This window comes from Gouania willdenowi, chromosome 16 (assembly GCF_900634775.1).
Source record: "Gouania willdenowi chromosome 16, fGouWil2.1, whole genome shotgun sequence".
Lineage (NCBI taxonomy): Eukaryota > Metazoa > Chordata > Actinopteri > Blenniiformes > Gobiesocidae > Gouania > Gouania willdenowi.
Genome location: NC_041059.1, coordinates 16,018,796 through 16,238,842, shown reverse-complemented (window position 1 = coordinate 16,238,842; position 220,047 = coordinate 16,018,796). Strand labels below are relative to the sequence as shown.

General features: G+C 38.2%; 16 protein-coding genes and 1 long non-coding RNA gene across 29 annotated transcripts; 12 read left to right on the top strand and 5 right to left on the bottom strand.

Annotated features, from left to right (window-relative positions):
* The first annotated feature begins 970 nt into the window (after positions 1 to 970).
* tppp (tubulin polymerization promoting protein) lies at positions 971 to 15,644 on the top strand. Of its 4 annotated transcripts, none has more exons than XM_028470024.1 (6): positions 971 to 1,195; positions 2,852 to 2,947; positions 7,214 to 7,294; positions 8,177 to 8,512; positions 13,400 to 13,553; positions 13,640 to 15,644. In XM_028470024.1, exons 3-6 carry the CDS (start codon positions 7,281 to 7,283, stop codon positions 13,826 to 13,828), a joined length of 693 nt encoding a protein of 230 aa, XP_028325825.1. In that variant the 5' UTR covers positions 971 to 1,195; positions 2,852 to 2,947; positions 7,214 to 7,280; the 3' UTR covers positions 13,829 to 15,644. The 4 variants fall into 4 exon arrangements, with proteins under 4 accessions (XP_028325825.1, XP_028325824.1, XP_028325823.1 ...); XM_028470023.1 differs by having other exon boundaries at positions 2,846 to 2,947; XM_028470022.1 differs by lacking the exon at positions 2,852 to 2,947.
* On the bottom strand, positions 15,591 to 23,367 carry cep72 (centrosomal protein 72). Of its 2 annotated transcripts, XM_028470019.1 has the most exons (13): positions 23,315 to 23,367; positions 21,549 to 21,673; positions 20,424 to 20,551; positions 19,682 to 19,874; positions 19,506 to 19,614; positions 17,903 to 18,039; positions 17,406 to 17,582; positions 17,126 to 17,304; positions 16,947 to 17,040; positions 16,676 to 16,854; positions 16,460 to 16,586; positions 16,266 to 16,369; positions 15,591 to 16,151 (listed from the first exon to the last, which is right to left on the bottom strand). In XM_028470019.1, exons 2-12 carry the CDS (start codon positions 21,622 to 21,624, stop codon positions 16,287 to 16,289), a joined length of 1,482 nt encoding a protein of 493 aa, XP_028325820.1. In that variant the 5' UTR covers positions 21,625 to 21,673; positions 23,315 to 23,367; the 3' UTR covers positions 15,591 to 16,151; positions 16,266 to 16,286. The 2 variants fall into 2 exon arrangements, with proteins under 2 accessions (XP_028325820.1, XP_028325819.1); XM_028470018.1 differs by lacking the exon at positions 23,315 to 23,367 and having other exon boundaries at positions 21,549 to 21,825.
* Positions 21,857 to 24,997, top strand: LOC114477607 (uncharacterized). The gene is made up of 2 exons (XM_028470025.1): positions 21,857 to 22,162; positions 23,358 to 24,997. Exons 1-2 carry the CDS (start codon positions 22,049 to 22,051, stop codon positions 23,889 to 23,891), a joined length of 648 nt encoding a protein of 215 aa, XP_028325826.1. The 5' UTR covers positions 21,857 to 22,048; the 3' UTR covers positions 23,892 to 24,997.
* A 262-nt stretch (positions 24,998 to 25,259) lies between these two features.
* LOC114477603 (kinesin-like protein KIFC3) lies at positions 25,260 to 37,252 on the top strand. The gene is made up of 20 exons (XM_028470017.1): positions 25,260 to 25,477; positions 25,650 to 25,780; positions 25,998 to 26,100; positions 26,259 to 26,413; positions 26,519 to 26,771; positions 28,849 to 29,021; positions 29,303 to 29,368; positions 29,834 to 29,971; positions 30,052 to 30,249; positions 31,678 to 31,851; positions 32,974 to 33,121; positions 33,226 to 33,356; positions 33,448 to 33,559; positions 34,300 to 34,481; positions 34,567 to 34,671; positions 34,743 to 34,873; positions 35,672 to 35,792; positions 35,877 to 36,006; positions 36,114 to 36,343; positions 36,440 to 37,252. The coding sequence occupies exons 2-20, from the start codon at positions 25,682 to 25,684 to the stop codon at positions 36,563 to 36,565; spliced, it is 2,775 nt and encodes a 924-aa protein (XP_028325818.1). The 5' UTR covers positions 25,260 to 25,477; positions 25,650 to 25,681; the 3' UTR covers positions 36,566 to 37,252.
* Positions 37,253 to 37,452: 200 nt separating this feature from the next.
* ccdc12 (coiled-coil domain containing 12) lies at positions 37,453 to 47,204 on the bottom strand. The gene is made up of 7 exons (XM_028470931.1): positions 46,950 to 47,204; positions 42,625 to 42,698; positions 40,050 to 40,129; positions 39,907 to 39,968; positions 39,799 to 39,833; positions 39,622 to 39,698; positions 37,453 to 38,110 (listed from the first exon to the last, which is right to left on the bottom strand). The coding sequence occupies exons 1-7, from the start codon at positions 47,034 to 47,036 to the stop codon at positions 38,031 to 38,033; spliced, it is 495 nt and encodes a 164-aa protein (XP_028326732.1). The 5' UTR covers positions 47,037 to 47,204; the 3' UTR covers positions 37,453 to 38,030.
* Positions 47,205 to 49,129: 1,925 nt separating this feature from the next.
* On the top strand, positions 49,130 to 96,576 carry nbeal2 (neurobeachin-like 2). 4 transcript variants are annotated; one of them, XM_028469973.1, is made up of 55 exons: positions 49,130 to 49,698; positions 60,423 to 60,511; positions 60,731 to 60,898; positions 62,078 to 62,159; positions 62,517 to 62,629; positions 62,856 to 62,938; positions 64,141 to 64,226; positions 64,304 to 64,610; positions 65,180 to 65,286; positions 65,605 to 65,685; positions 67,164 to 67,247; positions 67,336 to 67,434; positions 67,981 to 68,615; positions 68,700 to 68,832; positions 68,983 to 69,102; positions 69,266 to 69,587; positions 69,699 to 69,781; positions 69,883 to 69,975; positions 70,653 to 70,827; positions 71,685 to 71,818; positions 73,648 to 73,807; positions 73,993 to 74,095; positions 74,808 to 74,958; positions 75,426 to 75,581; positions 76,492 to 76,651; positions 76,724 to 76,812; positions 76,911 to 77,618; positions 77,785 to 77,966; positions 78,104 to 78,260; positions 80,000 to 80,143; positions 82,353 to 82,676; positions 84,502 to 84,651; positions 84,733 to 84,890; positions 84,958 to 85,082; positions 85,391 to 85,508; positions 85,616 to 85,773; positions 85,847 to 85,980; positions 86,124 to 86,231; positions 86,633 to 86,728; positions 86,812 to 86,936; positions 87,597 to 87,737; positions 87,825 to 87,955; positions 88,038 to 88,147; positions 88,230 to 88,347; positions 88,821 to 88,918; positions 89,009 to 89,122; positions 89,206 to 89,292; positions 89,384 to 89,493; positions 90,926 to 91,098; positions 91,880 to 91,974; positions 92,063 to 92,179; positions 93,819 to 93,980; positions 94,067 to 94,215; positions 94,293 to 94,428; positions 94,531 to 96,576. In XM_028469973.1, exons 1-55 carry the CDS (start codon positions 49,624 to 49,626, stop codon positions 94,633 to 94,635), a joined length of 8,421 nt encoding a protein of 2,806 aa, XP_028325774.1. In that variant the 5' UTR covers positions 49,130 to 49,623; the 3' UTR covers positions 94,636 to 96,576. The 4 variants fall into 4 exon arrangements, with proteins under 4 accessions (XP_028325774.1, XP_028325773.1, XP_028325776.1 ...); XM_028469972.1 differs by having other exon boundaries at positions 77,782 to 77,966; XM_028469974.1 differs by lacking the exon at positions 49,130 to 49,698 and adding an exon at positions 57,990 to 58,109 and having other exon boundaries at positions 77,782 to 77,966.
* A 3,399-nt stretch (positions 96,577 to 99,975) lies between these two features.
* Positions 99,976 to 111,931, top strand: nradd (neurotrophin receptor associated death domain). Its single transcript, XM_028471225.1, has 6 exons — positions 99,976 to 100,342; positions 106,850 to 106,982; positions 107,096 to 107,449; positions 109,636 to 109,813; positions 109,905 to 110,047; positions 111,116 to 111,931. The coding sequence occupies exons 1-6, from the start codon at positions 100,304 to 100,306 to the stop codon at positions 111,427 to 111,429; spliced, it is 1,161 nt and encodes a 386-aa protein (XP_028327026.1). The 5' UTR covers positions 99,976 to 100,303; the 3' UTR covers positions 111,430 to 111,931.
* Positions 111,932 to 116,872: 4,941 nt separating this feature from the next.
* setd2 (SET domain containing 2, histone lysine methyltransferase) lies at positions 116,873 to 137,007 on the bottom strand. Of its 3 annotated transcripts, none has more exons than XM_028470257.1 (23): positions 136,610 to 137,007; positions 135,136 to 135,257; positions 133,450 to 133,471; positions 129,486 to 133,333; positions 129,275 to 129,406; positions 128,781 to 128,909; positions 128,539 to 128,662; positions 128,367 to 128,444; positions 128,181 to 128,278; positions 127,906 to 128,038; positions 127,238 to 127,372; positions 126,233 to 126,361; positions 125,092 to 126,126; positions 124,771 to 124,819; positions 124,332 to 124,686; positions 123,878 to 124,163; positions 123,422 to 123,739; positions 123,152 to 123,277; positions 121,668 to 121,804; positions 121,471 to 121,582; positions 120,375 to 120,449; positions 119,241 to 119,342; positions 116,873 to 118,756 (listed from the first exon to the last, which is right to left on the bottom strand). In XM_028470257.1, exons 2-23 carry the CDS (start codon positions 135,162 to 135,164, stop codon positions 118,595 to 118,597), a joined length of 7,614 nt encoding a protein of 2,537 aa, XP_028326058.1. In that variant the 5' UTR covers positions 135,165 to 135,257; positions 136,610 to 137,007; the 3' UTR covers positions 116,873 to 118,594. The 3 variants fall into 3 exon arrangements, with proteins under 3 accessions (XP_028326058.1, XP_028326057.1, XP_028326056.1); XM_028470256.1 differs by adding an exon at positions 133,954 to 134,018 and having other exon boundaries at positions 123,422 to 124,163; positions 136,610 to 136,622; XM_028470255.1 differs by having other exon boundaries at positions 123,422 to 124,163.
* Positions 137,008 to 139,084: 2,077 nt separating this feature from the next.
* LOC114478476 (RNA-binding protein 12B-like) lies at positions 139,085 to 147,740 on the top strand. Its single transcript, XM_028471572.1, has 2 exons — positions 139,085 to 139,221; positions 145,506 to 147,740. The coding sequence occupies exon 2, from the start codon at positions 145,528 to 145,530 to the stop codon at positions 147,388 to 147,390; it is 1,863 nt and encodes a 620-aa protein (XP_028327373.1). The 5' UTR covers positions 139,085 to 139,221; positions 145,506 to 145,527; the 3' UTR covers positions 147,391 to 147,740.
* A 2,744-nt stretch (positions 147,741 to 150,484) lies between these two features.
* On the top strand, positions 150,485 to 158,094 carry LOC114478633 (RNA-binding protein 12B-like). 2 transcript variants are annotated; one of them, XM_028471823.1, is made up of 2 exons: positions 150,485 to 150,619; positions 155,925 to 158,094. In XM_028471823.1, exon 2 carries the CDS (start codon positions 155,947 to 155,949, stop codon positions 157,807 to 157,809), a length of 1,863 nt encoding a protein of 620 aa, XP_028327624.1. In that variant the 5' UTR covers positions 150,485 to 150,619; positions 155,925 to 155,946; the 3' UTR covers positions 157,810 to 158,094. The 2 variants fall into 2 exon arrangements, with proteins under 2 accessions (XP_028327624.1, XP_028327623.1); XM_028471822.1 differs by having other exon boundaries at positions 150,490 to 150,619; positions 152,706 to 158,094.
* Positions 158,095 to 159,837: 1,743 nt separating this feature from the next.
* On the top strand, positions 159,838 to 165,506 carry gra (granulito). The gene is made up of 7 exons (XM_028471320.1): positions 159,838 to 159,991; positions 161,251 to 161,333; positions 161,428 to 161,468; positions 161,798 to 161,873; positions 164,758 to 164,864; positions 164,956 to 165,014; positions 165,181 to 165,506. Exons 2-7 carry the CDS (start codon positions 161,252 to 161,254, stop codon positions 165,215 to 165,217), a joined length of 402 nt encoding a protein of 133 aa, XP_028327121.1. The 5' UTR covers positions 159,838 to 159,991; position 161,251; the 3' UTR covers positions 165,218 to 165,506.
* A 2,032-nt stretch (positions 165,507 to 167,538) lies between these two features.
* Positions 167,539 to 175,420, top strand: upp1 (uridine phosphorylase 1). 2 transcript variants are annotated; one of them, XM_028470743.1, is made up of 8 exons: positions 167,539 to 167,687; positions 167,850 to 167,881; positions 170,898 to 171,009; positions 171,118 to 171,276; positions 171,385 to 171,499; positions 172,144 to 172,353; positions 174,193 to 174,339; positions 174,415 to 175,420. In XM_028470743.1, the coding sequence occupies exons 2-8, from the start codon at positions 167,850 to 167,852 to the stop codon at positions 174,564 to 174,566; spliced, it is 927 nt and encodes a 308-aa protein (XP_028326544.1). In that variant the 5' UTR covers positions 167,539 to 167,687; the 3' UTR covers positions 174,567 to 175,420. The 2 variants fall into 2 exon arrangements, with proteins under 2 accessions (XP_028326544.1, XP_028326545.1); XM_028470744.1 differs by lacking the exon at positions 170,898 to 171,009 and having other exon boundaries at positions 167,569 to 167,687.
* Positions 168,732 to 169,262, bottom strand: LOC114477998 (uncharacterized). Its single transcript, XR_003675804.1, has 3 exons — positions 169,162 to 169,262; positions 168,961 to 169,020; positions 168,732 to 168,870 (listed from the first exon to the last, which is right to left on the bottom strand). It is a non-coding gene; the product is annotated as an uncharacterized LOC114477998 (long non-coding RNA).
* Positions 175,421 to 179,169: 3,749 nt separating the features above from the next.
* stmn2a (stathmin 2a) lies at positions 179,170 to 184,613 on the top strand. Its single transcript, XM_028470719.1, has 5 exons — positions 179,170 to 179,306; positions 181,738 to 181,833; positions 181,956 to 182,128; positions 182,208 to 182,399; positions 184,241 to 184,613. The coding sequence occupies exons 1-5, from the start codon at positions 179,291 to 179,293 to the stop codon at positions 184,298 to 184,300; spliced, it is 537 nt and encodes a 178-aa protein (XP_028326520.1). The 5' UTR covers positions 179,170 to 179,290; the 3' UTR covers positions 184,301 to 184,613.
* A 3,179-nt stretch (positions 184,614 to 187,792) lies between these two features.
* LOC114478186 (hairy/enhancer-of-split related with YRPW motif protein 1-like) lies at positions 187,793 to 189,518 on the bottom strand. Its single transcript, XM_028471067.1, has 5 exons — positions 189,410 to 189,518; positions 189,238 to 189,310; positions 189,069 to 189,152; positions 188,822 to 188,903; positions 187,793 to 188,726 (listed from the first exon to the last, which is right to left on the bottom strand). The coding sequence occupies exons 1-5, from the start codon at positions 189,493 to 189,495 to the stop codon at positions 188,146 to 188,148; spliced, it is 906 nt and encodes a 301-aa protein (XP_028326868.1). The 5' UTR covers positions 189,496 to 189,518; the 3' UTR covers positions 187,793 to 188,145.
* Positions 189,519 to 206,704: 17,186 nt separating this feature from the next.
* fabp4b (fatty acid binding protein 4b) lies at positions 206,705 to 207,483 on the top strand. The gene is made up of 4 exons (XM_028470482.1): positions 206,705 to 206,826; positions 206,909 to 207,084; positions 207,150 to 207,251; positions 207,369 to 207,483. The coding sequence occupies exons 1-4, from the start codon at positions 206,754 to 206,756 to the stop codon at positions 207,420 to 207,422; spliced, it is 405 nt and encodes a 134-aa protein (XP_028326283.1). The 5' UTR covers positions 206,705 to 206,753; the 3' UTR covers positions 207,423 to 207,483.
* Positions 207,484 to 211,224: 3,741 nt separating this feature from the next.
* LOC114478036 (protein FAM8A1-like) lies at positions 211,225 to 216,333 on the top strand. 2 transcript variants are annotated; one of them, XM_028470813.1, is made up of 5 exons: positions 211,225 to 211,703; positions 213,070 to 213,190; positions 213,292 to 213,415; positions 214,516 to 214,655; positions 215,551 to 216,333. In XM_028470813.1, exons 1-5 carry the CDS (start codon positions 211,247 to 211,249, stop codon positions 215,693 to 215,695), a joined length of 987 nt encoding a protein of 328 aa, XP_028326614.1. In that variant the 5' UTR covers positions 211,225 to 211,246; the 3' UTR covers positions 215,696 to 216,333. The 2 variants fall into 2 exon arrangements, with proteins under 2 accessions (XP_028326614.1, XP_028326615.1); XM_028470814.1 differs by having other exon boundaries at positions 215,997 to 216,329.
* Positions 216,334 to 220,047: the final 3,714 nt, after the last annotated feature.

Sequence of the window (220,047 nt, the reverse complement as noted above, 5' to 3'; positions counted from 1 at the left end):
TGCAAATTAGAGTGGGCAAAAACGCACAGAAAAAGTGTTACCAAAAAAAAAAAAACCACAAAACAAAAGGTTCAAAGCATCGATATTGGCAGAAGTGGGGTTGGTGTAATGAAATTTAAAAAGTAGAAACAATTAGTTTAAATTGGCAAATAATGCACTTGACCAATCATGAATGTGGTTAAATTGGCCAAAATAAGCATGAAATATGGTGAAAAGAGGTTAAAGGTGACAATAATGGGTCTGCATTAGAGGGGAAAAGTGGTTGAAAGTGGACAAAAAAAAAAAAATTGCTAAAAGGCATCAAAATGTAATGGAGAAGTGGCAGAAAAAGACATTAAAAGGAGCAAAAAATCCGGCAAGAAAAAGTTATGAAAGTAGGTTAAAATAGGGAAAGTTTGGTATAGTTGCAGAAAAACGGTTAAAAAAAAAAGGAAAACGTGCTGAAATTGTAAATCTTAGTTTCTTGAAGTCCTCTGGTGACCCCAAGGTTGAGAACCTCTGGGCTAGATCACCCCTCGCTTTTACACACGCAACCACAGAGAGGCGCTGTTGAGGCAGTGTGAGTCAGACAATTATGTCATCCTGTGATTGCACCTCCACTCTGTTATTCTGTTATTACGCGTTAGCCTTAGTGCTGAACGCTTCCCTCCATGTCTCCTCATACAAACACACGTACACTGCGATGTCTTCTGAGCCATCAGAGAGAAAGGTTACATAATCTCAACTCATGCTGAGACACAATGATTGTGTAACACAGTAGTACACTGGACATTACAGACGCAATATCAAATTAATGGAGCTTTTTTGTTTTTTAGGATGTGCGTCATTGGATAGTATCACTCACATTTAACATGTTTGTTTGAAATAAGCCTATGTTTTCACACATCTATCGCTTTGTTGTGCAGAGGATGCTTATAGAGCTCAGGCTGTTTATTTGTTTGTGAAGCCATCAGAGCGCACAGCGCGCGCGGAGAGGCAGCAGCCAATCAGCGTCTCCGCCTGGTTTCCCTTCAGCATCTCCGAGAAGCTTCCATCAGTAGACCTGAGCACAGGCAGGCAGCAGGACACAGGCTGTGCACAGTTATTATTATTATTATTATTATTATTAGTTATGCTAATCTGACTTCACCACCAAGATCAAGGATCGGGTCCTCGAAGGATTACATCTAATTTTACACTGAGCACTTCTGCAGCAGTAAGCTTTACATGTTGCATCATTTACCTGTGTGTGTGTGTGTGTGTGTGTGTGTGTGTGTGTGTGTGTGTGTGTGTGTGTGTGTGTGTGTGTGTGTGTGTGTGTGTGTGTGTGTGTGTGTGTGATTCCTGTGTGGGTTTTTTTTGCACGCAACTGTCTATTTGTACACGCTTTTGCAATGTTGCATAGCATTTTTAATGTGCACATTAGAGTTGGGGCTGCACGTCTCACCTCTATTTGGCTTTTTACATATTTCTCCTTTCTACATCTTTTGCATCGGAGCTGACAATAACAAACAGATCACGTGCAACGTGTGAATATGACATTTGCAAGTGTATGTGACACATTTTGTCGTTAAAAAGATTCTGGTTGAACCTGCAGCTGCAGACATGTTCTGTCATATAAACATGAGCCTTTTCTGCTCTGTTTGTCTTTGGTTTCACTTTAAGTCAGGGAGGAGGAAGCTTCAACGATGAGCACCAGGATTGGCTGAAAAAAGATGACTGACAGGACTTTAGACCTATGGTTGCACCCTTAATGTTAACGCTGTCATGCTATGTGTTGGTAGTTATATAATTTAGGGTAAAAACAAGATTTGTCCACATTCATTAGGTTCCTAATAATTCTTCAAGAATTTTCATTTGGTCATTTCTTACCTCTAAACCACCTGTGTTAAACATAAGGCCTGGGGGCTAAATCCGGCCACATAGATCATCCAATGTGGCCCGCAATAGAAAGTCAAAATTACAGAGACAACATGAATCATTGTGTGATTTACTATCTAATTCAGTTATAGATATCTCAGCCCCTCCAAATACACACATTCAATAAAAATTCACAATATTTCACATGCTCAAATCACATGACCGCACTCTTTTTTTTTTTTTTTTTTTATCAAAAATTGTGGAAATAACTCTAATTTTTTTTTCAAAATCCTGCAACTTACCTCAAATTATTCCACACAAATGTCCTTAAGTTAAATAGAAATTGCTCACAAAATCAAGTAAATTTAAGTGAAGACCCTGCAGGGACTGTAATCTGTCACTTATTGTTTGGATTTTGTCAGTGTCTTACATATTTTATATATCATTAAGACACATTAATGTGGAAATTACTCATTTTCTAGCCTTAAAATTGGTGACCCTCTTGAGATCAAACTGGTTCATCTTTCCCCCCTAAACAAAAACGAGTTTAAAAGAATTCCAACGCCATATTGTCTCTATAGTTTGAATTGCCAGTGCCAGTGAAAAAAAAAAAATACAGATTGCACTCTGTGTTCTGACACTTCACCTCAGAATATAATTTTTTTTAAATTTTGCCTTTACCCAAATTCATGTCAGGGGGAAAAACAGTCGCACATTATTATTATTATTTGTATTATTTAAATCCAAGAGAGATTTACATTTAATGGTGTCTTTGCTGCAATTCATTAGTCAACTCTATTAATCAAACTTGGCTGGCATTTCCATGACATTAAAAAGACATTAAAATAGGTTACAATAGTATTCTAAGTTAATTAAAAGGACAGCAGCAGCATTATAGAGAGACATCCTCTGTCCCTCACATTGATCTATTCCTTTCAACTGTAGCTTGTCTTACATAAATACTGTATATTTTGCTCCCAATGCCTGGTTAATATTTTTTCTATAGCACAAGGCTCGCCAAGATTCTTGACTCACAGAGCAGTTAAAGTGTTCAGAGAGGCGAGGGCTGACAGGGACAGCGTGGTGGTGACCTCACACCCAGGCTGTGGTGAGCTGATGTCATTCCCTCTCTGTGTAAATAATGTGGGAGTAGGGAGGGTGGGGGGTGGGGGGTGTGGGGGTGTTGGTCTGAAGCAGGGAAATTGTTACGGGGTTGCATTTAAACGATAAGCAGTGAATAAAGTAGTCAGTTTTATAATAGAGCAATGGAGTAGCAGCGATGCACTTGTTTGAACCCTATTAAATGTGGAAAGAAGTCTAAATTTTTTCCACAAATCTTGCAATTTCTCACAAACAATTCTACAAAATTCCTCTAAATTACACAAAAATTGGTGACAAAATCAAGAATTTTTTTCAGCGAAGATCCGGCAGGAACTGGTAATAAAAACTAGGGCACAATTGATGTTAAAATTATTCTTTTTCCTCCCTCCTAAAATCTGAATTGAGATCAAACTGGTCCATATTTGGTCCCTGAACTAAAATGAGTCTGACACCTAATAATAAAATAATAATAATAATAGATCGATTTTATATAACACCTTTTTTGGGACTCAAAGTCGCTTTACAGAATACAGAAAAATAAAGAAATAAAGAAATAACAATAAAAGCAAAATATAGCTACTAACCCTCTAAATGTATTTTTGCTTTAACTGGTTTAGACAAAAGGAATTGGATCAAGCTATGTGTTGAGTCATTTAGGGAAGGTCATTGTAGTGATGAAGATGGTAATAAATGATGGCCTACATTTATAAATGACAGACTCGGTTAAATATCAGAGCATCTGCCTGAAAAATACTGCTGAACTAGTTTGAAAACAGATGGTTTCATCATCACCATGCCCACTCACCAAGATGGTACGATGGATGAGTGGGTCAACGTTAACATCCTTAACTCCCTCTTTTCTCGCTCACATCACTCAGATACCAGTGCCACTAATTTGTCAGATAAACATCATCTGAAAGCAAACAGGAAGTTTTTTTTTTTTTTTTTTGCTGTTTCAGACTGCATCTCTTTGGCCTGACAATGAAGAGAACCTTCTGGTCATAGCGGTGTATTCTTACTATGAATAGATGTGGTTCAAAATAGGTCAATTTATTGTGGAAGCTCTCATCTGCGTCGCGTATTGCCAGGAGGCGAGTGTATGTAAGCATGCTGTCATCCAGTCACAGATTTGTCTCTGGAGATGTACCCTAAACCAAATGGCTCCTCGTGTTTTATGTGGCAGAATGGGGCAGAGCAAAAAAAAAGCTGTTTATTTTTAGTAACATATGGCGCAAAACATTGATTAGAATTAGCCAAATTTACTCCAGAATGACCCACCCAGTTTTAATGCTTTAAACACAAATGACACTGATATAGAGGGCACATAAATCTCCTACAAGTAACTCGAAATGTAAGGGTTTATTTTATTTATTTATTAGAAAAAAATTAATTGAGCTTTAGCTTATACAGGACTGAACAAGTGAAATTAGATGACGAAACACTTGCTCATGATCATTAGCATACCATGTAAAAAGAAGTTTAATAGTGTAAAGCGCTTAACTTACATTGTTGACAGTTATTTTGAATAAATACACAATTACTAATCATCATAATGCAATGAAATGCAAGACAGAGGCAGTTTTTGAGCTTCAACAGAAAAAAAAAACAAGGCCTGATCTAAATTGTTCTATTTTAATTGATTCAGGTCAAAACAAAGAATATTTATAAACCCTCATATGTCTTTACTCTTTCTTGTAGCCTTTGTCTATTTCACATAATAAAAATTGGATACATATATTTAGTGTAAATATGTCAACATCATTAGAAATAAGAAAGCGTACCCTATGGGTCAAAATCCAACAAGGTGTAAATGATAATTAAATAAGTTAAATGATTCCCACTGAGAAGCAGTGGGCAGCCAGAGAGTAGCGCCCAGGGAGTAGTTACAATCAGTTCCATTTTTAGTAGCCGTTATATTGCCTCGTATCGTTTTTGACATGATTTGGCGTGTTTATGACCCGATGCGACGCAGTGAATTATCATCTTGAATGTACTATTCCTGTAATAAGTATACGAGAGGATGACAAGCTGGAGCTGGCAGATCTTGATTAATGGTGCCTTGATGCTGGAGTTGGTGGTTCCTGATCGATGGTTCGCAGCTCAACTAGTCTGGGACACTCGGATGGAATGATCATTGGTTCGCGGCTCAACTAGTCTGGGACACTCGGATGGAATGATCATTGGTTCGCGGCTCAACTAGTCTGGGACACTCGGATGGACTATCCTTCTATTCTATCCTGTTTGCTCTTCTGTTCACTAACCCCAACCAGTCGAAGCAGACGGCTGCCACCTCTGAACCGAGTTCCCGCTGGAGATTTCTTCCTATAAAATAGAGGGAGTTTTTTCTTCCCACTGTCGCTAAATGCTTGTTCATGTGGATCTTGTTGGGTTCTTTTTCTTACTATGGACTTTATATTTTGTTAAGCGCACTGAGATGACTTTGTTGTACTTTGTGCTATATAAATAAAGTTGAGTTAAAAATCAAACACAGGTTTTGCCCCAGCATCTGCAGTTTATTGTCGCTTTTAGGCTTCTGTAGAGCTTCATGGAAGATGAAACGTCTGTTTATGTTTTTAGGTTTAGACACAGACAGGAAATGTGGTTTAGACAAGCTTAGATGCAGCTTAGACAGGTATGACTCAAAACAGGATAAAAACAAAACGAAAAACAAGAAAAACAAGGAACTGTGCAAAAACACAATACTTTAAATTATTGCAAATCTTCTTCACAGCGGGATAATAATGCCAGTCTGCACTCCAGGACTTTTCAAATACATACATGTTCAGTGCGGGGCCGGTTTTTAAAACAAAAAACTTGAGCTGGACCGAATATTTTCACATTCATATTTCTCACTTTTATAATGCATCACATGCTTAGCCAGGCATTGGTTAAAGCTTTTGAGTCCTGGTGTGTTCTATTGGTACCTATGAAAAGCTTCTGCAACTGCCATAAGTAGGCTATATCTTGATTATCTTGGCCTGAATGCTGGATGACAAATGACTAAAGAACCCACTGCCATCAATGGTGTTGCCCTGCGATGTCACCGTGTGTGTGTGTGTGTGTGTGTATTTGAGGGGAAAACTGGGCATGGGTCAGACAGAGAAGCCTCTCGTCTTGGACAATGGGTTCCCAGTGTCTATAGCTCTGAATGCTATTATTTATACACATACACATCCTAAGAATTCACAACATGATTATAATGGCTTAATCCACTTGCTTGACAACTTGAAAACTCGAATTGTTGTACACATTCAAGCATCTACTGTACTGACTGAGGGATGTCACATGTGGGATTGTTGCCACCAGCTTTTTGTTGAGGTGAAACCTCGTGTTTGCTGCCACTAGGGGGGTGGGTGGGTGGAAGGACCTTACAGGGAGCTGCTGAGACTTTGTCAGATTGAGCAGAAGGTTCGCTTCACAGGGCTGATCATCTCCGTCTGGCCTGCATCGTGTATTGTAAACAGTCCTGCAGGTATTTAATACATAGTGTTTTCAGGGAATTAGGATGTATGCACTTTCTATAAGGATGCTGAGTTGAGTATGGGAGCAGCTGAGAGGTGAGCAGAAAACAATTGATGCTTTAAAAACAAACTGCTCTTTGAAATATAACATTTCTATGGGTTTGACATGAATGAATAATGTGTGATATTTTTGCATTTATGCATTGAACCAATATGAAATGAATTTACTGTACTGGTGAGACACTAACATGCTTCCTGTCATGTTGTGATTAAACCTGTTTTTATTACACTGGTGTAGGGCTGGGCGATATGGACCAAAACTTATATCTCAATATTTTTTCTGAAAATGGCAATATACGATATACATTTTGATAATTTTATTTCAAATAAAGTCTTACCAGAAGGACAATTCTGGGTTAAATTTCCTGAGGCAAAATGCCACACAGGAACATTTATGAAAAAACACATTATGCACAATATGTTCCACTTTTGGCTTTTTCCCTGTAACGGACAGCACATGTGAGTGAGTTCTATAGTGTGGCTTGTTTAGAGGAAGGTCTGTGTGCTTTTCTGAGAACCAGTGACTCCTAAAACGAGTATTTTGATACAAAATAAACTATAGAAAAAATATATATACTGTATATCGATATAGGCAATATTGTAATTTTCTATTACACCAAAATAGAAAACTCAATATATTTCCTAGCTCTGGATTATCAGTGATTTTTTTTTGCCCTCTTTCTTTATTACGCATTCACGTATATATTTACACACTTTTCCTCCAGTGACTTTCATTCTTGCTTCTTTTACAGCAAAGAAAGAAAACATACGTCAGCAAATTCAAGCACTGCAAAAAGGGAGCTGAACTCCTGCACAAGCATGGCAGACCAGAAGTGAGTTCATTACTGGATCTATCCTTTCAAATGTCTTCAAATGTGTAGCACAGATTTATTTGTAATGTTCAGGCTGGCGCCAGATTCTTCAGAGGCAGCAGGAGCACAGACACAGACCTCTTGATTCTGAAAATAGAGGTTCTTCAAAAAAAAGTCAAAAATCAAGAGGAACAGTGTGTTCGTTCAAAGTCATTTTTCTCTGTAGAGACTCAACTTCATTTCTGGTTTTAAGATGGTGAGAAGATTAAATACAGGAGATGAGCTTATTTTAATACTAAAAAAGATCTGATCCTTTTTTATATTAACATATATTACTCAACAATTTGGAATTGGACATTTAAAAGAGGATTATGATACGGCATAGAAAACATGCCTTTATTCGATAAACAGGTCAAATGAATAATAATCGCACTAGAATCCACTGTAATCACACAACATCTCTTTAAATGTTAAAGTAATACAATAGAAAATAATTCAAATATTAATAAACAGATCATTTACAAATTAAAGACAAATGTTTGTTCTAAAAATATTTAATTAAGATTCAAAGTGCTTTCTTGGGCCCTGCAGGTGGTGAGCTTGGTCATCAAAAATGATGAGGATCTTTGTCATGGCAGGAAAAATGTAAATCAAAAACAGTGCCAGGATGACAAACTGGTGACATCATTACACATTGATGCATATGATGACTGATGTGATCTGATAGACACGCATCTGCAGCTCATGTTGCTGAGGAACTTAATGCTGCTTCTGATAGGAAAGTGTCAGAACACACAGTATACAGTATTAATTAAGGGGAAAGATTGCTGAGTATTAGGAAGTCATATTGATCTTTATATAACTCTGATGATCATCAATTTTCTCTGTTATTTTGCACTTCAGAGACAACATAAATGACTTCAAAGTCCAGATGGCCAAACACCCAAACATGAGCACCGCCCCCTTACGACCCCATAGTGAACAATCCAAGGACCGGGCATCCAAAAGGCTTTCCACTGAGTCCAATGGGACCAGCGATGGGGGAGTGGGGTCCTCCACACCGGTGGAGTTAACTGCTTTGGAGGAGTCTTTTCGACGCTTTGCCATCCATGGTGACACTCGGGCCACTGGCAAAGAGATGCATGGCAAGAATTGGTCCAAGCTGTGTAAGGACTGCCACGTGATCGATGGAAAGAACATCACCCTCACTGATGTGGACATCGTCTTCACCAAAGTCAAGTAAGAAATGGACACACCAGTAGATCACAATGGGTTCTATTCAATGTGCTGGCTTAAGAAACTTCCAGTATTGATCTGTAAATATGTATTTTCTTTTACTGCAGTCATCCTTTAAATGCTGTTAATGGTGCAAACCGTACTGTTGTAACTTTTAAATGTGCTATTATACATTAAAGTATATTAGGATGGGCTACAGGACACTAGCTTGTAGCTCCCTTAGTCCTTTCATATGTTGAAACACAACTTGCTGTTCATGAAACCACATTAGCTTTAGCATGCTTAGCATCTCATTCCACCCACTCACATTATTTTACTCCCACCTCCAGAAAATACAATGCATTCTGAATAAATGTAGTCTTTAATAGAGCTAGTCTAAAATGTATTACTGCATGAAAATGTTAACTAATTCCATCATACTCTTTGTCATCATGCGTGTTTGTCTTTATTTAGCTCATTTTTGGTCAAAAAAACATTGTAGATAAAAACAATAATTATTAAATCATGATGGATCACATTAAAACTCTATGTCCTTTACTAGTAGTGAAGGAGATTCCTATTTTCAATCAAAATGACGATTAACAAGAGCGCAAACCTCCACCAGGCGTCGTATATCCTCTTTGCCAGATATCTGGATCAGTGATCCTGATCATCGTACCATGATCATTTACACTTTAAAGAAATGTCTATCCCCATTAATAACAATACAGTAGGTCCAAATGTATGGGCAACCCCATTTTTTTTAAAAATTGCGATGAAATATGCAATCTGTATTCGATCTGGATGAAACTTGGTTGGGTAATGGAGGAACCAACCCAACATAAGGGAGTCAAATTTAATAAAGATTGGCAAATTATGAACCGAGATATGAATTTTTTAAATTTGGTCAATGATGAGAATTAAGAATTTTTGATCCAGAATCAGTTCATTCATCAGGATCACCTCCTAAATGTATTGGAATCTTCCAAGGCGTAAGGTCAATCTTTGGTTAAATTTAGTCAAAATCCATTGAGTACTTTTGACATGATCTTTCCAACAGACTAACAAACAAATAAATAAACGCCAGTGAAAATATTTCCTCCTTGGTGGAGGTAATGACAGAGTTGAGGCATCTGTTTTATTTCTCTTTGTTATTAATGTCTTAATGTAGTGTTTTAAACAGTCATTTCTCTAACATTAGTATAAGCTGTGTGACGCTGTCTATCAGAAACAGCTGCTGGAGCAAAAGTCCAGGATGACTCATCTTTTATTACCTCAGGCTGGACTGAGTCATTCTTTACTGCCTGGCACAATAATAAGCAATGACTTCAACGGTGTTTGACCACTAGAGAACTTTTCATCCATCCGCACAGCTTTGCAAACGGTTACTAAACAGTCGGTAAAGCTACTGTGGTAAAACACCACTAATTGCACTGTATTGTTGTTGATCATTGTTGCTAGAGCACTGTGAGGCACATCCAGCAGTTTGTCTCTTGTTATTAATGTATAAACAGAAGGTTAACAGTCTGAGGTTGTGTTTTTTTGTTTTTTTTTTTGAGAATTCATCACTTTGCATAGCAGCTTTGTGATTTTGCTTCTACTTGCTGAATAAAATGAATAAGGATTATTCTGCTAGAAAGCATCAGAATCGTGGAGTATGGCTGGAAGCCATTCATCAGTGTCCCACTGAAGAAGCAGAGGCCATGAAAAAGGTCTGCCTGCATTAAATTAGAGGAATTTCCATTTTCTGCTTTCTCACTAATTTGTTTACAGGATCCTATAAACAATCACAATTTTTTCCTGTTTGAATTTTGTCTGTATTACATCAGTGATCAGTCTTCTACCAACATCATCATTAAAGAAAATACAAACTGGATTTTGCAGTTGACCAACAGTTAAAACTGCAAGACAGACACTTCGAATTACACATTTTTACCAAGTTTAATTTAGCATGAATGGTATAAAATTGTAGTTCTTCACCATCATTTTTCTGCAGTCCAAAATGCCTAAAAAGCCCCACTTATAAAATTCTCACTCTACTGCTATCGGCGCACGGGTATTATATACTAGTTAATAGATGCAAAAGCTATGTTTTACATCATGTTTGGAAGTTGTAGATACATTAAAATATTGAAACTCACTGTCTGAGAAAATCTCATTCTTTAAGATCATGTTGGTCACATCTTTTAAAGATACGATATATTAAATTGTCATCTGACTGGTATCGTGACAAAACAATGCTCTATGTTGTGTTTTTCCATCTCTGGAAAATGTTTAAAACTACTGACTCTCACAGAAAGCTATAAAGTGGTCTTAGTCTTTCTGTGCCAGCTTCTGTCAAATTGTGTAATTTTTTCCTTCTGCAAATACCTGTTCATTAGGTTACCTGAAATAACTGCTAAATGTGTATATGACTGAGATTGTTAGGAATGATAGCTATGGTGATCTTTCACTGCTTGGCACTTGTGCCAATTGTTCTTACAAGAAAAAAAAAGATTATCTTTGAGTTTTAAAAATAGGAATGTTAAAGCTGGTCTTGGGCAAAAATGAAAAACATTCTTGTATTGTTGCCTGGAGCTGTCCCATTATTACTATGTGTGACATACTCTCATTTAAATAAAGCAACAGAATGAATGACAAACTGAGTTACAAATTTTTGGGACAGAAATAAGCGTGCATGTTGTTAGCCTTAATAAATCCATGTTCAGCTCCAGCTGTAGATTTGAGCCTTCAACTTTCATTAGGGAATTCAAAGGTGTTTCCTTGTTTTTCTAGACTCTCTCTCCTCTGTGTCGTTCCCTGCACAGTTGGCATGGTGATGGCTGTTTACATTTACAAGCATGTTTCTCTTGGTGAAGTCTGAAGAGGAAGCACAGGCTGTGTGACTAGTTTAAATCGTCCTTTGAACAAATATTATAAAACACAATGGCATCACCACTATTTTCTTTAGAAAATTTGTACCGTGCAGTTTTATGTGTGGGTTTCTAGGTTCTTATATTCTAGCACGCATTTTAATGCTAGTTTGATTGTGTTCATTAAAGAGATGGTATGTAAAAATGGAGAGAAAGATGTGTTACACTGTACACAGAAAAAGCCACAGAATAAAAGGGACAGTGGCAGCACTGGGGGAGGGGTTACGTACATGTAGTTTCTGACTGCAGGCACCGCTGAGAGGAACTGCCATGCCACGAGTTGCACCACCACGCATTTAATCAGCATCAAAGCTCTTTGTCTACACACGAAACATAACATGCTAATGAGCACGGGTTAATGTCTGTACAGCTGAATTTATTTGTGGTTATGTGTGCCTGTTTGGAGCTTTATGCATCTATGAGCTACAAACTTGGGCATTTATAAACAATCTAATGTTTACATGACATTCAATGACGGTTTTGTATTTAAGGCTTCCTCGTCAGTGAATGTGATCATTAGATTTAAACAGATCCTGTGCTGTATAGTTGTATTATGTGACCAAACTACAGGTTTTATTTCCTCTTAACACTGCTAAGGCTTAAATTCTCTATTTGCCGTTTCTTCCTTTATTATCTTAACCTATGTTATTCTTTTGGTCCATAAGTGAAGGCAGTGTTATCTCCTTTGGCGTGGGACGGCCGCTGAAAGTGGAGCTTTCCCCCCTTGACAATACACAGCATAGCTTTGAAGTGTTCCACTCTGATGGGTTTCCCAAACAAAAGCCATCACTGAAAAAAATATATTAATAATGAACCAAAACATCTCTGTTTACCAGCTTGTTGCTATGGCAGCAGGTTGCCTTTGGAGACTGCAGAACTTTTACAGGCTGTTGTTTGGGCAATTTATCGCCACGGCAATGGCTGTTTGTATTTGTGTTACCATGCACTTTTTACGTGGAGGGGAAACAGGCAAAGGGCCAGTTAAACAATAAGACCTCCTTCACATGGAGAATGATTGATGATGATGACGATCTGTTGTACAAGATTTTCAGTTCCCACCACCAGTTTGAGCTCAAAAATGAGAAGCTTGCTGACAATGTTTCAGGTACCTACAGCACATTCAGCAGGTTTACAGAGAGAGTCCAGGTCACACTGAGCTGAAATCTAACACACCGTGGGTTGGAGCACAATATGATGGACGATGTGAGGAGACTGTCACAAATACACTCGACAGCTGTGTGTGGTGTTGCTCAGACGGGAAGCCGTGATCCAAACAGTGAAGTTTTTTTTTTTACTGTTTACATCATCTCCATGCTTCAAGGGATGGACCAAGGCTTTGGGAAAACTCCCTTTACAATAAACAACAGTAAATCTACATTGTCAGCATGAATAAGATGTTATGAAGGCTGTCATTAAGTGTCATTCACTAAATTATGACACCTTTGGAGCTATGTTGGCATTTTCTGGGTTAGGTAAAGGGATCTAGTGGGGTTAGGTATGGTTAGGGTTATGGTAACAAACAACACTTCATGACAGCCTTCATGACACCTTATTCATGCTAATGACAGGTGTCATATCATAATTCAATCCAATTCAACTTTATTTATATAGCGCAAAATACAACAAAGTCATCTCAAAGCGGTGAAGAAAATATGAAGTCCATAGTAAGAAAAAGAACCCAACAAGATCCACATGAACAAGCATTTAGCGACAGTGGGAAGAAAAAACTCTTTTTTATAGGAAGAAATCTCCAGCGGAACCAGGTTCAGAGGTGGCAGCCATCCGCTTTGACTGGTTGAGGTCAGTGAACAGAAGAGCAAACAGGATAGGATAGTTCAGCCGAGTGCTCCAGACTAGCTGAGCCGCGAACCATAATAATGTCAGCGTTATGTATAAAACTTCAAGTAAAGTGTTAACAAATATAATTTATGTTGAAAGTTTGTAGATTCCTCAAGTGGGCTTTAAGATTGGACATTGACAAGTTTCTTCTATATTTCAGGAAGAAATCCTGTCGCACCATCACATATGATGAGTTTAAGGTTGCACTCGGGGAGCTGGCCAGGAAGAAATACAAAGAGAAGAGTGGAGAGGACGCTGAGACCGAGGTCTTCAAGCTCATTGAGGGGAAGGCACCTGTCATTGCTGGAGTCACGGTAAGACTTGTCGGTGAGATTCACCAGATTTCTCACTCTGCTTGACCAGAGGATCTCTGCTAAAACTCAAAATGTCTTCCTGGCAGAGAGCCGTGGCTTCCCCGACTGTCAGCCGTCTCACAGACACCACCAAGTTCACAGGCTCGCACAAGGAGCGCTTTGACGACACGGGGCGTGGAAAGGGAAAGGCGGGACGAGTGGACCTTGTTGATACTTCTGGATACGTATCGGGATACAAACATCGAGGGTCATATGAAAAGAAGGTGAATAAGTAGACTGCAGGCACACCCCATGTGAGGGTGAAGAAAAGGAAGGAAATAAACATTTGATCAACTACTAGGATGATTTTCTATTAAAAGAGTATTCAAAGTAGAAACACAATAGGATTTCATATATTTTCCCCACCCATCTATATTGTCTGTGTGTGTATGTGTGTGAGAGAGAGAAATGTCCTTTTGAGTTCCTCTCTTTGTGTGAGAACTGGAAAAATGTTTACATGTTTTTTTACAATGTCATCACCAGCTGGTACATTCCTGTTTGAATAGCAAGATACTGCCAAACACTGAGGAGGAGAACAAATGAAACTGCTTTACTATGAAATGAATATTCAGGTTTTCCTGTAAAGTAAGGGCCTTACAATATTTATCAAGCACAATGATCAAGTTGCCAAGAAAAACAAAAGTGGGACAACAGTGTATTGAATTACTCACGTTGCACATTTAAAGAAAATTTCGAGTTTTCCCACGTTTTGAAGAGGGAAACCCATTTTGGTTTGTTTTGCAGCTTTGGAGATATTTGGCATTAATTTTCTAACTTAGCTTTGATGTGTTCTATTTTCTTCACTGAAACTTCCTTTTTTTCTGCCATCTACACTTGTCAACTGCTGAGTATCTACTGTCTGTGTTATTTCTCAACCTGAATTTGAATTATTTGCCTTCAGCTCAGAATAAGAAAAAAAGGAAACCATTTGTCTGCGTTTTTTAAAGTGATTTGCAAAATTTACATTGATGTCATTTTTGTGACTTATTTCAAATGCAGCAAATCCCCCATGCTGTAGAAAAGGTGATACACCTGCTATAATTTTTTTGGACTTTTTTTTCCTCCTGTTTGTTCTCGGCTGTATCTAAAATGTCTTACAAACTTTAACTGAGGTGAAATCAGCTGTAAAAGGGAAGCTCTGCACGGTAGATGAGCACAGTTGTACAAGATTGTATTTTTAATGTTTTGCATATATTTCCTCATCAGATTTATATATATACTGTAGTTCTAATATATTTGTGGTAAGATTGTGTATATTCTAAAACGTTTTCTCCCCTAAGGCTTAATTTAAGACACTGACTTCCTGTTCTTTTGTCTGTTTTGCCTGTATCGCTGTACTTTGTGCATGTTCTGTATACTGCTTTTGATTCAGAAGCATTTCGATGACATATCGTATCAGAACTGCTTCGTGGGAACACTGCTGGACTGACTTCAATATTTTCTTGCTTAAAAAAAATACGAAGTCATGACACTGTGGGATCGTGATGAAATCTTGTGTTGCTTTCAAACAATATATATTGACTAGTGCATGTACAAAGTCAGTTATCCTCTAATATACAGTACCTGTCTGCTGAGTACATTTTCAGTGTGGTACCGTCATCAAATGCACTATTTTACAATACACAAAAAATAATGTTAAGTCTTAACATTTCTTGACCTACTTTGTCAGACAATTGGGTAAATTCAAACCAGTGGTATTATACTTTTGTAGAATTTATTTTACAAAAAAAAAAAAGTTTTTTGTGTGTCACTACCTGTAGTCTGATTACAAAGTATGCATCAAGGGAAAAAGTAGCGGCTCTGTGTGTTAGTTTACGCCTGCTGCAGCAGCTTATGATCTGTTTCCTGTGCTTAATGCCAAATAGTGTGCACCTTTAATGTGGACGAGCAATGTCGTTTTCAAATAACTCTTAATGTATTATTGTGACCCAATGCATGCCGTGTGTTCCTGATTTGCTCTAAAAGGCTCTTTGTTGTCCATCCATGATTTGTGGTGAATTATTGACCATAAACAAGTGAAAATAAAACTCAATTTTAATTTTCTGTTTAAAAGGTGTTGGCTTTATATTCTTCACAGTAATCTTAAATCATTTAATCTCACTACAAGCCAATGGCCTGAAATGGTTCAAATAAAAAAGATACATTGAGTTTGTGTTGCATCCAGTGAGTCTCTGACCTGGTCTACCCCCCATCCCTGAGGCAGAGGTATAAATAAAGTGGCAGTGCAGCTGGAATCTGGATGCATTCATTTCACTGCAGTGTATAAAGCAGATGAAGACATAACTGACCTGGAAAAAAATAAATAAAAACAGCCTAGACAGACACAATGAACTACAACATATACTTCCAACAAAACATTTTTTCCTATGAAATTCATTGTCCCTTATGAATTGTTAGTGAATTTTTACAACTATTACTTTCTCATCTTACCAGATGAAATCAACAACAAAAAACACATTTTTCAGCACTCAGCTATCAATCAAATATAGGAGACAATCATGTTGAAGGGTGAAATATTTCCTCATTCTAAGCAGACACTCATTGGTTATCACCAGAGACCTGCAGCAGATACACAAAGACATAAAGAAATTAGTGTTACACCTGACTGCATTAATGCACCCAAACAACATTTGTCCACCAATCAATAGCTAAATGATGAGTTTTCTCTCTCACCTGTGGCAGCATGTCTGACCACTACCTGACGTCTTCTGCCTCTAGAACTTTGCACTTCAAACCTTGAATCTCTTTCCTCAGCTCTTCCACTTCTCTCTGAGCCTCTGATGATGATTCAAAAACACATTTTAGGGGGACAGAACAGTCATTTGTAAACCTGCATGTAACCCACTCCCACTGGCTTTTGAACAAACCTCTGATTTGAGCCGAGGGGGAACTTATCATCAACGACCTGAGGGACTGTCGCTCTAAGTCGATGAGCTGCTTCTGCAGGGCCACATTCTCCTCTAGGACAGCTTGCAGCTGCTTGTTTAGTTCGCCCTGTGTTTGAACGCACATGACGCATACGTGTCAACACCTTGACTTCTTCTTGGACCTCGCTGCAGTTTTCCAGTGTTGAATAAACTCACGACTGCTTGGCGAGCGTCTTCAAGCTGAGCACTCAGGTTACCAACTTCAGTTTTGTGCTCTACCTCTTGTGATGCCGCTCGAGAACTTAAAACCTCCACTTCCTGTCTTAAGGTCTTGACCTCTGCCTCCCGACTGGTAATGTCACTCTCCATCATTGAAAGGATCTGGACTGCCTGAGCTGTTTTCAAATAATAGAAAGGACCACATAGCTTTCGTGTTCTCTGGCTCCTGTAATCAGATAACACTTCCCAAATGTTTTCTTAAACTCACAGAGGAAGTTGTTGTTATGAGGCCACAATTGCTCTCCCGTCCAGTGTTTGTCAACGAGGTCGAGGAGCATCTCCAGAGGCTTCCTATAACCACCCTGGAAAAATGCCAGTAGTAGAAATATTCTGTGTTAATATGACAACAGCATACCAAGGAAATAAACATTTAGGATGAAAGCTCACTCTTCTTTTTCTTTCAGCTTGTTGTGGCAGGCTTGAACTCTGCTCCGTCTTGTTAAAGCTGGAGTACGTCAGTCTTGGTGGGTGTAAGATGGAATTTGACGGGTCAGATAGAATTACATTAGGGTTTCGAGGACTGGGAGGTCTAATATTGATTAATGAACTATGATGCAGGCTTTGATCTGGAAAAATGAAGTTAAAAAAAAAAAGGTTCAGGGAAAGTTCAAATTATATAAAAGGCCAAAATGAAATGGAAAAACTACTAAATAAATGCATGGCTGACCAGGATTTGGAGTAAAGTATCCCCTGGCAGCTCGTCTGCTGTGTTTTAGGGAGCCTGGAACAGGAGGGTGATTCTCTACGTGGGGACCAAAGGACACTTTGGGTCTATCTGCCACTTTCAATGATGAGGTAGAACTTTTTCTCTTGGTGTTCTGTTTCATGTGAAAGCCTTTGAACTCTGTTAAGATGCACATTACAAATAAATACAAAACCTGTTCATAACATTGAAAACAGCTTTTGTCTCCCCCTTGTGGTGATTCTGCGGAAAGGAAAATGATGCCTTTGCCAGGATCAGCTTGCAGCTTATGGACACTTTACTTTTTGTGCTTCTTTTAAATAAATACATACATTTACAGTCATAACCCACTGATGTTCACACATACATGACTAATCTTTTTGAAAATGTGCAGTAACCTGGAGAGACAAATTCTATAGATTTAAAATTTTAAATGTAAAATACATATACACAAATATACAGATATCTAAACAACCGCTTACCTTTGGCTTCTGTGTGAACAGAGTTGCTGAAGTTTCCGAGATGGTCTGCAGGGTTTGTCTCCACAAAGTTTAGAACAGCATCATTGCTGTCAGTCGTGGCTAAGCGGGCAGCTAATCCCAGCATTTGATCAGTTTTCCTAAACACCAAAGGAAACAAAGCCATACATAAATAAAAAAAACCAAAATAAACTATTTAAATAAAGCGGGCATATCTATTTTTTTTAATTATGCTGAGCAATAGCAACATTGATTGATTGTTTATTCCGAGTTCATTGTGCATTACATATACACATTACTCTTTTCAAACTAACATACTTTCATACATTCTCAATTAATTGTGCTAGTTAGGACAAGCCTAATCTTAGAATATGTACTGCCGCAATCTTTCATCTAAAATAGAAGATTTAGATTAACCTTAGCCACCCATTTATACGTGGAATTTGAATTTTTTCGATCAATTGGAGCAAATTTTTCAAAGTTACTCTAGTTTCCTCTCACAGTTTAAGAACATGCGTGTTTGGTTCATTGGAGTCGACAGATATTAGTAATGATTGTAGTGTCTGTACTGCAGTGATGTGCCGTGAGCACTAGGGTTGGGTAGGCGGGCGTTGCAAATCGAGACCACCAATGTCAACACAGATGGCAATTTCATATGTTTCAGTTGGCAAGTGTTAATAATTCAATCAATTCAATTCAACTTTCTTTGTATAGCGCAATTTCCAACAAAGTCATCTCAATGCGCTTATCAAAATATAAAATTCATAATAAGAAAGAAAAAACCCAACAAGATCCACATAAACAAGCAATTAGCCATCTAACAAAATCAACATCATAAAACACCATTAAAGAAATACAAACAATTATTTAATATAGCCTCCATACTCTCCCAACAAGATATATCTCATGACACGACAGTGCATCCATTGTTTGTGTTGGAAACACAGAAACACTGAGAAAATAACAACAACTTGGAACAGCCTCAGTGAGGAGCATCCAGAAAGCCAGTTCTTCCTTTTGTTCCATTCACTGTAGAAAATACAAACAATTTTCTGACCTTACCTTTGCTGAAGGTCTGGTAGCTCAGGTGTCGGTCTCCCATCTTTTAAAAGCTGTCATTTACGCTCTATCAATTCACTAATGCACTCTGAAGGTACGTATAGCATTTAGCATAGCACGGTTACGTCCAAAGGCAGCGTAGAGAGCTTCCTTTTTACGTTAATGGTTTTCATCTTGGGGAACTGACTGTGCATGCGCAGACACATAAAAAACACGCTATGGGAACAGAGTCAGAGCAGCAATGTGCTTTTGGGAAAGGGTGTGGCCTCCTCCTGCCTTACAGCGCAGTGAGACTGTGAAGCGTCTCTTCCGTACCAGGAAATAGCGATGTTTAGTCATTTGGGCTATGAAAAGCACAAAATGCTGACACTTTCAAACTTATAGGTACTGTAGGCTATCGGAAATGGAAAAATAAATCATTTATAATTATATTATAATTAAAACAAATAATCAGAATATCAATTCACTCTTGGGTAGGCACTGCCTACCCTGACTGCACGGCACTGCTGTACTGTGATATACAGGCCACCTGCTTAATTTCACACACCTATGGCTTTCAGATGGAATTGGTGGAGATTTCTTCTTTGAGTAAAACATGTCAGAAGAGAACTGCATTAGGCTGGCTTTGCGCTCTGTGTCTCTGACTGAGCAGTTATCTGAAAAGTAAAGAAAGTAATGCTTAAACATGACTCACGTGGAACGTATTTTAAAGCAACATCTTACCCAGCTTGCGCAGGTTGGGCATGGCGTGAATCAGACACGGGCGGTAATGTGGGAAACTTTTGGTCAAAGGGTTGAGTCTCAGATCCAGTTCTTTGAGCGCCGACAGCCCAAAAAGCACTTTGACTTCTTCAAGGGAAGGAATCAAGTTATGGTAGAGGGTCAAATGCTCCAGCCTTTTTAGGTGTTGCAAACCCTGGATAGAAAATAATCAAATAATTAATCATTTAAAAGTGATTTTCAGCCCAAAATAGATAGCGGGGCCCATATATTTCCATTACTTTGGTATATTCAGTGTATGTCGACATTGACACCCCAGGATAATTGATTGTATAAAATTGTACAGTATGTACACAATAAGCACTAGAAGTACAATACAACAACCACTTTATGAATCATTTTTAAAATATTAGCTGCTTTTTGAATGCAATAATTACTTAGTCAAAAGTCCAGATCTTTGAAAGAAATTCCTCAGATTTACTTTACACTTACTGTCCACATAAATATGGGTAGTGATATGCAGAAGGGCTCTTGAGTATTCTGGTTTCCTCACATTAAACGTATAAATCCAAGTTATCAAAGTTTCTAAAAAGAACTTAGATGTTAATGTCAATGAGCCTGTGATGTGGAATAGGGTCCCACAAATCCTAGCATTCATGTTTCTCAATGGGATATACTTGAGATTCCCCACCCCAAACTCAAACTAAAACATCAAGCTGTGTGGTGACAGTAACATGGTGTATACCTCAATAGAGATGAGTGCATTGTAGGAGAGGTCTAGTGACCTAAGACGGACAAAGTTGTTCAAAGCGGATCCCAGATGTGCGATCCTCTGCTCGCTGGTTCCCGGCAGGCTCAGACTGCGAACATCACCTGTTAACGTCACAAACGGATCAGTCAAGCAGGCTGGAATGGGTGTAGAAAAGTGTCTTTTTTTACATTTTTTAATTTTATTTTTAATTTTGTTTATTTGACAGGGACAATGTATGTACATTCATCAACATTACAGTAAATGTACCAGAGTTAGCAAAATGGTTATTTTTCGTCTGCTGTCCCTGAACATAAAAGTAATTCATTAAAAAAAATTCCATCAACATTAGTACAATAAAAAAATCACATTCTAAAATGACATAATAACATTCATAAAACTTTTAATTCACCTTCTTAAAAATGTATGTCAGTTTCATTAAATTGTCCAATACATACTTTATATATAAATAAAAAATAAAATGTAAGATAACTCTTGATTGTCAGGGCTGATTACCCTTAGCTGGGTGTTAAATAAATTACATGTGGGAGGGTCCCTAATATTTACAGGTAATAGGTTATATCAGGTGTGACAGATGTCATAGATTTTCGTAGATTGATTTTTGACCAATATATCAATAATCGCAGTATCGTCATATCGTGAGACAATCGTTATCGTGAGCTTTGTATCGCGTATCGTGAGGTACCCAGAGGTTCCCACCCCTATGTTGTATTGATGGCTTATAACATAAACATCTATTGTTTACTGGTCTTTGTACAAGTGAATTGTTTAATTTTGGCCACCTATGGGTGTCTTTCAAGCGGTTCAACATAACTGAAATTTAAAGCGTGATTTGAAACTTAATGTTGATATAAAATGTTTGGGAAATGCTCATTTCTTTCTATCCAAATCACAACAGCCGTTGCTATAAGCAGATGTGACTGAAGTCAGTCAGTCAGTTTGAATGATGACCAGATGAAGCAGAACACTACAACCATCGATGCTCGAGCCTGACTCGGTCACCACTGCGACCATTGTTCTCAACAACCACCACTTTCTACCACAATGTTTGCAACTATGCTATATATGTCGTCTAATCAAACAAACAGGAGAAAGGGTTACCAAGGCACGGGTGTGTCAGCTGAAGTCTGTCGCGTATCCACTGCTCCGTGAGTGTTGTCAAACACTCCGCCGCCATAGTATTCGAACCTCTGCTGCGTTCAGGTACTCTCTGGAAAGTAGAAAATCTGAAATACAAGTCAACTGCTCCGTATTTCTGGCGTGGAGACAAATTCATCAGATTATCAAATTAGAGATTAAAAAGCAATTTATACGTTATACATTTTTGATTTGAGTAACCCAAAGTTGTTGTTTTTGCAGTAAAGAAATATGTTTTTTTGCAGAGTATCTAGGGGCGTGTCATTTTACGCGCATGCGTAGTAGTGGATTCCGCGAGGTCACATGTCAAAACAAACACGCAGACAAACCCTGTTTAAAGTTTGGACCGTGTCTCCTCTAATGTCACCGTTTGTCACGGACTGTCAAAGATATTTTTAGAGTTGCGATGGTAATGAAGAAGCTAGCGCTGCAGCACAGATGCTAACACTTGCTTGTTGTTGTTAATGTGCTGTTTCCAGGGCAGATTAATGGCGTCCTGTGTGGTTGACTGGGTCAATGTATTTGTTTCCATCAGTTTGTCTACAACAGCGCTGCATTCCTCCTATAAACTCTTTAAGGTCGGTATGAGAGTTCTGCTGTTTTACTTACAGGGAACGGGCTATTGTCAATAAGCTGCTCTTTACCGTGTCGTTGACGTTTAATTCGCGTTCCTACTTTTACATTAATATTACGTGAATAAAAGTGAATTTGCAGACTGTTTCGCTATTTTAACATTTTAAACACTTCTCGTTTATTGATAGAAAACGTATACATTTCAACCCCAGTCCCTGTTGCAGTTCTCACAATCATTTTTATTTAAGCAACATTATTGTTTATTTTTATTTTTTTTTGGCTTGACAATTATGGAACTCAAATGTATTTTACAATTTTTTTAAATTGTAGCCATACATGTCAATTAACTTTCGTTCCATCTTGAATACATGAATAAAGTGGGATGAAACAAACTCGGCTGTTTACGTTCCCATTTTCACCACGAATGCATCTCCTCAATAAGTTAAAAAGCCCAATTTTAAATGATTTATTTTAGGGATGCCTTGTAATGGCTGTGGCTACGGGTACGTTAAACGTATCCGTAGACTGTCACTCTATGGATACGCAGCGCCCCTCATTGGGCAGTTTAGGTCACGTGATAGGTGTACCACGTGACTTAAAGTTCCGCCATTTGTATTTTAGCTCATATTTATTTTTAGCTACCCCACCAACCCTTTTATTTTACCCCTAACCCGAACTGTAACTCTATCCCAAACCCTAAAATGTTTATTTTTGTCGGAAATACATTTTTAAAGGTGGAATTTGATGTGTTAAATATGTTGAATTGAAAAAAAAAAAAATAATAATAATAATTGTCAAATGTGGGACTCGACCCACTTTAGCGAAACCCACATTAGCAGTGAGTGCGGCACGTTAGACCACTCGACTGTATCTATAGTTCCGGGGGCTATGGCTATGTTTAACGTACCTCCAGACACTTTCTTTCATAATACTTTTAATAAATGTCATTCTTAATCTTTTAAGGAAAACTAGAACTAATTTATGTATAAGAATTCACAAACTGTAGCCCCATATACAAGGAAATGTCTATTATACTTAAATGGGGTACATAATATTGTTGTAAATATACACAAGTGAACCCTGTTACTTACAGAATGATAAAACATAATAGGGCTATTTATCTTGTGAATCTATCAAATTTAAAGCAGTTTTCTCACTAGGTGATGTTGCTGCTGCCTCTGTTGTCATCTCTCTGTGCAGGAACATCGCGCTCCATCAGTCGGTCTCTTCATGCTCGGCCTCTCTGCAGCACTCTGCGTCTTTGATTCGTCCAGCTCTAACTCCCTGCAGAGAGAAGCAGAGTGGGCTGCCAAAGTGTTGGCTCCAGCGTTGGTCTCCTTTGACTTCCTCTGGCTCAGCAAAGACCCCAGCACAGCATTTATTCTGCTGTCAGGCTCCTGTCTGCTGATCGGACTCACTGATTGGCTCTCCTCAGACTCTCTGACAGTCATGACTCGCTGCCTTGGTCTGTCGTCCCTCTCCTGCTGCCTCACTGTTTGCCTTTTTGCCGGGAACGCTTTGGGAGCTGTTGGCGGCGTGGCCCTGACTCTCCCGTTACTTATGACTCCCAGTGTTGGAGTGAACGTTTCAACACCAATCATTTCTCCCACGGCTGCAGATGGACTGTTAAAGTGTCTGTTGAATGGAACGCTGTCACTGGGCTGCTGGGCCTCCAGACTCGCTCTGAGCAGGTTCCTGCAGGACGTCACTGAACATTGTCACATAAGCCTTTAATTAGCTTTGCTTGAATATCACAGTTTGATCAAAAAGTTACCTGCCACATCTATTTCTAGGGACAGGTGCATCGCTTATCAAGGTATCCAGCCAACATATGGCAGTGTGCAGGTGTTTGACTTCATAAAGTTTGATTAATCATCTTGGAAAGTTCACATCTGATCATCCAGCACTTCTCTCAGTTGTCCGTACTGGAATCTAAAACTGACTAAAGTCTTTTTTTAAGCACTTTCTCAAGATTTTCCCTGTTCGTTAGATCACGGGTTCTTAACTGGTCTCACCCATATTTTGCCCAGGTCATTAAATTGCAACCAGAATCAAATCAACCACATTTAGTTATTCAAAAATAGCTGTTGTTTTTAAAACATAAATCTATATATTTTCCTGTGCAACATGCAGTTCACAGTATGCCTGTCAAAAGAAAAAAGTTTCTTTCAAAATAAAAGACAAGTCCAACCTGAGAGACATTCAGTATTTATTTATTTTTGACCAGCTGTCTGCGACGTACTTTTGGGTCCTGAACCACCAGTTGAGAATCTCTGCATTAGATCAATTAATAGATATTACAAAACATCTATCAGAGCATACTCAATTCTTTTAGCACTGAAACACAATGAAAGTGTAATTTTAGACTTTTGAGTGTCGTAACATAATAATAATAATAATAAAACAATAACCCACTACAATAATAAGGAGGGCAACAACAGCAAGAAATGGATGATCTTATATGGACAGCATTACTTTTCACTGCTGGTGTCGGATATATTCAAGAGCACATGATGTTTTTATGTTAATGTTAATGGTGAAATTACAAACAATGGCAATACTTCTCAATCTTAATCCCAGGAGGAGTTGATTAAGCTGAAACACATTTTTCTGATAACGATTTTAATGTTGGCAAATCCAGCTGCCTCTGAGTCAAACATCTGCATCACTCAACCTATACAGGTACCTGACTATATGGTCTATCTTCAAATGTAGTAGTGTTATTGCACATTACATAACATTTTGTTTTTAATTAACCAAAACCCAAACTAAGCTAAACATTTCAAACACTTTATTTTAACTGTCCCTTACAGTAAATGCTTTAATTTTCAGGCCTGTGAAGCAGCTGTGTGACTGGAATTTTTCTCCAGGTGATCTCTGAATTTATCCCTTTGTTTATCTTCTACGTTTCTGCTTTGCTTATGTTGTATTTTGCAATTTAATGATATTAAAAAAAAAAAAAAAAAAAAAAAATTCTGATCACAGGAATATCTTCACACACATGCATCAAGCTTTATCTTTATCTACAGCATTGACACAAGTAGCTACAATCAGTGTCTTTATCAGCATCTGTCAGTTCCCCATGCACTGCAGCGACTCAGCAGACTGCACTGGGCATGCTCAGAGATGCTGCAGGCTGGAGATGGAGAGGAAGAAGTAGAGGAGGAGGGAGTGAAGACACACAGGAGCGAGCGATCTGCTCACAGAGGCTGCTGCTCGTGTAGAGTTGACATTGGCAGAGCAGATGGAGGGTGAAAGTGGAATAAGGAAACCTTGGAGGTCAGATTGTCATCGCCAAAGAGGAGACAACATTTGATGAGGTAACAAAGACGATCAGTGAGGGATGCAGGTGGCTATGGAAGCTAAAATGACATTTAACCTTTGGATTCATCCCGATGTCGGATTAATCATCATCATATTATAGATTTTTATTTCGGTCCTAGCTGGAAAGAGTATTTCTCTTAATTTTTGAATGTCTTTCAATCCATGTAGTGCATTCAGAAGGAATCTCAGAGAGCGAGGAGATGTATGCCTTCTACTCTCTTCTGGTCTACATCTTTTACACTGTCTTTAAGAAGGAGGAAAAGGAAGCCTTGGAAAATGCATGTGGAGTTTCATTAGAGGTATGTCAGGCCCCATCATGATTTACTGTTCACCATTCAACGTTTACAAGTATTTTTCAGACAGAAATCATGCAGGAGTCCAGACGTTGGTCATTTATTGATGATGGACGTTTGTTGCTGCTCATTTATTGTTAGGTTTAGCAGGCATGTGTGTGCTGTGTGTCAATATGGTGCATGTGGATTATTGTCTGACCCCCATATATGATGCTGTTCCCAGGCCGAGGAGCCCGGGCCTGTTTCCATGGAAACAAGGGGCAGAAGGAGGGATGGCCACACCCCCAAAATAGGAAGAAAAGCTTGTGCTCGCTTCAGTGAGTCAAGTAAGTCCACTTAAGCTATTTAACAGCAGTATGTGTGATAATGAATGATAAATGCAGGATCCATGCACGTGATGAATAGATTTGACTAATTTGCGGAATATTTATTAGTCACACTTTGTATACTATTCTGATCTGGGTGATTTTTGTGACATTATCAGGCAGCAGCAGTGACAGTGATGAATTAAATGAAGAGGAGGAGGAGGAAGAGCCTCCTGACTTCCCAGCATGCACTCCTCTGGCTTCGTTTTTGTCTTTCAAGCAGGAGGCTGAGAAGAGGAGAGCTTCCCAAATTCAGCTAGAGACGACAGGAAAGGTAACTTGTTGTGTTGACCGAACACTGCTTCTAATGTGATAATAACTTCCAAATGTGCATCTTTGTTGGTGTCTAAAGTTGAAAATGTATCTCTATGGTGCACAGTTGGCAGAGTCTCCCCTGGTTGCAGTGATGTCCCACCTGCTGACTTTCCTGGAGCAATACTCCCACTTCCAGCAGCTTCAACAGCAAGCCGACCAGTACAGAGTCCAGCTGAAGAGGCACCGTGTGCAGCACCGTCGCCACATGAAGGCCCTCCGTGCTTCCTACCGTCAGCGCCTTCGAGACAAGAACAGCATCATCAGCAGCTTGGAGGAGGCTGTGGGTCAGCAGCAGGTCCTGAGCCCACTGAGTGATGGTGAGAGGAGGGGAGGAGGAGATGGCTTTGATTTTTACATGCAGGGCACATAATGGAGATCAGCCAGAAGGCAGATGTTATGAAGCCGTTTTAATATCCTCACACAGAAATTAGATTAGCCAGAGTGATAAAAGTGTGTAACATTGCCCAGGGACAGGACATGAGTGATAAGATGAGACATTTAAATACAGACAGGAGAATATTTGGTAAGATCCTTCCTTTGTCAACATTAAGGGTCATGTGATTTCTCACCAATCAGAATCAGTCATGGTGGTAGCGTCCCTATAGTTAAAAACCCAAGGTATTTCAAAAGGCACCAAGGAAGATGCTCTTCTTCATGCCCTTATTAATAAAACGACTTCTGTTTTTTTTAAAAAGCTGGGGAAAAAATCCACATCTTAGTTAATAGATGAACAATTTGATTTAATCATTGTTACTCAACCTTTTTAAATTGCGTTCTGTTAAAAAGCAGCAGAATGAGTAATCAACAGTTTATGAAGATCCACTTAGAGTCTTTTTGCATGATTTAAACTTTCTAAATTAGTTTTTTCCCAAATGTCACATACCCCCATTTTAAATCCACTGGATTTACAAGTGGTATATATATATTTTTTTGAGTGTTTCCACATACTGCACAGTATCTGCTGTATCTAGTCACCAGATGCTTTTTCTGACCTGTGAAGACAAGAGGCCTTGGATTTACGCACTGTTTTTGTTATCTTTGTTTACTGTGCATGCATTTAGCTTGTTAACCAATGCATGAGTTCATAGAGAAATCCAACCTGACTGACACAGGCTGAGAGCATCAGCTCACAGGCAAACCTTAGCTGGGTTACAGATACCTCCATGATGTGTGTATGAACGTTCAAGCTTATGATCACATTTATGTGGACTCCTAATAATCTCAGAAGGCACAGATTGTGTGTTTTGTGTTGAGAGCTTTTAGTATTAGATTAGTCATTCTAACTCTGTTATGAATAAAACAGCACTACTGCTTTATTCCCCGCCAGTGCACTTACAAAGCCGAGCACATGAGGCAGCACGTGTAAACGTGTTGTGCTAAATATAGCCCGAGGTCCTTGTCCTGGTGTTACGAGGCTGCTTGGCTTTTTGTAGGTGTAACATGCAACACCGTTGAGCTGCTGTGAGTGCAGGACAGAGCCTGTGCATCTTCAGCTGTGGTGTATCATCATTCAGACTCAGATATGATCTTCTGTTTAAAGTTTAATGTGAATGAATGGTTTGTGCTCCATTCAGTGGACTTTCATTGAAAATTCAGCCGTTTTTCCCCCCATTCACCTTATAAACTCAAGTGCATCACTTTTCATGCAGGTTTTTCTTTAGACCTGTGTAAACAGACATTTGCGGTTAATTTAACACTTAAATTTCACATGCTGCTTGAAGTCTGTCCTCTTTAGATTGCATTCCTATTTGAAAGCATTTTGTCACATGATCACAACCCATTTCTTGGGATATATATTTAGTAGAGCAGCAGCGATGGATGGGGCACAGCTGCAGCCTTTTGTCCTTTCCTGCCTTTCCTTCCCAATCTGTCTGACACCTGATGGCACTCATTGATTAGATTTCACACACAACCCTGAGGTGGAAAACTGGAGGCGAGAGAGCCTGATGAATATTTGAGGGAAGCAGAAGTGATTAAACCTCTGTTGGGAATGTGAATCAGGTTCTGTTGGACTTTGGAGGATTGTGTCACACATTAGGAAGGTGAACATTAATCATACAGAGAGAGCCTGAGTATAAAGAGCAGGCATGTAACGACCATAATGTGAACATTGAAGACTACAATGACGAGCGAGAAAGCTTTAAGTGCATATTTAATGTTCATTAATATTACACACATGTACAAGTACTGATCTGTGCTGTAAAAATGCTTTAAAATGAAAAGATCCTCCCAGTTAAAAAAACAAACAGGTTAAAATAAGGTCAGAGATAAAAGCTGGGGCTATTTTGAGTGGGCCTGGTTAGAATTACGTTAGAGAGATGAGGAGATGTGATTATCCCATGTTAAACCTAGCCCTGTTCATCATGATGGCTGTAATTTGTGTCCCCCACCCAGGCGAGTGTAGCACTGACCAGGAGACGCAGGCTGGGGTTCACCGGCTGGTGCAGTCTCTGTGTGGTTTGCAGGGGGAGAGGAGCAAACTGAGAGGAGAACTCCGTCTGCTGCACTCACAGCTGGAGCAGAAAGAAAGAGACAGACACGGTCGAATACAAGCCTTTCAGCAGCAGGTTAGACCACAGCAAACACATTTCATCACCAAATATGCTCATTTTAGAGACCTTAGGCATACCGATGGTTCGATACTGTCAACATCTGTGAAAAGTCAGAAATATAGTACACATTTATTATTGTGCTGCAGTATGTGTCTGTGTGTTTCATCAACCCTACATTTTCAGCTTAATTTGACATCTTTAGTAGAATATAGGATATATTATTCAGGAATATTTGAACAGGTTTTTACTGAAACTTTACTCGACATGTTTATTTTCACATGTTCATTTTCCAACAGATTGATGAACTTAAGGGCTGCATAGAGGAGCGAGAGGAGGAGCTGTCCAGGCTAAGAACATCCTCTGTGAGTGGTGCACAGTTTGGATTTGATTTCCATCAAGCCTTCAATTATTTACATGCAGCAGAATAAAATAGAATAATAGAAGCTTGTTGTCATTGTACAAAATACCGTATACAACAGAATTAAGGTGCTCGCCAAGAACGAGCAATGACATATAACACACACTTAAATAAAATATTGGAAATATAAATACTGTATATAATACTATAATACTCAGCACACTATATATACTATAACCATAACACGCAGTATAAAAATGTAAACTGACCTTTTGGTGAGATAAATAAATATGGCACATATAGTGGATTGCAGTTACTACACCTGCAACACTCAAAAAATAAATGCCACATGTCAAGTATTATAATTAAACAATGTTATGAATTATCTGAATGAAAGCACACAAGTGTATGAGTTTTGATTTTGAGTTTCTCTGTCCAATGTGTGATGCTGGATGTGGTCTGTCCTCAGGGGGCTACAGACTCAGAGAAGAGGGTCCTGTGTCTGTCAGCAGAGAACGAGAGTCTGAAACAGAATCTGAGCGTTACACAAGGCCTCCTGCAGCAGCTCTCGGCCATCCCGTCCCAATCCAGCAGCATGCTAATAAAGGTAAGACACTGTTGTTTTTCAAAAGGGAAGCATTATCAATTTAACCCTTGATAATCTGTGTAATTTGCCTCTTGCTTTAGGAGAATGAGAACCTCCGCAGCAGAGTGCAGCAGCTAGAGCTCTCCCTACAGCAGCGTGCTGATCAGCTGTCACAGCTGGAGCGACAGAGCGAGCAGAGTGAGTGGAGGAGAGCAGAGGAGCTGAGGAAACGAGAGGACCGGGTCAGAGAGCTGCAGCTGGAGCTGGACAGAGAGAAAGGAAAAGAACCAGCCGTCAAGGTGAAATCATCCATGAGAGGTGCTCAGTTGAAAAAAAAAAAAGCTCATAGTGTTTGCAGTGGGCACGGAAAGTATTCAGACCCCTTTAAATTTTTCATGAGTTTGAACTTTTTGGGGTTAATTCTAAGCGGTATATGTGGAGAAAATCAGGCATTGCTCATCACCTGCCTAATACAATCCCAACAGTGAAACATGGTGGTGGCAGCATCATGCTATGGAGGTGTTTTTCAGCTGCAGGGACAGGACGACTGGTTGCAATTGAGGGAAAGATGAATGCGGCCAAGTACAGAGATATCCTGAAAGAAAACCTCTTCCAGAGTGCTCAGGACCTCAGACTGGGCCGAAGGTTCACCTCCCAACAAGACAATGACCCTAAGCACACAGCTAAAATAACAAAGGAGTGGCTTTGGAAAAACTCTGACCATTCTTGACTGGCCCAGCCAGAGTCCTGACCTAAACCCAATCGAGCATCTCTGGAGAGACCTGAAAATGGCTGTTTACCAACGTCCACCATCCAACCTGACAGAACTGGAGAGGATCTTGCAGAAAGAATGGCAGAGGATCCCCAAATCCAGGTGTGGAAAACTTGTTGCATCGTTCCCAAGAAGACTCATGCTGTACGAGCTCAAAAGGATATTTCTACTCAGTACTGAGCAAAGGGTCTGAATACTTATGACCATGAGATATTTCAGTTTTTCTTTTTAATAAATTTGCAAAAAATTCTACATTTCTGTTTTTTTCTGTCAAGATGGGGCGCTGAGTGTACATTAATGAGAAATAAAATGAACTTTTTTGATTTTAGCAAACAAAGAGTGAAAAATTTAAAGGGGTTTGAATACTTTCCTACTATATATACTATATATATATATGTGTGTGTATTTTTAAATTATTTTTCATATTCCAACAACCAAACCAAAAAAAATTATTAATTAAGTATGGATAAAATTAAAAAAAAGTTTCAAAAATAAAAAATAAAATAAATCAAATCAGTCCAAGGTCACAGTTCACAGTTTGTCATGTGTGTAGTTTTTTTCCCCCATATAGTTTCATGTCAAAGTGTTGTCAGAAGTCCATGAATGGTTTTAAAGTGGTATTTTTGTTTTGTTTCATGCTAACCCAGAGGTTCTTAACCTTTTTTGTGTCGTGACCCATTTTGATATCACAAATGTCTCAGGCTTTATTTTTTCTAGAATTAGTCTTAGATCATGTTTATTAAAGTGTGTCACAAATACAGAGTTGCCAGGATTAGTGCACATAGTGACAAATGCGCCACCTCAGGTATTTTTATATCGCATTTTATTTGAACTACATTTATGTTTGAGAACGTTTAAGTATAGGATACAGTTATTTGATATTTATTGTGTGTGATGTGTATTTGACAAATAATAAAAACAACGCTATGCTAACCTCTCTGATCTATCACTGCAGTATGTCACACAGACTGTGGAGGTGGAGTCACCTGTGATGGTGAAGCAGCTGACCAAAGCCAGGCAGAGAAACGAGCTGCTGTCTGAAAGGCTGTCCAATCAGAATGAGCGCTGCAAACATCTGGAGGAGCAGATTCGGAAGTCTGACGAGTACAGCTGTAACCTGCAGCACAAGGCAAATAACAGTGCATTTATAATCCTCATTTTTATCTACACAATATACATTCATATGCAAATCGTTCTCTAATACACAGGTTTTGTAAGTTCGAAAACTTGAGTTACAGTCTACGCAGTGTGTACAGGCGTAAATGTTCTACCAAAAGACACAAATAACATTTAGCTAATTTACATTAAAAAAAAACCCCATTTTGCATCAATAAGAAAATGTATAAATAAATATTTTAAAACCCATAACATGGCTTTTACATAAGGTCAGACAATCGATGGCACAAAGTGAACATATACTGACACATTTAGAGCTGTTTTAAATTGAGGCGCGTTGTCTTCTTGATTCTCTCTTGAATTTGTGAAATTAGCAGCTGTAATAGCAATAAGCTAAGATAATTGGCTTAATAAGCAGGAAGTTGCCACAGGCATGAATTCTGCTTTCAAAATAAAAGTGCTGAGAAACACCAAAACTTAACCACAGAAACATTTTAATCAAAGCAAATTATTTAAATTATTAAGAACAAATACAGCTTAAATAATAAATAAATCCTGGGGCGGTGTTTAGCTCAGTGGGTAGAGCGCCCGCCCCATGTACAGAGGCTATAGTTCCTCACCTGCAGCGGGTCCAGGTTCGATTCCCGGCCTGGGACCCTTTCCTGCGTGTCATTCCCTGCTCTCTCTGACCCCCTTTCCTGTCAAGCAACTGTCATATAAAGGCCACTAGAGCCAAAAAAAATCCTTTAAAAAAAAAAAAAAAAAAAAAAAAAAAAAAAAAAATAAATCCTTAGTGCTCTAAACCTTTTGGGTCTCCTTATCTTTGAATAAAAGAATCATTATGCAGAGATGTTTTCAGATTGTGAGGAAGTAGTTGGTGCACCCAGAAAAAGACTCACTTATTATAAAAATTATCTAAAAAAATAAAATAAATGAGGATCAATAAATCACACATTTTCAGAGTATGGAGCATTTAAAATAAAGAGGAATAGTGCACCTTGAAATTGCTGCACTGCTGCAGCTGAAAATTTAAGATCAATCGTATTGACAAACTAATTAAAGAGTGGAACCTAAATGGACTAGAATAAGGTAACTGGCAGACTGACAAATAGCTCAATAGTAGAACTTTTTACAGATTGCAGCCTATGAAAGAGAAATTAGCAAATTGAGAGAGGAGCTGTTGAAGGAGATCAGCCACTTGGAAAAGAGGAAGGAGGACGCAGTGAAGGCAGCAGCTTCCTGCTCTGCTGAGAACTTCCAGAGCCTGCAGGAGCAATTCTTCGGTGAGCTACTCCACTGATCACAACCACACAGAATCCAGCAAACGAGATCTGATGTGTGTAAACTCACTATCATGCCTGATGGTTTTACTTCCTGTGTTCTTCAGGCTTGCAGAAGCGTCTCACTGCACTTCCTCCTACCTTACGCTGCATGAAGACGGACTATGCCAGTCTCAGGAGCCAAGTTCGAAACTTCTCTGACTTTTATGGATCTGCTATCAATGAAGCAAAGAAGCAGGTAAGTTTACGCAGAGGCAGCATCATACCTTGGCGGTGGCATTTGTAAGATTCAGGGAGGAGTTTTTCTGACCAAAGTTTCTGTCTGGCAGATTTCAGCAGCTATTAATGAGATGTCTGAAGCAAACAAAGATCTTCTGGACAAATATCGGAAGGAGGTAGCACTGCGCAGGAAGTACCACGAGCAGCTTGTGGAGCTCAAAGGTAAAAAAGGACTAAAATAACAGTGTGTGCGCTTTTATTTTGGTACTTCCAGTGAATTTACATATTTGCTAAATATTTAGTTTCATCCCTGACATTTTGATTTAACATTCAACATTTAGATTTGACATTTAAGATTTACATTTAGCATTTAGATTGAACATTCAACATTTAGATTTAACATTTAAGAGTTACATTTAGCATTTAGATTGAACAGTCAACATTTAGATTTAACTTTTAAGATTTACATTTAACTTTTCACATTTAGATTTAGACTTAACATTTATATCTAAATGCAACATTTAGATTTAATGTTTAACATTTAAAATTTTACATTTACCATTTAGATATAGATTTAACATTTAAGATTTACATTAAACATTTACCATTTAGATTCAACGTTCAACATTTAGATTTTACATTTAAGATTTATATTTAACTGATAGCATTTAGATTTAGACTTAACATTTATATCTAAATGTAACGTTCAGATTTAACATTTTCAATTTTGCATTTAACATTTACCATTTAGATTTAATATTTAAAATTTCAATTTAACATTGACATATTTTTACAAGAAGAAAAATATCAAAAATATTGCTGTAAATCTGGTTAAAAGTGACAGAAAAAATTCACGTGTTTATTTTAATGTGGTTTTTTTGCTAAATGTTTATTTTATCATGCACAACTTTACAATCTGAGCCCCATTAGAGCTTGTGTTATAATCCAAGCTTTCTTTCCAGGAAACATTCGTGTGTTGTGTCGTGTAAAGCCAGTACTGAAGGAGGACCAGCATGAGGAGGGACACTCTGTGGTGGTGACCACAGATCCCAACAACGAGTCCTCCCTCACCGTCCTGAGCAAAGGAAAGGGGCGTTTCTTTGAGATGGACAAGGTCTTCCACCCTCAGGCCACCCAGGAAGAGGTAGTGACAAAGAACAGCCCATAAAGAAGATTACGATGTGACAGGAAGTTTAACTTGTCGCTTGTAAACTATTTTGCCTTTTTAGGTTTTTCAGGAGATTGAACCTCTTGTGACTTCCTGTATTGATGGATACCACGTCTGCATATTTGCATATGGACAGACAGGCTCTGGAAAAACCTACACCATGGAGGTATGCACTTGTGTTTTAATATATTAAAAGAGTGTTAAAATATGTTGAATAAGTTTGTTTTTGTTTTCCAGGGCAGTTTGGAAAATCCAGGGATCAACAAGCGAGCCTTGAAGTATCTTTTTGGGGAGATTGAGGAGAGGAAGGACATGTGGTCGTACACCGTCACCGTCAGCTCTGTGGAAATCTACAATGAGGTGCTCAGGTATGTCTTCATTCATCACCCGCTTCATCAGCTCCTCATGGATTTAGATATATTTTATCTATATCTATATTTTATCTTCCAGCAGAGGTGGGAGACAATTTTCACTTTAACCAATTATCAATAAGTGAACATAAATGTTCAAAAAATCTTCAAATTTAAAAAAAAAAAATTGACACTGCAAAAATTCTGCTTTTAAGAGGTTGTTATGCATAATTGAATTTACATCATTATGATTTGAATAGTCTTTAAATGGACAACCAATCTGCATCCATCAGCGCATTTGGAGCACAGCACATGTATGTTTGAACAAGTGGTGACAACTCTGATAAAAACGTAAGGAGCTGCAACTGACTTCCATCCATGTTGGATCACTTTGCAAACCTTTAAAACAAGGGTAGCCAAAATTGTTCCTGGAGGGCTGCAATCCTGCAGGCTTTACATGTCCCTCTGTTCCTGCACACATTAACACAGTAGCTCATTTTCAGGCTTCACAGCTGCATTATGGGACATTTGTCAGGTTCAGTTGTTTTGGAGCAGAGAGACATCTTTTTTTTAATATAAACAGACAGACAAAATCACAAAAGATAAACTACAAATCTCCATGAAACCAAAGCAAATCTAAAACAACAACAACAAAACAAAACAAACAGCTCTTCTTGCCTCCATCAGACCAAATTTACCCCCCCCCCCCCCCCCCCCCCCCCCCCCACAGGCTGTAGACTGTCAGAACCAGTTGTTGTTTTTATTTCTACAGTTCTTTTAAAGTTTTAATGTTGTTTTTTTTTTAACTTTTTCCAGAGACCTTTTGAGCAAAGATGGAGAGAAACTGGACATAAAGATAAATCCAGATGGGACAGGACAGCTGCATGTGCCGGGCCTTCGGGTTATTGACGTTAGGAGCTTTCAGCACATGAAGAAGGTACCTCCTCATTCTGCTGCTTATACTCCTTCCAATTACTTAGAAATATATTGACAATTTTGGATTATTACATTTTTATTCAAGATTTTAGCCACAGCTCGAAGGAACAGGATCACCTTTGGCACACAGATGAACCAGCACAGCTCTCGCTCCCATGCTCTGCTTTGTGTCACCGTTCAGGGCACGGACCTCGCCACAGGTTCCAAAACCACCGGTCAGCCTTACAACCACATTCAGTACAATATGCTCCTATATGCACATAGAAAAAATGAAAATAGATGTGCCAAAGGTTATTGACTGAACCTACTTTTGTTTCTTCAGGGAAGTTGAACCTGGTGGATTTGGCTGGTTCAGAGAGAGTGTGGAAGTCCGGTGCTGAGGGAGAAAGGCTAAAGGAGGCTCAGAACATCAACCGTTCTCTGCTGGCTCTGGGTGATGTCATCCAGGCGCTCCGTGCTCACCAGACTCACATCCCTTTCAGGAACTCTCGCCTTACGTACTTGTTGCAAGACTCTTTAGGAAAAGGCAGCAAGACCGTCATGGTGGTACAGGTGAGAGCACAGCTTTAAGTCGGTTATCATCACAAACCAACATGAATATGTCAAACCTCACTGAGGGATTCATTCTGTTGGTTTTCTCTGTTAAAGGTCTCTGCTCTGGAGAGTAACGTGGGCGAGACACTGTGCTCCCTAAAGTTTGCTCAGAGGGTTTGCAAAGTGGAACTGGGCCCTGCTGCCAGGAAGATCGAGTCTGGTGGAGGACTTTGTGATTGATGAGCTGCACATATATTGTGAATTTGATAGTACCAGCAAGTTATTATCTAAAGGTCTGCTGCATATCCTGCCAAAGGGCTACAACTGGGGCAGGACAGTTGGTCACAACCAAAGTTTGAGAACCAATGGATGGAAGTGTATTTTTTAATCTTCCACTACTGCTGTGCCCCTGGATTCTTACATACAAATGTCCAGGACTGACCTTCAGTTTAGAGGCTATCATATGTCTAACAAGCCTCCCGTGCCAAACTAGATCTTGATCTTTAGGGCCAGAGTGATCGTTTTCCAAAGGTTTTAGTGTGTATAACTCTAAAATAACATTGTTTTTTTTTTGTGTAAAATATAATAGCAGTTACTAAATGGTGTGTTCCAGTTTTGAGCCTTGATATTTTGCCTTCTGATAGAAGACACGGCACGAGATGATTGGGTGGCTTTGCGTTTGAGGGGCGGTACAATAATTGTCTAGCTGAGGACAGAATACGCACTTTATTTTAGAATGGTAGCATTTCAGATCAGGTGCAATATAGCTCACATGCTAATCTCCAAAAGAAGCTTTTATTGTCCATGTTTGTTCATCTGTTTCTTACCCAGAGAATCAAAATGATCTTTGGATTCAAATGTAGCAGTAATCATTATGTAGAGAATACATTTTCAGAGAAGTTTCTCAATAAATACACTGTACTCAAACTTTTCGTGAATCTTCACTGATCAAAATAATGTGCAGAGTTTTGTATTCGTACAGCCAGAGATAATCTACATCATAGTGAACAATCCCCAGGTTGTGACACATCCATGTTAAGGTGTTATTTTGTTTTCTCCACATGCTTTTATTTTGAAACTGAAGCACTATTTTACCACAGCACCCAACATAATACACAGAACAAGACTTTCAGAAAATACCATTTTAATTTAAACAATACAAAATACAACATGTTTGCATTTTACAGAAAGCATTAACACATTGTTACTGTTTATAAACAGGTTTGTGTGTAAATCTTAAATTAACCCTGAAGCATGAGTCCTGCAGGGGTGCAGCGCAGTGTGTTTTAACTAGACACCCCTGCAATTTAAAAACAAAAAAGTAAAACAAGAAGAGAGTACTTTATAAAACTTTATGCATTGGTTTGAATAATTTGCTTGAGGTTTTAGATGTCAGGTATTACACAAAGCCTCTCTGCTGCTTTATTAGTCATGTGTCTTCCATGTTATTGAAAAAAACATTGAAGTATCAAATGTAAAATTTTACTTTTTACACTAACAAAAGCTTTATGATTTAATGTAATGAAAGCTAAAAACCTAAATGTTCAGATTTAAAGGGCTACAGATCTAAGTTGCCACTCAGTCACTGACAGAAATGTAAGTCTGCAGGATCAAACGAACCATGTCTGTGTGTGTGTATACACAACACAGATGTGACGGTGCAGTTGCAGTAAGCTAAGGCTGTGACTGTTTAGTCTTGTCAAATTCAGTCCGAGTCCCCCTCCTCGGCTCCCACTGCTCCCACTGCTGCAGCCAACTCCTCCTCACTGCCCCGCAGACGATCCCCTGCACAGAAACACACCCATTGCATCGTTAATAAGACGGAAATAACCTTATATTCAAGCTCAAAGAGTAAAAATAAACAGTAGATACAGCCTTCTTTGTGCATTTTTCCATGCCAGCTATTTAGTCTTGATTACATATTAGGGGTGTGCATTTCCTTGAATCTGACTATATGATTCATGATTTGCATGTCACGATACAATATATACAGATATTAATTAAACAATACAATTTACATTGCAATATCAGTAATTACAAATTTCACCTTTCCAAGTACAAAATGGCATGAAATATAATTTATTGCATTTCTTTCTTGCAAGAACAAGTAAATGGTAACTAGGGATGTAACGATTCACTCAACTCCCGATACGATACGATTCGATTCGCGATACTGGGTTCACGATACGATTCTCTCACGATTTATTTTACAAAATAGGACTGTAGACAAATTTTTTTTTGGGGGAAAAAAACAAGAAAATACTGTATTATTTTCCTTTTATTTTTCATTGTCAAAAGAATCCCTTGATAAACTATTCAAAACAATGCAATTTAACTAAAAATAAATCTTGAATGAAATAAATAAAGGAACAATACAAATGAAAATGAAGCCTATTAATTTAAATTCTGGTTCAATAATAAACAATGCAAAACTGCATAATAGTTATTTTTCTTTTAAAAGTGCAACTGAAAATGTATTTTGTGCCTTAACAATTGGACTTTAAAAAAAAAAAAAAAAAAAAAACCGTGAGTACACTGATTTACGTCATATTTGTTTGGACCAGCAGAGGGCGCTGGTAACACAGTGGTCGATTGGCATGCAGATATCTTGCAGTGAAGAAGAGAAGCTATGCTAGCAGACAGAGCTAATAGAAAAACGTGACTTTTACAGATATTCAAGTAATATTACAGATATTCTTTCGGTGCTAAAGGGGTAATGAATCATTTATTAACATATTTAAGAGTAGAAGGCAGCCAGAAAGAAAGTATTAGCAGACTCCGCCCGCCACCTACACTTGTGGATAGCGCCCTCTGCTGGTGATTCAATTTTCAGAAAATCGATATCAACCGTGATACCTATGAATCGATTTTTAACTGCCTTACGATTAATCGTTACATCCCTAATGGTAACTAACTGTAATTTAAGTATCAATATCAAAAACAAGTGGTATGTTTATCAAACTGTCAAATTACATTTTTAACTTTTGCTTCTACAACAGATTCTGATTCTGTTAGGTCCTTAAATTACCAGGCGTTTACATGCTATGCATATGTTAGCGCAATTAAATGTTTTTTTCATTAAAATCTATTTGGACCTTTTTTGGATCGATACAATATCTGTGCGTTGGAATATCGTGAAATATCGGCAAATCCATTTTTATTACACCCTTATTACATAATAAAGCAAACTGTTAATCATATATATTTTTAAAAAACATGCACTTAAGCACAACAAAAGCACCAGAAGGAGGAGTGTTTTCAATTAGTGACATCATAAAAACAAGAAAAATACTGACTGATAAGTTCAGCAATGGCTCTCTGCGTCCTCCTCTCCAGCTTTTCCAGCTTTTTTGCAACGTCACGCTTTAGATCCCTAGAATGAAAATGTACAGTATTAAAAATCAAAAAGATTTAGTAACTGTGGTACTAAATTTAAATTATATTTCACATTTTATGACTAATAAAGATCTTACCAGTCTGGCTTTCTTGGGGCAAGATTGGCCAAATCCTAAAGACGAGACAAAGATGAATAAGACAAGAAAGGACACCTTAGTCATTGAGCCTCATTGGGAAACACTCACCACTTCTTTAATAATGGGCTCAGGATTAGCTGCCTCCAACTGGTCTTTCACTTTATCTTCCACTAAAAAAAAACATAAAAAGGTGTGAGAGGAATATTCTCGATATACTGCCAATACAATCTGAATTGAATTGGTTTACGCACCTGATATAGGCTTGGCTTTAGGCACCTGCCTTTCCTTCAGATCTTCATCCTCTGGAGTGTAACTCCTCAGTTTCAGCTCTCTGAAATAAGGAAGGAAGAGTGGGAGTATTGCTGCTTTTCATGTTTTCTTACACTCCAGGAGGTGGCGCTGTAGCCAAATATATAGTAAAGCTCAGCAAAGACCATCTGTGGTTCCCACAGCTGCAGGATTAATGCCTAAAGGAGGGTGGGTATAATGTCTCTCTTTATTCTGTGAGCACGTCTGATTAACATGTTCCACCTGCTACTGGGTACGGAGCAGCAAACAGCTGAGGAATACTTCCCTTGATGCTGAATTACACAGTCTCTCATCACATCCCCACACAAAGAAATTCCTAGCGAGCTTTGCCAACATCCCTGCAGATTATCCCTGAGGTCCAGGGGCAGAGCTACTATTATCCCTCCATGCACAGAACAAGAGGTTTCTCAGCTTCTCTCAGCTGATTGGTTGTGGAACACGAGCAGATTTGCTTCTGGGACATTTATTACCGCCTTGCAACTGACAGACAGACCATCCATCTTTTTCCAGCATTAGGATATAGTTTATAAATATTAAAATTAACAATAAAGAGAGCCAACAAAGATGATCCATGAATGTTTGACTGCGTTTAAAATTCAATTACATTTTTTTAAATTTTGTTTTGTATAAAAACAACTCATCTCATGGCGACCGTGGCTCAGGTGGTAGTGGGTCGTCTTCTGATCGAGAGGTTGGGGGTTCGATCCCAGTACCTGACTATGTGTCGAAGTGTCCTTGGGCAAGACACTGAACCCTAAGTTGCTCCCAGTGGTCGCCTTGCATGGCAGTCCTGTCCCACTGGTGTGTGAATGATTGGGTGAATGAGCTGATATGTAAAGCGCTTTGAGACTGCTTCAGTGTGGGGATAAAGCGCTATATAAATCAAGCCCATTTACCATTTACAGGCAAGGCTAATTTATTTGTATAGCACGTTTCATACACAAGGAAACTCAATGTGCTTTACATGATCAGAAAGTTCAACCAACTTATTCCTTGAAACAGGAAGAAACCTCCAGCAGAAGCAGACCATTACAGTAAACTATGGGATGTTGCATAATGTCCTGCCTAATGAGAGGCCATGAGATTGCTGTATAGATTTTTAAAAATGCTTAAATCATCACATCAGTCGACCATCAATAAAAAAATCGACCAATGATAAAAAAAAAACAAAAGAAAAACATGATTGTCATGATCAGATGTATATTAATACAACAGCTTATTATTGTAAAGTTACATTAGGTTAACTGTTATTTATTGCAATGTATATTATGTTTTTTGGAAAATAAATTCTTCCTTTTCGTACTGAGTTTTATCATAATGGAGAATAAACTATTCCTATTCGTATCGCTGCATGAGACAATATTACTTACTCAAGTTGTTGCCTGACATTGTCACTCAGATTGCCATACTGAGCTTGCCATGGGAAATTAGTGAAAGGAAGAAAACATTCTAAAAATGATTTTCCCCCAAAAAAGGAGCCATTCAACAACAGCTTTGAACATTAGCTTTGAAATTGAATTTTCAATCTCAGCCCAAGTAGCAAAACTCACCGCGGATCTGGCAAAAATTAATTTTCCAGTAGTGCGCATGCTCATAATCGATCTCAGTACGAGGTAAACTCAGACCGTGACACCGGTACTAATATTTATTTGGATCCACCAGGGTACATTTAGTTCTGTTGATCGTCAGCTCTTTCCAACAACATAAAGCTACAATAAAACTTAAAAAGAGAGGTGTTCTATTTCATAATATTTTGTGAGATGTCTCACTATGTGATACACACTCCCTGTAGCCCTCAGAAACACTTTTTTCAATCCGCCAAGCCCTGATTGGCTGGAAAAGAACTGTCCATCAGCCAGGGACATATCTCACTCATATTACTCAGTGTTACCAAAGTAACCTATAGTTTTTAAGGTCATAAATACAATAGTGATAATCACTTGTATTGTGTGTTATGGATTTCTCCTTATCTTTACTTTTAAATTGAAATAAATGACCTTAGGTTAACCACCTTTATAGAAGTTTTAAAACCAAACACAGAAAACACTTCAGTCCCACAGCGAAACGGAGTGTGTGGTTACTGACTTTGTAAATTACAGACTCAAAGGTTTGTTTACACTTTAAAGCCTAAATTTGGCTCCAAACCCTCGAGTCGATTCTTCTCTGTGAGAGATCAGTCCTGTTGGACCAGAGGAAACATGGCGACACTCCCTCTGTGTCGTCACAACACAGTCATTAAATATAAACAATGGAAAATGGGTCCTGTAGGACAGGAAAGATGGCTGCTCCCTCCTACCAACACACGTGAATGTGAGCAGCTATTAGCAGACGACTCATCCGGTATGAACACAGCCTCTGACATCCTGCTCTGAAGCTAATGTCAACGGCAGAGAAACACACATGTTGCACTTCCTTATCAGTACCCTTTCTTTAAATTGTGTAACTTGATAAAAAAAATCGTAACTAAGCAGATTCAAGGATATGAATTTATAATAATAATAATAAACAAAGACCAACCTGTGCTTCTCTTCACTGCTTGGCTCCAGTGCAGCTCTTTTGTTCTCGGGCTCATCTTCATCAGGCTGCTGCCCCTGTTAATCACCACCAAAGGGAATATAATCACCATCATTAGTTCATGAGCTTTTCCATTGAAAGAAAAAAAAAGTATATGAGCTTGGTAATCAGTAAGTATCAAAGCACACACTGCATTACATAGTACAAGTAAGAATCGCTCTGATAATGTGCAATAATATGACATACATTGTTAACTTTATTTATTGTGCTGTCATGTGTGAGATTTTAAATGTCATATAGTACATTTGTTATACTGTTATCTGGAGCAGGTTGTGTAGAAAATATTTCATTCATCTAAAGATTTATCTGGAAAAATAAAGTAAGCATTAGTCACTGTGTCAGACTTTGTATATGATAACAGGGTTGGTTCAGCCTGTGATTTAGTGGTTTCCCGTGCTTGCACTACTTTCTGGAGCTCTCTGATGTTAGCGTGCTTATCAAAAGCTAAATGACTAAAGATAATTTAGTATCAGTTTTTATTCGTCAGAGTGAGATCATCGTTTTAGGTGGAAACACCAAGTAATGCTTAATGGAGCTTCTGTCATATTTTGCAGAAAGTGAAAATAGACAGTAAAAAGCACACTAATAAAAGCTCCAATGTGGCTCCTCAGATTTTAGTAGCTTCCATTGATTATTACTAAATTATCTTTAAAAATTAATTATTTGCAATGTAATCAAAATCAGGCTAAAGGAGTTAGTGTCAGTGATGGATGAACTATTGTTATGTCTACGCAGGTCGTTTGTAGAGTCTGAGTGATATGAAATCTTTCGATGGCTCAGTCTACACTCTGTTCTCTCCATCACAAGATAATTCAAAATGTTTCCAAACTTTGATCTATTTTCTGTCACTCGCTTTCCTCGCCTTTTGCCTGTCGTTTCTGACTACCGTACTTGTACTTCACTCTCTCGTCTCTCCCTCCTTTTCAGCACACAGGCATGGTCGCCTGATCTAACTGAACAAAACTGCTCATTTCAATAAAAACCAGGCCAGATCTCAACCTCCTTAAAACAAATGTTTAAACAGTAATCATACAACATGAGTTAAAAATAAATAAATTATAATAATACACTAAATAAACACAAAAAGGCTTTAAGTTTGTAGCTTGTAATAATAATCATAATAATGAAGAAAATAATGATAAAATAAATACTATCTCACAGTGATTGATGATGCCAAGTTGGATAGTCCCTCCATTTCAAAATAAGAGAATGAACAAGTCCAAGGACACAACAGCTGATTTAAAAGTGTAAATTAAAATTAAATTGCCAAATAATGTGCACAATTTTGTGTATATTTTTCATTTTTTTCTAAAAACCTACAAAATGATGTGAAAAGCAGCCCAAACTTTTTAACCCTGCCCAATGTGTGGCATTACAAAAATGACTAAAAATAGTTTGTTGTCCCCAGTGAAAAGCCATGACAAAGAAAACTCATCCCCTCCCAATTGACACGTTCCTGAAGAGGCTTCCCGTCCACCTGCTAGAAACAATTCAGAGGGTTGGCTTTTTCTTGAAGTGCGGGAACAAAAGGAAAACATCTGCATTCTTCAGGAATGTCAACAGTCGTTTATCAAGCATTGGTGGTAAAGCTAGCATGCTTCTGTTTATCGCTCCGTATGTAAAACACTGACAACATTGACATTTAAATACCAAAACAGGCTTACACAGTGAAATAACTTTGCTATTGCAAGAAGGAATAAAATCCACAACTGAAAGACTGTTGCAGGTTGCACAAACACAAAAAAGTACCATTAAAAACTGTAAATACTTTGAATTCACACAAATAAAGAAATAAAATCCACACCACATATTCTATCATTGGTCAATAAAATTGTTTACTTGTACAAATGTCCAACATTAAACTAACACAAACCGGAACGGAAAAAAAGCCTCATCATTGTTTTTTTTTTTGTTAAATTATTTATCTTTTGATACAAATGCAATCCTGCTAGTTTTTTCCCCGTAAAAATCTAAATTAAAAATATCAAAGTAACAATGATAATTGTAAACTTTAGGCAACAATTTTCACAAACATTTCTGTCATTAACAGTAATAAATAAATCTATATTCATCATTATTCGTGTGTTGTGCTACTGCAGTGGTAAATGCTTGCTTGGGTGTGATTTTAACAATGAACCTTGTCATAACTATAGTAAAACATATTTTGTCAGATAAGTGCTCACACTGTCTGGGAGCTGTGACACAACATTCAAAGAGCAGTGGACTTTTAACGCAGTAATAGAGAATATAAACAGAGTTTAGAGGTTAGGGAAACCTGTGAGGTTTACCCATTTAATGGTGCATTGTTGCAATAGTAATCCTGTGGAGTTTTTGGTAAAACAAAGACAGTATTCATTCTTTAATTATTATTTGCATTATTAATGGGGTTTTCAAAAAAAAACACTACACGACTATCAAATATGCTCTAACCAGGGGTACCTGAGCACATTGCAGGGGGTACGTGGAAAAATTAGGAATTTATTTTAATAAAAAATATTCTCAGTCATTTCATAAGTCCGTCAATAAAATGGTACATGTGCGCTATGACTTGTTTTTAATATTTAAATGCCTGTTTAAAGCAGACATATTCAAAGAAGCTCCTTTTGTGGTAAATGTCATAAAACGTATATATAACACAGGCAGGTTAATTATTTGTTTTGTATTTATTTATTTATATTACTGATTTTTATTTCTTCATATTTTTTTCTAATTTCAACTATTATTTTTCTTTAACAATATAATCTTAATATATTAGTATTAATAATACAAATGTTTACTATAACATTATTTCTTATATTTATCATTTTTATTTCCTTGAAAGCAACATAATTTTATGTTTAATTTGAGTTAAATAAGAAGATAATGCCGGAATAATAATTGTTCAATTTAATTTAAATATCTGGGTGTGTTGTGAGACTACACTCTCTTTTAAAATCCATATCAAAATTATATCTCAGGATTAAATACAATATTTCAAATGTTAGTCAAATAAGGTCTGAAAAACTACTTTGGTCAGAATGTTTTATTATACAATGGCTGTGTTCAGTATAACAGTCAGCTTATGTAAGGGACTTTTATAACATTTAAAAGTCATTTAAAGTGTCCATGTTTACAGAGAAGTTAATAATACTAGCACTGAAATGAATATTTCCTGCATTCATTTTGTTTTTAATGATTTAAAGTTAATTTGCACAAACATCATTTACAATATTTTGGTGAAGCATTATTTTGTATCAATCTTCCCTTAAAGGTGCAGTCCGTAACTCTTATAAAGCTGTCACTATGGACAGCTTTATAAGGACAGCCTTGCATGAAACTAGTAGTTTGTGTAAAAAAAAAAAAACAGACTCCTGCAGCCTTTGGCAGAATGCATCTCGACCGAGCAAAAAGAACCAATCAGAGCCAAGATTGTGTTTGATGGACTGTCTGACAGCTGTTGCTCACAGTACAAAAATATATTATATATGAAAAAAACAATATTTAACAGAATAAAGTTCAATTTACATTTAATGTTTTGTTTTATATTTGTATTCAAGACACTTTGATAATAGTGACTCCATATCGTTAATTACACTTTTTATTTGAAAAAAATAAATATCCATTAATCCATGATCCATCTTCTGCTGGCAGAAATAAATATAAAAAAATCATATTAGATTTTTTTTTTTTTTTTTTTTTTTGCTGTTGTTCATTTGATTCCTATTAAAAACTCTTACGCAGTTAATTGCACTATTTATTAGAAAGTATAAAACCTTTTTCTTTGTGCTTATTTGATTCCCATTCAAAACACTTTGATAAAATAACTTTGTAGCCTATATTAATAACATGTAGATTGTATGTTGTTAATATAGGCTAAAAAGTTTAATGTTTATTACATTTTCTGTTGGTAGTAGTAATGTGTGTGCTTCTGAATATAATATATTGTATGTTTTTAATGGTACCATCAGCCTGTCCAGGGACAGCAGATGTAAATTAGCCCGTGCTTGTACTATAGCGTCACTGAATAAATAGTAGTGTCTATATTTGCCGGACCACCACCAAAATTCCACAATTGTTAGAATAGGGATAGTGTCTGACTATGATTCAATATACAAGGATTTGTGCCAAAAATCCAGTGAATAAAACGACTCAAAGTTAAGATGACTTGATTTAGGAATGATGCTAATGCTAGCTTCAAGCTAAGTCGGCTACCTGTAAAACTAAAAGAACATGGATTGCACGTTTTATCCCGGCTTTCAGAAATTGAGTTTTTTTTTTAAAATGCTTACATGTGTCTTTTTATCCCTGAGCGCTTTAAGCCTCTCTTTCCTCTTTAGAGCCTGCTCCTGAAGCGACGAGCTGACTTTCGGCTCCATGTTTATGTGGACACGCCGTTCGACTCTATCTGAAGTTTATTAACGGTCCTGACTCAGGATGTGAAGACGTCTGTCGAGCACATCGATTGCCGCACTAATGCAGGTCTCCTATCTCCTTTCCTATCCACTGTTATTTATCCTTCTTCTTCTTCTTCTTCTTCCGTGTAGTTTTACCGCGGTTGGCAACCAAGGCAAGGATCATTACCGCCCACCAACTGTTATTTAACCCCCGGAAGTGTTTAAGTTTGTTTTGTTGGGGTTTTTTTTTTTTTTTTGGAAGTGTTTAAGTAGTGGCCATGATGAAAAAAAGCGTTTGAATCCGTCGGATTATTACGTCACCGAGTGGAAGTGCGTCTTGATCCTCAAAACAAACGTGATCACCTTTAACACTTTTCCTTAACCCCGTGACGTCATCTACAGAGTTATGGAGAAGTGGATAGGAAAGGAGATAGGAGGGACTATTCGGACACTGCCCAGCACTGACCCTCCTGATGATGATGATGATGATGATGATGATGATGATGATGATGATAGCCATAGCGTCTGATCCTGTGAAGGAATGTAGGACATTACCATGGTAATGGAGCTTCCTCGAGCTGTACATTGTTCAACATCCTCATGTTCAGCTGCTGCACTTTGTTTAATTGGCAGCAAACATCATGAGAGTGGTGAGGAGGACTAAGGAGTGCTTATTAGCTTAGAATGTCAAACTCATTTTAGTTCATTAGCTAAATATGGACCAGTTTGATCTCAAGGGGTGCAGATTGCAGAAGGGAAACCAATTAATTTCAACATCAATGTGCCCCAGTTAGCAACTCCACATATAAATGATACATAAAGCACTGACAAATTAATATCCAAGCGATACGTGACAGATGTCAGTCCCTGCAGGAGCTTCACTTTAAGTTTTTCCTGATTTTGTAAACATTTTTTATTCAATTTGGGGGAAATGTTGTGAAATCATTTGAGCAAAATTGCAGGATTTTGTAAAATTGAGAGTTTATTTAAAAAAAAAAAATGAAATTAATAAAGACTGTCATCATGTTACATGTGGATGTGACAACTGTTAGCCCAGCAAATACTGTGGAGTGTCATTAAATGTGTGTTTTTGGAGGGGCTGGGATATCTAAAACTAAAATAGTCGATACTTACACAATGATTTGTGTTTTTTTCATTGGCATATTGGGTTGATAGATAGATAGATAGATAGATAGATAGATAGATAGATAGATAGATAGATAGATAGATAGATAGATAGATAGATAGATAGATCCTTTAATAATTATGCTTTATTAAGCAGTAATAGCATTAAGGGCACCAGGTGATGGTAAGAGAGAGAGAGACGAAGGGAAAATACTTTATACATACCAATAATAAGAAAGCTACTATGTTTTTGGTTCTATTATAGCCAGATGTACCTTATGAATTTACTGTTCAATGTAAGTTTATCTTTGATTATTGCAGACTATTGTTTAGTCAAATCTGAGCTGTTGTTTACCGTTAGACTGCAGTAAATGGATTAATCTTTTAATGTTTATCAGGAGTAACTGTTTATTACAGTCTGAAGTTCATTATCGAGTGAATGATATCAGTGTTAAGTGTTGCTCTCAGCAATTTATTTTTGCTCGCGTGCAATATACACTGTGCTTGCATTGTAATGCAATAAAAACAAAATCAGCCCTCTATTTTCTCTCGGGGTCGCTTGAGGTCTAGCTGGAGAGATTATGTCTCTAAAATTGCCTGAAAACACCTCAGATCCCCTGGGATGAGCTGTAAGAAGTTGTGTTACATGAGTGTCATTATTATCTGTAAATCCACAGGCGATCTATTCTGAAATAAGCAGATAAAAAGATGAATCTAATAACCTATGGAGAACTGGGGTTACATCCCATCACCATTGTGCTTTCACATCTGCTTCTTGTGTAATATGTTAAACGTTTTTAATGTCATGTTTCATAATTTTCTGTCTTATAAAAATGTGTGATGCAGAAAAAAAAAAAAAAAGTACGGGTCTTTAACTGGGGCGCGTTTTTATTATTGTGTGTGTGTGTCTTTAAGAGCATCGGCGTACCTGTGAGCTTATAACCTACAGCCAACATTACTGTGTTCTTATCCTGCTGATCGCTTCCTACTCCAGTATGTAATGTGTAGTATTTCCCCGCTGCTCATCGCTCATAGTGCAGCCCTACAGACACACGCATGTGTCGCTTCCGTGGGAAGAACTCCCACAGCAACAGGCTCTCTCTCTAAATGCGGACATGGGTGTTTCTCTAGGCATGCACTTCCACGCACTTTGGTTCCTCCTTTCGCAGTTTCGCCGGTGATCGCAGCGTGATCACATCCGAGCCTTCACATCTGGATCCTTGGCACCTTTACCTTTACCTTTACCTTTACCTTACCTGGAGAACTTCTTTTTTTTTAATCCGTTTTATTATTGCGCAGAAATGGTTTCGAGCAGCGCGTCACGTCTGCTTGTCCACGGGGACCAACTTCTGACAGTCCGGGCTCTGTGACCATGTTGACTGCTCATTTGTTTTTCTGCGTGTGGGAATAATAATAATAAAAAAAAAACAAAACAAGGCAGATCATGAGTAACCACAAGAGCGGCGGGATTTCATCGAAGGAGAGGCTGTATGAGCTGTGGATGTTGTACTACACCAAGGTAGGAAGAGCAGACACCTGTTACTGCCTCTGAACTTCACAACAAGGCCTTTACACACACACACACACACACACACACACACACACACACACACACACACACACACACACACACACACACACACACACACACACACACACACACACACACACACGTAATAAACAGCTTATATGAGGAAGTGATCTTTTTTAATTTTACTTTCATATGCTCTCATGGTTTATTTACCTTGTCTCTTAGCCTCTCACGTGACTATAATATGACTCACCTGTTAAGATATGCAGTATAAATACATAATACACACATGATTTTAACTGTATTTAACCAACTGAGTCGACTTCCTTTTGGTTTTCTTTGTCAGAGATCAAACTATCACCTGGTGTTGGTGCTGCAGTCACTGCAAACTATGTTTGCATTTTATTGGTTAAATTGTACTTTAGCCAGGCTTCCTCTTAAACTGAGCTCCAAACACCTTTTGTATGGACAGTGTTTGTGTTTGCATGTGCTCACTGGGTTGGTTTCCCTTGTGGCTGAGGCTGTCCAGTGCAGACATACCATATGGTGACCTACTGTAATGGGACAATAAAAGTAAATTGATGATATGGAAACAAAGGGTGGAAAAAATGTTTAATCGTGCATTGTCTGTCTGACATAATCGATTACAATAATATGCTTAAATTTCAAATAATCAATTATTTAAATGGTAAATTACGCAAAATGCTGTAAAACGAATGTTAATGGATATTTTAGAAGCACTATGGTTAAGCTGCAGATTCAGTTTATTAGACATAATAAACTGGTTATAATATATAATTCAGAACAACCCGTTATACTTAATGTTTCTTTATAAATTATGGTGAATGTCACAAGCAAGGATGCTGCTACGTTGGCACTTTATTGTGCAGTTCTAACTTAGATAGCCTCTGCTGGCTTGACAAAAGGTAAAAGAGGTCAATAATCGATGTATAATTGAATTGCAGTTCCTGTAATCATAATCAAATCGAATCTTGAGGTGCTTAAAGATTCCCTCCCCAATGGACACACACTAATCCATTTTTAATAGGTAGTCTATGCTCATGTATCTATCTATAGGTACTGCTGGGACTGCTTCCTGTTGTGGTTCCTCATTTGATCATAAATTATTAAAGGTTTTGGTTTCTGTTCGACTCTTTTTGTTAGAGATCACCTTGCCACTCATCACCTGGTGCATGTGTTTATGCCTCAGAGCCATGTGTGAGTGAAGTTCTCTTTCCAGGCAGTTCTACAGCTTTCTGTTTTGAAAACGCACCAGCGATACATGAATCTAACGCGTTGTTTTTATTTTCATCTTTTGAATTCATGACAGTTTGTCCATGAAGCAAAGTCATTGCACATTCATCTGTTTCGATGCCTGAGGACATAGAAAACAAATGGATAATTCTTTCCAAGTTAGCATGCGCTTCTTACTGTGCAGGCATCATTTTTTTATCCTCCCAACAGGTCCAAAGGGCTGCTCACTTGCCAGTAATCAAGTCAAGCCAACAACTTGCGGCATTTATCACAAAGTTAAGCGTTATTTATTGCTGTTTGAAATACAGCAGCATAATCCAAACAAGTTTGCCAAAAAAGGGGAGGAAAAAAAAAGCAACACACACAACTTAAGCTTTGATAAAGGTTGTGTATGTCTCTCGCAACATTTATCAAAACTACGGTAGTACGGTAGTCACTGCTTTTTGCTGGTTTTAGTGTATTTCAATTTGTTACTTGTCATCTAACTTTCTTGGACAACTGCACACTTCAGCTTATGCAACAAACAGCCGAGAATGTAAGAATGCGAGTGCTGTCACACTCAAGGTCCACAGGAGTGTGTATGTGTAGGTGAGTGAGGACCAGGTAGTGAGGGAAACATTTAAATGGTTTGGCTGAAGCAAAATGTCATTTCCTTATGTGACTCAGACGCAGAAGCTCAGCTGTGTAATGTCAGTTCAGCCACTTGAGAGAACAATTACCTGCCTCTCCTTTTAAACGCCTCCTATAGTCATTGTGGTAAATTGCTTTTGTTATGTGCCAGTTAGTCAAGTTAGTAGCAACAGTAGCATGTCTTAAAATAGCAACAATAGCTCTCAACCCATCGCAAACCCTGATTTACGAGTCACTGAGGAGAACTCTATCACAAGTACAAGTAGAATCTGTTGTTTTTATCAAGCTTTTGATTAATTCTCTAAACCTTCAGATTAATGACACCCAGGTCTTACTTTAGGTCTGATAGCCTTGGATGACTTCAGTTGAAGTGTTTGTACGAAAACAACTTCTGATTACTCATATCCATGTTTTTCCTGGAGCCACTACTTCCTACGTGATACATTGGGATGCTATAAATGATCCCTAGGCTTCATAAGATAAACCATACAGATCAAATATTTTTTATTTATTTTTGCTTTACTCACGTTGGGGTGTTAAGCAAACACAACACCAATTTCATAAGAGCTCTGGATAAAGGTTAAAGTTGGGGGCCTAAGTCTGTCATGTTTTAGATATTTTCCTGCTCTAATACACCTGACGGTGTTATCATGCAGCTCTACAGAAAGCCTGGTAATGAGCTTCCCTTTACACTTAGATGTGGTGGCATCTAAATCATGTAGAACAGTGTCTCTCCAGGACTGGACTTGGCCACCTCTGAACTAAATCTCTGTAATTACCAGATAACCTCAATTTTTCTATACAAGAATGAAAATAAGAATGAACATTAACGAAACAACTGTAATCAGTGTTGATTCACCATTCCTCCATCACATCGGAGGTTGTGCACATTACTACAGAAATACCTCCAGGAATGTGATTAATATGCATCCACCCACAACCTTTTGGTCCTTAGGCAGCACTGCTTTCCAATGCTCCATCAATAGCTCCCTTTAGGCACCAAAGCACACTTTCAAATGAGGTCGTAAAAGATTGTACACATTCCATTTACAAATACACGAAGCTGTATTAAATTCCAACATGTGTAGCACAGGCTGCATCATAGCTCTTAACACAAGAGAGAACAACTTGCTCGTACTTGTCATTTGATAAAGAACGTGTGCTTCCTTCGATTGTGCAAGAAATCACACGCCCCTTCAAGAGTTTTTGCATCAGGGTCTTATTTGAAATGCTTGAAAAGCCATTGTGGTGTACAGAACAAGTACTGTGTACTAAAGCTGCCCCTAAGACAAAGATGTTTTCAAAGCAAGTGAAAAACAAACAGGCAAACAATGTCAGGATAGCTGAAGGTTTCGTGAACCCACGAGCTCTGATATGGATGGATTCATGTAGCCGTGCACGTCCAATATTTCACTCCCAGGTTGTGCATCAGATGATAACTGTGAAGGCATTAAAACTATAATGCATTTCCTAAGTAGAATGTCTTCAGTTAAGGAATTTGCTGTTGTAAATGTGACAGCTGAGTGTTAAACAAACTGTGTTGTAGGTACATTATGAGTCGGACCCTCTTACTACTGAGAGGAGACTTTTTGGCACAGTTTCAGGCCTCCCTAGCTTATATCTGCACATGATATTTAGGTCATCATAAAAGGTTTATCCCAGACAGGTATGAACTCACACCGCAGAGTCTGATCTATATTCACTGGCTCGCATTACTTCACTTAGTCTTATAAACTAAATTCTTTGTTTCCCTTCTTAAAATTTAGACATAGCTTTTTTTTCAACAGACCTTTTTGGTGTTTTGTGGGAATTAAAGCCAAAAGTAATCTTATTATTTGCTTGGTACATATATGCCCGATCGCAATTCTAAACATTTAACGTTAATATATCACCTTTTAACCCTTTACTCGACCTGATGAAGCAAGTCTTTTGTGAGAGTCTGGAGTTTAGCAGTGATGCCTCTCAGCTCTTGGTCTGCATTTAAATCCAGAACTGCGACGTTCTGAGCTTAGTTGGATTGTTGGATCAGAGCACATCATGAAGGTTTTCAGGTACTTCTGAAAAAAATTGTGTAAGTGAGTGGGGGGGCATTTGCCAAACAGTGCCCTACAAACCACCACATTATCATGTATAAAAGATGAATGGATGAATTTACAGAAACATTTAAGAAGTAAATTGACACCTATTATTTTTGAATAATAAAGAGTCTATTTTTGCTTGTGTATCTGTATTGTGGTCTTAGAAAAAACGGAGTCTGTTTACCAATTACTCAGTAAATGGAGTCAGATTGTTGGATAGATTAATATTTAAATCATCTTCAACAAAATGGAGATAATTATCAAATCCTGCCAAATACTCAGCACTTCATTCATGCTCATTAAAACATGTGAAGATGAGGGATGAGTCACTAACATCATGCATTGTCTATTTTTTCTTCATATTTGAATGCACAGTGTGATATACAGTATACCGCTACCCAGAGAAACACCTGTGGCTCTCTAGGCATCCTAACAGCCTGAGCTTTGAATACTCCCCTGTTTAGCAACAGGTCAGCCAGGAGACTCAAAGTGCTCTTTTCTTTCTCTTGTGGAGGAGGCTGAGTGGTGCAGAATGCCAATCAGCAGAGAGCAGCACAGCTGTTTGGCTCCTCACAAAGAAGACGTAGATAAACGGCACAGTTGAGAAAGCATGAGACCTAGAGGTTGGTACATGAAAGCCCGGCTTTTATTAGTGATTAGCAAAAATATGTTGACCAATTAATTTTAGTGTATGCCAGAGGAAGAGGAACTGCTAATGTGGAAGGTACAGTAAGAGCAGGGTTGTGCTCATTTAAGTGTAAGCGTGTTTCATCCATTCATCCATTTTCAGACCCGCTGGTAGGGCTGGGCGATTTTGCCTAAAAAAAAATCTCCGATTTTTTAAAGGAAAATTTGAGTTACGATTCAATTTTCGATCATTTTTTTACTGCACTTAAAAATGACTGCAGACATCAGATATATTGTCAGAAGTGCAACTTTATTGCTGTGATTGTCCTCAAGAGTTAAAATGCATAGAACAATCCCAAAATAAAAAGTAAATGAGACTCTGTCATTCAACAATTTCAAGCTTTAATCCAGGTTTAAGCAAAAGTGCAACAGCAACTTCACAGTAGTTTAAATTTTCTCGTTAAGAAATCAGATAACTACATATTTTATAACATATATTATTACTATTAAAAATAATAATAAACTCTTCCCTTAGCATCTCATCTCAGCTTAGTGCGAGTAAAAAATGTAACATGCCTGCGGCACACATAGAGAATACTCAAAGGGTAAACAAATGTAAACAAAGAGGAGGCTGGCGCACATAGGAATGCGGAAAAGTCCGGAAAAAATAAATAAATAAAAAAATATTATTATTGTTATTTTTTAAACTCCAATTTGAAAAATAAAAATTGTTTTTATCTACAAATTCAATTAATCGATGAAATTAATTTTTTGCCCAGCCCTACCCACTCCGCCGTTGCCTGTCTCTGGCTCACACTATGCGCTAGGGAGGGGTTACACCCTGGACAGGGTGCCAGTCCATCACAGGGCAACACATACACAGACAACCACTCACACTCACATTCACTCCTACAGGCCATTTAGAGACTCCAATCAACTTTACAGTCATGTTTTTGGATTGTGAGAGGAAGCCGGAGTACTCGGAGGAAACCTACACAGTACAGGGAGAACATGCAAACTCCACACAGAAAGGACCCGTGTCCACCCCGGGACAATAATACTAAATAGACCCCCCCCCCACATCCTCATTTTAGGTGACATGATCTCTCTCTCTAAGTGGAAGTAACAGGTTAAGCCGGTTTTTAATGTGATGCTGCACTGGATGTGTTCCACAAATAAACATCATCAATGTAGAATAAGAATACTTATTCGACTTTAGCAATGGAAAATATTACATTTTATGGCAAATATCGGCCAATAATATTCCCTATCTCTAGTGTCAAGGGTTCAGACATAGTGATTTGGTTGTTTTTTCATAGTTTCTAAATATGTCTGATCTGAGTTTATGATTGTCAATCAGTAATTTAGAGAAATTGGATGAAAAGATTTTAGATTAATCATGATCATATATAATAAAATACTAAAATGAAACAGAAGGTGCTCATTTTATCAGTCAATATTTATTATTTCGACAAAAGAACCTGCACCCTTTCCTGCCTCAGCCAATCCGCTTTTAAATTATTTATTTATTTATTTATAATCTTTATTTATACTTTGAGACAAGATCTCATTTTCATGAGAGACCTGTTGACAAAGGCAACCTAACAGGATGATGTTCAAGTGCAGAACAGCAACGCTATTCATAACTAGCACCAAACAATGTCATCTACACGAGGGTGTTTTAGGCTTTATGATGGCAACTTGTATACTTGCAATGTCATGTTTTAGAGGAGTTAGTAAATGACGGAGCAATAATTGAGACTTTTTAAAGAGGCTTTTCAGCGCATGAATAGAGCTATAGTGTGTTTTTGGGACTACTGGGGCCATGGGTAGTGTGTATAGTTCAGAGGTGCACAAGGACACATGTTTGGACACCTCCAGGGCAGGTTATTTTGCATGTATCCACTTCCCTGAACCAATGCTGTGCAAACTGCAGCAGCAAAGCTCATTCATGTGGATAGCTCATTTGTTTTCATGAAATTATTGTTTGACCAAAATGTGTTCCTAATCTGTCTGAACCTAAACTCCTAAAAGTGACACGATAAAGCATGTTAAGGTCAGGATATGAGGATATACTTCTCGCTAACTCCTTTCACCTCTGCTTCACCTCTGGTTGTGGTCAGTGATTGGTGGCGCTCTCACCTTAAGCCCAAGTAAAAACCACAATTGTGCTTTCAAAACAAACCGTTTACCAACTGTCATTGGCTGGCTTTCTGACCCGTTTGCTTCATATTATGCCCCTGGTTCTCTTAGACACACAAAGGGATTAGATAAAGCTGCAGCAGAATGAGAACACAGTGTGTGCGAGGTTTAAACTGTAAAATGTGCCTCATTTTCATGATAAGAAATTCCATCCAAACCTCGGCCTTTGTCAAAGTTGAAGCCATTAGTTATATCCAGCTTGAATTGTCAACTCATAATAGCTTAGATCAGTGGTTCCCAATCTTTTTTGTCCCTTGTACCCCTTTGCTTTTTTGTCAAATCATGCATACCCCCTCTTCATATCATAAGTACCCTCTCCACAATTTCATTTGTGGAACAGCGGGCTCTCCTAAACCCCTAACTATGTCTCGAACGTTGATTCCCTAAGGCTTAATCTACAACTCCAAAACAATGAGTGAAATTTAAAGTGGATTTTTAATTTTTTTTTAAATACCATGCACTTTTATGTGATTACTTCAATAATTAGTAAATATGGTCTCATTTGTAAAATGTAGCTAATTATTGTCTTCTATTGTCAGAAGTGTGATAAAATGGCCTCTACAACATAAAACTAGAGCACTCGGAGAACTCAGACCTCCGCTAAGTAGCTCATTTTGACCCACATTGTGATTTAGAGAGTACAGCATGCACTTCCACTACTATAGTACCATAAGCCACTGCGCTTAAAGGAGCAGGCAAATCCACCCATATTTTGATTTTCCACGAGTGGTATTTTCTCATTTGTGGTTATCCAGAACATCACCATTATCAACATTTCCTGAAAATGTCATCCAAATCCGTTCATAACTTTTAGAGGTATCTTGCTAACAAACAAACAAACAAACAGACGGACAGACAAATAAATGCAGGGTAAAACATAATCTTTCGCTCTAAAAAGGAACTAGGAACGTTTCCCAAATATTTTTAAATTAATTCCTACATTTTTCTGAGTACCACCTGCAATATGCTCCTTTACCCCTAGGGGTACACATACCCATGTTTGGGAACCACTGAATTAGATAAAACATGACAACCCATGTAAATTTGCGATGGTAAAACAGGGGACGGGACCCAGATAAGCAAACTGCTTCTCTCGTCTCCCTTTTCGGCATGTACAAAAAATGTAAAAAAAAAAAAAAAAAAAAGTGAATGTAACCATGTCGGAAATAAACTGAATAAATAAATAAAAATAAATAAATAAATAAATGTTTAATCTGGATTATGAGCAAAGAATGAAAAATTATAGTTTATGGTAGTATTTGTCTTGCTGCATATACTGCATTTGTGCTGGTAAATTTGAAAGCCGTTTTTGTAGCTGTTTTTTTCTGTGGCAATTCAGTTTTTCTACAAAGCTGCTGGAAAATACCAACGCAGCCTCAAGAGGAAGAGGTTTGACGAAGAGGTTGAGTACGAAGGAAATAAGCTTCAGTTGAAGTGACATGTAATTTCCTGGTGACTTACTTGACACTCGAAGGAGAGAACAGCGAGTCAGAAGCTGGTGGTGCTCAGGAGTGACATGCAGCTGCTGTGGACCATTGTGACAAGCTCATCACATTATTCAGCCTCATTCTCTCAGAGATGGAGTGTCACATCACTCACTGCCACTTGGTAAAGTACATTTGGAATTAATGCAGTGTTGGAAGACATGATGTGATTACACAAAGTGTTGGTTTTACTGATTGTCTATTATGAAATACTGTGGACTGCTACACTTGTTTTTATAGATCTATAAAGTAAACCTTACTGCCTTGTGCCATTGTGCAGCATCTCTATTGTAAAAGATCCCACACAAGCTGCAGCAAACATTACCCATTCACGATCTGTTTCATTTCCAGTTTATGGGGAAGTGCTTAATGAGTCCTTCCACCATGTGGTGGCTGTTAAATGTTATTTGTGTGCAGTGAGTCAGTAATTCTCAATAACTCATGTCTTCTGTATTTGCTGCTTCAGGGAAGTGTCTGCTCTGCCAATTAGTAATGGTGGCTATTTACATGCTCAGCTCATGGAAACCTTGTGGTTGTTTTGTCACACAGCGCATCAGGAACATTCTTGTATGTTCAATGACTTCACTTTACGTTCTAATGTGTACAGTCTGAATCATCCTAATCAAATAATGCAGATTTTTGTCTTGGTGTGTAGTAAACTACACTGAAAATGAAGACAAAACACTTCTTGTGAGATGTCTGGTTTGGTTCTGATGTAAGATCATTTGACTGAGAGTGGAAGGGATAAGTGGCAGGATATGTAGAGACTGATTAACCCCGTGATAACAATAGTTGTACGTAAACATCCTCAACAAACAAGGGGAAGACACCTTTAAAGGAACAAGTCACTGCTAAGGCTTTTAACTTATTTGATCAGAGTCTGAAGCAAATAAAAATGACTTTGAATAAGAGTATGATGACTCTTATATATCATACATATTTTATTCCACCACTGAAGTACAAGAAGTATGGAAGTTTCATGTCCTGCATGTATTTTAATTTATGTTTATAACTGTCACTTAAAAAAACATGGGAAAATAGTATTATTATTATTATTATTATTATTATTATTATTATTATTATTATTATTATTATATATTTTTTCAATACTTGCTGTTTTTATAGTCAGTGAGTATATTGTAGAAGTGTCCCACTTGTTGCATCTCTTTGCAATATCCTGTTACAAAAACAGGTCACACATTTTACTCGCTGACATTTTTTCAGCCGCTGTGTGTCAGTTTTTAGTACGTTGTCGTACACTCATCAGCCACAGTATTTCAAACTCCTGTTCGGAAATTTGCCTTCTTTGATCTTTGAGTATTGCATTCCTCAGGTTAGCAACAAACACATGACCTTCCATGTGAAGTGAAAGAAAACATTATTCATCCGACCAGACCACCTTCATGCATAGTTTTCTATTTTTAAAGCTTATGTCCATTGTTGGGCTTGGGGTCAGGATGGACACCTTGTGGTGTGTCTGTGTCTGGGGTTTAGCCATAACGTGATGCACTGTGCTGACTTTTGGGGCCTGTACAATGTTAGATTTCCTTTTATCGCGCTAACTTCTGGGATTTATTCCATGTGTCCTGTACTACTACACTGGCTACACAACTTCTTACCAAAGTAAATCACTGTGGTAACTTAGGCTGAACGACTAACCTGGTCGCGAGTAGGTTTTGTCCTGGATAAGATCAGAGCGAGTACAAAAGTCCCACCTCATGACCATTCATTACTCTTGGAAAACGACCTGCCCATTGTTAGAAGATCCTGGTTGCTGCGTTTATGTAAGAAAGATTATTAATGGATGAATGCAATCCTTTCATTTAATCTGTTACGAAAGGTATAGATTTACATCTGATGGACTGATCTACAGTCAGCTGATTAATTATTCCTCAAATGTGACGTAAGATGCTCTACCCATTTGTGATTGGTCTGACACTGCAACCTCCGCCCCTGTCAATGGAGAGCATACGTAGCCAAGCTGAAATGACCTTGCTTAAGTGAACGTGTTAAGAACCTGCTTAATAGTACGCTTCACTGTGACGGAGAAAGTTTGGTTAGGTGAAGCCCGCTTATGGAGAAATATCCAGGATATACTTATCCAGATTCGTAGTACAGGCCCTTGGGGTTTACAAAGCATGACGTGTTACAAAAGTTACCAGAGCAGTAACTGGCTTGTGGTGGCCAAGTGTTGATAGCAACATTGCTATTTTATGGTTTGCTGTAGCCTCTTCTATTGTGAGCTTTGGATTGTACAGTATATATTAAATATAATCAGAAAATTGAGCTGTGTTTTCCATAATAATAATAATAGGTTGTCTTATTTATTTACTACACATTTTTCAACACTGCATTGTTTGCAGAGTGCTCATGCCCTGAGGCGTGGAGGCCTTTTTATAAGTTATAGCCTCGTCTGTGTGTTTCCTTCCTCCTGTAGAAAGATGTGAGCTACCTGCAGCAGTGGCTGGAGGCGTTCGTGGCATCTTTTGAAAGACTCATTGATGTCAACTCACTGGAGCCTCGGCGGTGAGACACACTTATCTCTCTTTTCCACCCTCAATAAACAGCCACAAACTCCCTCTGGTTTGAAATACCACAGGCAGATGACCTCTTGGCCTTTCATATTGTTTTGACATGTTTGTGCTACCCTGCTCGCTGATACAGTGCCCTTTGCCTCTTTGCTATGCCTCCTCCCCTCCCCTCTTCACACAAATCCTTCCTTCTCTTCCTACTCCTTCGCTCCAGGCTGGATGAGTGCAGCTCGGAGGTGCCCTTGCTCCCTCGGGAGGTGCTGGTGTTCCTCAGCACTCAGCTGTGGAACAGCGCGCTGCATCTGTCAGGTTCCACCGAGCACAGCAGCAGCAGCACCCCACACCCTTTGCAACTCATTAAGTTCTTTATCATCGTCTGCAGGTGAGCACACATCCGGTTTGGCGCAACATTCATCAAGTATAAGTGGTTCTCAAACTTTTTCTGTTGCGCCCCCCTTTCAAAAAACAAAAAATGTTCAGGTGTCCCCCACCATGACAAAATTTCAATTACATGGTTCAAAAATGGCTCCCCGTGCTGCGTGGGTTTCCTCCGGCTTCCTCCCACAATCCAAAAACATGACTGTAAGGTTGATTGGAGTCTCTAAATTGCCCATAGGAGTGAATGAGTGAGTGAGTGGTTGTCTGTCTGTGTTGCCCTGTGATGGACTGGTACCCTGTCCAGGGTGTACCCCCGCCCAGCGCCCTATGAGAGCCGGAGATTGGCACCGGCAGACCCCCGCGACCCTGATAAACGGGAATAAGCGGGTATGAAGATGGATGGATGGATGGGTTCAAAAATGGGCGCACGGTTCTTAGTGGTTAGCAGGTCCTGGGTTCAAGCCCTGGAGTGGACACTTGTGTGGAGTTTGCATGTTCTCCCCATGCTTGCGTGGGTTTTCTCCAGATCCCCTGGTCCTAGGTTGATTAGAGTCTCTAAATTGGTCGTCGGAGTGAATGTAAGTGTGAGAGGTTGTTTGTCTTTGTGTTGCCCTGTAATGGACTGGCGCCCTGTCCAAGGTGTACCCCCACCTAATGCCCAATGAGAGCTGGAGATAGGCACCAGCAGGCCCCCACGACCCTGAAAAAATAGAACAAGTGGGTGAGAAAATGGATGGATGAATGGATCAAAAATTTTACATTATGCAAAAAAATAAATTCATTTATTTAATTGCAATAACAAAACATGCATTGCTGTCTTTAAAAGATTGCACTTCTTGTTGTGTTGACCTTTGACAGCATGTGCAGACAAAGTACAAAAAACAATAATGATAATAATAATTATTAAAAAATGTAACATTACCTTTATTAAAACTAAAAATTGTGACTAGTCTACTTCAAGATGTGCAATCACATATTTTAGTGATTATATGTGATTAGTAATAATAAATGATCTAGTGAAATAAAGAAGTTTTTTTGTTTTGGTTTTTGGGGGGAAGCATTCTGGCACTCCCCTGGATGCGCCCCACAGTTTGGGAACCACTGATATAAACTGACATGCATATACAAAATAGATTAACTGTGTTCCCCAACACTTTCCTTATTTCTTTCTTTCTTATTTCAGGAATATGGAGAATATTGACCCAGAGAAGACCCCTAGTTTTGTTTTTGAAACAGTCAAGCTTTTACATTTTTGCTTGGACCAGGTAAGGAAAAAATGCAAGCACGATAGAGATTATGGTGATTTATGGTGCGTCAGCCTCTCCGTCTGCAGCTGTTTGTTAATAAATATTATTATACCCATTTATTAACCTGTAATATAAGCACTTAGCCTGTCAATCTACACAGAGCTCATATCAAGTGCGTGGATTTCTTATCCTGAAGTAACAAAACTATTTGGCATTGGAAAGAAAAATGGATGTGGGTTATAGTACGTACCGGTACGGTACATACTATAATGTAGAGGAATTTGCAGTATGTTTCAAAGGATGTTTGAAGAGATGTGTATGTGCTGATAAGATTAAAATGTTTGTGTGTGTGTGTGTAAATGTTTCTTTGCTTAGCTAAAGAAGGGCCATGGAGAGAAGTCATCTCTGCAGTCTGTTGTGCAGTATGGACTCGTACTTTGTGAAAGTCTCTTTGACCCTTATCAGACGTGGAGGAGACGCCTGGCAGGGTGAGTGTGTGTTGCTTCACCCTGTGTGAGTGTGTGTGTGTGTGGGAGGGAGATGATGGCTACACAAAGGCTAGTGTAAGATAATAACTATTGGATGTCTTACCCAACCTTTTGTGCAACACTTTGTCTTGCAGCGTCTAAGCTGCGACTTTAGTGGTGGAATTAGTGGCAGTTGGACACGGACTAAGCGTGTAGCGTGCTGACGTTGGCTTTTGTGTCCTTACAGGGAGGAGGTGAGCCTGCTGGAGAGAAACAAGTATAAGTTCTCCCCTCTTGAAATGCCAGAAGAGCTGCCAGTTCTCTTTCATGGTGAGACACTCCCTTTAGCTGATCGAGATCAGAGATCTCATGTCACAAGTATCAGACTCATCAGACTCTCCCTGATGCAGCCAAAACAACAACTCGTCCCTAAGTCGATCATTTTGTGGGAGAAAGATGTCGCTGCTTTGAATAAATCCGTATGCTGTGGCAATCAACTCCAACACCCCACCTAATTATCAGCCCTCAATCACAAGTTCAGCATTAGTAATTACAGAGTCCCATTTGATCAACCAACACTAATCTATAAGCCATGTGGGAAATCTAAGCCTGGGCAAGTTTCAGTACATCCAGATTTTAGAGATGGATTAAAGGCTGAAACATGTTTTAATTGGAAATATACAGCAATAATTGTGTAATGCCTGGCAAATGAGGATGAATCAACATTTAGTGATAAAAGACTGTAAGATAATTGTCCTAAGCAATACAGCATGTAATTTGCATTTTCTACCTCTCTGGAGTTTATTACCTCTGCCATAAAGCTAATATTTTCATGTACATTAACTTGTTTATTTGTTTGTTTGTTAGCAATATTAAGTCAAAAGTATTGGTTTTGAAAAAAAATGGCAACACTTACCTTATCTGTCATGAGCATGAATAAGGTGTCATGAAGGCTGATATTAGGCTGTTATTAAGTGTTTGTTCACTAAATTATGACACCTTTGGAGCTATGATGGCATTTTTTGGGTTAGGTGGATGGATCTAATGGGGTTAGGGTTAAGGTTAGGGATTAGGGTAACAAACGACACTTAATGACAGCCTTCATGACACCTTTTTAATGCTAATGACGGGTGTCATGTCATAATAATGACATGTATTATGTATAAAACTTCAAGCAAAGTGTTAAATTTTAACCAAGGTTAGACCTTACGTAATATAAGATTCCATTACATTTCTGAGGGGATGCAGATCACTGTACTGATTCTGGATTAGTTTGAAAAATCTGTGTCTTTCACAAATGGTGAAATAAAACAAAAAATCATATCTCGGTTCGTAATTGTCTGACCTCACGAAATTTCATCCATATCGAATCTGCATTATGCATTTTATCATAATTTTTGACGAAAAAAACCCATTTTAATCTATTTTATCATCATGTAGATGAATTTATTGACGTTCAGGGTTGGCAGCAGGCTTAGCAAAGGTAAGGTTAGGTTCTAGTGGTGTTACATGATATGACCTGTCTTCCACAGAGAGTCTGCAGGAAAGCAAGAGGATCCCAGAGATCCTCACACTCAGATTGGTTCATCTTCAGGGTGCCGTCATCAGTGGAGGAAAGGTAATCCCAGAGTGTGAGTGAAAACTAAAGCATAGAGTCAGAATTACTGTAAGCCTTTGTGTATGTGTTTTATCCAGAAGAACGCTCTCCTCTCCATCACACCTCAGTCTGTGGAGGACCTCTTCTCCGTCCTGAGAGAGTGGTGCTGTGAGACTTCCTCCGCTGAATCAAAAGACACCAAACTTCCGCGGCTGACTTTGCAGTGCCTGACAGCAGTGATCCATATCCTGCATGCCAGCAGCCCCGTGGAGCGGCAGGTGGAGATCAGGACGATACTAGAGACCTACTTTCAGCTCCTCAACTGGAACCGTCCACTTAGCATCGACCAGGGCGACAAGCAAAGCTGGGAAGAGAAGCTGATCCTGCTTCAAAGCCAAATGCTAAGTACGTGCATGTCTATTTGAGTGTAAGGCTGCACGATTTTAGCTCAAACACAATAACATTTTTTTTACTTTGGAAACTTGACTTTCAGTTTCGATATCAATTCTTTTTCCCTTAAAAAAAAAAAAAAGACACTGAATTTAATTATTGCAAGTATTTCTTTTTAATTACAAAACTGAAAACAAATTTCCATATTGGGAATAAAGTGCAACTGCAAAGCTTTAACAAAGAATGTTAAATCCTCTGTGGGTTTGATAAAATAACAACCTGCCCAACCAAAAATCAATCCCTCAACATTTTTTAAAAAGAGAACCTTGCATTAGAAAAAAATCTCACACAAAATTCACGTTAACAAAAAGAAGGGGTTGTAGAGGGCGGGGGTCTATCATGTTAAGCATGTGTTTGAAACTTGTTTTTTTTTTTTAACAGTTTTTAAAGGGAGAGAGACTCTTGCACATGATTAAACGGGAAAATCGATTTTATATTGATTAATCGTGCAGCCTTACTTGAGTGTATCTGAGTATTTATTGCTGTAGTTGCTGATGAACTTGGTAACTGTGTGTTATGAATAGCTGCTGTTCCTGAGATCCTGCAGTGCCCTGACAGACCCGTCCTGCAGGCAGTCTTCCTCAATAACAACTGCTTCGAACACATCCTCAGACTCATTCAAAACAGCAAGGTCAGAACACGGTTCTTCAAACAACATCTGCTGGGTTGGCTATTCCTGTATTTGTCTTCCTGTCAACCAGTCTGTCTACTTCTTTTCTACGCATTAAATTCATCCTATTTTAAGTCTGTGCTCTCATATCATCATTTCAGTCAAATGTGACCAAATATTTCTCCTGCTTTGATGAACGTTGCCCCTGCAGATATAAAATCATCAGAATCAGGAAAGAGAAGCTGTCTCCTCCATCTCTAAGATCGACTCTTTTTGTCTGTTTTTTTTTTTTCTTCCGGTTTATGTGTGCGCGCCTCCATGTGTTTGTACGTCCTGTAGCTCTTCCAGAGCAACAGGTGTAGGCCGGAGCGTGAGTGTGACCTCACCACACGTTTACTCACTGAGGTCGAAGTGGACCAGGTACTTTCCCCACCACTGTGGCGCCGCTGTGTGTCTGTCAGCAGGAAAATCAGGCCTCTGATCACCGATTACAGGAGGAAGTTTGGTTTGCACTCATTTGCAAAAAAACAAATCAGACAAAAAGAAGAAAAAAAAAACCAGGTTGAATCCATTTTATCTGCTAAGCAGCAGAGGTGTAAAGAGTACTCATGAATCCTACTCTAGTCAAAGTACTGTTACTTTGATCGTACAAGTACAAGTAAGTCAAACATAAAATACTCAAGTATAAGTAAGAAGTAGCGCAAATAAGTAGTACTCAAAGTAAAAGTTACTCGTTACTTCCCCCCCCCCCCCCCCCCCCCCCCCCCCCCCCCACGTTTATTTTTGGTAATAAATCTTGCCATGTTTCCCTTGCATACAGTAAACATCTCATGTATAAACTTAAAAAAGAAGAGGCAAAAACTTAATTTATTTTCCACTAAGGCATCTCTGTATAAAATAAAAAGGTTTGTCAAAATGTACAATTCTTTTTTTTTTTTTTTTCTATTTTTTTCTTTTATAAAATAACATCAATGAATTCAGTTCAACATTTTAAAATTCTCATGCTCTGTGTACAGATCTACAGTATTTATGAACGCTAAAACTGAGAAAATAACCTCCATTCAATGCTGTTTTGGCACCGTAATCTGATTGGTCGGCTGTGATGTGATGCATTTGATTGTTGTCTAGTCATTTAATTTTTTTTGTAGTTTAACAATGTCCGTTCATCATTTTTAAAACAAAAAATAATAGTTTACTCTGTAACTGTTGGGTGTAGAAATGTAACACATTACTTTACGTCTTTTAAAACTTACGTAAGTAAAATTATTGATTTAGAAATATACTAAAAAATGTACCCCTAAAAGCAACGCAATTACAGTAACGTGAGTACTTGTAATCCATTACTTTCACCTCTGCTAATTAGTAAAACTCCTTTTGTTGTATTATTATGTGATCCTCATTACAAACATTATTACAGGCTGATTTTCCCGTTGACTTCTCAGTGCGTGCAGAGTGTGCAGTGTTCTTTGTTGTGCACGTCACAGTTGTTTGTGTTTGCATGTCCTTTCCCTGTTTAACTTGGATTCCAGTTGCTCTGTCACATGACTGCCGGTGCTGCTTTAGTGTGAAGGAGTTTAAGGTGACCTAATTTCAAGTAATAATTTCTTTTTTGATGACTTTTCTCCTTCTCCTTTCTTGTTTGGCTTTGTGTTTTTTTGCATGCAGATTTAACAGTTTTTAACAAAGAGGTGATTGTTTGGGGATTGTTCATTTGTACCAAACATGATGGTGAAATCTCTCATTTCTTCATTCGGTGGAGGTTTAGCACTTTACCAGTTTGGTGTTGTGTTTGAGCTGCTTGTAAAATACATAATTTCTGGGGATTTTGGTGCCAGTTGGAAATAACTTTTACATGAAGTCATGTGATGCCAGTCATCTGGACACTCTTGTTTTTGTAGGTTTGGGAGAAAGGTTCAGACAGTATTACAGTTCATGCCCTTGGAGTCCTCACGGCTATAATGAGTAACTCACCCTCTGCAAAGGTAGGTCAAACTGATCGTATAATTGTGCCATCCATCAACCCCAGTGGAGCAGCTTCCCTGAACCTACTTCTGTTGTTTTCTCTCACAGGAGGTTTTCAAAGAGAGGATTGGTTACCCACAGCTGTTTGATGTGCTGAAAAGTCAAGGTCAAGCCACCAAACGGCTTCTGCAAGAGCTGATGAACATGGTGAGACATATTTCATCTTTATCCTCTCTAAGTAGGAGAATGCAGGTCAAATGGCTGTTATTGATAACCTCGGTCCAATTGAAATTAAATCCACACTAGATAATTTTTTAAAAATAGTACTGACTTGAGTTAAATAATATTATACAACAGTTAGTTCCGGCCTAGTAATTTGATTGGACAACAGACATTCCATGAGTAACTGATATTGTAAACGGGACTTTTTATAGAAATGACCACTTCACTGTTCAGGAGTTCTAATAACTGTTGGTCAATTGTCATTTATGAAATGTTTATGTGTTACCTGGCAACAGCTTTGTCTCCCGGTCATTTGTCGACCCATTTGTTTTGGCGGAGCAAAATAAATGATTAAATAAACAAATCATAATCTCTTGTCACTTAATGCTGTTGACTAATAAAATGCGCTTGTAGAACTGTTGTATAAAAGCAATATCACACTCGAGGTCATGCTGTTGTGCCGATATTCACTCCCTCATATGTGATGTTGCTTAAATATATCACTCTGTTATTATTCTCTGTGCTCTTTAGGCCGTGGAGGGGGAGCACGCCCACGCTCGCCATCTTGGCATTAGCAACGACCAGCCGTTGCTGCTTCTTTTGCAGTGGTTGCCAGAATTATCAGGTCAGAGGGACCTTCAGCTGCTGGTGGCCCAGTGGCTAGCTGCGGTGTGTGGCGGCTCCTTGTCCTGTCGCACCGTGGCGGTGGAGGCGGGGATGGTGGGAGCTTTGCTGCAGGTTCTCTCCCAGCCGCAGAGTCTGGACAAGCAGTGTGCAGAATCCCTGTTGGGCCTTCTCCAAGACTTGGGCTCCCTGTGTCTGAGGCCAGAAGAGCTGAAGCACATCCTAAGACTCCTGAGGGCGGATCAGAGCAGTGGAGCGTCAGCAGGGAGGTTGCACCCTTACTGCACCCGCATCATACGAATGCTGTCAGCCATGGCGGCCAGAGGGGGCCAGGAATGTGCCCTGCAGTACTTTGACCTCACGCCGCCGATGGCAGGCATCATGGTGCCCACAATCCAACGCTGGCCAGGCAACGGTTTTGCATTTCATGCTTGGCTCTGCCTCAACATGGAGTTCTCCAACAATCGTAAACCGTCCTTCAGCTCCAGCACGGGGGCTCCTAATGACATGGGGAAAGGAACACGCAGGAAGCAGCTTTACAGGTGAAAGAGCACGGCGTTAACCCTTTATTATTGATGCAGTCCACTATTATCATGCATTGTGACATCTTTCCTTTTATTGTGAAGTTTTTTCACAGCAAGTGGAACGGGATTGGAAGCATTTTTTACCATGGAAGGTGTGCTGGTGGTGGCTGTTTGCACGAAGAAAGACTACATGGCTGTTGCTCTGCCTGAACACCCACTGTCTGACTCTGGCTGGGTAAGAAAATAATACATAAATAAATCATTTCTCCTTTAAACATAATGTTTAGATGTACTAGATTGTGAATGATAAGTAAGCAAAACATTGTTTAAAAATAAATGCTTTCAAAATCAGTTAATGTGTTGTTCATTGTCACCCTATTCTAAGCACTCCATCGCCATAGTCCACATCCCAGGCCGTCGCCCATTTGGTCAGAATTTAGTTACCATTTACATCGATGGAGAACAACGAAAAACTGCTCAGCTTCGCTTTCCCTCTTTCAGTGAGGTAAGTTCAAACAAGTACGACATGTGTGCCTGGTAAATGAAACTGTATTCCTTATCAGAGGAAACACATTTAACAATTTTAAACAAGAATAAATAAAATAAAAAATCCTGGGTCTTCCTCTAACTCGTTTGTATTTTTGTATTTCTTGTATCTAACCCTGCAGCCTTTCACCTCATGCTGCATTGGCTCTGCAGGCCACCGAACCACCACCACCACCACTTCTCCCAACCTGCCACCATTTTTCCCCACTAGTCGGACACCTGAGTTTGCTTTCCCTGCTCATAACCCCACCTTCCTGCGCTCTCAGTCCTTCCCCGCCTCCTTCGCTGGGCGTCCAACTGCTGACTCACCAGTACACACCATTTCTGCTGGAATGCAGGACACAGAGTGGGGAACACCCACGTCTCTGGATGGGCTGCTGGGTACCGCCTTCATCTGCCATGAAGCTCTACAGCCTGCTCAGACAAGATCCCTTCATGCTGCTGGTTGGTTTAAAATGCACATTTTCTCAGTCCTATCCAACAATTCAGGTTTCACCTGATGTTGAAGTATTGATCAGAACACAATCAAAGTGTGCTTCCTGTGCTTTGTGACAGGCCCGAATCATGTGTCCCTGTTCAAAGCAGAGGGGGAGACTTCAGATCTTCACAGCAAGCTGCTCCTTTTCTACACTCCACAGGTAAAGTCCCAACAACAAGCAGGAAATCATAAAACATAGCAGATAAATATATTCACAGTACTAACCGTGACTGTGTGTGTGTGTGTTTTTTTTTTTTTCAGGCGTTTAAGAATCAGATATGTCTTGACCTGGCTCCCAGTCACCAATATGATGGCAGGCTCACTGGGCACAGGGTGGTTAACTGGGACATTAAGGTTAGATATGCACCAAACCTCCAGAAAAGTATGACCATTGTTCTAATATTGATGCACTAATCATTCTGGCTCCCTTTTATCAAAATGAGTTAAGAAAAGTTCTTATTTCTGAGTGTGGCCCTTCTTCAAACAAGATGTTATCGTTTAACTAGAATTTATTAATTTTCCTGGAGCCTGCGGTTCCTCATGTGGCAATACAAAGACTAACATTAACTCTACAACTACTCTCCCTAATATTATTATTAATTATTAATATTATTTTATTTTATTTTATTTTATTCATTCATTCATTTTGTTTTGTTTTGTTTTATTTTATTTAACTACATTTAAATTAAATAATTGTTTGACCAATTCATTGTTTATTTATTTATTTTATGGATTGAGTGTGTTTGTACATCAAGCCTGTTTAAGACTTGCTGCACCGAATGCAGGACTGATGCACGTTAAAGTAAAGATTTTTCAAAATAAAACACATGAAAATGTATTTAAGTTTAAACATTTATTTTTTCTTTCCCTGATAGTTTGGGCACCACTGTTCTAGACAGTAGGTGCTTCAACAAAATACCGTACATCCTGGTTTTCTTAACGAACAGGCTGGATTTCTCTCATCTTTTTACTAGATTAACAAACAGTCCCAAATATATTTGTAGCAGATAAAAAGTCCTTTTTCCTTGCAGGATGTGGTAAATGTGCTCGGAGGGATTGGGGTGATGCTGCCACTGCTTGAGCAAGTGTGTGAGGCTGAACAGATCTTCAGCAACGGCGGTCAGGAAGTGTCGGACTTACTGGGACCTGAACTAACGTCTTCCAGAGGCCCCGCTGCCCTGTTGCTGCCACTGAACAAATCTGCTGGTGATTTCCTTTCTTTATTTATTCAAGTTCCTCAAATTTACATGGCATCGTACAGTATGTTAGATAATTATGTAAATGTATATATATATATATATATATATTTATTTATTTGTTCAATACAACAAGATAGAAAATAGGAAAATATATTATGTAAAAAGCTACTTACAATGTAATTGTTTCTGCTGAAACTTAAAGGGAAGATGCTAAACTTATTTTTAAAGTTTTGGTTGTTTTAGTTTAGAAATTATTTAAAAAAAACTGAAAGAATCAAATTTTGCTCCAGTGCAGAGGGTTGGAGGCAGAAATCTGAGCTGGTTTTAATAAAAGCTGAGGAAAATAAATCATCTGCTCGAGCCTCTCCCAGTTCACTCAGTCCATCCCTAGCACACGAAAACACACACGTTTATTTCCGTGGTTGATTAGCTGTGAAAATTCCAATCAACATGTTGGGTTGGGAAGAAACTCGAGTTTTTAGGGAGAACTTCACACATTAAGAGAAAACATGCATGCTATTGATTAAATTTTGCTTAAGTAGACACCCCTAATGCAGTTTTTAACCTGCATGTCTGACTTTGGGGTTTGATGTTCTCATTCATTGTGCGTTACACACGCACCACAAACAGGAGCTGCTTGACATGCTTATAGGCAGAAACCGTTCAGCAGTGCTGTGCATCTGATTCTCCGTCAGATTGCATAAGCACCGTGACATGAATGAAGCTAAGACAAACAATATGACCCAAGAATTATGACTCATTCTGAAAAATGTCACTCGTGCTGCATGAAGCAGAAAAAGGACTGCAGGCTGCAGAGGAAGTCTTAAAACTAGTTTTGTCTCATTTCTTTTTTTTTTTTCTCAGAGGGCAGACTGGAGAGAAACAGTATCGCTGCTTTCTTGCTGATGTTAAAAAATATGATTCGTCATCACTCTGTGAATCAGGAGAGCCTGCTGCAGTGCCACGGGCCCAGCATCATCGGAGCCATGCTGAGCAAAGTAAGCGCCGCACAAAAGGGAAATGAGAGGCACCTTGAATAGAATCTTTTCTGTTGAACCGCTGTGGGTTAATGGAAATTTAAAGCTGTGATTCCCACCCCTTTTTTGTCCCATGCACCCCCTTTAGAGTTTTGTTAAATCAGGTGTATCCCCTCATCATATCATAAGTGCTCCTCCTCAATTTCATATTCTGTTTCATTTGTGTATCAGCTAGCTCTCATTCACTCCTTGCTGTATCTCAAGGCTTAATCCATGAACTCAAAATACTGGGTGCAACAATTATTGTCTTTTAATGTCAAAAATGTGATTAAATTGGTTCCACAGCATAAATTAATCCTGTTTCAATAAATTACAAGAAAGGACAGTATTTGTGGTAAATTTGTCCAAAACAATGGCCTAAAAAGGAACATTTTCCTATTACTTTTAAAAATGGATGGTTTCCAAGTACCCCATGTAATGTGCTCCTGTACTCTTATTGGAACGCGTACCCCTGGTTGGGAATTGCTGATTGATGAGCAGCACATTTTTTAGTTTGTCTTAAACGACAGTGGGGAGAAATTGTACAACTCACGACAACAGGTGTATATATGTATATATATATGTATATATATATATATATATATATATCTAAACATGTAATCGACACAACTCCTGTCATGGCATGCTATTAAACATTACATTATACAATAGCGTAAATGTGCTTAATAATAATCAATAATTACCATTTGCTAACTGCTGCCTCACAGCAAGTGTGTCTTTGCTTTCAAGGAAACTCACAACATAGGAGTGTGACGATATCTCGATACGGCGATATATCACAATATATTTTCGCACGATCGATAATCGAATTTTTTTATTTATTTATTTTATTATTTTCAAAAGCTTTTCTGCTTTTTCACTAAAATGTGCAGGTAGGGCTTCACAGAAATTTTGTCACTGTTTGTTGAAGGAACCAATATATTGTTTACTGTAATATTACACTATAATGGTGTCACTGGTAAGAAAGACCCTATTTTTTGTTTACAGAAAGCACTATTGGAGATACTTGTTTGTTTACATTGATATGTTGACACTTATTTACAGAAATGTTGCACTAAATTAGTGTCACTGTTCAGAGAACACTTTTTCAATGTATTGTCTTTAAAATAAAATAATATAAAATAAAAATTGTATTTTTTCACTTCATCTTTTTTTTTCTTGTTATGTCAGAGATTATCGTAGATTGATTTCTGACCAATATATTGATAATCGCAGTATCGTCATATCGTGAGATAATTGTTATCGTGAGCTTTGTATCGCGTATCGTATTGTGAGGTGCCCAGAGGTTCCCAACCCTACTCCATAGATGTTATGGGATTGTTTTTTTTTCTAAGCATAATGCATCATCCTGAGGCAGAGATGCATTAGTTTGTTTGGTATTGATCTGCTTTTAGTCAGTCTATGATGACAGAATGTGACTGAGCAGTACATCATTAGCTCCAATGCAGTACACACACACACACACACACACACACACACACACACGTCTGCAGCATTTGTTGCAATATAAGCTGTGGTGGAGCATCCTGTAAGGACAAAAAAGTATGCCATATCACACAGCGCTAAAGACACAAATACACTAATCGTGAGTGTACAAGCAGTGGACTTTCACTCTACTGTGTGTAACAGTCATTGTGACTGAAAAGAGGCACAAACACAAACACACACACATGCACACGCACACATATGCACACACACACACACACACACACACAGTGAAGTCCAAATGATTATAGCGTGATTTGAAACTCTGACACTCTCCTTGTGTTGTCTGTCTGTGTTTGCTGCAGGTTCCAGGCAGCATGATGGACATGAATGTTCTGATAGCATGTCAGCTTCTTCTGGAGCAGGTTTTCAATGAGGGCAACAGTCTACTCCTGCAGCAGCTCTACCAACACCTGCTCTTCAACTTCCGCATCTGGACCAAAAGCCATTTTGCTGTTTGTCTCGGTAGGGCAGCAACATCCCTCATGTTGATGAGTAACAGGCCTATGAACTCTTACATGTCAGCAGAAGCTGCTTCTCTCTCTCTTTAGTTTGTGTATCCATAGGTGAACTGAAAAAGAGCTGAAGCAAAAATAAAGTGAATTTTGGCATTTCTAAATATTAGGTCAAATCCTCTCTTTTTCCCAAAGCTCACGTGCAGTACCTGATGTCAGTGATAAACAAGAGCAAACAGCGAATAAAGAGGAAATACGGAGTCCAGTACATTCTGGACACCATTCGGACACACTACAGGTATAGATTTACTGTTTTTTATTCATTTCTGATGGGAATCTTTTTTTTTAAGGCGCATAGCAGGTAGGAGTGTGACGACATCTCGATACGGCGATATATCACGATATTTTTCCACACGATCGATTATTGATTTGCTCACAAGTGTCGATTTTTTTTTTTTTTTTAACATTTTTTAAATTTATTTATTTTTCCAAAACCTTTTCTGCTTTTACACTAAAATGTGCAGGTAGGGCTTCTCAGAAGTCTTGTCACTGTTTTTTGAAGGAACCAATATATTGTTTACTGGAATATTGCACTATAATGGTGTCACTGCTATTGGAGATACTTGTTTGTTTACATTGGTGTGTTGACACTTATTTACAGAAATGTTGCACTAAAATAGTGTCACTGTTCATAGGACACTTTTTCAATGTATTGTCTTTCAGAGATATAAAATAAAAATTGTATTTTTTCACTTAAACTTTTTTTTTTTCTTATGTCATAGATTATCGTAGATTGATTTTGGACCAATATATTGATAATCGCAGTATCGGCATATTGTGAGATAATTGTTATCGCGAGCTTTGTATCGCGTATTGTATCGTATCGTGAGGTACCCAGAGGTACCCACCCCTAATAGCAGGTCTTAGTTGCTATTCCAACACAGGGATTTAGATTCACCGCCTCCCCTTCACCATTGTTACCATTTCTGTGCTCCTCTGCTTGGCCCTAGTGTGGAGAAAGATGGCAGCCCTCTGTCTGAGGACAAGCAAACAATACAGACCTCTCTCTTTGCCATGCTGAAGGATTTCCTCAAATCTCCTACATCAGAGGAGCTCCACAGCGTCCTCGCCTACATTGTTAGCGTGGGTGAAGAACAACAGGTAATCATTTTGTTGAAGCCATTACGCTGATCCGACCATTTTTGCTTTCATCATGTGCTATTTATGTAAATATTTTGTAATCATGCAGCTGCAGTTATGTGTGGAAATACTGTTTATCATGATGACGAAATGATGATGTCACGGGGTGTTACTCTATATATAGCCGACACCCGAGCACAGGTGTAATGATGAACAGTGTGTTTGGCTAGAGAGCGAGAGGGCAAAAAGTACTTTTTAACCGCATTTCGAAACCCAATGTAAAACAGAAAGAAGTAATGCTAGTGTGAAATACGTTTAATCCATGTTGCTGTGGCTGTTATACAGAATAAAAGAGACCACGCTGCGACACTACGAAAGTATGCACATGATTTACTGATCACTTCTACATATTTAGTTCAAGAAGGTTAAATCTGTGTGATTCTCTCCCTGGAATGTGTATATGTATTAATTTCTCCCTTCTCCTTTAGGTGGTGCGGGCCTTAGACCAGCTCTATGAGCTCCTGAGGACCAGCCCTCCTCGTGAGCAGGTGCAGGCTGTGCTGCTGGAGTGGGGCGTGGAGCAGCTCTACAGTTTGCTGCTCACGCCGAGCTTTGGCGACGAGGCCAGAGAAAGAGTGTTCAGGGTGAGAGCTGTTGAGCTCGCCTGTTTGTCAACCTCATCATATTCACACATTAATTATAATATGAAACATCTGCCTGCTTCGTGATGCTCTAGGTCACATGTGTCCACCTCATGGCCCAGTGGCCAAATCATGTCCTTTGGAGCATCCAATTCAGCCCACAGGAGGAAGTAAAAATGACAGAGAAAACATGAATCATTGTGTAAATGAAACACAATATAATTTGGGTAAACAGTTGAAAAAAAACTCAAAATTCTTACAAAATTCTTCAGTTTTCCTCAAATTGTGACATAATGTTTCCCTTGATTAAATAGAAATTGATCACAAAATCTAGGAAATTTAAAGTGAAGATTTGACATTGAATTTGAATGTCTTGATTATTTAAAAGTAGCAATGCACATTAATAGACACAAACATACTGTAAATGAGCCAGAGTTTGGCCTAAAAAGGTTTTCATCTGATGTCCCTGGACCGATTTTAAAAGGTATAAAATACAGTGAGAATACAACATGGCAAAAGAGAACAAGTATGACAAATAACAATAATTACTGATAAAACAAAGCACCAAGCCTGGACTAAAACTCTCAGAATTTCCACACAGTAAATTACAACAGGAACAAAGTTTTAAAAAATAATAGTTAATCCATACTAAACACAAGAGAAACAAACAATATACAAAAATCTAAATTAAACAAAGTAATAATCAGTTCTGTCACTTATTGCTTGGATATGGTCGGTTTCTTGCACGTTTTGTATTTTTCATCATATCAATATGTATACGTAGAAGTGCAAACTAGGGCACAATAATGTTGAAATTACTCATTTTCCTCACATAAAATCTGTGGCCCGCTTGAGGTCAAACTGCTTTGTATTTGGCCCCTGAACTAAAATGAGTTTAACACCCCTGTTCTAGGTTTTATACAAAATACTCAAAAGTGAGCGAGTGTCCGAGCGCAACAAGCAACGCATCAAACTGAAGGACTTAGGCTATCTGGGCCTCGTGTGTTGTCTGGAGGACATTCCTGTAACCATGACGACAGTGCGCTGTCTGTACGAGCAGGTGGTCGCTACAGGTAATACTTTACACTGTCTAATGTGATGTTTTTAGCTTATTATTTAAAAACAACATATTTCTGTGCCTTTAGATGCCAGCCCTAATTTTAGGGACCTACTGGCCGTGGTCTGTCTGTCTCATCGAGCTGAACTCACTGTCCGATTGGACGTCTGTCGCAAGGTCAGTGTCCACAGACACCTCACATTATCATGAAACACAATGCGTCTTTTCACTTACGATAATGTCTTACTGTCTGTGTTTCTCTCAAACCTCACCAGCTCTTTCATTTAATCCACTCCAATGAGGACTATGTGAAACAACTTGCCAAACAGCCCGGCTGGCAGGATGTGCTCACCAAACTCTACGTCAAGGAGTCCTATGAGTCGCAGGCTGCCAGCATCGCAGACTCCGGCATCCACAGTTCCTCTGAACCAAACTACAGACCCTCCTTGCGCAGCGATCACTCCCTGAGCATTGACGAAACACAAAGAAACATGTTCCTGAACTACCACAGCTCACAGGACATGGAGGATGAGGAGGAGGATGGAGGTCAGCGAGACACCTCGGAGGGATTTTCTGACCTATCCCAGTCCCCCTCTAGTGGAGGTGGAGGAACCCTTAAAAACTTTGCTGGCTCCATTCATTTTAAATCCTATGACTCAGCAGATCAGGAAAGCCAGTCGTCCTCTATCTCCAACGCCATTGATATCGCATCTTCTCGTCCAGAGGATGAAGGGAGGGACTACCATCCACTGTCTCCCTTTGGTACATCACCGTTTGATTTGGATTTGGGAGGCATGGGGGATACAGGCGTCCACACCCCTGTAGGTAGTCTGACCAACACTCCATCTCCGTTAGAGCAAAGCAAACCTTTCCCACCGCTGAGGCCGAGAAAGAGCTCCAGTTTATCCAACGTGCTGGACGACATCAGTTTTGGGACGGACCCTGCCACTGGAGACACAATCTCCAATACGTCCAACCCTCAGGTATGCTCACCCTGTCCTTTCAGATTCACGTTACTTATTCTTTCTGATTGACATCAATTACGTTGCAGCTAAATAAGTGGATCTAAAAAGTCACTTCTAGGTATTACTGTAGTTACTGAAGCCTTGTTTGTCTTACTTGAGCTGTTTTCTGTTTGCACCGTAGCAGACCCCCGAGGAGGAGCTGTGCAACCTGCTCACCAACATAGTCTTCTCTGTGTTGTGGAGCGGCAGTGGTGCGGAGGGAACAGAGGATGGGATTTGGAGAGAGAGAGGACAAGTGTTTTCTGTCCTCACCAAACTGGGCACTTCCTGCCAGCTGGTTCGCCCCCCCGACGACATCAAACGCAGGTCAGAATATATCTACATTTATTGTCTTTGTTTAATAAATGCACAAAGCAGTTACTTTAAGAACCAAACTACTTAGACGTGACTGCATTACCATATATGGATGAAGCTAAAGTCTCCTCTTGTCTTGCACTGGTCAGTCTACTGGAGATGATGCTGGAGTCGTCCCTGTCAGACCTGAGGGATGCTCAGGGGGCGTCCCTGCCTTTCTGTCCCAGTCTGGTTCGGCTCCTTCGGCTGCTGCAGGACTTCCTGTTTGCTGAGGGAACAGACAACCACTCACTGTGGAGTGAAAAGGTACTTCACATGTTCATCTATTACTGACAATTTAAACATCTCCTATATCTGCTTTATGAATGACTTAAATATATATATATATATATATATATATATATATATATATACACATCTTGACAATTCATTCATTCACTTTTAAAACTCTGCTTAATCTCACATAATTTTTTCAACCTTGGGGTCAGGACCCCATGTGGGGCAGCCTGGAGTTTAAATGGGGTCCCCTGAAATGTCATTAATAAAATAAATATATATTATTTTTTTTTCAAATTAAAACACAAATCTTAAATAACTATTCTATACTTTGACTTTGTCACCAACCCCGTCTACTTTTTATTTGTAATACAATATAACAATGTCTGTAGGTTCACCAGAAATTCTTGATATTAAAAAACGTTTGAAACCACTTCACTAATGTTTTTCTTTGCAATGATGCAATGTTGCCTGCTCTGTGCATGCATTGCTCAAAATATATTTAGTTCATTTATCCTCCAAACAATGCTATTAGCTTAAAGGACGACATAGCTGCGAAACTTTTTACCTCCCCCAAGATGGTTTTATTTTTCCCGTTTATTTATTTGTTGGCCTCTTAGTAGGATTATGTCAAATGTACCTGACAACATTTTAGCTAAAGATAGACCTGAAGTCATGGAAGATTCCATTACATTTTGGAGTTGATCGGGATCAACATACTGATCAGATTTAGAAACAAAGAACAGATTTCTATCTCTCATCAAATTCGGATCCGCATTTTTATCACGATCTTACATTCATAACATTTGAACCTACTGTATCATTATTAATGGGAATTTCTTCCCAGCCTGTAACGTGTGAACCCCGATCGCACACATACAGTACATCTCGCTGACATCGGCACGATGAATGAAGTTGCATCGGCGAGACGTGTTATGGAGAGTGTTTGCTCATTGGGCAGACGTCGCGGAGACATCAGCGTTTGGACGATGGATTAAAGATGCTCAGCGCGGCCTCTCTACAGCTTATATTAACCTTTATTTAGCTCGGATCATTCAATTAGTATATCTCCATATCCATAATCGAGTATTTATTTAAATCTGATAGAAATATGGCAAGATCACAACAGCAACAACAAAACAAACAATATACTACCACTAAATAGCTTATTATGTGTGGACAAAATAAAGAGAGACACAGTTCATGATGATAAATGTATTTTTAGCAAAATAGCCAAAAGAGCCCCAGCACAAAAACAGCTTCACGGAAGTGACATTTTACCGATTTTGGGGGAAAAACACACACAAAATGACGCATTAGGCGTAGAATGCGACGCATGATCTGAGGCCGACATTGGCGAAACATAGGCGTGCTATCTGGGAATGATCATGGTACCATGATCAGGATCACTGATCCAGAAAACTGGTCATATCTAGCAAGGCATTGCGTTCTCTGAAGGCTCTTATATGTCAATAGGATGCGTAAAAGCTTTTTAAATCTATTTCAAACAAAATACATTAAGTCCTGGGTGTGGTTGTGGCTTTTGTCTGTCACTTTGCTGAAAGTACAACACGTGTTCTTGTTTGTTTGGTGTCAGAGGGTGGAGAATCCTGCTTGGGTGTAGATAGAATCTTTTAAATGCAGGCTAAGCTGTGTTTAATGTCCTCAATGGTTTTTGGGTTGCTTCTTTTTCTGGATGCTACAAGGTGTGGAAACAGGTCCGGTCCTTCCTGTCAAGCCTATTATTCAGAGCTGTTGTTGTATTGCAGATTTTTGAAGGGGTGGTTAACCTGCTGGACAAGTTACAGGCCTGGCACAGCACCCCTGGCAGTCCTGGAAACACTGAGCTGAAAGAAATGGCACAGATCGGCATGCGTATCATCACAGGGTACATCCAGCAGCAGGAATCACAGGTCAGCAGTAACTTTACAACGTATCCACATCACAAGCAGCATACCTGCGGGCCTGAAAGTAGCTGAATACCACTTTGTAGCTGTTTATTGAACTTGAAAAGTGCACTCAGATAACGTCAGCTCTGGAACACCAGGCCTTCTATGGCTTTTCTTGTCAAAAACATAGCAGTCATTCTTGCTAGGGAGTGTTCTGTATGAAAGGGCGCCTCCTCTCTGAGTTATGACGACTACTGCTGCTGAACCATTGGGGAATTGTGAGAGGGCAGCCGTACACGAACTCATCACATTCAGTTTGTTTGTTCTCAGCTTAGCACAGCTTTCCCTGCAGCACTTAGATCCTACAAAAAAAAATGTAATTAGTGCTAAGTGTACATAATTGCACCCTGAACCTGAACCTGTTCATAACTGTGGAAATAAAGCAAGCCTGGGGCTGCAGTGGGGTGGGGGATGGGTGTGTGTGTTTGTGTGTGGGGGGGGGGGGGCATTTAAATCAAATGGTGGAAAAACAGTGATCCTATCAACGCACTTAATGGACCATTTTGGATGATGATTTGGGACATAAAACAGAGACTTTAATTCTGTTACTGAATGTTTTACCCTTTAGTCTATTCTCCGTGAATTAAACCTAGAGATTTATGTAAATACACACAGTGCTTCATTATTTTAAATGATATTTTAGTCTTTAGTCACTCAACAAAGACTAGATTTAAGGTCCCTTTTTTTTATTTTTGTTTTAGTTAAAATTTAGTCAGTTTTAGTCTCATTTTAGTCTTTTTATGTAATTTCAGCTCCATTCCTGAGAGTTTAAATTTCAGTTATGATAATGAATTGGTTAACAAGGAAAACAATCAGGCCAGCCAGTCTCATTTGTTACTCATCAGTTGATCAAGAATAGTTCATTTGTGTTGTCAGCACTTCTTACATGTACGCTTTCATCATGGAATGAAGGGTCATCAATGAAAAGTTTTCATTTCAATTTTAATTGACAAAATAACACTGATTATGTAGTAAATGCATTGGTTTTTCAGTCATCTAGATTGGCATCCCTTATTTCACTCGTGTCAAACTCAAGGCCCAGGGGCCAAATCCGGCCCTTTAAAGCATCCAAATGGGCCCGCAGGGGAAAGTAAAACATGAATCATTGTTTAAATGACCACATAATTTAGTTGTGGATATCTCAGTAGGGTTGCAAGGAGGCGTAGAATATCTGTCAAATTTCAACGGGAACTTAAGCTCAGGAATTTTTGGCAGTGTTCGAAAAATATACTTTTCATGGGAAATATTTACTGAAAGTAAGCAGAAATTGTGATTATTTTCAATCACTGTATCGCACCCAAACGTAAAAATTGGCATCATTGTAAAAGATAATACACATTAACATTTCAACAGATTTATTTGTAGAACTTTACAATGGTTCGAGTTGATTTTAATTGAATTTCTCACAAATTCAATGAAACTACGATATTTGCAGGGGTTGGCAATTTTGTTAAGAAAGAAAAGAAAAAGAAAAAATTGTCAAAAGTAATCTAATTTTTCCAAAATCCTGCTCAATCCCCAAATTAAATAAATATTAGGGGTGTGAAAAAAACCCCAACAATTTCATGATATATATCGCGATTTTTTCGGGTGCTGATTTCTTTTTTTTGTTTTTTTGTTTTTTGGGGGGGGGGGGCGATATTTAATCAATATTTTTGTGTATTTGTGCAATATTTCAGTGATTACAATGCTTTCAATGTGTAATAAAACTAATAATAAATAGTAAATAGGATGTTTTGAAGCAAATAGTTTTGACTCAATTTGTCCTCTGAATGATCAATATCTTCTGATGAGCATATACAGCAACTTGATTTTTTATCTCCACGTTTAATTTTGATATTAACTGGGTAATATTGGGTTATATTGCGATATATCAAGTATCGTGATACATATCGTATTGCAACATCCTGGCCAATGCTCACCCCTAATAAATATAGTAACAATCTGTCACCTATTGCTTGGATATTGTCAGTGCCTTATATACTACATACTTTTATACATGGAAATGCAAAGTACCACCAATGTTGAAATGTTATGATTCCTCATCTCTGCAGCCCAACTTGCCCGTTGTTGGCCCCTGAACAAAAATTAGTCCGACATCCCTGTATTATTTATCTTACAGATAAGCTCTTATTTGTGAAATCTGTTGAAATTGTGCTTCCTGTGTGTGTAGGTGTGTGTGATGGCCTATGTGAAGCTGCACAGCCTCCTGCAGACAGTGCTCTGCCTTCGCTGGGAGGAGGTCTGCTTCCTCCTGGGGCAGCTTGGTGCCCCTCTGTGGCCAGGAGGTGTAATAGGAGACAAAAACTATGTGCAGTCTGAGGCTTTTTCCCAGCTGGTACCAGTTGTTCGGACCTTACTGGACCAGCATGCAGATCCCATCAAACTGCAGAGACTGTTACCAAACCTGCCTATCACCAATGGAAGCACCACATTCGCTCAGGACTTGGAGGAATACTGTCACACACTGGAGTGGAGAGAATTTTACCAACAGGAGGTCAGTGTTTAAAATAAGATGTAATTTTTCTTTAGTTTGGGAAATCTAAAGATATGACATTCCTCTTTTACGTGATACTAACCAGATATAAATATTCACCTCTGTGTGTGTGTGTGTGTGTGTGTGTGTGTGTGTGTGTGTGTGTGTGTGTGTCTTTTCCATGTATATGAACTAAATACTTCCCAGTGACTCCCTGAGATGTCAAATTCAAAATCACTTTTTAAAAAAAATAGCATTTTCTGGTCAAATGTAAAAGTAGGTGGAGATCAGTTTATTCTTAACCTTGAAACTTTTATTTTTTATGATTTGAAGCAAAAACAGACACAAACATTAGTGTGGCCGAGAGCACGTTTATCACGGCTGTGTGTGACAGTGTGTGCTCGTAAATCAGTTTTGTTTGGATGACTTTTTATAAACGAAGCCTACAACGAAATAAACATTATGGCGCGACTTCTGGGCTGCATGACAAGTTTGAAACTTCGCCAAACATATAGTTTATTTACATCACTGATATTTATTATAAGTCTATTCTTACCAACATGTTATAAAGATAAAAGGCTGCTATTGGATTTATTTCTGCAATGCACAGCCTTTCACTCAAAAGTACTTTGTCTGATTGTCGCTTATTTCTACACATCCAAGAATTTACTAAATGATTCATTTCAAGCTAGGTTTATGAGTAATTCTCGTGCTTTTTAACCACACACTTGTAAGCATGGGACAATAGTGTAGAATTACAGATGGTTTAACGTGTTATCGCAATTAGCAGTGCAAGTATTTTACCGCCGATTTGAGCCATTTCCTTCTACTTTTGTATTTAGAGTATAATTATACACTCATCCATGTGAGCAGACGGCACAGAAAGAATGTAATGTGGTGTTTAGGAAACCTTTCAGTTTGCCACATTGCTTTTGTTTAAAGTAGAACGTGTGCTGCAGATAAGAAAAGCATGAGAAATACAGGCTAATACTCTTTCAAATCAAAGCCTGTCTGTTATTTTTCTAATCCACTGTCCCAGTCATCACATGACTGGAAGTGTAAAGTTTTTATGTGACCTATGATTCTTACTTCTTTCACTGACATTAATCATATGAATTGTTTTTGTTAATATTTTCATTGTTTTTTTTTAAATGTATTCATCAATTTTTACCTCAATCCTCTGAAACCTGTGAATGTCCCTCAGGATGGATGAATAAATAAATAAATAAATAAATAAATAAATAAATATACTATACTATCTACTAATAGTGTTTCTCAAATGGGGGTATGTGTACCCTTAGCGGTACGCGATAGCACTACAGGGGGTACTTGAAATTGGAAAATTAAGAAATGAAACCATTAAAAATATGTTTATTTTTAATTACAAATCATCATCATAATTTTGATGATGAAACTGATGTTTTGATGAGATAAACTGAAAAGGCAAGTCTTGCTCCCACACCAGGCAGAAGATAAAAACAGAAATGATAAAAACCTATAGAAATGAATCCATTTAGGAAGCAATAAATACTGTTTCATTGCACTTATTTGCAAAGGGAAGCTTTAAAATGTGTGTTTATTCCATCATTATGCAAATAGTTGTTTTTTCACAGTATTCTAAGCAAAATGTTGTAATCGGACAAAGGGGAACTTGGATTCAGAAATAAGAGAAAGGGAAGTTTGAGAACCACTGTACTAATAAATCCAGAAAGAATATAAAGAGAAAAAGGCTGAAACCTGCCATTCATTTAATCCAATTCACATTAATATCTGCATCCTCCATCATCCATACATCTGGAGTCACCCATTTCATCTGTTTATTGCTCCTTCCTATATGTCCTTCCAGGTTCAGCCTACCATGGAGCAGTTTGAGCTGGATACGTTCGGGAGGAGCCACGACATCATGTCCAACTTCTGGAACTCCTGCTTTGATGATCTGATGAGCACTGCCTACAAACGGGATAAAGACCGATCTGACTCCAAGTCCAAGTTTCAGGTGCCGACACTTGGTTTGTTTGGTAGGACTTTTCCTAAGCTGAGGAACACTGACGTGGTGTTTCTCTGTCTGTGTGAGCAGGAGGTGATAGTGGACCCCTACATGAAGCGACTCAGGACTGAGAACACCAGGTACCTGCTTTGGCAGAAGCAGATTTCAGGCCAGCAGGGGGTGGTGTGGCTGCACTGGAAAGCTCTGCGTAGACTTTTGACCAGTGAGAGAGGAGCATGGGCCAACAGGTAGGAGAAGCAAATCATCTGATCTGGGGAGGAGAGCCACGAGCTTACCTTTTTATTTTAATGACAGAGTTCAGCCGGAGGTGAAGTGGAAACTGTCTGGAGCAGAGACCTACTCAAAGATGCGTCTCAAACTGGTGCCCAACTATAACTACGATCCGCACACTGAAGCCAGTGCTCAGAGGGACAACATGGGTGCGTTACCAAGCACAACTCTACATTTCTCTTCTGTTTTTCCTTAAAATTTCTTTTTATTTTTCTTCATTTTTTTTGTTTGGCACAGTTTAAAATACAATGAAACATAATAATATCAACAGTGGACAGACATGAACAGAAATCAATACACTTTACAGGCATGCCAGGGAAAACCCAAAAAAACCCTCAAGGGGCGTGAAGAAGAGGTGTCCCGATATAACATTTAAACGTTAACTAAAGAGAAAAAAAATAAAGAAATAAAGTCAAGACAAAATAAAAAAATTCAATGTAATCCAATGTGATCCCAGGAGCGGAGAGCCCTCGTAGCTCTGAACCAATCCCATTGGCTGTTGCAAAGGAAGCCAAAGTGAGCGACATGGAGGATGATCAGCTAGGAGACGAAGACCTTGTCTTTTTAGACAATAAGTGAGTTTGTATTGTTATTATTATATTCTTAATTTAAGGTTAAGGTCTCTCTCTGAGTGTCTTATGATGACAGAGACCATTCGTTTAACTGTTTTCTATCTTTTCAGGGGGGAGGGAGAAGAGGAAAGCCAGAAAGAAAAACTAGTTCTGTCTGAAGACTGTGAGCTCATCACCATCGTGGCAGTTGTCCCAGGTCGTCTGGAGGTCACCACACATCACTTGTACTTCTACGACGGCAACAGTGAGAAGGAAGAGACGGAGGAGGGTAAGAAAAGACTGTCCCATCCACCTTTGCAGGAATTTATTATGATTAAATGATTTTTAAATTGTGTTTTCAGGAATCGGGTTTGACTTTAAGAGACCTCTGTCTCAGCTTCGTGAAGTTCATTTGAGGCGCTACAACCTGCGACGCTCTGCACTGGAGTTTTACTTTATTGACCAGTCGCATTATTTCATCAACTTCAGAAAGAAGGTGTGATTTATCCCAGAAATCCAAATTATTATTATTTTTTTCACTGTCAGCTTAGTCTCTGCATGGTTATGTAAAATAAAGGTTTTTAATTTGAGATGGACAGAAACAAAGACTGCTTATCTAAAAGCTTTTCCACCCTGCAGGTACGAAACAAAGTCTACTCAAGAATCCTTGGGCTGCGACCTCCAAACCTGTTTTACTTTGGCACGCGTTCACCCCAAGAACTCTTAAAGGCGTCGGGACTGACACAGGTATCTGCCATTGAATTATTGATTAATTTGATGTATTGGTTTATTTAACAGGGACCGTGTAACTCAACTCAACTTTATTTATATAGCGCAAATTACAACAAAGTCATGTACGTTAATGTCAATACTGGAATTGTACCAGAATTAGCTAAAAGACTATTTTTCATCTGCAGTGCCAGTGCCTATGTCTCCCTGCTTAATGTTGTGTATAAGTTATCCCTAAAGTCAAGACCTGAGTTTTTTTTACTTGTTTTTTGTTACTCAAATCATTCTTCAAACAGTTTTGCTTCATATTTGTGGGATTTGGTCTGTTCTGGTGTTATAATATCCCAATAATCAAAGTTATCACTACTTTTTGGCCAATCTGTGCGATTTGGATCTTAATTAAGTTCTAATGTTGACAGAAATGGGTGTGCAGAGAAATCTCCAACTTTGAGTATCTGATGGAGTTGAACACCATCGCTGGACGCACCTACAACGATTTGTCTCAGTATCCTGTGGTTAGTGTCTGCCTTCTGACTAATACGAATGTTTACGGTTTAAAAAAACACTTCAGTACATTTATTTGTGTTTTTTTCTTTAGTTCCCCTGGGTTTTGTGTGATTACACCTCACCCATTCTGGATCTGGAAGATCCCACGGTTTTCAGAGACTTGTCTAAACCCATAGGTGTGGTGAACCCACGTCATGCACGGAACGTCCGAGAAAAGTGAGTTTTGCAGTGAAAGAGTCAAACAGATTTCAATAAAACAGACTGAGGATAAAGATTAGGACTCAAGGCAGTGAGTGGGCTACCAAAAATGTATGGTGATGACAATTAATGTGAAACGAAGTGACGCACATTGTAAACTTTAAAGCTGCTATCCGGAGCTTTTGAGAAACGTCCCGATTTCCCGCCTCACTTCCTCTCACTGCCTCTCCCAACCTACCAGAAGCCACGCCTCTACTTTTTTGCACGCACATTGCGGAACATAGTAAGGTCGTATTGCATCAGGTCGCATTGATATAGGTCCATGGGTCAGGTAAGAGCCAAAATCATATTTACCAGTTTGCTGTGATGCGCGGCCTTGTTTCCGTGCACAGTACCACTGTCACTTTGATTGACAATCTCAAAAACAGGAAGTCGAAGCCTATTGGCTGGGTGCACTCGATGATCGTTTCCATTTGTATAGGAGGGACTTATATATATTAATGTATATGAATGACCACTGGCAGTAGACCATTGTAAAAGACTAGTTAGGTATTTTTTTCACATTTCAAAAGAATGATACATAAATATAGATTTCTCAGAAACTACGGATATCAGCTTTAAGGTGCACTTTGTTGTTGCACACTGCGATTTTCAAAAACATTACCTGTTTATCACTAGGTATGAGAGCTTTGAGGACCCGACTGGCACCATCGACAAATTCCACTACGGCACACACTACTCCAATGCAGCAGGAGTCATGCACTACATGATCCGCACGGAGCCCTTCACCACCCTTCATATCCAGCTGCAGAGTGGCAGGTGGGGTATCCTGTCTGACTTTCAGCTTTTGCTCACTCTACCTGATATTTTCAGAACTAACGCTGGTTCTTCTTTCCTCGCGTGTAGGTTTGACTGTGCGGACCGACAGTTCCACTCGGTGGCAGCGGCTTGGCATGCTCGCATGGACAGTCCAGCAGATGTCAAAGAGCTCATCCCAGAGTTCTTCTACTTCCCGGAATTTCTACAAAACATGAACGGTAAGACTTTGCACACTGCGTTGAACCAACATTGTACTGTGAGGACACCGATTATTGCTTGGTTTGCTTTACCTAATCATAGGCTTCGAGCTGGGCCGTCTGCAAATATCCCAGGAGCCTGTGACTGATGTTGAGCTTCCACGCTGGGCGACATCGAAAGAAGACTTCGTTAGAAAACACAGGAAAGCCTTGGTGAGTCAATTCACACATCTGAGTTGTGTTTTCATTAACGTATTAAAAAAACAATGAATAACTTGTACCTCTGCACCTATAGGAGAGTGAACATGTTTCCAATCACCTCCATGACTGGATCGACCTGATCTTTGGTTACAAGCAGAGAGGCGAAGAAGCAGTGGATGCTTTAAATGTGTTCTACTACTGCACCTATGAAGGTGAGGCTGCATACCTCATATAGAGTAGAGTAGAGTAGAGTAGAGGAGCTTTATTGATCCCGCAGTGGGGAAATTTACTCTAAACAACAGAGGCAACGCAATAGAATACTTATGTATTCTATTGCGTTGCCTCTGTTGTTTAGACACCTGGAAAATAGTCCAATGAAGGAGATGAATAATGCAATACAATAATAGAGGCTATATATAAATATAAATATAATTAAAAAATATAAATAAAAAATATAAATAGAAAAATAATATAAAAAGTATAAAGAATATAGATATATGTTCTTATCTTATAAGAATATAGATATATTCATACTTATTTACAGGCGGGTGCAAGCAGAGATAGATACATATTTACAGATAAATCAGCTTTGTGTCCCAAACTAAGATCCAATGGTTAGCTGCAGGTTTTTCTACATGAGCACCAGTCTTATTTCTTCTGCATTTTTTTTTGGCACTGTCTGCAGGAGCTGTCGATCTCGATGCAATAGCCAATGAAAATGAGCGAAAGGCTTTAGAAGGCATCATCAGCAACTTTGGGCAGACGCCCTGTCAGCTTCTGAAGGTACGATGAATTAAAGACCCTACCACTGTTACATTTCTGTGGTTTATTTAGCAAAGAAACCCTTTATTACACATTTCCATCTCTATCAAGGAGCCTCATCCTATACGTATGTCAGCTGAGGTCGCAGCCAGGCGGCAGGCCCGCTTTGAGACCCTCCCTCTGAACATCTTTGAACAGCTGGACAAACTCCGACCGTTTGTGGAGGTGGGGCCCAGGAAGCCTTCATATTCATCCTGATCAGTCATTATAGATCATGTACATTAAAAATGTATTTTTTCACTCCTCAGGTTGTAAGCGATGGCCTTTCTCTAGTCCAAGCTGTGGTGCCAAAGAACCAGAACCGTTCCTTTATCATCCAGGGCTCTGATACACTGGTAAGATCCACAACCATCGCTTTAAAAAAGGTGCTAACTTTAAAAAAAACAACTAATTTTGATAAATAATTATGTGACTATTTCTCTACAGGTGACTGTGAGCTCCAGTGGTTTGATAGGGACACACAGCTGGCTGTCATACGACAAAAAAATTGCTAATTACTTCACCTTCACCAAAGACCCAACAATGACAAACCCCAAGTGAGTACCATCACAAAACAACCCCCCTTAATATATATATATATATATATCTGATAGGGAATGCTTATGTTCAAAGCATCTGTTTTATAGAGATCAGTATAAGTTACTACACTAACAGTGATATGATATGCATGAACGGTATTCATTACTAAGTGACATTAAACAACATAATCTTTATAATTAAAAAAAAAATATATCCCAAAATAGATGTTATTAATTAAGAAACTTTAGTGACAAACACTAATTCTAATACTTGTGATTGTTATTTTCATTGTATACATTGTGTAAGACCCCAGGAAGAATAGCTGATAGCTTATGCTTAAGCTAATGTGGATCCTAATAAACACACAAACAAAATATAAAGACTAATTTCACATACATGCTATAGGGCAGAGCTAGGCAACTTTTATCACCGTGGGGCCACAAACATGTGTTTGAATAATGACCAATCTGAGGGTTTACGCAGGAAATAAAATTTTGTGTATTTTGAGTCTTATTATCTTGTCTTTTACTGTATTTTCCTGCAACGTTGTAATTCTATGTATTTTTTCATGTATTCTTGCTTTTTCTGTCATTTTGTACATTTACTTTGGGGGCCTCATGAAATTAGACCGTGGGCCGCATGTGGTCCCCGGTTGCCTATGACTGCTGTAGGGTGATAAAAAGTCTTGAAACACATATTTGAGTTTTTCTTACTGCTCAGGACGCTCTTGCTGTGCAGCTCCTGCTGTTGGTTCAGGTGAAACAATGAGACGCATATTCAAATGATCCTCTTCATGAAGTATTGCAGTATCTGGATGTAGGAATATAGAGATTCATTGATGTTAGAGGTGTAATCTTTAATGGATTGCAATAAAAGAAAAGGCAAAGACAAATGAAATGACATTTAAATGTGTGTAAAAGTTATATTTCGTCGACTAAATCTACAACATTATCTTTTTTATTTATTCTAATTGTTTATTTTAAGTTTGTATTATTTATTATATGTTTTATTTTTAAATTTGTTTTATTGTTGGTTTTATTGTTGATTTTTTGGAATGTGTTGCCGAAATGATGACAACTTCAAACACAGAAATATCCTGCGCTGATAGTGTAAATTACTCACTCCCTTTGCATTTCAAAAGATGCATAAACCTCTGTGAAGAGTTTGATAGAAGAGCATTATTCACAACCCCTGAAAGCCTGTTTAAATCATCAAAATTTGCTTTAATGGACTCTTCCTGTAACAGATCTCAAACACGGGTTGTTCAAACAGAATATAAATCAAGATAAGATGCATTTGAAGCCCGGGTCTCACACAGGTTGTAATTTGCAGACATCGTGACAGTTTGATTGCCTCTTATAAATCTCTTTCACATTCAGGCCTTAGCTTAAACACGCTTGTTCCCTTCCTGCTTTGATGTTTTTTTAAATCCTGCCTCTTGTGTTGCAGGACTCAGCGTTTCCTGAGTGGACCTTTCTCCCCTGGAGTGGAGATCAGCGCTCAGGTGCTGGTGGTGTCCAACGACGGCCGTCTGCTGTTCAGCGGGGGACACTGGGACTGCAGCTTACGGGTCACCCAGCTGGGAAAAGGAAAACTGGTGGGCAGGATCTGCCGGCACATTGGTGAGACCACTTCAGACAAATCTTTGAGCTTTGATTTGTCCGGTGTTTCCCAACCTTTTTTGGGTCGCGACCCCATTTTTATATCACACATTTCTGGTGACCCCGGATATTCTTTTTTGAAAATCTAAAACTAGTTTTTGTGTTACAAAATACAGTAGTAGTAGTAAGGATTAGTGCACAAAGTGACAAGATGCGCCAGCCCAGAAATTCTTACACTACATTTTATTTGAACTAGATTTATATTTGAGAAGGTGAAAGTATAGAAATACAGTTGTTTTAGATTGTGTGCTGTGTTTTAATTTGAAAAAGAATCACTTTCCGCCTCTTTTTGCACTATATGTCTGTTTCTGTGATATGTATTATTGTTTTTAATTGTGCAAAAGAGATCAATAAATATAGATTAGATTAGATAGAAGGCTCCCTCAGGGAAATTACATTTCTAGCAGCATTACAGAAGGAAAAGAAATGCAGCGAACATGGTTGAAATAATATGTAAATATAGAATGTAGAGATTAAGAATATATGAAAAAAAAACCAGAATGTACAGAAATAAATAATTAATAAACAGGTTGGTGCTGCAGACTACAACTACTGCTCCTCCTCTGTCTATCTGTTACCCCTCCTCCTCATTAATAAAACATTTTTAATAAATGTTTTATTAAAAATTAAAAAATATTATCTTAATCAGTAATTTTTATTTTATTTTATTATTACTAACCATTGAATTGGTCTAACAATCAAAAATTAATATATATACATATATTTCTCTGCTGCCACCAAGATGTTGTTACCTGCTTGGCTTTGGATCTCTGTGGTATCTACCTCATCTCGGGTTCCAGGGACACATCCTGTATAGTGTGGCAAGTGCTGCAGCAGGTAAATCTCTATTCAGCGCTGACATTTTTAATCACAAGCTGAACTCAAAGTGTAGCTTTCACATATGAACCCATCTTTTCACCTTTAGGGTGGCTTCTCCAGTGGGTTGTCTCCTCGCCCGGTGCAGATCCTGTGTGGACATGATCAAGAGGTGACCTGTGTGGCCATTAGCACTGAACTGGATATGGCTGTTTCGGGGTCAAAGGTCAGAAATGTCACACTTCATGGTGAACGCTGGTTTCCTGACAGCGACAGGAAGCAACAAATAATAGTTACAACAATTTACAGTATTAGGAAACATCTTTGCTACACTTTGAAGCTTTGGTTTCAGGCATCCATTCAAAGTTAGTGTGCAATTTTTTTCCAATCAAGATTTTTATTTATTTTTTTATTAACTAACCCATATACTTATTATATGAAATGTGTTAAGTTGCCTGAATTATATGATAATATTTTAAATCAGCGATTCTCAACTGGTGGGCCAGGACCCAAAACTGGGTCATGGACCTGTACTCAAAACAAATACTTGATGTCTTTCATGTTGAACTTGTCTTTTATTTTGAAAAAAAAAAAAAAAAATGACAGGCATGCTGTGAAATGCATGTTGCACAGGAAAATATATAGATTTATGTTTTTAAAATTTTCATCAGCTATTTGTGAAAAACAAAATTTTGTTGGTAGCATTTTATTTTATTTTTTAAAGTGGGTCACGATTTAATGAGCATGGAAAAATGTGGGTCCCAGGGTCAGACCAGTTGAGAACCTCTGTTTTAAATGATAGCAAATGGCTTTAAATACGCTTTTTAGTGGTATAATATTATATATATTTATTATTAGTTGTAGTGATTTGTGTCACAAACAAGCAGGCAACAGTCAGCTTTGTTTTGGTTTCAGTTCTTGAGAAATGATGGTTTGTATGTGGCATTACTGCTTAGAAATGCAGTCAGGCTGGCCCTGGTTAGGTTGAGCTCAGTGAGAATAAACAGAGAAAAATGCTGCTTTATTTTTATCTTCAGCTCTGGTATAGTAAACCTTTAAAGCTTAGCTTAAATGGCTGTTAAAGACCCCTCAGCTCTGCATTCACTGAGGTATTTTCACTATGTTTTATTACCAGTTTTTATGACAAACATGTGCTTGGTAATGTTGCGATTGTAATCTTTTAGTTTGGCCTGCAGCAACAGATATGAATGAGCTTGAAGTTTGAATGTAATATGGTGTTGCCTTTTTAAAACATACTGTCAATGAAGAAAATAAGAAGTATTCATTTAAATCCCAAGAATTCTGCTCAATGGATTTGTCGTTAGCTTTGCTGCCATTAGCTTTGCTAGCAATGCTAACTTTTACATTTCTTTTCACAATGACTCGTCCAAACATTTTTGTATAGCTTTCCTTAGCGTTAGCCGTAGCTATCTGAACTGTAGTTTGAACTCTACTTTGATGGTTTAAAAAACTTGTTATGCAATATTCACGCATTGATTTTTTTTGTCATTATGATGACATAATTTGGTGTCTGTTTTTGCGTTCTATTGGCAGGTGGGCACCTTTTTGCACTTTAAATAGAAAAAAATAGTCTAATTTATGCTATTGTTTATGTTATCTAATATTCCTATTGAGTTAAAAAAAAAAATTATAAAAAAAGGTTGTACCAAGAGCATATGTAAGTATGCCCAAAGTTAGTCAAATAAAAGCACAGCCATTTTTCACATTTGATTTTTTTTAAATGATTTATTATTTTTCCCTATTTCCAAAAACATTGTCTTGCATCTTTATCATGGGCCCAGTATCGTATATCATCTGAACTTTCAACCTTTATTCACCTCCATGTGCTGCTTGTCTTGTGTCAGGATGGGACTGTGATCGTGCACACGGTGCGCAGAGGCCAGTTCCTGCGAACGCTGCGGCCTCCTATGGAAAGCAATCTTCCTGCTGAAATCTCTGAGCTGCAGGTGGGCGCTGAGGGCCACATCGTGGTACAGACATGTCTGCACGAACACTCCAACCGAAAGGTACAGGACTACATACAGCACTGTACATGTCTCTGTGTGTGTGTGTGACATCCTACTAACATCAAATACCACGTGTTTCTCTACAGAACAAGTACTCTATCTGTGCTTACTCTGTGAATGGCTGTCTGATGTCTTCTTCAACCATGGAGGAGCAGGTGACTGCACTCCACCTGGTGTCTGAATATGTCATCCTGGGGACCATGCAGGGCAACCTCCACATACGGGACTTATACAGGTGAGGAAACCTCATTTTAGATGCCATATGGCAATGTCGAGAGTTTGCAGATTTTATTCTTCCCGCTGTCTTGACAGTCTGGATGCTTTGGTGACACCCTTGGCCTTGAGGGTTCCTGTAAGGTGTGTGTCCGTCACCAAAGAGTCTAGCCACATCCTCGTTGGACTAGAGGATGGAAAGCTAATTGTGGTTGGGGCTGGAAAGCCAGAGGAGGTGAGGAGTAGTGCTTGTTAATGCACTTAGTATTAGGCTAAAATCTGTCTGATTTGGACTTTGCTGAAAGTACTGTTGTTGTCCTTATTTTTCTCCTCTCAGGTTCGCTCCGGAACTTTTTCTGGCCGTCTTTGGAGCACACGCCGCATCTCTTCGGTTTCGGCAGGTGAAACCGAGTACTTGCCGAATGAGATTGCCGGAAAATGAGATAAACAAATGGGTGGGGGGGAGCTCCACAACGCAGAAAGATGAGCCAGACTCGACAAGACCTGCCTTTTTCACTAGCTGGGAAAGTCTACTTTCCAGTTACTGATCTCTCTGAGAGAGATACTTTACACAGAGCACTTTTAAACATTAATATTTTCGTGTTTTCATTTATAATTGTGCGGTTTTGAATCAGCATCATTCCAAAGAGTGGCCTTTTTGTGTGTGATAAGTGTTTGAAAGTTTGATTTCCTGTTTGACTGTGTGACCACCAAGAGTACTCTTTCTGATGCTCCTCAGACAAAGGAAGCGTAACACTGTAAACTGTCCAGACTCCATGTTCTTTGATTGTAAGGGGCACATGATCTCTGTACATATAGGAATGTCCCAAAGCCAATGTTTGGCAGAGGCTTCTTCTAAAGCTCCTGAAAACTTGAAATTTATGACGTGGCTTGAGATTCTCTTATTGCGACATTCGCAGACAGGACATGAAGGCTGTTTTTGTAATGACAAGGAGATTGTTGAACTTTGGATCCGCTGACTCACATCCCTCCACAGAGCACCATCAAATCTCTGGTTTTACCTCTGCCTTCCTTTTGGCCCTAAGTGATGTAAATCTGTTACAAATGATGCAATAACTACTTAAATGGTCAAGTGTGTTTAGATGTCTCCATTATAATCAAGGCTTGGGAGTAACAAACTTTAATAGCAGTCATTTGTTGCCTTTGCACAATCGAGAGAATGCTTTTGTAATATCTGTGTCTCCCACACTCTATGATATTCCTCTATTTGACCTCAAAAGTGCCTTTTATAGTCTTTTGTATGAAAACTGAATTCCAATCAATGATTTCAATGTCGGATCACTGTAAATACACCGTATATTTCTTCAGCTGCCACTGTGACTTGGATATGGATGAGATTTTAATGGACACTGCAATGAGCACATTTGCATGCACTGAGAACACATCCTATCATGATAAGCCCACAACACATGAGTGGAAACTCCATGAGGGAGGAATTCTCTTCCTGCCAGCACTTCCTTTTTAATCCCACTGTGGGTGAAACAAAGTAGGAGTTGTTCAGTGACGTGATGGGACAAAGGGATGTGAATGAGTGAATGTCGTACCTGTAACAAGTTGCGCACAGACAAATGACCCAGTCTCTATCAGTTATTTACATGAATAAATGTAAACAGAGGTGTAACTGTATAGATGGGGATCATTTCAGACCACACTGGAAAAGCTAAATTGTGATGGATTCAGACAACAGTTTAGATGGGCTGTGAATATTAAAGAGAAAACGTTTTTTTTGCTTTGATTACTTTCCTGTTGGATCTTTTAGTGCTTGTTGATGATATGACTTTAAAGGTTCTCAGTCGTCAGTTTCTCTTGTAAAAAACCTAATAGCAGAGCCGTTTATGGCTATATGTGAACTATGCAAATAAGGCCTAGCAGAGTTAAGATGTTAAATTTTACTAGTCCGTATACAAGTTAACATGAAATAGATTGTAGCAGTTTGTGGACCATTTCATGGATTAAATTCTCTCCATGTATTTTTGCAAACTTGAGGCCCCAAAACAAGCTACAAACAACAAAGCTAGAAACGGCACTGACTAATACTAATTGGACTTGTTCAAACATCTTAACTCAACTGGTTTATTTTTGTTGCCATAAATGATTTTACTGCATACACACGGACACTGGTTTAAACATTATATTTCATTGAGCATCTTCGCAGGTTCTTGGGCTCGTTCTCTACAGAAGTCAATGTCGTCTTATGTCAGCAAATGTCTGGTTAAAACTTTAATGTTATCAATTTGGTGTGTGTGTGTTGCATAGGAGGGAGTGCATTATTTTCAAGGCGGAAATGAATGTAAAATTTAATGAAATTGTATTGTGAGGCTAATCGTAATGAAGAAAAACAATAAATCCTACATTGACTGAAGAGCTGTCCTTGTGTGTTTCCTGAAGGAGCTGGATCAGTGTTTAGGCAGGATAGCTTTTAAAATCGTGTCTTGATGGAAAGTATTTGATGTGGGAGTTTTTTTCCCCTCATGCTTAGCTGGACAATTTCACTTTCACTTTTTAAAGACAGCGTTGCACAATCCCAAGTACAGCAGCCTTCCTAACTTCCTCCTACATTTATTCTGCTAAAGTTGTGATGCTCTCCCTAATTAATATGTTTTTCTGTGAGCTCACAGGCCTGAGGGTTGAAAAATGATCTGTGATCATCTCTGTCGTGTGTGAAGCATGTCAGGAAGGAAACTGATCTGCTACCACAATGGAGATGATCCAGGTCCTCTACTGTAATCCCAGCCTTGCATGTGTCTGTGATGTTCGCCCTCCCGGGGTTGAAAAGGTCACAGCGAGCGATGGTGCATTCACTCCCAGTGGGGACTTTGATCTTGTGGTGGGCCGAACATCCTGTCGTCCTCCCCATAAACACCTCTGTGGGGGGACAATTCAGTGGGCTAGTGAGGGGAGAGGCGAGTGGACCTTCCGTCAAATACAAGCCACGGAGCAGTGAGGAAGGGAAGAGAAGTGACGGGAGTGGGTGCAGCCACTCTGATGTGGTTCTGCAGACAATGGCGGGAGGAGTTAACACCTTGCTCTTAGTTATTGGCAGTATTGCTCTTTGACCTCTACAGGCCTGAAGGCAGGCGGAGGGGGTTGGTGTCATGAAGTGGTGCAATTTAACAATTCTGTAAGATCTGCAATGACCCTCAAGCAGGCCACTGCTCAACCACTCTATTTACTCCTCTGGCCAGATCCTTCATAGACTTGAGGGTTTTTTTAATTCATGATCACTCTGACTCAAGAATGACTGCAGAAAATAAAAGAAAAATGATTAGATCTGTATAATGTTACCTCAGACTAGATGTTGGCTCAGTAGTAGAGTGGGTCGTCCAATAATCAAATGGTTGGGGGTTCAAATCCTGCTCTGTCCAAGTTATTGTCATTGTGTCCTTGGGCAAGGTACTTTACCCACATTGTCTCGTATCCATGGGTATGAAGCGTGCATGATTGTTGGTGGTTGGAGGGGCTGGAGGTGCAAAATGTCAGCCATGCTTCTGTCCCACCACCGATATGACTGATGTGAGTGACTGGTGTGAATGAATAATGGTTTCTGTAACTTCTGTAATGCACTTTGAGTTTCCTTTAAAAAAAGCGTCATATAAACCCAAACCACTATTATTATCATTATTATTATGTTTTTTTGTACTATTTTTTTTTTTAAACTGACTTGGTGTATATGTAGAAAAGTTTTGATTCAGATTCAGATTCGCTTTATTGTCATTGTAACAAGTACAACGAAAAGTAAGGTGCAGGCCATTCAGTGCAAAAAGACAACAACATATATAAGAAATATGAAATATATAAAAAATGTTGTTATAATAAAAACACAATACGACTCGAGGGAATAAAATTAAATGAGCACAGTCTAAAACACAAGATTATCTTATAAAATATAATGTAATTGACGTTAAATTCAAACAATGCTTGTAATATTGCAGTTTAACAGCAAACACATAAAAGACTTGTGCTTGTAATAAGATGTAGTTATTTTTGTTAGTGTGTGCTAACTTTGTTTTAGTGTGTACTAAAGTTTCTAAAATTCTTTCTAATGAATGTTTTTAGGCTCATACTTGTAATAAAAATTATTTGCCAAAGGTTAAGAAAGCAGACTTGTAACTAGAGCATCACTGGTTCAAATCCAATGTGGGCCATCATCACTATGGGCCTTTGAGCAAGGCCCCTAACCCAAACTTAACTGCTCCCCGGTCCCTGTACTGTGGCTGCTCATTGCTCCTCAGGGATAGGTTAAAAGCAGAGAACACATTTTGTGTATGTAGCACATATATGACAACAGTGAATTACTTGCTACTTGTTTTATCTTGGAGGACGTTTCTCTGATGTGCTTCGGGGCCTCAGGAGGCTTTGAAGTGCAAGTAGTCTTCTGTCTGAGAGACCTCCCCATTTGTTCTCCTCTGATGTCTCCTGAACCCCCCCCCCCGTGATGCTCCCACTGGAGTTTACAACGTGGGTAATTTACACCACGTTGGTTTTTCAATCTGCTCAACTGCTGGCTTTAAACTGTGACTCTTCACTGATGCAAATTATTAAATTCACATACTTTTCTGTTGTTGGTGTTTCTAATAAGACTCGATCACAGCTTTAAGTGAGCACTGATGTTTAGTTGCAAGATACCTCACCTCAGGAAAGATTAGGTTAGTTTTAGGTTTAGCTAGATTTAGGCTCATATATTTGTATATTGTTGTTAGAGACGTTAACATGTTATACAGATTACATGTGAGCCACGGGAATGATGGCTATTTATATTTTACAATTTAGCAAAAAGGTTGATGTGTTTTTATAGGTGTCTCCTAGTTCAACTACAGGAATAAGACTATTCATTTTGCCCTGTAACAAACTGGGATAGGCTTTACAATGACAAAACCCTTTAACATATGTAATACAACAAATTACTGCACCACAGGCATTCTTCTATTCAGACCTCAATTTACATGCTTTTACCTGTACCAGCTGCTTCCATTCATAATTGTCATTGAGTAGTGACATGTAAACCTAGGGTGTCCAACTCATGACCAGAGCGTTCTTATCAGGTCACGGGAAAACTTTGTTCAAAGTAAAGATAAAGAGAAAAATTGAACGAAAACCTTTCCCACAGTTCAATTTGGAATATTTCATTCACTTCCTCTAAATTCCCAGATTCAATGAACTTATCAGATAAATGTGAAAGCTTGCAATCTTTCTATGCTCATTATTCAAGGATTTCAGTATTTTTAAATCACAAATTATTCCGTATATAAGGAATTTTTACCCCCCCTCAAATCCTGGAACTTTTCACAAACAGTCCCATATAAGAAAAAAATATGATAATTCAACAATTCTTAAAGTCAAATACTTGACATGAATGTTATTTTTTATGGCGATTTTAAGGATATTTTAAGTGCTTAACATTATGTACACAGAACTGATGTAATTGCACTCCCCAAAGAGATCTGTAATTTCAACAATACACATTTTGATATTAATTTCTGCATCCACACATTTAGGAATGTTGTAATTAGTGTAGGAATGTGCAGCAGGACTGGTCATCATCATGAATGAGCGAATCAGAATATTAAGTAAAATATTCACAACAAACCTACAGATGGAACACGTGTTGAACATGAAGTGGATGCGTCTCCAGGTATGAGTCTGTTTGAACGCACACAGTCTGGCGGGGCCTGGATGCAGCCAATCACAGAGCTCGTCTGAAAGCTGAGCCGATGGGAGGAGAAAGGAGCAGCTTTTCCTCACTCATCTGGTTTGGAGCTGCAGGAGAAGCAGCACTGCGGGCATCCTGAGCTGGAACAGAACAAACTCTGTTTTAACTCAGACACTTTGAACAAGGAGCGCAGTGAGAACCAGGGCCGATGAACCGACGCATCCGATGAGCGCTTTGGTTCCTCTACGGCGGCTATGAGCGAACTACACAGTGTGTGTGAGAGAATCTAGTGTTTTCATTTGATGTGCTGGGGGGAAAAAAGAGATTTGGCCCCTTTTTTTTTAAACTCTTGCTTGAAGCTTAGGACCGGAAACAAGGTTCTGTTCCACATTTGGAGACGCATCACTGGGTTTAAATCTGCATTTTGGAGACTGAAGACATGAAAGTTATTGTCATAGGCGCGCTTCTGCTGTTAAATGTAAGTTCATATTCCTTTTCTTTCTTTCTTTCTTTCTGGAAAAAAAAACTGATAACAAAGTTAAAGTTAAACTACTAATTTTATTCTTCAATCTCTACACCGTGTTTGTCAAATGGGGGTACGCGTACCCCTAGGGGTACGCAATGGCACTACAGTGGATTCTTGTGTGTGTGTGTGAGAGAGAGAGGGGGGGGGATTAACAAACTAAATAATAATTAAAAAAATATTGGGTTTCATAATGTTTATCCATAGTTAAAAATGCTAATCATAATAAAGATGATGGAAATGATCTTGATTAGAACATGAATTGAAAATACAAGGGTCAGTCTTGGTCCCACTCCTGGCAGGTGATGACCGTAAATGATAGATATTATAGAATTGAATCTATTCTGGACTCAGGAAGCACCAAATACGGTTTCATTCCACTTATTTACAATGGTATTCTTTCAAACGTGTGTTATCACTTGTTCGTCTGAGCAAAATGTTGTAGTTAAACAAAGGGGGTACTTGGATTCAAAAATAAGAGAAACGGGGTACTTGGACCCAGAAAAAAAAGTTTGAGAACCACTGCTCTACACTACTGTAATCTTAGTTATTCTCATTTCGATTGTTGAACCAGAGTTCACCATGTTCACAAACACTCCTTCAATGTATGTAGTTTACGTTTAGTTTATATCTATAATTGCAGGCCTAACCTTTAATTTATCTACTTTAATTACTCTTTTTTTTTATAGCCGTTAACCTGTAATATAAACCTTATTACCCTAATTATGAGATAAAATCAGTAAGATATAATTTAATAACATTGTGTACCCATCGACTCATTATTTGATAGAATGATTGCAGTGTCGGTGTTATTAGATATCATATCATTATGCTGGGCTGAAGGAAACAGAAAAAAACGTTGTCTCTACAGTTCCAGACAATAATTTGACACTGATCTCACTCAAAATGCCCACAGGGTGTATCTTCCTGCCCTGACACGCTCATCGGGGTTCAAGCACTTCGGAGAGATCAAAGAGTACTTAAAATGATGTGTATCTTCCATGTGTTAAAAAAGAAAAAGTTCTGTGTAAACAGGATATTTCTTTGATGTACTGTTGCAGTTTTCCCTCCACAGGGCCATGAAAGGTTTCTGTCGAGATATTTCTCACACGATCCTTGAATGGAAGCTGCTTTTCCCCTTGTTCCCTCATTAACCCACTCCCTTAAGGCTTATACTGCCTGTACTTTACTGTACATGTTGCCACATTTGTTGCTGGAGGCAGTTCCTGGTGAAAATGTGACAAAGCGATTGGGTTCTGGAGATTCAGCGGGAAACAATTACTATAATTTTCTCCTAACTTGTGTTGTTTGTGTGCTTGTGCGGTGGACCAGGCTTAGTCGGTTACCACATTCACTTGGATTTTTCAGTAAGTTGCCAGATTGCGAGACCATTTTAAAATGTCAAACACCCAACAGCCCAGGATGAGCGTCAAGTATTTGAGGCTTGAAGTGAACTTACGTTTGGGTTTAAAAAGACACCTTTGTATTCCTCGTCTTGTACCTCATAATGCTTGAGCAACAAAAGGCCGTAATCAGTGCAAGATTGGATGTGCAGCTTAAAGTTTCCCTCAACCCAGGCTGTCTGTGCTCAAAGGCCTCACAGGTCAGCGTCCTCACAGAGGGAGAGCATCCCTTTTGTCTGTTTATTTTTCAAGCAGATTAGATTAACTGTGGAAGACTCCAGCATGGTGACTTCAAAAGTCCTCTTACTTCAGAAGGGCTCAGAAAATGTTTCAGGCACCGAGACCGCTAAAGAAGCATGTGTGTGTAGTGTGTGTGTGTGTGTGTGTGTGTGTGTGTGTAGTGTGTGTGGTGACTGAGTGACTCCGGCAGCCGTGGAGCAGAGTCCCATTGAAGGCTGAGCTCCACGGTGGTCCGTCTGTTCTCACTGGGGAACTCCTTCAGATTGCAGCTTCGTACTTTAATGGAAAAAGCAACTGCTGCTAAGTTTGTGGCAGACTTCATGCTCCCAGTTGAGAAGATAATCCATAAAGCTTTTTTGGGTTATGAGCAGAATATAATAGTTTGCTTGAAATTCTAACATGAAGTGAAACATGAGCTCAGACTGTGGTGCATTAGACATCTCATCAAAAGTCATTGAGAACTGATTATTTATTATTTTAAAATGGTAAATATATACCCTTAGTAGACTTTTCATGTAAAATCTAGAGCCTTAATATACTTTAAAAAACTGGTGAAAATTGTTGTAGCAGAACTTGAAATTGAATAACTTACCATTTACTAATCTGTACCAAATTATTACATAATGTTTTATACCTAATTTAAAAAGACAGACAGTGCATTAAAGGCCATTTATAGCTTTGTGCCCCCCTCAGTTTGTCTCACCGCATGGAGAGATTACAAATCCATTAAACGGTCTAGAAACCTCTACAATCCTTTACACTTATAAGTTATAAAAAAATAACACAAGGATGTCAACAATCCTCTGCATGTCACTAATAAAAACATATATTGTGTTTAGATTAAAATTCTTACACTAATTTTTTGGGGCATGTTTGGTATAAAGACAGGTACATTTAATTCTCTTTATATGTGGCTCTATGCAATTGCATCGTCCGCATATAGCAAGAAACGGCTATTAATAAAGGCAAGGTGCATTCTATGCCAATCCAGCTAAAAGTTGACATATTATGATATAGTGTATACTACAAAAACACACCTTTACATCTTTTTTTTTTTTTTTTTTAATTATAAATATTTATTAAAATTTCCTTGTAAAAAGACCACTTCTACCTCTCAGTGCTGAAATGCAGCATGCAGCTGCCATACAAACTCTAAATTTTGTTTTGTGCCGAGCTCATCACTTGTAACAACAGTACATAAAAGAGCTCTGTCATGTTTCCCATGTGCAGCACAGACTGTAAACAGCAGCCAAAGAAATTGAAAGAGCTGTGCATGCATGTGCATAAAACACTACCTGTAAGGCTTTTGCTACTTATCTATGAATGAAATGAATGCATGCCTACTGTTTGTAGCAGAATATTTCACCAAAAACCAATGGCAAAGTACACTGTTATTAATATATCCGGTCACACAAGCATGCTATTTAAAGATAAATAAATGCTATTTTAACATTATTGTGCCCAATTTTTAACACTTCACGTGTAAAGAACTGTAATAAATCACTTAGAATTCATAAAGCAGAACGTTTTATCTTTAATTTTAACTGAGCAAGATTATCAAATGGTATTCCATAATTTTAGTTTGACATGCCAGCGGCATGTGGCACTGCAATATTGCTACTAAAAACACCAAATATCAATTATATCTTAAATTAATTTATTAGGTACTTAGAGATGGAAATGCTTCATCTCAAATTTAAATTTCTTACTACTTGAAATGAAGAACCTCTGGTCCTCCAGTAAACAAATGATAAAAAAACAAAATGCTGTGTCTTTGTGGACGCCAGCCTGAAACGATAAAAAAAATATATAAAAATCATTCACATGTGGTTGTGACTTCATATTTGGAGCACAACATGAATCTGTGGTTTTTATTAAGCCTCTATTGCATATTCTACTTGATAATAAATTACTTTATTATGTAAAATCTTACAGCTAAATAAGTTACTATCTAGTTGTACAGTCTTAGCTGTAATTAGTCATAATTCACCCTGGTATTTTCCCATTGCCAGTAAACATCCAATGGTGTTCACATAAAGCGCTTTTTACAGTTTAAATGCATATAATCACCCGTAATTTCTCTGCCGAGTAAATCACTCTTCCCGCTCATCTCCACTGGGCCATGAGTTAAATCTCTCATTGTGTACTGAAAACCAGTGGGTGATGTGCCAAGCATCTGGCACGTCCTTTAACCAAGCTCACAGATCTACAGGCCAGACTCTCTCCAAAAACTGTAAAATAACACAAATACAAGCTAGAGGTTAAAATAAACCAGTGCCTCTTGTGGACAAATATTTATCAAAGTAAAGATTATGGACCAAAAGGTCACCAAATGTTAGTAGAAGTGTGTCGTCTGTCATACGCAGAGGCCTGAGTTAGCGGGATGCCAGGTTTGGTCTTATTCTGCACTGTAGATATGTATTGGTCTAGTTCTGCCAGGCTTTATCAACTCAGTGCTTCAATTCTCTGATCTCGGTTCTGTTTCTAGCTTTGAGATATCATTAGGCTGCTGTGTGTGATGCAGTCAGACTGAATGTTGTTTTTTCAACTCGGCGAGCCTAGTTTCAAAGCTGTTTCTCTGCTCGTATCAGCATGGAACTTTTTAGTGTTTTGCGACTGTGTGTGTGTGTGTGTGTGTGTGTGTGTGTGTGCTGTCTGTTTTTGGTGGGCTTTTGTTAGAGGCTCTACAGGTTGACACAGGTTCTGTGTGTCTCTTGGCAGACTTCAGAGACAAAGAGAGAGACGTTGCTGGGCTGTTTAGCTGTTACTTTTTTTTTGCCCTTTGCAGGAGGTTAGTTGTTAGACATCTGTTTGCTCTCGTCAGCCCTCGAGCAGTCTAGTCCAATCTCCTTTAAACGTATGCATGCTCAGGATACTGCCGCGTAGCGTCTGAGGAGGGAGTGCGAGTGAAACACTGACTTCAGTAGATATACCTGCAGAGCTTGGTGACTTCAAAGACCACCTCTCAATCTAGAAAACTCTCATCCTGGGCAGCCTTGGCTTGCCAACACCCTCGCCCCAGGCCTGATCCTTTATTTATCTGCTGCATTCCCTCAGACAATTACACATTGTTAGTCACAATATATTGGAGTGACTGGAAAAGCAGGGAGAAGTTCCTTTTTTCTCGACCATGTTCCTGTTTTATCCTCTCCATGGATCTAAAGGGGTCTTTCTTATTAAAGCCAGCTACTGCTTTCAGACACATGCTGTGAGGAATGTCAGCCCTCATGTCATTGCTTAAACTGAGCCTCCTTATATTTACAGATAAACTATCAGGGCACTTGAAGGATAAATGAATACCTTTCAACTTTAACACCAATGCCAAATGTGGGGTACACCAAGTCACACATTAGCTTCATGAAGTTACGAGACTCAAACAAATGGTAACACTTTTACTTGAAGTTTTATACATAATGCTGCGTTCACACCGAATGCGTCTTCTGCGGCACAGGACGCGCCTGCCCCACGGAACGTACCGCAGGATCCGCAGGATCAAAAAATGTCCCCATTCGCTTCATACGCACATCTGAAGCGAAGCCCCGCCCACCAGCGACACATCCAACTCAGTGAGTTTCACTGCCTGCTGAAGTGAGGGGCTGTGCTCCTTTTTTTCTTATCACTAACATAAACTACCAGTGAAAAAAGCCACTGTGATTCAGTGCCGACTTTCAAAGATGAAAACTACAGAGTGAACTTTTTCCTGCTACTACCATCTCTCGCTGATTCTCCTCCACGCCAAATCCTTCCTAGTCTGGTCCCGGTTATAAAGGCCGTATCATACAGCTCCAGGTGGTCACACACTGCTTCTACTCCATGGTTGAATGGGTGAACAGACAGGTGTCCGTGTTGACGGCCTGACGTCATCGTCAACAAAGACTTGCGAAACAATCGTAGGAGTTCAAAATTTTCAACTCTTGCGAATGTGTGGATATGCGTATAATCGGGAGTGCACTCGCACGGCCAACACACTTGACGTGCGGATCAGACCGCACTGCCACACAGGAAAGATTTCGTATCTGAGACACATCTATTCATTGACTTTGTGAAGCATCCGCTGTGAACGCAGCATTAGGCACATTACGCTGTATTTATCTGTCATTAGCATGAATAAGGTGTCATGAAGGCTGTCATTAAGTGTTGTTCGCTAAATTATGACACCTTTGGAGCTATGTTGGCATCTTTTGGGTTAGGTGGAGGGATCTAGTGGGGTTAGGGTTCGGGTTTAGGGTTAGGGTAACAAATCACACTTAATGACTTCATGACACCTTATTCATGCTAATGACAGGTGTGTCATGTCATAATAATGACAGCGTAATGTCAGCCTTTATGTATAAAACTGCAAGTAGTGTTGCCAAAATATTTATAAAGGGTCACGTCAGAAATTACAATTAATACAAAGTAATAAATCTTTGGTGAAGGGTGCTTTTAAAGTAAAATGTTAACTAACAAATCAACGCACGTTTGTCAACTGCTTCAAGGAATGTGAGTGAATCCATAAAAGAGCAGAGAGAACTTGCAAATTCCACTCTGAGTGAGCAGCAGAGCCAGGGAGGCTTAAGCCTATAATCTTATATATGTTGATTTTGAAAATCACTCCCACTTTCTTTTCCTCTTATTAAATTGTACAGTAGTATTTGAGTTTTCCTTCCCATTCAAACAAACTGACGCTGACAAAAGTGATTATTATCGGAAATAAAACTATTAATCATATAAACCAAGCAAAGTTAACCTAAAATGGCCCAGTTACGTCACGTTTAGGTTTTTCCCAAAGCACAGCTATGGTCTTTTTATTTTTCTAACTGTCAATGTTTTCCTGTAGGTTACCCTTGGAAGAGCCTGTCCCAGTGGCCAGTACACCCAGTCTGACCAGTGCTGCAGTTTGTGTCCTGCTGGCTTTGGTGTAAAAGTGGCGTGTGGGAAAGAAGATACCAAATGTGGACCATGCCCACAGGGTAAGAACTAATCAATGAGCTAATGGTCAAATAGTTTCAGCTCCGTGTGTCACACATTTTTGATGAAGAAGATTATGTGTAGATTACAACTGAATTTGTAATCTGCTCTGCAGGAACATATTCTTCATCTGAAGGCCTAGGGCCATGCCTGGTCTGTGCCGTGTGCCCTTCCAGCGTCCCCATGGTGGCTTCTTGCTCTGCCACCCACAACACCCAGTGTGAATGTGACAGCGGCTTCTTCTTTTTGACAAGCCACGGCCTGTGTGCACCTTGCTCTAAATGCAATCGGGGCCAAGGGGTGATCAGGGAGTGTGGGCCTCAAGGAGATGTCCAGTGTCAGATGTGTGGGCCCGGCACCTACTCAGAGGAACACATCAGCACCAAGCCCTGCCAGGCCTGCACTCAGTGCTCTGAGAGCGAGGTGGAGATCCGTCCCTGTATGCCTAACTCAGACACTCTCTGCATGGGTGAGTTTTCTAAAAGATATAAAATAAGGAAACGTATGGAATCAGGAGTTATTATGACTAATTTGTAAAAAAAAAAAAAAAAAAAACAAGAATGCAGTCCCTCAAGGAGTTTGTGGCCAATTTGTGTGTATGTTTTGGCCTAAAATGTCTGGTTCTTCAAAAAATTGCAGCAAAAGTTGTTTTTTCACTACAATACAGAAAAGGGCTCGGATTCACAACAATCTAACAACATATGGATCATTTCCATCACATTTCAACGGTTTTCAAAGCAGAGAATGTAAACATTGAATAAGTGTTTTTTTAAGTTTTAATAATAAATAAATAATAGTACTTTTCCTATAAAAATCTCCTAAATGCAGGATTGCCTTTAAAGGGGAACGTTCACTACAGTGCAACGTGGGGTATGATTTTTAAACTTGTTCACTCTATTGCACTTGTGCCCACACACACGCCTGTGCTATACATCCAGGCATGTCACTAGGTAACGGCAATAGATCTGAAACCCACTGCTTCAGTCATGGTCACTTGTTGAGACTGTGATCATTACGTCTCTGCGAGGCATTTAAGGCCTGTCCTGCGATCATTTTCATGTGTTTCAACACAATATCACACACAGCACAAAACAATTTACCTCCACTTTCTTGCAACCCACCAGGAAACTGACACTGGATGATTAGCTGCAATAAATGATGGTAAATGAGAACGTTTTGACAACTAAGAATGAAGTGTTCAAGAACTAAGGATCAAGGGTGGAAAGATCTGGGCTTAAGATCGGTCAAAATAGTGGAAATGTTGCAGTGATTGGACATTATTGCGGGGCTGTGCATTCGGTCACGTTCATCAAGATGCTAAGGCGTCCCAATCTGGCCCCCAGACCTTGAGTTTGACATGTGTTCTATAAGAAGACATGAACTGCAGCTCGCCCATTTAAAGATAAACCTGTGAACTACAGGAAGTAGAACAATGAGTGGGAGACGCAAGGACATGTGGTCTCCACCTGCATCCACACCTCACCTCACACTGCAGCACCCTGAGCAAAGAAACAGGATTAGTGAAAAAGAGGCCACGTCAGTGCTGCACTTCAGACGATGAAAGCCTGACACCTCTGTAGGTCAACTACTGCAAAGAACTCAAAGGCCAGGGGAAGCTGCTGACCCTGACCGCCTGTCTGCTCGCTCATTAATGGCTACACTTGGCTCTCCAGGAGTGAGGTCATCTGAACACACTGTGGGTCTGTGTGTCACAGCCCTTTGACCCCGCACAGAGCAGCACACTACCTAGTGCTGTTTGATCCTAAAATAGGCCGACTGCAGGAGGGAGGACAAGGCTAGAAACAGGAGTAATGGATGGTTTTAAACAGCAGGGGTCCAGGGACAACTGAAGCTATCATTATATCTGGCTCTAATTTATGGTCTCCAAATGTGCTCTGATGTGCATTTGTGGGTATGTTATCACACTCTCTGACTAGGGCTGGGCAATATATCGAGATTCAAAATTTATTGAGTTTTCTATTTTGACAATATAGAAAATTACAATATTGCCTATATTGATATATATTGATATATATATATTAGTTTATTTTGTTTTAAAACACTTTTTTTTAGAAGTTGCTGTTTCACTGGTTCTCAGAACAGCATTATAAGCAGTTAGATGGATTTCTGAATGCGTCCAAACCCAGAACTTCCCCTAAACAAGCCACATTAAAAAGCTCACTCACATGTTTATTGTATTTATTATTACATTATATTTATTTAGTCTATATATTATATTGTTATCAAGAACGTATTATTGCATGCCTTATTTTTTATTTTATGTATTTTATTCTATTGTGTGCTATTGCACCTTTTTAAAACACCTATAAGCCAAAGAAAATTCCTCGTTGTGAATTCTGTTCATTAACAATGGTAATAAAACATTCTGATTCTGACACATGCTGTCCTTTAAAGGAGAAAAAGCTAAAAGTGGGGGATACAGTGTAGATGGTGCAACTGTTTGTTAATAAATGGGCCTGTGTAGCATTTAGTATCAACAAATTTAACTAAATTGTCTTTCAGGTCAGACTTTATTTGAATTAAAATTATTGAGATTTATATCGTATATCGCCATTTTATGAAAAAATATTGAGATCGGGGTTTTGCTCCAGCCCTATCCCTGACATGTTTCCCTTATTTTTTTTATAATAATAGACAAGAGGCTGCACATTCTCTCTCGTCCTGAGGCTGATGAGGTAGAGGCGGTCAGTGCTACCACGTTAGTGCCTAAGTTAACTCCAGAGGACGAAGCTGGCAACAACAACATTCTGATATACGTGTCTGTTCTGGCTGCTGTGGTGCTCGGACTGCTGGTGTACGTGGCCTATAAATGGTGAGTTTCCCCCGGGGACGTGGCTGGTTAGGTTCGTTGTAGAGAACATAACAATGTGTATTTCAAACTGACATTGTTGTCCTTCATTTAGCTGGAGATCATGTAAACAGAAGAAGGCTCTTTCTAAGGCCCGAACTGCAGAGCTGGGAGCGTCTCCCGAGGGTGAAAAGCTCCAAAGTGACAGCGGCGTCTTTTTGGATTCTTACAGCATTCAGGACAACCAGCCCAGCAAAGGTGTGGTGGGCACAAGATCTGAATGAAATGGGGCTTCGACACTTTTAGAAAACATAATGTAACAAAGTAGTTTAGGGGTGAAACACTTTGTCTGATTATTGCTAATGTAACCTCGGGCAATACCCTTAAAATAAGGTATTATGTGCATTCTTTATTCATTTTTTTGTCCAACATTTTTTCTTACCAAGATTTTGTAAGTCATAGTATTTAACTTACTTCAAGATATTTTGTACTTGTTCAAAAACATCGCGTTGGCCAAACGTTCCTGCTCTGTTAGCTGTTAATTTAGCTTATTTCAACTAAAATATAAGCATATATTGCCTAAAGTTAACCTATTCCTGTGTTTGCAGTGTGGCAACAAATTTCAGTTGTGAAAAAGTCTCGCCTCTCCAGTAAACCCCTTTAAAAGTTTATCAAAGAGAAAACACAACTGTAGCCTAGCAATCACAAGCTCATTAAAAGATTATTTAGTATCCTGGACTGATCATGGCCCATATACACAGAGACTCAATCATGTTGATGTGGGAAGAGCTTTATCTTTAAACATTCTTACCAAAATAAAATTAAAAAAAAGAGATTTAAGAGGAAAATATGATGTTTGGCAGACAGTATGAAATAATAGTTAATAGCATCCTTGCTTACTGGTTCGTTTTACCCCAAAACTGTCAAAAAATGTGTGGGATTTAACCCTCGAGGCATCTTTAAACTGAGTAAAGATAAGTTGTTATTTAACATGTTTCAGTTCATCCTCTTGGTGCTTTTGCCTTCCCCATCGTCTTTTTTCCTTTCTTTATACATTTTTCAAACTTTAAAGAGGTGACAATTACTAACGTCCTGAAGTTATACTTCAACCAATAGTGTTTTTGATAATAAATGATCTTGATAATAAAACCAACACAAACACTGACCCTAATAGAAAATCCAAAAACGTTGTGCTAAATTATTAACATTATAATCATTGTATATTATCAGCCGATATACAGCAGAGGTTAGTTTAATAATTACAAATTCAAGATGTTTGTAAATAGATTTACAGCTTAATCTTGAGCTGTATGTGTGTTATTGCAGGGACGAAGAGAGACAGCAAGCAGGACAGTCGTCAGTACGTCAACCTTCCTCCTCACAGAAAGGAAGAAGTGGAGCATCTCCTGCAGGACGGAAGTGGCCGTGGGTGGAGACACCTGGGAGCGGCTCTGGGCTACGAGCTGGAACAGCTGGACCTGTTTGGGCGGGGGGAGGCCCCGGCGCACACGCTGCTGTCCAACTGGGCTCAAAGAGAAGGCTCCACTCTGGGCCTGCTGTGCTCTGCCCTGGCCCGCATTGAGCGGCCGGATGTAGTAACTGCTCTGAACTGCCCCACACAGAGTGTCTCTGTGGTGTGAGAACCTCCGCAGTGCTGAGTCACTGACTCCAGGAGAACAATGGTCTCACAAGAGTCGCTCTGCGTGGAAATGGACTATTTCTGCTATTTTACTGATGTTCACCTGTTTAACCAAGTGGAGTATGCATGTTCTCCCTGAGTATGGCTGCGTTTTCCTAAGATACTGTGGTGCTTTTCCCCTGTCCCTAAAAGATGCAGTCTCTGGATTGACCATCAGAGAAAGTGTGTGTGCACTGTATGTGTGGGTGTGTGCGTGCGTGCATGTGTGCGTGCGTGCATGTATGCGTGCATGAATGTCTCTGCCAGAGGTGGCAAAATTACACACATTCTTTATTTCAGTAAAAGTACTGAAGTACTAATGCTTGTGGTAAAATGTACGCCAGGGTTGGGGTCAATTACATTTTTCAATTACAATTACGTCTTCAATTATCCATGTTCAATCACAACTCAATTATGATTACGGTGACCTGCATTTTTTTCAATTATAATTATAATTACATTATATTACAGTCAATTACAATTAATTTATCATTTACTAGAGTTCAATTACAAATAATTGCAATTACTGAGCCTTTAATAAATAAGCCCATAAATTGTAACATTTCTCTTTCTGTTAGCATCACTTACGATAACGGGTCAGTTATCGTAAGTGATGCTGTAAAATACACATAAAATATTATTTTCATCTCATTTGTTTCTCATATTTTGGTTTTACCTTGTTTTGCTCAGTGGGCGTGCACCGTAGCTGTTCCCACTCAACGTTCTTGAAGCCAAAATATGGCGCTTAGGGGCGCTTCCATCTTGCAAATTTGATGTAATTTGGAGCCAGAGTCTGCGCAGTTGGTAACACGCCCCGCCCATTTAGCTTAATGCCCTGATGACTTACGCAGCCCAGCTACGCCAAGAACTTAAGTATCTTTCCCGCTGGAAATTTTACCAACGGCTTAGAACAGTTTACTCCAGAACAACCAATTTAACGGAAAAGTTAAATGGCGTCTCGGCTTTCCTTCATGACGTAACTGCTATTCACAAAGAAAGCTACGCAAAATCCGCAGCTGTCAATCATCGTCATATATGACGTAAAATCCCACTTTTTCAACCTCAAATAACTAATTTAAAACAAACTTCACAGAAAAATTAGCACTTGAACACATTGTAGGGTGATAATATCTAATGATCACAGCAGAGTTTAGGTTTGGAAAAAAATTATGTGACGAGTATTTTAACTTTACAGTTTGAACAACATCCCATCCATTATCATTGAGGAGGCGGGGTTTATGACCTATACTGCAGCCAGTCAGCAGGGGGAGCTCTAAAAATAAAGCTTCACTCCACCGGGGAGCTTGTCCCGTCCTTTCTTTTTACAATCTATGGTTATGCTTCCTAATCAATGGGTTTGGTCTGTCAGCACATCCCTGGATTTACTTTTTCCGCTCCCAAATATTAAAATAGTCTCAAGAGAAAAAAAATCTTAACTCTGAAATGTGGGTGTTTTTCACATTTCTCCTGCCTTACTGCATTTTCACCCCATTTTGTGAGCTCATCATATTTCAACTACTTTTTAGGGTCTTATTTTTCCATTTTGTTTCCACAAAACAATTACGTGATAATTGTGATTAATTATGAATTACGCAATTACAATGATAATTGACCCCAACCCTGATGTACGCTGATACATACTGACTCTCCTTCTTACTGAGAGTCAGTTAAAAAAAAAAGTACTTGTTCAAAAATTCACTTAAAGGTGCGGTCTGCAGTTTTGAAACGCTAGCATGAATTGAGCTAACAAGACCCCTTCTAAGCTCCACCCCATCTCATATGCTCTTGTAAGGATTCCGTCCAAAGCCACGCCCCCACATGTTTAAGCGTGCATCTCATGTAAAAACATCTATAATCCCCATGCAGGAGGAGGGGGGCGTGGGCGGGATGAGACATGGAGGCATCTGATTGGTCCTTTCCTTTCAGACAGAATGCCAGGGATTGGTCTGAGTTTTTACAGGATTACAGCTACTAAATGTCTGACTCTTGTCATTCTTTTTTTCTCTGAATATATAAAGTATTGACTACTCTCAGGATAGAAGAACCATTTCACCCAGAGTTCTGAACAGGATGACGGAGTTTAATAGTTCAAAACCATGTAGTGTTCTCCTGATAACCCAACAAACCAAGAAATGGTTCATGCTGAAATAAATGTGATAGATCTGCACAGCTATAATGCTCACCAAAAATGTTCTTCTCACCAGCAGAAATGAACATTTCAGGCTTTAGCCCTTCGTCATTTCATGCTGAAATAAGCAATGACAGAGAGAAAAAATATCTAATGTAATTGCGGCTAATTGTTTTCATATTATATTATATTATAATACCAGCCCCTCCAGAAAAGTGTAATATGGAATAGTAATAGCCAGGGATAACGCCGTTATCGTGTTTGTGTCACAATCTTTCACCACAATTGAAACTATTTTTATCTATTAAAAAAACACCACATATACCACAGTAAAAGGTTTGTGCACACATATATACAGACTGATGTAAATACTATTCAGTGATTGTTGTTCAGAAACATGTACGCTAACGTGTTGCTTTAAGAAGATTCGGATATCGACCTTCTTTTGAGACTCTTTGGTAGAAATGCAGTGGAACGCAAACAATGGACGACTTGGATCATGTTGATGCTTGGCTGGCTTCTTCTCTTTGTATGAGTCACCGCGTCTTGGAATCGCAGTTGATTTTTGCCAAAGGAGTTTCCGCTGTCGACCAGCTGTGCAGCTCTCCAGTGTGATGTTACTCTCACCATGAAGGATCATTTTCTGGGCACGTGTTTGTGTTCTAAAGGACACTTATGGAGCCACATTAGGGGGTTTTTAACGTGCCATATGATCAGAATCTTTGAGTTAAAGTTAAAGGTTGAAACGGCTATAATGAATGTGCATTTGTAGCCGTGTCAACACTTTATCCGGAGAGTATTCATCATCAACTGCTCACTTGTTTTGAAATGCTTCACTTTGCTTTTTCTTTCTTTTCTGTTGTGGTATCCTGTACCATCAATAGAACAAACACACAAAGACGTCTACAGTCACATGTTGCCACACAGATGTTCTTGTCCTTTCATTGTAAATAACTTGAACAATGTTTTTTTTCTTCTTCTTCTTCTATTTTATGGTTTCGAGCAAAAGTTGTCGTGAACTGAGAAATCACAGAAGCAATCAATTTTATTTTTTTTACTTTTATAAAACACAGGTACACTTTTGCCTTGACTTTTTTTTTTTTTTTTCCTACGCTGATGTTAAAAATCACATGGGACGCTCACGCTGATTAACATCTTGAATTTATTTACCTGGCATTTCACTTCTAACATACAGTAAATAAAAAATGAGATCTTTAAAAAGAAAAGAGGTAACTTCAGGTTATTTATTCATTAGATGGTGCGGATGGATAGGCAATATTATCAGCAGATATTTGAGACAACATGTTCAAAAATCTAATATGGCACTTTTTCCATTACTAAAGCTGAATACGTATTCTTTTTTTTTTGCACAGATGATGTTTATTTTTCCAATGCATCCAGTGGAGCATAACATTAAACATGGCTTAACCTGTTATTTCCATGGCGACATAGATCATGTGGCCTCTAAAATTAGGTTGGGGGAGGGGGTATGTATATATATCAGGATCCGTTAATATTGAAAATCCAAAATGTAGTGCTACACGATATCAGATATTGCCAAAAAAAAGCAAATATCAAACATCTCTAATTTGATTGTATCAAAAGGTCTGTAGTTTTGTTGAAAAAAAATTGGCATAATCTGTGAAATTAACACAAGTAGAAAGCATGTCGTGTGAAAAGGTAAAGAAAGAATCAGAAAATTACTTTGTTACAGAGGCTCAAGAAATATTACAAATGAAAAGAAGAAACACTAAACAAAGAAAACTCACACGGTTAAATAAAAGACTGTTTAATGGTTAAATGATTAAATAAAAGTGCACACATTACAGTAGAAAAATAATAATATAAATATACAAATCAGTATTTGTTGACTGTTGGGGTCAGAAATATAGTCTCATGTGACATTCTAGCTGTTAGATCTAAACAAAGAGGTGATGTCTGTTTGGTGGACTTTTCTATGCTCGTGTGTGTACTTTGTTACATCTCTGGTGCTTCTACAGATGTGTACACTTCTGTCATTTCTACTTCAGCACACAACCACCTTGATGCAGTGAAGTGAGGCCAAGGACTTCTTAAAACACACTGCTATCAGGAGATTAAGTGTATGGGATTGCTTCCTGTGCAAAGCTTGAGGGAGATCAGTTAAGGGGTGTTTAATAGATTTGGGGTGAACTGAAACTAATGGCTTTTACTTGAAATCTTCAGGAGGAAACGTTTCTTTCTCTCATACTTGAGGCACACACTCAGATGTGTGCTCTGAACTCAGATCTGCTCATGATCTCCTAGCCTTCATTTCTAAGTGGGAGCAGGCATCTAGCATGGCCTGGGGCAGGATTACATGCAGTCTCTCACACTCCAGAAGGGACTGTTTAGCTGCTGAGCTGCTAGGCTGCGGTCTGGAGCTGCGGAATGTGAACACGATGGAAAAGAAAAAGAAAAAGAAAAGGAAGGGGGTTGGGAGCGACGATGGAGGGGAAGCAGAGCAGAGGAAGGCCCCTGGATGTCTTTCTTTTTTTTAAAGTCTGCTGCTAAAGCTACACATTATTATTAGAGGTATTTAATGAAGACAGCCGATCACTTTTCTTTTATTGTGGCAGAACAAATGGCGTAATGTGCCACCATGGCATTAAGTGCCACCCATCAGTTAGGATTGCAGAGAATGGAGGCAAATGACATGAAAATAATCAAATCTATGTAAATAAAATTAAAAAATGATTTTTCAAAAAAAAAAAAAAAAAAAAAAAAATTAACTTGAATCAGAAAACCCATTATCAATGATTAAATGCAAAAAAAAAAAAAAAAAAAAAAAAAAAAACATTTGACACCCAAATTTTTGCATTTTAACTCTTTTTTTCTTTGATTGATTCGAGTTATTACTTGATTGAAAATAACATTATTCTTTTTTGTATTTGGGCCATATTATGGTTAGGAAATTTGTCTTTGTAATTAATTCACAAAAAATATTGCTTCAATCCAGAAAATATTTTCAACAAGTTTCCTGTTTTTTTTTTCTTTGATGTTTTTTATTGGTTATTTGACTTTTTTTTTTTTTTTCTAATTTAAGCAATATTGGGTAAAACATTTGTGTCTTTTTTTTCAATCCCAAAAAATGTTGAAACAAATAAACAAAACACAAACTATGGAAGCCTGTTCCGCCAGTAAAAACAAACAAAAAAAACTCGGAAAAGTAAAATAATCATTTAAAAAAAAAAAAAAAAAATTAATCTAATGATAGTATCTAATAATTATGATTTTTTATTATTTTATTTTTCCTGGGTTCTTTTTTTATTATTATTGGCGGGAATGGGCTTTCATACATTTTCAAGTAAAAAAAAAAGTTTTCAAAAGCAATTTTTTGGGTGTCAAATATATATTTTGGATTTGAACAGTTTTTTTTTCCTTTTATCAAATAAATGTTTTTGATTGAAGTGCATTTTTCTTTATACCATTTTTGATTCAAGCAACTTTTTGTAAATGAATAATAAAGACACATCTACCTGTATAGCAGAGCCACATGTTCTCAGCCTCAACTTCAAATTAAACAACATATAAGAATGGAAAATAAATCTTACAAAAAAAGTTTATTACCTCTTAAAATGTTTACACTCAGTATGACAATGTGCTTAGGCAATACTTACAGAAGAGTAGGGTGAAATTTATTATTTTTTACATAAAAAACAAAACCCAGAGCAACAATAAAAACAAGAAGAAAAAAAAAAAAAATAAACAAAAAACAAGAAAATCTCCCCGGCCACTGAAATATAATAAGAAGGCTGTGTGTCAGTGAGACCCTACAATTGTCAGGCTGATGAAACTGCATCAAGAGGACTGAGCAGCTCCATGAGCCTCCTGCATACAGCTTTGGTAAGTTTACACAATATTTACACTTTCTATAATTGATTGACAAAATGTCTCCTTTAATAAACAATCCCAAAAAACTAGTATTTCGTATGTTCATATTTAAAGGAATTTACAGTTGTTGAAGCTGCGTCTAGCTTAAGTTAAAGGGGCTGAAAGAGAGAATGATGACCTATGGCTAAAACAGCTAATTTCACTGCTTAGTTAAATAATACAAAACACACGTTTAGATTAAAACAGAAATGCTACCAGCCTCATTTTCGGCATCACTCCTGTCAATAAATCAAGAAACCAGGATGAGACTCAGACAAGTCATAGACACAAGTACACTTTTAAAATCTAACCAGTTCAGACCCTGCTTTTCAAAAGGCTGAAAAATGTTGATTTCTCGAAAGGGGTGTGGCTAAGACCGTTTATTTGGAAAAAAAGTTCACATGACTGAATTGATTGCAATAGATACCGACATACCAAGCCATTATCTGATGCGGACTGGTGGTGGGAGGGACAATTGGCATAGATGCAATTGATATCCTGGCCTTTCCCCTGCCCCTTGTATAACCGCAGAGGATTGTGGGTAAAAAGGCAGGATATGAGGTCTAGAGCTCAGGTAAAAGCAGCACCAGATACCAACAGTGGCAGGGAGTCAAGGTGACCCTGATAAAAGAAAAAAATTGGTTCAAAAATCAATAAAAATAATGAATTTGACACTATTTTTTTCTTCTTCTTTTTTTTTTTTTTAGCAAAAATCACTCAGAGCAGTTAGAGTTAAAATTGGGAATTAAGCTGGTCACAGACATAGATTAAACAGAAAAGCCAGAAAAACAAGATCTAAAACAGTGAAAAAATGAGTCTCTGTAGCACCACTCAGTGTTATCCTACAAGCACACTGCACATGGAGCCTCAGGCTGCTCAGCACCACTCTAACCACCAACACGTCTCCAGGAAGAGGTCCCCCGCACGATCTGCAGGCTCTGGAAAAAGCTTCTTGGGCTGCAGTGCAATTCTTAAACATTACTACTTAAAACATCTCTTTACTGTTCAGGCTGGCCTGTTTAGACATTAGAGGAGTGAATGGAAAGGCAAATGTGTGCTTCAACAGTAAAAGCACAGAACCAGTTCATCATCATGAGGCCTTCGGCAGTCAGCACACCTCCGTGTCCTCCTTGGGTCTGTACACAGAGCCAAACCTCTGCATGTACTTCTTTATGTACTCCTTAGTCTTGTGCTTCACATTCTCATTGCACTCAAGGTCCTCAGGATTATTGCAAGCTTTCATCTCTTTATTCATAACTCCATGGGTCAGCTAGAAGGAGGATCAGACACAAACACAGAGTTAGGGGTTAAAACTAATATCCAGGTTGTGGAAGAGTGGCTGAATACTTTACAACCTTTGTCTTTTATATCTCGACTCATATTAACACAAGCTTAAATCAACAACGGCCAGCTTTCCAGTCTGTTTATGTCCTCAGGAGCACTATCCAAAGAACCCACCAGGAACCAATGAGGAAACTATGCTGCTCTTTGAAGAAATACTGTTTTAAATGATCTCTTTTGAAAAGGAAGGAATAAAAAACAAAAGATGGGCAGATAATCATTTACATGAACAATGTGTTTTCCGTCTACTTTTGGCTGGGAACAAAAAATGGTGGAAGCTCAATTCTTTAGTTCTGGTTTCAGTAACGCTTTGGAAACTTCTCTTTGAAGTGGACAAACAGTTGATTGTTACTAAACAGCTGAAAGCTTCACTGGGACTTATACCAACACCATGTACCACACAGAAATCTTACCTTTCTAGCCAGGTGTTTGAAATCCTCTGTGTTGCTGATGCGTCCAGATTTACAGTCTGGTTTCCGGTAAGGATTCAAACATTGCACAATGAACTGGGACATCTGATTAAAACAAACACCACAGGTTGATAATAAGCAATAGGTACAAACTCCATACAAAATCCATCCAACTTCTGCTTGTCATGCAAAAGGTTTAAAGAAAAACTGGAGTCTCCCTCAGTTAAGTTTGGACAAAATACAGAGAGATACAGCAGCCAATCCCTCTCCCAAATAACTCACGGACACAGACAATGACAGGCACACATGTTAAATCTTTTGGCCATATTGGAAACTTCAAAAGCCTTTGTTAAAAGTTTCTGATCTGTGGGAGAAAACTGGACTAGCCAGGTGAAAACATGTGGGATAAAAATCATGGACGTTTTGCTGAAATGCAGTGAACTATGTACTGGGTCATTCCATGACATTTCAACAAATGGCCCACGCACTTTGGTTTAAAAACATTTCAGACATTTTTACCAGTTGTTCCGTGATTATTCAACTGGCTCACTGCAAATCTTTAGTTGGATTGGATGAATACTTTTCTTCCCTTTTCAGCTTCCACTATCTCATGAACTGAACCAAATAGGAAACAGAAATTTGGTAAAGTAATACAGCTCCACCTACTCTTTCAGAATACACAAAAAAGATATTCTATACATCCTATCTGGTGGACATACCAGCCCCTCAAAATTGGAAAAAAAAGTTTGTTGGGATTTTGGTGTTTGGGCCTTCAGTAAACAGCCTTACTTATTAAATAATTAAGAAACAATTTTCTAAAAAATTCTGAATTTTTTGAGACAGAAGTGCATGGGATGTTGTGAAAAGTAGTAGAAATGACATGGAATGACTGATGCTACACCGTAAGGACCAGATTAAAAATAATTTACATCTATTGTTAAAAAAGAAAAAAAACCCCACATGATTAATATTAGAGCTAAAAGTATTGTTGATTTTGATATTGTTGTTTTTTAAAATTCAGTTTGTAGATCCTCTTTTGCCAGTGTTCTTTAGTTTGTCTGTACAGTCCAGAGGCATGTACTGTATGTAGAGGTAGACTTAGAATAACATAAAAGTTTCAATTTAACTGTAACTCACCTCTTTACGGAACGTTTCTTTACTCTTTTTAGCGAGTTCACTGGAAGTGTCTGCTTCAGCCGTCTTTGTGGAGAACTGCAACCAGAAGCAGAGACATTATCTCCAATCCCACCAGTCCTTTTGTCCTAAACTTTTGTCCAACAATATGGAGTCCAAACTGCCTCCCTGAGCCATATATAATGTAAATAATTCTCAATAAAGCACCCGTTTAAACAAACATGGTGGTTAACATCAGCTATCAAGGTCAGGCGTCATCATCCAGCAACTGCTTGCCCCACTTTTTTTTTCTTCACACAAACAAGAGATATCCTGCCAGGATGATGGCTTAAGTTTTCAACAACAAAGGCAAGAAAGCAACAGCTGACCACGCCGGCCCGCGACAGAAGGTCGAGTATCAAACTAAGCAGACAGCCATGATCATGAAACCAGAAACAATGCAAATACGCAGCGTGTCATTGCTTTCAGTGATGGATGAACATGGGCTGGGGAGCGTACTGTGTTGGTAATATGGTTCATTCAAGTTATGGATGTCTCATCTCTAATCTGTTACATCTTTTTAAGAGACAAAGGAAAACTCACATAGTTAAGCTATAAAACAAGAAACCACAAAATGAATGCTAGATCCAACAGATGGTTTCCATTATCCTCAAAGCTAGAATGAAAATGAAGGGGGAAAACAAAGGAGGCAGAAGAGATGAGCTTAGCCATCCCCTCCCTTTGTGGCCTTGAGGCTAAGGGACAGACAGCTGAGCTGAGGGTGGGGTGAGTGGGCACACGCGTCAGATTTCTGTCTCCTGTAAATTCTGATGAAGTCATTTTGTCGGTCAGCTGCATGTTTGTTGGACCCAACAGAACATGATCTTGAGGAGAAGATATCCTTTTTATTGTCTCTGCAGTTACAGCTGAAATTAATCAATGATGCAGCATCTTCCATTAATACAAGGGACAAACACTAAAGCCATGACGAGTATTGTTGCACAACTTGTAGATTCCTTCATGAATCGAGGACAACATTTTTTTCCAATCAGCACATTGGCAACAATGATGTTCTCCACACTAATGATTAACAGGATGTTAAAGGAAAACTGGGGCTCACTTTGGAAGGATTCTCATCGTAGGTCGGTGTTCCCAGGTCCATCTCAGATTCATGGTCCACACTAGTATTGTCACTACTTCCTTCCCCGGTTGGAGGATCCCACTGGGTTTGCCTGAAGAAAAAAGACAGAAAAATCACTGAACTTTCAGTGACTCCGAAAGTGCAAAGATTCCACAAACACAAGCACCAACACCAACCTTGTAATAATATGATAGTAGTAAATCTTTCCTTCAGGGTCCCGAGCCACTTTCCAGTTGGGAGGTAGGACAATGGTTTTAGGTTTTGGGGGAGACGGAGGAGGTAGGTCAATAACATTGTTGGGAACAATCATTTCCTGGAGAAAAAAACGCAACATGAGCTTTAACAAACATACAGCACTGAATGGAACCACACACACACGCTCGTAACAATCGCCAAGTTTACACCTAAAGCCAACAAATAAAGTCTAATGACTAAAGTAACCATTATGTGTATAACAGGGGCTCTGTTTAATGAAGGCAACATTTTATAACACATACAAGAAAAAAAAAAACATATTTAGGCTCCTTGTGACTTCAGACAAACTATTGAACGCTTCATTTGGATTGTTGGTTTTGACCTATGCTAATTTTCTTTGAATCTGCACTAAAGGATGATCAGTCAATCTCAGAGCCTTAACTCTAACTCTGTGTTCATCACTGCCACAAGCAAATTACTTGATTACAATAGAGAGAAGTGCCAGTTCAAATCCAAGCAAACACCTACTTAAATCTCCCTTTCAATCGGTTACTTGAACATTATTTATGTAAGTGGCTATGTTGTGATATAATGGAAATTCAAAGAACAAATAAACCTATGAGCCATTCATTAAATAGTTATAAGGACACACTATGTGCTCACCTCATTAATAAAGCTCCCTGTGAACTCTCAAATTTAAGAATATAAGCAGCTGGATTCATGAATAGGAAGCAAACAGCTCTCTCAAAACACATTTTAAAAAGCACAATGTTGGCTCAATGATTCAGGTGATATCACCCCCTTGTGGCGACATTAAAACCAATAATTTGTTCTAAGTTTAAAACGTAGTCCCACACAATCTGTTGGATATAATCTCACAACATTCCAGAGGTGTGTAAAGCAATTCATCATATTAAACAGATGAAAATGTAATAAGTACCAAACCAAGTTGTTGTTTTTTCCACTTTGTCTGCACATGCTGTCGAAGGTCAACACTACAAGAAGTGCAATCTTTTTAAGACAGCAATGCATGTTTTGTTATTGCAATTGAATAAATGAATTGATTTTATTGCTAAGTTTTTCTTTAATGGCAGACAAGAGCAATGGTTAATTCTTATTGGAAAGTTTAACCATTGACTAACTTCTCTACTGAACCTTAAAGCTGCTGGAGACAAATTTTTTGAATCATAAATCCATAGAGTAGGCCTCAGAACAATGAATTTGTTCGAAAACGGTGTAAAAGGTTAAAATTGCTGCTTGAAAGTTTGTTTTTATCCCTGAACAGTTAAATAGCTGGAGTGTTTACAGTAGAGATGAAAACAAACTTTTGCAATTACAATCTTTTGTATCTTTTATATCGAGCAAACGACCATTCATTTATTGATCTGAGGCCTTGACTATACATTTATCTGATCAAAATTATTTCTCTCCAGCAGCTATAAAGTATCTGAATGAATGCTGATACCTGTTGGACAGTTTGTGATGTGACGATGGTAGTGACGGTGCCTCCTTGTTGCACAACTACACCCTGCTGATGACCAGGATACACTGGTTGGCTATGAAGGTAGCTTGCTGTGGGCTCAGCGTATGCCTTTAAAAATAAATCAGTATTATCAGATACAAATATAGAGACTGCTTTTACTGATCAGATTAAAACCCAAGACCAAAATCTATTATACATTAAATTGTAAAACAAAATGAAAATGGAAACAGTGTTTCAGGGCGAGAAACTTGCCTGTATGACTGATGCGTTAGCCTGGGGGTACCCTGTGGGGATGCTGTAGATGGTCTGGCATGGCTGGCCCTGGTAATAGATGGCTGTTTGTGTCTGAGCCTGTCCTGCGGCTGCAGCGTACTGCTGTGCAGGCTGTGTCTGCACAGTCACAGTCTGTTGAGTGGAGGGGTCCCACAGAGTGGTGTAGCTCTGCTGGCCCTGTACCTGAGGGGCTGGCTGGGTCGGAACGGAGAGCACAGCCACTCCGGCGTCTTGGGGTGCTTCAGCTGGCTGTGTATACTGCTGGGGCTCGCTGGGAGTGAGGCTAGTGGTGGTGGTCTGCTGAGACAGGTTAGAAATTGGAGTAGTTTGGGAAGTAGAAGATGGAGAAGGTATTCCAAGTTCCGATATGAGACCCGGAGTCGCAGTCTGTTCATAAGCAGCGGCTTGGTCCACTGGGGGAGTGGGAAGAAGTACCTTGCCCGCATTGGGGTTGGTGGGATCCACAAAGGTCTGGATGGGATACCCAGGAGGATATTGGATGAAACCCGAGCTGGAGTTGTAGGCCATGGCTGGGTCGTAGGCCATCGTTTGAAGCTGCTGCTGCTGTTGAAGCTGTTGCTGAAGCTGCTGCTGCTGCTGCTGCTTCTGGGCTTCTCGCTGAGCCACCTCCTGTTCGAATAGCTTCCTGCGCTCCTCTGTAGACAGCTTGGTGCGCTCCTTACCAGTTCCTCTGGGCGTCTTGTTACTAGATGAGTCAAACCTTAGAAAATACAAAAACAGTCACCTTCTTTTGAAATTGATTTAAAACAAATTGTAATTTTTGGATAATCAGTGGGAAGACAGGACTGACATGTACAAGGAAAACTAAGCAGACACAGTCACACTAAAAACAAACAATAGTTTTATTACTTTGCTGAGCAGTGCCTACCGATCGTCAGCACGTCGGCTGCTCCGCTCATAGGATGAGGGTGGTGGAGAGAGAGAGCGTCTCCTTCGCCGCTCTGAGCTGCGTGGGGTTTTATCGGACACACGATCGCGATCTCTGTCTCTGTCTCTTTCCCTCTCTCTCTCTCTGTCTCTCTCTCTATCCCTGTCTCTGTCTCTCTCTCTATCCCTGTCCCTGTCCCAGTCTCGATCCCTTTCTCGGTCGTGTTCGCGGTCTCTGTCGCGGTCCCTTTCACGTTCTCGCTCGCGTTCCCTCTCCTTGTCTCGCTCTCTGTCGCGTTCTCGGCTGCCAGACGGGGTGCGTGGAGTCAATGCTGCATCTCGTTCTCGGCTGCGTTCTGCAGAAGGAATGAACCATTTAGACGTTATTTCATTTTTTTCCTTAAGATTTAAAGACAAACCAAGCTTTAGAATGAGCTTACCAGTAGCTTCTTTTTCTACTTGACTCTTCTTTGGTATCCTATAAACCTCCTGAAACAACAATCACAATTTAATTTCATGTCACATGACATCAGCAATTGTTATTTTCTGGCCCAAATCAAGGCGGCGGTAGCACCAGCAACTTTTAACAATGAAGAGAGCGGGGAATTGTCTTTTACAATTGACTGCACAAGATTGGCTCTTAAAGCAGCTCGTTTGTAGAGAGCACATCACTACACGTTACTGGTAAACTGAGTGCTGAATGCAGGAAAAACCTTGATAGTTGACTATTAGATCCTGAAAAAGTGAAAAGTTGTACTAACCTTCAAATCTTTCCAGCTGTCCAAAAGTTGGGCAGCCATGCCACTTATGTCCAAAACACTGGGTTGGGGCTCCTGACTCCTCTCACTCTCCACATCAGACAAACCCTCTTCTTCATCCTGAGAAGGAGTTCCTATTGCGGGTGGGTCCACAGTGGCTGGAATGAGCTCAGAGGAACCAGTGGCCTCTGGTGTCTCGGAAATCGGGGAAGAATCTGAGTTGGAGTCACCAGGATGTAGATCGCAGCTTGGTGCTGCTTTCTCTGCTGTTTTTGCTTCCACCTGTGCTGCCACATTCTCTGTTGGCTGTTCAGTAGCATCCGACTGTTCTGACTGACTCTGACTTTCCGGTTCATTAACAGTAACACTGGGTTTCTCTACGTTTGATTCAGCTCCTTCTGTCTCAACTGTCTCATTCATCTCTGCACTAGCATGCTCCTCGTTCAGCTCCTCTAGTACTTCAAGTTTGATCTCCTCATTAGCATCCTTTTTTGTCTCAATGTTTTCCTTTTCATTATCAGGCTCTATTTCTTTCTCTGCCTTGAGCAGAGGTTCTTGTTGACTGCATGAAGTCATCTCTGCATCTTTCACTGTCTCATGTTTCACTTCGATTGCCGTCTCTTTGTTTGAGACAGAAAAGCCATCTTCTGGTTCAGCCTTTGATGGTTTTTCTTCAGAAAGTTTAGACTGTGCATTTTCATCTTCGTCTTCATCATCCTCTTCCTCCTTCCCATCAGATGCTTTGCTGGCATCAGAGAGTGCACTGTCCAGGCTGTTTTCACTGATGATTTTAAGGCGACGGTAGACGGCTGGTTTGGAGGTATCGCTATCCCCCTCTGATCCCATTTTAGTGGAGGAACCATCAGGAGTGTTCAAGGGTGTTTGGGCTCGTGAGGTATTCTCACTGGAATATCCATCCATCTCAGTATGTTGTGGGAGAGTCTTCGTTTGGGCCCATCGCTGAATTAAGGACAGGACTTTGCTCTCTTCCAACATATTCTTAGTGGAGATGGGCAATACAGCCAATGTCTTCATTATCTAAAAAGAAATCAGATCAGTGATTCAACAGTAGGGGATCATCAATGTACCATCTATAGACAGTTTAATGACAAAACAAGATGGAGAGATCTTAATGTTTTCAAACCTGTAACTGCAGTTTGATGTTATTGGCACTGTTGCCTTTAGCCTCTGAAAGCTCCGCCATGAAGATCCAAAGCAAAGACAAGCCATGATGGTCAAGGAACTGCTTTAAACAAGATGCATTCTGGGTATCCTAAGGAGAGAAAAAAACATTGTATTACGTACTGAACAAGAACATAAATTATAGATGTCTGCATGTATAGTCACTGAGCTAATTAGCAAATGGAAATATCACCTGTAGCTTCACTAACTGACTAAGTCAGTTACATCTGCAAGACAACAGCTGTTAGCACTTAAAAGAAGATTCCAAACAGCTGTTAAAAATTAATTAGTTAATAAGACTAAAATTTAAAAATACACGATTGTACCTTTAGAGCATGGATATGCTGGTCATCTGTTTATCAGTAGTTTATTAGCTCCATAAGTGAAAAAACAATGTTTAATTATATTATTTTTACATTGAGACCAATTGTTCACTACAGCAAAATTAACAAAGCTGTACAAAATTCAGTTTTGGAGATAAAGTTCTGATATTTTTCTAACATCTACAATGACTCGAAAATTCAGTTAGTGAGAATTGGCAAGTATATGTTTTCAGCACCATTTACATCCAAACATTTTGATGCACTATAGGCTCAATTTTTGATCAATCAAAAGTCTGTATGGAACATTTGTATGGGCCAGTCTGAAGATGTGCTGTAGTAAGTTTGGTGTCTATTGAGTAAAAACCGTGGGAGGAGAGGTTGTTTTAGAAGATTTACAGTTTTTCATAAAATCAGCTTATTGAACATCAAAATTTGCAATAGGTTTAAATGTACAACATTTTCTTTTGCATCAGGGCTAAAGTTTGTAAACACATAGTTCATTTGTTGTGAATTTTCAAATTTTTTTAAATTTAGAAAATTGCTGTAGCACCACCTTTAGGACGATTGGCCTGTTTTACAGTTGACGCATTCTAGCATTAGACTGGACTGGATTTGTTCATGCATGGGAAGTAGGATATACATACTTGTATGAGCTTGAGACAAGTCAGCTTCTGCTCCATTGTTTCCATCCGGACCATGAGTCTGCATAGAGACACCACTTGTTTCTCGTCATACAGGCCCTCGCCGTTCTCCAGTAATGCCTCAAGCTCTTCATCAACCTGTGGAGTAGAAAACAATCATTTACGCACGCAGTTGATTGATTGTTTATACTTTATATTTCCCCGTGGGGAAATTCAGTTTCAGCTACATCCCGACAAAGAAACATAACATGGGGGGAGACATGTGGAGCTGCCAGCAGCAGGGGGGAGCTCCATTTCTTAGATGACAAATATGAAACAATGGGTAGGAAGCATAGGTAAAAAAAAAAAGGCAAAAACCAAACTAAGCCCTTGTAAAAAGGGGTGGAGTTTGGGATCATGAAAAAACTCTTCAGCAAACATTGCACAAAAACCAACAAACAACATTCAATTCAATACAACAGTATGTTTTGTGCTAGCAACCTTTTTTAAAGTTGTACTTGTTGGATTACATAATAAATATGTAATTACATGTTTTAGAGACAGGACTTCTGAACTGGAGTTAAGAAAACATTAAAGCAGTAATCCAAAGACCAAATAAATGTTACTTACAAAAACCTAAAAAAATAAACTATCAAAAGAATTTGGAAACAGGGTGGAGGGATTGAACTGACCGTGGTGAGAGCACTCTTTCGACTGCGATCTTTTTTCATCTTTCCTCCAGCTGCACGAACACTGACCCTGTTCTCTCCACCCAGGAAGCCTCTGCAGCTGGGTGCTCCACAGAAGCATTTCTGTGCTTCTTTCCTGCAAGGTAAGAATAGCCAACGATGAAGAGGGTCGCTATTAATTAAACTGTGCATTAAAGATTTAAGTGGAAGAATATGAATATCTTAAATGTGCATTTAGTCATTTTAATAAATATAGAAAAAAACTAAGGGTAAAATACCCATATCGCTGAAACTGGTAGTCAAATGTCAGCTCAGTTCCTGCAGGGACAGTCTTAGTGGTGAAGAATCCAACTCGAAGCTGGCCATTGACAGTCCACTGGAATCAGATAATCATTTTCACTTTAATCTGATTTAAGGAAAATATGCTGACGCTGAGTTTTAAAGTGATGTCTTTGACGCTGTACCTTCTGAGTCTCACAGTTAGGCTCACAGCTGTGGTTCATAAACCGAGAGCAGTTTCCTTTCTGTGTTGCATCAATAATCTGAAAAAAAAAAAAATTAAATATTGACAACACTTCTGACAACCACAAAAATCTTCACTAAAGCAGATTGTGAAAGAAACATAACTTTTCTTACCTCATTATTCTTTAAAGACATAAAATAGTAATGAATGTTCTTGTTGCGAGCATATTCTTTCACCCTTGTCTTGAATTCTTTGTGATCCAAAACCTCTCCACAGTATTCCAACACAAAAGTGTTTCTGTGAAAAATAAATAAAAAGGGACCACGAAGTGATTATTTTGAATATATAAGCAGATTGTTTTTTTTTACTGTAATGAGTATTTGTATTGTTATATTTAAAAAACAACATTTCTTACGGTGTCAAGTCTTTAGCTGCTCGTAATCCCCAGCCTTTGTCTTCTGTGAGGATGACATCGAAGTCTGCGTGTTGTTTCATCTGAAAACGACGATTTGAGCAATGCGCTCCATTCAGGCATCGTGATGAGCTAAAAAAAAAAAGAAAGAAAATGGTGAAAATTGGCAGAAGAAAAACAGACAACGTACCTTTGGTTTGGTTTGATGCTTAAGGACTTCAAAATGAAAATAAATAGCATATATAGTATAAAGTAAAACAGGAAGTGGCCAAGTCTATCATTGCCAATGAACAATACTGCACATGCTAAAGCAAATGTTTGATTAAAATTAATTTTTGTCTTAAATGTACTCTTTTCCAAAAAAAAAATAGCTCACTGATAGTTTTGCAAAATCCCTTTGTGCTTGTAAAAATGAGAAAGATTTTTTGTTTACAGACATGATGAAGATATATTTTGGGAATGTTCTATGCTGTGACTCTGTTTTTCCATTATTTTACCACTCAATCATCAGCAGACGATTCAAACAGTCCTCCCCACACGCTAAAACTCCTCTGGACCGCTCTTCCCTGGGAAGCACCGGACACTCGCATTGCATCCTCTTAATATCTCGATGAGATTTGCTCTTTTTCCTAAAGAAAACATAGAACAACAATAAGCTTTCATGGACCAAAACCAACTATTTATAAATTGTGTCAAACAATTTCTTACCGCTCAGTAAGATAACGGTTTTCATCAATCAAGTCAAAGTAAGGCGGCATCTTTTTGGATTTGGAATGATCTCTCCATTTGTTGGAATCTTGAAAGTCCCGTAGAGTTAGTACTGGTCGGGTGGTCTCAGTTTTGAGAGTGCCTTTACAGACACTGTCAACTGGACAGTCTTTTTTGTATGCGGGCCCAGCTTCAGCCTCATTGTCTGAATCGGATTCAATCTCATGTCGTCTTTTCTTGGGCGGGCCTCTACTTCTGTGGGGTCTGAACTGATCGTCTCTGGGAGGTTCAGGTACAGTGGAGCCCCTGCTGTTGCTGCTTATTTCATGACCTTGCACAAAGCCTGATGATCCCAAAGTAATAATCCCACTAAGGGCTTTTTCTACGCTGTAGTCATCACTGGTCAGGGAGTCGGGATGAATTTCACCTAAAGGGTCCTGATAATGTTGATGAAAATGCAAGTATGCTTTCGTAGTATCCTGCATTTTTGGGGATGGATGAGAGTGAAACACAAAACCCTGTGTGTGCTCCTGGTCCTGGGATAAGGCACCTGCATGTTTGGGGTGCATAACCTGTGGACCATGGCTGCTGTCTGGCTGTGGGTATGTACTACTAGGCTGTTCTAGCTGGCAAACATCCCACCTTTGTTTAAAGTTGTTTGTTTCTGGGATATTGTCGTCATTGGCCACATCAGCCTGGAGGGTTGGTGAATGCGACCCATCACTTTTTCTGCCGATGTCAAGTTGTGCCTGTCCCTGTTCACACTGTCTGGAAATATCAGGAGTCTGAATAAAACCTGTGGAACTTCCATGAGCTCCGATATGACCAGCTGTGTAGGGTTGAGCAGAGCTTAAACTTTCAGCAGGACTAGTGCTATCAATCATATTACTCTGGGATTGACACAGAACATTGCCGTACTGTAACCGGGGAAAAATAGCTGTTGTGGAAGCCAGTTCATGCAGGCTGCCGAGTTGATTTAGTGGTTGACTTGTATTCACGTCGACAGCTACATGCTCCTTGTGCAGTTCTGACATGTTTGCAAGGCTGCTTGGCTTATCCTCAAAATCAATTGTTTTAGAAGTATTTGGCACCACAACTACAGAGTGTAGCTGTTTTATAGCCTCGCCGCAATCAGAGTCATACTCAGAATTATCGCTGCTACTAGCGTCACTATGTTCTCCTAATGCATCCAGCGTTTGTAATTTGTTACTCAGTTGGGCCTTGTGGGGACTGTATATGGATTTGTTCTCATTATCACTAACACAGGCAGTAGCAGCCCAGTCCATTGGCCTGGGATCGTCTGCCTGAGGATAAACAAAACTGGCTAATTTAAGTTCAGAATGATCACTGCTGGTGCCCACGATTGACGGTTGGCTTTGGTCCCCATCGTCAGATGACACAGGTATTATACATGAGCTGAATTCCTGCGGAGAGATCTCTGTCATTTTTTCAGGACTGACATGTGTTACAGAATCCTGTTGAATGAGATCTTTATGGTTCGAGGTTTGTTGACTGCTGTCTTTGGAAAGATCAACCTTTTTGACAATAGCTTCGCTCTCTACACAAGCAATCTTCTGTATATTGTCATTTTCCAAGGTGCCCTGCCCAGTAATGTCCCATCGGGACTTCCTGGAACTGCAGCTGTTCTTATTGCCAGTATCCATGTTTTTTTGTTCTTGCCCAAGCTGACTCTCAGATTCTGGACTTGATGACTGAAGCTGCACACTTGGTTCTGATTGAGGGGTGAATGTTTCTGCTTTAATGCTTAGCTCTACATCAGCGGTGTTGCTTAAGGTTTCAACCCCAGTATGATCAAAAACTTTCTCATCTTGATTACACAGTTTACTGCCATTAGGACTGCAAGTATTCGCTGCTGCTGCATCCAAACAGATTTCCTTTGCATCAGGTATGTTTTCCTGAATGGATTTTGCATGGTTTGTGCTTTCAACTGCAACTATGTCTAAAGCATTTTCATTTTTAAATTTAAGACCCATTATTGTTTCTTTTTCTGATACTAATGACAATGCTTGCAAACTCTGCTGATGTGATTTGGCCAAGTCTTTGACATGCTCTGTATCGCATTCATTTTCATCAAGATGCAAATCTGATTTTCCTTTGTCAGCATTAGAGGATGATTCAGTGATAATTTCACGAGTTGCTTTCAGTTTCTCAGGGCTAGAAAACACCTCATCTGATTGGCGATCTTGGCTTAGAGGCTTCAAAGAACTTTTCGTAGGGGTTGTATTGGTCGACTCCGGCCTATTGGTTTGGTTTTGGATGTCTTTAGAATTTCCAGCGTGGCCAGAGGATTTGTCTGAGGATTCTCTTTTTTTCTTGTTGTCGGTCTCAGAATCACTAGAGCTGCTTTTTCTGTGTGTTGCTAATGTTTGAGTATGGGTACGGCTATTTGAAGATGATTTCTTATAGTTCTCTGACTTGTATGGACTGCTTGTTTTATGATAATTGGAGTCCATATCAGGAGAGCGCTTGTGATCAGAGTCTGACAATCTCTTTGAGGACCTTTCAGACTTTGATGAGAATGTTCTTTTATCCAACTCAGAGGAATAGGGTGAATCAGAAGATTTAGCTGCTTTGTCACACTTAGAGTAGGAAGATGATTTTGATTCTTTATGAAAACTTGAATAGTTGGATGATCTACTGGAATCATTTGTCCTTGTCCTTGTCTTCCTGTGGTCGTCTTCTGAATCAGAGCTGTCCCGAGTCCGATCTGTGCGAGAACGAGAACGCCTCCTCTCTCTGCGGGGGGAACTGCGATGTGATCTCCGATCAGAATCATAATAGTATGACCTATCAGAACGTGAACCTCTGTCATTTCTATATCGCTCTGATCTGGAGCTAGATGAACATGTTCGAGATCCCCTTGATCTAGACCGTGATCTTGACCTAGTCCTCTTCCGATCTTTATCAGATCGAGATGAACGTGAAGATGTGTATCTAGAATCTCGATCTGATTTGGAGTAACTAGAAGACCTTTCGTGATTCTCCGACCGCTTTGAAGAATAACTTTTTTCACGTTCCTCGGCATGTGAACCAGAAGACAACTTTCTAGCCTCTGTGCTTCGGCTGTCTGTTTTAGTTTTACTTCTTGATTCAACTAATTTGCGGCTTGAAGACATCTGGACTGAATCTGAATCAGATTTGGAGCCAGGTGGAGCACTATCTGACTGTGACCCAGTTTTTCTTGTGCTCACTTTATTAACCTGTTCATAACTGCTTGAACACTGTTCATCATTTCCTGAGGAAGCAGCTGGCATCTTGAGGCAAGGACTTACGTTTTTCTCAGTAGCTTCATGGTCAGCAATGTCAGACAAGGCATTTTGAGGCTGGGGTGCTGGTAATTCAGCTTCAGTCTTACACGATACAGTTTGCGAATCTTGTAATTCAGTAGTATGAAGCATTTCAGGTGTAATAAGCATTTTTTCTTCAGTCACAGAAACACTGAGAATTTGCTTTTTGAAATGCATTTTTGCCAAGTCCATTCTCATTTTGGTTGCTGAGGATAGTTGTGTCCCTGTAGCTGGTTTTGGCACTGAGAATGTCTGCCTTTCCTCTGTTTTATCTGCAGTGTTCTTTGCTGCTTTGTCTGGCGATGGCTGTGACAAGGCTCCCTGAGGTTCAGCATCAGACTTGTCAGAACCAGCAGGAATGAAGAATGAGCTTTGAAGGGGCTTCTTTGTCTGTGAGAAGCTAAAGGACACTTTCTGACGACCCTGATCCTCTAGGTTGACCTTCATTTTGGTCCCTTTAGGCAATAGGTGGTTGGACAGCATGACTCTGGGAGACAGACTTTTGATTAGTGCTGCCTTGGACAGACCTTCCACTTTTACCTACAGGGAAAAAAAATTATCAGTAAATCTAAAACAAATTTAAACCAATTTAACAAAGGTGTTATGTTGATATGTGTGGTCATAAAAGAATAGATTGATATTTTGCAGTAACTCACCGATGCACCACTCCCTTCCTCTCTGTAGTTTAGGAGGACAACAATATAAACATAAAAAAGAAAGAACTAAAATTACTTTGTGTGGCAGTCCTGCATTACATCATACAAATAGCATTATGGTTCTTACAGTCACCTTGAAGGAAACAAAAACCCAAAAGCATATTCCCTCTCATATTCAAAAATTAAAGCAAATACTTAATTGAAATTTGAATGCATGTAATGTTTGGATGTTAATCTGCTCATTGAAAGCAAGGAGGAAGCGGAACAGATTATTGCCAAGATTGTCAGGAATTTACACATAAGCACAATGTTCCAAATCTAAAAATAAAAAAAGTTGTAAATTAAAAAATTGTGAAAAGTGGCAGGATAATTATTAACATGCATTTAAAAGTTTTAAACCCAGGCAAGAAGCTCAGCTTGGTGAAAATAGAGTGATAGAATGTAATGAATTTGAAAAGTCACTGAATTGCAGAAAGGACTCATGAGACCGTGAGTTTCACTGACCTATAGATGAGCACATTTATAGGATTTCTCCAAACTGTTCCACTGAGAACGGGCAACTAGAAAACCTGAAAAAATAGGGTAGGTTGTAACTTTAAAATGCAATTTATGATTTTTATGATTGTTTTGGGGGTTTCAAATTATTTAGAATGCTAGTCACAATAAAGACTGGTGTTAAAAAGAGAAATATTTCCAGCTTTGACAAATTCTAATAAATATATCTGATAAAAATAAAGGGTTTGTGTAACAAATTGGTGGTTTAAAAAAATCTGTTTCCTGCTCCTCTCTTTGTCCCATGTTGAATTGCTTAGTTTTTCATTTTCATAACCGTCAAGCACAACTAGGTCAGTCTATCCTTCAGGATTACAATTTCTCACTATGACCTTCAAAATCAATGCAGGAACATCCATTTTATCACAATGCACTAAAAAAAAAGCATGCCGTGTTGAGTGAAATCAATGCTGATTTGGAAGTTCGGGGCAAAAGATTTTCACAGTATTTTTACTTTAACAAGATAGTTATATTTTTCCCTGTATGACAAATAATACCAAGCACCATCACATCTGTGCAAGGACAACTAATATAAAGTAGGAAAGCTCCGAAATGAAAATTCTTGGTTGAAACAGAAAACCAAAAATGAGAAAACCAAGACCAAAAACCAAAACAAATTATTATGCCAATTACAGTATTAGTATGACTGGATTTATATCATAAAATAATATTACTGCTTCAAAGAATGAAACAATTAAAAATATATGAACATATTAATTTAGGAGTGACATTCCAATAATGCAAAATATAAAATAAAATACTATGTACCGTGTTTAACTTCACCCTACTCGTGTACATAAAATAATGTAGAGGCCTATAACTGACTGGGCTACTGAAACACAGAAAAATGAAAATGCACTTTATTCGGTGGCCGAATTTTCTACACCTATGAAGATTACACAATCAGCAACAAAATAATCGCATAACTAGATGCTGTCCAGCCACAAACATAAGAAGGGCTGAGTTAAAGACATAATCTGACCACTTTAAGGAATATACCTGTGGGAAATAACTGTGTGTGTATACCAACAGCAGAATTCAGAATTCTGATGAGACACTTTACCAGTGTTGTGAACTCACAGCCCAAGTAATATGACAACAACAACTTGCCAAACCAAATTCAATTTCAATTACCTGATCTCTGACTTCAGCACAGTGTCCATTGAGAAACCAGTATGGCGTTAGTTGGCCTGAAATGTCTGCTGGCCTGGAAGAATCCAAATCAAAGAAAATGTCTGGCCAAAGATATTCCACACCTGAAAAAGGAGATTGAGAGTGGTATTTAGTTTTGTTTCTTTAAAAAAAAAAAAAAACATACATATATACACACAGTGTGGACGTATTGCCAACAGTTTAATGATTACTTTTTATGAGATGTTTCTGTTACTGTCAAAAATACACTCAATTTTAAATGTTAAATTGCAATTGCAAATACATGATCAAAAGTCAGGTTTAAGAAAATGCAAAATAGTTTAAATGAGTAAAATGCATTGTGTATTATTAACTTCTGAAACCATCTATGTAATCTTGTTCCTGTTATCTCCAGTTATAATATGTATACATCTACTGACGTTCAAGTAATCTGTTGTGTAGTCTTTTGTTAAACACGCAAAGAAGAGAAATTTTCTAGCTAAAATTCAAGTATATGATCACATCAACCAAACTCTGACAATACCCCGTGAATATGGGTAAAAAAGGAGGTAAAATCCAAAAATCCCAGCCTAGCCCAAGCGTAGTAGGGTCTAAGATGGCCTTTAAATTCATGAAAACAAATGTACGTTTTTTTTTTTTAACGTTGCTTCTAACTTACTACAAATGGCAAAGAACGGTTCTTAAAACAGAAAAAAAAGATGCATTTTTCCGTAAAACCCGTTATATTACTCTAGAATAATGTATTTGTGGTTGTATTAAAACCTTTTTTCTAGTCGTCTAGCAGTCACAGAAGATTCAAAACTGTGGCTGTTAACAAACGAAAAAGACAGAATAAGAATCTTTACAGACAATTTAAACACTTTAATAAAGTTTAAACAGTGACTTTGTAAAGTCACAATGTAAATGGCCAACCAGTTTTGACGCAACATCTACTATGGCTAAAACGTTTATGCTAGCCAAAAGCTAATGTGGCCCATTTTCTCGAATGTGCTTACTGGGTCAAAGTTGCATGTAAAACCACCAGCTTCTTAATTGAATAAATGCTTTTAAAGTGTACTTCAAAGAGCTGTGAAATACACTACACATAACAGTTCTTGTGTATTTAGTCAAGCTTAGCAATGAACCGGGCTAGCATTGTTAGCATCTAACGCTAGGTAAATAAGCGTAGCTGTGCTCCTGTGACTGGCAGAGGGCTAACGTGATCCGAGTATATTTAATTTACAGATCAGTTTCATAATTTACAGAATGTGTCGGGAACCATGGGTTGGAATAGAATAGATGATGAAGTCCACATTTGTAAAGAGATGAATACACAGGCTAAAAGCAGTGTACAATGGAGGCGTACAGTAGAGTCAGAACACCCGGCTTCACTAGCATGCTAACTAATGTTTTGTTTTGCAGTCGAATGGTTCTGTCCGAGTTAAAGGTATTAACGGTGTGATCTGTAGGTACTCACTTGATGAAGTGTTTTGGCTCAGAAGTTTCCCCCATCCTCCAGATTACCGGGAATCGACCTTTCGGAGACCATCAGGCAGCAATGTATGGCGACGTCAAATCCATACGGGCTGATAGGAAATGGTCGTTGGCTCAGAGTCTCCGATGCTGCTGCGCCTCAGCATGAGAGCAGCCACAGGCGAGCTAGCCTGTGTGCATGTTAGCCAAGGAGCTAAAGAGAGGCGTCTTCAAAACACACCCGACCACCACCACCGATCTCAGGACAAACAGAACGTGTTACATTACAGTGCGAAACACCAAAAAGGGTCCGATCGCCTGTTTTAAAGCTGGAGTTGAATTTTAATCCACAATCCTCCTCACAGTGGTTCAGTGGCTGCTCTGATCAGTGTCACATGATGGGGGAACACAGCTGGCGTGAACCGTACAGAGCATTGCAGGTTCACACTTCACCAAAAAGGGACAAAATACAAACAAACTGCACGTCTTTTTGAAGAAAATAAGATTGCTCCAATAAAAAAATTAGAAGCATCTAAAAGCATGAATACATTGACATGTAACATTGTGTCTTATATTGACAAAATATAATATTTGTATGTATTTATCTTTTATATTGATTATTATTATTATTGTTGTTGTTGTTGTTGTTGTTGTTGTTTTTGTTTTTGTTTTTGTTAAGCTGTAGTTCGCGAATAAAAAAACTTTCTGATTTCTGATTCTGTCAATATTGACCAGTCACTTAAAAATTAAAATCTATCTGGGCAGCTATTTTCAACTGGTGGGCCGGGACCCAAAAGTTGGTCACGGATCTGTACTGGTTGGGTCGCGTCCAGCTGGCCAAAAATAATACTTAATGTCTCTCATGTTGGACTTGTTTTTTATTTTGAAAGAAACTTTTTTTTTTTTTTTTTTTGTCAGACATGCTGTGAAATGCATGTTGCACTGGGAAATATAAAGATTTATGTTTTTTAAAAAATATTGTGTGTTTTCAACCTCTGTTTTTGAAAAAACTAATTTGGTTGGTTGAATTCTTTTTTTTTTTTTTTTTTTTTTTTTTTTAAAAAAAAGGGGGTCGCAATTTAATGACCTTGGCAATATGTGGGTGAGGCCAGATGAGAATCCCTGTGTTAAAGCTTTTACATGAATATGTGAAATGTATTTATTACATTTGTGTATTATTCTGATTTACAGTCATCTTGGAAAGAGAAGGGACCAGTCTTGAAATGTTTTTACAAAGTTGGGAGCAGCAAAATGTCTAAAATATGATACTGCCTAATGAAGCTGAAGAGTTCAGTTTAATAGATGACAAGCCAACCCCTTGAAAAAATACCAATATTGCAGCCTTGTGTAATAGACGATTCTAATATCGATAGGATATCAGCACAAATCATTTGTACATACATTATTTCTTTAAGTGTGCAAACAGTAGGTAGGAAAAAACGGACCCATTTATTATCAAACAATGGGTTACATAAATCTTAACCTTTAACGTAAAAATATTCTACAACTGAATAGAAATAGTTAAGATAAATTAGAAATCTGATCAATAACCTCAATAAATTCAGTAAATTACAATTCAAATACTTTTTTTTTTTTTTTGCTGATGTAAGACTTATATCTGATATCAGTATCAGATCAGTAGACCCTTTAAAAATATGATTCCAAAATTCGAAACCAAATGCATTCAGACAAGTATTGTTCCGGTATTGAATCCCAAACTGAGACTTGTTTATACGCTACTCAGGCAGATAAGCACGGTGTTCAAACTCGTATCTAAAATAAACTTCAGCAAAGGCAAGAAATGACGTTATGTTTAATTGAAAATGCAGCATTTCAATTATATTTCTTTGACCTTATGGCATAATAATAATACAATATCATTTGGGAAGATCTATCCCAGTTGGGAATAACTGCTCCACATGACAGAGGCTTTTCGCCAACAAATCAGTCTGCTTTACACATTAATGTCTTGTTTGACACAGCTTACATTTGATATAAAAAGTAATATTTTTAAAGATACTACTTAAATGGGAACATAATTTTTTTTCATTGCATTCACGCTAACATTTGTGTTTCTGTATCTTTTCATATCATTCTTCATTTCTTTGTTTTGCTGCTGCTGTAATGAAAAAACGCTTAGCCATTCACCCATCTTTTCGAAAAAAAAAAAAAATAAACATTACTCAGATGTTATGTATTTTATTTTATTTTTACAAAGAAAAAATAGAGTATATACTTTATGACTTAAATCATATAAAATCTATGCTTAAGATACTTGTTTCATAATAATATTTGGAGAGTTAAAAAAAATACATAATATAATTATATACACATACTCGTGTTGTAAACCCAAGATGAATTATTAAAGTGGGAGGGAAACAAAAAACAAAAAAATGTAGTCAATGTTTAAATCCATGTGGAAAATGACATATGTTAGTACATACTCCGTCCCAGTAGATGGCACCATAATCTACCACAGACAGGCCTTTCACGAAGAAGAAATCCACACATACACGCAGGTTCTTTTGTCGTCTCTCTCGACGACCGGCAGATTTGAGCCTCACCGACTGGTTCACTGTTCACTTTCTTCTCTGGGAGTGCATATTTGTCACTTGTGTAAGTTTTGTCGTGGTTTAGGTTCTGAATATTAGGGTCTGTCTTGGTTTGGTAAACGAGCTAAGGCTTCGGGCCTGCAAAGCTAAAGTTAGCTTAGCTCCACGGTGTTTCTAGGTTGAATAGTGAATAGTGTTCATGATCCTCGGGACTTGTCTTGCCCTAAGCTGTTAATGCAGATTTGTTGTATATCGTGGCTTTCTGACTTCCAGTCAACGTCCACTGTTGATATACTGACAATTACAGCAGAGAACTGGGCAGTCAAAATGGCGTTCTGACGCCAGTGCATCGTGGTGAGCGGTGGCTATCGCTAGCACTGCGTTTCTAACAAGTCGGGAGTTTTCTGGTTGTAACATCCGATTACCGTCTCTAAAGTGTTTTAGACGCACTACGTCGAAAGGCATATTGAAAGCACGACAGACTGGGATAGTTAGTATTTACTATAAATGCAATAATCCATCCGACAAAAACTGTTTTTCTACCGATAACGGCGATACTGCAGCCTTTGGTGTAGGACAGTATTTCGGTACTTCAGTGCGAATAATGCCTACTATAATTGTTTATTTTTTAGTGTGAACAGTTAAATGTTTGATCAGGTGATATTACCCTAATAAAGAGGAATTATGGTCAGCAACAGAAAAATCGAACTATTTATTATCAACCCATGGGGTAAATATATGTAAGTCTAATAAGTAAGATTATTCTACAATTGAATATAAATAAAAATAATAATAAAATAGAAGACTCTAAATAAAATAATCAAAGAATAAAAAAAAATATTTTTAAAAGTACTAAACAACCACTAATTTAACCTTAACATAAAGGTGTGGATAAAAATATTTAGTTTCATGTTTTTTTTTCTCTTGCAAAATCATGATCCTTTTTGTTATTTAGATTAGTCAGACTATTTTGTGAGTTATTCACCAGTTAATCTATGACATTTATTAGGTGCACAGAATGGAAGATTTTTGGCGGAAACCGAGGCCTAAAACTGAAACGCGAAAGAAATTATGCCAATTATTGCATTTATAACTCTGTACTGACCTCAAGAAACAGGCCATTGCCATTGCATAAATTATTAATCTTAAAAAAGTTAATCAGAAGTAAACAATGCACAATGTCAAATTAATAAAATCAAATATTTATCTTGGCCTTTGGCTAATTAATAATACATTTCAATAATTATAATAATTAATTAACAATAATTAATCAATCTGCAATAATCTGACATAAGAATAAAAAAAGATAAGTGAAAAATTTTTATTTTATCTCTGAAACACAATAAATTGGAAGTTTAGTGAAACATTTCTGTAAATAACTGTCAAACATGCCAATGTAAACGAATAAGTATCTCCAATAGTGCTTTCTGTAAACAAAAAATAGGGTCTTTCTTACCAGTGACACCATTATAGTGCAATATTCCAGTAAACAATATATTGGTTCCTTCAACAAAGAGTGACAAAATTTCTGTGAAGACCTACCTGTACATTTTAGTAAAAAAGCAGAAAAGGTTTTGGAAAAAAAATAAAATAAAGAAAAAATCGATACGGATATGGATAATCAATCGTGCGAAAAATTATCCCGATATATTGCCGTATCGAGATATGGTCACACTCCTACTCTAAAGCCTACTTTATGCTTCTGGTACATAGTGGATTAATAGTGGTGCATCACTATAATTTACCTATTTAAAACCATAGCCCTAAATGGGGGGAAAAAGATGAGCTAATTTAGGTTTGCACTTTTTTTTAAAAATCTTTTATTAATTTAGTTAAGCAATTTAGCATCAAGCAAAAATTAGTTTTTTGTTGGACTTTGCTTACAAGAAAAAAACATTAAATTAAGGTGCTTACTCACGACATAGCAAGGCTGTCAATCAGTCTACTGTTTGTTTTTGAGGTAGCACATTTATGTTAAAATCCGACTTTAAACAAAAATTTGAACGTCTTATTTTCCACCGATTGGATAGGGATATCCTTAGCAAGATAAAACTACTGCTTCGGTTACATCTTTCCAGTGCTTAGCTTGTTTAGTCATACAGACTGAGTGGTCCTATCAAGCTTTGCTTTCCTTTAATGCGTGCATGCATGCTCACGCTGACGGGGGTGCCGATCCTGGTACAGTTCTAGTTTGAAGTGCTGATGGGATGCTAACTAGCAAATGGTGTAATTCGACAGAAGATAAAGCTTTGAATGCGACTGTATACGGGCATTCTTCTGCGAGGAATAAAATTTGCACTTCTGCCGGTTCTGCGATCTCTGTGCTCTGGCAGATCGCGGTCATGTTCTAAATCTTCATGGTCCTGAAATCATTTTATTGCACACCCTTACTAAAACATAAGAATTTTAAAAAATTTAATGGACAATAACATGTCAGTATTTAGTTATGTCAGCTGCTAGATAGAAGTGTTTAGGTGGAGTGCTTGTTTCAAAGGTTTTAAATGTAGACCAATAGAATCAGATTCTTTGCTGATATCGGACCTATTTCCGACCTAATTTCGGATCGGAACAACCTTAATTCTATGCCTACAAATTGTTTGTTTATTGGCAAGGCAAGATTATTGATATGCATATTTGCAAAAAGGCATTCAAAGTGATTCACGCCTACAATATCACTACATATTATTCCCTAAAAAAAGATTGAATTAAAATTGCTTCAAATCATTGTTTTACCACTGGTTGGGTTCTGCACAGGTGCTGCCATTGTTGTGACTTAGGACAACTGCTCCTCGGAGTAGGTTTTGTCATGTGACTTTCTTGAGTGGGAGTCCCAGTATCTGGTGGCCTTCCATTGCACTTTCCAAGTTGTCTGGAATGCAGCGTTAGCTTCAGTAAATGTGGTGACTCCAGTGGGACATGCATCTTCATGGAAACTTGATTATGACACTCACGTCAGACACTTGACGAGTGCCTCTTTTTCACCTTGGACATTTATTAGTGGTAAGGTTTGCTTTGGAATACTACTCAAGTGGTGTGGATGAACGCGATTGGAATTTCAATGTAAAACAATGACCCTTCATCCTGAGTGTAGGTTGGTAAGTTCTGCACTTCAACAATTTAGGAACAAATGCATAAAATAAATATTTTGTTAATCTGACAAAATATACATTGTAGTCTTTCGACGTTTTTTTTTTACATTAATAGTAATGCCTATTAAAGTGCACTAATACTGGAAATTTTGGCCTTGCTGTTTGCTGAAACAGAAATGCTTCAGCAGGTTTCCCTTGAATATAGATGTCATTACGCGGATATATGATGTGTGTGTGTGGCACAGTGTCATCCGATTTTTGTCATGTGGTTGCAGAAGCGCATTTTAAAAATAACTTGATTTCATAAAGCGCTTTTCAATGAAAACCCAGATGCTTTACAGGAAGCAGTAGGACTGGAGATTAGTTGGTTGAATGCTTGTGAGTTTTAAACTGTCATTTGAAAGACTGGCAAATCTGAGGCATGGAAATTTGGGGAGAGAGAGTTCCAGAGGGTGGGTGCGGCTGTGGCGAAGGCTGTATCCCCAAATGCACGGTGCTTGGATTTGACGATGGGAGTGAGGAGGTTGGAGTTAAAGGATCGGAGGTGGCGAGAGTGCTGATAAAGCTGCAGAAGGTCAAAGAGGTATGGAGAGGCCAGGTTATTAAAGGAGACATATCATGCTTTTAAATCCTTCCTTTTTTCATAGAAATCATACAGTTGTGGTCTATATAAAGCAGAACTGCAATGCTCGGGTCTGAATTCCTCATTATTAAGCTCAACAGGCCCCTATTCTACCCCTTTTCTGATGTGCTTCTGAGAGCAACTCGTTTTGGAGCGGTCTCTTTAAATGCAAATGAGACACTTCATACCCTGCCCCCTCTCCAGGTTGCAGAGGTGACACTCGGTCCAACTCCACCCAGTTCGGCCATTTTTGTAGATTGATAGAAGAGATACGACTATGTAGTGGCGCAGAAACTTTTTATTCACGTTATTTACAAAATGTCAACAACGGAAGACATGTCCATCCAGCCTTACATTTTCGAGCCAGAGTCAGACCCGGCGGAGCGAGATGAAAATGATGATGAACCTGCAGAACAACGTCTTCATATGGATGTTAACAAGTGAGCTAACACAAGTGCCGAGCTAATGCTAGCGCCAAGCTAACGTCACGAAATGCATTTTAATACAGTCTTTCGGAGACAAAAATGGCAAAATGAAATGACTAATGAAAACTTTAGACTTAAATTAAATCATGTAGGCATATCATCAAGGATGTAAAACGAGCACACAGCACTAACATATGAAGACGTTGCAACTGCTAATGCTAATAAAACAATGACAGGGACGTCTTATCACACTTTTTAGCGTTATTTACAGCTTATTGAAGTGCTCTGTTGTCACTAAAGATAGAAGGAATTGAACCCTCAATCAGACGAAGTCTTTCGGCAAATCCTTCTTTATACTGGTGGAGGTTGCAGAAGCAGTCATCCTTGAAGTGCATCGCACACACAAAAATGACCTTACCCACAGATGTGGGTACATTTCCGTGAAAAAATAAAACTCAACCAGGCACTTCGAAAAGGTTCTGATGCTGGGAGACGTTGTAATGAAGCGTGTGGGTTAACCACATCCAACAACTGAACATTTTGTCTTAAATTCTCGTAACTTCGGCATCCTTGAGCTTGGACTACAAACTAAAAGCGAGAAATAAAAATGGCGGATTGATCAAAGTGTTGGGCCTGGAGTCTGTCTTAATTTGGCAGTTCCGCTGCAAATACTGTGACGTTATTGTTCAAAAAACATAATAGAGAATCGAAACAGATTGAAAGATATCAACGAGCACCTGAAGAGACTAATTTGAACTTTTCTGTACTTCTAAATACTCTAAATACACAACAAAATGTATTTAAGGGCTAAAAAAGTGGATTTAGCATGATTTGTCCCCTTTAAGGGATTTTTAGATAATGAATAGGATCTTGAGGTGGATACGCTGTATTTGCTGGAGTACAGGGGTGAAATTGTCTCTGGAGGTGGTTTGGGTGAGTATCCTGGTTGCTGAGTTTTGTACATGTTGGTGTTTTTGTAGATGGGTGGAGGGGAAACCATAGAGGAGGCTGTTGCAGTAATCAAGTTTGAAGATCGAGCCTGAGTTTTTGGATCTTTTTTTAAGAATAATCATCACTGTCCAGACTTCTTGTGGATGTTAGCTCGCATGGTGTATTTGGTATTACCAGGAGCTGAAGTGAGAACTTGCCACTGATTGTTTGATCTGAGTTGTCAGTTTTAGCTCCCGTAAGTATTTTTTTTTTGTTTTTTGAAGCCCAGTACCAAATGGTGCATTTAGCAGTCCACGTCCTGGAGGTTGGGAATCACCGGCTTGGGTTGTTTATTGCAATGGTTAACTTCTGTCACCTTAGCTAGGAAAATGAGTTGTTAACAATGGCGTTTAAATTAAAATGCCACTTGGGGAAAAAAATACTTGTATGGTTTATTTTGTCATCAAGGAGTAACTTGTGTTTCTAATCAGGAGAAAGTTTTTCAAATTAGCTCTTTCTGCTTATTTGAATATATATATTCTGTGGCCAGCTTTATTTGAATAGTTACAGATAAGGGGCCTTGCCTGGGGTTTTCTTAATTGTAAGCCTTTATCACTGGAATAATTTCATTTTGGAAGCTCTTTTCTTTCATTGTCACCGGAGCAAAAATGGTAGGTTCTACCTATGGGCTGCAGCTACTGACAAGTTCGAATGCGATTATTGTTCCTATCATAAAGATTGATGAGAAATGTTAAAGAAATGTCATATGTACGGTTAGTGCTTCCTTAGTGAATAATTAGACTCTCAGTTGTTCTGTGAATAATATGGTGGCTGCAAGTGGCTTGTCATATCTCACGTGAGAAAATGTTGACTTTCCCAAATGGACTGCACCTTGAACAGAAAATAAAATCTAATTTATTTTGGTTGTTGGTATTCAGTAGAGTGATGCAAAACTGCTTCTTGTAGTATTTTCTGTGTTTTTGAGTAATGAACATTACATTTAAGCTTAGTTTGGTTGCTGTTTTGAATTATGCAATATGTGGGTAGCATATGGTTCAGCTTATTTTGTAAGTCTGCCACAGTGTTGGTTGTGAAGTTGTTGAGAGGTATTTTGGGATCCCTCTCTTCAATTCAAATCAGTTATAGATAGTTATGGTCACTTTTTCCCTTTCCATTGAATATAAGCTGTTGAAGCCATATCACACATGGAATCTGGATTTCTCACAATTGGCTGGAGTTACTCCATTGAGAATAATGTTGTTCTATACCCTTTTGTCTACAGGTGCTGTTGTTTGTGCTTCAGTATGGTGGTCGTCATCCGTTTACAGGGACTGAGAATCACTGCTGGGTCTGAGGATATTCGCAGGTTCTTCACTGGCCTTGAAATTCCGGCTGGAGGCGTGCATATTATTGGCGGGGAGCGAGGAGATGCTTTTATTATTTTTACATCGGATGAGGATGCAAGAAGAGCCATGGTACGCTCAGGAGGACACATTAAAGGTTCAACAATTACCCTGCAGCTCAGCAGTAAAGCAGAGATGCAGAAGGAGCTTGAAAAAAGTGCGAAGAACATTACAGTCGATCAAAAGAGGACGTCTGTGGACACCAAAAAACACACTGAAAGGTCCATAGATCCAGTGTCGAGCGCAAGATCGGGTAGCAGGTCAGGCTACATGTCTCCTCAACCTCAGATGGACCCTGAAAAGGATGATTCCAATTGTCTCTTTCTCAGAGGGCTTCCTTACTCTGTGACTGAAACGGAAATCTTGCAGTTTTTCAGAGGTTTACTCGTTGATGATGTGGTGTTGTTGAAAAACGCCAATGGTTCAAACAACGGGAGAGGCATTGTCAAATTTGCTACAGCACATGATGCAAAAGAAGGCCTGAAGCTGAATGACGCATATATCGGAACAAGATACATTGCTATTAGTAGATTTGTTGCTAAGGACTCGAATCCAGTTTTTCCAAGTAAACCACGAATGCTAAATACTAATGACAGAGTTGACAGAGGGAGGCCAATTGCTCAGATTCAGAATCCACCTCAACAGCGTTTGAGATCTCGATCACCTTTGCCCCAAAGGCAGGTTCCAGTTAAAGACTACTGTGTTCTGTTGGAAAACCTTTCCTTTTCAGTGGAAAAAGAGGATATAAAACAGCTTTTTCGTCATGCCAGTCTTGAGGATGATCAGATTCTGCACCTACTTGACAGTGGTGGGCGTAGGTCCAGGTCTTTGGTGGTACTCTTCAAGAACTCACAAGACTATTCTGATGCACTGAGTCGAGATGGAATAGAGTTTCATCGCCGAATGGTATCTATCCAGCCAATATCCCGGGAGAAAATGTGCACCCTGATGGAATCTCAGCACCAGGGCGGTGAACCCAGCGAAAGCCACGATCCTCGTAATTCTGAGAGCGTGTGTGTGTATGTTCAGAATTTGCCATGTGATGTACGAAAAGCTGAAGTCATTGACTTGTTCTATCAGCACAGTGTTTCAGAAGATGAGGTGTGTGTGCTACATGACCATACAGGTTCTGGGGTTGGAAAGGCTTTAGTGCTTTTTAAATCCGAGGCAGAAGCAATGCGGGCACTCTCTCTGAATGGACGACGATTTCTTGGGTCGGAGGTTGTTCTGAAGATCATTTCACGTTCTCAGATGCAACAGTTGATGGCTGATCCACCTCCGCGGCAAGATTTTTCACCAGGAGAAGAGCAGTTTGTGGGCAGAAGCAGCAATGAACGTTTTTCGGGTGATTTTGGGAACTCTGGATCAAGAATTCAAGAAGATATATCAATGGGGAAAGCACAAGATCATAGACAAAGAGTCTTTGAAGATGACTTCAATGCAATCGACACCTTTGTTCAACATGACTGGGGTAATGCTGTTCATGGCCACTTTGAAGTCCCAGAAAGACACTTTGATAATCCCACCCTTGTACAGTTGGTTAATTTACCATTCTCAGTTACCTGCCAGGAAATCTACGACTTTTGCCATGGGTATTGTGTTATACCTGGATCAGTGGTTGTTCAGCAGGACAAACGTGGGCGACCTAGAGGTTCTGCCATGGTAGAATTTTCCTCTCATCAGGAAGCACTGGCTGCCATTTCAGAATTGAGTGGAAGACCAATCGGTCCAAGAAAAATACAGTTAGTATTTCCATTTGAGTGATGTCATGTCCACTTGGTGAAAAGGTCTAACCTGACATTGCAGGATAGGACGATTTAATGGGGGAGTATACGATACACAATCTACTGCCCTTGTGTATGTATAGTGTTTGTATATACAGTGTTGTGTACTTTTTCCAATTAAGGGCAACTTAGTTTTTTTTCTTCTTTGCTTTTCTAAATTTGACTACATAATACCATTTACAGATCTGATGTTCTCAATTTTCTGACACATTTCACTGTGTAATCCATTGTAAAAACATTCAAGCTATTTTTTTATTTCAACTAAAATGTTGTACCAGTTACCTACACAATAGAATCCTGTCTGTTAAATAAAATATTGAAATCTCCCTATATCTTTTTAATGTATTGTGTCCCATGAAAGTTAATATCTTATTACCAAGAGAGATAGTTTGTTTTTATGTAACGGTTTAATAGAAGGTGGTTGAGTGCATGTTTACATTCATTAAAGACATTTTCCCTCACATAAAAAATAGACGTAATATCCTTGGTATCAATTTTAAGTCATTGCACTAAATTATTGATCAACGGAACTTTGTTTTGTATAAACTATCTCAAAACCATAAACCTGAATTCATATTTCAGATGCAGTTGTCACCACGGCCTTAATTCTAATTGACTTAACCGACATTCTGTAATTACTAATGTGTAACGTGAGACCTTTTCTGAGACTTGTTTTACCGTATTTACCATACTGACGTATTGTAATTGTAATATAGGATTCCTCAAAAGTGTTTTTAGATATCATCTTTAGTCATATGGTCAATGCTTATTTATTTGCATGGCAATCACAATGATTTTCTTAATTTTATTTTAGCTCTTCTCAATACAGTTGTCACTGTCACTAGACTGAGATCTAGCTACTCACTTTCAGAGTAGCTAGATCTGTGGGTTTCAATCAAGATGTTGAGGATTGATACCTCTGATTGCTGATTTTAGCCTAACTGACCACTGCAGGGCTCTGGTCAGAGAGCACACGAGACATCAGATGGATATTAACTGTTTACTGGTGAACTGTATGTGCACAGCGATGCATCTGGTACAGAGTAGCAGTATCTAGAAATGTACAACAAGAAATAAAAGACTAAATTAACATTGTGTACTACATTATGTACTACTATAAATCAAAATGCTGTAAATAAACACTCAATAAGTAGAGATTACATTTGTCAATATTAACCTCATAATATATATATATATAATGAAACCACACGGCATATAAATGTAAACTGGAAACAATCTGAGGCTAACACATTTACCAACCAACTCTGTTAGCTTAAACAATGCTAAATCACAATCCTGCTGAAGAGTGAGAACTCACATTTTAAAGAATGCAAAATACACACCAGGAACTAAACAACACTATCAGAAGAAGTAAGTAACATGTATATATTCATTTCCCATCACTATGAACATAACTTACATCATCAGTGACTGCTGCACCACTGCAAACATTTCCACAGTCAAACGTAGTGAGAAAAGGGGAAACACAACATAGACACCTTTCAAAATAAGAGCGCACATTTCAAAAATAAAAGCATCAGTACACGTTAGTCTACAACTTGAAGAATTCTAATCACAAGAGAATAGTTAGAAATGCCACGATTGCAGTGAGATAAAGACAGTCCGTTGCCAAACTTACCCAAGTCTGTTTCAGCGATACTTATAATAAATCAATCTTGATGTGTACCTGGACAATGTGTTCTACCACCTTAAGTCTTTGTGTTTTAAAAAATACCCTCATTATTTGTGACAGTAGGCTTCCGCAAGCCCTAATGCTTCTAGAGTAAATAAAGTAAGCTACTATGTTTTATTGGATGGAACAAAATGTGAGGTTTAGTTGTATACAGACTGACGACTGAAGGAAACAAACTAATTGAACTATAAACTGCATTTTCATAATGGGAAAGAAAACGGCTGTTCCTGATCTGTTGATGCAAAACATGATGGGTCCAGGTTGGTAACAAGTTTGGATCTTACCATACCAGCAGTAACTAACTGTACCTGGCATTCATGTTATTGCCCCTTTCACAAGAGCCATTAACAAATCGCTAAATTTGCCTTTTTAAAAACTAGGTATTCATTTCCTTTTTGAATTGACAGCAGGACTACAGCTATGAAATCATAATACTTTGGGATTGACAGCACATTGCAGTACTCGGGGGCAGGTTTTTTTTTAGTGGTGGCAACATATGGCAGACGTACATGAAGTATACTGAATTAAATTAGTTTATTGAGGACAAGAAAAGTTAAATAATTCTGATTGCAGAACTATATACATCACTTTATACATACAGTTTTGTATACGTTTTTATAAAAGTTATACACATACATACATTCATATCAGGTCATCATAGAGCAGGTTTGTATTGACTCACTGATGAGTGTAAGAGGAAGTCATATTAGCTGAGCAATAAATCCAAAAACACAAAATATTCCAATTTTCACAATTAAGCAAACATAATCATTATGATAAATGTATATTTTATTTGAAGAGGTCAAAACAATAACTTATAAATACATCTAAAAGCGAAATGTAATTTATGTACTATGCAACAAATATTTGCATACCATGTGGACCAGCTCGACTGGAGATGGAACAGAATCTTTGTCTGAGCCCTGTGATCCACATCATCTCTCACTTTCTCCCTCTTTGTCTTGGGATACTCTTCCTCCTCCATACATTCACCGCTGTGATTTTTCTCTGACCTCCTCTTATATATCCCTTTTATTTATTTTATACAAAGAAAAAATGGAGTAGCATTATACTTTGACTTAACCTTAAATCATATAAAAAATTATGATTTATAAAACGTTTAAAATACTTGTTTCATAATAATATTTGGATAGAGTTAAAAAAAAAAAAAAAAAGTCCAAAACAATACATTGAAATGTATATACACATGTGCGTTGTAAACCCAAGATGGAAATTGATGAAAACTTTGATGGAAACTAAAAACACGGGGCCCGTCTTAAAAAGTAGTCAATGTTAAAATCCATGTGGAAAATGAATGACATGACATAATTGATGAAGTTAGTACATACTCCGTCCCAGTAGATGGCAGCATAATCACAGACTGGACTTTCACGAAGAAGAAATCCAAACACACGCTGACTTTTTTTGTCGTCTCTCTCGACAACCTGCAGATTTGAGCCTCACCGACTGGTTTATTGTGCTGTTTCTTCTCTGGGAGTGCATATTTGTCACTTGTGTAAGTTTTGTCGTGGTTTAGATTCTGAATATTAGGGTCTGTCTTGGTTTGGTAAACGAGCTAAGGCCTACAATGCTAACGTTAGCTTAGCTCCGGTGTTTCTAGGGTTGAATGAATAGTGTTCATGATCCGCGGGACTTGTCTTACCTTAAGCCGTTAATGTAGATTTGTTGTATATCGTTGCTTTATTATGGTAGCGTAGAGCTGCCACATGGGGAAAATATATTTTGGATCACTATCTTATTGAACAATATCATTATACTGGACAAACATGATAGTATATTGTACAAACAATATAATATTGGTCGGCAGTATCATCTTAACCTTTGGATTTTGATAAGAAAGACGATGGCTATGCAGGGTTTGATCAGATTTTACTTCATGCTTGGGCTGAAGCATGGAACCCTGATGATGCTTCGTTCAGTGGACGATAGAGGTGTAACGATACGCAAAAATCACGGTTCGATACGTACCTCGGTTTTGGGGTCACAGTTCGGTTCATTTTCGATACAGTATGGAACAAAATGCAAAACATAAATTTGCTTGTTTATTCGAAATTTTAGTAAACCAATAATGTATTTAACATTATACAGATTATGAAAATAAAGTAAAAAAATAAATAAAAAATACAATACTTGTAAAGTGCTGCCTGGTCATAATATTCTCAAACAAAAAATACATTAAACATTATAAAAATAAGCTTTTAACAAACAAAAAGTATAGCACAGTTCCAGTATGTAGCCCTTGGTTTAGACCTTCATGTTTTTGGCCAGAAAAAGGTACTTGTCCACATTGTCTGCAGGAAGTGCAGATTTGCTGGCAGTTACAAATGCAAAACATAAATTTGCTTGTTCATTTAAAAACATTAGTAAACCAACAATGTATTTAACATTATACAGAATATGAAAATAAAAAATAAATAAATAATACTATGCTGTTGTAAAGTGCTACCTGGTAATAATAATCTCAAACAAAAATTTCATGAAATATATATATATATATTAAAAAAAGCTCCTCACAGCTTGTTAACAACTTTTAGCTGCTGCTATAAAGTCTCCGATGGCAGTTGTTATAGCTTTGGCCAGATCTGAATTGCTTGGCAGAGGCTGCTTGAACGCCAAAGTCAGCTGCGTTTGCACTAAGGACGTTTTCTTTCTTGTCGCAGTGATGTTCACACTCGGGTGGTGCCATTTTAAAGTAAATTAGCATGTTCGTCGTGTGCCCGGAAACATACCCGATCTCAGCTGAACAATGTCGGCACACTGCCCTCGTTTTATCCACTGGTCTTTCTCCATTGCAGTATTTCACCCGGAAGCCGAAGTGTTCTCAAGCAGGAGACTTTAGCGACAGGGGAGGGTCTTCCAGCTCTGGTTTCTTGCTAGCGTTAGCCATGCACATGTACAGTAGCTGCAGGTGGAAGTAAACACACGCAACTTCCGTTCCGGGAACTCGCCCGTGCCCAACGAACCGAATTTCCTGTACCGAAACATTTTAATACAAATACATGTATTGTTAGTGGATGATATTATTAATAGCATGAACACAATGAGGAGAACGCTTTAAAGTATAGGGCTATCCAGGGTGAACTTGATAACAGCTGGAGTTATTCACCAGCAACTCCAGCAACCCATAAATGAGCAAGCCGTTCAGAAAATGGATTAATGATGAATTAAGAAGCATAACACAGTGCACCTCGCTGCCTTAAAACACTTGCTTCCCTAATCCGTGGAAAAAGATGACGTTCGTCCTTCATGTGGGAAAGGCACTCCTCAGGCACACTTTGATTGTGCAGAAACCGTAATAGTGGAGAATCCATGTTTTGATACTCATCTATCACCGCATGTGTACGCCAACTTTTTTACTCCTGGCTTAAATCCACTACCTCCACCATCTGGACATTATATCATGTTTATACAATATTCTATATTTTTCGTACAATATAGGTATATTGTTTGTACAGTATAATATCACATTTGTACAATATATTTATATTGTTTGTACAATATATACTATGTATTATTCCCTAAAAATTTATAATTGAAAGTGCTTCAAATCATTGTTTTACCACTGGTTTGGTTTTGTACAGGTGCTGCCATTGTTGTGACTTCAGACACTCTGCGTCGCAGAGTAGGTTTTGTCATCAGACTTTCTTGAGTGGGAGTCCCAGTATCTGGTGGCCTTCCAATGCACTTTTTAAAGTAAGAGAGTGGAAAATCTTGAGTTCCAAGTTGTCTGGAATTCAGCGTTAGCTTCAGTAAATGTGGTGACTGTTTTCCAGTGGGACATGCATCTTCATGGAAACTTGATTCTGACACTCATGTCAGATACTTGACATCCGCCTTGTTTTCAACTTGGACGTTCTTTAGTGGTAAGGTTTGCTTTAGGATACTACTCAAGTGGTGTGGATGAACGCTAATGGAATTTCAATATAAAACAATGACCTTTCATCCTGGGTGTAGGTTGGTAAGTTCTGCACTTCAACAATTTAGGCGCAAATTTTTAAATTAGTTTCTTAATTTGACATAATACATTGTAGTCTTTCAACTGCCCTTTGATTTACATTAATAGTAATGCTCATACTGGAAATTCTGGCCTTGCTGCGCTGTTTGAAGCAGAAACGCTTCAGCAGGTATCCCTTTAATATAGACATTATTACGCGGATATAGGATGTGTGTGTGGTGCAACGTCATCTGAATCTTTTCATGTAGTTGTAGCAGCGCATTTTAATAATAGTTTGGTTTTATATATCGCTTTTCAACAAAAATTCAGACCCTTTACAGGAAGCAGTAGGAGTGAAGAAGACGAGTTGGTTGAATTTGTGAATAGGTGGATTTTTAATTGTGTTCTGAAAGACTATAGTGACTTTGAGGCAACAATATTTGGGGTGAAAGAGTTCCAGAGGTTGGGGGCGGCTGTGACGAAGGCCCTATCCCCAAAGCACGGTGCTTGGATTTGACGATGGGAATGAGGAGGTTGGAGTCAGAGGATCGGAGGCGGCGAGAGGGCTGATGGTTCTACAGAAGGTCAGAGAGGTATGGAGGGGCCAGGTTATTAAGGGATTTGTAGGTGATGACTAGGATCTTGAAGTGGATACGCTGTTGTATGGGAAGCCAGTGTATTTGTGAGTTCTGGGGTGATGTGGTCTCTAGATGAAGTTTGGGTGAGTAGCCTTGTTGCTGAGTTTTGTACATGTTGGAGTTTTTGTAGATGGGTGGCGGGAAAACCATTGAGGAGGCTGTTGTAGTAATCAAGTTTTAAGATCAAGCCCGAGTTTTTGGTTCTATTTTTAAGAATAATCATCACTGTTCAGACTTTTTGTGGATGTTTGCTCGCATGGTGTATATGGTATTAAATGTGTTATCAGGAGCTGAAGTAGAAACTTGGCACTTACTGTTTGATCTGAGTTGTCAGTTAAAGCTGCAGTTTGTATGTTTTTTAGCATCATTTGGTCAAAAATCCATAATTATCTTTGAGTATATTGTTGTAATACAAATTGTTCTGAGTGGACAGTGAATCTCTTCTTCTTCTGGCCCTGAAAATTGAGTTTACAAATCTGGGAGCGGGACACTGGATGTCAGCCTATCGGAGATCTTTCTACAAACACTTGTGCTCCATGGGCTGGTTTGGGTGTTACTATTGGCTTCTGGAGTGAAGTCAGGCGTGCTCACGTACCAAGTGCAATGGCGGACGTTCCAGGTTAGGCACTACAGTTTCACGGTAAATCAAGTGGAAAATAGCAGACCAATGTTGAGAAGCAACGGCCTAAAAGCACAAAAATATTTGGGAGGATTCGGTATGGACCGTTTTGCCACCTCGCGGATCCTTGTGACTGCAGGGTCCACCGCATGTACTGGTGTCAAAGGGAGAGTGATAACAGACGGGATAAATTGCATGTAAACCTAATTTACAGTCTGGATGAGGATAGATGGTTGTCACTCAGCCCTGAGCGGCAGGCAGCTGAGATCACAGCTGTGTGAGCATAGCCAGCTGACGACAGCAGGCGCTGTTCAGGACAATAACTACAGAGTGATACATTCATTCATGTCAGAGTCTCTAAAAACTCTCAAATAACACAAGACAAAGTTCATTTATTTGTCACTAGTCTCTATTGATAAAAAAGTCACTAAGAGCGTTCGCAAAAGATATCGGTAAGAGAGGCTGCGTTTCACTATTGGAGCGGAGAGAGGATTCTACGTACTGCAGCTTTAAAAGGGTGATGTGGGGTGGTTATGCTTAAGGATTTTCCACACGTAAGTGGCAATTTCAAAAAAATGAATAAAGGTACCAAATGGTGCATAGGCCATGACCCAGAGGTTGGGAGTCACCAGCTTGGGTTTTTTTTTGCAATGGTTAACTTCTGTCACCTTAGCTAGGAAAATAGGGCTTCTGTTTACAATGGTATTTAAATTAACAAGCCGCTTGGGGAAAAAATACTTGTATGGTTTATTTTGTCATTAAGGAGTAACTTGTTTCTAATCAAGAGAAAGTTGTTATAATTAGCTCTTTCTTCTTATTTGAATATATTTATTCTGTGGCCAGCTTTATTTGAATAGTTACAGGTAAGGGGCCTTGCCTGGAGTTTTCCTAATTGTAAGCCTATGTCACTTGAATGATTTAATTTTGGAGCTCTTTCATTGTCACCAGAGCAAAAAAAGGTAGGTTCTACTTATGGGCTGCAGTTCAAGTTCAAATATGATTATTGATGCGATCATAAAGATTGACAAGAAATTAATTTTGATTAATGTTAAAGAAATGTGTGTGCGGTTAGTACTTTCTGGGTGAATAATTAGACTCTGGGTTGTTCTGTGAATAATATGGTGCCTGCAAGTGGCTCTTCATATGATCTCACATGTGAAAATGTTGGATTGACTTTTCCAAATGGACTGCACCTTGAACAGAAAATAAAATATAATTTATTTTGGTTGTTCATGTTCAGTAGAGTTGACTTGTGATGCAAAATGTTGGGCTGCATCTTGTAGTATTTTCTGTGTGTGTTTGAGTAATGAATGTTTAAGCTTAGTTTGGTTGGTAAATCTCCAAAGCTGTTTTGAATTATGCAATATGTGTGTAGCATATGGTTCAGCTTATTTTTGTAAATCTGCCACAGTGTTGGTTGGAAAGTTGTTGCAAAGTATTTTGGGATCCATCTCTTAAATTCAAATCAGTTACAGATTGTTATGTTCACTTTTTCCCTTTCTATTGAATATAAGCTGTTGAAGCCGTATCACACGGAATCTGGATATCTCACAATTGGCTGGAGTTACTCCATTGAGAATAATATTGTTCTATACCCTTTTGTCTACAGGTGCTGTTATTTGTGCTTCAGTATGGTGGTCGTCATCCGTTTACAGGGACTGAGAATCACTGCTGGGTCTGAGGATATTCGCAGGTTCTTCACTGGCCTTGAAATTCCGGCTGGAGGCGTGCATATTATTGGCGGGAAACGAGGAGATGCTTTTATCATTTTTACATCGGATGAGGATGCAAGAAGAGCCATGGTACGCTCAGGAGGACACATTAAAGGTTCATCGATTACCCTGCAGCTCAGCAGTAAAGCAGAGATGCAGAAGGAGCTTGAAAAAAGTGCGAAGAACATTACAGTCGATCAAAAGAGGACGTCTGTGGACACCAAAAAACACACTGAAAGGTCTATAGATCCAGTGTCGAGCACAAGATCGGGTAGCAGGTCAGGCTACATGTCTCCTCAACCTCAGATGGACCCTGAAAAGGATGATTCCAATTGTCTCTTTCTCAGAGGGCTTCCTTACTCTGTGACTGAAACGGAAATCTTGCAGTTTTTCAGAGGTTTACTCGTTGATGATGTGGTGGTGTTGAAAAACGCCAATGGTTCAAACAACGGGAGAGGCATTGTCAAATTTGCTACAGCACATGATGCAAAAGAAGGCCTGAAGCTGAATGACGCATATATCGGAACAAGATACATTGCTATTAGTAGATTTGTTGCTAAGGACTCGAATCCAGTTTTTCCAAGTAAACCACGAATGCTAAATACTAATGACAGAGTTGACAGAGGGAGGGCAATTGTTCAGATTCAAAATCCACCTCAACGGCGCATGAGATCTCGATCACCTTTGCCCCAAAGGCAGGTTCCAGTTAAAGACTACTGTGTTCTGTTGGAAAACCTTTCCTTTTCAGTGGAAAAAGAGGATATAAAACAGCTTTTTCGTCATGCCAGTCTTGAGGATGATCAGATTCTGCACCTACTTGACAGTAGTGGGCGTAGGTCCAGGTCTTTGTTGGTACTCTTCAAGAACTCACAAGACTATTCAGATGCACTGAGTCGAGATGGAATAGAGTTTCATCGCGGAGTGGTATCTATCCAGCCAATATCCCGGGAGAAAATGTGCACCCTGGTGGAATCTCAATACAAGGGCGGTGAACCCAGGGAAAGCCACGAATCTTGTAATTCTGAGAGCGTATGTGTGTATGTTCAGAATTTGCCATGTGATGTACAAAAAGCTGAAGTTATTGACTTGTTCTATCAGTACAGTGTTTCAGAAGATGAGGTGTGTGTGCTACATGACCATACAGGTTCTGGGGTTGGAAAGGCTTTAGTGCTTTTTAAATCCGAGGCAGAAGCAATGCGTGCACTCTCTCTGAATGGACGACGATTTCTTGGGTCGGAGGCCGTTCTGAAGATCATGTCACGTTCTCAGATGCAACAGTTGATGGCTGACCCACCTCCGCGGCAAGATTTTTCACCAGGAGAAGAGCAGTTTGTGGGCAGAAGCAGCAATGAACATTTTTCTGGTGATTTTGGGAACTCTGGATCAAGAATTCAAGAAGATATGTCAATGGGGAAAGCACAAGTTCACAGACAAAGAGTCTTTGAAGATGACTTCAATGCAATCGACACCTTTGTTCAACATGACTGGGGTAATGCTGTTCATGGCCACTTTGAAGTCCCAGAAAGACACTTTGATAATCCCACCTTTGTACAGTTGGTTAATTTACCATTCTCAGTTACCTGCCAGGAAATCTACGACTTTTGCCATGGGTATTGTGTTATACCTGGATCAGTGATTGTTCAGCAGGACAAACGTGGGCGACCTAGAGGTTCTGCCATGGTAGAATTTTCCTCTCATCAGGAAGCACTGGCTGCCATTTCAGAATTGAGTGGAAGAACAATCGGTCCAAGAAAAATACAGTTAGTATTTCCATTTGAGTGATGTCATGTCCACTTGGTGAAAAGGTCTAACCTGACATTGCAGGATAGGACGATTTAATGGGGGAGTATACGATACACAATCTACTGCCCTTGTGTATGTATAGTGTTTGTATATGTAGTGTTGTGTACTTTTTCCAGTAAAGGGTAACTTAGTAAAGTTTTTTTCCTTTGCTTTTCTAAATTTGACTACACAACTCCATATATAGATCTGATTTGTTTTCAATTTTCTGACACATTTCACTGTGTAATCCATTGTGAGACATTTTTTTTTAATATTTCAACTAAAATGTTGTACCAATTACCTACAGAATAGAATCCTGTCTGTTAAATAAAATATTGAAAATCTACTTGCGTCTTTTTAATGTATTGTGTCCCATGAAAGTTAATAGCTTATTACCAAGAGAGATAGTTTGTTGATTTTGTTTTTTATTATGTGAAAAGGTTTAATAGAAGGTGGTTGAGTGCATGTTTGCATTTACTAAATACATTTCCCCTCATATGAAAATTAGTATCAATTAAGGCATTACACTTGTGGTGGTGAAATAAATCATATTTACTTGTGTATCATACTCATTGAATGTATGCGTACTTATAAGATGTAACCTACCTAGATGTGCCTTTCTGTGTCTTTCTTTTGGGAAAGTTAGATGCTCTCACATGCCTCTCATCCCCCATAAACACGAGATAACTACCAGCTGCATCTCACGGAAGCAGAACTCCATACACACACCTGTACCTCTTCATTTAGTTTAGAATAAATCGTTTTTTTTTTTTTATTACTTCAACACCTCTGGTTCTCATCATTTTTCAACACAGAGCACTCACAACTGGTTAAAGATGAGGTAACCATAAAATTGGCCCTGACAATCTCAATTATGCTGATGAGTTGCAATAGTAAATGCAATATAGGATTTCTCAAAAGTAGTTTTTTAGAAATTATCCTTAGTCATGTGGTCGATGCTTATTTATTTGCATGTCAATCATAATGATTTTTCAAATATTTTTTTAGTTCATCTCGATGTGTTCTATAAGACTGAGATCTAGCTACTCCAGATTTGTGGGTTGTTTCAATCAAGAGAGTAGTTAGTGAGATAGATAGTACAGTCTGTTGCAAAACATTCAAACTCTGTGTTTCAGCGATACTTAGAATAAATCAATCTTGATGTGTACCAGGACACTGTATTCTTTCTGTTGATGGAAAACATGATGGGTCCAGGTTGGTAACACAAAGTCTGGATCTTACCATATAAGTAATGCTGCAGAAACTGACTCTGTAGAACAACTAACCTTGTTACACTTGGCATCCATGTTACTGCCCTTTTCAAAACTTAGAGCTATTAACAAATCACTAAATTTGCCTTTTAAAAAACTAGGTATTCATTTCCTTTTTGAGTTGACAAATCCTGAAATATTGGGATAAAAGGTTGTTTACTTGGATGAGGGACAAAAAAGAAAATAATTACATATGAGGGCAACATTGACTAGTTATGAATATTATAAAATTACCCCTGAAAGGCAGTGACGATCATTTGAACTTGAATTAATTTCAATTTGGATTGAATTATTAAAAGTGCTCGAATGACTAAAAAAGGAGATTTACATGATAAAGTAGTGATTCTCACAAAAATGTACAATGTGCCTAAGTTAATAACTTGTACTGTACGCATTACTATTTACAAGTCTTAAAAAAAAAAAAAACTTTGTCCAACATAATTAAAACGCAAGAATCTAATGCTGAATTGTAAAAGCAAATTAGAATATCTAAATCCCTATCAACTAGTTGTAATTAAAGTGCAAATAAGGTTTATATGATCTTACAGAATAGTTTTTGTACTTTGCTATTTAAAAGACAACTATTATAGGCTTTTATTTTTTCTATTTCCGGTTATTCCATTGCCAAAAAATATCGGAAAGATAGTGAAAATACAGATCATAACTTTTAAGAACTTTGTTTTTAAATGCCAGCCAACACTTTCTTTTTCTCCCGACGCACAAAGTGATTGAAGTGTCACGTTTTCTGAAGTACCGGAACCATTTTCACACTTCGGTGGTTTTAATTTGAAAGAAACCGGAAATTGCTGGGGTTTCTCGATCACTATCGTATATAATATCTATAATCACTATGACAGCGGAGGTCTGACGAGAGGAGAGCAGACTGACAACAAGAGACTCTGAGACAGCAGGTGTGTAATTAACCACAACACAAAGCCGTTTATAGGTGAAATCACAGTGTTTTAATCCTACAATGGTGTGTTAGCAGAGATGCTGCCAGGTTTTCAACTCTTTGTTACCGCTGCCGTTAAGATCGATGCACAGCTCGAGCAATTCAACTTTGATTTAATGTGTTGTTAAAACTTCCAGCAAACATTACCATTTAACTCCCTATGTTAACTGCAGGTCACATTGGTGGTCATCGATATTATAGATCCATCTATCTATATTTAAAAATTGACTGGAAGAAAACACATTTCGAAATGACCTACTTAACTTTAAAACGGTTTGGGAAATTAAATTCGATCAAAATATCAAAAAGACATGCCCAATTAAATCTGTTAACGTTATTATTGTGTTCTTTTTTTAAGAATTAAAAAGGTCCAGCACTGTTTGCTAAACCGTCCTAGGTTAGGGTTAGGTTTAGCTAACAGGTTGGGAAGATTATTAATTTGTTGGTTATTCACACTTCTTATTTGACCCAAAATATTTTGTCCAGCGATGCACAATATTGGATTTATTTATTTTATTTATTAATTATTATTTTTTGGCCAATATCCAATAGGCTAGTATTTTAAAAGTAATTTGGCTGATAACCAGTACTAATAGTGTTTTCACGGCTCGTCATCAACCCGGAAGTCGCCATTTTGGAGATATAGCAGTAGGTCTACAAACAGCACGCAGACAAGAAAATCCTGAATTTCGAGACAAAATGGTGAACTATTCCCGTGTTTTTGGCTGTACCAATCGGCCAAACAGTGAGACACATTTGGAGTTTTATAGATTGTCAAAAATCACAACAAATCAGGGAGAACAATCTCACAAGTTACCAGAGGAAAGGAGGTGAAAATCTGGACATGGATAAATCGAAAGGCAAAATATAACTGGAAACAACAAACCAGTGTTGTAATCAATTCAAAAGTGGCAGCTTATAATATAGAAAGAATCTCCCCACTGCAAAAAAGTTAATACATTAGTTACATATTATAGCTGGACTGATTAATCGACCGGGCTATTGACTGTTTATATTAATGAGTCATGTTCTAATGTTAATGTTCTAGAGTCTGATATAGGACTTAATGAGACTTATTGTAATGATTTCAGCCTATGCCACACCTCAATTGTACACTGTTGTCTGTCAAAAGCAACCCTAGGTATTTATGTATTAGTTAAGTACAAGCTATATTCAGTGTAGTGGGCGTGAAATTAGTTTTAACCTGAATGCTGTCAGAATGGAGGTATCGAGGAGAAGAATCTTCCAAAGACACCTGGAGCCAGCGAGGCCGCTTCGTCGTGACATTCAGGTGGACTTTGGTGAGTTGTTTACAGTCCAGCCAGAAAATTTGACACCCACAATGTTCAGGCATACTTAAAGTGCTCTCAATGTCTTTTTGTCATGTTTTATTAGAGCCCCAAAAAATCGCTGCGACAAAACTCATGAATCAAGAGGTAAGAAATCTCACAAAAGACAGTATTTTAAGGCTTGATTTTGTCTTCAGCCATTAAGTTTAACTTTATTTCCAATGGTTTGCAGTAATTATCAACCAAACACCCAACAGAGGTTCTTAATTTGCTTAATTTCTGAAAGTCTTTCACTTAAATGATTAGACAGCATACTAGATAACAATAATATTTGAAATGGTTGGAAGTAGAATTGACTAAAAACCAATATTGTAGTCTTTGCTTTTATGTTTGAATAGACTGATTTAATCCAGTTAGCAACTTTACAATAACTCTACTGTGTTTAATAAACATTGATAACCTTTCCACTTTCTCAGTCTGTCTCCACCTGGCAGAGATCGACTGTCATGGATCAGTTCTTCAAGAAGGAAAACCCTCACAAACCAGTGAAAGGTAAGATTCCAAACATTCGTCATTAGACAAGATCAAGGTCATTAACCTTCATGAAACTTTGAGCTACTTCAAAGGTACTGAGTAGTCTGAAAACACTTCTTAAATACAAAATGTTCATGGTTTCACTTTAATTTGATGGTAAGATAATGAAATAAGATTAGCAGTAACTTAAACAAGTTCGGATGAACTACGGCCGGGCCCGCGGTATGTACGAATAGCGCGTACCACATCACAGAGAATTCAGTCCCTGGCACCCCTGGCACATACGGAGTAATGGGCCCCATTCATATATTGGTATGTGTCAATGATTCGGTACCACCAACTGTCACAATATTTGACTCACAAATAAATGAGAAAACATCTTTCACGGAAATTGCCAAAAAAAGAGGCCCTTAATCGAATCATGTAATCTACATTGATTGATTGATTGTTTACTCCGAGTTCTTTGTAATTTACATATACACATGACTCTTTTCAAACTAACATACTTTCTTATATACATGAACTCGAAAAGGAGTGGGAGGAAGTAAACTCATAAGTTTCCACCCCTGTAATTGTCGTAATTTATATCAGTGGTTTGAAACGATGTATCGCACAACTGTTCCTATAAATTTTGAAATTACTGGAAATGGGGGGTGGCCCACCCTTCCCTTTCTTGGGGGCAGCTGTGGCTCAGGTGGTAGATGGGTCGTCCTCTGATTGAGAGATTGGGGATTTGGTCCCGGTCTATACCGGTCTATGTGTTGAAGTGTCCTTGGGCAAGGCACTGAACCCCAAGTTGCTCCTAGTGGTTGACTAGCGCCGTGCATGGCAGCTCTGTCCCATTGGTGTGTGAATGTGTGTGAATGAGCTGATATGTAAAGCACTTTGTGACCTATGTCTGTGAAAGGTGCTATATAAATAAACATAACTTACTTACTTAACAAAAAAAGGGCTCCAAGCGTCTCATCATATGAATTCGTAGAGTATTCATACCAAACTGCATTCCGATTTAACAGAGGAGTCAAACAGGGAATTTGAAAAAGCTGTCATATAAAAAATAAAACATTTGGCTTTTTAATTAGTCATGGAGCACTGTTTCTCAGTGAATTACTGTAAACACTTTTAACTGTCTGCTATTGTTATATGTAATGTTTGTAAATGTAATTATATTTTGCGTTAGCTGCCTAGGGACAACAGATGGAAATTAGCTTTTTTTTTGTTATAATCTGGCATATTTACTGTACACTGTATTACAAATGTTCATGAACATGCACTGTCCCCATCAAATAAATAAATAAACAACATAAGTCCCATATTAAGCCAGAACAAGGCTTGTACAGCCATGACAAAAAGGGGAGACACACCATTACAAAGAGTTAAGTCATGCTTTTATTAGACACAATAACTGGCAAAAAAAATAAATAAACCTGCTCAAACAAGGTACTTAAGTGTGTTAGGTTTGAACATAAGTAGGATAAGAGTGCCTGTAGACTAGGAAGAGTATTAGGGCCACAGAAGAAAAACAAATTGTAGGCAAAAAAGTCGAAAATCAAAAATCAAAAATCAAAAATGTTGAGATTTTTGAGATTGAAGAAAAAAATGATTGGAAGTTAAAAAAAAAAATCATGCACTTCAAGAAAAAGTCGAAAATCATTGTCAACTTTTTTTTTCATTATGCTGCTGCTTGTACAAAAAGCCTGGCAGGCGGTTTGAGGAACTGGTTAAACTATACTTTAGAATTAGCTTTAGTAACTAATAACACTTACGTTTGGAAACACATACCAATTCAGTATGCATTTGCATAACTTCAGAAACATTCTTACAGCAGCATGCAGCTCCCATTGCTCTGCATTCTCCGTGGAAAAAAAAAAGTCAACATTGATTTTCGACTGTTTTCGAAGTGCATGACGATATATTTTTTTTCCCCTCCGATATTTTTTTTTCTTCCGTTGCCCTAAAACAATCTCAACATTGATTTTCGACATTTTTTTTTTATCTCCATGGAAAAAAAAAAACATCTCGACTTTAATTTTCGGCTTTTATTTTGAAGCACATGAGGGTTTTTTTGGGTTTTTTTTTACCCTCAGAATTTTTTTTTCTTCTGTTGCCCTAACACTCTTCCGTAAACTAGAGATCAGATGTGTTAACAGGTTTATCTTTATCTACCAGGGCCCAGGTGTTTTCAGGAGGCCCTGATTACCAGGCAGTGCCACACCCACACCAGCAGGGGTCACTACACCACACAACACAATAAATACGTTTGACAACGCTACAAACTATAACATAAAGTATTTACCAGAGAAATATATGAAATTCAGTAGATAAAAAAAAGGCCTACTTGAATTTAATACAGGCGGTATAACCAAAATACTGTTGTATCGACTGAAGTCCATCAGCGGCAGCGCTTACTTCTCTCAGCATTTAAAAAAACCCCCACAAACCATAAATAGTCACAGTTGTAGCTCTATATCTATAGATCTATAGCTTGATTTCACTTTAAACAGGTCAGGTCAGTGATGCTCCTCGTGTCCCTCCCCCACGGCAAGCTGCACTAAACTGCACATTAACGTTTTTTTCAGACACATTGTAAAATCATATTAGCATGGCATGTAAAAAAAAAAAAAACTAACCTGCATCACCGTAACATATGAGATCAGCTCGTATGGGATTGAGTTTCATGAGAATTCCGATTGTTCTGGTTCTAAGGATGTCAACCAATCGGTTTAGTTTCATATTCCATATTGTCTGTCAGTTGAATTGATTTCTCTTGAGTATGTAGATTGAGTTATTTCTAATGAATGTATACATACCCTTTGGCTTCTGACACATAAAAGTAGCTACTGCATGTGGATGGAAATGCACTTAAAATTACATTCTGAAAGTGCGTCTTTGAATCCTGCAGATAGAATTTCATATTCAAGAGACTTTTTAATCCATCTGGCCAGTTCTCCCGAGGCCCAGAAAAAGCCAAGATACCTACCAGACCACCCTGTAGTCTTATCTGTGGCAGTGAGTATGATGTTTGATTTACAAGAACACAATGTTAATCACACCTGTGCTATCCTAATGTGATGCTATTGCACAATATGTATGTCTACAGAGAGCCCCATATTTCCCCAGTCCTACTGATGCACAGGGGAATAAAGAAAACGAAAACATGTAAGTTTGATTTTTCTTTTTTACCTGAAGTGTTATTTAAAGATTAGTCCTGTATAGAGAATCTGTCCATAGCATTAATACAGTGTTTGGACATTCTAATCGAAGTGAACAAACTGAATATGTTGACGTGTTAAACCTTTCATCTTAATCTATTTTCTGTTTATAGGGGCAGTGGAATATTTTACCAACCAAAATATGTTTGAACAAGTCTCTAAAGTCTACCAGACAACTGTTCTGTGTTGTCTGCATTTCTTTCTCAAGGTATTTTAATTTATGTCGTTTGAGTTTTACATGTTTTGTTATATTTAATGTGGAATGAGAGTGATTAGTGTTGGACTTTATGATATTTTCAGCAAAACACGTGTACCTGCTCCTCTCTGCACAAGTGTTTTTTTTTCTCTTTTGATTTGTGTGAGAAAATATTTTTCTGGTCAACAATTTACACTGTGAAGTTGTTCAAAACATCCTTTAATAAATACATGTTTGCTGTGGTGCCAGTGTTTGTTTTGTTTTTTGTTTTTTTTTTACTTTTAAAGAATTTGGTTCATGTCTATTTAATACAGGAAGAAATAGTTGTATGCATTTGTGACTATTATTATACTTATTTCCATTTTAGTCCCTTTTTTTTTTTTTAAACTTGGGTCATACCCAACACTGTACCCATCTTTTAGCATCCTAACACTTATTATATGTTATTGGCTCACAGAGTCGGTAGATCTCAATGTGGCGGATTGGAACATTCACTGGATTAGCTCCAATTTAAAGAAGCTTGTCTATTGTTGTTGGTGGTAAAATAATTCATGAAAAGTTTCTTATGGAAAGCGGTTTGAGCATAAATTTGATATCGACTATAGTAAGTACATTTTTATTTATAAAGCGCTTTTCACAGATAAAAATCACAAAGTGCTGTACAGAACAGAGGATTAAAACAACAGGAGCAGCATCATAAAAAGAACAATAAAAGTAATTAAAAAACAATCCATTTAACCAAAATCTTTTCTGAAAAGCAAAGTCTTCAAGTGATTCTTAAGAATGGAAAGAATGGGGGTAATGTGGGCTGTTCTACAAATAATAATCACAATTATTTTAGTCAAAATTGAAATCACGATTATTCAAACAATTATTTGTCATCCAAAAAGTTATTAATTTTTGTACAAAACAATGTAAATATGTTCTTTAAACATGAATAAAACATGTACCACTGAATTAAACAACTCAAAGTTAGTATTAATAATCGGTGTTTGCCAAGCTTTATTACTTGTAGATGTCCGAAATCATAGAAGTTTGTTTTACTTAGTAAATAAAGTGTATGTAAAATAATATATATATATATCATTCTTATTTTTAATAATTGTTTTTTTCTCGTTATTTTTGTAATCGCTGGGTGTAATAATTTAAACTGTAATCGAATTTCGATTAATTGCACAGCTCTCACTTTACTTGTACTACTAGTAACACAAAATTGCCCATTAGTAGAGAATTTTTGTTTTACGAGTTAGGTCTAAAAACCTTTACTAATAAAACATTTAGTTTACTGGTACACTCATATCACTAATAGTACAAAGTACGCTGTTTTTGTCTACTAGCAGAACCAAAAAAATCACTAGTAGTACTAGTAGTCCTAATGCAAATCAAGTAAAGGAATTATAACATAATCTCTCTCTCTCTTTTTATTTTATTTTTTATTTATTTATCTCTATTCTCTCTCTTTTATTTTATTTTTCATTTATTTATCGCTACTCTCTCTTTTTATTTTAATTTTTATTTATTTATTGCTTCTCTCTCTCTTTTTTATTTTTTATTTATTTATCGCTACTCTCTCTCTCTTTTATTTTATTTTTTATTTATTTATTGCTACTCTCTCTTTTTATTTTATTTTTTATTTATTTATCACTACTCTCTCTCCCTCTTTTTTATTTTTTATTTATTTATCGCTACTCTCTCTTTTATTTTATTTTATTTTTTATTTATTTATCGCTACTCTCTCTTTTATTTTATTTTATTTTTTATTTATTTATCGCTTCTCTCTCTTTTTTTTTTTTTTTTTTTTTTTATCGCTACTCTCTCTCTTTTTATTTTATTTTTTTATTTATTTATCGCTACTCTCTCTCTCTCTTTTTATTTTATTTTTTATTTATTTATCGTTACTCTCTCTCTTTTTATTTTATTTTTTATTTATTTATCGCTTCTCTCTCTCCCTTTTTTATTTTATTTTTTATTTATTTATCGCTACTCTCTCTCTTTTATTTTATTTTTTATTTATTTATCGCTATTCTCTCTCTCTTTTTATTTGATTTTCATTTATCGCTACTGTCTCTTTTATTTTAGTTTTTATTTATTTATCGCTACTCTCTATCTCTTTTTATTTTATTTTTTTATTTATTTATCGCTACTCTCTCTCTCTCTCTTTTTATTTTATTTTTATTTATTTATCGCTACTCTCTCTCTCTCTCTTTTTATTTTATTTTTATTTATTTATCGCTACTCTCTCTCGGCACTGGTTTGTGACGTCATTGACGTCACGGTATTGTGGGCGGGCTTTGTGTAATGCACTGCTGAGGTCATCGATGTGAAAGTCATCTTTTCATCGTTACCGGAGGTACCGGCGTCGGAGAGAAGAACGTTTCTGACCTGTGGGAAGTTAGATCGTTGAGGAGTTTGATCAGTTTAAAGGTGATGATGGTTGAAACAGCTTCATTATTAGCACGTTAAATACTGTGGGAGCGTGTGATTGACAACCTTTAATTAAGGAATGGATGTGCGCATGTGTTTGGATGTTGTTTTTAACCACCTGTTTGTTTTCTCATTGACTGTGTTTATCTGTTGTTCCGTCAGATGGAGGATGTGCGGAGTGTCCCCTGCTGCAGGTGAGCACACATCTAACCCAACCCTCTAGTTTTTACCTAATAACAGTTATTAAGTATAGGCTAAGCTGAGCTATTCATTTGTTTTGTTTTTTTAAATATTTTGTTTAATGATGGAAATTACGCTACTTTTGTTTAATAGTCAGAGTTTTTGTATCATCTTAAAGCTCCGCCCATTATTGCTTCCCTTTTTAAAACGAAATAAAATCGAAAGTGTCTATTCGTACGGTTGCCGTACAGACAACACCGTTGCTATTGGTATGTTTACGGAAGTACACGTACGTACCGGGTTAGGGTTTGGTTATAACCCTGTATCGCAACAATTGTTAGGGTTAGATCTACGGTTAGGTTTAGTTTTTAGTCACGTGACCTACCTATCACGTGACCTAAACTGGCCAATGAGGGGCTCTGCGTACGGATAGCCACTGCCACAAAAAAAAAAAAGACAAATTGCAAGTTTACAAATCAGTAAAACAACATAAAGGGAACAAATAACAAAGTCAGAGAAAACATCACTAGTAAAGAATAAAGCAAATATCGGAGGATGTCACTTGTAGGGACAGAAAATAAAAGCAGAATTCTTTAACTTTTTTTTGTTTTTCTAGAACTTTAAGCTATTCATGTAATAAATAAACTCAATTAAGAAATGACGACGGTTTCAAAGGGATTTTGAGAATTTTACCATTAAGATTTTGAGACTAAAGATGAAAGATATGGATTTATTTTTGTTTTCAATGATAAGAATAACCTCTGTATGGCAATGTTCCAATTTTTGTTCCTCTGTTCCAATGATGGGCATTAACACACAGGTCGGAGTGAAGTCTTACACAGATGCAGTCAGTGATATTAGAGCCGTTATTGTCTTTGAGTTCATGGTTTATTTGAGGGATTTGATGGATAAAATGAGAACAACACTTACCATGTTTGTCCAGCTGTTTGTCTGAGTGCTGGTTTGACCATGAATGCCGGTCTGCGTAAGACTTCACTCCTACCTGTGTGTTAATGGAAATCATTGGAACAGAGGAACACAAATTGGAACATTGCCATTACAATTAAGTGGGAACTGTATGTGCTCCCCCTACCTGTTCCTCCCCTTCCTGTCACCTATGCCACTATATACACACCCCAGTGCCTCCAGTGTCCTTAGTGGAAAATAATATATAAGACATCCACAACTAAATAACATGCCAACAATAAACACAAAATGGCTCCTACAACCTGTATACGTTTGTTAGAAAAAGGAGTGAGCAGGCTGTGACCTTAGTGTACACAAGGACACTGACCTTGTTTTGCCCCTGGGAGTCAGTACAAACATCCCCCATCCCCTCTCATTAACCTTTTCACCACAATGACTGCACATTTAGGCCATGGTGGAGCAAAAAAGCACCCTCACTGTTATGTAAGAGCTGATTACAGCAACAAAACAATAGAAATCAATAGATGATTAAACAGTCACACTGCAAGTAGCTTCCTTATTGCACTTGTCACACATTACACAAGGTACAGGAGTCACATACGGAGCCGCATAGCAGATTTTTCTTATTTCTAGTTTAGGTAGAGTGGTTTTTGTATGTTTTTTTTTTCTTTTTCTTTTTTGAAAGTATTTCATTCCTTTTGACTTACACCTTTAGTTTTGTGATTAGTTAGTTTTTACACAAGGGATGGCTAATTCTTTGAAGCACATCATACCAGAATATAAATACAAATTAAAGAGCGTGAAGGTTTAGAAACCTTTAGGCTGACCTATATTTTAAATAAATACTTATTGTTAAACAACTCTTACTTATTAAAATGTGTGTGTGTTTTTTTTTTTAATTCCAGTAGCCTGTACACCAGCAGGCAGGGTTGGGGTCAATTACAATTGCAATCGATGAATAATTACAATAATGGCATAATTGTAATAGTAAATTTAAAAATCTGTTCCTGTCGCAATTGTAATTAAATTGTAATTGAGTTTAGATAATCCACTTTGTAATTGTAATTACCATGAAAATTCTCTAAAAATGTCAATTATAATATGGGGAATTATGTTCATTTTACACATATGTAGTTAACAATTATTAAAATATGTTTCATATCAAGCTTTCCCACATTTTACCATTTAAAAAAATAAAAATAATCGAATGGTAGCGACACAAAAAAAAGGCTCAAACACCCACACCGAAAAATTTAAAAATCTATGTTTTTATTGATTAGAAAGCCTAACAAGGTAACCAATCGATAGGAAATATATTAAATCATAGATATTTGTTTTTAGTGTATTTTACAGCTCATTTTGGACTAATTACCATAAGAGATGCTAACAGAAAGCTAACAGAAGAAGGAGTTTACATTTTAATGGGTTATTTCTTTAAGGCTCAGTAATTGTGATTAATTCTAATTGAACTTTAGTCATTGAGAATGTAATTGTAATTGAGTTGTAATTAGAAAATGTGCTGGTCACTGTAATCATAATTGAATTGTAATTGAACATGGACAAGTGAAAACGTAATTGTAACTGAAAAATGTAATTGACCCCAACCCTGCCACAGCAGGCATACTAATGTCTACATTTAAGATCTAAAAGGTTTGAATCAAACAGATTTTATGCGTTGCGGGCGTGGTTTGTTGCAATGTTTTGGTTTGAGTCTATGCATAATAGCTCTAAAGTCTCTAAACAAACATAGTGAATGTGTGTTTGTGGCCTTAGAATGTTCCTGGATTGGTGCTCTGAGTAAACTCGGATAGACTACAATCCCAGGACTGAACTGAAAAGTGATGTCTTTATTATTGGTTTACCATTGATGCAGTAGTGGAACCTGTTATCTCCTAATGAAAAATCATTTTCCCGTAGTGCGTTGTTCTACCTAAAAATGTAAAAAAAAAAAAAAAAGTAAAGATTTCCGTTCATAATGAAGTAAAAATTGATTGACTTTTCTAGCCACCTGTCCTATTGAATCTTACTTTGTATTTTTTATTATCATAGAGATGTTAGGAAACATAGTGAATGTATAATATCTGGATTTTATCTGTTTTAAAGCCCCGTTGGTGTAGAAAACCCACATCTGGATAAAATGAAAGAAGATGTACTCTACCACTTCAGTCTAGGAACCAAAACTCACAATCTGCCAGCGATGTTTGGTGATGTGAAAGTAATATATATATATATATATATATATTTATTTTATTTTTTTTTCAACTGCACAGATTTATTCCCTTTTCCCTATATGTCATTACAACTCTTACATGTCTTGTTGTAGTTTGTGTGTGTCGGGGGAAGTCCCTGGCGAATGAAGGCGTTCATCGAGTATGTTGCTGCAGAGCTCTCAATGGAAGACCCCAAATCTGAGTACCCAAATATTTGTGCTGGAACGGACCGCTATGCCATGTACAAAGTTGGCCCTGTGCTCTCAGTCAGCGTAAGTAATTCCTACAATATCCTGGTTTTAATGTGAAAGAGTGATTCTTTATTCTAAAAACGTGAAAATTCAGGAAGTATCTGAAATATAGGTCTTCGATTTTTGCAGCATGGAATGGGCATTCCTTCCATCTCCATAATGTTGCACGAGCTTATTAAACTCCTGCACCATGCACGTTGCACAGATGTTACAATAATGCGCATTGGAACGTCAGGTGGCATAGGTAAGTCCAGTCAATACTTTATATTAGGGCTTGGCAAAAAAAATCGATTTGTAGATAAAAACAATTTTTATTTTGCAAATTTAAGTTTAATTAATTAATTTATTTTTAAAAAAAAATTTCACACTTTTTTGCGTTCCATCCTTGTGGGTTACCATAGCGCGATGTGAGCCAGCCCCCTTTTTGTTTCCATTTGTTTACCCTTTGAGTAGGCTATATGTATGCCATAGGCATGTTTAATTTTTTATTCGCACTATGTTGAGATGCTAAGGGAAGAGTGTATTATTGTTTTAATTGTAATGTTATATGTTATAGAATATGTAGTTAAAGCTTGAAATTGTTGAATGACAGAGCCTCATTTACTTTTTATTTTGGGATTATTTTATGCATTTTAACTTTTGAGGACAATCACAGCAATAAAGTTGCACTTTTGACAATATATCTGATGTCTGCAGTCATTTTTAAGTGCATTGAAAAAAAATTGTCAATTGAATAAAAATCGCAAAATCGCCCAGCCCAACTTTATCTATCAGTGTTTTGTGTTTATTTGCAGTGTCTTTGACTTTTAGGTGTTTGTCAAATCTTCTTTAAACAGTTGTACTTTTTTTTTTCAAAACAAAATCTCACTCTTAGCCTTTGTTTTTTAGGAATTGAGCCTGGCTCTGTAGTTGTTACCAAGACATCTGTAGATGCCACTTTCCAGCCCAAGTTTGAGCAGGTGATCCTTGGGAAGACAGTAGTGCGTAACACCGATCTGGATGAAAGCCTGGCTAAGGAACTGTTGCAGTGCGGCATTGAACTGAACCAATTTCATACAGTGGTTGGTAAAACTATGTGTACCCTGGACTTCTATGAAGGTTTGTAAAGAGTTGGTAGAATATTTGATTGCATGGTGTGTCTTTTAAGGCAGTGGTTCCCAAACTTTTCACAATCTTGTTCCCCTTCAGACATTCAACCTGAAGCTATGTACCCACTACTCCTGCACACTTAAATGTCCCATATGCTATTTTTCACCCATCTCAATGTGTTCTAAAAACCCCAAAAACATAGTATTTGAGGTTTATTTTCCCAAACTTGCCTGTTTTCCAGAGTTTCAGCCTCTGAAAAGTCACTTTCTGAGCAACTCTACACAAACAGGCTGATTTGCGTCCTACTTATGCATATTCATGAGTGGGCGTGTCTATAGTCGGGACACTGACTTCCTCCTCCCCGCACGGTGACGTAGGGCCAGAGGACGGCCCACCCTCCTCCCACCCACTCCGTAGCTAAGCTCATGCTGCTTTATAAACACAAGACAGAGCGTGGGGGCGGGGCATTCACCAGTACACACATAGACTGTAGAAAATACATACATAACACTGCGCGAAGGACGCTGAAATGCTCACCTTTGTGGGCGTGTCTGTTTACATGTCAATCACGGCAGAGAGCTTCCTGGAGGCGCGGCTTCTCCAGCTCAATGCTACGTCAAATTCGTCATCAAAGTGGGAACGCGTCATCAAATTGGAGCGAGGTGTTTGGGCTCACCCTGCAGTAAGAAAGGAGCAAATCACCCTCTAACTAACGATTGAGGGAATCAATGATAAAAACACTTTGGGCATGTGTATGAAGCCCAAATAGTACTTTTATCATGTTTAAAGCACAGAAAAGTAAATTTAGCGTAACCTGGGCCCTTTAAAAAACATAATAATGTAATGAAATTTGTCCCTGAATTTCATCTATCCTGTTGAGGAATAATATATCAATAATATATATGAAAATCTGTAAGCACACAAGAAAACATCTTATTCAGAATTATCACTCATTTGATTGGTTTATTTAATTAGCCTACTGTCATTGTCAGTGAGAAACAAATCCCCTGTTTTGGGGAAAAGAAAAAAAAATCTTCCAAACATTTGTTGATTGAACATATACCAGTAATATCACAAACTGTAAAATACAACTCGCTACAATTTTATTGAAAAAGGTGAGAATGAGAGGATGCACAGAACTCTGCAGTTTGGCTGAATTTCTTATTTGCGCTTTTTTAACAAGATTGTTTCTCTGCTGTCTGAGGCTGCATTGGGGCGGCTCTGCATGTGTAATTTGTGGCAATGCATGGAGGCTCCTGACTGCTGTTCGATTTATATTCTAGTTTCTAAAAGAGCTGAACGATTTGGGAAAATAATCTCATTTCAATTTTTTTCCTCAATATTGTCATTGCGATTTATAATGCGATTATTTTTTTCAAGGGCCTCATGTCATGTGTTTTTCAATGAACACAAGCAATAAATCAATCTTGTTTCAAAATAAACAATTTCAGATTTATTTAAACTTTAAATAAATGTAAAATATACATTTTAAAGCACAGATTACAACAATAAAGCAAACAAATCTGTGGCTTTACCTCTGAAACATGTAAACATGTGGACTGCACTTCTTAAACCTCTGTGAACTTTACAGGACAGTACAAGACAGGACAAGAAAAAAAACAAAAACAAAATTGCAGCCTTTGCGATTAGAAAATCGCATTTAATGATATCGCGATAATATTGCGAATGCAATTAATCGTTCAGCCCTAGTTTCTAATGTTGTCGTATTGTTTTTAATTTTTATTCACCTTCCCCCTATGACAATTTGCGTAACCCTTGGAGTACCCGTACCCTACTTTGGTAAAGTAGGTTTTAAAGTATCTGTTTCTCTTGTTAATGACTCACTAGGCCAAGCTCGTTTGGATGGTGCGTTCTGCTCCTACACAGAGAAGGAAAAACAGGACTACCTTCATAAAGCCCAAGAGGCCGAAATCTGTAATATTGAGATGGAGTCCTCAGCTTTTGCAGCGATGTGTAAACTGAGTGGTGTACGAGGTAAGACGAAGGAAAAACAAGTTTATTCTTGTCTTTATTACTAAAGGTGGCTAATAATTTCTTATTTGTGTTAAGCTGCTGTGGTGTGTGTCACCCTGTTGGATCGACTGAAGGGGGATCAGCTGAGCAGCTCTCATGAAGTTCTCCAAAGTTACCAACAGCGTCCACAGATACTGGTGGGCTACTACATCAGGAAGCAGCTGAATGCCAAAGTGAAGCCATGTTAACAGCACCAGTTAGGACTGGTGTGGAAGGGAAAACTAAACTCTTGAGTTTTTCTTTTGTGATTCAAATTCAGGGCCAATAAAATAATATTCTCCTTTTCTACTCACCCAGAACATTGTTCATACATGACTAGTGACTATTTCCATCGAAATCTTAAGTACTGTATTCATTTTGCTTTAAAAATGAACAAGCTTGCACTAATGAATGTTTTATGCTTTCTTTTTTTTTCTTAAATTAAATTTCACAGTTTGAAAGCGCCATATATGTTAAGTTGCAAGTTGTGTTTTCACTGATTCAGACAATTTTTTTCAGGAAATTTACTTTGAAATTTACTGTGATCTCATGGCATGTTTCGACTGCCAACTGTCAGTCTTCCTCAGAGGCATCTACTGATTGCTTTCATGTGTCTTTATGAGTAATTTCTGGGCCAGAAAGTAAATCAAAGTAAAATTCCTGAAGAAAGTTGTCTGAATAAATGAAACCTTAACATATTACTGTATTTCACTTGCTGGAATTATTTGCAATATAATGTACTGTATAATCTGTTTTTAGTTATAGAAATATTTAGTATTTAACAATGATTGAACAACAATAGTTTATCCTAATTTATCTGCTTTTCTAAATTTGATAGATGAGGGATGTGAGGGGGAGCATTAATCAGTTTTGTTTTTATTTTTGTTTTTGATGGTATGGGTTGTTGCAATTAAGTCATCTATGGCATTTTTACATTCACACTGAATTCCACTTAGTCTTTTACATTATTGATTTGTATTATTTTGGTAAGAAATGGACAACTGCACACACTAGGAAAAATGCAGTTTGATATATTAAATAAAGGTATATATTAAGATGTATACTTTTTGTTTGTTTTTTTATATCTATGCTGCTGCACACTATCACCCAGGTACGAAATTATGAAGATTCTTGTCATTCAAAGAAGATATCATAAACTGTAAAATGTCACTTATGATATTTAAATTCAAATGTCAAGAACAGACTTTTTTTTTTTTTTCCAGAGGGAAATTTATTTTGAACATCAGCGCTGATCTGGCTGCAGTACAAATAACCTTTAACATATTCACACACAGTGAACCGGAGGTGAAAATGCTACAGTACAATACAGAATATGGATTGCTGAGTCTGTGTGATTCTCACATTTATTGTGTCAGTCTCCAGATCGTATTTACACCGACCTGGTAAGTGAGCGAAGTGTCCAACAGGATCAAAGAAAAGACAGAATATAAAATGTCACAATCAGACTATAAAAAGTAAAGGTCAATTATTGCATCAAGATATAAAAACTAAGCCACCATTATCACAAGCATATAAATACAATTGAAATAGGATAACATTTGAACCTTTTGACGTGTTTTATTTCCGCAGCAGCTATAACAATGCTTAGCGAGACCCCAAAAGAATAGGTCCAACCATAAAAAGTTTTTTTTTTTTTTCTGGTTTCTGAAATGAAAACATATGTTTACATCAGTGTAAAGGTAAATAACCAAGAACTGTACCTCACATGACATAAGTTAAATTGTGACAATTGACAGAGGCCTTGAAAGGTGCAATGAAAAAGCAAGTACCCAAAAGGTACAGCCAGATGCCCACACCTGAAGCATTGGAAACTGCCAAACAAAGGCTCCAAGCCTTGGCCAGCCGCCTAAAGAGATACATGAGAGACAACGAAGCCAGATGAGTAAATCGTCTGTTTGCAACTCAACCAGCGAAAGTGTACGCTCAGTGGCAGGATAACAATAACAGAGCAGACCCACCAAGGCTGGAAACTGAACAGTACTGGAAAGGCATATGGGAGAAGGAGGCAACACACAACAGTGATGCACAGTGGCTGGTGGCTCTGAGAGAGGACCACAGCAACCTCCCTGAACAGAATCCAGTTACCATCACAGTGGCAGACGTCCAAGAAAGAGCCTCAGGTATGAAAAACTGGACAGCACCAGGCCCTGACATGATACACGTCTACTGGCTTAAGAAACTCACGGCACTCCATGAGCGCTTGGCAGCACAAGTGAACCAGCTGCTGAGAGATGGGAATCACCCCGAATGGTTAACCGAAGGGCGCACAATCCTGATCCTGAATGATCCCTCAAAGGGTACAGTCCCATCCAACTATCGCCCAATAACCTGCCTCTCCACAACGTGGAAGCTCATGTCCGGCACCATAGCGGCTAAGATAAGCGGGCACATGGATCAATATATGAGCACAGCTCAGAAGGGAATCGGCAAAGATACCAGAGGTGACAAACACCAGCTCTTGGTAGACAGAACAGTCGCTCGAGACTGCAGAACCCGACATACTAACCTGAGCACTGACTGGATTGACTACAAGAAGGCCTACAACTCAATGCCACATACTTGGATCATTGAATGCCTGGAGCTATACAACATCAACAAGACTCTAAGAACCTTCATTGCAAACTCGATGAGGCTATGGAAAACCACCCTTGAAGCCAATGGCAAGCCACTTGCACAAGTCTCCATCAAATGTGGCATATTCCAAGGAGACGCCCTGTCCCCACTGCTGTTCTGCATAGGTCTGAACCCCCTCAGCCAAATAATCAACAAGACTGGCTATGGATACTGACTCAGGAACGGGGCCACCATCAGTCACCTCCTCTACATGGATGACATCAAGCTGTACGCTAAGAATGAGCGAGACATCGACTCACTGAGCCATACCACCCGGATATACAGTGCAGACATTGGGATGTTATTCGGACGAGAGAAATGCGGTCGGATGATGACTAAGAGAGGGAAGGTAGTCCACACAGAAGGGGTCTCACTCCCAGAAGGAACAATAGCAGACATTGAGGACAGTTACAAGTACCTCGGAATCCCACAAGCAAATGGCAACCTCGAAGAGGTGACAAGGAAAGCGGCTACGGCCAAATACCTCCAACGAGTACGACAGGTCCTAAGAAGCCAGCTCAATGGCAAGAACAAATCCCGGGCAAAAAAACAGCTACGCCCTGCCAGTAATCAGATACCCTGCAGGAATAATAAGCTGGCCAAAGGATGAGATACAGACGACAGATGTTAAGACACGAAAGCTCCTAACCATGCACGGAGGGTTCCACCCCAAATCCAGCACCCTGAGACTGTACGCTAGCCGGAAGGAAGGAGGCCGAGGACTAGTGAGTGTGAGAGACACTATCCAGGATGAAACATCCAAGATCCATAAGTACATCAAGGACAAGGCTCCAACAGATGACGTGCTCAGTGAATGTCTCAGACAATGGGGAACAGAAGATGAGGTGCTGGAGGTTCCGTCATGGGAGGACAAGCCCCTACATGGGATGTACCACCGAAACATAACTGAAGTGGCGGATATCAAGAAATCCTACCAATGGCTAGACAGAGCCGGACTAAAGGACAGCACAGAGGCACTCATCATGGCTGCACAGGAGCAGGCCTTGAGCACCAGAGCAATAGAGGCCCAGATCTATCACACCAGACAAGAACCCAGGTGTAGACTGTGCAAAGAGGCCAATGAGACAATCCAGCACATAACTGCAGGGTGTAAGATGCTGGCAGGGAAAGCTTACATGGAGCGCCATAACCAAGTGGCATAGTGTACAGGAACATGTGTGCAGAGTATGGGCTGGAAACCCCAAGGTCAAAGTGGGAAACACCTCCAAAGGTGGTAGAGAATGACCGAGCCAAGATCCTGTGGGACTTCCAGATACAGACGGACAGAATGGTAATGGAGAACCAACCAGACAAAGAGCAGAGGAAAGCGGTTGTGGTCGACATAGCAATACCAAGCGACTTCAACATCAGGAAAAAGGAACACGAGAAACTAGAGAAATACCAGGGGCTCAGAGAAGAGTTGGAGAAAACCTGGAGGGTGAAGGCATCAGTGGTGCCCGTGGTCATTGGGGCACTCGGGGCAGTGACCCCCAAACTGGAGGAGTGGCTCCAGCAGATCCCAGGAAATACATCAGACATCTCGGTCCAAAAAAGTGCAGTTCTCGGAACAGCAAAGATACTGCGCAGAACCCTCAAGCTCCCAGGCCTCTGGTAGAGGACCCGAGCTTGGAGGAAAAAAGAGAGACCGCCCGCGGAAGGTGAGGAAGAGTTTTTTTATATATATATATATATATATTTTATTTATTTATTTTTTCAAAAACTTCATTATATAAAAGAAGGTACATGTGTATATATGTACTTATATATTTAGCATTTTTTGAAAAAAGGCTACTCAGGTGTAATCTCTTTGTTTTGTATAAAATGATTTATGTTAGGCATATAAGCATTTTGCTTCTGCCTGCCTTTTTTATACATTTTAAAATTTTGATTTGTGTTTGAATGTGTTTTTGTTAGACTGAAACAAACTAATAATAATAATAATAATAATAATAATAATAATAATAATAATAATAATAATAATAATAATAATAATAATAAATTATATATATGTATTTCATAATTCGTCTTTTTTCTCTCTCTCTGTGGACAACTATTCCTCGACACTGCAGTGAAATATTCTTTACATTTTAAAGGATGATGTTGTTTGAAAGCTGTACTGCTTTTGCGCCCCGTGCGTCAGAGAGAGAGAGAAAAGTGTGCGTGCGCGTTCCCGTGCGTGGCCCCCCTCTGCGCGCTCCCTGGTCAGTTTTATTCGCTGACTCAGTGGCTTAAGCAGCATCACCGTCCAGCTGTAGAGAGGCCCAGCATCATCTGAGCATCCTCTGCGCAGACACCAGCCATGCAGACAGCAAACGGTAAGAACAGCGACACTAAACCGCTCCTAGAGGATGAATTATGGGATGGATTCATGAGAATAAGTAGATGTAACTGGAGCAGCGCATCTTGTATATGTAGCGATGGAGGATGGGTTCATATTTAATTAGCCTAATGTAATGTCTATATAGGATTTAATGTGTGATTATTCAGTTTTTTCTTCTCCTGTCAAATAGAGAATAATCATTGTCTCTGTAAAGGAATCCATTTAGAAACACATGCAGGACCACAAGCTCTCCTTTGGTCTATATCCTTATTTTGATTACGCATTAATTCTCTGCTATAATTTTTTATTTATTGTTTTTTTTTCAACGTTATTGACAAATAAGAAAGGATACTTATAAATATAGGGTTATTTATTTACAACACGCCACCTGCGGGCGATGCTCCATCGGCCCCAACGTGCAGCATAATGCAGACGGACCCCACCCATGATGCTGCCGAGCATCGAGCCCACAGCTCAGCTCACACATCCTCTCAGTCACACAACCTGGAAGAAGAAAAAAAAACCTCCAGTGTTCCACATCCGAGCTTTAAATTGTATTTCAGATGTGTGATCCACGCGTTTTTATAGCTTCTATAAATTATAGATAACCAAAACTCACAGTAGAAAACATGTGACTCATGTGGCCATTTTTTTTTTTTTTTTTTAAATCCATCAACAATATGTCTTACTTTACTCAACAACATCAAGGGAATTACAAATAATTTGACAAAGATTCGCTTAGATTCAAGCATTTTAGACGAAGTGATAAAAGCATGACTGCTGACTACACTTGTTCATCCCTTTGTTTAAGTCTTGGCCTTCATTATTTAGCTTTATACAATCTCAGGTTCTTACTTAGCTCATAAGCATAACATTTCCCTACTTGAATATACTGTATATGCACTACAATGTTTTTGCATTGATTAAGGCGGGTGGTGATAGAAATGTATTGGATTGCACAGGTGTGTGGGAGGGTGGGAGGCAGGCCAGCCCTGCAGCAAGGGGGGCAGCTCCTCTCACTCTTTGCAGCAGAAGGCCCAGCAGCACTCTCCAGTCCTCCAGTGACTCATGTAGCACTTTGTCAAATTATGAGCTAATATTCCAGATACAAAATGACGACCCACTGGGTTGAAACTGTTCAGTTCTTGAATACATGTAATAATTGTAGTCATAATATTAATGTATTGATCTCAGTATTGGACACAGGCTTGCTATTTGCTATACTCAAGTTTTTCCCCAAATATCAAATTAAAGGTTTAACTTCTCAGTTCATACAGTTTATGCCCATTTTACCAAAAACAAGAGAATTCGGAGAGTGCAAATATGTGCCAAATATCCTCTTTGCCTCTGATACCATGATTATTCACACTTTAAGGGCTTGGAAAACATTTCTATCCCCATTAATAACTGTACAGTAGGTCCAAATTGTAGAATCAGAATCAGAATTCCTTTATTAATTCCAGGGGGGAATTGCTTTTGTTACAGCCACGTAAGAAAAAAGAAGAAAAATCACAAATAAAAGAATAACAAACATTAAATAAGTGTATAATTGAGTAAAAGACTGTTAAAAATAAGGATCAGATACACACACATTACAGTACTAAGAAATAAAGTAAGATAGATAATAATAACAATAATAATAATAATACAAATATACAAATTTGTATACATATATGATACAGATATTTACAACAATCAAGCTGTGAGGTTACAGTGATGCATTATACAGTTTGATCGCCACAGGCAGGAATGATTTCCTGTGACGTTCTGTGGAGCACCGTGGTTGGATCAGCCTGGTGCGGAAGGTTCTAAAGGTTCTAAAGGTGCTGATGGTGCTTTACATCGTGGAGTGGGTGGGACTCATTGACCAAAATGACCTTCATTGTGGACAGGCTCCTCCTCTCTGTCACCATCGTCAGAGAGTCCAGTTTAATCCCAGCAACGTCACGCCCATTTGTTCAGATTTGCTCCAGATCCAATCTGGATGAAACTCGGTCCCGACATAACTGAGTCAAATTTAATCTGTGAATTACAAACCGAGATAAGAATCTTTGAAATTTCGCCAATGAAGAGAAACAGGCATTTTTCTATTTTTTTAACGAATCCTTAATCAGTATAATAATCTGGATCCCCTTCAACATTTAATTGAATCTTTTATGGCTTAAGGTTTATCTTTGGTTAAAGGCTTATCATGAACCATTGAATATTTTTGTACGTTATCCTGGTAAATGACAAACAAACAAATATTTAAACAATGGTGAAAATATGACCTCCTTTTTGGATTTCCAAGTAAAAACATACCTTTGTTTCATCCAGTTTTATGAAAGAAGTTTCCACAGTCTCACATAACTTTTGACCTTCTGTCGTACTGTTTTAGGAAGCAATGTAAAATGCATCTAAATGATGAGGTGTTTCCGTTTCCTTAGCATACAAAGAGAAGATGAAGGAGCTGTCGGTCTTCTCCCTCATCTGCTCCTGCTTCTACCCAGAGTCACGCAAAAATCTGGCATTTGAGTTTGAAGGTATTTATCATCATTTTTTTGGACAAATTCACCACCAAAATCCCATTCTGTGATAATAAATCATTGGACTGACATCTCATTGACTTGATTAATGGTGTTTCTTCTTCCTGGTTGATGTACAGACATGGAGGTGAAGCCTATAAACAAGCGAGCCTCTGGACAGGCCTTCGAGGTGATCCTTAAGGCTCCGTCTCCAGTGTCAGACGTAGCCCACAACCTCCCCTCGCCCCCTAAGAGGGATGTCTCTTTAGAGGATATTGAGAAGAAACTGGAGGCAGCTGAGGAACGAAGAAAGGTAGGAAGTCCATCTGTTGGAGATGACATTTGGGAGTTTTTAAAAGTCCCAGAGGAGACCTGTTGGTATATGTTTGCAGTATCAAGAGGCCCAGGTCCTGAGGGCTCTGGCAGAGAGGCGAGAGCATGAGAGGGACGTGTTGCTAAAGGCCGTGGAGGTGAACAGCACCTTCAGCAGGATGGCCGAGGAGAAGCTCCAGTATAAGATGGAGCAGATAAAGGAGAACCGTGAGGCACACCTGGCAGCCATGATGGAGCGCTTACAGGAGAAGGTCAGACATGTGGAGATTAAAAACAAACATCTTGTGTGTTGGTTAGAGGATGCACTCGCTATATGTGTATCAGGGTTGGGGTCAAATACATTTTTCAGTTACAATTACGTGTTCTTTTATCCATGTTCAATTACAATTCAATTACGATTACAGTAAATGTTAAATGGTAAATGGACTTGATTTTATATAGCGCTTTATAACCACACTGAAGCAGTCTCAAAGCGCTTTACATATCAGCTCATTCACCCAATCACTCTCACATTCACACACCAGTGGGACAGGACTGCCATGCAAGGCGCTAGTCGACCACTGGGAGCAACTTAGGGTTCAGTGTCTTGCCCAAGGACACTTCGACACATAGTCAGGTACTGGGATCGAACCCCTACCTCTCGATCAGAAGACGACCCACTACCACCTGAGCCACAGTCACCCCACAGTGACCAGCATTTTTCCCAATTACTATTAAATTTCAAGATTTTTTATCCTCAGATAGTCAATTACAATTACATTGTCAATTACTAAATTTCAATTACAATTACTGAGCCTGAAATAAATAACCTAATAAAAGTAAACCTTCCTCTTGTGTTAGCTTTCTGTTAGCATCTCTTATGATAACAGGTCCTAAATCAGCTGTAAAATACACTAGAAACAATTATCTTCTATTTTCTTTCCTATCCATTGGTTACCTTGTTAGGCTTCTTAATCAATGAAAATATAGGTTATCAATATATTTTTTTATTGATTAAATGTGGGAAAGCTTAATGTGAAACATATTTTAACACTTGTTAACTACACATGTGTAGAACTGTACATAGAACTGTACCATGGTTCTTCAGTTTTGTGTTGAATAAAAATTGACATTTTCTATAGAATTTTCATGGCAATTACAATCACAAAGTCAATTAACTAAACTCAATTACACATTCATTACGATTACGACAGCAACTGATTTTTAAAATTTACAATTACAATTCTAATTGCGCCACAGTTGTAATTAATGATCAATTATGCCATTACAATTAGAATTGGCCCCAACTCTGATGTGTTTGCGTTAGGGATGTAAATATTAATCGTGAGGCAGTTAGAAATCGATTCAAAGGTGTCACGGTTCACATCGATATTGTGATAAATTGAATCGCACTACTTAAAAAAAAAATATATATATATATATATATATATTATTTCTAATTTTTTTTAGGGCAAAGGGCGCTATCTATTTAGAATTTTAAATTCAGGACTTACCACTGTGTTTTAAATCAGAAGTGTGGAAGCATTTTGGCTTCCCTAAGATAAAATGAAAGAAGTGAGAAATCCAAGGTAAGAGGGTCACAGAGAGGAAAGGGAGACCCAAGAGAGAGATAATGAAAACCATAGTTTGTTTATATATATATATATATTATATTATATGGGATTTGTTTTAAATTCCAATTGTTAAGGCACAAAATACATTTTCAGTTGCACTTTTAAAAAGAAAAGGAACTATTATGCAGTTTACTGTAGAGCTAGAATTTAAATTAATATGCTTCTTCTTCATTTGTACTATTTCTTTATTTATTTCATTCAGGATTTATTTTTAATTAAATATCATTGTTTTGCATATTTATCAAGGGATTCTTTTGACAATGAAAGATAAAAGAAAATAGTACAGTATTTTTATTTTTATTTTCAAAGAAATTTTTTTAAATATTTTTTAGTCATTTGTCTATGGTCTCATTTTGTATAATAAATCGTGAGAGAATTGTATCGTGAACCCAGTATCGTGACTCGAATCGTATCGGGAGTTGAGTGAGTCGTTACATCCCCAGTATGCGTGGTTTTTTTTTTTCTCCTTCTGTTTTCAGGAGAAACATGCAGCTGTGGTGCGTAAAAACAAAGAGCTGAGGGAAGAGCTGACAGCATGAGCCTCGTACAAAACCCGGATTTCTGTGGTACATTTGTTTTCCTGCATCCAATCCAAGCCTTCATCTTCCCTCCGTGAACCACAGACACTCCACCATGGAGGCCGAGACATTGCAACTCAACTTTTTCACCAGTTACCAGCTACTGTCAGAGTTATCAGTTGAATGAAACATCAGTTATCATTGTGAGACATGTTTTAATTTAGAGGAATCTATCTATCTATCTATCTCTCTCTCTCTCTCTCTATCTATCTATCTATCTATCTATCTATCTATCTATCTATCTATCTATCTATCTATCTATCTATCTATCTCTCTCTCTCTCTCTCTCTCTCTCTCTCTCTCTCTCTCTCTATCTATCTCTCTCTCTCTCTCTCTCTCTCTCTCTCTCTCTCTCTCTCTCTCTCTCTCTCTCTATCTATCTATCTATCTATCTCTCTCTCTCTCTCTCTCTCTCTCTCTCTCTCTCTCTATCTATCTATCTATCTATCTATCTATCTATCTATCTATCCATCTATCCATCTCTGTCTAAAATGTGAAGAATGTCTTATTTGTTTTATTTACAGTATTTGTTACTAGATATTGTTTGAGTTCCTAAACTTTGCCTCTATAATCTCTTGATGTTGTGAATCGACTGTGACAGGCATTTGTAATGTTTCCTAATGATGTCATTAATTACGATGACGATGATGTTTCAGTGTCTTTTCTGTGACAAACGGTGGTGGGCACACAGATACCACAGACTCCTGATATATCAGCATATCCGTATCTTCCTCACGGAAATCATTTCTTACCACAGGCACCTGGAGGTGAACGTTAACGTCACCTCTGCTCATGAGAATGTTTTTGCTTATTAAGAGTCACTGTTTCTCTACACGGGGATTTCTTTTCACCCCTAGATTATTCCACCTTCCTTTAGGGAAAACAAGAGCTCTGAATTTGCTGAATGTTAAAATGCCGCGGCAGCATCATGCCTTGCGTCTTCGACAAGGGAATGTTCATTTCTCCCATTTGACTATTGATAGTGTGAGCATAGCATACCTTAAGTTTGTGTGGGTTTGTTTGAATGGAAACTCAGCTTGAAGTGTCACTAGCATCTATTCTTTGTAAGGGATTAGACAGGGAATGGATGCAGGCTGCTTTACATTGAGCACACTGGATGAGTCTCTTTTTAAATGTACAGTACCACTGATATCTGCTTGCATCTACTGCAGCTTGTGTTCCTCCCTACATATACAGTATTTCTCTGTGAAAGCTTTGCTGAGTAAAGGGGTTGGGCTGTGTGAACATAGCATGCACCATCTAATGTTTGGGGACGGGAAACTACCAAATAATAATAAAAACAGAAACTTATCTACACATCTTGGGGATGAAAAGTGTTCTTTTATTTCTTAGTATTTTTATATTTTCTTTTTTTTTAATGCTTCCGGTATTTGAAAGTATTTATATTTGGAATGCGCTGCTCAAATGTTGGCATTGCTTCTTCACAGTGTACACATAATGGGTTCAAATCCCTTTCTACGCACCCCAGATTCTGAGAATTAAAAAACAGGCAAGTAAACACAACAACAGCATTATTCACATTAAACAAATACAGAGGCCTTATATTTATTATTCTTATTATTATTATTTAAATATAAATAATTTAAAGCCTGTGGGTTAAAATATGTTAATAATCACAAAAAAGAAAATATCAATATCACACATATCTTTGCTGTATAAAATTTTCATCTTATCAGTTTTTTTTTTAATTAAAGATGGGCGAAATTATCGGTTGATATTTGCCAAATAATATGAGAAAATACATTGAACACGATTATGGCACTTTTTCTATTTCTAAAGTTGAATAAGTGTTCTCACATTAAATTATGTGAGAATATATATATATATATATATATATATATATATATATATATATATATATATATATATATATATATATATATTAATACTTCACATTAAAATATAATATGAAATATCCATCTTTTCACTGCTCTGTTGCATTCAATCAAGGTTACATTGTGTAGTATGTTATCGATATTACAAATAATAAAATGAGCAGAGAAGAAATGTACAGTTTTTCTAAAGTTTTCTAAATGATCGCCCATTGCATTCAAAACATGCCCAGGTGCAATATTCAACCAGCAGGTGGCAGTGTCATTGTTATTGCCAAAGAGAAACCTTCGTTTCTCCAGGATTAGGGCAAAAATTCACAAGATGAAAAGTATAATTACACTAATGCAACAGTTAAGTCAGACTTACTTAAACTAGTTCTCTCAAACTCAAACATTGTGTTTTATGGAAGACAAATAAACACAATTCACTTTGATAAAATGTGGTTTAAGAGGGAAAAAAGCCTAGACCTGCTGCTTTATCTGGACAGGGGTCTGTAACCTTTACTCTCAAACAAGCCATTTTGCCTAATCTCACCTGGATTAAAGTCCTTCCGGAGCCGAAAAATACCTTCTCATTGAAGACAATACAGTGTATAAAATTCTACACAGTTAAAATAATATGGAATAATTTTATTAATTAATAGATTTGAAGGGCTACAAAAAATAACTTGAATTTGATATCACGCATGTATATTAAGGCTGCATGTTGGCAGTTAAATAGATCTTTCCCCACACAAATATAATCTCCGTTTTCGTCCAGAATAGTGTTTTTGTGAGTTTAGTTATCTTACCAGGGATTTAAAACTTAAGGTTAGCCCCATGTGCAATGAAAGTTGATGGTCTGTAGAGGTTGCAGGAGGTGAAGGTGGCAGAGTTATTGCACAATGTGATTTATTTTTAAATTAACCAATTGTTTTATCCAAATTTTATTTGAAGTTAATGTTACTAATCATCAATACCTTCCGTAAGAAATAACAATTCATTATTTTAAATGTTTCTTTTTTTAAAGCTACAGGGAACCATTGCAAAAGAGTCAAAGAGCCACATGAGGCTCCAGAGCCACAGGTTGCACAAACAACAACCAAAACGATAAAGTATCCTCGCCTGTCACTGAGACTGGACCTGATGGATTACACCTTCTAAAATGAGCAGAGATTTATGAGTCCATCTCTCTGTGTGTTGTTGTTTCATTTCACCCGCTTTCCTCCAATGTCTTCATCCTGTTCACACGATTGTCTCCGTATGAGACCAACCCAAGCTAGTGAGGTCAGGCCAACATTGTAAAGGATTTCCTCTGCCTCTTAATTATTTCCTGGGTATTCATAGGAGCAACAATGCGCTCGGCTCTGGTTACTCACCTGGCACACAGCATAGGAATTTCATTTCAGTCAATAACCAAAGCCTTATTAGCTCATAATGGACTTTTATGAGGCAGTAATAGCATTGCACCTGCACATTTGGTGTCGAAGTAGGAAAAGATGATTGTCACCAACCCAGTGGAAATAAAATCTACTTTATACAACATTTAGCTGAATAAAGTACACTTTCAAAAGACTTAAATTCAACAGGATATATCTACATCCATATAATAAACATTCGGACTGTTTTGTCGGTACAAAAAATATTGTAAAAAGAAACAGAAATGCAGATTTCCAATTAGCAATGAGTTATATTCTACTTGATTTTGTCCACAGTTCTGATATCTCTAAAGATGAAGATTTAGCAACTGTACAATCAAAAACAGGCAAACCTTAGCACTTCAATCGACATTTTACAAGGTTCCATCTCTAAATGTTCATATATCAATCCTTTACCTGGAGGCAGGGCAGAGTAGCTAAATTAACTTCTGATCTCAGTTATAATAATCATTTAGAAGTTATTTTTGTTACAATAATGTCTCCCATTTGTGTCCAATGATGGGTTCTGCTGTTTTCTGCAGTCCTGTAGATAGTTCTAGAAAGCCCCAATCTCCACACTCCAAGGCCGGTAAGGCTTTGACAGGGTTGAGGAGGGACTTATTGTTCTGATGGCTGATGGGGAAACAAGAGGAAAGGCACCGAAAGAGAGTGGGAAGGCCGAGAGTGAGGAAAGAGAAGAGATAAGTGGCTGTGAGAGCTTGGATGTTGGCATGGATAGACTGAGGGCGAGGGAGCCATTGGTAGGCACGATGAGGGACTCTGAAGGAGGCATAGCCTCAGATGAGGAAGAGGAAGCTGAGGGAGAAGAGGAGAAGGAGGAAGGGCTGCCGTTGCTCCTGGATCCAGGTGTCCTGCCTTGGGGGTGCGTTAGAAGGAGGGGGTGGGGTAGCTGTGCGGGTGGAGTCCCGTAGGCTGAGCCCCAGGCTAAGTGTTCCAGTCCATTGTGCACATCCCTCTGGGAGACGTAGTTACTGAGGTGGGACACTAAGCGCACACGCAGAGAGTCCGTGCTGTCACGACCTTCGACCATGCTCAGATAGCGCGCCGTCTCCGCCAAGCACTCCCTGAACCCCAGGCTACGGTAATCCTTGGCAAGAACTTGTGCCTCAAAGTAACCTTAAAAGTAAGAGAAACAAAGTATTGAAATAAAACTTTTCTAACTTCATGTTCGCTTATTATTATTATCTCAGGTCATAAAAACATTCAGTCACCTTTCCCTCCTGATGCATGAAGCATCTTCAAATGGTCCACTGTCATTTGTAAAATTTCAGCTTTTTCCAGTTTGGCCGATCCCTGTGAAGAAGTCGAATAAATAGAAGTATTTGTACATGGTACAAAACGAATCCTCCAGCTCTATGTCGTGATAACGAGGTTGATTATAACTATAATGTTAAATCAGAGAGACATCTAGAACAAGCAGAACAGTAGCTCTCCAGGATCAGGAATATTACAACTCACCTGTTTCTCAAAGGCACTCGGCACCAATCTCCTCAGCTCTGACAGACTGTTATTAATCCGATCACGCCTCCTTTTCTCGATAATCTGTCAAAGTAATGAATGTTTATAATATTTTTTAGAGCATAAATACAGTTTGAAATTTAAGGATCGTAATAAAGTTGTTTCATACCCCTCTGCGCCTTTTTCTGGCCTGCACTTGTGTTGTTGTGGAGGGTGACATTGACCCATGAGAGTCAAGTTGACTAAAAGACACAAAAAATACATTTATGGCAAATTCAATCAATAAAACAGTATTGATCCAAAAATAACTAACTTGATTTATTCTATTTAAGAGCACATACCAGTTTTCGTCCCCGCTGTCCTTTTCGACCTCCACGTTATCGTCCAGGTCGCTGTCCGACGAGCTGTAATTGTGGCTGCGCTTCATGTTGGTGTTTCTGTGATCAGAGCTCAAACACTTCTGTGAGTCCCACTGATGCTGCTGAGGACACTTTCACACCAGGGCAAGTGGGCGGGGCCAGGCAGGGTGGGCTTGGAGACTTTTAAACCAGTTAGAATGAGGCTGACATTTTAAATGACAGGGGGCATAAAAAATATATCTATGGACTGATGTTTAATGTGAGAAAACAGGTAATAAAGATAGACTTTTAGTTTTGATATTAGCCTATTTGCTAACCAAATCAAAGGATATGGGATGCCGATTGTAAAGTTGCGCATGCTAAAACAAACAGCAACTTTTTTGCAACATTTAGCAACAAACAACGTTTCAAAAAAAACTTATGTGAATCTTTTTATGTTACTTTTGAACAGTTTTACAGCAAAACTTATGAAATTTGTCTCTCATAAACACATAATGTCTATGGTAAATGTTAAATCTACATCTAAATGTTAAATATAAAATCTAATTCTTAAATGTTAACTCTAAAATTTTAAATCGAAATCGAAATTTTAAATCGAAATGTTAAATCAAAATGTTTCGAGTGAAACTAAATATTTAGCTAATATGCAAATTCAGTGAGGTTTTATGTTGGTACTTCCATTGAATTTGCATATTAGGTAAATATTTTGTTTCACCTGTGACATTTAAATTTAACATTTACACTCAACATTTAGATTTAACATTTACACTCAACTCAAGATTTAACATTTATATTTATGTTTAGATTTAGATTTAACATTGATATAAGATTTTCACGAGAAAAGAAATACTACAAATATTGCTTTAAATCTGGTCAAAAGTAACATTGAAAAATGTTGCTGTTTAGTTTACCACGCACAACTTTACAATCGGCACCTCAGGAACACAATGCCATGACAGTAAATGACATTTAATTTAATACATTAGATGTACTAAAACAGTAGTTCAAGTTAATGATCAACATAACAAATCAAAAGCAAAAACTTACACGTGAAGTTATCATTATTATCATTATTATTATTATTATTATTATTATTGAAGCCTATAAAACAAATTCTGTAAAAAAAAGCAATGAAACTAAAAGACAGGAAAACACTGGTCACTGAAAGCCACTTTCAAATTCCCTCCAAAATTTTAAAGGACACTTAAATATTAATATCTATACAGAGAAACCCCACCTACGCTCACATACGTAGTTACCACTTTATAAAGTCTGAGGTGTGTCAGACTAAAGAGGCTTTTATCTGTAAGGCAGCAACAGACGCAGCTAATAAAGAAGCTTTGTATCAATGCACACGTTACTGAATTTGGCCTTGACTGTAATAACGTTCTTCTCCTACTAACCCAGAGAGCATATCCCTGTTCCCCCCCAGTTCCCACTGCTGAGACCCCAGTTCATGAACAACAGGTCCCCATTGTAGCAGCGACCCTCCTCTTATTTAATGTCATGGAGGACACGTGGTCTATTAACAGAGTGTTGTTCTTTGTCTGCTGTCAGCTGTGTGCTTTCACAACAGCATTGATCAGCCATGAGGCTCCACAGTCCGTCAGCGTTGCCATGAGCTCCCTGGAAACTGCCTCCCCTCCACCTCCTCCACTGTCACAGCAAACAGGTCAACTGACTGGCACAGGCAGACCTTCCCAGCGAATCATTCATCCACAAAGGGTGAAAGTGGTGCTCTGAACAGGGAGGACAACAAACAGAACCATTCTTAAAAGCTTGAATGGCATATGCAGCCGAAAAGTAAACGCCGAGGCAAAAGATGTGAAACCATCAAAGAGACAAGGGTGGTCTGCAGTGGGTGAGAGGACGGTGACCTAACTAATACACGGCCAGGATGCAAACTCTACTACATAGACGACGCTCTACGAGACTGTCGTATTGCGTCAATATTTGAAGGTTTCAAAGTTGTTAAAAAAAAAAAAAAACCCAAACATTTAGATGAGTAATGCATCCTTGAATTATGTATATTTGATATACATATGGATTATTGCCATCATCTTTTCCTGCTTTGTTCTAAATAGGTTCTACGTTGTTTAACCTCCCATTGCCATCACATGGTGGTAATGAACTGAACATTATTTATGTTTCCAGACACAGAGTGACAACATTTAAAAAAAACCAACACACCTGTTTCTGGCCAATACGTAAAAACTAGAAAACCCTACGGAAACCTGCATACTCAACGTAATTACTCACCAGCTCTCCCAATTTCTTTAAGACTTTTGTTTTGCCTGTTTTTTAGGTTTACAGTTAGCAATGGACTTACAAATTTCAGAATACAATGATGTACACAGTACACACACAGACCTGTTATCATTTAAAAACCAACTATGTTATTTGGGTTTTATCATAGCAATCAATAGTTGACTTTACAATATGGCAGTAGAAAGCAGACTAACTACAATACCAGAACAGAAGATCCAAATTCTCGTCATAAATATGTAATATTGTTGTCACTTTTATCAATTGCTTTTAAGGAGGTTGGAAGTTTTATGAATGTGATTACATCAATAGCAATTGTTTAGGCAGGTCTGTTTACATTAAAAGTTATATTTAACGTTAAAGATATAGCCTAATACAAGACTGACCAAAAGTAGAGAAGGTAAATATTTCTGCTTTCAAAAATTTGTTAATCATATTTTGCCCATATTTTTGTTTTGTGTATCTTTGTTCCCATTTTGTATATATTTATTTGTCATTTTGTGTGTTTTTCTTGTCATTTTATGTGTTTTTGGAGTCATACATCAAAGCAATCAGCAGACGCATCTGAAGAAGACTGGCAGTTGACAGTCAAAACGTGTCAGGAGATCAAAGTACATTTTATGAAAAACAGTTGTCCAAATAAATGAAACTGTAACATATTATTTAAAAAAAAAAAAAAGACAAAGAACTTGCTGGAATTATTACGTGGAAGTCAAGGAAACATCAAAGTGATCAAAAGACACCTCTGAAGAAGACTGGCAATTGATCAGTCGAAACATGTCTGGAGATCAAAGTAAATTTCCTGAAAATCAGTTATTTGAATGAATGAAACGGTAAAATATTATTTAATAAGAACTTGCTGGAATTATTACGCAGAAGTCAAGGAAACATCAAAGCGATCAGCAGACACCTTTGAAGAAGACTAGCAGTTGACAGTCAAAACATGTCAGGAGATCAAAGTAAATTTCCTGAAAAACACATGTTTTTGGAGTCATTTCTGTTTACTTTTGTTATCCTATTATATATATTTATTTTTTCATTTTTCTGTTTATGTAGTCATTTTTGTGTGTTGTTTTGGAGTAGTTTTTTGTGTTTTGGGAATAATTTAGTGCATTTTTTTGTTTTTTCTTTCATGTACTTTTCTGTCATTGGGTGGGCTTTTAAAGTAATTGGGCCTTATACCTAGAGCCAAATCTGGCCCAGGTACCACCAGTTGTCCATGTCTGATGTAGGCTATCAAAGACTTTACCGATGGCAGTAAATATGGGAGTGAAAGATCTGACTTCTACACAAACCACTGACCAATGTCAGTGTTTCCTCTGTGCTAAAACGTCTGGGAAATAACTTGAGTCGAGGATAATGTTGGTGCTCGGGGTCTGACATGTCTGTTAAAGCCATCGGTGGGAGCACACCCCCAGGCTGTCTTCCACAACATACCTCGTAGAGCAGCAGCTGTTTCTCTGCTCTGTCCATCAGGTCAGTTGTTAACTCTGTGCGTAGCGAGTGAGACAAGTGCGGATGAGAGCTTGATTCCAGTGAGCAACTGCAAGAAGCCAGAATGCTGTTCCCAGAATGTCAGGAAGGTTTCAGCGGTGACAGATACGGTGTGCAAGCTTCTGCCATTCTGGTGATGAAGTGAGTAATAGTATGCCACTGACACATGCACGTGCAAGGACACACACCTGTCCCTCACTCTTTTTGAAAATCAAGCATACATTTATAGCTATTTAGGTTTTTATATCCCAAAACACACATTTAAACAATTCAACAAGCAAAGTGTGTATTTCTATTCCTTGAGTTGCAAATGCTCAACACCTTGCCCACTTTTTGAATTCCATTTCTCATCAGAGTTTTTGCAGTTATGACACTTTGTTCATTGGATCCCTATTAGCTTCCACTGTGGTGGTTGCTAATCTTCCTGGGGTCCATAAAAAAAAAAAAAAATGAACAGAAAAAATGTAAAGACAGTTAAAAATATCAAGACACATTTTCATTAGACCAACAAAATACATGATATATTAGGAGTGTAACGATATCCCGATACGACGGTATATCGCACGATCGATTATCGATACGCTCGCGCTAAGCAGTGACGTGCCGTGACCACCAGGGTTGGGTAGGCACGTTGCAAATCGAGACCACCAATGACAATTTCATATGTTTCTGCTGGCAAGTGTTAATTCAATTCAAATCCACTTTATTTGTAAAAAGCAATTTACAACAAAGTCATCTCAATGCGCTTATCAAAATATAAAATTCATAATAAGAAAGAAAAAACAAGATACACATGAACAAGCATTTAGCCATCTAACAAAATCAATATCATAAACACCATTAAAGAAACATAAACAGTTATTTATTATAGCCTATATACTCTCCCAACAAGATATACAGTATCTCATGACACGACAGCGCATCCGTTGTTTGTGTAGGAAACAAACAACAACAACAACTCGGAACAGCATCAGTGAGGAGCATCCACAAAGCCAATCCTTACTTTTGTTCCATTCACTGTAGAAAATACGAACAATTTTCTGACCTTACCTTTGCTGAAGCTCTGGTAACTCAGGTGTTCGTCTCCCATCTTTTAAAAGCTGTCATTTTTCCTCAAAAGAAAGTTTCTTTATCATCTCTGGTGCTGTCATCCTGACTGTAGTGTTATATCCCACCCACTAGCTAGAGAACATAGCAGCAGCGGTCACATGGCATCAATTTACTAATGTACTGTGAACTTACGTATAGCATTTAGCTTAGCGCGGTTACGTCCAAGGCAGCGTAGAGAGCTGCCTTTGGACGTAAATGGTTTTCATCTTGGGGAACTGACTGCGCATGCGCAATCACGTAAAAACACGCAATGGGAACAGAGTCAGAGCAGCAATGTGCTTTTGGGAGGGGGCGTGGCCTCCTCCTGCCTTACAGCGGACTGAGACTGTGCAGCTGTTCCAGGAAATAGCGCTGTTTAGTAATTTGGGCTATGAAACGCACAAAATGTGGACACTTTCAAACTTATAGGTACTGTAGGCTATTGGAAAAATCAATAATTTATAATTATATTATAATTAAAACAAATAATCAAAATATTAATTCACCCTTGGGTAGGCACTGCCTACCTTGTCTACCCTGAATGCGTGTCACTGGCGCTAAGTATCAATTTATTTATTTATTTATTTTTGTATTTAAGATTTATTTTCTTATTTTCAAAAGCTTTTCTGCTTTTTCACTAAAATGTGCAGGTAGGTCTTCACAGAAATTTTGTCACTGTTTGTTGAAGGAACCAATATATTGTTTACTGTAATATTACACTATAATGGTGTCACTGGTAAGAAAGACCCTATTTTTTGTTTTCAGAAAGCACTATTGGAGATACTTACTGTATTTGTTTACATTGGTATATTGACACTTATTTACATAAATGTTGCACTAAAATAATATCACTGTTCATAGGACACTTTTTCAATATATTGTCTTTCACAGATATAAAATAAAAATTGTCATAGATTATCGTAGATTGATTTCTGACCAATATATCGATAATCGCAGTATCATCGTGAGATAATCGTTATTGTGAGCTTTGTATCGCGTATCGTATCGTGAGGTACCCAGAGGTTCCCACCCCTATGATATATACATTAGGATTGGTAAAAAAGTATGATTTTAAAGCATTTTTAAATGCAAAGTGTAAAAGTTGACATGTCTTCCAGGTCCCTAGGCAATTTGTTCTACACGTGCAAAGCTCTAAAATTGCCAGACATTTGTAAATAGTTGGAATTAGGACGATTGATGACTAAGTTGGCGTTTGAAGCAAGTGGAGCTTTGTACAAGTGGATGTGGTGGGAGTATTTGATCTTTTTTTGAAATAATCTCTGTTGGCCAGTTAGTGCTGCTCTGAGATTCAAACACAGATCAACTAATGACTGACTTATGGCCTTAACACGACTGGGGAATGTTGGCTTGGATTTTGTAGTCATCTGTTGTTGTATAATTCTAAAATTATAATGGGTTTGTAGAAAGCCACTATAAGCAGCGTTCATTTTGTTGGCGTTCATCATAGTTTTTGTCAACTAAATTCTTTTAAGTGACAATAAGGAGAGTATGATTCAGGATTGGGGTCAATTTTAATTGCAATGGCGTAAATGACAATTATGGTGTAATCATAATTGTAATTGTGATTTTAAAAAATCGATTGCTATCATAATCGTAACTGAATTGTAATTGACTTTGAAATTGCAATTGCCAGGAAAATTCTAAAAAAAATAATAATAATTTAACGCAAAACTGGGGAACCATGTTACAGTTCTACACATATGTAGTTAACAATTATTAAAATATGTTTCATATCAAGCTTTCCCACATTTTACCATTTAAAAAAATGAAATCTTGGGGTATAATGACACAAAAAAGGCTCAGATGCCCACACCAAAAATATTACAACCTATATTTTCATTGATTAGGAAGCCTAAGAAGGTAATCAATAGATAAGAAATAAATTAGATAATAGATATTTGTTTTTAGTGTATTTTACAGTTTATTTATGACCCGTTATCATAAGAAATGCTAACAAAGCTAACACAAGAGGAAGGCTAACTTTTATTAGGTTATTTATTTCAGGCTCAGTAATTGTGATTATTATAATTGAACTTTTGTAATTGAGAACGTAATTGTAATTGATTTTCTGAGCATACTAAATATATATCTATCCATCCATCCATCCATTTTCATACTAATATTTGATTGTAATTGAGAAAAAATGCTGGTCACTGTAATTGTCATTGAACATGGGTAATTGGAAACATAATTGCAACTGAAAAATGTAATTGACCCGAACCCTGGTATGATTCATAAAAATGTTTTTTTTTAAAAAAGCATCTGAACAAAAACAATATATTGATATATTTAGTCAACTAATAAAAACAAAACTATTATACCATCCCATATCAGGTTGGATGGTAAATTAATCTTTTAAAAATATATGATTTATATTTTAGTTGACTAAAATCTGAATGTCATTTAGATGACTAAAATTAGACTATAAGTGAAGAAGTACTGACAACTACATTTTCATGAAAAATTAATTGTATTTACCGTCAAAATTAACACAGACTGGAAGTCTTTTTGCATCAATTTAACTAAGTGACATAATCAAAACTGCCATCCTTGGCTTCCACCTGAGTGTCAGTCATTCACATGACATTCTTGTGGATTATTAAACTATAAGTCTTTTATTTTTCTCCTGCTTCACTCTTTGTGACGAAGGCTGTTTATTCTCTAAAAAGTCCTTTTCATTGGAGTGTGTTTGCCTAAAGGTCACCTGTCAGTGACTGCCACTTTTACATCTTTACATTTAATACCTTGAGCAGGTTGGCAGTTCTGCCCAAATCCTGGAGGCCAAAAGGTATAAGCAAGTATTTGTTTGGAACTGGCGTGTGCCCAGCTGCCTTCCTCAATCTTCCCTCAGGTTTCCCTTGGTGACCCTTTGTGTGTGAGAGTGCGGTCTGAGTGTGTGCTGGTGGGTTTGCGTGTGTTTATGTGTGTGTGAATGAGAGGGTGCGAGTGTGTTTAGGAGGTGCTGTTTCCCACAACTCTGATCTAATTCCGTGGTAACTCAATCTCCGTGTGAGCGCTTCCCGGCGAGTGTTCTCCCACCCGTCGACAGTCTCACTCTGGCTGGTTGAGTGGCTGAGTGTGTCTGACAGGGGCCGGCTAAGTCCCACTGGGCCACAAGCACCCCCTCCTCTATGGCCCTTTGCCTCCATTTTACCCCCCCCCTCCCCTCCCATCAGGATTGATTTACTATGTCAACCGTTGGGGCTGTCGGCAGCAACGACGCTCACAGCCGTGCTTGCATCCTGTGTGCACACCACCCTGACATCTTATACCTGTCGTTCAACAACTGCTGCAGTCGTGTGCGTGCGTGCGTACTGTGCATGGGACAACAAGCCCACAGTTAAACTATTTCCTCCCCCGTGATTTATTCAGACAGGAGTGGGTTTAGTAGGGAAGAATTAACTTGGCTGCACTGGTATACATGAGGTGTGACATTTTATCTAAGGTGCACAAAATGCCACCCATGCTGGTTCCTAAATAGGGTGTGCGACCGAGGAAAATGTCTCCCAGACAGCTTTCATACAACAATGTTATCCTATGACCCACAGTTTCCTGTCTGTTCCAGCTCGATCCAGTCAGCACCCAAAGCGCTATATTGGGCAGAGACCAGAATGCAGGGCCTGAGACCCATTCCCACTGTTTGTCCGTAATACTCTCGCCTTCTCATTCTTTACTTTCCTGCCTTTGTTGGCATCTGTTCTCCCTGCTCCTTCTAGATAGGTGAAGCAGGAGAAGGATATGTTTACTTCCTCGTTTCTTTGTTTAGCCTTTTCTCTATCTTTGTTGTTTTTTTTCCGAGGAAAGACCCTTAGGACTCCATAGTAGCTTAAGGATCTTTGTGACTAGTTGTTAATTATGTGGCTTGGAGTCAATTACAAAGCTTGAATAGCGTTCGCAATAGATTAAGACAACACTTTGAACGCAACGTGAACTCTGTTACGTGCGTGCTTAACAACAAAGTACTAGTCTTCAATACTCAAGTAAAAGTATAGATACTTGAATAAAAAATGACTGATAAAAGTAAACGTATTGAAGTTGCTCCCTTAGTTGAGTAAAAGTAAAAAAGTACATGCTACTAAATATCCTGAAGTAAACATGTAAAGCAAATGTCCCTTCAATAATAAGACAGGGTTATTAAACCAGCAAATTCCATATCTTTTATTTTGGACTTATCTTTTATTTAGGACTTGTAGAAAACTGGTACATGGAAATCCATTAAATCTGCTACCCTTTATGAACACCTGGGTAATTTAGCACTCATTATAGCTAAACTAATAACTAAGATGTTTTAAGAAAAAAATATAAATGCAAATGCTCAATTAAACCCGGAGCAGCGTTGAGTTTAACATTTTTTAAAAACTTGAAAACCATAAAAACTAAGGAACCTGCCTAACAGAAAAAAGCTCAAACTACCAAAATCTTGCGTCTTTTTACGTTGTGACGTCATCTTCGAAGATCTTAAAAGAAACAAAATGTAAGGAGTGGAAAGTACAAATATTTGTTTAAAAAAGTAAGGAGTAAAAGTAAAAAGTCACCAAAAAATAAATACTCACGCAAAGAACAGATACAAGAAAAAACTACTTAAGTACAGTAACAAAGTATCTGTACTTCGTTACTTGTCACCTCTGCTTAATAAAGAAAAAAACCCTTAAAAAACAGATGACAGTTGATGATTTGGTTGGTTGTTACCAGTTAACTTATGCAAAATCACAATGGAGGGAAGACAGATCACACGACTGGTCGCTAAATAAACGCAACGGGAGGCCCATAGAGCCAGTTACTTTTAAGGCCACACATTGTGGTGTCACAGGAAAAACATTGTTTGCATTTCAATAGAGAGAGTGTGTACGTGTTTGCGTCTGTGTGCACATATTTGTGTGGGTCAAAGAGGGGTTGGGGTGGAGGGGGGGGGGGATTTGGTCTTTTAATTCAAAGGTATCTCTTGGTTAACAGCAAACAAGGCAATGAGCCCAGATACAAGTCATATGAATTATTAGTTTGGTTCAGCAATAGAAGGTCACAGTGCTTCCTCCATTGCTTCTTTGTGTGTTTTATAGAGGCAATGTGGGGACACGTCACTGATGATTTTATGAGTGACTCATATTACTTTGGACAATGAAGATTTTTTTTTTTTTTTTTTTGTGGCTTTATTGCAGCTTTTATTTGCTTCTAGTGAACAAATAGGCAATGTGTGCATCCATTAATATCTATATCTAAAAACAGACCTAAAGGAGTGAAGTTATCGCCTGTCACATGTTTATCAAAGAAAAAAAACAGTCTCTTTTCTGTTGAGCCGGCTCCTTTCCCAGTGGATGCTCTGTGCCAGCTGTCTGCTTTGCAGTAAAGTACTGCTTTCCCAAGCTCTGACCTGTGGGAAAATCTGTTGTGGCCAGTAATTGATTCCGCCCTGCCAGCCCCATTACTCTCCACTGCAGTCAAACTGCCAGTGATCTGCAGAAAGCCTGTTAGCACAACCCCCTTTACTCTTTCTTTCTCCGCACATTCACACAAACCTGCATCAGAATACAACCAGAGTTCCAATGTTGGTGCACATTTCTCCTGAGAATTTTACTCCATTATGAGGTTGAATTCTAAATATTCATTTTGCTTATCTTGCTCTTGCACAAAATGTTAAATACGTTCTACTTCTGTCATGGGGCACACCTTGTATCACTTAGTTATGGTTCCAAGTGACTGAAATTTGCACATGTTCTCCAATGAAGACGTCAAACATGTTGATAATCTCTGCTATTGTCTCGAAGGGAATGAATGTGAAAGTACTGGTATACGACTCCCTATGTACACCCCTCCCCTGCCTTCAGCTTTTGTCATGAAATATTTAGTGCAGTCATCTGCTGAGATGGTTGAGTTGCATGCACGATCCAACACTTACCAAATGTCAAAATAAAAGGCACTAATTAATCCGCAATGAATGGGGAGCTTTGGAGGCTTTTGCATCTGTGATTCTGAGTCATGCACTGGCCAGTGTGGGTAGAATAGAACATAGGGCTGGGCGATATGGACCAAAACTCACATCTCAATATACGATATTAGTCTTGATATTTTTAACTCAATAAAGTTTTACCAGAAAGACAATTCTGGGTTAAATTCACTGATGAAAAATGCCACACAGGCTAATTTATTAACAACAGCTGCACAATATGTGCCACTTTTTTTTTTTTTTCTCCTCTAAGGGACAGCACGTGCGAGTGAGTTCTGTAGTGTGGCTTGTTTAGGGGAAGGTCTGGGTTAGGGTGCACTCAGAAATCCATTTAACTGTGCTTTTCATGCTGTTCTGAGAAGTAGGAAAAGAAGCAGCGACTCCTAAAACGAGTATTTTAATACAAAATAAGCTATAATATATATATATATATATATATCAGATATATGGAAACATTGTAAAGATGGACACTGTTTGACTGTACTCTATGAATGATAGTAAATAATTGTATGATGTGATTGATTGTATAAATCAAAACAGGTAAAAAAAAAATATATATATATATATACATTTTCTATATTGCCAAAATAGAAAACTCGATATATCTTGCATCACGATATATTTATTACCCAGCCCTAATAGAACATTTAAAATAAATGACTAAAGTGAACTATTAGCTCTATACAGGCTACTTGAATCAGCCTACAGAAAAAAAACAGCTTAATTTCAGATGCAGAAAGACACGAGTGGCCTTAAACTGGGTGATTTATAAGGGATTCTCATGACTGTGGCAAGCTTTATATAATTAGTAGCGGAGGGGTGCACTTTCCCATGTTGTAAGGGGTCAGAAGGCCACCCTCAAAGCACTGTGGCAGTTGTTTTTCACACAAGAATCCCATCCTATTGCTTTGGTGATCTGAGAGAGCATAAAAGAAAAGCAGAAAGCCGTACAGTGTGCACCGCTTTAGCTCCTGGTGAACCCTCCACCCACTGCACTCTGCACCCGGTGGCTGTGTGCCCCATGGGCCGCTCTCCCTGCATTGACAGAACAAGCATCGTCTCTGTGAGAGGCCATCCCTCCCCTTCGTATAACCCACCTCCCCTCCCCTCGCCCCTCTCGAGCCCCACGGTCGGTGTGCTGCTAACCAGAAGCCTGAGGCGCAGGGAGCGTGTGGGATGAAGAGATGAGAGAGAAGATCAAAGCAGGAAGCATGAAAAAAAAAAGCTCAAAGCACACCAGAAAGAGGCACCTCTCTGACCTCTGCCACACACACACACACACACACACGCACACACACACACACACACACACACACACACACACACACACACACACGCACACACACACGCACACACACACGCACACACACGCACACACACACAGTAAAATTGCTTTCTCAACTTCTACCTTTTCTTTAATTTGATCGTAATATCCTCGCTTTTTATCATGTCAAAGTTCATCGGAAATTGGGGCACACTATAGATGGGCAGGGTTAGGGACCGGGTCAATTATAATTGTGATCGCATAATTGATTATTCATTGCAATGATGTTGCAATTATAATTGTATTTGTAATCTTGAAAATCTATTGGCATCGTAATTGTAATTAAATTGTAGTTGAGTTCGGATAATTGACTTAGTAATTGTAATTACCATGAAAATTCTGTGTAAAAACTGTCAATTATAATTTAACACAAAACTGGGGAACCATGTTACAGTTCTATATACAGTTCTACACATATGAACCAAAAATATTAAAACCTATATTTTCATTGATTAAGAAGCCTAACAAGGTAACCAATAAATATGAAATCAATTAGACGATAGATATTTGTTTTAAGTGTATTTTACAGCTGATTCATAAGAAATAAGCAAACAGAAAGCTAACACAGGAGGAAGGTTGACTTTTATTACGTCGTTTATTTCAGGCTCAGTAATTGTGATGAATTTTAATTTAACTTTTGTATTTAAGAACGTAATTGTAATTGACTTTCTGAGGATTAAAGAATAATTGTAATTGAACTGTAAATGGAGAAAATGCTGGTCAATGTAATTGTAATTGAATTGTAACTGAACATGGATAATTGAAAATGTAATTGTAACTGAGAAATGTAATTGACCTCAACCCTGTAGACATACCACATGATAGCAGTCATTGAGACAGACTATCCAAATGAAACACCCATTCATCCCAATGGCTGATTTCCAAATACGAGTTTACTTCACATATTTTCGGAGCATGGGACGAAGCCACAGTAAAAACACATACTGTGTGTTTCTTATCTTAGAGAGAACATGGACACATGTCGACTCTCAGCTCCCTCATACTGACATTAGTATTCAGTGCAGAGTTGAGCAAATCCAGTTTCACTACAACAGAATTGTTTAAATTCAAACAGAAGTCGTTTGGAATCCAGACACAAAAGCTGGAGGTTTTGATTGAACGATCAAACGTTGACTGTGAGTTTGTTTTATAAAGAGAAAACAGATTAGGAACGTGTCTCAAGTACAGTACTTGAAAAGGACTCCTGAGAGGCTTTTTAAGGCTTCTACATAAGACATGTTAATCCCCGACCTCAGGGAAAGGTTTACCAGAATAGAAAAGTCAGTTTAGGCCAAGAGGAGGAAAACGCAGTTTGAAAAAGATGTCAACCACGTGAAAAGGTAATTCTAAGATCTACTTATGAAGCAAATGCAGTTTTACCTCTATTAAACCGAAATCAGAATCAGTCACTTTGCTTGTCATTGTGTCAAATTGAGTTCATGAGCATCTGTGACCCTAGTTTTACCTGCTGGCCTGTGAGGCAGTATAGGCTATAGTTTAGCTTCATAACAAACTCATTCAGACTTGTGAGCTCTTCCTTAGCCCTGAGGATCCTCTCTCCATTATTCATGAGTCCTCAGGTTGGACCCTGGGAACAAGCTGAACGAGGCCCTGTGTCAATACGAAACACCGGCCGCCACAATGGGCTCTGCCTCCAACTACACTGTTGACAGACACCAACACAAAGAAGTTGAAAGGGGTCCCCCTTCGTTCTCACACACACTGAAGAATGAGTCAGTGTGCTGCCGCTCAGAGCTGTGTTTGTACAGTATATACAGCTTTTGTTCATGGCCACTGTTCTTCTATCAATGGGGGCTGAAGTGTTGATGAAAACCAGAAGGAAAGGACTTCTCTGTGGATGCCAGTGAGAGTTCATGTTCATTAAATAGGCTCTTTACCCGTTGGATGGCACCTGGATGTATGCAGGGAAACAGCAGGTGACTGAAAAACAAGTCATCCGCTAATCAGCTTGGTCAGCAACAATTAATGTAATAGCTCAGTGGTCACCAACATGGTGTCCGCGGCCACCAGAGAGCCCGCATGGACCACAAGAGGTTCCCTCAGGCCTGTTCCAACAGGAGCACATGGTAACCAAGGAGCTTTGTCCAAAATCTGATTTACTTTCCAGGCTTCAATCCCACAAAGATAAATACAGATGACAGATGTAGTAAGATAAATATTGCTATGCAAGTTTTTGTATTAAGGTACCCATTTTTAAATGTTTATTTTCACTGAAATATTGGGGCGAATTTGTTCAAGTGTCGCTGATATGATTTTGTGTGTTTTAAAAAATATAAAATATTACAAAATGGTTAAATTGTACAAATGTTACATGTTTTACAATAAGTTAAAAACGTTGTTAGTGGCTATTAAAATAGGAACATAAAGATTTCTATGAAATGTAATGAAAATTTAACAACTGCATTAATTAACACAAAAAAAGAAAAAAGCGTTGCATGCTGAAACGTTTCTCACAACTTTTTTCAGTTACTGCTAGTTTTCTTATTATCTTAGTCTTTAATGAAAGTGCTGTATATCAAACCGGTAGCCATTCTGATTAGTCAATACGTTTGATGTAACTCCCAGTTTCAGAAAGGTTGGTGATTCCTGATATCGCTCAATATCTGTGACTGACTCAGCATTAAAGTAAAGCAATTAATTAATCACGGACAATATGTATTTCCAATGTGTGACAGCTTTATTGACATGTTTGTTTCAGCCATGGATAGATTAATGGCACAATGGTGAGCATCCATGCCTTATAACTCAGAGATCATTGTTTAAGCGCTGCTGGCATTAGTTCCTCTGTGGTTTGCATGTTTGTCCTAAGCTTGGCCAGGTCTCCGTTGGACACTTTCAGTTCCAGTCCCCAGAATAGTCCAAAAAGCTTATATTGCATTTCCTAGAGTTCCTATTGGCCACAGGACTGTGTGTCTGTGCCTGTGAGTTGCCTGCATTGTGCCATGCACAGGATGAATGGGTTTAGTAGGTCAATAAATCAATGATCCAAGTTGCTTTCATTTCATGTCGATGACAACTGAGCTATTAACGTTTCTTTATTGTATGGACAACAGAGAACAAAATGTAAAATGGTGTGAATTTACAGAGATGATATACACATACGTACATATTGACATTGTGCAGTTGTTGATGGTGAAGAAAGCGGGTAGGACTTGACAAGCATTGGTTTCTTCCTATCCCTTGTAGAACAAATCAAATGTATTATATTGACTTTTTTTCATTTTATAGAGATTTCTGTTAAGATTCGTTTATTAGTTTTTATTTTCATCCATTTTTCCATTTGTTCGTTCGAAATAAATACATTTAAAAAAAAAAAGTGTCTTATATAGTATATGTAATGCTTAGAAACTGTACTTTATATGTATTTACATTCACTTGGAGGTTTAAAATGCGTAAATTATATTTATTTGGTTTTGTTAAACAGCTTTTTAAAATAAATCCAGCCAAATTGAATATATATATATATATATATATATATATATATATATATATATATATATATATATATGATGTGAACATCTGATGTGCCTGTCGGTGCACCAATTTTTATGTTTTATGATGGTTTTGTTCCATTTCTGCAAAATAAAATATATTATAATGAGCATTTTTGGGATTTCCACTTTACGCCACACATATGCTGTATATATATTTTAGTTTAAATTTATTATTCTCAACATGAAACATTTAACCAATCATTTTCCAGAATTCTATTTTTAATCTCTCAAAAACTCTTTTGAGTCACTATAAAACATATCTACTGCAAAGCGAAGCAAAAAAAAAAAAAAAAAAAAAAATGGAGACACAACTAAAAAGTTTATTCTGAGTCCCACATTAAAGCTGACAGTGTTTTCAGCATCATTATGATTATTATGTCTATGAAATATGTATTAAAATAGTATTTGTTCAAGGTAAGATTTAAAAAAAAAAAAAAAAAAAGTGACTGATCAAAGATTCTATTAATTAATATGTATTTATAATTTGAGTTCTTTTGGAATCAAATAGGTGTCTTTACCTGTTCATTATTTTTGTATTAGGTATTTTACCGAAAGAAAAACTGTTTTAAAATCAAAGATATTGCACTTTTTCTTTAAAGTTTATTGCATGCTTTTAAGCTAAATTTGAACCTGCCTTTCACCTGCTGCCATCTACTGGGTAAACGACATCATGAAAAAGGCGCCAATAAAACAGGTTCGTTTTCCTACAAAACTAATGCCATTTAGTTATGGGGTTTTTTTTGTTTGTTTTTTTTTTCTTTTTTAATTTAATTTAATTTTGTAAAAATATAATTGTTAGAAATGATAATGTAAAAATGCTAGTTCAATCAAAATAAGATGCTGGATTTAATTGAGTTTAAAAGCAGTCAACCTGCATTAGAAAACTGACAACTTTGTTAAATCTAGACTGAATAATTCATTTAGCCTGAATAAAAGGACCGAATTTATACATTGCGAGAACACGAGAGAGATTCTACAAGGGGGTTTCAATTATAATTTCGTTTTGTTTGTGTGTGCTTCTTCTTTTGTATTCATTCATTCATTAAATTATTTTTTATTTTTTACAGTAAAGCACAACCACAAACTAAATTAATTATTACTGACAAATTAATTGTCAAATCGCTTGCTGCTACCTCGTGTTTCACACAGGAAGTCATGTCCATATCCATAATAACCATTTCACCCTCTGGTTTTATATGAATGAAATAGACAATATGTGCAGATTAAAAGCAGGCTGCAGGAAAACCTCAACTTAAGCCTCACGATACTTTGGACTCGACTGTGTCAACTCAGTTTGTAATAAATGAGTTTAAAAAATAAAAAATAAATAAATTATATATCATGAAACTAATCGGTTTTGTTGGGTTTGAACACATTTTAGCTTTGTGAAGAGTTAAGTGCAACAAATACTGCTAGAGCTCCCTTCATTTCACTAATCCCGTTGGCAACATTAAAAAAAAACAAAAAAAAAAAACATTCCTGATAGTCTGATTTTTATGACACGCCCCCTAATCAACTCGTTTCCACAGTAACACCAGCTGCTGCTCTTGATTGGTAGCTCGGACTCCAACACGTGCTCGACCGCCTTTTAAATAGGCGGGTTTCTCACTGGTTTGTTCCCGTTGACCTGCTAAGACTTCTTCAACACTGTGCTGTGCACCTCACTGTATCGCCATCATGGCTGAACGTTTTGTTGGAAAATGGACTTTAACTGCCAGTGAAAACTTTGATGAGTACATGAAAGCAATCGGTAAGCTACTACTGCACATTTTTCCTGTTTTGTGCATAGACATTAGAGTGGAGTAACTATTTTGTACCACCTTTTATTGCAGGTGTGGGCTTCCCAACCCGTCAAATGGGCATGTTGGCCAAACCCGACCTGATCATCAGCGTAGGTGATGATCAGGTGATTACCATGAAGTCTGAGAGCACTTTCAAGAACACAGAGATCCAGTTCAAGCTGGACGAAGTGTTTGACGAGACCACAGCGGATGGAAGAAACACCAAGGTGTGTCACTATCACTGGAGGTGCTTGAGTTTTCAAACTGCTGACTGACTTTATGGCCTTTCCAGACCACCTTCAATTTGTCAAATGGCAAACTGGTGCAGGAGCAGGTGTGGGAGGACAAGAAAACCACTCTAGAACGAGAGATTGAAGATGGGAAATTGATAGCGGTGAGTAACTAATGGATCAGTGAGCTGCTGTTTATTTGTTTTTTTTTTACCATCAATGCATTTTTTTGTAAATGCACTTTTCTATAAAACATGATTTAATTTGTTTCACCTCAACAGAAATGCTTCATGGATGATGTTGTTGCAGTAAGGACTTATGAGAGGGCTGCTTGACTTAAAAAGAGAAACTGGAACTGGGCTAATGCCAAATCAATAAAGTCCATCTGTAAACTTACCTGTTTTGTGCAATCTTTCACATTATAAAGTTAATGCTGCTTAGTGTTTATCTTCAGGCATTAATACTGCAGTTAAAATAAAGTGTATAAATGGGTATTTCACTTTTAAAAGTGAACCAATTAACAGTTAAAGGACCTTTTGCAGTTGTAGTAAATAAGTAACTCTTACCCTCTATGGAAATTGACAATACACTTATGTATAAATGCTAAATCTAATGTGATGAAAAGAAGGCAAAACTCAAAATGTCTATGGTGCACAGAAAGCAGACTTAACGCTGGAACATAAAAGTCAACGTTCAAGCTGTCTTTGTTTTTCTTTGGACTATTCACATTACAAATTGCTGATAACTGGAGTTTCTCATGGTATAGTTACAGGTAAAAAAATCATCTTGCTAAGTAAAGATCACCAGGTGACTACACATCAGCATTGAATAATTTACCCAGTGCAAACTACAGTTTCAATATTCCCTTTTTTTTTTTTAACTTGAGGTAAACTGCGCATTCTATCCAAACATGTGACAATATCCAGGGTATTATGGATTATACTAGAGATGAAGAAAATTCCAGCACACCAACTCTCACAAATCAATATTAAAGTAGGCAGCCTTTTTGTCCACAAATTGTTCATTTCACTAGTTTAGACTTGGCTTGCAACATTGGTTCACTGCAAGAATCTGTACTAATGCATGACATGATTAGGGGGTGTGATGGAGAACAAAAGACTTAACGTGGCTCTGTGTTTTGTGGTCCAAATCCTTACTTGAGGTTGGAGCAGTGACCTTGGCACCAGCCCTCTTGTCATGAGGGCTCAAGCAAAACCAGGGTTCTTTGACACAAGTTGGTGGATAAAGTTTGAGGCGTATTTATTGCCACAAATGTTGGAAATGTTTCAATTTGGGTAATAACAGAATTAAGAAAACGTTTCTCTTCAACTTCATACTAATCACATCTTGACTTTAGCCAAAACTATGACTTAAAGAGTTTGCTTGTGTATGGGTGCAAGCTTAAAATGTGACATTCCTTGAAAAGCCCCCCACCCCAAATCAATCACATGATTAGCTGGTAAATTCTTGTATAGACTTAATCATGTTTGTTGGAAAACGGATGCTGTTAGATCCTTTCATGTCTTAGTATGGTTTTTAGGGACCGTGAGAAATATTCATACAGTAAAATGTATTTCATGCCTTTTAAACTGTTTTTTAATTTATAAAATCGTGATTATTGCTTGCAGCTAAAAGTCTCATGATTAAAACATTGTGGAAAAGTCCAATGTAGAAGTTCCGACAACTTTTTCACTTCCGATATGATACCGATATTGCAGCCTTGCGTATCGGCTGATATTGATCTGATACGACATCGGCACGAATCATAAATCACTTATTTTGTAGTGTGGGATGTTAGAAAAGGCTTGATGAAGTGACGTTACTCAAGCAGAGAACAATAGTCAGCAACAGTAGGTATGAGAGAAACTGACCCATTTATTATTCAAATGGTTACTGGTTTAACCTGCAACATAAGATCTGCAGTATTCTACAATGTAATAATTAATAAAAGAAAGAAAAAATTTACAAGACCAGCACCAACATTAAGGTGCATTACCGCCACCTACTTTGGAGTGTGAACCACTGTCACCTATGGACAGAAGTGCTGGAGCGGAATTTTTTTTGTCGTAGCGCTTATATCGGTGATTTTAGATGCAGTCAGATAAAACTCGTTATTTGTTTTCTGGCTGGTATCGGACTGATATCAATATCTGCTCAGGATACCTCTTAAACGTCATCATTCTGGTTCTTGACTACCCTATGGGGAAGACTGCTGATTAAACAATTATCCAGAAGACCTTCAAGCTTGTTGTTCAGGGTGCTGTTTTCAAGCATATTTATTGAAAGTCAAATGAGAGAAAAAGTGTGGTTGACCAAAAAAAAAAAAAAAACCGGGTAAAAGGTTCTACAGGGAGGGGAATGTGACTAGTTAATGCTTCAAGAGATGTATCAGAGCATGGACGACAACTGTTGCGTTCCTTCTCAGGCACCTCCTGAACCAGAGATGGCAGAAGATGTTACTGGGCAAGGGAGAAAGGACTGGATTGTTCCTCAGTGGTCCATACACACTAGGAGTGTGACGATGTCTTGATACGGCTAATATATTGTGATATTTTTTCAAAACCTTTTCTGCTTTTTCATTAAAATGTGCAGGTAGGTCTTCACAGAAATTTTGTCACTGTTGAAGGAACCAATATATTGTCTACTGTAATATTGCACTATAATGGTGTCACTGGTAAGAAAGACCCTATTTTTTTTGTTTACAGAAAGCACTATTGGAGATACGTATTTGTTTACATTGGTATGTTGACACTTATTTACAGAAATGTTGCACTAAAAGTGTCACTGTTCATAGGACACTTTTTAATTTATTGTCTTTCATAGATATAAAATAAAAATTGTATTTTTACACTTAATCTTTTTTTTCTTTTGCCATAGATTATTGTAGATTGATGTCTGACCAATATATCGATAATCGCTTAATCGTTATTGTGAGCTTTGTATAGCGTATCATGAGGTACCCTAGTACACGCCCCAAAATAGTATAGTTTGTATTTAATTAGGAAATCTAGTTTCCAGGGTCTGAAGGAGGAGTTGAAAAGGCACAGAAATCTTGAAATCCAGTGGGATGTTTTCTGTGATGGTTTAAAGCAGTGATTCTCAACTGGTGGGTTGGAACCCAAAAGTGGGTCGTGGACCTGTACTGGGTGGGTCGCGGACAGCTGGTCAAAAATAAAATAATACTTAATATCTCTCATGTTGGACTTGTCTTTTATTTTGAAATAAACTTCTTTTGACAGGCATGCTGTGAAATGTATGTTACACAGGAAAATATATAGATTTATGTTTTAAAAAATATTATATAGATGTTTTCAACAGCTACTTTAGAAAGAGTTAATTTGGTTGGTTGAATTCTAAAGAAAAACTGGGTCACGATTTAATGACCGTGGTAAAATGTGGGTCCCAAGGTGAGACCAGTTGAGAACCACTGGTTTAAAGAGTCATGTTATCTGTAGTTTGTAAATGCTTTATTGAGAAACCTTCATATACAAACATCACACCAGTGTACATCTTTCAACAAATAAAAACAGGGGTTATTCAACATACAACATTAGAACTTTGGACAGTCTTAAAACGCTTTTGTTTTGTAATGTTTTCAATGACTTCGATACATTTTTAAGATCAATTTTAAGTTTTAAAGTTTGGGGCTATTTTTAAAACAAATCTGCATCTGTGTATTAAATGTTTGCCAAATATCATCAAATTATTACATAGAAATTCCAAATCCTTGTCTTTCAAAATAAAACCAAATTTAACAAAATTATAATCACACCCTGGTATCACAGTTTTTTTTGTGAGCGTTCAATCATAAAATCTTTACTAAAACCTCTTCTCTCATCTGTAGTTAATGTTTCCACCTTTTTACAGGTTCTTTTTCAAATACATGCTGCTCTCTGCGCCCAGTCACAGGTTATGCTCCTTGGCCGATTGGACCATACCACCATAGACTTGAAAGGTGGGGGGGTCATATTAATTTCTATCAAAACAAAGCAGCTGTCTAATAAGCATCTTGCCAATATAAATATTTTTTTTCTATTGAAAAAACAAATATGACAAATAACAGTATTTTTCCCCCCTATGAAAAAGTTATTAAAACATGTAACGCTAAACAGAGTAAAACTGTCTGTGTGACGCAGCACGTCCTGTGACGTCATGAAACATGACGGACCAAGGAAACACAGACATGGAGGTCGATAAATTAAGGAATAAACTCTCTGTTTACAAAGATAAGCCCCTCACTGACAATGTGAACCAAAGAATAGACGATGATAGCGGCGTCAGAGAGAGGAAAGACGTCCCGGTGGGTCGTGAGACGGCGGAGTACTGTGAGAAGCTACAGGCATGGATGTGGCAGTACTACACTGGATATGTCCACTGGCAGAGCTGGTTAACAGCCTCAGCCATGACCTGCCCACACTACCTACAGACGTCCAGCGGGACGACGGCGGCTTTTGATTTTAACTCTCACAACTGGTTTAACGGGCTTCAGCTGTCACCGTACACGCCCGAGGCCCCCTCCTTCTCCCCGGGCAGCCGAGGAGGAGAGGCCGGAGGTGGGGCTGCTGTGGCCGCCCAGCGTCACCAGCTCCAGCAGAATGGAAATGCACCAAGACCAGGTACCAGCTCGGAACCAGGGTCACTACTATAGATCTATATCAGACATATTATTATTGTTGTTGTTGTTTGTAAATGCAGTGAAGTGTTAAATATCCTCTTTTATTTATTGGTAATATCTGGCACCACAAACACAGATCAACAATACCATAAAGATACCATAAGATATGAACAAACAAAAATATGTGTTCTTTAGCTTGTTTTATACACCACGTAATTTAAAAAAAAGCCCCAGATATTTAGAATTTAGAATTAGAAAAACATCCTGTTGATATAGAATCTCAACCCTCATGTGCTGTACATTTTCCGAAATATTTAAAAATAGATCAAATGACCCCAAATGTTCACAATTAATACAAACATAACAAAATTTGTTATATAAATGTATATGTATATACTGTCATGGAACAGAGTTTCACCTGCTGCCATCCACTGGGTAAACTACATAATGAAAAAGGTGCCTATTAAACAGACACAAAATGTGGTTTGTTTTCCTACAAAACTAATGTCATTTAGTTATGGAGCATTTTTTTTTTTTTTCTTCCAAAAGAAAATTGAACTTAAAAGCATCCAACCAGCATTAAATAACTGACAACTTTGTTAAATCTAGATTGAATACTTAATTATTTAATTTAGCCTGAATCAAAGACTTGAGTTTACAGAGGGTTTTCACGGCACGTCATCAACCCGGAAGTCGCCATTTTGGAGATAAAGCAGCAGGTCTACAAACAGCACGCAGACAAGAAAATCCCAAATTGCTGTGTTTTTGGCTGTACTAATTGGTCAAACACAGATTGCCAAAAATCATAACAAATCAGGAAGAACAATCTCACAAGTTATCAGAGGAAAGGAGGCGCTTGTGGCTAGCAAAGCTAAACCAGGATCTATGAGGCAAAAATCTGTGGCACAAGCGCCTCCTTTCCTCTGGTAACTTGTGAGATTGTTCTCCCTGATTTGTTATGATTTTTGGCAATCTCTAAAACTCCAAATGTGTCTCACTGTTTGACCGATTGGTACAGCAGAAAACACGGCAATCGTTCACCATTTTGTCTCGAAATTCAGGATTTTCTTGTCTGCTTTCTGTTTGTAGACCTGCTGCGTTATCTCCAAAATGGCGACTTCCGGGTTAATGACGGGATGGATGACGCGTCGTGAAAACCCTCTATACATTGCAAGATCACATTTTTTTATATATATATATATATATGTTTGATTCGCTACCATTGCGAAATACTTTTTCCTACTTAACAATTATCGAGATGAACAGAAATGCAGATTTCTACCCAGGCATTGTATAAACGTTCTTTCTATTTATCTTAAAAGCAGGATACAAAAATCCCCCTCTCACTTTTTTATCTCTCTCTGCAGGTCGAGAGTACAACATTCCATCCCCTCTTCAAAGACTAATGGCTGAGATGGTGGACTTTTTCATATTATTTGTCATTAAAGCATCGATAATTATCAGTATTATGCACCTGAGTGGGATCAAGTGAGTTCATTTTGTGAGAATTAGCTTATGCTGTATTATATCTGTGAGATCAAACGTCAGCTAACTCTCTGGACCTTATTAATATTCTCTTTGCTTTGCAGAGATGTTTCCAAGTTTGCGTTGCATTTCATAGTGGAGGAAATAGATGAGGACACGTCAATGGAAGAGCTGCAGAAAATGATGCTTGTAGCCCTTGTGTACCGAGTATTAGTGTGCTTTTACGAGGTAAGCTCTCCTCAAACCTTCATGCCTTTTTCAGGGTTCCCGCGGATCCTTAAAAAGTCTTAAAAAGGCATTAAATTCATGAATCTAAAAATAAGGCTTTAATTATCATTAAAATGTATTGAGGACCTGTGGCTACCCTCAAAGCTAGAGACAATGGAAATCTAACCACCCCACAAATTTCGTGCATATTTGTTCTAATTCTGTGTGCGTTTGGATAATTTTTGTTGCATATTGTATTTTGGAAGTAATTTTGTCTATATTTATTGTTGTTTTGTATATATTTTGATCATTTTGTTCTTATTTTATGTATATATTTTTCCCCATTTTGTGTGCGTTTGTAGTCATTTTGTGCAATTTTGTGTTTTTGGAGTCCATTTGTATTGTAAATATACAATATATTGTATATTTCTGTTCTATTTTTTTGTGTAATATTTTGTAAATTTTTGTTGTAAAATAAAACTTACATTAGAAAAAAAAAAATCTTAAATCAATGTTTCAAAAGTCTTAAAGTTAAACACATAATACGTATGATTTTCTGATTGTAATACAGTAAGTCTCACATTTCAAAATAAATGGTAACAATCTTTTTAATTTTTTTAATAATTTAAAAAACAGTGGAACCAAATACAAACAGTGACATGGTTGCTGCATGATTTTCAACAACATGGTGAAATGTAGATTTAACAAAAATGGCCTGTCCATTCCAATGAATATTTTTCCTAATTTTAAAAAAAAAGAAATTATTTTTGTTGTTTTATAGATTTGTCTATTTTTGTAGTCATTTTGTTTGTGTGTTTTCAGAGCGATTTTGATTGTTTCAGTCTGTTTTATTTGTGTATTTTACTGTCATTTTGTGTATTTTTGTGTTTTTACTTTGGCGGCCACCAGTTGCATGTCTGCACTAGACACTGGAAAAAATACACCCTACTATGAAATTGATGTGGCATTTTTTTTTTTTTCCCCCATTTGTGTTAAACATTACTGTGAAGTTGTTCTTAAATTTAAATGGCAATAAAAAGTCTTGAATTGAATTTGACTGAAGATGTAGGAACCCTGTTTTTGTTATATTCAGACCTTGCTCATTCTGTCTCTTCCTTTAGATTATTTGCATCTGGGGAGCAGGAGGAGCCACTCCAGGAAAGTTTCTCATTGGACTCAGAGTTGTTACTTGTGACTCATCAGTTCTGGTTCAGCCTGACCGAGTGCTTGTGGTACCAGCAACAAACGTCTCTCTGTCAGCGTGAGTATTTCATCTGAAGCTCATACTTCATGGTTTCTTTGTATTTGGCAATTGAAAAATTGCTGTACCACCTACCAGATGTCACAAAAAAGCCACAAATTGAGATATAGTGCTACATTGAGCAACATTTCCTTTCAATGTGTGACCTTGACCTTCTCTCAAGGTCATATTTAAGGTCAAGGTCAGTCTTCTGCTTGACTGGCACCATTTACCACGCCATATTAGAAAAAACGCTATAACTCTCATATACAAAGTTCAAACAGCCTCATATTTGATACACATGACGACTGTCCATCCCTAAAGAAGAATCAATGTGACAGTTACCCATCATGCTTTGCGTTCTCAGATGACGCCACTTTTAGTGGTGTCCGACCCTAACAGCTCTAACGGAAAGATGGTGCGTTGACTTCAAAATAATGTTGGATGAATCTTATAAGATGGGAGCAGGTCGCTGATGAAGAAAAAACAGGCTGTGATCAGTGGGAGGGGCCTATAATGTCACTGGAAAATCCTTCGCCATCACATTCTAAATGCTGTATCTTGGCTAATTTTCAGTGAATTCCCATCAAATTCACTGAGAGTGATTTTTAACTGGTTTTCCCTTTCATACTGGGTTTTTTCCACTGGTGCCATTTTGCACGCCATAATCGAAAAACCACTATAACTCTCATATACAAAGTTCAAACAGGATCAAGAATCAATGTGAAAACTACCCATCATGCTTTGCGTACTTTTAACCAGTTTAATGTTGAAATTTTTTCCAGAAATTTTGTAGTTTCAATTTTCAAATGCGTATTTGCCTTGTGATTACAGGCCTTGCCTAGTTATTTTTGCAGTTGTTGTAAGCTGACTCACTCTTGCATCATGTAATAATAAATCCTGTCTTTCTTTACAGATCTACAGTCAGAGCGCTAAACAAGAATTTTTCTATTGCCTTTTTTTTCCCGGCCTTCATAACACTGCTGTTTTTCCAGCATAACAGGACTGTGTACGATATGGTAGCTGGCACTATCGTTGTCAAGCGACCTAGGCTCAGATGACGTTCAAGTGAGCAGAAGATTTACAATATTTATGAGACGCTGATGGAACTGTTGCAGTTTAGCACAACTTTCACTCTTTGGTGTTTTTTTTTTATTCTGGTTTGACCACAGGAAAAAAAAACCCAGTATTGCATCATCACAATGGTGTGTTCTTTCCTCACCTCTTCCCTAGTAAATGAAAAATGAATGTGTTGTAACACTCAGTATTCAAACTGCTATAGCATAATTGTTTTAGATCACACCTAAAGTATGTCTTTTAATATGTTTACCTTTAAAAGTTTATTTCTGAACTTTGTTGCAGGGACAGTGAAACATTCTTATCAGCATCTTTTGACGAGAGACTGAAAAGTTGGTGTTTCCATCAAATGATATAAAAGATGAATCCAATGCATCACAGATTCAAATCATGTTTCAGACTGTATTCTATTATTACTTTGCTAAATCTTGCCTTTTTCTGGGCTTACTTTAATCCCGAAACAATTTTATTTTGCACATTTTTTCAAAAATATTGATATTATAATTGAAAACTATTACTAATATAATTGCATTTGGGTGTTTTATGTATGCCATGGGTAATAATGTAGGAATTTTCTACCATAGCACATAGCAATTCTTTTGAAAGACCTCAAATTTTGTTGTTTTGAAAGATCTTGGACACGAAAATAAACATTGAATGTAAAAAGAAAAAAAGACCTCCTTGTTTCTCTTTCACAGAACAAAAACAGAAATGTTTGGAATTTAACATTCATTGTGTCTCTGTGTTGGGAAAGCTCTATCTTTCCTTGTGCTGTGAGGGAAATCTTTATGGAAGTAAAATGAGTTCTTCAAAAAGTTTAAATAGATTTCATATTATATTTTAACATTTCACCCCAGCCAATAAAAACAAGGTAATATCTATACAGTATCATTGGTTCTTAACCTAGTTGGAAGTACTCAGCCCTTCATGCTTCATCAGTACATTCTCTGAACCCTCCGTAGTTGGATAAATAAAATAGGTATATGCAGTATATATATATATATATATATATATATATACACTGTATATGTTACGGTATTTGGACGCGCGTAAGTCTTGACCAGTTTTTTGCTTTTTTCAAAAATGCTTTTAATTTAAATTTTTACCAATCAATACTTATTCATAAAATGTAACATTGTTATCAGAATGTATCTTATAATAAACTAGTTTATAATGTAAAATTATATTGTGAAAAACATTTTTAATGCGTGTCTTGACCCCTGCCGAACCCCCGAGACTGACTCGTCAAAGAAAGTGAAGTTAGAAACAATGGTCTATATTGTATTATCTTAATAACAATCTACATAGGTTTTTATAAATGATCATGACATCTTTAATCAAACATTGTGATGTGAAAATGTACATTTTATTGTAACAATAATTAGCTTCTCCTTGTGCAAAGTGCACTGAATTGTTGAATGATGCACACAAAGGGTTACCAAGCATCATCATGTAACACATGGTCAGAGGAAGTGCTGCCAGACTCCGCCTACACCAGTATTATTTCTCAGCTGAGCCCTGATGGGCCTGTGTCGCCTAATTTAGCATCAGTGTGTAATCTATTCCGAAACTGACACGCTTTGCTTGATTTTCTTCAGCATCAGATGTTCATCCCAACAAGTGAAACCAAAGGTGTTCAACAAACCTTGGAATATTTGTAAATGTTACCATGAATTATCCTTCAGTTCAAACAAATATGTACTTTAGGATAATGGGACTTTATAAAGCGCCTAAAAAAGTATTAGGGTGTGTTTATTATCTCTACGTCACCATTACAATAGGCCACATAGTCCATCACTTAAAGTGAGACATCAATTGGTGATCAACACCGCCCAGAAGATCATCGGCTACCCCCTTCCTGACCTGGAAGAGATGGTCACCACCTGCTGCCTCAGCCGGTCCAGAGCCATCCTTTCTGACCCCTCCCACCCAGATCACCACCTGTTTGTCCTGCTCCCCACGGGAAGGAGGCACAGGTCCATCAAAGCTTGCACCTCCAGAATGGCAAACAGTTTTTTTTTAATCCCTGGGCCATGAGAACGCTGAACAAAAAAATAACCATCTTCCTCCCACGACTCAAACTACAAATATATATCTATGTGCAATAATTCACTTCATAGTGCAATCCACTATCTGTGCAATATCTATTCATCTCACCAACAGGTCAGTTTATATTTTTATATTGCATGTTATGGTAATGGATATAGTGTTCTGAGTCGTAGTATTGTATTATATTACTATATATTTCTTTTTCCAATATTTTATTTGTTATGTGTCATTCCTCATTCTTGGAGAGCACCTTCATTTATTGGTTTACTTAACAGGGACAGTGTACATTAATATCCATACAGAAAATCTACCAGATTTAGCCGGAAGGCAATTTTTCATCTGTAGTAGCTGGACAGAATGTTCAAATGTCACCCTAAAAGAATACAAAGTACAGGGAATATACAATAATAATTATAACAATAGTAGTAATAATGTTTTTGTTGTATATGTTGTACAATTACAATGAAAAGCTTTTCTTCTATTCTATTCTATGACCCTACAGTGCAAACTCAGCTCCTGCAGAGCTACTGTCCTGCTCGATGTAGATTTTTCCCTTTTTTGAACTAACTTCAACTTGAAGAAATCACCATTTACTTTTCAGTTTTTGCAGAAAAAAATAGGAGAAGAAGGACTGGACTGTTGGCCAGTGGTCCAAGGTCCTCTTTTCTGATGAAAGTAAAAGTCCAAGGGTTTGGAGGAAGACGGGTGAGGAACAGAACAGAACATTGCACCCCAAATCATGACTGACTGTGGATATTTCACACTGGACCTCAAGCAGCTTGGCTTCTGTTCTGTCCCTCACCCTCACCTCATTCAAACCCTTGGACCTTGGAATTATGTAACTTAAACAACTTTTCCATGATATTCTAATTTTTGGAAAGGGTCTGTATGTTTCTCATGGTTAAAGCATGAAACACAACTTTGGGAGCACAAATAACCACGCCTTGTATTATCTGACCAGAAATGCATGACGAGATTATCGAGACATGTTAATGGAGGAAGAGGTGAGGACATTAGCAATCATTCTTTTTATTTCTCTTACTCTATACATTCATTAGCACTCAAAAATATCAAGTTCCTTGTGGCCACATGGCCTGGCATATTGCAGTGATTTCTGGCTCTTATAACAAGGGCGACATCTCCAAGCAGTATGGCAGTCTCACAGTTTTCTTTCAGAGCCATGTGTCTGTGAACAGATTCAGGCCATGGAGATGAAGTAAATAGTCTGGATGCAAGTGGTTTAAAAATGTTCTCAGAGGACAATTACATTAGAAGTTGAACTCCTGGATCTTCTGAAATGTACAGACCTCACACAGGCTACATTTAAACTGGTGTCACGGCTTGTCCTCTCAACATGCTTGAGCCGACTGTGTAGAGTCACACAGAAGCTGACTGGTGAGGAAACCTGTGTTAATCAGTAGACCTGTTGATTTAGGTGAGATTTGATATGAGGCAACAGCGACGCACTCATACAACATATTAGCTCCCATCTCAGGGCCCATGACTTATGATGGTGTGACATCACACAGGGGAGAGACTTCAACACTGAGCATAGTGCTGTGTATTTCAATAACAAATCTCATATTCAAATTCAACTATTTCTCATACAAAACTAGTGGATTTAAAACTACTTCCAGGTGTGTGGAATACGATTCTGGAACATTTTGCCAATGGAAATTAAAGAGTGTTCAGATATCAAGAACTTTAAAAGAAAATACAAAGAAAAAATATATTTACGTTGTATGACAATTTTGAAAGTGTGTAATATGTTTTTTTGTGTGTGTATTTAATCAAAATCATATAAAGATATGACAAAATTAATTTATTAACAGCAGCAATGACTGGAAAACAGGATGCTGAAAATTGATTATAACTGTGATGTAGGAAAAAGGGGTGGGACTAATAAATTTATACCGCCACTCCCTCCCTTTCTAACACAAAAACATATGCAGTAATATACGTAATTGTTTTGTTTTTTTCTGGAGGAAAGCCATCGGCATCAAATCTTATGTTTTTTGTGATATATCGTTCCTTTTTTGTATTGTTGCAATTGTCCAAAAAATAAAATAGTATATCAGTATATCTGTTTTCAAATAGACTTGAATTACATTTTTCTCTATATACACACTTTAAACAAATGTTGAATTTGCACGAAATGCAAGATTACTATAAAACAGACAAAGCTGCTCACCTTATCTTTCACTGTATCTTTTAGACTTAATTGCTTTTAAAATTGCCAACAATTATAGCCTACATGTGCATGTTTTCCTACATCAGTAGATACTCG

Bases quoted from the DNA above. Each gene is read 5' to 3' on its own strand.
- tppp (XM_028470021.1), top strand. The intron at 7,295-8,176 runs GTGAGTTCATTA...TTTGCACTTCAG, and splicing joins ACAAGCATGGCAGACCAGAA to AGACAACATAAATGACTTCA. The intron at 8,513-13,399 runs GTAAGAAATGGA...TCTATATTTCAG, and splicing joins ATCGTCTTCACCAAAGTCAA to GAAGAAATCCTGTCGCACCA.
- cep72 (XM_028470018.1), bottom strand. From the start codon at position 21,723: ATGAATTTGTCTCCACGCCAGAAATACGGAGCAGTTGACTTGTATTTC. The intron at 20,552-21,548 runs GTAACCCTTTCT...TGACGTTAACAG, and splicing joins GCTGACACACCCGTGCCTTG to GTGATGTTCGCAGTCTGAGC. The intron at 19,615-19,681 runs GTAAGATGTTGC...TTTACTTTTCAG, and splicing joins GCCCAACCTGCGCAAGCTGG to ATAACTGCTCAGTCAGAGAC.
- LOC114477607 (XM_028470025.1), top strand. From the start codon at position 22,049: ATGTGCTGTTTCCAGGGCAGATTAATGGCGTCCTGTGTGGTTGACTGG. The intron at 22,163-23,357 runs GTCGGTATGAGA...CTCTCTGTGCAG, and splicing joins CCTCCTATAAACTCTTTAAG to GAACATCGCGCTCCATCAGT.
- LOC114477603 (XM_028470017.1), top strand. From the start codon at position 25,682: ATGTATGCCTTCTACTCTCTTCTGGTCTACATCTTTTACACTGTCTTT. The intron at 31,852-32,973 runs GCAAATAACAGT...AACTTTTTACAG, and splicing joins GCTGTAACCTGCAGCACAAG to ATTGCAGCCTATGAAAGAGA. The intron at 35,793-35,876 runs GTACCTCCTCAT...TTTTTATTCAAG, and splicing joins GCTTTCAGCACATGAAGAAG to ATTTTAGCCACAGCTCGAAG.
- ccdc12 (XM_028470931.1), bottom strand. From the start codon at position 47,036: ATGGAGCCGAAAGTCAGCTCGTCGCTTCAGGAGCAGGCTCTAAAGAGG. The intron at 42,699-46,949 runs GTAAGCATTTTA...GGTGATTAACAG, and splicing joins TCAGGGATAAAAAGACACAT to GGGCAGCAGCCTGATGAAGA. The intron at 39,699-39,798 runs GTAAGATCTTTA...TTTTCATTCTAG, and splicing joins GCCCCAAGAAAGCCAGACTG to GGATCTAAAGCGTGACGTTG.
- nbeal2 (XM_028469972.1), top strand. From the start codon at position 49,624: ATGAGTAACCACAAGAGCGGCGGGATTTCATCGAAGGAGAGGCTGTAT. The intron at 73,808-73,992 runs GTAGGGCAGCAA...TTTTTCCCAAAG, and splicing joins CCATTTTGCTGTTTGTCTCG to CTCACGTGCAGTACCTGATG. The intron at 76,652-76,723 runs GTAATACTTTAC...CTGTGCCTTTAG, and splicing joins CGAGCAGGTGGTCGCTACAG to ATGCCAGCCCTAATTTTAGG.
- nradd (XM_028471225.1), top strand. From the start codon at position 100,304: ATGAAAGTTATTGTCATAGGCGCGCTTCTGCTGTTAAAT. The intron at 100,343-106,849 runs GTAAGTTCATAT...GTTTTCCTGTAG, and splicing joins GCGCGCTTCTGCTGTTAAAT to GTTACCCTTGGAAGAGCCTG. The intron at 109,814-109,904 runs GTGAGTTTCCCC...TCCTTCATTTAG, and splicing joins GTGTACGTGGCCTATAAATG to CTGGAGATCATGTAAACAGA.
- setd2 (XM_028470255.1), bottom strand. From the start codon at position 135,164: ATGGACACTGTGCTGAAGTCAGAGATCAG. The intron at 128,445-128,538 runs GTAAGAAAAGTT...TTTTTTTTTCAG, and splicing joins TGTCTTTAAAGAATAATGAG to ATTATTGATGCAACACAGAA. The intron at 127,373-127,905 runs GTCAGTTCAATC...TCTACTCCACAG, and splicing joins GAAAGAGTGCTCTCACCACG to GTTGATGAAGAGCTTGAGGC.
- LOC114478476 (XM_028471572.1), top strand. From the start codon at position 145,528: ATGGTGGTCGTCATCCGTTTACAGGGACTGAGAATCACTGCTGGGTCT.
- LOC114478633 (XM_028471822.1), top strand. From the start codon at position 155,797: ATGTTCACTTTTTCCCTTTCTATTGAATATAAGCTGTTGAAGCCGTAT.
- gra (XM_028471320.1), top strand. From the start codon at position 161,252: ATGGAGGTATCGAGGAGAAGAATCTTCCAAAGACACCTGGAGCCAGCG. The intron at 161,874-164,757 runs GTAAGATTCCAA...TGAATCCTGCAG, and splicing joins CCCTCACAAACCAGTGAAAG to ATAGAATTTCATATTCAAGA. The intron at 165,015-165,180 runs GTAAGTTTGATT...TTCTGTTTATAG, and splicing joins AATAAAGAAAACGAAAACAT to GGGCAGTGGAATATTTTACC.
- upp1 (XM_028470743.1), top strand. From the start codon at position 167,850: ATGGAGGATGTGCGGAGTGTCCCCTGCTGCAG. The intron at 167,882-170,897 runs GTGAGCACACAT...TCTGTTTTAAAG, and splicing joins CGGAGTGTCCCCTGCTGCAG to CCCCGTTGGTGTAGAAAACC. The intron at 171,500-172,143 runs GTAAGTCCAGTC...TTTGTTTTTTAG, and splicing joins TGGAACGTCAGGTGGCATAG to GAATTGAGCCTGGCTCTGTA.
- stmn2a (XM_028470719.1), top strand. The intron at 181,834-181,955 runs GTATTTATCATC...GTTGATGTACAG, and splicing joins TCTGGCATTTGAGTTTGAAG to ACATGGAGGTGAAGCCTATA. The intron at 182,400-184,240 runs GTCAGACATGTG...TTCTGTTTTCAG, and splicing joins TGGAGCGCTTACAGGAGAAG to GAGAAACATGCAGCTGTGGT.
- LOC114478186 (XM_028471067.1), bottom strand. From the start codon at position 189,495: ATGAAGCGCAGCCACAATTACAGCTCGTCGGACAGCGACCTGGACGAT. The intron at 189,153-189,237 runs GTATGAAACAAC...TTACTTTGACAG, and splicing joins CCAGAAAAAGGCGCAGAGGG to ATTATCGAGAAAAGGAGGCG. The intron at 188,904-189,068 runs GTGAGTTGTAAT...ACTTCTTCACAG, and splicing joins CGAGTGCCTTTGAGAAACAG to GGATCGGCCAAACTGGAAAA.
- fabp4b (XM_028470482.1), top strand. From the start codon at position 206,754: ATGGCTGAACGTTTTGTTGGAAAATGGACTTTAACTGCCAGTGAAAAC. The intron at 206,827-206,908 runs GTAAGCTACTAC...CTTTTATTGCAG, and splicing joins TGAGTACATGAAAGCAATCG to GTGTGGGCTTCCCAACCCGT. The intron at 207,252-207,368 runs GTGAGTAACTAA...TCACCTCAACAG, and splicing joins AAGATGGGAAATTGATAGCG to AAATGCTTCATGGATGATGT.
- LOC114478036 (XM_028470813.1), top strand. From the start codon at position 211,247: ATGACGGACCAAGGAAACACAGACATGGAGGTCGATAAATTAAGGAAT. The intron at 213,416-214,515 runs GTAAGCTCTCCT...CTCTTCCTTTAG, and splicing joins TATTAGTGTGCTTTTACGAG to ATTATTTGCATCTGGGGAGC. The intron at 214,656-215,550 runs GTGAGTATTTCA...CTTTCTTTACAG, and splicing joins ACAAACGTCTCTCTGTCAGC to ATCTACAGTCAGAGCGCTAA.